This window comes from Mytilus galloprovincialis, chromosome 5 (genome assembly GCF_965363235.1).
Source record: "Mytilus galloprovincialis chromosome 5, xbMytGall1.hap1.1, whole genome shotgun sequence".
NCBI classification, from domain to species: domain Eukaryota; kingdom Metazoa; phylum Mollusca; class Bivalvia; order Mytilida; family Mytilidae; genus Mytilus; species Mytilus galloprovincialis.
Window position 1 is genome coordinate 41,549,898 of NC_134842.1, and position 265,521 is coordinate 41,815,418.

At 31.6% G+C, this 265,521-nt stretch overlaps 3 protein-coding genes, 2 long non-coding RNA genes and 1 pseudogene across 5 annotated transcripts; 2 read left to right on the plus strand and 4 right to left on the minus strand.

Annotated features, from left to right (window-relative positions):
• Positions 1-19,016: 19,016 nt before the first annotated feature.
• On the minus strand, positions 19,017-52,197 carry LOC143075828 (uncharacterized). Its single transcript, XM_076251406.1, has 12 exons — positions 52,116-52,197; positions 51,170-51,335; positions 49,966-50,259; positions 49,040-49,106; positions 43,298-43,359; positions 37,421-37,471; positions 37,077-37,124; positions 34,700-34,996; positions 34,100-34,351; positions 25,068-25,799; positions 23,031-23,140; positions 19,017-20,301 (listed from the first exon to the last, which is right to left on the minus strand). Exons 1-12 carry the CDS (start codon positions 52,134-52,136, stop codon positions 19,090-19,092), a joined length of 3,312 nt encoding a protein of 1,103 aa, XP_076107521.1. The 5' UTR covers positions 52,137-52,197; the 3' UTR covers positions 19,017-19,089.
• Positions 52,198-77,803: 25,606 nt separating this feature from the next.
• On the minus strand, positions 77,804-203,500 carry LOC143075832 (fibrinolytic enzyme, isozyme C-like). The gene is made up of 7 exons (XM_076251410.1): positions 203,381-203,500; positions 202,127-202,188; positions 81,862-82,049; positions 80,960-81,044; positions 79,664-79,832; positions 79,076-79,221; positions 77,804-78,031 (listed from the first exon to the last, which is right to left on the minus strand). The coding sequence occupies exons 1-7, from the start codon at positions 203,421-203,423 to the stop codon at positions 77,873-77,875; spliced, it is 852 nt and encodes a 283-aa protein (XP_076107525.1). The 5' UTR covers positions 203,424-203,500; the 3' UTR covers positions 77,804-77,872.
• Positions 91,591-93,588, plus strand: LOC143076920 (uncharacterized; annotated as a pseudogene).
• On the minus strand, positions 136,796-175,301 carry LOC143076921 (uncharacterized). Its single transcript, XM_076252819.1, has 13 exons — positions 175,220-175,301; positions 155,336-155,415; positions 154,362-154,527; positions 152,428-152,721; positions 151,340-151,406; positions 149,365-149,417; positions 147,635-147,685; positions 146,515-146,553; positions 145,374-145,412; positions 143,567-143,797; positions 139,912-140,538; positions 138,603-138,712; positions 136,796-138,004 (listed from the first exon to the last, which is right to left on the minus strand). The coding sequence occupies exons 2-13, from the start codon at positions 155,354-155,356 to the stop codon at positions 136,796-136,798; spliced, it is 2,907 nt and encodes a 968-aa protein (XP_076108934.1). The 5' UTR covers positions 155,357-155,415; positions 175,220-175,301.
• Positions 183,657-191,045, minus strand: LOC143075829 (uncharacterized). Its single transcript, XR_012978427.1, has 4 exons — positions 190,914-191,045; positions 189,267-189,328; positions 188,113-188,184; positions 183,657-185,091 (listed from the first exon to the last, which is right to left on the minus strand). It is a non-coding gene; the product is annotated as an uncharacterized LOC143075829 (long non-coding RNA).
• A 50,194-nt stretch (positions 203,501-253,694) lies between the features above and the next one.
• On the plus strand, positions 253,695-255,845 carry LOC143074521 (uncharacterized). The gene is made up of 3 exons (XR_012977907.1): positions 253,695-254,179; positions 254,932-255,000; positions 255,764-255,845. It is a non-coding gene; the product is annotated as an uncharacterized LOC143074521 (long non-coding RNA).
• Positions 255,846-265,521: the final 9,676 nt, after the last annotated feature.

The window sequence follows — 265,521 nt, forward strand, 5'->3', positions numbered from 1 at the left end:
TATAGTTTTCAATCTTTCCATTTTTGTCCTTTCAATAACTAAATATGCTAAGCCCACCCCTGTTAAGGTTTCAAATGAAATTTGCATGATCACATATTCAACTGAGTTAAATTATTGACTGCAAACCAATATTACACCATCGATGTTTTAAGCTGAATTTGACAAAAGCCAGACTGCTGATATATAAAGCAAAGATGTTTTCGGAGAAACATAATACATGTAAATTCAGAAAACTAAAGATAAAGCAACAACGTCCCGGAGTGTGATATCAATTCTTCAACACATAATGACATCAATGAAAACAGTCAATAACAAGAACTCGCATTTTGAAAGTTAAAATTTTCCCTTTTGTGGAGATAAAAAGCGGTGCTCAATGTCATGTTGTTAATGTAAGCTTATATATGATAAATTTATTATTGTAGCCGTTGAATTATTTGAATTGATATCAAAGGAATACTTGCGTCCAAAATATTTAATAAAACTATTGGAAGTAGTATTGATTTTACATCATCTGCAAAACTACATATTTCATTTTCCCTTGAACATGGAGAAGCTGCCGTATGATTTCTCCCTCATATAAATAAAGCGATAAAATAACACTAGATAAATTAACTTGTTTTCATGTTATTTTGTATCAACAGCACCAAAGCCTTGTCCAATTCAGAAAGAGTATCTGCATTTTCCTTTCCACGTTAAACACTTTGCCGGTATTAATTCTCTAATCACATGTTTTTCATAAAAAAAATAATTGATTGTTTTTTGTCATTTGATGAGGTACATTCCATTTTGAATTTTCCTCGGAGTTCAGTATTTTTGTGATTTAAATTTGTTTCTATATGAGCACAAGAAATAAGCCGAGGGTTCGTATGGATTAATGAATAACAGACATTGAAAAATATACTTCTCACAAACCATACTTTTGAAAAATATATCAAAATTTTAAAAACAAATTGTCTGTCAATGGCAACACATTATTTTAATGATCAATCATTGTCAATTTGTAGGAAAGAATAACTAAGAATTGTTAAAGATATTGCTTAATGATTTATTTTCAAACTTGTCGATATCTGAGTGTTTCAACACATTTGTAAAGCAATTTTCTATTCCACAACGTAAGTGCAAGTGTTTGATCTTTCCTTTCAGAATATATCAAAAAATACTATGCATGCAAACATAGATATAAAAAAACCAGATCGCGTATTTGCCAAGGTGTGAAATAATAACTCGCTACATTTATATCACCACATAGTTTTGAAAAGGGGAATAAAACTGATAGCTTTGTTATAAATAAATATGCAATTAATTGCCTTTTTCATCAATAAGGAGTTATTGTTAAATCTGTCAAAACTTCAGTCAAGTGTATATCATTAAGGGGGCTCGCGGGTCTAAATCATTTTTTTAATTTGATAGAGGATTTCGCTATATTTTTTCTTTAAATGACCTTTATCTTATACTTAATAGAAAAATGAAATACAAAAATGGGGTCACCGTTCTTTTACGCTCACAATCTGCCATCGATAGAAGCAAACATTTTTGTTAATGTCCTTTTTTTCTGGTGAACTAATAGGAGATATAGAGGTAATATCGAAATAAAAAAGAACTAAATTACAGAAATCACTTACATTTTACAATTATTTAGTTTATGTACAGCTTATTCAAAAACAACAATAAAAATATAAGTCTCCGATGAGTTAATAAACAGCTGCGCCATGAGCGCATGATACGTCCGACGTCTTGTGTGGAAGTTTTATGCAATAATTATAAATAGTTTCTGAGAAAGTTTTAAGCAATTACCATTTATTGCTTTTGAGACACAGCGGGACATGTGAAACCCCACCCCCACCCTGTTTTTTTTTACAAATATCACTAAAATAAAATTTTGAATCAAACCAAAAAGTATCCAGATCTTTAGATTAATATAACAAAGAAGTGTGTACAGTTTCATGCAATAATCATAAATTGTTTTTGAGATACGGCGCGACATGTAAAAAAAAACCCTCCCCTTTTTTTTACAAAATACTCAATAACTCAAAAATAAAATTTTGAGTCATCACCAAAAAGTATACAGATCTTTAGATTAATATAACAAAGAAGTGTGTAAAGTTTTAAGCAATAATCATAAATAGTTTTTGAGATACGGCACGACATGTAAAAACCCCCTCCCCCTTTTTTACAAAATACTCAATAACTCAAAAATGAAATTTTGAATCATCACCAAAAAGTATACAGATCTTTAAATTAATATAACAAAGAAGTGTGTAAAGTTTTAAGCAATAATCATAAATCGTTTTTGAGATACGGCGCGACATGTAAAAAACCCTCCCCCTTTTTTACAAAATACTCAATAACTCAAAAATGAAATTTTGAATCATCACCAAAAAGTATACAGATATTGTGATTTATATAACTAAGAAGTGTGTAAAGTTTTAAGCAATAATCAAGAATCGTTTTTGAGATACGGTGCGACATGTGAAAAAAAAAACACACCCCTGTTTTAGTTACAAAGTGTCGTAACTCAAAAAGTTTAAATCTTATTTTCACCAAAAAGTATACAGGTCATTTGACCATCATAAAAAACAACTATATTAAGTTTCATGAAATTTAGATAAGTCGTTCTCAAGTTACGGTGCGACATGTTTACGCCGGACAGACAGACAGACGGATGGACGGACGGACGGACGGACGGACGGACACCGGACATTTGTATACCATAATACGGCCCGTCAAAATCAAAATTTTGACGGGCGTATAAAAAAAGCTATTTCAATTTTTATGCCAAACAATGGCATTTTTGCAGCAAAGGGAGATAATTTGGAGCTTTTTCAATGATATCTACATTTTAAAAGATACCTTGCGCCAACACAAATTGATTTTAGGAAAGATATTTGTACCATATGATAAAGTAACAACTACTAAAGTTAATAAATAAAATTTGTAATGAAAAAAAGATTTTTTTTTCTGAAAATTTTATACTCGCGAACCTCCTTTATAAATGTTCCTGTAAATTTTATCAAATGGTGACAGATGAAGTTATTTTTTGATGCTTGTATAATGACGATTAAAATGAATGTATTGACGGACTTGTTATTTTACTGTTGCTTGAAATACATATTTTGTAATCTCTTGACACGAATGATCATTCAGTGATAGAGCTTAAATCAATGGCAGAAAAAACATATTATAAATATATAGCTATTTTCCCTTTCCCTCTTAAAAATGTCATACGATTAATAATATCAGATTATTACATGGCATTTGTCATATCGCATGTATTATCAGCCCTAGGTTCAATATCAGTCCAAGAGCCGCATGTCTCGAGGGCTGATATTGACCGAGGGCTGATAATACATGCGATATAAAAAATGACATGTTATGATCTTTTTATCATATGCTTCAACAGTAGAGAAAAATAACAGATTCATATATTGATCCTTCTACGTGCACTAGTAGCACGATTTCAGTCTGAAACGGTCATTTTGGTCTGATCGTATCTTAATTGACTGGATTTACCGCTAGAGGAAAACGTCAAGATTTATCAGATCGTTAAGTCTCCATTCGGATCGATAGTCTCATTAGGTAAATTAGTCCGTTAAGGCATGTCAAGATATTTAAGACTGTATCTTCTAGCGAGCTGTTTAGATCCGTTAAGACCGTGTCAGACCAAAACAGACCATGAATACAAACTGACGTCAAGATGTTGTCAGACCGTGTCCAGTCGTGTTCAGATTTTAATAATTTGGACACATAACGAGTGAAACTTTCCCATTATTTATCAGGGGTTGCTCCCCTTTCAAGAATAAAATAAAACTGTGAAAGAAGACGATTATTTTAACTGAAAGTCTACCACGTGTCCTTAATCATGTTATTTAAATAAAACAAATATTCAATTTGAATTCTAACTTCTTCCTATTTAATTATTTAACATTGTTTTATAATTATATAAATAAAAAAAAGTAGCTCAAAGTCATACTGCTGCACAAATCGCCGCGAATTGACTAAAAAAATCAACAGATTGCCGAAATAATATTTATTTATTGAATATAAGCACCTGAACCTTTATATTTAATGGTTTACAAGTGATTGCAATGCGTTTTATATGCAATTACAGACTGCCGTACGTGGTGAAGAATTTGTCATTAATTTTTACACCCTTATTTAATAATAACGGATGTCGGCCGTGAACACTTGAAAATGTGATCTTAATATGTTAAATTAAATTTAAGATGTAACTATTTTTAAATATTGCAAATGAATGCATTATCATTTATCTTTTTATGTTACCTATATAAATTGCATTTGAGTAAATTTGAGGCAGGGAAAAATATATATATATAACTCTGTCTTTTATCGTTTTCCGTTTATTCCGTTTATTTATGCCAGACTCATGCGTTTGACTTTCCATCTTTATTTTTTAATGTGTCTATAATTCGAGAGCCTTTTGTAAAAAAAACTACATACCAGAAGCTTTCGTTAAAAAATAAAGTTTGAATATTATAGCAGAAAAAGGCTTATAAATTCATTCAAATTTATATTTGAAATAGGATAAATAATCAAGAAAATGTTTATACGTCAGACACTGTACTTAAAGTACATTTAAAGACCAGGTTACATATATATTACATGCATACAGCATAATAAAGCTGGTTTAATTTGAATGACTATCCATTAGGGACATTTTTCGACGATAATTAATCAAATCTGACAAGTTTAATTAAAAACGGAAAATATGTCTTCGCCCGTAAACGATTTAACGTTACCGTACCCTCTTATTTTTGTTGCATTCATGTCCCATGTGTGTCGGCAGTGTCAGCGCTTCTTAATAGCTAACTTATTTTACACAAAATCGTTGACATGGTAGAAGGAAACTATAGTACAATATAAGCTGAGCTGGAAATTGCAATTGGTGAGTAGAAATGAATATTTTAATACATGTCTATCAGAATAATCATTGATCATGGATCATCACCCAAGAGTTTGAAGGAAAAATGTTCACATTTGTTAAATTTGTGCATACAGGTATGAATCGACGTTCCAATACTCCACACTCTTGGATAGAAGCCTGTTCAAAGGCACAGTAAGAATTTGGGCTTGTTAAAAAATTGTTCCTGTGATTGGAACCCCCCCTCTTTTTCATGTTTTTTGGAAGATCAATGCATGATTTAAAAAGTTACATATAAACTAGTATGGTTTAAACCCCCTTTTAAAAATGGCTGGATCCAGCCCTGTTTATTGCCTAACATGCATTGACATGTGGGGTATTCACAATGGTATGGTTGTGCGGGATGGCCTATTACAACAGTTACAAGACCTAAACCCCTGATCGAGTAATCCTACATATTGTATGTTAATGTATTGATAACTGTCACGTCCTAAATTTGCATGAAATATTTGTCACTTTTTTTTTTATTAACCAATAACCAACCAATCTTCACATGTTACATGTAGTCAGAGACAAGCTTGTCTGGCAAAACAGCCGTTTGGACGTCAGAGTAATCTCTCAGAGTAATCTCGGACTAGTTACGATTATATAGCCACTGGTGGGTGATGTACAATAATTATAATTTGTCACATATGTGTTATGAATACCTTCAACATGTTCAAGGCTTGGGTTTGTATATATGCAATAACCTCAAAATTGCCGGGGCAAAAAAAGAGTATATTGATATTGTGCCCTGACATGCCTGATTCCAAATGATGAGACGGCATTGCTCCTTAACAACAATTTTTAACACTTTTCATCTTTTGTGATAAGAAATTTAAGATTTTACCAGGTATGATTCATTATTTTGTTATAAATGATTTGTTATGCTCTAAATTTTATAGAACTTAAATATATGTTATAACAGAAGAAAAAGAAATTATGTTGAAATTTTTATTTTTATCTTTTGTATATTATTCACTGTCATGACTGTCATGACTAAATAAAAATTAGATCCCACGCATGCGCGGTATAGTTAAATAAGTGCCCGACACGTTATCATCAGTATGTTGATGGATTATAAAGAAGAAGAAGAAGAAGAAGAATCTTATAAATACTATTTGCTTTGTCACCATGTCACGTTGGTAGTAATTTTCAACAAATTCTATCTTAAAATAAAAAAGTATTATAAATTGATCACAACAAGTATAGTGCTATAGCCTCTATTAGACAGTAACCGTTCAATGAAGTATACACCTAAGAAAACATTGATGTAGAAAGAGAGAACATTTTGTTTTAGAAATAGAACCTCAAAAAAGGGTTTTATTCTTCTTTTCATAAGGGACTTATCAATTAAATTGTATAAGTCATAAATTCATTTCTTTACATCATTAAACTTTGTTGTCAAGCAAATTATGATTGCTAGTTTTTCTTGTAGATAAATACAAGTTTATATATAATAAATACTTTATTCTTAATGTATATTTTTTTTGTAGATAAGATATCACATTGGTTTGAGCATGATTCCCAGCCAGATTATGAAGCGGCATATATCATGTATATAACTGTATATATAGGAAATATATAGTGTCACTAAGTTACTCTCATATGGGACCTCATTTGTACCTGTAGCTATAAATTGTGAAATGGTGGATTCATTCATAATTTTGTGTTACTTATTGGTTTGGAAATAACGTTGATAGAGCTAACAGCATTATATCATGATGTACAGTTGATGGGATGATCTGATTGGACAAAAAGAAAATTGTGAATTGAACAAATAGCAAACTTACAATTCATAGAAAAAAATGTAGGAAATAAAATGTACTACATTACTTGGTGACAGAGCGTACCTTTGATATATATATATACAACTCGTCTAAACATCAACCCAACAATGTTAGATCTGTAAATTTGCTTTCGCAAATTTTTGGTTCTTCCCTCGCCGGGATTCGAACCCATGCTACTGTGATATCGTGACACCAAATCGCCTGCACTGCAGCCGTCCCGCTAGACCACACGACCACCTGGGCTCTCAAAAAAGAGCTTTCGCTGGCCATGTGTTACCTTTCCACGTCAGTTTTAATCTAGCGGCGTACTACAGTACATGATATATAAGGCATGAAGATGTTATTGTTACAGATCAGCTAAATTATCTATAGTAAAGGATCCTACAAATTAATGTAAGATACAGTCACAGAAAATAATTATATTCATAAGTACGTCTGAGTCAGTGACAACCCTACAACAGATGTATCCATCGGATCGCCATCAATGATGGTGATACATGGCTGTGTACATAATGTATATACAACTCGTCTAAACATCAACCCAACAATGTTAGATCTGTAAATTTGCTTTCGCAAATTTTTGGTTCTTCCCTCGCCGGGATTCGAACCCATGCTACTGTGATATCGTGACACCAAATCGCCTGCACTGCAGCCGTCCCGCTAGACCACACGACCACCTGGGCTGACCATAACCCTAACCCTAACCCTAACCTTAACCCTAACCCTAACCCTAACCCTAACCCTAACCCTAACCCTAACCCTAAGGGTAAAACTGACGTGGAAAGGTAACACATGGCCAGCGAAAGCTCTTTTTTGAGAGCCCAGGTGGTCGTGTGGTCTAGCGGGACGGCTGCAGTGCAGGCGATTTGGTGTCACGATATCACAGTAGCATGGGTTCGAATCCCGGCGAGGGAAGAACCAAAAATTTGCGAAAGCAAATTTACAGATCTAACATTGTTGGGTTGATGTTTAAACGAGTTGTATATACATTATGTACACAGCCATGTATCACCATCATTGATGACGATCCGATGGATACATCTGTTGTAGGGTTGTCACTGACTCAGACGTACTTATATATATATATATATATAGAGTCTATAAGAATCTACCAACCAGTAAACTTAATAGGTATTGGATCATCAAAATTGACAATACTACACAAACAGGAAAAATTATATGAGTCTGAAATTTGAAATAAGTAATATTAACAATTTGAAATAAAGAGAATTTAAAGTTTTCTAGGAATATTAGCAGTGCATCATATCTTAATTCCATGATTATCTTGGATAGTTATATCATTAAGAAAAGAAAATTGGAATAATGGAAATTTCTAGTTTATATCAATCATTGTCAATACTAAAAGTGCAGCATCATGATCATACATCATCTGATTCACCTTGGATAATTATTCATTTGAAATAAGAATTTGGATATAATAAGAGTTTCTATGCTGCCATTGCTATTGTTGGCTACATGTACCACCAGGGAGTGTTAAAATATATATACATGCTCAACCTAACCATACTATTTGACCTACTGCGAGTTGTTCAGTTTTTACTGTTACTCCTGTTTCTCCTAAAATATGGGTGCTAGAAAAATCAGCAAGTAAAATGGCCAATATCAGAGCCGTACGTCTGGTTTTGAAATGAATTCTCTTCTTTTGAGAAATATTTATTTTGTCATCCAATTTTTCACCGCTTACAGCTGTCTGTCTGTGGTTTTATTTCATACATAAACTTTTAAGTATCAGTATGTTTTCAATTCATATTGTTTCGTTTCGTTCCGCTTTTATTTCGTTTCGCTTTTTACAGGTACCCCTCTTTTTGCCCCTTTTCTAATTTTGATATTTTAATCAAAAATTTTAAAAATCAAACTTTCAAAAAGTGAAATAATCAAAATTGCACGTAATGTTTAGTATTTTAAAAGTTTGATCAAATTCCTAAACTATTAAATTTAAAAACGATATTTGAAATTTTAATATTTTAATAATTTGGTTAAAATTTTAAAATTTCAAAACTTTTACACAAATTGAAATTTTGATATTTTAAAACTTTGATCAAAATTCCAAAAATCTAAAATTTCAAAACTTTTTAAAACTTTGAATTGATAAGTGTTACACGGACCCTTTCATGCTGTCTAGTCTGAGAATAAAAGTTTGAGCAGTTTTTGAAGGTAAAAAATAAAGGTTTAATATTATTGCAAAAGTCTGTGAATTATTGAAAATAGGACGTTCCGGAAAACACAAGTCGCTATATTCAATGCTTGTAAATCTCTGTTACATGTGGTGCGCTTCTATTTAAATACCTTTCTGTTAATTAAGAAAGTGTAAAAACAGTTATTGAAATCCGGCTGAAAAAAAGGGAAAACGAATAGTGACTATCTAACTTATTTTTCAAATATCGAATACACAAATAAATCTCTAACCATCCACGCTTACAATTTGTTTTTACTGACAGGTGTCTGCTGGCATTCGATTGGATATCAGTTTTATGTAGGCGTAACAATTCATCCCATTTATCCAATCAGCTGTCTTGTGTGCGATCTCATACGGTTTACATAGTCTAGTTTTTTATAATGATAGCGATAAAAATTATTCGTGCAGAATATACATACACTATAAAATAAAAATATGATTTTCTTAGGGGGGGGGCTATGGATTTTTTTTCCCAGACAAACATTTTTTTGGCGACAAATTTTTTTCTTTCAATATTAGCATTACATATAGTGTCAGCTGAGGGTGAAACAAACATTTTTTTCTCAGGGTCAAAAACAAATTTTTTTTTCTCCAAAACTGGAAACAAACTTTTTTTTCCAAAAAAAAAACATAGCCCCCCCCCCCCTTCCACCCCCAGAAAATCAAATGGTTGCTGCCTAAAGCTACCGTTTAATCTATCTTTGAATTCAATTAAAAACAAGTTCACATTTTTTTTAACCTTAATGTAACCGTATGTTAAAGCGTTGTCATCCGTATCAATAAATTGTTTATCAAAATTGAAGTGTATGAGTATTATTAACGTCTGGGATGCGTGTGAGATTTCTCTGTTGATGGGAATAAACAAAATTAAGCTGAATTTGTATTATTCATATTAATGAAAAGGCAAGCTAGTGTGTGTTTAAAATGATATTGTTGGAATGGATTTATAACATTAAAAATGTGTAACCGATTTTAGGTTGACTTGGACTGCGAATTTGAAAATAATTTATTTGTGAAATCACATTCTTTAAGATGACATATTTTGTAAGTACGTTAACCTTTTATTCTAATTATAGTATCTTTGAAATGCATTTTATAGCTGACTATGCGGTATGTGCTTTGCTCATTGTTGACGGCCGTACGGTGACATATAGTTGTTAATGTCTGTGTAATTTTGGTCTCTTGTGGACAGTTGTCTCATTCGCAATCATACCACATCTTCTCTTGTATATTTATATAGCTGTTACTTACAACTGTCATGTGTACATGTTCCAGGCTCGTGCCGCTGAAAGAGGTCCCTTTTCAAGTGTGAAAATAGGTGAATAGGTCGGGAAAACTATCAGAAATATATATGATAAAAAAACAGTAAAGTTCCCACTACTTTTTTGGTAAACTGTCTTGCTATTCCCGAGTGTGTTTTTGTGATTTATGCAATTTTATTCATGGACTAGCTAGCATAAAGAATTACATGTACTTTAAATGTATAAAATAAATTTTTTCTACAATGATATATAATTAGGAATGGAAATTAAAAGCCTAATTCAAAAACATAAAAAGGATTTTTTTATTTGTTTCTTTAAATATCCTCGAAAATAACTGCGTTTGAAAGCTTCTTTTAATATAATTTACACGTATATCAAAATGTGTTCATACCAATTGTCCCGCTTAATACCGAACCCGCGTAACCTTAAAAATTAAGACATTACACAATCAAAACATTACAATTTTGTTTATTACAGATATTTTATCATATCCACGGTTGAATGCACAATATCCCCACCAAGAGAACCGTCTACTGTTAGAGGTGGGACGACAGCCTAGATGTCGTGTGCAACAATAATAATCACTTGGTACGGTTTCAGCTTGCGTATTGTAATTTTAAATAGTATAGATCGATTCGTGTTTTAAAATCAAACAAACGCTACTGCTTGCACTGATGATCAAAAAATTACTTTTATATATATATATATATATATATATATAAAACAATGTATTTGTTACATGTTATTGGTATTAAATTGTATATTTTGAAGATCATATTCCGTAATGTTATGCCCTGAATTCTATTCGATGTCTATAAAGCAAATAAAATCTATTTGTACTCGTAACAAAAAGGAGAAAAGATTGGGCTGCCTCTCTTCAATTTTGTCCAGTTACCAAAGTAAAATCAAAATTAAATTCTCCGACAATGTACATGGTGATATATTGTATATGTCATTCCAACACTTACACTTGTTCTTTTATTTGTGTGGCAATTTTAATGACCATTTTAATTCAAAGCTTGGATTTGCATCCTTCATTCTCCAGTACGTTTGAATTTCTACATACATCACAGTCAGTAATTAAAGTTGTGTGTTAAACGTCAATACGAAAGCAAACAATCCATAGTAAAAAAGATATTTTGAGGGCACATATGTATCTTTCGTCTGACAGCACGTATACACCACAGTTATCGTGAATTATATAAACATATAAAAAAAAAACGAAAAATAATTATTTTTTTAAGACAAAAAAGAGAAAAGAACTGATAATTGCGGGTAATCCATGCGCCTTGCCTCCTTTATGTTTCGATATCTTAAAAATTAATTATTCTTTTATCTATTATAACACGTGAAAACTACACCGGTGAGTTCCATACATGTCATAAACTTACAGCTGGTCCTGAACATGCATGAAATGTTTGCCACTGGACTTTAAACAACAATCAATCACACTACAACTTATAGTATATATAGTTGTGAAATACAAAATGTATATTATAATGATACATTTAGATAAATAAATAGAATACAAATACACACTACTTTATATAACTGACACAATTTAAAGGACAACTCTCTAAACTATATAAGAAGGGAAGCGAAACGTTTCTTTTGAATACTAAACAAACTTCCTAACAGTACATGTTTTTTTTTAATGGTTTTACATGCGGCGCTCAAATATTTTGCATGGTCTTTTGGTATAGTGTTTAGACATATAAGATATTGTAAGAACCTTTAACGTATAATAGATTCACATTCGTTACTTTGCTCAATATAAAAAAAAACATAAGCATTAATTTATATCAAAAACTGAAGGTCAGACATCACTTATACGTGTTCATTCATTCTTTATTAAAGTTTAGACCTTTTTATCAAGAATGATGATGAGAGTAATTGTAAAATATAATAGGCATGTACTTTCTTACGTTATGGATCATTGATTTTGTTACCTGTTGACCCGGTTGATTACTAGCACGTGCCATTGAACTCGACCGTTTGAACTAACACAGATTTTATTTTAAATCAACGCCATATATATATATACAAAGTATATACAAAGTACTATATACATATTATATGGATAAGAAAATAAATATTATAAGGATATATTGTTTGAATGAAAATTTTTATACGGTGATACTTTAACACCGACCCGACAGAGACTGAATACAGTATATGATCAGGTTTCGGGATCCGGGAAGTCTTTTTTTCGAATTTTCGAATGTCGGGAATATTTTTTTCCAACTTTAATAGAGTAACTCGCACGAAAAAAAAATAAACATACCAAAAAAAATATGCATGACTGTGTTAATTTGCCTCCGCTGCATTTCTGTGGATTGTCTCATTGGAAATCATACCACATCTCCTTAACTTTTTTAGGTTACGTTTAGGATTTTCCGTTACTAATCTTCAAATACAAAAAAACATTTTTACCGGTGTTCACAACATTTCAAGGTTAAATTTATGGCATACATTCTGGTGTGTATACAATTAACGTACGTCCTTGCATTTAATTATCAATATATATTTATATAAACTAACATTTATTAAAAAAATAAACAACATATATATATAGACGAATAATTTATTAGTTCCTCAACAAAACAAGAAAAGAAATAAAGAATTAACACAAGATTTAATTATTTTTTTTTAATTAATCAAAATATACTTCAAATTCTAATAATAAAATACTTATATACATGTATTAATCTAAAATGCATTATCGAGTAGAAGGGGCGCAACTCGTGGTATCAAACCGGTATACTGAACGGATCTAAACAGGGTCTGAAAATTTTGAATGTTCTTTTGTATCCATGGTCTGTTTTGGTCTGACACGGTCTTAACGGTTCTAAACAACCCGCTAGACGATTCAGTCTTTACCGTCTTGACATGCCTTAACGAACTGATTTACCTGATGAGGCTATCGATCTGAACGGCGACTAAACGATCTTAAATATCTTGACGATTTTTTCTAGCGGTAAATCCAGTCAATCAAGATGTGATCAGACCAAAATGACCGTTTCAGACTGAAATCGTGCTACTAGTGGTGGTTCCCGAAAAGATGTTGAAAGAGTAAAGTTCACGGACGTCAGACCCCAAATTTAATACATTCAATATGAAATCTTTCTATCATATGCCTCAACAAAGAAAAAAAAACACAATTTAATATGGACGAATCGACAAAAAAATAATTCAACAATATACCATAATGAAAATTGTTTGGAAATGTAAACTTTATTAAAGTAACTTTCTGAATTATGTTTCAGAAAACTTAAAACATGCATTTATTTTTTTATTATTATTTTTTAATTTAATTTAATTATTTTACACAATTAATATACTTTGCAGTATTCAAATAATTGTTTTGTACACTACTTTGTAATGGTTTTCACTGAAAACGTAGCATTGAGGTGTATTTTCCGGAATTTGCCGAGTATCACCGAAATGCCATGTGATAACGTTACGGAAAGGCATGTGATATCAATCGAAGCATGTGATAAACTTTTTATATCAGCCCGCTAAGCACCAATTCGAAAAATATGGAAAATACTTTAATTTAAAGCTATTATCATACGGTAAAAATCATATGTTATTTAGTCTAAGTATATGATAATGCTTTCTTAATCATGCTAGTATGATAATTTTTTTTCTTCATATGTATCAATATACATAAGTGTGCCTGATATAACAATTATATGTACTGATCTGGGATTCAGATAACTTAACGACTAACATATTCGATCGACAGGATAATTAATTCACTACTTACGGTCTCCAACGCCTGATCTCATAAAACAAAACCATTATAATATTAATACTGTTTTCATGATACGAATGAAACGTTATATACCTATGTGGAGCTATTTTCTTTTAGAACGATAGGTCATCCCTTCGAAGAATCACCTCGGACGATACTATGTTTTAAATGAAATATGCATCAAAGCATGTGCGGGTTTATTTTTTTCCTTGATAAAAATGCACACTATTGATTAAATATAAATTATTTTATCTAATAGTTTTTTGATGCAGATTTGAGAATTTATTTTTTAAAGTTCAATCTATGATAGGTGTTTGAAACAAACGACATTGCCCATATTTTAATTTTTGAAAACTTGAAAAAAAATAATCTCTTTTCAGCGATAGAAACGTTATAACAAATAGGGGAAAAAAAGAAAAAAAAAGTACACCCCTTTTTCCATAAACTAAGTCGGTACAATAACTTACTAACACATTGTCTTGTATTTTCAATACACCTTTATCGGATGTTAATAATTCATTTGTGTCTTACTTCATGTAGTTACAGTAAGATGTTTACTGTGTGTATGGATAATAGCTTTATATCAAGATTAAAAGTGGGGACGAAATATACCAAAGGGACAGTCAAACTCATAAATCTAAAACAAACTGAAAACGCCATGGCTAAAAATGAAAAAGACAAACAAACAACAGTAGACACGAGACAACATAGAAAACTAAAGAATAAACAATACGAACCCCACCAAAAAAACTAGGGGTGATCTCAGGTGCTCCGGAAGGGTAAGCATATCCTGCTCCACATGCGGCACCCGTCGTGTTGCTTTTGTGATAACAAATCCGGTAAATAGTCTAATTCGGTAGGTTACATTCATGAAAGGGAAGGGGATTGTAGTTACGACGTAAGGAACATATCCGATATCATTTGTGAAACGGTTATTCCATAACGTCAACCAACTCGTGATGGTGTCCGTAAAATTTACTAAGGGATGATTTCAACTTCTCCATTTGGAACTCTTGGTTTAATAGCTTCCTTGTGAGCAGCAACCCTCAATCAAGAAAATCATGATAGGAAATGCAAGCACGGGAATATCATATCAATTGGGAGATATATATACCGTATTCATGTACTGCTGGAATGTTGCTACTTAGAAATGGAAAGTTCACAATTGGAAAGCTGATATCATCTCTTTTGTCGTAAAGTTTTGTTTTCAACCGACCCTCATTGTCAATTTCTAGATGTAAGTCAAGATATGAGGCCGACTTAACTGTATCTGTAGTATCCTTTATCTCTGGCTCGATTGGATAGATGCGTTCCACAAAGTCACCAAATTTGAATTATTTAGTGAAAGAACATCATCTATATAACGAAAAGTAGAGTTAAAGGATATTGCTAACTTCTTATCTTTCTTCCTAAGAAGTTCCTGAATGACGTCAGCCTCATAATAATAAAGAAACAAGTCGGCAAGTAGAGGGGCACAGTTTGTTCCCATTGGTTTGCCGACAGTCTGTTGAAAAACACGTCCTCCGAACGTAACAAATATGTTGTCAATCAAGAAATCAAGCATCTTAATAATATCAGTGTCAGAGATTTTTTTTGTTCGAATCAGAGTGATACTTTACAAAGTAGGATTTATCCCTCCCTAAGACAAGATACTTGTATCTACGTTGGCCATTCTTTTTTACGAAACAAAGCAATACCAACTTTTTCAATTTGTCTTTTAGTTTGGAATGTGAAATACTAGTGTACAGAGTAGAAACGTCAAATGTTTTAATACTGTTACAAGATGAAAGAGAGTTAGATTGTATGTACTCTAAAAGATCTTTGGAATTTTTAAGTATCCACATCTGATTCACGCCCCCTCAGGCAGTTTCACAATAACTTTGAAGCCCGTATTTGATTGCTGATAAAATATATGTTAATAATTTAGAAAGAGGTTTCGTGGAGCACTTGGAAGACCCAGCAATATACCGCTGTTTGTAAGGACACTTATTTAGTTTAGGTATCCAATACAGTGATGGCAGATCCAGTTCTTCATCTTTGGTTGAAATTGCAAAGGAACACAAAACAGACCTATTATTATCCAGGATTTCCTCTTTGGTAAATGTCAGACGGGTATATGTTGAGTTTCCAAGTGAATTGTCAATACCTAATTCGTTTATCTAGCAGTTAATGTAGTGAGTTTTACATACAAAAACGATGTTGTTTGGGGCTTTATCTGCGGGGACAACAACATAATTGTCATGGAGGTAAAATAGGTGTTTTGCAACATTTGCAACATTTGGGCTGAGTGAGTTTTATTTCACATACTAAATGAGCCGCAGAGTGTAATAAAACCTGAACGCAGTAGAAAGGAATATCTAACTTTAGTGTGGTCGGTAAAATAGGATGTTAAAATTTGCAAATTTTTATAAATTGTTTTGGACGGAGTATAGGTCAGATATGGTTTTTCTTGTCGTAGAACACACCTTAAAACATGCATTATCTATAACTTATTACTTTCATTATCATGAAAAAATATACATTTAATAAACTTAATCATTTAATCAATCCAAATATATAATAGACACTCCCTTTTTGTGTTCAATATGATCACAATACTAGTATGTTTTAGAAAAAAATCATCTGTATCATTTGGCAATGTATGCATCGTAAGATTTTGTTCCTTGTAAAATGATTACCTGAATGAAATCCGTCAAAGAATAAATGTTTATATACCGATTCGTTATAGTGATTAAAATGTGTAACTACGACCTCAAACCTTTACTTGATCATTAAAACATCTCTTTTACACAATCTTTTGTACATCATACTAAAAAAATACTGTATATACAAAAAAGAAACACAAAATATAGATCGCTAGTTTGCCAAGCTGTGCGATATTAACGTACAAAATCATCACACTCATTTGAAAAGGTGCGTAAATCCTCTAGCAATGTAAGAAATAAAGATGAAATAATTTTCATTTTTATCAAAACTCGATTACGTCAAATATATCAAAACTGATATTATTAAGTGTGGATCTTCCTTTATTTGTAATATAAGCACTTACATCGAGAGTTATATCTAGATAATTTAACATTTCCTTTATGATTGATCGATCGAAAGAGACTGGCATTTTGTACGATCAATAGAGATGATGCATAAGCTTGCTTTGTTTTAACTTATTTGTTTATTGATAGAAAAATACATGTATTTATAAAGTTTATTAGGGAACACGTGTATGTGTTTATTTTAAGCACGTGTGTTCAAATCAAGATATGTTTATGTTTAATTTGATGGGACAAACAGTAAGTTATTACCGGTTTAAGTTCTATCAATCATGATAACTTCATACTAGAATTTTAGCGCTAAATTATAGTATTATAGTCTAGAATTGTCATTCAATGTTCGCCAATCCTATAGTACAGTTTTGTTTCCCAACCACCCACCCCTTTTATGACTTCATAGGAATGTACATTGCAGTTTATGTAGTAAAATTGAGAATGGAAATGGGGAATGTGTCAAAGAGACAACAACCCGACCAAATAAAAAAAAACAACAACAGAGGGTCATCAACAGGTCTTCAAAGTAGCGAGAAATTCCCGCACCCGGAGGCGTCCTTCAGCTGGCCCCTAAACAAATATATACTAGTTCAGTGATAATGAACGCCATACTAATTTCCAAATTGTACACAAGAAACTAAAATTAAAATAATACAAGACTGACAAAGGCCAGAGGCTCCTGACTTGGGACAGGCGCAAAAATGTGGCGGGGTTAAACATGTTTGTGAGATCTCAACCCTCCCCCTATACCTCTAACCAATGTAGAAAAGTAAATTCATAACAATACGCACATTAAAATTCAGTTCAAGAGATGTCCGAGTCTGATGTCAGAAGATATAACCAAAGAAAATAAACAAAATGACAATAATACATAAATAACAACAGACTACTAGCAGTTAAGTGACATGCCAGCTCCAGACTTCAATTAAACTGACTGAAAGATTATGATTTCATCATATGAACATCAGGCACAATCCTTCCCGTTAGGGGTTTAGTATCATACCATCATAACATATATGAGAAGAACATAACCCGTGTCATGCCAACAACTGTTTTCAGAATAAATGTGTTTAGTTCCGATGCAAAGACCTTATCAGTGAGTCAATATTAACGCCAAAATATGCAATCTTTAATGACTTGACCACAGTATCGTAATTATATCCCTTCTTAATAAGTCTATTCAAAGGTTTTGTAAGTTTCTGAGGTGATACTGACACCTTTGTGGTAAATATATGATACATGTATGTATTACTGTAAAGATTTTTTTCTTCAACTTATAGAAAAGTTTTCTATTGTAGATTGTGTTTATATGTGATAGCTCTTCTTGATGACAGCAAATAGGACATTTGTGCTATAATTTGTAATAGAATAAGCTTTCTGTGCTGTAGGGGCGAGCTGATAACCAAATAACGGTGTTGAGATTTACTTTATAAATGCTTTATGTTCGTTTGAAGTATTGAATAAGAACATAAATGTACATCATTGTTGATAAATAACATCTTGCAATTAAACAATAATATTGAAAATGAAATACATCTTAGATTCACGTTTATACGGATATCACTTTCAATATACTTCGTTATGTACTACATATACATGTATAACAAATTAGCGTTGATTCTTGAAAAAAAACCATGAGCCCGTTTTCATAATCAAAGATGCATTGATAAATCCAAGTTCACAATGTATTGGATGAATAAAAATATAACATAACACATATGTTTATAATTTGTAGGCAACTGAATATTATTTTTAATTTACAAAATAATACAGATTAGAACTCATGTCTAGGTATATTTAATCATAATCTAGGTACATCACGATTTACTTGCTTAGAGATCTGCGAAAAAAAAATAAGTGTAGACATTATTTCGTAAAACAGATGCAATCATACTATATCAATGAAGCAAAAAAGGACAAGTTAAATGTAATCATTTTCGTTTCAACGAGAATGCAGTAATTTGAACCTGAAATTACTATATAAGAACAGGGCATACACACATTATTTGCAATGAGATATATTTGACTATTGCAATTTAGTGGGGGGAAAATGCGTCTAAATCTATGAACATTTTGAAATAAATTATATCAAACGATAATAGATGATGTGAGTAACTGGTGTACTTACTTTATTTCTTCTAGTCCTTGCCAAGGTTCTAATATATCATAACATATGTGAAATGTATTATGCTCTGCGCACCAGTACTGTTGGCGGATAAATAAATCCTTCACTGTCTTCTGATTCATCGTAAAGTTTCCATCTTTACATTTGAATGACTTCGTATACGTTACACGCATACTGTATCTCTTTTCAATGGAATTAATGAATTTACAGAGTTTGTTCGCGATTTTTCCATATGTTTCCCTGTCTACATTATACATTTTGTAATTCCATATCTGAAGGGCAACTATGTTTGGTCCTTCACAAACAACTAGTTGTTTACAATCATTCGAATCTAAATCAAATACACCTATCTGCCGATACAATGCATTCCTTTTGGTAAGAGTACGTTTGTCAAAAATAGTACTTACATCATATTGTTTGATGTACCATGCAATAATGTGATTGAAAAATGCTGGAGGAAGAAACTCAAACACTAAGCATAACCAGCTAGTATGTTTTGCCAATTTCATTTTTTTCATGAACTTTTTCTTAACTATTGTAAAAGAGCAGGATTCCATCATGCAAGGCATATACAATACGGATGAATTCGACAATTGCACAATAATATCGAACCGTTTCATAACTTCAAGTAAGTGTTTTTTGTTCTCCACAAACTTCAATTTTGGTACTTTTTTAAACAAAAGATCTATAAGTTTAGGAGTCAGTTCACCATTTTCTTTAAGTGTTTGCCAATCAACTGAACTTTGAATAATATTTTCTACTTTATCAGTTACAAGACATCTGAAAGCATCAATCAACCATTTGGGATCCAAAATAACATGCTCTTTTAAATTTTCCTCATCAATGTAAATAACTGATCCGATGTCATGAAAGTATTCCAGACATTTTTGGAATTCTTCATCGTTGTCTATGCCAATGCTGTCATGTTTTGCGATTTTTTTTAATTTCGTTGTTGTAGAAATAGGCACGTTGCTGTCCTTCATTTTCACCAAGACTTGTTGAAATAAAAGCCATTTAAGTGGACATTGTTTACCCCAATCATTCATATTCATAGCATGTTTTGATATTTCTTGTCGTATCTCTTGAAAAACAGTGTCGTCATCTTCAGTATTAGAAACAAAATAAATGTTTCGTAGATGTTCAATCTTTTTCTGTGGATTCAAAATCTTGCCCAAATTCATATTAAATTCACTTTGATGATGTTCTTTGTTCTTCAATATACAGAAATATTGTATGTGAGAATGAAAGTATGAATTTAGAAATATATTTTATAGAATATTGGCAACATTGGCATGGCATTCTCATGTAATACCGCACGCTTAGTAATACAGTTCTTCAGAGTGTTCTTTATATAATATGATACAGTACATTGGTGACGGAGAAATTTTAGTTCGCTTGTTGCATGGTAACGTTTAAAATGCACATGATTCAAAATTGAAACACACGTGTGATTGATGTTGCTGAAGTCTAGTGTTTAAGTTTATAATCCATAAATATGATAAAGTAAGGAATGTTAATTAATTAAATTGTATGATTCATTAAATATGATCGTATTTGAAAAAAAAAAAAAATCTTAATGCAATTTGTTCGACGATTTACTATATGTCGATTGTACATAATTGTTGTTTTCCAGAGTTCATTTGATCACTGGCCAATAACCAAAAATGATACTTGTTACGTGTGTATATCTTATCTCACAAACAGCACTTATTTTATGACTAACAATGTGATATCCCCGAAAGCCCATGCCACAATATATTTAAGTGTCGGTTAGTGTATAGAAAGGTATATACTATGAAATTTAGAGTAAGGGGGCTTCCCCTAGCTCTTAATTTCATAGTGTATACCTTTCTTTACACTATCCAATTTAGCACATATTTACATCTTGAGTAATCCTGTAATTAGTCTATTGATATGATTTTGCTGACTAGGTGTAGATCATTTACGTAGTTTTGTAAATCTACTCGCTATTACCATTGTAAAATATGTGATTTCAAAAGGCCATAGACTCCAGAATGAAAAGATGGTAGCTGCTGGTGTAAGTATGTTTAATGGTATAAAGCTGTGTTCTACTATGCATGTATTTTTTTACACGGTTAGATGACAAAATAAATTGACCCAAAGCATGCAATTATCAAACTGCAGTAAAAGCCTTACATTCTTGCAAACAGTTTTCAATTCTATATAAAAATTAAAATAATTTTGATAATTTTATGATAATTTTAAAACATGAAGATAGTTTGCAATGGCATTGTACTCTAATCAAGGTATAAAAAATCATGTGTGTTATTCTTTATCTAAATGAACGATACTTTAATCGTGAAAAACATTGTTAGATCCAAAGATTAAATAGTAGGATGCTTAGTTTAATTTGGAACGCAGCATATTTTTCAAAATAGCCAGTATCAATTTTTATTTCAATATCTTGATTACGATACAATGAAATCTTTACCTTGTGTTAATTCATGCGTATATATAGATTAGACCGTTGGTTTTCCCGTTTGAATGGTTTTACACTAGTAATTTTGGGGCCCTTTATAGCTTGTTGTTCGGTGTGAGCCAAGGCTCCGTGTTGAAGGCCGTACTTTAACCTATAATGGTTTACTTTTTAAATTGTTATGTGTATGGAGAGTTGTCTCATTGGCATTCACACCACATCTTCCTATATCTAGTAGCTACTTTGTAAACGGAAAAAGTATGTACTATGAAAATAAGAACTTAAAAGAAGGCAAATTCAAGCAATTTGATTGGACGAGAAGTTGTAAGTATGTGCTAATAGTCGATTGGATCAATATGGAGTTTGTAAGGCGGAATGTTCGTATTAATGATTTCAAATTGAGTATTAATCACCCCTTATTAGATAGATTAATAAAAATTTATAATAAGACGCCAAAATCAAAGGAGATGCATACTACAAGTACAAGTGCTGATTTGGGTCCACATGTTTAATATATTTATTATTTTTCATATAAAAGTACTTCTTGGAACCCGTAGTTACAAGTTCGGAGATATATTTTTTTCATTTCGATTATTTACTGCCATTGATGCATTATATATTCAGTGTGGATTAAATTGATTTATGACCAGACTATGTCACGTAAAAAATGTACAGATATGTTTCTTACACCATCGACAAAAACATCTAAGGTACACACTTTTTAGAAACTAGAACGTCAAATGCAAGCAGGTAACTTGCAGGAAGTACTATTGTTCACTTCTGATAGTTAAATTAACAAATATATAATAGACATTATTGCAAAAGCTAGATTTGAGGTAAGTTCTCAGTTGAGTTTCGATGGAATATTGAACATACCTGTTAAATAATAGAATTCCTATATGAACAAATCAGAAGTTCTAACACATTACATGTAACTTTAACTCGTTCGACATTTTCAATTTGGCATTTTAGTAGGATTTTCATTATAATATTTAATTTAATTACACTAGTTTATATTGATAGGGGACAAATAATGGAATCCAAAGAGTAAAACAAATATATAGGTCGTCGTGCCTGTTTTTGAAATATAAGTCAATGAAAGTTTTGACGGGAAAATATTCTCTATTGACCCATCATAGTTTTATCATTGACAAGTTTAATTTCAAAAAACTATCAAAAATTAATTAACGATTTTTACAGATGGCTGATCGTTATACATGTAAAAGATTTACAAAAGGAAGAAATGGGGTCACCTGGCAAAGTTTTTCAGGGCATTTAAATAGATAAAACCAGATGATTCCGCAAATCTGACAAAAAATCCAAAACATGACAAGCCAGCTTCAGTTTTTGACAGGTACAACTACGTATGTCATTAATAGGCCCGAAACGGTCTATCATCCTTTTTTAAAACATTGTCTTTACACATCGACACAACTTAACGTTTATCGTTCGTTCCAATGCATTGACTATCATGAAAACTTTAAAGCTGATCCACAAATTTACCTTTATTTTGTCTTCATTTGTACATACAACAATTATTGGAGGATCTAATCTGTTCTCTCTTGGGTTTGACCAATAACAATGAATAGCGTCGAACCAGAATCTGACATACTCTATATAATTATAAAGATAAATGGTCAGTGAAAATACCTCCAGCAAATACATCAAATAAAATGAAGTACTACTTAATCTTGATAAAAATTTCTACTTTTATAAACGCCATGACACATGTTGCCAATAATAAGGGAGGGGTGCTAAGAAAAGTTTTAATTGTGAGGTTACAGTAGAATATTAAACAATTCGGTATTTCCCTGCCAGTATTATGACTTTTTTCTGTTGACGTCTTTGTTAGATTTAAATTATTAGTAAGTAAGTTGTGTTGTATATAATATAACAGAACTATAAACAACCGTCATACAGTTTCTAGGTTTGATTAGCTATACAACTAGGTTGAACTCGCCGTTCTCTTCGGAAAGATATGTAGCAAGTCAGGAAAATGATTCGAGCCATTAGTAAATAAAGTTTTTTTTTCTAGATAATATTTTTTTTATCCATCATTTGTCCATCTTTAAGTATCTTTAAGTTCGGTATGTTTGTTATAATATTTATACATGAATGCATTTGAAGAAAGAATGTATTACTGAAAAAACGTATTACACCAGGGTCTTCCGTATCACAAACTAGTCAAAACATTGACTAAATTTTATCATTGGTACAAGGACGTCATTAGCGAATATAAATCAACATGCAGGCATCTAATACGTTAAGATATTTCACATCCAATCTTTTATGGTAATATTCTTCACAAAGTACAAAAACGTCAACATTCACCTCATAAGCTAATAAAACCATAAAACAGACTAATAAGGAAGGGATATAGCTGTGATACTGTTGCCTGGTCATTAAAGATGGCAAATTTTGGCTTCAATATTAATTCTATTATAGGGTCTTTGCGTCGGAAATAAACATTAATTATAAAAACCATTTTTTTGAATGATACAGGTTACATGTATCTTCTTCTAATATATTGTATACTCTAACGAGAGGGATTGTGCTTAGTATGCATATGATAAAGACATAATCTTTCAATCAGTTTAATTGAGGTTTAAAGTTGGCATGTCAGTAAGTGATATTACTCCTTTGTTAATTTATGTACCATTATCATTTTTTTTAGTTTCCTTTGTTACCTATTCTGACATTGGACTCGGATGTCTTTTAAACTGAGTTTTACTGTGCGTATAGCTGTGCTTTCGTTTTCTTTAAATTGGCCAGAGGTATAGGGTAGCGTTGAGATCTAAAAAAAACATGATTAATACCGCCGCATTTTTGTGCCTGTCCCAAGTCAGGAGCCTCTGGCCTTTGTAAGTCTAGTATGACTTTTAATTTTAACTCATTTATATATTTCGGACTTCAGTATAACGTCATTTATCACTGAACTAGTTCATTTTTTAGTTAGGGGGCAGCTGAAACACGCATCCAGGTGCGGGATTTTTTTGCTGTATTTAAGACTCGTTTGTGTCTACGGCTGTTTTCTGCACGTGATCGAGTTTATGTCTCTTGTACGGTTTCAACTCCCTCAGGCAAAGTTGACTTTAGATGAATTTGGCTATTTATTTTAGGTATTTTTGTCATATAGCTCTTCAACGGTTTCGGTACTTATCCTCTTCGGATTGCAAATGTTTGGCTTTGAGCGTTCCTGATGAAGGTAAATCCAGAAAAGCGCTTTGGACGCATAAAATTATTTAACGTGTTACGTTTTCAATTTTTTACACTTTCCCCAGTTCCATTCTCAATTTTATTCTTTGTAATAAGTCCAGAAGGTTAAAGACAACAAAAGATAAAATTCAATTCTCCCGTTATATAGATAGATAGAACACAACACGGTTAATATAGATATGAAGATGCCCAGATAAAAGTTTACAACAAATGTGAATAAGTCTGTTACACGATACAGTTTTCTTCATCAAAGAAGAACTCAATTTAGTTTTCCAATTCAAAACTTGAAGAATTGAAATCAATGCTATGCAAGAACGAACTTACGTGCTGTGTCCTTAAAATCAATCCATAGTTGATCAGCATAACTAGACTCTAAACTATCTGTTACCAGTAGAAAAACTGCACACTTTGATAGAAAGACTTGGTGTGTAGCATAAAAATCTTTCTGACCTGCAAAATCCCACAACGCACAGAGCGCCAAATTAGCTTGTGATTTATCTGTATCCAGATGAAGACATGATTCCATAACAGACGATACCATTTGCACTATATTCTCATCATTTTCTTGACCTCTTTCATTTTCAACTTCATTGCTTTTCTTGAGATTGCCTTCAAACATTTTCAGTTGATTTGTTTTCCTTTTATCTCGTCTTGTTTCGCTCTCCATCGTTTTAACGTTTTTGTCACTGTCGTCGATAATACAATTTGTATTTTCCCTGTTTATTTCATCCACAGATGTGTCATCAATATCTGGCCTATCTTCTATAAAATTACTAGTTCCAACGTTGCAACTCCTTTCATAAGCTTCAACTTGATCTGTTTTATCATGACTTGACTGGTTACTCACTTCCAATTGATTGTCATAAGTAATTTTCTCCGGTAGAACGAATGATTGGTTACTGCCAGCTTTTGAGTCGTCTAAACTGTAGCTTGAATCCTCTTGACCAAAAGAGTTGTGTTCAACATTTTCAATACTCTGTTCAAGTGCTTCGGTTTTATTCTCATTCTCCTCTGTATAGACTTGCTGAATCAATCTGGCTAGATCATGATCAATCTCTGTGAAAAAGATAAAAAAAGTATATACAGTAAATCTTTAGATCCAGCGTGTTTTATTTTCTGTTGCATCGAAAGGCAAAGGATAATTACGTTAGTGTTGGTGATAAACGTCTAAAGCAGGAGAAGATATGAGACACACTTTACTGTTCATGGTTGTATGTAATATTCGTGTGACGCACAGTTCATAATTCTTTTATGCTGTATTTGTGTTTTGTCGTAAATTAATTTATGTTGTTCGTAAATATTCTGTGGTTAGATGTTGTTATGAACTTTGATATTTTTCATTTTTATATTTTTCTGTTCTACGTGTTCTTGCATTTGTTTGAACTTTATTTCTGCGACGGTATGCTTTCATTTAAGCAGTATTTTTAACATTTTTTTTTTTCAAATAATATCTTTATTGCACTTTTCTTTGCTGTTGTAACAAATTACACGACCTACAGCAGTTTGACGAGTTTCCCTGTGAATAAGTCACTGGATAACCAGGGAATTATTTTACTGAATTCATATTTACAGATAGTTTGTTAGTTTTACAGTTCATGGTTATTACATACATTTTGCAAAATATATTGATTCATGATTACGGAAAGTGTACAGTTTTGTCCGGTTCCGTTTCTAAAGATTAAACTGTATGATCATTGATCTTAACCTTGTTGATGAAAACCATTAAAGCTGGTTGATCAGTTGTCCGGATTAATTTATACGTTTTATTGATTCTCACGAACAACTTAAACTTAAGTTAAAAATTATATGTGGTAAGTCTCGACATTCTGATTGAAAATTCATTTGATTAATTATGCATAAATGTGTTTGGAGACAAAATTCTGTATATTTTCACAAAGCATGCTGTTTTGGTTTATTGCCTCGTGTTCAGATACACTGTCAACTTTTGCTAAAAAAAATCTATGCATGAAAGTATATCATATGTAGCTATTCATGATCATATGTATCTTTTTACACTTTTAAAAATTTGCTGTTTTTAGCATTAATATATTTGTTAATTTCGTATGTGTTTAAAAAATCATTTCTGAAAACTGCATAAGCGTCTTTGCCTTTTTGTTTATATTTTGATATATGAGTACTGTTATGAATTGAATATATTAAGATAGTTAGGAAGAAATTTATATCATTATACATAGGATCATATATTTTATAGCCCAGTACTAAAGTTTTAAAATTAAAAATATGTGACCCAACTTTGATTTTGCTTACAAGTACATATATTTTCTTCCAAAATTCATGAAAGAATTGACATTTGAGAAAAAAAGTGTTCGTAATCTTCAGTCAAGTTACACAAGTCACACATACTTGTTTCTTGTATGTGACATTGTAGTAATAATTGTTTACATGGGAGCATGTAATGGAGTAATTTCCATCTTAACATTTTATATTTGTTATTAATTAAATAGGTAAAAGTAAATTGTAGCACATTATTTATGAGGCTGATTGATCCTAGATTGAAGATGTTTTTCCATTTGGAGAATCCTATTGGTCTCTCATCTTTTTTGTTTTTTAAATGGTTATATATATCTTTGGATGACATATGTTCAATTAATTTTGTTTTTTTTTTGTTGTTAACAGTCAATAATGGTCAAGGACAAGTATAATTTTGTTTTTACAAAAGTTTTTAAAGATTTGTCAGATTTTAATGTACTAACCCATTGTTTCGGAATAGAGTTTTTCAATTATAAAAGTTCAGAGATCCAATTAGTTTTTTAGGTTAATTTCTCCAATATAACTTTTTGTGATATGTGCCTTTTTTGATCAATTATATCATTGATGAAAATAATATCATCTTTGATCCAATTTAGGTAAACTAAATATTTTCCTTTAAATTTTATATTTTTTTATTACCCCACAACATTTGCTGCCTAATGTTTCTAAAATTTATGATTGGTGTGTTACTTGTTGGTGTGTTACTTGTTGGTGTATTATTTGCTTTGTACCGTACCAGCTCTTTAATATGTTCAAGTAAAATGGGGGTACATCTTTGTAGTACATTACCTAATTAGGTAATGATTTTATGTTGTCTGGCATCATATAAAATATAAGATTGTTTTTACCAAATTTATTGAAATAATAAGTTGGAATGACTTTCCAATTAGCAAATTCCTTTGCCGTTAATCGTTCAACCCATGAAATTTGTAATGCATTTAAGAAGTAATCAATGTCTGTCATTTTCAGACCTCCATTGGTGTAATATTTGGTAAGTGTTGAACGTTTTACCTTTTCTTGTTTATTATTCCATATATAGTTTGTATCTAAGTTTTTTAAAATCTTTTATGTAGATTTGGGGTATTGAAAGATTAGGTAAAATAAGCGACTTGACAACTGTTATGCGACCTATCATTGTTAAATTTCTTTTTTCCCAATCAAGGAATAATTATTTTATTTACTGTTTCATTGTTTTTCCAATATTCAATTTGTCAATTCACTTTTATTTAATCCAAAGTAGACACCTAAATTTTTAATTACTTCTTTGCTTCAGTGTATATTTTCATTATTTTCTTTACAATGTTTAAGTCTACCTAACCATATGCCTTTTGTTTTAGATTTAATCATTTTTAAACCAGAAAGTGATCCGCATATTTCTATTAGGTTCAATGCTTGGGTGTATTTCATTTGAAGACTATAAGTTTCTGAGATCCAGCCGTTATAAGACAGGCATCCTGTAGTATCATTATATAACGTTTTTATCCATTTTAAGAAGGAATGTGGTATTCCAAATTTTAGTAGAGATTCATACATGAAGGGCCATTCTAGAGAATCAAAGGCTTTGGAAAAGTCGATGAACAATAAAACCCAATCTATATTAAACTTCTCTAAGAAGTCTATTATATCTTGAATCTGGCTATTGTTAAAACCTATCTACCGATTTTTTTATATATCCATTCTGATCACTATGAATAATTTTGGACAACACCACCTTTAATCTTTGCGCTAAGGCGTAGGCCATAAGCTTAGTGTCTAAATTTAATAAAGTGATTGGCCTGTAGTTATCTAATGATAATGGATCTTTTTTTTTATATAGTAAGGAGATAACACCTATTTTTTGGAGAGTTGTCATTTCTTCTTTTTCATAACATGTATTAAATACTTTCACTGCAGATTCTTTTAGGTGTGACCAAAATGTACGATAAAATTCTACACTTAGACCATCTAGTCCAGGGGATTTATTCAGTTTGATATTAAATATAGCATTTGTACATTCTTCTAATGTTAGGTAGCCGCCCAATAGTTCACTATCATTGTTGGATAGTTAGTGATCTATCTTTGTTTGACTTATATATTTTTTTTTATTTCTGAAGGGTCCGGTTTAGTACTTTTATACACATTTTGGTAGTAGTTTTAAAGAATAAGAATATCTGATGCGTATTTTTAACATTGCCATTTAAACGAAAGGTTCCGCTAATTATACAACCAGGTTCAACCTTAAATTTATTCTTAAAATGTCCTGTACCAAGTCAGGAATATAGCTGTTGGTATTACATAGTCTTCTATGTTTATTGGCCTTTGTTTTTTTATACCAGTTCAGTGTATCTGTTGTTCCGGTTTTTCCCTCTTAAAGTTGATGTGTTTCCCGAAGTTTTGGTTTGTGAACCGGTTAGGTTTCCGTTTAATCTATTAAACATATATTTTAGTATTCAAGATTATCTGACTTTCACTACCCAAATACAAAATGTTATTAACAATGAAAATATTCCTACTTTACGAATTGTTAACAACAGCTCAAGTGGGTGTTTTGGGGTAGAAGAAGTTATCCATACATATGCATTGGAATTCAGTCATGATTTGTAACATAGCAATCATTGAAGATGTAACTGAGACATTTGAGCTGTTTATATTTGGTTATAAACGGCATTTAAATTATACCAAGCATTGATATAAGTAATTGCATGTTTTAAGAATTTAAAATCAAAACTAAAATGTTTAGTTTGATGATTTTTTTAATTTAGAAAGAATCTTGGAAAGTTAGGAAAACTGCAAAAACATGAAAAACGGAAATAAGAAAAACAATACTTGATGTCTGAGTGCTTCATGATATTAAGATGTACTTAAGTTAACGTCTTTTGTGTTCAAATGAAATCCTCAGTGTTCATGAAAATATGACAGGGATTATCATTTTTGTAAACCACACTTAGATTGTTTGTGTATTATTTACTTGACAAATACTTAGATTGTGGTATGATTTTGAATAATACAACTATGCATCAAAATTCAAATGAAGCGAACGTAAGCTATAACTTTAGATGAATTTGGCTATTTATTTTAGGCATTTTTAACATATAGCTCTTCAACGATTTTCGGTACTTATACATCTTCGGATTTCAAATGTTTGGCTTTGAGCGTTCCTGATGAAGGTAAATCCAGAAAAGCGCTTCGGACGCAATAAATTATTAAACGTGTTGTTTTATATTTTTACATCACTGGGTCGATACCTCTGCTGGTGGACTATCAGTCCCCGAGGGTATCATCAGCTCAGTAGTCCGTGCTTCGGTACTGACATGATTAAACCAAACTTTACTAAACTTGTCCGTTTATAAATTTTGAAATTATTATGAAACTAAGGTTTCAACTCCCTCAGGCAAAGTTGGCTTTAGATAAATTTGGCTATTTATTTTAGGCATTTTTTAACATATAGCTCTTCAACGATTTTCGGTACTTATACATCTTCGGATTTCAAATGTTTGGCTTTGAGCGTTCCTGATGAAGGTAAATCCAGAAAAGCGCTTCGGACGCAATAGATTATTAAACGTGTTGTTTTATATTTCTATAATAGGCAGCCATTCCAATGTAAACCATGAGGAAAACAGAAACCGTACATGAAAATAGTACCTAGTATTCAATTGAGAAAACTAACAGCCTAGTTTATAACAAATAATTTACAAAACACCATTGGGTCTGATACGATTCTATGACAATCCCAAAACTACAGGCTTCTGACTAAAGACAGATATATAAAGAATATGCATAGGCACTTCGTAAATACAGCTGTCTCTAAAACCATGCCTCTCTTTGTTAGATATAGTTATAGTAATTAAAGGTACGAGGGTTATAGAATATTCATATATACTTTAATTGATTTTGTTAACAAACTGGTTCCCAAATCATCGCATAGAGACATAACTTGGGAATGTTACCAGTAAATAAACATATGCATATTATTTATATTGAAATCAGTGGTAATTCTACAGTTAAAAGGTGGGTAATAAGGGGTCCGTTAACATGATAACAACACCTCGATTTTGGCAATAAAAAAAGATAACAGCAACTGAAAAAAATGTTGATTAAATTTAACACAGTGGGTTGAAAACAGTTAATTGTTCAAATTTATCTCAGATAACAGTTCACAACACCCTGAAAAAGGCCAAAACATGCTTACATAAAAGGGCATCCCCCCAAAAAAAAAACCCACCCACCCTCAGTTAAGGTAGTTTATATATTTAGTGTAAGTTTGATCTCTAAGCAGTTCGGGGCATATACAAGTTGAAAATATGCAGCACAGCCCTATAGTTTGACCTTTGTTAAGATTGATAGTGTATATGAACTTTCAATTCTATGATATGTTTTTTTTTCATAACTTCAAAGTAAAATTTGAACCGTTTTAGCCGTAACAAGAGCTCTAATGGGGAATTACATTGTTAATTTTTACAGAAATGCAACCTATATTGGTTGAAAAAAGAGAACATACAGAATTTGTTCAAATTTTGTTTATCTCACAGATTTTGATGAAATTGACTCAAATATGAAGTTTATAAATATTTCATGAAGACTGAAAAAATCCTAAACCTTAACTATGATGACTCGTCATAAATTCACAGTGTACAGTTTTTACTTAAAGCCCTGATTGCAAAATACAGTTCAACATATATGCATATTAGTAATTTAAATTGTTTAGAAGTGCATTTATTTAGACAATATACGTATAGTGTCTTGAAATATGAAATTTATTCGTACTATGAGGCTTAGAAACGGGGGAAATATGAGGTTGTACCGAGCATTTCTCCTGTTTCGTGCTGAATACAAATAAATTTCATATCGTTTTTATACTTAAATCGATAAAAAATAAAAAAAAAGAATAAAAAATATGTAACAAATACGGTTTAAAAAAAAGTGTTTAGAATTTTCGTCTTGGGGTACCATTTTGGGGTATTTCCATATGAGCGTAGTCCAGGCGGTAAGACATTGACATTTTGAAAGAGAAAATGAACTTAATCAATAACATTTGAAAAACATGGTAAATAAATTACCAATTTGAAGACATAACAAGTTTTAATTCATTAAAGTTTGACCATTGTTACTACACGTTGTCATTGTTGTGACGTGTCGTTGATGATGAAATACAGTAGTTCCGGTAAGTAAGCGGGGCTTATATGTTAGTTGAGGTCATTGACGTTTAGAGCTAACGTTTATACGTATAGCTTTATCTGTATAGTAAAATAGCTGATTGCAGTATAATTACTTTTCGCAGTCATTGACACTCATAGATCCTTTATGAATATTATTGGTTGTGTGTTTTTGTCCTGTTTATAACTCAAAAGTAAGCCGTATCACCTAAATCTGCTTTGTTGTCACCGCGAACATGAAATTAATCCGAAAGACTGTGAAAAATCAACTTTTCATAATGGGTCAGAACGAAACACCCAGAAGAAATACAGCTTAAAACAAAAAGAAGATGTATAGTTAACAGCAACTCATAAACAACTAAAGACAGTACATCATGATGACTCAAGACATACAAACACAAATAAGAGCAGAATATGAACCAAAAACGACTATAACAATTTATCATTTTACATGTCCAGACACATAATTTAAAGAAACAATTGAAATAGTCGCTTTAAACAATTGACAGAGATATTCTATATTCTGAAAATGAAGATATTGTAGTTAAAACTATCTGGAGGCCAGTTATCGTGGTGTATCTAAACTAAGACAATGAACGTTAAGTATTAAACTCATATTATACCTGAATCATGCATTGCTCAAACTCTGGACGTTTTATATATTCGTTATAATCTTGCTATCAAATGTTTAGGTATTAACGTTCATTAAGGGTGAATTTAAAAAGCACTTTGTACGCACGACAATATATTTATTTACGACAGGCGTATGAATTTCGAGTTCAGGTAGCGGGCTAATTGTAATAACAATAGAGTAAGAAGTTCCGATAGTATTTAAAGTCGTGCGTGCACGAGAAAAGTTATCGACAAGGGTGGTGACCATCTTACGAGTAGTTTTACGTGTATTTGTGTATAGGAAGATTAATCTTCAGTATAACAGTTCATGCCTTATATACGTAGAGTTCATATTTAAATTATGCGCTTTTCTTTTGTAGATTGTATGTTAATTAAATGAACTGATGCCATTGTGTATTATTTGAATGAACTGATACCATGAGTGGTGAAAACTATTTGAAGACATTTGTCTTGTGTTTTATGTGTTTAATAAATTATGAAGATTGTCACCGCACCTGACAGTCTCTATAATGGTGTTTTTCTTTATTAATACAGAAACAATTTCACTGCAAATAATTGAGACATACGTATTATTTTTCGTGGTTGGTATTAGGGTGTCGTTAGAAAATAAGGAGCCTAGAGTATATAAATAATTTATTTTCGGTTGAACAGACTGAATTGAGAAAATAATGTATAATCATGATAAAGGTATAATTAAGATACATTTGCATGTTAATGTCTCGTAAACAGGACAGTTAAAATTTCATGGACATTCAAATAAACTTCAACTTTGAATCACATTTTAGAATATAATGAAAATATTACAATTTTTTTCCATTCGCAGTTGTTTTCTATTAATAAATGCAACTTGATTGACAAATGTGAATAAATACACAACTTCAGTAAGCTAGTTGTGTATCGAAAACCCTTGAATAAAGACAGAAATTAAAACAGTAAAATTAACGATACCAATTAACTACAACATATACAAAGACGCGCATTTCTAAAACTTATGTATCTTCAATAATGTGTGGGATCGAAATATTTGAAAAATAAAAGCTTAACAAATCGTGAAGATTCGTATGTATACCCAGGCAGGAAATCAGAGCTTTGCATTATGGAAGTATAATTCTAAATCTAAAAACATTACTACAATTTTATAACAGTACTTTTTAATCATACAATATCTTAATGACATTTTGCAAGTTAATTCTTTTTCGGTAATGATTATGCAAGGTCAGTTATTTTACAAAAGAAATTTAATTTAGTTTTTAACTGTTCTTTATATCATATATTCTGTGAAAGAATTTTAATATAGTATAATAAAAGAAACTTTCTTACTATTGCATGGGCTCCAATTGCCATCTTTAACATTAATATTGCATTTCTTGATATCGATACCGTCTGTACTTTCGGTAAAAGATGACTGTTCCTTTGTTCCCAACAGTAATCTACGCATTAAACTGGTTTTTCCTACTCCGTTTTTTCCAATTAAAACAACTCTTGCAAAATAATGTTTTCCACAAGTCTTCTTCTGTCTATGTTCATTTATAATCGTTTTTATTTCGTCATTTGTTGTTGAAGATGGAGGTTCTGGAAAGAAAAATGGTGAAAAATGTTAATGTGTTGATATCTAAAATATGGTACATGTAATATTATTTGCACTCTGAACTCAATGATGATATTTTAAACGTATGTAAATATTGAAGAAACAAAAACTGTTATTTAGTCCTCTAATTTTTTTTAATTTATCTGTTACTTTTTGGAAATTAACAGTAAAATGAAGAATTTGTAAACATAACTATTGCTCTTTCCTTCCTGAATCCGTGCATGGCATTTACAAAATTTAGATGACAGTTATAAAAATAAAAACGAAGAATTTTTACTGGTTATCATTTTCACTAACTACATCAAATAATGATTATAATGAAATGTAATTACCCGCAACTTCTTTTTCATTTGGCAGTTCAATTTTACTTTCCACGGTGCCAATTATGTTACGAGCCTTGCATTTATATGTATCAGATTTAGCGTAATCCTGTATTTCAGAGATAATAGTATTCTGTCCTTTGCCGTTCGATACAATTCTTGACTTTTTCTCCCAACATTCGTTATTTGTTACTTTACACAATGATGCAGACGTAAGTGGTAAAAAAGACTGAACATGACATTTCAAAAGAGTTGTGTTCCCTCCTTGGTCATATGTTATAGTTTCTTGAGAAACAATTGTTGGTGGGACTAAAAGAAAAAAATGTAAGTACATTATGTTATGAAAAAATAACATAATCATATTTGATAATGTGAAGGGAAATATTCAACAAGTCACAGAAATACTTGAAATAACATGATAAAAGGTTTATAGTTATATTTGCATTCAGTTACCCTTTTTTATCAAGATTAAAATGTAGTTTATTTCCTGAGATCTTTAATTGTCACTTCAATACATATATAATAAATGTATATGATGTTATGCATTTTTAACGAGCTTTAGTTTGTTGTTTTGTATATATAAATTAGTAAATCATAGTCTGTTTCATCGGAAATATTAGTGCATTCGTGCATTTACCAAGTTAAGGGTGAAAACAAAGACAAAACATAACATAATATATCTTCTAAGATTAATCATGACCAAAATATTTAAATGGTTAATATCTCTTGAATATCATCTGTGGTTGCTTATTACATATGTTACATTATCAACACACATTTGTTTAGCCAATTGAAACTTTCATTCTTCGGAGTAACCCTTAAATTTGAAATAAACGAATTTTAAAATCTAACAGTGAAACTGAACGTTTACCTATTGTCTATGAAAAACATAACCAAAATTATGATTTGAAAGATAATATCAAGGAAACACAACAAGAACAAACACAACAAAACAGAAAAATAAACATTTGACAGAAAAAATACTTTCATACCTCTTAACATACTAATAATAAAAGATGCATTGCAATTTTCGAAGAGTGGAAACATCTCGAGTTCTGAAATATTCTTTTTGGTTGTAGATATATGATACTGTGTATTTTGTTCGGATTTTAAAATAACAAAGGCACATGTTACATGCTTTAGGTGATCATTATACAGTTGTATAGGTCACCGTAAGGCCTTCAACAAAGAGCTAAGCACTTACCTCATAGTCAGCTATAAAAGACCCCGAATGACAATGTAAAACAAGCATGTCTGTTTTGTTCATGCATCGTTGTAAATATATTAGAATTTGATGCGACTATCATATAAGTGAGGGTTTACCGCTATACAACCGTATTGAAAATAATTTTGTGATCGATCAATTATATTTTTCGACATCTATATCCAGAATATCATAAAACCAAGTTCATTCCACTATTTTCTACTTTAGGAATGGACTGTACCAAGTCAGAAGTATGACAGTTGTTATCCATTCGTTTGATGTGTTTCACCATCTATGTTTGTATTTTTATTACGGACTTTCCGTTTTGAATTTTCGTCGGTGTTCAGTATTGTTGTGATTTTACTTTCTACTATGTTTATACATCCGAGTTTTTAACCATATTTTCAACAAATATTAATTATCCGTTAAATTAAACGATCGTTTGATCACACTATAAATGCCTCGTTTATAAAGTATCAATTAAGCTCGATACAAATAGATAGGAGAGAATACACACATAAAATGTTAACAGAACAATTGCCGGTATCTCTTAACAAATTGACGGAAGCCTTCAGAATAGCTGACCTTACTGATTATCCTTATACCAATTCGCAAATGATTACAGTTTATTACATGACTAAGGGAACCACGATACATTTTCGTCTGTTGAAACCTTTAACGTTTTTTCTCATTACTGTTTTGTTTTTCTAAAGGGACGTAACACCACTACTAACCGTGTATGAAATATGCCCCGCTTCCTTATTACCTTATATGGAATATAAAGGGACGTAACTCCACGACTAACCGTGTATGAAATAAGCCCCGCCTCCCAACTAACTTAATATTAAATATACACGGTTTCCACGAGGACGTTTTTAACCAATCATATTCCTAGAAATGTATAGGAGGTAAGATAAATAATCATATTCCTTCTTTCAACGACTGAGTGTCTCTATTGAACAATTTGACGGCGTTTTCATATTTTTTAAGTATGTATTGTTCTTTGTGTCAAATGGCGAGGATTCACGCCTATATGCTCTTCTTGTATTTCTTTGTACCATTCAATTGCCTTCATTCACATGTAAAGAAGTTATAAATTACAATAATTGGTGGTTCATCAACACTAGTGCTTGTTTCTATCAGATAAGCTTTAATTATTGTAACAATGATAAAATTGGTTCTTACCCAAGACATAAGACTTGAACACCGCTATGACAATAATGGCCAAATAAACTGTAATTCAAAGAGGTTATTAGTTATATGTTTTGAATATATTTCAGCTGCATGTATACAATACTTCATTTTCTTTTAACATTGTCCCATTTGAAAATTAAACAATATATGTTAATTTTCTCAAAAGAATGAAAATAATAACATTAATCAGTTCTATAAAATGATTCAACAATGTTTATTAACACATAAACACATTTGTGAAATATGTGCTATGAATTATCAATAGAAATACATGTACAACACTGCAGTAATTTCTAAATCATAAGATCATGATTTTTCATATTTTATCTACTCACCAGCAATTAACAAAATGATGATATTTGAAACTTCGTGTGATTGAGAGACTCCTGAAATTAATATGTATTGATATATATTTCAATATATCGGCATTTCATTATCAATCTAAAAATGCGGTTAGTGCTGCAATTAATATCTATTAGAATCATGGAGAATCTAGGTAGTAATCTTATATGTATAGCTAACATTATTGATTCAGTGCGAATCAAATATTAATACTAGAGTTTACCATGCCTCTTTGCTCACTGTAAAATGCAATCATTGAAACAGCCCTTAAAAGGTGGAAGGTTTTCAATTCAACATATTGTGATGGGGTATGGTGGTGCAGCGTATGAAGGGGAATCAGTGAAGTGTGGTGCAGTAGAGGTTGGTATATGGTGCGACGGAAAAAAAGGTTGGCATTTAAGTTCGTTTAAGTTACCGACTAATGTCATACTGCACTCGCTATCTACGACTTTTAGAAACATGTTGTTTTTCACTGATGTTTATATACTTATCAAAATAGGTATCACAGGTACCAGGATTATAATTTAGTACGCCAGACGTATAGTCTGCATAAGACTCACCAAAGACGCTCAGATCAAATACATGTAAAAACAAACAAGTACAAAGTTAAAGAGCATTGTGGACCCAAAATTCCAAAAAGATATGGATTAATACACGAATTACAAAGCCGGGTGTCACTCAAAGCACTCATGTCATACAGTCCTGACCAATTTTATAAACAATTGATTGAAAAATATTGATACTTATAAACTTATTTGCTGTGTATAACAATTTTAGATCTAAAGAAAGCTTTTGATAGTGTTGATCTTAATATTCTCTGTTAAAAATTGAGATACCACATGATCTTAACGTTTTCACTTCGTTGGTTTCAGTCTTATCTTTGTTTTAGAAGACAGAGGGTTTGTGTTTGACATATTATGCCCAACTCTGCGCTTGTGAAATTTAGAGTGCCTCAAGGGTCAATATTGGGTCATTTAGTGTTTATTTTCTTCGTTATAAATAATTTACCATTAGCAAATATTCACTGTCAAATTGACATGTATGCTGAAATAACAACATCACACTGTGCTGTATAGGGTTATTACAAGAAAATTGGGGAATATTGTTCGGAGTAGAATTATATATTGCACGAGCTTGCGAGTTCAATATGTGTTCTACGAGGGACAATATTCCCCAATACTCATGCAATAACCCTTTTATTGTATAGCAATATAATATTTGAGAGTAAAACATGGTTTACACTAAGATTGTGTCGTTGATGACGTCATGCACTTTGGAGATTTATTGCACTAGTACAATATTGGAATTTATTGCACGCTAACTTTTGGTTACTTTCTGTGGGAAATATAATATTGCTATGCAATAATATCCATTCTATCGATAATAATTTAAATAATGAAGATGATTAAATATTTGGTGTAATAAGAACAAAATGTTAGCAAATACAGCAAAAACAGAAGTATGCTAAAAGTTATACTCTCGTGAAAAACATATTGGACAAACAAATAAATGTAAGTATAAATAATGATATAATTCAAACGGCGAATGCACAAAAGGTAAAAGGATTTTAAACCTATCACCACCTTACTTGGAAAGAGCAAATTAATCAAATATCTAAAACCACTGGCTCAATATTGTTTATGTTTTGCAAAAACAAGAACTACTTTGACCACTACATGAAATTGATATCTTATAATATTTTGTTCTACCTATATTCACTATTGTTGCAAAGTATATGGGGTAATTGTAATAAAAAAATGCCTCCAGTGATTAATAAAACTCAAAACAAGACCAGGAAAAACAATTAAAACTCCTAATTTAAAAAGTTGTGTTTTTCGGACTCTGAAATGTATGCAAGAAATTTAAAATCTGTTTCAAACCACAATTGATAATTATTCTGCCAAATATGAATATAATGAGTAAAAATCTTTTGCATAAATGTCTGCATTTCTATATAATAGCTTACAAACGAAAATAAACATTTCAACATCTTTATGTTTATTGTAATCTAAATCCTTCAAATATCTCTGTCAAGTTACACAGAGAAAGATTATTAGTTAACAAGAACACTATGAAACTATGAATGATATTAATCTTATTCATATATTTATATATATATTGCTTGTTTGTTTTTATTGTTTATTTATATATGCTAAATCATATCAGTTTGTTCTTACTTAATGAGGGCCTTAAGTAAGATTATCAAAAACTATTTGGGTTACCCTCTTTTAATAAAGAATATTAATTAATATTAGGTCTTTCCACTTTTCTTTGGAAAGACCTATTGTATTTGTTCTGATTATTATTATTATTATTTTTTTTGTTTCTTTCGCCAAATTTTGTTCTTGCGATAAATATTCGTTTCGCCATATATGCCATATGTCGCTTAGATATTTCTTATATAGTATCGGATAGCACTTATAAATTTACCCAGCTAAGCCGAACAATAATCTTTGTAAGAGTTATCTCCCTATTCACTATTGAACAAATGTGTGCATCACCTTCGTAACAAAAAAAGATATCAACAAAATTCTTTTTTCTAAATTGTTTGTTACATCCTCAGAAATTTTTGGCTAATTTGGATGGAAGTTTTATAGGAGTAATCTGCCTTACGAAAAAATCTTGAAACAACATAAATCTTCAGAGATGTTGATATAAGAACGAGTCCTTAAGCAATCCAAACATCTCAATACTATCTCTAGGACACACTCTTCTATTTTTGTAACAGTATATATCTTCAGAGACTCAGTGACCTATCGTATCATTAAATACATATATAGTTTATTTTCATGTTTTTAAATATTTGAAATAGTCGGTCAATATTACAAGAAAAGGAGAATTGTGTCTTAGGAGTTGTATTGAGATATTTGGATTGGTTAAGGACTCGTTTTTATTTAAACATTAATTGTTTGCAGTTTAACGTTTTGAAACACTTGGATATCAATTAATCTGTTCTGTTGTCCGTATGTACGCAATATATTATTAAACGTATTGTTTTCCAATTTTTTTGGCACTTAATAAGAGCAAAACCTTTTTAAATACTATATCGATGGCAGGCCTAATTTGTGTCTGCAAACATAGACCATGAGAGGACACACTGTTAATATCTAGATAACCAATATGTTTTCCAAAAATCGTGTCGTATCAGAGGAAATACAGTAAGTCCGATAGTTTGCTTTACAGGTTTAATCACATAACCAGCTCTCATTCGCTACCCAAATAGACAAAACAGCCTATTTATGTTGAAAAAAACAATAAAAATTGTGACTTCCTTATCTAAATTACTTGATATTCGACTTTGTATTTTTAAACAAAATATACATGATATATGTACGAGAAGATCACTCATTCAAATATTTTATAGGACCGACTGAAACTTATAATTTTGGAGTATACCTACATGCAGTAGCGTTTTCTTTTTTTAATAACTGGCACTCTTGTGTATTTAACTATTGTGTTTATTCAGTCGATTCACGTGACAAAAGATTGAACTGAATTAAGAATATCTCACTAAAGGTGATATTTATGGTCAAAACGATAGGATGAAGGAGGACTTAGATCCTTCAATATGATTTAAAGTACAGAAAAAAACTTAATCTATGCGATGCGTCCAAAACTATTTTGTACATTTACTTAATATATGAAAACGCACAAACATAAAACAACAAAAAGCGGGGTTGATTAATACTTAAACACTTCAGGGGGATATGAAGAAACAAGGATAAAAATTGCTAAATTATATTTCAGTTAAATAAATGAGAGAGTGTAAACTTTTGTTTTTTAAACAATTCCTGTTTTTTTAGATGTTTACTCGCGTAGTGGAATTAACCATATGTTGATTCTAAGTACTCTTAAAATCTTCTCTACAAAATTAAATCTCGATATTTATACCATCATTCCTTATGTGAAAATGAAAATCGTATAAAAGAAATAATTCACAATGCTGTTCAGTATGAAAATGGTAGCATAAGATTAAAAAACATTCTTTGGGATACCATACGGCATATTTTGTCAATAGTTACAAAAAGGTAAAGCATGCTATACCGATGAACAACTGATGAGTATAGTACGGTTTCTTATTGACAACATATTTGTTGAATTTGGGGGTTGTCAACAAGTTATGAATACGAACTGTGCGCCTCTCCCCTCAACCTCTTCTTATTTTCATATGATTCGGAGTTTCGTCAGACAGTTGTCAAATCAGAAAGATCAAAGAAACCAGAAATAGTAATTAAAAAAACTGACCTCGAATTTGGCATAAGCAGTCATGATAAACGAGACGATTTTAATTTAAATTTAAAGATATACATTTTACCCACCTAAGCAGCAATATACAAACTTCACCTGCATATGGGACTTATATTTCCCTTAAATCATGCGGTATTCAAGTGCTTTCAGCTGCCACTCAGACTTTTAAAAAATGTTATCTGTGTCCATGCAGGAATTTTATGAACCAGGGTGATGTCAAAGAACGTCTCGTCCTTTTTTCTAAAAACGTTCATCGAAGATCCAAAAACCTTGATGACCAATATGCCGTATAAACTTAATAGATGATACATGGTGGTATTCAGGTATAGGTTATAAGTACTGATATGTTTATCATCTTCATAGTGTTGTATATCATGTGTAGTGTTCTTTTTCTATTTTAACCTTTACAGCGTTGTCCATTTTTGATAATATCCTGTGGCGTGGCTCGATATTTATTCATACGCCATTGTGTTATTTTGTAGATGTGATATGATTTTTATAAATAATTACTGCAAGAGACAACATCACACAGAAATAAACAACTATAGGCCTTCGCCAATTAGTAAAACCAATACCGCATAGTCAGCTAAATAAGGCCTCGAAATGAAAAATATGAAACTATTCAAACGAGAAAACGGCCTGATTTATGTACAAAACAATTAACCTATATCAATATAAATCTAATAGGTAGCATTTCAGTAAGGTATACCTGAGGTACCTTTACAATTCATGAGAGAAAGAGATAAACACATAGCAGAATTTTTTCTTATTGCTATTTTGTTTTGTAAATGTGCAAATCTTTAAGAAGAACAAAAGAAAATTCAATTATTTGTTATAATAAGGCTGATATGAAACATATCATGGATAATCAATATCTGCACAATGGTTAACCATTCAGGTTGGAAATCGTTGCTACTTGACTGGAGAAAAACTATCTACAGATTGTTGCTAAGAAAACTATCAGTTTATAAATGAGGTTCCGATGTGTTAATGCATAATGTCGCACAGAAAAATTAACTGTACAAAAAGAGATATATGTAAAGACAGAAGTATCACCATTATACAGTATGCATGAACATATGCAGCATTAACTCTTAAAGTACAATGCCAGTTTTCTGAGTTTACATCTATGTATCAGTATAGAAAGTCTATGCTTCTGGATTTACATGATTGATCGGAAATATTTTCATTAAGACGAGCATCAATACGGTAAACTTAAAACAACTGTGTGGTCTTAATTAAAAATAAAGAGACACAAATAAAAAAAATAAGGACGCTAGATAAAAATTGCATGCGAAAAGGCTTTTAATTATTGCATTTACTGTTCTACAATTAAACCTTAAATTTACAACTGGAAGTTTCATAATGAGGCAAAATGTGTAAACGTAACATTTCATGCAGTGCTATGTTTGTGCTACATGGACGGGCTGGCATGATATTGGTCAATATCTGTACTGAACTTTATTTGATTTGAGTGGATTAATAAATCAGCTGGATGTTTTCCAATTTCCCTGTTGGGTATCATTTACTGTCTAGCTTCATCAAAATCTTCATTTTTTAATTGAACCATTTGTTTTTTATAGATCTATCAGAAACATTTTTATTGACTATCGTTTACCTACTCATGTTTCTGTGTTTGTTATTTTCAATGAACTGAACTGTTAGGATGTCTTTGTTTGGCAATCTGAAAAGGGTAACAACAAAATACATTTCAAATATACAAAGAATAAAGGTCGATATGGACGCCATGTTTCAGTGACACAATATTGTCGTTATTATTAAAATTTCAATTTTTGATGAAGTGTTAGGATAAAAGTACTATCGATAAATATAGATTCCACCACTGCATCGAGTGTAATACGATATTTATCCACTCGAGACAATTAAATTTTCAATTTTAAAGTCCGAGCCGCCTCGGCGAGGACTTTAAAATTGATAATTTAACTGTCGAGAGTGGATAAATATCGTATTACACGAGATTTGGTGGTGGAATCTGTTTCTCTAATGATTTTCTAACATTATGCAGGCAAACTTATTCCTTCTTTTCGAATGATCTGCAAAAAGATGTGTTCTTTCTATGTGACGTCGTCAGGCATGGTCGCCTTTTTTCATGTCGTCACAATAGGAAATTCAGAAGACAGCAAGAAAATTCGACGTCACAATCGGATTTTAACCAATGAAGTACTGAGATCAAACGAACCACACGTTGATTAAATTTTTTTATACAATGGGTGCAGAAAGGGATAAATTGACGAAGAATTAGAGAAACATATATAATGATGATTGAACATATCTAAGTATTAAGCACAAGCACAATTGCTTATATATTTCAATAGTGTAAATATCTTCAATTAATATACTTGTAGGATTTTAATAGATGTGTTTATATAATACCATGGTCTGCTGTGTTGTAATTGTCATGGAACATGTAAAAACACTTACTAAACGAGTGTCTACTTAAATAACTGATAATTTTCTTATTTTTATTCATTTTACTGCATTGATAATATGTGTTAGATTTTTTCGGAATTCATTCTACGATACCAACATGACCAAATAAAGATTAAACTCCTCAATTAAGATTTGAGTTTTTAGGTTTAAACACATTTATTTATAGTGGTTTGAGAAGAAAAAAATGACAACTTATACTGTTATATAAATCCCTTTCCACTTTGCGGGTGCAAGTGCTGCCTTGTAAATGAGGGTTTATGATAGAGCTCACCAAATCAGTTTCTTAACTACAGAGCAATATGTCTTTGCGATCTTCAATCTTAAAAAGCAAGAAATTCATCAAAGATGAACATTACATGGTTTATAAATTGGGTTCTATTTACTACCGTGTTAAGATTTGACTTATTATGTTATTTTAAATATTGATTTAATTTAGGTTTGAAAATCATCTGAAAAGTCTGAACAAAACATATTTAAGTTCAGTTTAGTCTTTCAGTTAATTTTTCGACTTTTCTACTGATGCAGGTAAGGAACAACTACAACACAGTTTGAAGCAATTTGCCTTAACAGAACTCAATTTACCAAAGACCATAAATTTGAAAATTGACTAAAAGACTGCAAGAACAAAATATAGTTCTGTCTTAAACGAGAATTTCTCATTGAAATGAACGATCTGTTTAAACCCGAATTTGTAGTGTATTGAAATTGCCGATTAAGAAGTTGGAGATCAATAACATGTTGGTGTTACCTTTCTTTTTGCGATTTTTGATATTTGTTTTTTTACCACGATCTATATGCGGAAACAGAGTAACGATTATAATATTATAAAACTCAATTCATAAACGTCTTTCCCCTAAAGATATACAAGAGAAATGTGAAGTCATAACTGTCATTATATTTTGTTAGATGCACACATCAATGTTGTTGGCATGTATAAAAGTAAGATGTGTTCAGTCTATTTGCAAATGTTTCATTTGACGTTAAGCAAGACACAATCAAGCAGTCTACTACCTTTCAGACATATCAGCTTTCATTAGGTCATTGTATTCCTAATATTAGACATGTTCACCTTAAGCCGATACCGAAACCTAAAATAGTAGTGAAGTAAAGTTTAAATGTTCATAACTCAGCCGTTTCAACTCCATTGTTTTTTTTTAAATTTGAATACACCAGATGTAGTATTAATTCCAAAGAATGAATTCGAAATACTAAGGATTGTCTTATCCCAGGCATTAAATACTTTAGCCGTAGTTGGCACAACTTTTCGGAATTTTGGGTCCTCAAAGCTATTGAACTTTATACTCGTTTGTCTTACTACTTTAATCTGAGAGTGACTGATGATTATTATGTAGACGAAAAACGCGCGTCTGGGGTGTCAAATTATAAGCTTGGTTACTTTGTACTTCAAATCATTAATTCAAATGAATCTATTAAAAAGGCAAACTTTAATTCGACCATTGTTTTGATAAAGTCATGCAAGTATTATACAATTCAAGGTGTTGATTCAATTCTTTTATGGTGTACATAATTCATGAAGCAGGTATCGTCGTAGGGAAAGAGCAGCACAAAGTACTATAAAAGGTGCAATATCGTTCGGACTATGTTTATAACGAGAAAATATTATTTTACAAATTTTTCATTCGTCTTTTGGAATGTTATACACAAACTCTTCTTGCACGAATCTTCCTTGAACAGTTGCGTTGATCGCACATTTTTACATTTTGATTGCGTAGCTGGCTTTCAGTATATGCTGTTGCAATATGATGATCAGATGGATATATGATATCGCCAAGTTCGTAACAATCACGAGGAAACGGAAATATCTCGTGTAGACCCATCGCATTCATTAATGTGTAAGTCATTGCGTCATTGGTATGACCTAGGAAACTAGATTTGATGTATCTTATTTTCTTTCCTATATCTACATGTATGACTTGCGTATTAATACAGTGTTTATGACAATGTCCACTATAAAAGAATGCCTGTCTTGGTTAGGCGATTCATTCTTTTGAAGGTACAATCAATAGATCCGAATACTTTTTTCCATTTCTCGCCAATTACCCTTCATAGATTTCCATTCTTCAGCTGAAGCATTTATCTAGATGCTTTATTGATAATTTCATGGATAGCTTTAGGAATTAAAGTCTTGCTATTATCAAACATCAAAGCATTTGTTCATATGTAAGGTAACATTTTAACCAAATCAAAACCATAAAAAGATTATTTTGCTAGCTTTTACGTACCGCTCATTTATTCCTCTGTCGTATCCTCACATTATTTATGTATTTTAGTAAATTTGTATCTAAATTATATATAACTTGCGTTAGTATATTCAATATCTAACACTCTTTGAATTTCACTTTGATACTTTGATAGATTCATGTTAATTGTTGAATTGAAGTAATTCTGAATCTAGTGTTTTCAAATTTCACACAACATAATGGAGTAACAGGGTTGAATTGATTGAGCATTAAAACATTTAGGAGATAACTGTATTGTATTTTAAGCTCCGACGGCATCAATTGGGGATTTGATGGTCGCAAATTAAGTTTACTGGCGACGCGTTAGCGGCGACAGTAAACGGGTATATGCGACCATCAAATCCCCAATTGATGCCGTCGGAGCTTAAAAATACAATACAGTTATCTCCATTCTAATGAAACTGACAGAAAACAATGTTAAAACATGTATTTAAAATCTGTCATATGCCATCTGCGCTTGCGCGTACGTCCCATAGCATCAATTGTCAATTGATGCCATGCAAATAAGTGACGTTATCCAATCAAAATGAACGTTACAAATGTTGTTGCATTAGAATTACCATTTACATGATTTTTCTCACTACTATTTTTGGTTTTGATTTCGGTATCGGTTTCGGTTTCGGTTTCGGCATCGGCTTATGGATTTTTAGTTTTAAACAAACTAGAGGCTCTAAAGAGCCTGTGTCGTTCACCTTGGTCTATGTGAATATTAAACAATGGACACAGATGGATTCATGACAAAATTGTGTTTTGGTGATGGTGATGTGTTTGTAGATCTTACTTTACTAAACATTCTTGCTGCTTACAATTATCTCTATCTATAACAGTACTTTCTGTGGAAAATGTTATTGAAAATCTTCAAATTTTTCTAACTATGAAGCGCAATAACTCCTTAGGGGTCAATTGACCAGTTTGGTCATACTAACTTATTTTTAGTTCTTACTTTGCTGTACATTATTGCTGTTTACAGTTTATCTCTATCCATGATAATATTCAAGATAATAACAAAAAACAGCAAAATTTCCTCAAAATTACCAATTCAGGGGCAGCAACCTAACAACCGATTATCCGATTAATCTGAAAGTTCCAGGGCAGATAGATCTTGACCTGATGAACAAGTTAATCCCCATGTCAGATTTGCTCTAAATGCTTTGGTTTTTGAGTTATAAGCCAAAAACTGCATTTTACCCCTATGTTCTATTTTTTGCCATGGCGGCCATCTTGGTTGGTTGGGCATCGGACACATTTTTAACTAGATACCCCAATGATGATTATGGCCAAGTTTGGTTAAATTTGGCCCAGTCGTTTCAGAGGAGAAGATTTTTCTAAAAGATTACTAAGATTTACGAAAAATGGTTAAAAATTGACTATAAAGGGCAATAACTCCTAAAGTGGTCAACTGACCATTTTGGTCATGTTGACTTATTTGTAGATCTTACTTTGCTGAACATTATTGCTGTTTACAGTTTATCTCTATCTATAATAATATTCAAGATAATAACCAAAAACAGCAAAATTTCCTTAAAATTACCATTTCAGGGGCAGCAACCCAACAACGAAATGTCCGATTCATCTGAAAATTTCAAGGCAGATAGATGTTGACCTGATGAACAATAATACTCTGTCAGATTTGCTCTAAATGCTTTGGTTTTTGAGTTATAAGCCAAAAACTGCATTTTACCCCTATGTTCTATTTTTTGCCATGGCGGCCATCTTGGTTGGTTGGCCGGGTCACCGGACATATTCTTTTAACTAGATACCCCAATGATGATTGTGGCTAAGTTTGGTTAAATTTGGCCCAGTAGTTTCAGAGGAGAAGATTTTTGTAAAAGTTAACGCAGGACGACGACAGACGACGACGACGACGACGGACGACGGACGCCGGACGCCAAGTGATGCGAAAAGTTGACTTGGCCTTTCGACCAGGTGAGCTTAAAAAAGTATTTAAGCATTTCCATGAATGAAACAGTGTTTTTGGTAATAACTTGTTGTCCCTTACGCAGTAACGTGTAGTGTGGTTATTTTTGTATACCTGTATGATAAAAGGCGCTAAGGAAACATTTTAATGCAAAACCTCGATCATTCCACATGTTTTCATACCTAAATAAATTCTTTCTCTGAGCGCAGCTGAATACGACCACAAAGGTCCAATCCTGTACAATTAGAGCAAAAATGGACACACTATTCGCGCTTGATACATGTCTGCATTGGATTGAAATGAAATACTTGACTTGATAGGTATCTGACACAGTCAAAGAACGTATAATTGGTTCAATAGTTTTGAATTTATATTTTTTTTTTGTGCACTACACTATGCTGTTGCGTATTGAATTACCAACTCCGGCTCTTTTTTTAACCAAAAATATTAAATATTTGATGAAATTTATTTATAATTTCTGAAATTTCAAATAAGAAAAAATGTTCCCCTCAGACAACTTCTTATATAACCTATAATTTTCGTAGATATCCATACACTAAAACTTAACCTTGTGTTAACATTTCATAGATTTTTATTCACTTCTACTAAAGTTACTGTCCGGAAACCCACTGTTTTGGACGACGACGACGACGACGACGTAATACCAATATACGACCACAAAAAATCTTTGCGGTCCTATAAAAATCATATTGTCTTGTAATGATATAATTTACACTTGTTGATGTATTTCCTGACATGTCGTCTTCGCTTTTATATCTCCATCTGTGATGCATCGATAATCTGTAGGAAAAAACACAGATAATGAAGTGGATCAATTCATTCATTCTTCACATGAAATGTGTACTTCTATTTATTATTTGTTTACCCCTATTGCTATCTTGTTAATGTACAGTGATTTTCCTTTAATGAGTACAATTCTTGCAATCAGTTTGATGTAGCCATATGTGAGGATAATTTTGATTTCAATTAATGTGGTCTGTTGTGACTCGTTACATTAAATAGGAAAACACTCTTCATCAAAGAGGGTGAATTAAGCTTTGCTACAACACACTCTCCATTTCTAGTTAGTAATATCGGAGTAGTCCTTTAATATTAGAGTATATATGTTTATCTTGTATTTGAAACAATGTTCCCGAGATTATGTATCCAAACTGAATTTTTATTGTCAATATACTAATCATATATACATGTACTAGTCTAAAAAACATAACATCAGTTTTTATCAATTTTTGAACATTTTGTTCAAAGATAAATTAACTTGTGTCTAAATATTTAAAAGTTGTGTTATCAATTTTGGCCGTCTGGCTATATCATTTGGAATACCGAAATTGACATTAATTGTAAAAATTTGAAGCTCAAATATTGTGTCGTTCAAATCAGTAGAAAAATGATAAATTGGAAAACAATAAAATTCAAAGCTCAAACACATCAGACGAACGGACAACGCTTGGTCGTAAACAAATATACATTAAAGATGATACGTTATCTTTTAAAATTAATTATTTTAATTGTTTATAGCAACACTTATGTCAATTACAATTACAGTGTTAAAGTAATTTCAATTATTAGAGTACATGTCATAAATAAGGATAAGACATACATGTTTTCGCCTTTCTCACTCGCTCATTGAAAAACTCACCAGATGACAGGTTTGAACAGTTTACTCTGAAACACGAGCAATCTTCCATTGATGGGTTACAGAAACAAGTGTTATTTGGTCTTGAAACAAACGTATATCCCTTCGTGTAGTCACAGTGACAGGTTATATCTTTGCTATACGACTCATTACTGTATACAACCTGTCCCTCTCCAGCACACTCTGATTTTCTAAGGATACATTCACTGTTACCATAGGTGGTGAACACAATAGGTTGATATCTATCAGCATTACATATGGCTAGATTGAACAACGGTTGGAACACTAGCTTACTTCCTTAAAGTAGAAACCCTACTTTATATATTGTGGATTGTATATTATCGAAGACTTCTGTGCAATTTTCAATTTACTGTTACATTTTTAATAATTAATTTTAACTTTGTACTCAACAGTAAATGATACAAATAAAAAGCACATTAGTTGACTTATGTTCAAAACAAGCTCAGACTAAAATAAAAACATGAAATGCTGATGATTTAAAGCATGCTGTTAGTAACCCAATATTATATATCACGTTTAACACAACTATCTATGCTGTAATATTATTACTGTATTGTATTGTATTGTTATGCTTATTTTTGCGGCAAACAAAACCCCTAACATTTCACAGGACAACTAAAGTGTTTATTTTTTGTTTTCGTAAAATTTTGTTTTTCAAGTTAAGATTCGAAATCTTTTCGAAATACCTTGGTATAATTATTACAAGACTTTCTGATATCTATATATTAAGGTAACAAATCAAACTTAAAGTCGATAAGGCATATACTTAATGGAGACAGAATAACAAGTATGACAAAATATTATGGCGACAAGTTGAAGTCCGGAAAAACCTTTTCTAAATACAAGGCAAATATATACATACGTTAAGAAATCAGAGAATATTGCAATGAATGAGTAGGTTATAAATGGAATGTACTAACACACCCTATTTATATATATATATATAAATCGTGTAACATTAATATTGGTAATACTAAACGTTGGATATCAGCAAACACACTGCATAACATTCAATGGCTGATTTCTAATACGGAATTCAAAAGGTTTATGTGCTATTACAACATCTGTATTTTTTATTGTTACTGCTTTACAATTATTAAGTACAAAAGCCAGTAAATCAAAATAAATAACTAACCTATACTTATTAAATCTAGATTTTAAGAAACGAGTTTTCAACTAGTTTTACCTATACTACTTTGATCTGAACCTAAACAATTCTCCTCGTATTTTCCTTTCAGTAAATGGAACAAACAAACATATTTGGAATCTGAATAACACGACACGTTTGCTCTCAATCTCCATTCTGCTTTGGCTGGACATTTAAGATCATATCCAGTTACTGTTACAAATATCTAAACAAAAAAGCAAAAACTAAAACAATAAAAAATATAAATTTACGATTTCCTTCACTTCAAACAATGCGAGTAAAAATGTTTGGACAAACTACTAGTTGTTTTTTTTTTATAATTATTTGAATCATAAATTAAAGGAAAAACTTTTGATCTTAAACGATTTGAAATGCTGAAAATTACAACATCAGGCCGGCTATACTATCTTTTTTATTATTAATAATAAGATACTTTTTGTGTAATTTAACACTATTAAAAAAAAATTGAATGCAGTTAATTCAGATAGTAGTTTTATTATTAAATGTTTAATATAAATGTTTACGCTAAGATATATAATGCTTACTGACTTCACTGAAAACTGCACTTATATGGCATTAATTGATCTAAAACGGGTATTTGTTTACCTATATAGTTCCTAGATTACATATATAAACTATGTTATTTGCACTTTGAAAATTGATGTGTGAGAGTATTGGGTTTTATAAACTGCATTTGATATATCATAACTTCAAACACTTAAATGAATTATGTTAGTTTAAAGCATCCAATTTACTTTTTACATGAATAATGTTTTCTGACGTCCACGTGATAATGACAAAATCGTAAATTTCCTACTGGTGAATAAGGTATTTTTTATCAAGTGATAATATGTACTACTATTAAATAAAAGACATAAATTAAAGTGGATAAAATGAGATCATATATACATTTGATTTTTCACAGAGTGAATGCATTGCAACGTCAAAAAGTCTAATGGTTGATATCTGTAATATAATAGTTTACCAAGATCAGCAGAATAATCATTTTGCCGCATCACATGTCAATGTACCAGTATTGTACTGTTATCTGTCAAATCTGAACTTCTGTATAGAATATAAACAGAGTAAATATACATTATACAATGCAATCGGGATCACTCGCATCATCATCACATTGGGTGTGGCAATCGTTTACTTGAGGTCTTAATATATAAGCATCAGTATAATTTAGATTGTTTGGCGTATATATCTTTTTCATTACGACAAAAACCTTATAGAGTATATTTTATTAGAAACTGAGATTTTCTAATAAATGAAACTTTCACTGGACTTTTTTTGATGATATAAATTACCGTAGTGTGTAACATAATGTACGTCTTTATGTTGACGTCATCGCTTTAAATTATTGAAACAGTTGTTTTTGAATGTCTTGTTGAAGACAAATGATATCGGATATGTTCCTTACGTCGTAACTACAATCCCCTTCCCTTTCCTGAATGTGACCTACCGAATTAGACTATTTACCGGATTTGTTATTACATAAGCAACACGACGGGTGCCGCATGTGGAGTAGGATCTGCTTACCCTTCCGGAGCACCTGAGATCACCCCTAGTTTTTTGGTGGGGTTCGTGTTGTTTATTCTTTAGTTTTCCATGTTGTGTCGTGTGTGCTGTTGTTTGTTTGTCTTTTTCATTTTTAGCCATGGCGTTGTCAGTTTGTTTTAGATTTATGAGTTTGACTGTCCCTTTGGTATCTTTCGTCCCTCTTTTAAAGAAAATGTGAGTAAGATGAATGACAATTGTTGTTAAAAGTATATGTTTCTATTTGTGAACATAAATACGTCTTTTAAAGTTGAATTACATTTCAGACTCACGCCTTGTTTTTGTTTTTGTTCGTGTTACTTTGTTTTTATGTTGTGTTCTGTGTCCTACTGTTTGTCCGTTTGTTTGTTTCTTTTTTATTCATGAGGTTGTCCGTCTTGTTTATCTATGAGTCTCTCTAGTATCTTTCTCTCCTCTTTTAAAAAAACCCGTTTAAACAAAACATTTTTTGCAACATGATGTATCGTCAATCTGAGTTCTGATACTTTTCAGAACAATCGCACGACAAAAAAACGTTTGTGGCGATTTATCAGTGAAGCAATGTAGAAAATGCAGATTGAAAGGCGTTTTTATTTTATGCAAGTCTACTTTAACATTTTTTGGGGAATTTCAAACTTGCATGCTTAATCTTAATTGACACTCAAATATTGGCATATATCATCATCAATATGGTCATAAACATAACACAATTCTTTACAACAGTTTATCTTTAATCTGGGAATAACTTTCAGATAATTCCAAATGATATTTTTCATTGCACTGTTTTAGCCCTTAAACGTTTTCCATTAAAACATCACGAATAAGGATTTCATAATTCCAATCGTGCGAATTGTACACACAAGTATAGCAAACGGTCTTAAATGAGTTTTTCCAATAATTATATGTTTGAATTTCGAGCATCATATCCCGAACCATAAAACTGATTTTTTTAAAGGTTAAAATAAGCTTGGTTTGGGTTTTTTTTTCTTTCGAAAAAACGACCTTTAAAAACTGACAAACAATGATTAATGTTTTCTCTTTTTGTACATTGAATTAAGAGAAGTTTAGATTAATCGCAATTTTCAATAATAGCAAGTAATGCTCAATGGTATATGATTTCTGCTATATTTGTATTAAACAGTTGAAATTACTCATTTCTATGAGAGTGTTTGTTTGTATTGCTCTATTATTACACTAGTTTTTTCTTCGGTAACTTGATATGTTGAATCTTAAACTTTATGTTCTATGGGCTACATGTAATGCAACGACACCAACAACAAAAATACTTCATAAATAAAAACAAAACAAAATAGCTATTATGAATGTAACTTACAAATGAACGACGTTCATGTGTGTGCATTTACTAGACTTATCACAATACAGTCATTTATGAATATAAATTGTAAGTTATTGTATATCAGCATTTGTAGTGGAGTGGTATCATGCACGGACCAAGAAATTACGTATTGAATAAAACTCCTTCAAGTTCGAAAGCCAAAAGTGTTCTACGTTTTTGAAAGGCAAACGGTTTATTGGCTAATAGTTAGAATGTAACATGTGTAAGTTAATGTTGGTTGACAATGGATTCTTAAAAAATAATAGATCTAATCTTCCATCACCCATAAATTACTCACTCAAAAAATGTTAATCTACAAAATATTTAGGTCTATATCTTCAATCAAACTTACAATGGAAACACATATCGATTACAGGACATCAAAAGTAATTTTGCATTTTGGCTTTATTCCCAGAAGCCTTATAAAAGGCTCACCTAAATTAGGAGTTTACGCTTTACCTGAAAAAATTTTCACAACATCGCTTCAGTCACTGATAAAATTATAGATTTAAATTGGTACCAATTAAAATTAGACGATTAAGATACACACTTTTTTCTTTCACTAGATTCTGCATGAAGTTATCGAAGTCCATACATGTCAATTTTTTTTCTTGCATAGTGTGTTGATTTACTTTTTTTGATTGAGTGAAGCCTGCCAATTGATAGTTTATCGTGTGTTTTCTATGTTGTGATGTTATGCTATTGTTTCAGAAAAAGGGAGAAAGTTTGGTACCATTAAAACGTTTAATCCCGCTGCAAATGTTTGCACCTGTCCTAAGTCAGGAATCTGATGTACAGTAGTTGTCGTTTGTTTATGTAATTTATACGTGTTTCTCATATCTCGTTTTGTATATAGATTAGACCGTTGGTTTTCCCGTTTAAATGGATTTACACTAGTAATTTTGGGGTCCTTTATAGCTTGTTGTTCAGTGTGAGCCAAGGCTCCGTGTTGAAGGCCGTACATTGACCTATAATGGTTTACTTTTATAAATTGTTATTTGTATGGAGAGTTGTCTCATTGACACTCAAACCAAATCTTCCTATATTTATGTAACCTGTTGATTCCATTAGACAAAATAACAAGACATAGCAATCCACAATCATTTAAACAAATACGAATATCGAATGTCACAATAATTTATATCATTCGGTACAGTAGAGGGGTTAAAGAATGTGATACCCGAATCTGCTCTGACTTATATGTTCTACCCTTAACTTTGATGGTTATGAATATAGTTTTATCTAAATGTAATTTATCAAATGTAAATGTATAGTTTTTAATTTGACTTTTTTATCTTGCTAATTACAAATACATTTTACAGTCGAAGCCCCGCAAATAATCTTCAATTATTTATAAACGTTTGCCATAAACTGAAGAAGAAGTAGGTTGTTACTTGGATGGAGGGTTGTCTCATTGGCAATCATACCACATCTTCCTATATCTATAAACACTAAGATCATTTTGCATTTCTTGAATAAGTCTGTTAGATGTAACTAAATAATAAGATGGGGTTTGTTTTGTTTTGATGTATTCTTAACGCGTATTTACATTTTTCAATTGACTTCTCGGTTTGTGTTTTTTAATTGATTTTCCTAAACTGTTCGTCTGTTTATAGTTTAAACTATAAATGTAACAATATCATTATGTTTTTTGTTTTGCATGACTTTTGTAATCAATATCTAAAACTTTACTTTCCATGTATAGTTGTATATATTCATGTTGACACATATGATTCAAATCGTTTTAGTCACAATTCTTGGCATATATGCATGTACTATGTGTAGTATCGATAAGTTTGACTTAGTTATTTTCAGATTTTCGTAATTTACAATCAGATCGTCTGGTTGAACCCCTATCTGATACGGATGGTTCCCCTTACAATAATAATTACTTAACTTTAATGTCCTATCATCGTCATTAAACTTCATGCGCAAATACAACAGAACGAAGTGTAAGATATAGGAAATCGGAGACTTTTATATACATTACATGTATATGAAGATCATTCAATCCATCAAATTAATTTTTATTTCAAAAAGATTTTTCCGCTTTTTATTAGGTCCAAGAAATCGTATTTCCACAAAACGAAACGCAAATACAGCGACAAAGACAAACACTGCATTACAGGTTTCTGACTTGGGACACACACACATAAAAACTGGTGTAATAGAACATCATATGAAAATACAATTCAAATCATTTAAAAAGGGTTTAACTTCTCCAGATTGATACGAAGCAGTAATAAAAACATAGACCGGACGTGTAGGATATTTCTACATTTTTACAAAAGAAAAAAAATATTAAGAATAAAACGGAGAGTACTCGGAGTTGCTCTTCACTAGTTCATTCCAATAACAACTTATAAAAAATACATTTATCTACTGTAACACAAAAGTATCAATCAGCACAAATATTCAACATCAATTAATGTTAGTGTATAGACGTCATAATCAGTCAGAGAAAAACCATTTGTATTATTTGAACAGAGTTATACATGTACATAAAACATTGTGATGATGATTTATAAACAAAAACCATGTCTAACGAAGAACTGACCTAAAAAAATCAAATACCTGAAGCCCCAACAAGTCACTAGAAATAAACTAAGTAATACGTACACGATGTTTGTTTTTCCTAATGATTCTAAAAAAGATATTTGTATTAAATTTGTAAGGAAAAAGAACGTGTGCTTTGGTACAATTAACTGTATATTAACACCCAAACGATATTCACAAATAAAGATCAGGCTAGATATTTAAATGTATTTCATTTCACAACATGTGCAGGTATCTATATTGTGTGGATCTTATTTCAGCTTAATTTTACCCCATGTACCTTTCATGTCTAGTCAAGTGTGTCCATTATACGCTTTAAAAAATCTATTTTAAATTTATTTTGTTTGAAAGATATTCATTCAGGTTAGCGTAATTTAAAGTATTTACAGAGATGGTTTTCCACACCACCTATTTTTTAAACAAAGAAAGAGGGTATTGAGATAGGGTCTTTTATTTTTGTATTCTTTAATCTTTAATGTCATTTTGATCTGTTAAACTCATTGATTGGTTTTTGACATTTTTTTCCTTTCTTTAATTTAACGCGCCATGTGTATCCATTTTGTGTATTTTTGTCGATTTTTCTCTATTCTTTTGTTTTTGTGGGGTCCCATTTGATAGATATTTGTCCAATAATGCTCTCTTTTTTAAGCAAATCTAAAACTCCGTGACACATAGGTTCGAATTGGTAAATTTCAGAAATTGACGTTACTTATCTGTACTCATAGTTTACCCGAACAGTCACAGAATCATAACAAGTGTTGTCATATTAATGTTTAGCTTTTTGATGAATTGTGTAGTTATATAGCGTATGCATCTTAGTTCATCAACAATCAATACACAGTATTGACAAAAAATCTTATACTTACTATCAAGTTCACAACTCTGTTAGTCCTATCCAACTCAAAATATGTTTCTTTTGTGTAATTGCACGCGTCGACTTTTTGAATGTTAACTTCCATGTATGTCACCTGACTACATAAGTAATTTCCCTTTATCATGTGTATAGTGAGTGTACTGTTCCAGACCAGTGACTATAAAACTAACTCTACTACTATTACAGATGTATCAAATGCGTTTATTAAAGTCATATGAAACTTCAAATTGAAAACAAAATATGCATATATTTTTTTATAACTAAATGGATAGTTTTCATTATACAACTTATGTACATATACTTTTTTAGCTTTTTATTAGGTCCAAGAAATCGTATTTCTTCAAAACGAAACACAAATACAGCAACAAAAGACAACCATTACAGGCTTCTGACTTGGGACACACACACATAAAAACTGGTGTAATAGAACATCATATGAAAATACAATTCAAATCATTTAAAAAGGGTTCAACTTCCCCAGATTGATACAAAGAAGTAATAAAAATATAGACCGGACGTGTATGATATTTCTACATTTCTACAACAGAAGAAATACTAAGAATAGAACGGAGAGTACTCGGAGTTGCTCATCACTACTTAAATCCAATAACAGCTTATACAAAATACATGTATCTAAAATAATACAAAATATCAATCAGTACAAATTCAACATCAACTAATGTTAGTGTAAAGACGTCATAATCAGTCAGAGAAAAACTATTTGTATTATTATTTGGAAAAAGTTATACATGTACATAAAACATTATGATGATGATTTATCAAAAAACAACAAGTCTAACGAAGAACTGATATAAAATAAGCAAATACCTGAAGCCCCAACAAGTCAGTAGAAATAAATTAAGTAAAACGGTGTTTGTTTTTCCTAATGATTCTTAAAAGATATTTGTATTAAATTTGTATGGAAAAAGAACATGTGCTTTGGTACAGTTAACTGTATATAAACACCCAAACGATATTCACAAATAAAGATCAGGCTAGATATTGAAATGAATTTCTTTTACAACATGTGCAGGTATTTATATTGTGTGGATCGTATTTAAGATACATTTAACCCCTTCACCTTTCATGTCTAGTCAAGTGTGTCCATTATACGTTTTAAAAAATCTATTTCAAATTTGTTTTGTTTGAAAGATATTTATTCAGGTTAGCGTTATTTAAAGTATTTACAGTGTTGTCCACACCACTGTCGTTTTAAACAAAGAAAGAGGGTATTTTTTATTTGTGAATTCTTTAATCATTAATGTCATTTTGATTAGTTTGATTGGTTTTTGCCATTTATTTTTCTTTCTTTTATTTAACACGCCATTTGTATCTATTTTGTGTATTTTTGTCAACTTTTCTCTATTCTTTTGTTTTTGTGGGGGTCCATTTTGATAGATATTTGTCCCATAATGCTTTCTTTTTTAAACAAATCTTAAACTCCGCGACATGTAGATTTGAATTGGAAAATTTCAGAAATATACGTTACTTACCTGTACTCATAGTTTACCCGAACAGTCACGAAATCAGACCAAATGTTGTCACATTAATGTTTAGCTTTTCGATGAATTGTGTAGTTATATAACGTATGCATCTTAGTTCATGAACAACAATCGATACACAGTATTGACAAAAAGTCTTATACTTACTATAAAGTGTTGTTCATAAACGATGTTCACAACTCTGTTAGTCCTCCCCAATTCAAAACATGTTTCATTTTGTATAATTGCACGCATCAGTTTTTTAAATGTTAACTTCCATGTATGTCACATGACTAGCTAGGTTATTTCCCTTTATCATGTGTATAGTAATTGTACTGTTCAAGACTAGTTACTATAAAACTAAAGCTACTACTGTTACAACTGTATCAAATGGTTTATTAAGTAAGAAAAAGTTAGTGACAATTTTCAACAAATACTTGAAAAAGAAAAACATGTTAACTGTACATTTTCAAAACAAAATGTGTCCCCGCGAAATGACCGAATATAACTAATATAATGATACCCTGGAAATAAAATATCATATACACCTTGGAATGCAGTTTGATAATAATGAGCAAATTTGAATAATGCAAATTGCTATTTTTGTTCGTTATTTTTAATCTGGTTAGAGAAACAAAAAAGAATATGTTTCGCTTAATTTAAGAGTCATTGCTTCTAACCCAAGTTAGTTCAGAATGCATTTTCCTGAAATACAGCCATTAAATTAATTCCAACTGAGAGTGTTATACAACATGTAGAGAAAGGGTATTATGACTATAAAAAAACTACTCTTTTTCTTGGTAAGTAGAGTTTGAAAAGCTTATCAGAAAATTGTTTTTGGCATCAAATCTTTATTTGCCATTTGGCTGAAATCTTAAAAGTAGATATTAGCTTTTCTAAACTCGTGATTTCAATTTTTCTGACAAAAAATAATGTCAAATAACACCTTTTTGTACTAATCTGATTTTGCTACGTCTTTAATATGTGTTGCTTAAATAAATGTATTGATGTTGCTTTGTTCAGAGTTCTTAAAGGGTGATCAAGTACGTTTATTCTTTAAATCTTTTCAAACCTCATGCTTAATTGATATTTCAGTCAATGTAACGTAGAAGTCAGACATACAGACAACCCAACTAACCAATATGTGTAATTGATATTTGCAATCTAATTTCATAAACTAAATATTGTTATGCCATTCAATCCCCACATTGATAAACAAAATTAAATGCCCTTTATAGTTGTTGATTTTACATAAAGGTATGATTCCGTTTACTGTATACGAAACAACGTTACTATAGGTAAGATAACAATACATTTTTAGTTGTCTAGATGTTTGATCTGACTGTTTGTAATATTTCTCCTGTACATGTATTTATAGGATTGTTCATATCTAAGTAATCAGTCAAAATATCGACACGTTGAACATGTGCATTGTGTTCGTCACTCTCTCCTGCATACAACCTGTCACTTGCATCTGTGTTCAGTGATTCAAAGGTATAGTCTGTGCCATCGTTGTCTTCATTTGGTGATTTCTTTGACACTTCACGACAAGCATCCCCTATTGTTTGTCCAAAGAATAAATGTGCATTAAGCTGTCTTTTTTCCTTATCTATTTCATCTGTTTCCTTCCTATTTAGCAAATTGAAAGATTCTAGGTCCTTACTGACTTTATTTCTACCGTCCAGTATCTCATTTTTCTCACTTATATTAATATCCATTTCAGTCGACGTTTTTCTTGCCTTCTCGTATTCGTGTTTGTTAGAACTTTGATCTTTTTGCAACTGTTGATAAACGTGAGAATATTTATAACTAGATCTCATTTCTTCTGACGACTCGGATCCAGACGAACTCTTATGAACATGAACCGTAACTTCATAGCCATCTGATATCAGTTGCCTTTCACGAAGAGGTTGGTAGGGATTAAGATATCCTGTATGATCTGGAATGACAAGGTCACAGTTCGAGGAATGACTTGAATTGGATTCCTTAGATGAACTTTTATTATCCGTTTCTTCTACTGTAAAACATGCATCAAGATAACTCGATGTATCATCGTGACTACTTGTTGCATTATCAGTACTAGTCTTTGATACAGTTGCATTTGTATTCCTTAATTGTGGTTTTACTGCAGTGTCCCTGATGTCCTCTCCCATTAAGTCTTCGTCAATTTCATCGTATATTTCAATGTATGAATGTTCAACACTTTCTGGCCTCATTCCTATATCTTGTCCTCTATTTTCCCTTGGTATGTTAATTGAAGATCGTTTTCGGTAGGATCGAACAAAATGACTTAATCCAATTATTATCAGAAATCCAATAACGCAGAGTGTGTATACAATCAATTCCATGTTTGAAGGTCCTACAAGTTCAACAAAATAAAGCGTTATGATAAAATAGCAGAACTCTAGAATAGTATAACATTGACAGTTCAATGACGCAGAATTGTTAACATAACAAAAAAAAACATATATAGGGGAAGAACAAAAATTGTGCTGACGTCATAAGTTTCTGTACAAGTTGAAATTGAAAATGGAAATGAGAATATGTCAAAGAGACAACAACCTGACCAACGAGCAGACAACAGCCGAAGGTCACAAATGAGTCTTCAACGTAGCGATAAAATTCCGCACCTGGCAGTGGTACTCAGCTGGTCCCAAAATAAAATTGTCAAAAACAGTTCAGTGAAAATGGACCTTAACTCCAAAACATATAAATGAACTAAAATAGAAAAACATACCAGACTAACAAGGTTCAGAAACTCCTGACTTGGGACAGGCGCAAACATGCAGCGAGGTTAAACATGTTTTGTAAGATCTCAACCTTCCCCATTACCTCTAGCCAATGTTTTTATCTATATGACTATGAATGTTTATTTATCATCGATCGGTTTTTCATTTTTCAAATCAATTTCAGACTCTGAGATCTTCGGCGAAATATAATATTTTGTACATTGTGTATTTTGTTTTGTTTTGAGCACTTCTCATAATTGATTTAGAAATGTTTAATCGGTTTATCAAATTAACTTAAGTAATATGTTTTGTCTTGTCTTGTCATTTTCTTTAATTGCTGCTTTCAATAATGAAACACACATAAGGATGCATTTCAAATCTTTAATGATAAGAATGCTACAAGTAGATTCCATGGTTTACTACTCTTAATTGTGTTATAATACTAAAGTTGAGGTTGAAAAAATGCAAAAGCAAGTTAAACTTGTTGCATTATGGTTTTCATTCCCAAACATCCTATGAATAATACTATTAAACCTTTTTGGATTAAAGAAAAGTATTTAACCATACTTTAGATAACTCTAGTTTCTTAGGGACGTCAAACTAAAAATTATCACGAGTTGCTTTTACGAACAAGGGATGATTTTGGAAAACTATATATTATAATAGAAAATTAATTTGACAAACTGTGTGCACGTCCTTGGATATAGATAGGCCCTATTTCAAAAGTTCCTTTTTCAGATAACCTTAGCCGTATTTGGCACATTTTTGGGGAATTTAGGGTCCTCAATGCTCTTCAACTTTGTACTTGTTTTGGCTTCTAACTATATTGTTTTTACCTGAGCGTCACTGATGAGTCTTATGTAGACAAAACGAGTGCATGGCGTATCAAAATATAATCCTGGTACCTTTGATAACTATTTGTACTTTTTAGCTGTGTCTTTTATGTCTGATCATGTTAAACTTTTGAAGAAAATCCTTTTACTTTACTATTGTTTACATTTCACATTCCTTTAGAAAATTTGTAATTCGATGAATATTAAAATTCGTGGTTCCCCAAAACCCACGAAATCTACAAAAATTGATATCAAACTGATATTAATGAATCCACAGTATATATTTACTTACCATTACTGTTTGAAGCATTGTCTCGGAACAGATAAGTAGTAACATTCTGTGTTGTGAAACTATATTCTACTAATAAAACAGGCTTATGTTAATATATATCCTTACAAACTTTATTGGCTTTTATAACAAACTGATTTTTATATTCTTATATTTTGTTTTCAATGATAGATGCTTCTAATGGAGGACATCGTATTTTTTTCAATGAAGTGCCATCAATGGTCTGAAATGTCTTGTTCTGTCCAACAAACCAATTGTATGACAATAGTTTTCAATACATTAAAACTGGCAATCCTCTAAGAATATTAAGAGAACAGCATAGTTTTTGTTTTTATTTTCGATTTTTCAATGAACCATGGCAGTGATCTTTAACATTATACATTTTATACAAGTGATCTATAATTTTTCATTGGATCGTATTTTTAAGTTGTATCTTTAATAAAGTGTTGTTCAAAGATTACGTATGCAAACTAATGAGATTACGCGATTTATAGCACCATTAAAAAGAATTTGACTGCTATTCTTCATGTTCTTTAAGGAAAAAGCCTGAAGTCCAGTGGTTTCCGTTATTAATGGCTGTCATATTGTTTTTCGTAAATTGTTTAGTAGTAAATAATTTTTCTAGTTTGAATTTTTTCCCATTTCTCATTATGATGCCTTTTATTGCCGACTATATGGCATATGTTTTACACATTGCTTTGCTTATAATTGCTTAGATTCATATCAGTTGAAGTCGGGTTGGTATTCATGCCACATATTCTCATTTTATATCAGCTGCCACAATCATTCCCTCTGAATTAAGTCAAACGTTTAATTTGTTTATAATATACTTATGCATTTACCATAATTTCAAAAGAATCATATGAAATTGCACCGATTACATACAATTTTCATAAAGTATCTTTATTAAGTTTTCCGGCTTAAATAAAATTATTTCAACTGGCCGCCAATATTTTGTTTCTTTAATGGATTGTATATATAAGATCTTCCAGTTGTATATGTGTAACGGTTAATTAACTAGTTTTGTCACATAAAATATTTCATACCAGACCATTCACCTGTTTTAAATTTTGTTGGTTGTCATACAGAAAGAAGTTTCAAATATGTACGTTCCTCTTTAATTAAAAGTAAATACCTTTATTTCCGGCGTCTATTGTTGTTACTGTCATTATAATACATCCTACTTTTGCATCGCACCTTGAAAACAAAAATAAGAATTGCAATATCAATCTCAAATGGTGGTCTGCTTTTAAACTTAAACGATCAAAATAAGAAAATAATAAATTTCTTTCTGATTTATCCAAAATCAGCTAGCTTCAATTTTGTGTATTTACCTTACATCTTTTACTTTGCTAGGTAATATCATGGAGAATTATCGGTTCCCTCTGTTCTGCTCGAAATGCTTCAAATTTCGAAAATATTTTTTTTTCCCGTTGATGCTTGATTCTTGAAGTCAAAATTTTCAAAATTCAAAAACGTATTTCCAATTTTGAATAGTTGATATAACATATCTAGAAGCTCGCAAGAGCCTGTGTTTCTCACCTGACTCTACTTTTGGTTTTGGAAAACATACAAAAATAGATAAAAATCATAACAGATACCCAAATAATGATTGAAACCAAATTTGGTTTAGTATATTGATCCCGTAAAGTATAGTGTCCTCAGTGGTTCTTAAGAAGACCCTTGTATGTATTTCCCATAGTGTCCTATGTTTTACTATGTCTCCCGCTAGCGGCCATCTTTAATGATGGGTATTCTTCAAAGTAACAACACTTGGTCCGCACCTCATAATGAACATCCATGCCATGTTTGCCTTCCTACTATTTGATGGTTCTTTAAAAGAAACATTTGAATGTATTTCCCTAATGGTCCAATGTTGAACAACTTCCCCCGCTTGCAGCCATCTTCAATGAAAAATTGGCTGCAAAGTCATAACACTTGATCAACACTGCATAAGGACAAAGTAGCAACACATCATCAGCACCTCGCAAGAGCCTGTGTTTCTCACCTAACTCTACTTTTGGTTTTGGAAATCATACAAAAATAGATAAAAAATCATAACAGATACACAAATAATGATTGAAACCAAATTTGGTTTAGTATATTGATCCCGTAAATTAATAAATCTTGGTGGCCATCTTGAACTATAAATCGGCAACAAAGTAGCAACACTTCATCAGCACCTTATAATGAACATTTATGCCCTATTTGGTTTCATTCCATTCAATGGTTCTATAGAAGAAATTTGTATGTATTTCCAATAGTATCCGATCTCTTATTATTTTTCCCACTAACGGCAATCTTTGATGATGGGTAAGCTTCAAAGTAACAACACTTGGTCAGCACCTCATAATGCATATTCATGCCATGTGTGCCTTCCTACTATTTGGTGGTTCTTTAAAAGAAACATTTGTATGTATTTCCCTTATGGTCCTATGTTAAACAACTCTCCCCCCCCCCCCCCGCTGGCAGCCATCATGAATAATGGATCGGCTTCAAAGTAATAACACTTGATAAGGACAATTTATGCGATGTTTGATTCCCTTCCATTCAGTGTTTCTCTAAGAGTATAAATTTGTATGTATTTCACATAGGGTCCTTTGTTAAACTAAGTCCCCTGCTGGCGATCATCTTGGATGATTGATTGGCTTCAAAGTAACAACACTTGTTCGGCATCTCATAAGAAGCATTCATGACATGTTTGGTTAAATTCCATTCAGTAGTTCTCTATAAGAAGTACAAACTGTAAAAAGTTAACGACGACGGACGACAATTGATGAGAATAGCTCACTTGGCCCTTCAGGCCAGGTTCGTTTAAAAGAGACAACAGGTTATGACAATAGATCAAATGTACTACCACTGCTTCGACAACAATGACGACAGACGTTCGGTTTCTGGGGTTTCCACTGGCCATGCGTACGTGCGTGTGTGTCTATATGAATTTTAACAAATGTGGTTATTGGTCATAATAAACTGTATATAAAATATTAATTTCATTCATAAAACTTTTTGTTTTCTAACTCCTGATATCGATAATCTTAGATAGTTTTTACAGAACACTTTTGACATTTCATTGATTTGAATACTTTACGGTACATTGATATGCAGAATATGGCATAGTGAAAAACGTTTGCAAGGCAAGCTACTCTCCAGCTTCTTACCAGAGACATGATTGCAACATATTTGAAAATGTGCTAAATTTATAAGATTAAAACAAAGCGTCAAACACATAATAAAACGATAACGACCTGAAGTACCAATAAATTTAAAGTAGTTAATAATCAAGGACATTTCAAAGCCAACATCCAATATATTTATATTAACCGAAATTTAATCAGATTAATCTATACAAACAAACCAACTGAAAGTACCAATCTTAAAGCAAACAAACACATTTTCAAATGCATCAGATATTTGAGAAATCTGCTTATCTCACCATAAAATCGCGTAATCGTGATAGCTCTATGTATATCATGTGTTAAAATATATGAAATGATATGCATTAGCATTTATTATTATTTAAGGTTTGTCCGAAAGATTAATTACCTGTCTGAATGATTGCATATACAATTATTCAAGCATTTGTAGCCGTAATTGGTATCGCTGCATGGAAGGCATAGTTCGTCCTGCAGGGAAACAGTTCCAATTTCGCACGCTGAAATTGAACCAAAATGATTTTTTTACACAATAAACAGATTAAATGTTGTCTATCAGACATTTAACCTAGTGTACGCTCGTTTTCAAAGTATTCAAAATGTTAAGATACTTTTGAAGTGATCGTTTTGTTAAACTTGACACTTTAAAATTTTGCTTTTGCTTCAGATCAATGTGTATATCTGCATGTAACTATAAGAAATTTTGATTGATAACTCCTAAAATTCAATACGTAAACTCAAATCCGAAAATGAAGGGTTTCAAACCCAAGTTTGATATATTAAAAACATTACTCGGGCCGATAATGAACGAATTTAATAATTTTGATCGGAGTTCGATGAATACATGGAATATATTTCACAAAGATTTTAATCATAAGTATAATAACCACTTACGTGTACACACATCGTTGATATTTTGATAGTTATAACAACATACATCATTTCTGTAAACAAAATGATACTAGTAATTATGATATCGTTTGTACAATTTTGTCAATTTATAATATCTTTCTTAGTGTTTAGTATTCCTGTTCTGGTAAAATTGTAAATGTAGCTGTTCAGTATAAAAGATAAACAATTAAACGAAGTCCAAGTAATATACAAAAAAGATCAGTCCATAAAAATAGTCAAAATCAACCAATATGAATCAACTTTTCGACCTATTTTTATCATTCAAACTAAAAAACGAGTACATTGACCCTTCTTATTTGAAATGGGATAAGGTTTGATAACGTATGAAAATTAATTGTACCAATTATGATAAAAAAAGTCAGAATTCTTTTAGATTTGATAAATATCGCAACAAATGCCGTTTATTCCCAAATTTGTTAAAAGTTCATTACTTTAAAATATCTGTTGTACATATTAAGAACGCGTTTATGAGAAATAGATTTGTATAATGTTCCAAAGTTAAATCCGCTTGTGTTTATATGTTGAAATAAAAAAATAGTAAGCTGTGTCTATCCAAAAGATAGAGATGTTAAAAAATCTAAATTTTTAGTAAATGTTTTATATTTCTACCCCTTTTATCTCTAAAACTAGCACACATAGAGGTATATTTCTTATTACATATTTGTTCGAGATTAGCTAGCTCTAAACCAGGTTAAATCCAGCATTTTCTACATGAATCATGCTTGTACCGAGTCAGGAATACGAGTATGCAAAGTCACTATTCTATTTATATAAAAGTTTACATACCCTTTGTCATCACAAACACCACCACTAAGTTGCAAAGAAAACTGGATTTTACTTAACACAATTAACATATTTTCCAGATAAATATTATTCATAATCGTTTTAGCCATGCAATGTCAATTGATAATAACAGGAAATGGAACAATAACATGTTTGAAAACAATACAATGATAAGGAAGTATTTATCTAGTGTGACATATATAGTATAAGCATGAAAATTGACGCATAGCAACATATTTTAACACCATATTAATATATTAATTATCATTTGGTCAACCAATTGAAATTAAGGACTTGTTACTTTTGATTTTCTTTGCAATGCCAATTCATCTAAGTTATGAAGGATCATTGCTGAGAAAGTAACATTTATTTGTAGCCTCAGAAAATTTGTTAATATATGAGGTGGAAATATTAAAATATGAATGAGTCCGATGTGTTTTGTTATGCTCCGGAAATGAACCGTGTAAATGTTTTAGGAATGCTCATATTTCACCTTTGGTTTTTATGTTATCATTATCATTGTTATTTGAAACTGAATGATGATTTGATTTAAAAACACAAAAAGCAAATATAAAATGCATAATCAATAAAACATATACGTCATTTGAAATTTTCGTGACATGAGTTTTTTTTTTTGATGTTCTCATCTTTATTTCAGAGAACAATGAGCAACACATATCTCGACATATTCATATCTCCTTCTGCCATGATATACTGTATCGACTAGTTAAGCAATATTAAATACAATATTTATTGAAAGTCGAACCATAACTTCTAGATAAGATACTGTCGATCCCCTGTGATTGTACCCACTGAACGAATGTACACTTAACTTTTTGATTTTTTACAAATTGCAATATATGAAATTTAACCGTATTTGATAATTATCTGTAAAACTGAAATGATTTATAGATTTTTTTCTCGCTTATCTCAAAACCACGTAATAAACTACTCAGAGTACAGACAAACCTGTGCAGTTAAAAACGTTATATCCACTAGATATATATATATATATCTATACAAGTCTAAATTGAAAACTACGTTCAAACCTATGATTGCGTTGGATAAAAGCCGCAATTTTTATACATGTGCAGGTAAAACAAATTGTGTTGTAGAAGGGTCTAAATACAGCAATAACAACATTTTCCAAAAGACCAAAAAAGTGAAAAAGTATATTTAAACAAAACGCATTTGACTAACAGGTCGAACAAGTGATGTTCTTAAACCCTGCTGACTGTCATTGGCGATTGCCAAATAAAATTGATCACAAGATGTAACAAAATGGATCTTAATATAAATTTAATACTAAACAGAAAACCGAATAAACTTGTGGCCAAGATGTTATGACACGAACACAAGGTGTCAATATTTTTTTTTGTACACCAGATCTAGATTTCGACAATATATGTCTTTTCAGTGATGTTAGGGATCAAAACGGTAATTGGAAGTCCATATAATTTACCCTCAATTTCAGATGAACTCTTAAATTTTAAGAGTCAAAATAGGTTGAACGGATCATATAAACCGGAGGGAAAATATGATACAAGCCCAAACGAAAAAATATAAACAAGTCTAAATTGAAAACTACGTTCAAACCTATGATTGCGTTGGATAAAAACCACAATTTTTATACGTGTGCATGTAAAACAAATTTCGTTGTAGAAAGGTCTAAATACAGCAATAACAACATTTTCCAAAAGACCAAAAAAGTGAAAAAGTATATTTAAACAAAACGCATTTGACTAACAGGTCGAACAACTGGTGTTCTTAAACCCTGCTGATTGCCATTGGCGATTGCCAAATAAAATTGATCACAAGATGTAACAAAATGGATCTTAATATAAATTTAATACTAAACAGAAAACCGAATAAACTTGTGGCCAAGATGTTATGCCACGAACACAAGGTGTCAATATCTTTTTTTGTACACCAGATCTAGATTTCGACAATATATGTCTCTTCGGTGATGTTAGAGATCAAAACGGTAATTGGAAGTCCATATAATTTACCCTCAATTTCAGATGAACTCTGAAATGTTAAGAGTCAATATAGGTTTAACGGATCATATTAACCAGAGGGAAAATATGATGCAAGCCCAAACGAAAAAATATAAACAAGTCTAAATTGAAAACTACGTTCAAACCTATGATTGCGTTGAATAAAAACCGCAATTTTCATACGTGTGCCTGTAAAACAAATTTCGTTGTAGAAGGGTCTAAATACAGCAATAACAACATTTTCCAAAAGACCAAAAAAGTGAAAAAGTATATTTAAACAAAACGCATTTAACTAACAGGTCGAACAATCGATGTTCTTAAACCCTGATGACTGCCATTGGCGATTGCCAAATAAAATTGATCACAAGATGTAACAAAATGGATCTTAATATAAATTTAATACTAAACAGAAAACCGAATAAACTTGCGGTCAAGATGTTATGCCACGAACACAAGGTGTCAATATTTTTTTATTTTTTTTCATATATGTGTAAACCTCAGATCTATGTACGACCTCAAATCTGTGTCCGTTTCTCAAATATATGCCCAATCGTGATGTCAATCGCTAATCTATGTCCATAAAAAATTATTCGACCTCAAATCTGTGGCCGATTTTTAATCATGACGTCATTCGCAAATCTATGTCCTTAAAAAAATAATTCGCCTCAAATATGTGGCCGATTTTTAATTGTGATGTTTTTTCTCAAATTTATGTCCGTTATAAAAGAAAAGTCTTTAAAACTGTGTAATGTTTAATTTTTTTTTAGCCATGCGCAAATTTATGCCCGTCTAATAATTTCGGCCTTATAGTTTTTTTTTTATTAATTCATTTTCCATAGGGCAATATTAATTTGTTGGTATGTGTTTTACATGTCGGTGCAAGAGCTCAAGTATCAGTAAATCTTTCGTTCTTATGTTGTACTGCTATACCACTGTCCCAGATTAGGGTGAGGGTTTGGATCCCGCTAACATTATTTATGTATGTGCATGTCCCAAGTCAGGAGCCTGTAATTCAGTGGTTGTCATTTGTTCATGTGTTACATTTTTGTTCATTTTTTTTACATAAATGAGGCCGTTAGTTTTCTCGTTTGAATTGTTTTACATTGTCTTATCGGGTGCCTTTTATAGCTGACTATGCTGTATGGGCTTTGCTTATTGTTGAAGGCTGAACGGTTACCTATAGTTGTTAATGTTTGTGTCATTTTGGTCTTTTGCGAATAGTTATCTCATTGGCAATAATACCACATCTTCTTTTTTATTCTAGCTAGATTATTTCGCTTATATTTAAACAGAGACTAAGATAGTCCCTGATTTAAAATATTGTTTCTTAAGTACGGTCTTGTATGATTTTTGTTTTATACAGTAATTTCTCCATGTTTGTGGTTAAAATCATGTGTGTTATTATTGTATGTCGTCTTGAAGAATTAAACTACACATTTTTTTACTAAAAAGACAGTAAAGAATTACTATTTGTATGCAACTTATGCGTTCTTCAATTGTCTCTAAATTCTCTCATATTGCTGTTAAATTGACATTCATACCACATTATCTATTATATGTTACTTTAAATATCAATAAAATCATTCTGAATTGATAAAAATAAAAGTTACGTGCTCTATATTTTTAATTACAATATTTGCGAATCACAATAGAGCATATATCAATTGTTTGGTCTTAGCTGATATCTATTTATTTCTAATGTAAAACTTGTAATTATGTCTTTAATAACAAAAATCTTTCCCCGAGAAGGATCATTTTTTATGTTTTGGCATATTCCTTCTCCCCAGAAACCGGCTGTAAGCACTGCCATCCCTTTGTTCATAGCTGGATTTGTTTTGAATTGCAAATACTCCCCAATAGTAGGAGTGAAAATATCCTGATAATTTTCAGAAAACAGTTCAAGAGGATATATCTCTAGTTGACGTTTTTGAAAATAATCCATCAGCCCACTATTCATAACAGATTTTCCTCCAGTCTAAAAAAACAAATCATAAAGCAATTTTAAACCATTTGTATTAATAAATAAAATATTAAAATTACTTTTGTCGTATAAACCACATTGGCACTGATAATGAATAGATACATAAAAAGTAAAAGGATAAGATTTTTTTTTATAAATTAACATTTGATATTTTTATTTAAATATATCTACATGTATGACTTTGTATAGCATTGTCTTTATCGTTGACATCATTTACAAAGCGTCTTTTGTAAAGTTCCTTGTAATACGGACTTGCACCTTCCATGGGATCGAGATTCTTTTGCATCTGAAAGAACATAAAGTAAAATATGTCGGAAAAAAATTAATTTAAAAAGAACATCATTAATTTACATGATTTTTTTCATTTCGATTTGTTTTAATTCATTCAAAGGTGAAAACGTGTTAGACGGATCAACCTATTTTTTTTTAAATTAGCGTATAACTTTTTTTTCAAAACACACATACACTATGCACACATGTGCAAAGTAGCAGAAATACTCTATCATACTAAAACACTACTTACGACTTCTAAATTTGCAGTATCATTTGTTTCCGTAGTGAAGTATGTATCTCCGGTTTCATCATTTTCCAACTGCCTCCCTTTGTTTGTCTCCTGAACTTCTTGGTGTTTTTCGTTAGGTTCCGACACAATATCCATGGCTTCTTTAATAAAAATAAGTTTAAACAAATTAAACTGTATAGTCGATGGTTGTGTAACGTCCAGTGGCAAATTTAACGCAAACATATATATTAACATGATAACACAGTAAATTTAAAATATGCATTATTTTTATATAGATAAGACCGTTGGGTTTCCCGTTTGAATGGTTTTATACTAGTAATTTAGGGGCCCTTTATAGCTAGTTGTTGAGTCAAGGCTCCGTGTTGAAGGCCGTAATAAAATTCTGGCAATTTTGAAGGCCAGTCTTTTTCTAACGACACCTCTTTTCTAAAATATTCAGTAAGTGTTCTGTTAAAGCGTTCTACGCGTCCTTGGCTTTGTGGATGATAGGGACGTCCATGTATCTGCCTGGTCTTAAAAATTGAAACAACTTCAGCCAAGTTTACATTGGTAAATTCTTTTCCGTTGTCACTCTGTAATATTCTTGGCGGACCATACAGATAAACATATTTTAAAGTTAGTTCTGCTACATCTTTTGCAAATTTTCCTTTTAATGGGCCACCAAATGCCAAGCGAGAAAAGCAATCTACTATGTTGCAAATGTAATTATAACCTCGGACTGGTGGCATTTTCTTTAAGTCTATTTGCCAACGACTGTTAGCATAAGTTGCAGGAATTGGGTGCCTTAAAACTGTTGTTTTGGGAATTTCTACTGCATTGTTACAGCCCTGGGGCCGGTAACAAGAAGCATTCTTATGTCTTACGAACGTCTTAAGGGCGTCTTAAGATTTAAGAATGTAACAAGACCCACCCTCAGATCTATCTTAGAATGATTGACAGCCCTTAATGTTTTGAAAAAGTGCATGATTTAAGAACGATTCTTACGTCTACCTTAAAGCGATCTTACTAGTTCCGGTAACACAAAATCATTCTTAAATTTTGTTCAGTTATTAAGTGTTCTTAAAACAAACTTAGCAACTTAGGGGTGTACCAAGAACAATTCGCAATAGCTTCACTTGATATTTTTTGTAAGAGTGGTCCCGACTACTCTTAGCTGTACATTCACTTGTAAATAATAGAACAAGTTGCTTAAAAAAGTTAATACATGAACCATAGAAATTTTTTATTCTAAATATTAATTCATCTGAATAGGATATTATATATCAATGTTTTCTTGGCCATGCGTGTGGAGGATGGTAATTTCTCTTTATTGTAAATCATTACAATTTTGGCTTGTTGAGAGCAGTGTTAATTATAAAGCAAAGAGAAATTTGTGACCTTTTCAATTTTAAACCAAGAGTTCCAAATGGTGAAGTTAAATCATCACTTCTTAAATTTTACGGAAGCCATCATGAGTTGGTTGACCATTATGTAATATCCGTTATACAGATGATATCGGATATGTTCATTAGGCCTATGTCCTTTTTCACGAATGTGACCTAACGATTTAGACTATTTACCGGATTTGTAATATAATGAGCAACACGATGGGCGCCACACGTGTCAGTAGCAGGATCTGCTTACCTCTCCGGACCATCTGAAATCATCCCCAGTTTTAGTGGGTTGCGTGTTGCTGTTATACACCAATTTTTGACATTTTTGCCTATTGCGTCTGTTTTGTTCACGAATCTATCAATATAATGGAATTTGATAAGACTGTCATACAAGTGAGAGGCTCAGCTCTTTAAACAAGGTTCAATCCATCATTTTTTTACACTTTGAAAATGCCTGAAACAAGTCAGGAATATGATAAGTGTCGTCCATTCGTTTGGTGTGTTTTATTATCATTTGATTTTGCCATTTGGTTAATAGGGCCTTTCCGTTATGAATTTTCCTCGGAGTTCAGCATATTTGTGATTTAATTTTTTGTAAGAAGGCTTTCAAAATGTGAAAAAAAAAGTTTTGATTAAAGTGAAAAGATAAAGGAAGATGTGGTATGAGTGCTAATGAGACAACTCTCCATCCAAATAACAATTTATAAAAGTAAACCATTATAGTAGTGATTTGACCGAAATGAAAGTAGGATAGAAAAAGAAGCCTACGTCAATTATACAAGATTTAAATCCTACCCTTGGCCTGGTGAATAGTAGGGCACTCAAAAGAAAAAGCACTGATGGATTGTCCTGAGACAAGCATAGTTTTATTAAAATAATCATGGTCTATCAGCAGTTCAATTAATTTCATGTTTGAAGCGGTGCAATTTTTTCAATTCAATTTGAATTAAATTTATCGAAAAAAAGCATTGGGGAAAAGTAATGGTGGTCTGAGGCTAGAATTGTTTTCCTTAGGTTAAATGGGTAGTTGATTGTTATGCGCATTTTATCGTTCATTAAAACGTTTTGATGATTCATTTAAGGTGATTCTAATTTCATTGCGAGGAACCAAAAACGGAGACGCCAGAAAATTATTAAGAACTCGTAACTTGAAAACTATTACTTTAGTTTTCTATGTTGTGTCGTGTGTACTATTGTTTTTCTGTTTGTCTTTTTTTATTTTTAGCCATGGCGTTGTCAGTTTGTTTTAGATTTATGAGTTTGACTGTCCCTTTGGTATCTTTCGTCCCTCTTTTACGATGCAACTTAAGGGGGAAATAAGACCGATCTAAGAACAACCTGAGGGAGCTTTGATTTACACTCTTTGAATGGTCTTAGAATTATCTTATCTTCCCCTTAATTCAATACTTACGACCTCTCTTAATAAAATTTCTTGTTACCGGCCCCTGGCAGTTTACGTTTAATTTAAATAGTACCTTGATGCTTTCTCTAACGATAGGAAATACTGTACTTCTTAAACAGTCATAAATTGCATCATATTTTCTATGGTCTTTCATGTGGTTTTTGTTAATAAGGTAAATTAATTGCTCTTTGTCTAAACATTTTCTATGATTGCTATTTAAGTCTTGAGATTTTTTGTAAATACATTTAGATTCTTGATCATAAAAGTAAAGCGACAAAAACTTTTTTACCATTCTGTCAGAAAACGGCACTTTCAATTCGTCAACAATTTTCTTTGCTCCCCAATTTTGATGTTCTTCTTTGGCATTTGCAATCAGTACAATGTACGGCATATCCGCCCAAAACGATTCTGGATTTGGATCCTTTGAAATACCTTTTTGCGCTTATTTGATATAGTGTATCCTTCAGTTGGAATAGTGTCCTGCTCCGCCATTATTCCTTTTTTGCAATGACGTCATATACTTGAAGACGTTTTGTTATGTTTTACGTCGATGAAAGGACATAGATTGGAGCCAAAAATGGCCATAGATTTGGGTAAATAAAGGACATAGATTTGAGACAATACAGGACATAGATTTGGAACATCTATGACGCAATATTAGAAAAGGACATAGATTTGGGGAAAGGACATAGATTTGAGGCCGGACATAGATTTGAGGCTTACATATATACGACTCTTAATTGAAAATTACGTTCAAACCTATGATTGCGTTGGATAAAAACTGCAATTTTTATACGTGTGCAGATAAAACAAATTTCGTTGTAGAAGGGTCTTAATACACAGCACAAACAAAATTTTCCAAAAGACCAAAAAAGTGAAGAAGTATATTTAAACAAAACGCATTTGACTAAACAGAAACAATTAACTTGTTTTTATCCAACGCAATCATAGGTTTGAACGTAGTTTTCAATTTAGACTCGTTTATATTTTTTCGTTTGGGCTTGTATCATATTTTCCCTCCGGTTTATTTGATCCGTTCATTCTATATTGACTCTTAAAATTCAAGAGTCTATCTAAAAATTAGGGTACATTTTATATGGCCTTCCAAATACCGTTTCGATCCCTAACATCACTGAAGAGACATTTATTGTCGTAATCCGGATCTGGTGTACAAAAAATTATTAACATCTTATGTTTGTGGCAGAACATCGTGGCCACAAGTTAATTGTTTTCTGTTTAGTATTAAATTTATATTAAGATCCATTTTGTTACATCTTGTGATCAATTTTATTTGGCAATCGCCAATGGCAGTCAGCAGGGTTAAAGAACATCAGTTGTTCGACCTGTTAGTCAAATGCGTTTTGTTTAAATATACTTCTTCAATTTTTTGGTCTTTTCGAAAATGCTGTTTGTGCTGTATATATATATATACAACTCGTCTAAACATGAACCCAACAATGTAAGACCTGTAAATTTGCTTTCGCAAATTTGTTTGTTCTTCCCTCGCCGGGATTCGAACCCATGCTACTGAGATATCGTGACACCAAATCGCCTGCACTGTAGTCGTCCATACATAATATACACAGCCATGTATCACCATCATTGCTGGTGATCCGATGGATAAATCTGTTGTAGAATTGTCTCTGACTCAGACGTACTCCGGGTGCGGGAATTTCTCGCTAAATTGAAGACCTGTTGGTGACCCTCTGCTGTTGTTTTTTATTTGGTCGGGTTGTTGTCTCTTTGACACATTCTCCATTTCCATTCTCAATTTTATATATATATATATAGCCCAGGTGGTCGTGTGGTCTAGCGGGACGGCTGCAGTGCAGGCGATTTGGTGTCACGATATCACAGTAGCATGGGTTCGAATCCCGGCGAGGGAAGAACCAAAAATTTGCGAAAGCAAATTTACAGATCTTACATTGTTGGGTTGATGTTTAGACGAGTTATATATATATATATATATATATATCTCAGTTCAATGTATTTTGTGTTTCAGAAAAAATAAAATCTGCTTTTGGAGTTTTGTTGGATAGTTTTAATCACTGCAGATGATGTTAAAACAAAACGCAAAATGATTGCATTTGATACCAAATGGACATTTAAACTCATAGGTGAATTATCAACTAACAAACGGCTGAAAAAAACAAAAAAAAGAAACAGAAAAAAGAAAACAAAACACATTATAGTAAACTAAGAACTGATCAACACGAAACCCAACAGAAAACTAGAAGCTTCTCAGGTATTCCGGAAGGGTAAGCCGATCTTGCTCCACATGTGGCACCCGTTGTTTTGATCAAGTTAGCGAAAAGTACAAACCCGGTAACAAATCTAATTCAGTAGGTCACATTCCTGGAAAAAGGGACGGGATTGTAGTTTTTAACATTTTGAACATATATGCTGTCATCTGTGAAACGGATATACCATAAAGGTCAATCAACTCCTGATGCCGTCCATTAAATTTATAAAGGGATGATTTCAACTTAACCACTTAGTACTCTTGGTTTGATAGCCTCCACGTGAGCAGCAACCATCTATCAAGGAAATCATGATGGGAAATAAAAGCTCTGTTATATTGAATCAATAGGGAGATGCATACTCCGTATGCAGGCGTGACTGGAATGTTGATATTAAGATAGAAAAATTCAGATTTTGGGAGATGAAATGATCTATTTTGTTGTTAAGTTTTGTTTTTAACAGACCATTATTGTAAACTTCTTAATATAATTGTAATTATAAGTTTTGGTTGCTATTGGTTTGGTATAGGTATAAGAAATGATAGGTACAGACTGATCTTTGTGAGGTTTTTATAGGTAGAGTAACGATTTGGTTCCCCGATGCTCTTCAACCTCTGCTCTATTTTGACATGTTTAAGGTTAAAGGAATCTAATAAAATAAACTACATTTCTATGCGTTATTGTATTTATTTCATTATAACAGCAGTAAGTTCAAATAACCGTCTATCTCTTGAAATTAGATGTTGACGTAGGTACTGATCCATGACCTGAGAGATGTCAGTCTGGCGTAGACGCTTGGGAAGCTTCCAGAGCATGTGCTGATTCCCCAAGACGTAGCACCAGCGATATATGGAGTATTTCCAGAGTAGCATGTCATTGGACCACCACTATCACCCTAAAATTAAAAAAAAAACATCAGTTAAAAACCTTATAACATATACATATTCAACACGTCGAATTCTCTTGTCAACCAAATATTTAAGGTACTATAAGTGTGTTTTACAGGAACATTCACAGTAACAATGTTATTGCATATTTCAACAAACAATGTCTATTATATGAAACTCGAGGCCGATATATTTAAACTCCACAATCCAATACAAACGCTATAGACATCGGATATCCTAATTCTAGTTCGTACAAATTTTTTTTGAAAAATGAGATATTTGCAATTGAGGCCTTATTGAATGCTATAATGGCATCAACATATTTTTCATGACTTCAGAGCGTTCCTACCAAATTTTTGCCACAAAAAAAGCATATAATACAGTAAATCCCATAGGCTCTATAACACATGACACTCTTACATCCGACTTTTTCTATTATTCATTTTTCAAAGATTGTGTTTTTATAACAAACAACTAAAATAACAAATCTTTCGTTTAACGTTTTATTTTGCATGGCTTCAGAGCGTTCCTACCAAATGTTTGCCACAAAAAAAGCATATAATACAGTAGATCCAATAGGCTCTATAACACATGACACTCTTACATCCGACTTTTTCTATTATTCATTTTTCAAAGATTGTGTTTTTATAACAAAAACTAACATAACAAATCTTTCGTTTAACGTTTTATTTTGCATGGCTTCAGAGCGTTCCTACCAAATTTTTGTCACAAAAAAGGGCATATAATACAGTAAATCCCATAGGCTCTATAACACATGACACTCTTACATCCGACTTTTTCTATTATTCATTTTTCATAGATTGTGTTTTTATAACAAAAACTAACATAACAAATCTTTCGGGCAAATACGACGTTTAACGTTTTATTTTCTTCTTTTCCTCTATCTTTTTCATAGTGTATGGTCTATTTAGTCAACATTAGGTTTTTATCTCTGAGCTTCATCTTTAAATGTTAACTCAACGAAGTGATTGTGATACGCTTTTAATTAATCTAAACACTAAATGCCATGGTAAATATCTATAGACACTTACACTGCAGGCGGATTTACCAGTTTCGTGTATACAAATGTGTCCACTATTGATAGTAGCACCATTGACAGATGCCCATCTTGTTGTACATTCCGAATTGCTGATAACAGTCATCTCGACGTCTTGTAAGATATTTGGGCTGCTTCCACCTGATAAATGGTAAAGCTTGTAAAATCTTGTTTTATTTGTAAATTAACTGCACATGTATCAAATGCTATCTCAAAGTCTGATTTTATCCAGCTAGAGATATGAGAGTTCTAACAAATCTTCCAGCATTCATACAGGTTAAACGCTTAAATTAAGACGTTATATACATATGAAGTAACATATACATATGCACCGATAGAATGGAGGTGTACACCTATAAATCAAGTTAAGGTTAAAACGATGACCATGAATTGCTGGGTTTTTTATTTGCATTCTCATTTTGGGTTGATTTTTATCAAACAGATATTACATTTAATCAAATATGTTTACCTCAAGGCGACCAATGAGATCATAGAAAATGAAAAATATTTAAAAAAAAAAAACAAAAAAAGTTTAACATAAAAATAAAATTCTAATTCTATTGATATCATATATTTAACATACTTCCGCTTAATCGGCCCCATCCTGAAAGGAAACATCTCGATCCGGTAAAATCCTGAGTTGAAGGAACAGCTATCGCAGCCAAGTTTCCACCTAATGACAAAGACTGTGATAATTCTAACAGGGCAACGTCATTTGGATATCCAGCTGCACTACCACTATAACTTGGATGCTGTAATTTTCATTAGAGTTTGAAATTAGATGATAACAAATTTATTCAAATCTCTGTACATTGCATTTATTGAATGTGTTCCCAAGCACACATATGTTAATGAAACCATTTGTAAAACTACTTTGCAATACATGCTTATGTTTTGCTTACGCTAAGCTTAGTTATGAATATATTATGTATTAAATTACTTAATAAGATCTTTATTTTGATCGTAATGACCAATGTCATTGTGATATCAAACAATACTACAATAATAGCTTGGAAGCCTTTAATTTCGTAACAGTTAGCAAGAACATATAAACTAGATGTGTATAATCTTTGTAGTTTGAATTTATTCAATGTGTATTATTGGATACTTTTGTTTTTAGAGATGTCATGTACCAGCTTTTTATCGCTAACATAAAACCATTTGATAAAGTCAATACATTTTTTTAATTAGATTTTTTTCAAGTTTTTCTTACGTTGAGTTTCGTTTTAAAACTTTTATGTACTGATTTTGTAATTAGATTCTATAATTATTTATGAATAAGCAATGTCACTTGGATACTTGGTCTAGCACTACTAACATTGAGGGCATACGATGCAGTAGCAAGGGCATATAATAATGCATTCAAATTGAACGCTTTGTTTTCGCAACGTTGCTAATGATTATCATCCCCAATTCGAAAAACTTTACTTACGTCATCAAATTTGTTATGTGAACGTATTTGATCGAGGAAACTAACATTTTGTATCTCTAAGTTCGAGCATCCCCCTATATATTTGATGAGTAATTACAACAACATGATCGCTACTACTGTTGTTGGACGTAACGTTCTAGACCGAATCATACAGGCCTAGTAATATGATTGATGTTGTCATTTTTTATTCATTCAATTTGTTGTGTAGTTCTCTTTCGTTTGCAAAATGTTTATCAATTTCAAAGCATAGATGACTTAAGCCACAGTTTCTCTTTCATTGTTTTCAATACTTTTGAACTTTATAATTGATCTTGCATTCAAACTAAGTTGTTTTATCGTCACTGCTGTGTCTTAGTTGTTTGACAAAACACGCTTCTGGCAAATTAAATTATATCTTGTTGATTTTTAGGTACCAAAGCCCATAATGATAGTTAAAAAATAACTTACCATTATAACACGGCTTAAGGTTCTTACTGTCCTTGAAGTATCTGACAACTGTGTTGTCCCAGCAGCAATTCGAAGGTTGTTTGTTCTATGAACAAGAAAATAAAAAAAAAATATTTAAACATGCTTAAGAAGTCACAGAAAGAACATACCATAATAATACAAAAGTAAAAAAGATGAAAGCACGAGCTATAATCTACAAACCTTTTCAATAATATATTTCCGTTTATACAAATGTTATAATCACAGATTACGGCCTGTTTATTTCAAGTTTCCTTTACTTTTGTCTTCTATTTGTTATGGGAAATATTGGACGATTTATTCAATTTAACTCTCTTATCGAGATTTCTATTAAACAGTAAGGGAAGTCGAAGTTATCAAATTAATTTGAAGATTCGTGTGTGTATGTATATCAATTATATACAAGTATCGTTTATAGAAATGTAGAATATACTTAATAATCAGAAAGCAAGCCAACAAAACTAAACTAAAACTAAAACCAATACCATGTTAGCGAACTGTCTTTACCAATATAATTTGTATATACAGTTTCTAAAAGCACTACGTTTAGGCCTAGCCAAGAGGGTAATTTAATTACAGAGACTATCAAGATATATTAATGTTGCTTAAAGCACATTAAAGCATACATGTATAGACATCTACATACTGGGAATAAATAAGTCAAAATACAATCGGTTTATAGACTAGTTTTGGTTTGTATTGTGTTGTCAGATCATTGAAACTTTTTGTCTCTTTTCTTCATTCTGCCTCTAATATTTATTTGTAATTTGGATTTAACTTGACGAATTTTAGATATTGGATCGTTTTACATCATGTTTTTAAACCTACCGTATAAACTTAAAATCAGTTACCACATAAACCAATGAATTGAAAAGAAAACTTACGCACTTCCATCTACACAATGAGCTGCTGTAACAACCCACTTGTTGTTGATGATAGAGCCTCCACAAATATGATACCAACTTCCACTACTTCTCAGCTGTAATGACACCTGCCAGGGGTACTCACTTATGTCATCATCACTCCCTCCAACGATTTTACTGGTAAGTCCATCTACAGTTTTTACTTCACTCTAAAATGAAAATCTACGATGAGTAGAACACAGACCCATAAACACCTCGGACAACTAAGATGTTTTGTGTTTGGTTTCTGTCTCACTAAAATGTACACCATATCTTGTTTTATTAATATATGTTATATAAACATCCTTTATATATTTGGGAAATTGCTCATTCAGTTCTATTCTAGCCATGAACATGCATGAAATAATTATGTTTGGACGTTAAGCAACAAAAATTCAATCAATCCTTCAGTTCCAAGCCATTAAAATTCCAATCGTGAACTTAAGTATTTTACCTTTCTTTTTGTAACAGAAAATTGTTGTTTACAATTATTGCAGTCATCAATATCCTCTTCCTGTTGCCATCGGACTTCTGTTTCTGCCTGCCGAATCTTTTCTAATTGGATCTGTAAAAATATGTAAGTATGAAGAAAAATGCTTAATAGTATACAAATGTAAAATTCAAGAACATTAAGTTATTGTATTATAGCTAGTCTTTGTCAACAAAAGTCGCTAGGTAAACGACCATCCTTTAAAAGTAGACAAGTCCAACAGATAAACCAATATATCTGTCTGCCCCTGTCATGGCGGCACCCACGAAATTTACTAGCCAAAGAAAAAAGTAATATGTCCACTAGGAAAAAGTAATTTGTCGGGAAAAAACAATGTAAACAGTTGACAACTTTAAAATTACGTCTGCTTTAATTCAGAATAATGTGTAAATATCTTTAATTATATGATTATATGATTACATAATCAACGTCAGATGTGAGAACATTGATTGTTTACATCTGAACTTGTCAGGTCTACCACACGATAATATGACAACTTTAGAAGCTATTGCCGATCTTAAGTCTGTTGTCATGGGTATTGATTCAAAGGTAACACTCTTTACATCAAGGCTAGACTCTGTCGAACAAAACTTAACACATCTAATTACTGAGGTCAAGTCAGATGTGGTGCAAGTAAGGTCAGATCTTAGTACTAAACAAACTGAGGTCGAAAAGCTTAGAACAGATCATAACGAGCTTGCGAGAGGAATAGGGCACATAGAGTCACAACTCAATACTCTAGAAATGGAAAAAATGGAATATCTGAAGAAAAAAAACCTTGACGACAAACTTTTCGCATTGAAAGAAAATCAACTTTTTTTTGAGAAACATGAGCGTAAATACAATATTCTCATATACGATATAAAACAAAAACAAGATGAAAACATATGGCAAGTTGTAGACAATTTCTTTGTGAAAGATTTGGGAATAGAAAAGTTCAAAGCAGATAGTTTCCCCCTTGCAAATGCCCACATGATCCCATCAAGAGCCCCAGTTGTTGGCCAAAAAAGACCAGATGCTATTATTGTGAGATTTATGCATTACGAAGACAAACAAGTGATAATGCAAAATGCATACAAAGTTGCAAATAAAAAAATCAGAATAGTTGATGATTTACCTGTCATAATGAAAGAGGCACGAAATGATCTCGCAAAAGCTGCATTTAAAATAAGAAATGACGAGAAATTACAAACCAGAATAAAAATAAGAGGCATAGTCCTTGTCCTAGAAACACGACTCAACTCAAAGGATGTGTGGAACACGCTCAAAACAATTAATTGTGTGAGATGATACGAGTACATGTATGACTGTGACTAGTTCTAGAAACTGTAAATACAGGCTACACGATAGTATACAGTGCTTTTCTTTGTTGTTTCTATGACTGAAATACTTATCATACAATTCCCAACTTATACATATTAAATTTGTTCAATCTTTTGTAGGACTTGCTTGTCAGTAAGTATATTGCTGCTTTGAATTTGTTTTTGCTTATGCATCTGTTTTTTGCTTGTGTGCTTTATTATCATTTATGCTTTTGTTTGAAGTTGCAATCATAAAGTACAATGTATATATACATAGACTGCATGTTAGTTCATAGTCTTATTATTTAAGCTTATTTTTTTTCTTTTCTTTAGTTTAAACCATAAATACATGTGTTACTTACACTACAAAAGTCGAAAAGTCTTAAAAGACCAGTTTTTGTATTGATTTGCATGAACTTTTACTCGACATTCTCCAAAAGTATGACTTGTGTCTTAATTTTTTTTTGACAAATTCTCATTTATATCAATTTTGTATGAAATTTACTCGACATATTGTTCACATTCTGAATATTGTTTTAAAATTTCTTGACAATTCTTGACTTTTGAATACTGTCTTGAAATTTCTCGACATATTCTCGACATTCTTATTTTTTCTCAGTATGGCTTGACATGTTCTGAACATTTTGAATTGTGTCTTAAATTTACTGGACAGTTCTGAGTTTTACAAATCATGACCAATATTCATGATAAAACTTTAATCTTTATTTCTCTTTACATAATATACTGTTGTTTTAAGTTACACTTTTTACAACAAATATGAAAGTTGGGCATGTCAAATAATTGAAAATCTGGGTATCTAAATATTTTTTTACAAATGCATATATGGCTATGAAATCTAATGTATAAAATAATTTAAATGTGGTTGTGTTGATATAAAACAATTTAAATGTGGGTTTTTAAAAAAATTAAAAATTTTGATTCCTAAATCTTATTAATTAAATGATTAAAACCAATCATACTGTAGACATATTTCTCTCTACATTCATAATATTCAATGTTAATATGGTAAAAAATTATTGTACACAAATGTGGTTTATATAAATAGCAAGTTATGATGATATACAAATCGTTCATTTAACAGAAGAAAAATTTGTGTAATGTCATCTGTTGGAATATAGACTAAGTATTACACATGGACAGGATGTTCCCCATAAAATTAAAGTATTTCACAACCCAGAATACACGCAACTGTAAAAAAAATTACTGATTTACCTGTAAGAAGCCATACAACTTATCAGTTGACCATTCCAAAGATTAAAAGAAAATTATTATCTACTTCAGAATAAAAAAAAATGTATTCATAATGGGTTTCATCAATGATTTCTATTTTTTTATTCAAATTTTAGTTTTGAATTTTATAATTTTTCATCAATGATTTCATTGGTCTAATAGACATACATAATATAGATCTAAAACATTTTTTGTTCTTTTCAGGAAGGAGTTATTACAAATTTTGTTTGATAAATAATTATAAAATTCAACACTCAAATTTAAATACAAAATGTTTTTGGGTTGTTCTAAAAAAAAAAATTAGGATCTGAATCAAGCTGAGAACAAATTCTTTGACCGACATGAAAGCCCAACCCCCACCCCCACCCGCCCAAACCTCCCCCCTCTTTTTTCGCCATACAAACCCAAAAGATGAAATGTGGGGTCCAAAAGAGACACATGGTCACATTTTAAAACCGCCTTCAAGACAACTATTTTAGTAATAGGTGTACAAAAAGGGTATCTTGCTATACCAAATTAATCCTTGATTCTTCAAAGTTTAGTTTAGCCATAATAATAAGGAGTATATAACAGCAATTTTGCATGTTATTTATTAACATGTTTTCGATAGTTTTACATATTTTAAACAGTCTATATATATAGCATTGGTAATTTAAGAATCATTTATAAATAGAACTTGTACAATGCATTAATGTGAGGTTGTGTGGTCTACGGAGTCCTTTCTTCTCTTTACCTTTCCGGAGAAGGCCAGAGACAATGATTGATTTCCCATTTGACCATTACTAGTATCACATTAGAAAAATTACAAACATGCAGGTCATTGATTTAGTCAAACATATCCATACTGGAGGCGCTGGACAGGGGGAACCCGGGAGTAAGGGGACGGAATTTTCCCCCTCAAGTTGAAATAAATGGGAGAGATGTGGGAATTGCTACCGCCCCCTGTTCACCCCCTCATACTGATACATCAAGAGAAGTTCGAAAATTATTAATGTATTAACCTTTTTGCAACTGACATAATCAATCGTTCCCATTAATAAACAGTTAAAATAATGCATCCTAAATTAATTTATTAATTTCAACTGTCTTCTTTCATTTCTACCCTATAAAACTCAGAAATGAATGAGGAAGGCAGAGAAAATAATACATCCGGAAATGTTACAAGAAATATTTTGTGTCTTCTTCAATTGGTTATTATATCCTCTGTTCTCGGAATACAAGTACCACGCAGTAGTTTACACCCTTAGGAAATTTTAAATATGTACAATATGTTTCTAATTTTTTTTTAGTCTTTAACATTAAAAAATGGGTTTCATACATAATTATCCCCGCTAACAAAACCGGGCGTATGACATTTGCGCCGATTTTTAACATTGTCATTTTTTTATTTGCGCCGATTTTATATTTGCTCCTAATTGCATTGACAGTTTGTATTTGCTCCTAATAGCATTGACAGTTTAACACAGTAGAGCAAATACTTTGACATGTACTATATTCTTTGAAGGTATATTGGTAAAATTTTGTTATAAAGGTTTGTTTTTTTTATGTTTAAGTAAAGAAAATTCAGAGATACAAAAAAACGAACTTCGTTATTGACAATAACGACAAATATAGAAGAGACGAAATTACAAACAAGGAATTTATTAGATGTGTAGCCTATAAATTCTCGACAAAATCGTTAACAGATTTATGATTTTAATGTTATCGTTTTTATGGATTTTAATGTATAATTTGTCATTTTAGTATAAATAGAGTGCTATTATCTTAGGTCTTACTTCTTGATGTTAAATGTATGTGAACATATTGCGTTTTGAATTGACTTATCCTGCTCGACATCATACTTCTAATCTCCCCGTGGTGAGCTGAGGACAACAGTCATACATGTTATGGTTGACAATTCATATCATTTGTACAACTAGATAACGGGAGAGATCAATAAGGATAAATGAAAAATAATCTTCGCCTGTAATTTACCTGTAGTGACCAGTTTGTCCATTGTAATTCTTGTCCGCTATATATATTGTGAACCATTATGATTTCAAAGTTTAGACTTGGCATGTATATTCACTAATACCAGATGGTGTGTCATAATGTATGTCAAAGGTCAAGGTCAAAAACTTAGGTCAGAGTAAAGAACCCCATATCGAAGGGTAAAAAGATGGTATCCACTTTATAACTTGAAAACTTTTATGATTTCAAAGTTAAAACTTGGCATGGTTATTCACTTACACCAGAGGGTGTGACGTAATGTATGCACGACTCTAGGTCAAAAGTCGAGATCAAAAACTTAGATTAAAGTTGAGAACCCCATGTCTAATGTACGTGAAAAATTGTATACGCTGTTTAACTTGAGAACGGTTCGAAGTTTAGAGAAGATACTTGACATGGTTCTTGACGACTGTTAAAAGGGGTGTCACGTTTATTATGCAAATCGCTAGGTCAATGGCCACGGTCAATTACTGAGGACAAATCTCGGAACACCAGGTTCATTGGTAAAGATTATGTCTACTATAAAACATGGTTTGGAGTTCAGTGGTGATACATTGAATGATAATGTATCACATCATAAGGTGTGTCTGGATAAATGTCAAGATAACTACGCCAAAGGTCAAGGTCAAAATCTCCGACCAGAGGTTGGTACCCCATGTCCTTTCTTTTAGGTCTTCCGCACCTCTTTACTTTGGAGGGGGCTATGGATTTTTTTTCCGGTTATACTTTTTTTTCGCCTGCAGCGACAAACAATTTTTTTTTTTTTTTTGGGAGATAAGTCGAAAACATTTGTTTTTTTCTTTCAATTTTAGCATTACATATAGTGGCAGCTGAGGGTGAAACAAACATTTTTTTTTCTCAGGGTCAAAATCAAATTATTTTTTTCTCCAAAAACTGGAAACAAACTTTTTTCCAAAAAAATCCATAGCCCCCCCTCCCCCCCAAAAAAAATCATTAAATAAATTCATTTTAGTTGCAATTTTTACAAATTCTTTCTTGGTGGGGTATTTGTGATACAGTATCTTCAAGTCTCTATATTAAAGTTGTGGTCACTAGTTCTAAGATTTGTGCTGCAAAATTCAACATAATACCTTGAATTGAATATAAAAACTAAGTGTGATAGTACTAAAACAATTGCTTCTGATCTGAGAAGCAGGCAAAATATGTCCTCTTATCAAATTTATACATTTTTGTTATTTTTGAAAATGATATTTTCACAAAGTGATCTACTGTTCTTTTTTTTATATAAAAGCTTTCATTGCTACCTGAATTAATCAAATTTTAAACATATTCATAAAGTTACAGCTATGTGTTGGAACTATCTGGTACAAAATAAGTGACACTTTCTTGTATTCTTTTTTACCGGGCACTAATTAGACCTGGTTAAATAAAATAATCGAGTTTCAGCACTTTTATTGCATTTTTTACGTGCGTCACCTAGCATCGGAAAAGTGTAGTACCCGCTTAACCCGTCCATCCGTCCGTGCTTAGGGGTAACTACTTTGTGTAATTTGTAACTCATATTTTAACAAATGCTTTCAAACTCTGCTGCTATTTAATATATATATAGATGTTATGAAGGGCTTTGACAAACTTACGTACATTTTTTTACATAATGAACGTAACCAATTTAGGTCATTTGACCTTAACGGATCAACTAAGCTTTTCTCATCAATTGGCGTCCGTCGTCTGTCATATTTTTTTTTTAATCTTTTCATCTGAAACTACATGATTTACAAACCTAAGTAGATCTAGGTGAGCGACACAGGCTCTCTTGTTTGATAATATATGCAGGGGTTTGTGCATATGTTGTATAATCTGTAACTTGCTACTCCATGTATGTTTGAAACTTTCTGTAATGTTTATATACATGTTAAAGATGCGTGTTTTGTTATGCCTCATCTAGGGGTATCATGTTTTCCGGTCTGCCGCGTTCGGTCGTCCATCTGTCCCGCTTCAGGTTCAATTTTTTGGTCAAGGTACTTTTGAATGAAGTTTAAGTCAAATCAACTTGAAACTTAGTACAAATTTCCCCTCATATGATAAAATCTTTCTAATTTTAATGCCAAGTTAGAGTTTTGACTCCAATTTCACGGTTCACTGAACATAGAAAATGATAGTACGGCATCCGTGTACTATGGACACATTCTTGTTTGTTATAGGCACATTTGATTTTCTTTTATTTAGATCTCTTTATAGAATAAAAAGATGAGTATGAGTGCCAAATGGCATAGAACTTAACATTTATAGATCATCGTACAACTTTCAACAAGGAGCGTAACCCATACCGCCTACTAAGATATAAAAGGCTTTGCAATGGGAAAACATTTCAAATGAGCAAGCTATTAAACGGCTTGATTTATGTACAAAAAAATAAACGAACAAAATATCATATACAGAAACAAACGACAACAACTGAATTATAGGCTCTCGGCTTGGGACAGGCAATTACAGAATGTGGCGGAGTTAAACGTGTTTGTTATTGCCACTCACCTTAGCCTTGGACAGTTGTAAAACAGTACCAAATATTAACAATCTATAAACAAATCGCTTAAAAGGAAGAAATTCATCAAATCGACACAAAGCACATAAGCATTCTTACAAAAGACAAAAGAACAGATCTGAGAGTAGTAACAGTTACTGAAAGCTAGTTCAAAGCCAATAACAACTAACAAGAATGCACACGCTGAAATGTCTCACCTGCTTTATCATGGTTGAATTATGATGGAAGTGTGTAGTATGAGGGTTTTACTATGAGGTTCAAATAAAAAAAACATCAGGAGCCTGTAATTCAGTGGTTTTCGTTTGTTTATATGTTACATATTTGTTTTTCGTTCATTTTTTAACAAAAATAAGGCCGTTAGTTTTCTCGTTTGAATTGTTTTACATTGTCTTATCGGGGCCTTTTATAGCTGACTATGCGGTATGGGCTTTGCTCATTGTTGAAGGCCGCACGGTGACCTATAGTTGTTAATGTCTGTGTCATTTTGGTCTTTTGTGGATTGTTGTCTCATTGGCAATCATACCACATCTTCTTTTTTATATCATTGATTATCAATGTAAATGAGATCAAGGTCAAAGAACCATACCAGACAGGCATGTACACGTTAAACTGTTACCATACATTAATTATAGTTAACCTGTTCTAGATGGTTAACAAGAAACCTGCCTTATTAAGAAAACTAAACATTAACAAAATAATCATGAAAATGAGGTCATGGTCAGATGAACCATGTCAGACAGGGATGTAGGTCCCCGCTTAATTTATTGGATATATAATTATAGTACTCTTGAGACATTTTTATGCCATAAAGGTAAACTATTGTTGAAAGATCTCAAACATCTTACCCGACTTAAGTCTGTTTATTTCAGTGCCTTTAACAGAACGAAAAAAAAATGCATATCAAAATCCGAAACATAAAATGCATCAGAAATTTATATATCTAGGTCATGCTATTATACCTTTAAATTTTTCCGCACTTACGGTTTGTCTGCATTCATAGTACATTTTGTAGTGTGAAAATAGTCATTTTAGCCAAACTGTGAAGATGAACTTTGAAAATTATCGAAATATTGTTAAAATATATATTTGAGAAATATATGTAAACTATACTATATATATATAAAGTATAAACATAATAAGATGTGGTATGATTGCCAATGAGACAACACTCCATCCAAGACCTGAAGTAGTACATATAAGCAATTATAGGTCACATTACGGCCTTAAAAGATGTCTGTCGAGATACCAACTAAAACTTTAGAATTGTATGTATCCATGTACAAGAGATTTTTCATTTAATAACAATATTGCTTACGAAGCTGAGCTCTAAAAACTTCTAAAATCTATGCAAAAGTCACAACCGTCAATGGGTTACAATACATACATGCACTCGCATTCAAATTTTAAATAAGACAAGACAAAACAGAAAAAGGCTGGTAAAAGAATATGAAGAGAGTAAATATTTATTTGGAAGTAAAACACATATAAACTCCAATATTATCCATAGTACCAGTTACTGATGAACAGCATAGAATTCTGCTACTAAAGGAAAATCAATCTTTTAAAACTAAAAAGTCCGTTATCCTCTGCCATATTTGAAAAGAATTAAACTTGTCATTAATTGTCAACCTCTTGAAACGTCCGTGCAAATCATGGTTTCAAAAAGTCAATATTTCGACATTTGAAAAGTCGAAAATTTGAGTTCAAAGTCAATATTTCGAGTTTGTTGGGGTTAAAACTTCGAAATTGAATAATTTTTGAAAGCGGCGAGAATGAGATGTTAAAAATTTTGAGATTTATTAAGTGTTAATTTTGAGTTTTGGTAAGTTACCCTCAAAAAGCATTGTCAACCTTGGCTTCGCCAATGTTTTCTCGGGGTAGCAATCTGCTCTATCGCCCTCTCAGCTATGTGATATTTATCAAATGTCAATTTAATTTTTACTATGTCCCTATATAATTACGCTTCAGTAGGATTTCGTCTAGTTTGCAACCTTTTATATCTTATTGAAAAGATAAAATACACTTTCACCCTATTAATCTATCATAGAATACCTTCTGTAAAGAAGAATAACTCTTTTATGTAGAAAATATAGGTCATTTAAAAACAAAAAATGTAAAACCTTGCATTTGATATTGAACAAAATGTTAATTAATACTTTCTTTTACTTTCAGATTGATGTCTATGTCATAAATGCTATTGATGACGTATCATTATCGAAATACTTGCCGATTTATGGAGATAGACTAGCATTGTATAACTTCTGCAAAGTAGGCAAATCGTAAAAGAAGAAGAATCCTGGTCTTTTTGAAACTCTTAAGACGCGAATGCAATTACAGACGACAACTGAGGAAAACTGTGAGGACGACAGAGATGATGATTCTGAAGATACGAAAAGTTCAAACGCTCTAAAACGGCAAAGGAGGATACAAATTGGATGGATCCATAGAACAGGCAAATCTTCGTTTTCGCAAGTTCTTACACGTGACGGAGGGGGGCCACGAAATGTTATTGTAGATATAGGTGCAGTGAAAAACGATATTATGGAATACGCAAAAGCTAAGTTTTTTCCAAAAGGAGTCTCAGCAAAGGGACCTACTGAAAATTTCATTTTCGACATTTGGGATTTTGCAAGAAACAAAATGCCTGATTCTGTAACTGTTGGAGAAACATATAAATTAACAGGGTTGTCTTCTCTCAGGTATATCTTATACACAGAAGAGAAAAAGGAGAATAAACATGAAAACTCAAAAGGAAAGAAGTTGAAGTTATGTAATGATAACAGTTTAACAAAGAGGATACAGCATCATGATGATTCTGATAATGTATTATCAGATGGGTTACCAGAGATGAATTATACCAGAAGGAATCATATAGAAGAAAAAAAAGTTACCAAAAGTTCACCAAAGGAATTTGTAGACAGTGAACCTCCGATGATGGATATTTTACGTATGGCGGCAATTGAATCCAATATAATCAATGAATATCAGAATGATGATACAGACAATGATGTACAATTTGCCCCATTTGACGGTAGTTCCTATACAGATCTTAACGAAACTATTCCAGAATTATTCCATGATGCAATGCAACCACGGCTTGTGAACTTGGTGGATGCTGAATAAGCTGCATCAACTTCCGAGCTACCCATGAAAATGGTAAATGATTACCATTGCAAATTAGTTAAAGTCTACAGGGGCAAGTTCTCAAATCTTTGTTAAATTTTTTTCAAAATGATGAGAATGACCAAAATAATATCATTTTATCCATAGAAATGATCCTACCAAACGGTAGAACAGAAGCAGCTGAGGATAACGGGGGGAGGAAGGGGGGGGGGGGTTCTTCGAGATTGTCTATCAGAATTTTGGAAAGACTTTTATCAACAGTGTACTACAGGTACTACAAACAAACTACCGTTTCTTCGCCATGATTTCGAAGAAAAACGATGGAAATCTGTTGCTAAAATTATCGTAATAGGGTGGGAACCGGAAGGCTATTTCCCAATTCAAATTTCAAAAGCTTTTATGGAGCAGTGAATATATGGAAAAACGACTATGTCGCTGATAGATACATTCCTTTGTACCGTTTCCCCAACAGATAAGGAAGTCTTAAATCGGGCATTGACTGAATTTGATTCAGTTGATACAGACGACCTGTTGGAGATTTTAGAAAATTTTGATTGTAAATCACTACCAAACAGCCAGAACATTTTAGAAATCATAACTCAGCTAGCACATAAGGCAATAATCTACTTTTGGAACCTAATTTCGTCATTGATTCTTGGAATTCTATTTTTTCCAAGCGGTTGTCCAAAAAGCTTTCGAAAGAACATTTCGACACCACATATCAGAAACTTGTGCCGACCCCCAAAAAGGTTAATAATATTATAAGGTACCCAACAGATATGGATGTGATACAAAGTACCGTGAGTAAGCATTTGCAACGGTTCATCAAGGACCTTGACAACAATTCCCTCTCAGATTTTCTGAGATTTGTTATAGGATCAGATCTAATGATTAAAGATTGCATTTCAGTTCGTTTTGTCGATCTTCAAGGAATTGCCAAACGTCCGATAGCCCATACGTGTGGGTGTGTATTGGAATTGCCAAAAGTTTATGCTAACTATCCAGATTTTAAAACTTAATTCCTGTCAGTTTGGGTAATGGATATTATATAAAAGACACATTTCTCCTTATCTATACATGTACATGATCGCATTTCGTTTTTCATTTACCTGATAATGTTTTCATCAATTTCAAATCAATCTGGTATAGTACGATGACTATCAGTGTTTACTTGAAAGAGAAAAGGTATTTCTCTTCCTATTAAATGTCTGTACCAATTATAATTATGGGGGAAAATAAATGTTGATATAAAAAAAAATTACCAATGACTTTTTATAGCTCATATCTAACTCAAAGCTATTGCTACCAAGTGATATCCGTTGTCTATCGTCGTCCGTCTGTTAACTTAAATAGTTTCTTTTGAAACAACTGAAGGGATTGTAATAGATAAATTTCATTTTTTCCTTGAAATCAATTGAATGCTTGAACGTACAAAAAATGTATGTGTCTTACAGATTTGTTCGGTCCCTATCCATGTTAGGTCCATGGTGTTGGATATATACATACTAGAACACACCCGCGAAATCGCGGGCACATACAGCTTGTGAACTGTTGTAGGATGATTTTTTGTAAAAGATATTATGTATGGAGAATTTCATAAAAGGTATCGAAAGCCCTCTACCTTTTTCCAAAGTCCGATATTTGTTTCCTTTCTGTTAAATTCAATTATTTTCCTGTTTCTGGCCTCAGACCACAATTATTCTTCTCTTTTGCTACAATGCTTCTTTTGGTAAAAGTCAAATCAAAATTAAAAATTTTCACCGTTTCAAACATCAAATGAATGTGACTGCTTATATATAGACCATTATAAGTCTAATAAAATATGCTTCAAGGTCAATCCATCTGCTTTTTCTTTTGAGAGCCTTACTAACATGCTAATGGTAGGATATGAATCTTGGTTAAATGACTAAGATCGACTAAGGCTAATTTGAGGGGTGGTCGGAGGAGTCCTGATCCCGAAATCCCGAGATGCAGAATTTAAAGAAATTCATATCCCGAAATCGAAAAATTTATTCCCGGATCCCGTAAGGATCAATCCCCAAATCCCGAGCTTCAGAACACCCGAATCCGACGCCCCGAAAAAGGTCCTACCTCCCTCTAATCTCTACCTTACTTTCATTTTTACCAAATCACTATTTTCACTTTCAACAATAAATTGTTATGCCCCATCTAGTCTGTGCATCCGTGCGTTAATTCGTTCGGTCGTCCGTCTGTCCCACTTCAGGTTAAAGTTTTTGTTGGAGGTAGTTTTAGATGAAGTTGAACATGTTTTACTTATTTTAATATATATGCAAGTGGTATGATCCCTTGAATAATAAACATTTCAAATAAAACAGTAAACAGAATCAGGGACTTTCTATACTAATCTCTACCTTACTTTCATTTTTGCCAAATCACACTATTTTCACTTTCATTAATAGATTGTTATGCCCCATCTAGTCTGTGCATCCGTGCTTTAATTCGTTCAGTCGTCCGTCTGTCTCGCTTCAGGTTAAAGTTTTTGGTGGAGGTAGTTTTAGATGAAGTTGAACATGTTTTACTTATTTTAATATATATGCAAGTGGTATGACCCCTTAAATAGTAAACATTTCAAAGAAAACAGTAGACAGAATCAGGGACTTTCTATACTAACATAGAAAGTCCCTGACAGAATACAGAGAGTCTCTATATATTAAAGTAGTATAATCGTAGTTTACATGTAGATAAACGCAAACAATAGTTGTCCTCTCTAAGGAGGTATAATAGTGGTTATTTTTGCTATCTAAACACCATGATATGGAGAACGCTCTGAATGAGTTATTTATTTTTCATTTTTGTTATCTATCATACGATTGTTTTTTTAAAAATTTGTCACATGTTTTACTAATTTTGATATATATGCAACTGGTATGACCCCTTACATGGTAAACAATTGAAAGAAAACAGTAGACAGAATACAGAGAGTCTCTATATATCAAAGTAGTATAATCGTAATTTACATGTAGATAAACGCGAAAAATAATTGTCCTCTTTAAGGAGGTGTATAATAGATGTGGTTCTTGCGATCTTAACACCATGATATGGAGAATGATTTGATTGGCTTTTTTATTTTTCATTTTTTGTTATCCATCATACGATTGGTTGTGTTTGTGAATGTTTAAAAACGGAAGTCTTATCTATGACTTAAAGTAAGTCTGATGACGGAATCATATTCGGACTCCTTTTTTGTCGTTTTTCTATCAAAATAACGCAATCTGAATAATCATAAGAATGGATGACAAATGCGACTATGCATGAAACCTATAGGACACAGAGGCATGATGATTGCTTTATTGTGGAAGAAAGAGAAGCGACACACAAAATGAGGTCTTCTCGTTTAATAGTATAGATAAGTTTGATATTTATGCTCCCCGAACAAATTTCGGACTTCCGGATTGTACCTAGATTTTTTTTTAAATGATTGAAAGGAAACTTGTACAGATGAAAGATATAGGGAAGGGGAAGAACACCATTAATTTTGGGGTCAATGGGTCAAAGGTCAAGAACACTTAAAGTAGAAACGTTTATGGAGAAAGGTTTCTGGATTGTACCTTCAGTTTTTATTATATTATTGAAATGAAACTTATACAGATGGAAGATATAGGGAAGCGAAAAATACCTAATATTTTGTGGTCAGTAATTCAAAGGTCAAGGTCAGTGTTACTTATATAAGAAGAAACATACAACTATGGTTTCTGGATAGTAACTTTAAATATCCTTGCATGATTGTAATGACATTTTTACAGATTTGAGATATAAGAAAGGGTTAAAAGGCTATGTATTTTGGGGGTCAGTAGATCAAAATCAGGGTCATTGTTCATAAAAATAGAAGAAATATGTAAAAATGGTTTTCGGGTGGTAACTTGAGTTCTCGTGCTTGATTGGATTCAAACTTATACAGATGGAAAATATATGGAAGAAAAAGGAAGGATCCTTTCGATTTACGGTTCGAGGTCATTATTTCCCATTATTCAAAGTTTGTTGAAGATTGGTATAAGGCTTTGAATTTTAACACATTTAAACAGGTGAACAATTAGCTTTTAGCAATTAGCAATTTAAACCTTTATTTCTTCTACCAAGAATATAAGTATTTAACAGAGGCGGATTTAGGGGGGGGGGGCCCCCCCCCCCCTTTTTGGGAAAAAAATTGGTTGCTTATATAGAGAATCATTGAAGCGTGACAAGAGCGAGCCCACACTTATGAAAATTCCTGGATCCGCCACTGTTTAAAACCCTAGAAATAAAAACATTTCCTCTCCCTGAGTGCACTTTAGGGAGCATCAGTTGACAGTGCCAGCTTTGTACTCAATTTTACATGTTAAATTACGTCATCTGTGTTCATGTTTAGCCTATCAATTGCCTTAAGGTTTTGATACTTTATCTTGTGTTAACTGTGGGTTTTTTTTTTGCGTGAGAGGCGTTCCCGCTTATATATTGGCGAGTTTTTGATGTGTCAATTGGCCACTCGATATCTCTCGGCTTCCAGTCGGAATAAATATTTGTCTCGTCTTTGATACGGTCCCTCTATGAGTAGACTACAACGTGACATTAACAATCAAAGTTCATCGGAAAGTAGAACATTAAAGACTAAGTTGCACTGAAAAAAATCAAAATTCTAATTCTTTACTAGTAGTTCTACTCAAAAGATTCTTTATGGAAATAAATCATGTAATATTTAGGACGTCATTGTAATGGAAACAGGAGAAATTTAAACATTACGTGTGTAACATATCGACATAAAAAGACACACTAAAAAAAATTGGACTCACCAAATCGACATTATGTAAACAAAAACAAGTAACCTTACACTGAACAAATAAATAAGACCCATGACACAATTTAATTGAAAGATTAAAACGCAGGTGCCTATATATAACATGGAAGATGCAAGTAGAAATAAAAAGATGCGACACGAGTGTCAATGAGATAAGGAGAAAATGTCGTTAAATAAAACATTACGTAAATAGTTCTCATAAATGATGCTCAGGTAAATTTAATAATAATAAAAATGATAATTGAATGTCGATTGTTCTTCAGCAATTGAGAGGTTTTTCCTGTTGTAAAGTAAAATACATGTTCAAAAGACGTAGAATGTATTGAAAAATTCTTAATTGCACAAAAAACGCACAAAAAACTGTTAAAATATGATAAAAATCAACAAATTCGCTTTTTAGGAGATGACCTTGACTTTTGACCTTGTGACATGACCTTTGTGAAGATCATCAGTCCACAATGTCATTTCAAAAGAACCCATGGGTCTAGGACCTTTGGTTCAAGAGTTAAAGCTAGTTTTGCCTTTTCAGAACCGTTAACGGGAGTTTATGCCCTTAATAATATGTCAACTCTCTTCGGTCAAAATGTAAAAAAGTTGTGCCTCAGTCACTGTTTACTTTTTAAGATTGTTCGTTTTTGAGATATCGACCAAAAAGTTGAAAGGTCAAAGGTCAAGGTCAACCTTAAAAACGCTCTAAAAATTCTTTAAATAAGGTCAATAACACAATAATTTTCTATCTGGGACTAGACCTTTGACCTTTTCACCTTTGTCAATGTCATGAGTCCTCAATATCATTGCTGAATACCACATGGGTCTAGGACCTTTGTTTATATATTAAAAGCTGATTTTGATTTTTCAGAAACCTAAATAAAAGAGTTATGCCCCTTACAGAAAGGTCAAATCTCTTCGGTCAAAATGTAACAAAGGTACGCATTAATGACCCAAACATTTTCCACTATTCAACACTTCTGTAAGTATTAAGTTTGCTGAGATTATCCCATAACAAGCTGTTAGGTCAAAGGCCAAGGTCAACATACAAGTTTGACCTTGATGTATTTTTCAAAGTCACATGAATTGATGATGAATGGTGAAGATCCTAGGTGTCCACGACTGACGGTTTCTGAGTTTTTGTGGCAAACCGACATCCGTTAATCGATGCCACTGCTGGTGGAGATTTATTTCCCCGAGTGTATTACAAGGCCAGTAGTCATCACTTTGTGTGCTGACATGAATTGTCATTGATATGGTTATATTCATAAATTTACTGTTTACAAATTTTTGAATTTTTTGAAATACTAAGGCTTTTCTACCTCAGGCATAGATTACCTTAGCTGTATTCGGCAGAACTTTTAGGAATTTTGGTCCTCAATGCTCTTCAACTTCGTACTTTATTTGTCCTTTTTAACTTTTTTGGATTCGAGCGTCACTGATGAGTCTTTTGTAGACGAAACGCGCATCTGGCGTATATACTAAATTTAGTCCTGGTATCTATGATGAGTTTATTTACTATGGGTTGGTTTTTTTTTTAGGGCGGGGGGTTCAAAGGAAACCGTGTGTTTTTTGTTCTTTCATATATTAACTTACTTCCGTTCCTAAACTAATGATCAGAATATACATGTAATAGAATACCATTGCGCACCTCCTAGGTTTTTATGATGGTGATTCTCACATCGAAACATAGACTTTACAGAAAATAAGACTTGATATTGTTTTTTTTTCTGTTGAAATCGTAAACTTAAAAATACATTTGGAATTAGTCCATCATGCTAGTTTTTAGCCGTGAATTAGTATTTGTCACTAAAACGTTGAAAACGTGTGACCAAGTGGGCCCAATCTAATTCAAAACTGATCCCTCATCGCTCCCGTTTCTGATATGTCGTAGGTGAGGGGGGTCTAAAGCAACTGGGTTAGGGGTCATTTGTGGCTATCACGACCTTGAAAGTTTATCGTACGATTAAGGTCATTTCTTTTGTCGAAACAGAACAAACCTCCGAGATCACTCACAAATGACCCCTAACCTGGTTTTGTTAGATCCCCCATGCGGGATATCAGAAAACGTGAGCGATGAAGGATCGGTTTATAATCAGATTGAAGTTGGCCATACCTTACTATACAACTATAAGACCTACAACTAATTTGATATGTAGATGCCGCAGTTTTTACATATATCAGGTTCACATGTGTCTTTTGACCCTGAATTTATATTCAATGTCGGCTGACTTTGTTTTAATTTGCGCCTTATTTCCATGCTGTATTTCAAATACCAGTAAATTCCCATAGAAAATGTCTTTCGTTCTGCATGATCTGCAATTTTCACATAGTTGACTGATTGTCAAATTTTCATTTAAGACATAAATTGCTTTAATATTTTGGAAACTTTCAGACCTGCACTCACATGAAACACTTGCTTAACCCTCATCTCGTTTTCCGATATGATTAGCAGAGATATGTTTATGATAAAGCACAGTGCAAGCAAGACACATTTGAGTGCCAATTTTTGCTTTAGAGGCATTACCTTACCCACAACCAGGGAAAGGATTTCGGAAAACACCGAGGAAATCTCATCATCTGAAGATGATCAGAGGTTCATCTATTATTTATTTTTTTCGTTATACAAGACACTTCATTATGAGCGGGTCATAAATTTCAGCCAGTTTTTTAGTGATGATAAACCGAAAAAATAAAGGATCGTAATTTAATTGTTCATAACAGCCATTCTATCGTTAATTGTTTCTCGCTACAAAACCCATCATGAAAGAAGAATTCTGATCTTGAAAAAAACACTTGCTTTATTGATTGTTGTTCGGTGTTAGACAAGGCTCAGCATTGAAGGCCGTATGGTAACCTATATAATTGCTTACGTTAATTACATTGTGTCTTGGATGGAGAGTTATCTCATTTGCATTAACATCTTTTTATTTATATTGGTCGCACAAAATTGAAAATATATAGAACTTAAAATATTAAGGAATATGAATTTTATATTTTTAGGTATACCAATTTTCATCAGTCTAAGAAATGAGATTTTTGTAATAATTTTAATAGATTGGAGATAATCCATTATCAGATCTTATTCATAAAACCAATCGACCAATAGCACCGGAAGCCTCGTAAGAAAACGTATCATATATAGGGTAGGAGCACTGTAGAAAGAAGAATTGGAATGCAGTCTTATAAATGTGCTGGCTATGTGTAGAAAGTTAACTACACGTTTAAGTAATATCATACATTAACCAAGAAGGATAATCAGAAAGCAGTATATGCATATGTGTCATTTATGTTATACATGAATGATGGAATTATTTCACATGAAATCAGTTGTTATTTTAAAGTTCCTTCTAATCTCGTTTTTTAAGAATATGTAAACTTCCTTGGCAGTGAAACAGTCATGTGATGCATCGGTATTATGTTCTGCCATTAGGATGCAAGATATTTCATACACAGTTTTATCACATGGCAAGTTTCCTTTAAAAATACATTCATCTTCGCAAACTGAAACTTCTCTTGCGTCAACATCGACTGCATATTCATGGGTATTGCATAACTGAGGTAACGAAAACATTATATTTGGCCTCCCATTCGGTGAATTCATATTCTTTGTTCCTCTTATTCGATGGGCATTTCATACTTTCACTACTTGATTTAATTCTCTCTACAATATAACCATACAATATATGAATTTCTGATAAAGAATTGTTTTAAAAGTTTTATTTCCTGCCATGTTCCAAAAAATGAATATCATTTCATCTCGATCGATCAAACCATTGGCGACTCGGGCCATTTAAACTCTTTAAAAGAAAAACCTTATCTTCATTTATTTCAAACCTTGATGTCACTACATCTAAATGATGAACGAATAATAGATCTTCGTTGACCTTTTAAGCTTGAAATTTAGCAATATAGATCATTTGGGGGGGGGGGGGGGGGGAGGAGGTCAGATTTTCTAGCTCCTCTGGTTTTATCCATTAAAATGGAATAAAATTAATGAACTATGACCAAACTTATTTTTGTTAAATTTGTTCTAAAAGAAAGAAATGAGGTCAAATAAGGTCCCTGAAGAAAATTTTCCCTTTAATGTTCTCGTTTTTCTAGTTATCAAACTGATTCCGCTTTGTTAGATTAAGGAAATTTGTGAAGACTAGAAGCTTCATGTATGAATAATAAATTTACCTGAATTATGTTCATAAAACAGAACTGAATTAAATTTTATCGAGAAAATCCCCTGAAAAATCACCACTGTCTCTCATAATACCAAAAAAGATTATCCAAAACTGTGACTTCTGTTTCCGTAGCACTGACCACCATGCTTCTATACGTTGGTTTGTCGTACTTACTCCTTTCATGAAGCTCTTTTCACCAGCAAATTCGCCAGTGTGATTCCTGCGAAGAAACATTTGCATCTGTTCGATGTACGAATTCTCCGTACCTCTGTCAGATCGTATACGTAACGGACATGCATTCATATTTTTTACAGCATTGGTGTAATGACCAGCTATAATTTTTGGATTGCTACTGCTCACATAAGCCTCGAGCCAAATTATCTTTCTCGAAAATCCGTCAATACACCCGTTTATACATATCCAAAATGGCTTCAATTTATCATAAGAATCTACATGCCACAACTAGTTCGTTCCTTTGCTATAATGAGATCTCCGATGTAGTCTCTTTCTACTCCTAATTTTGCAACCTTCAGGGTCCATCACTTTAAGTAGTTCACGAACAGTTTCGTGTGTTGTAAATAATTTGTTTTGTATACATTTCAAGTGCATCCATCTATATCCATGTAACGAACCAGACATTTGAACTTCAGAACCAATGTAAGCAGCAACGTCTAAAATAATCGATAGGTTCTTCCGTCTAAACAAATTTCCTTTCGAAGTATTCTTTTCAAGTGTCTTACACTTATTTGTATAAAATGTTTAAGCCTTAGACATAGAATAATTTCTTTATATGAATAGCCAAGATTGAAATATTGCCTTATCAAGTTTCGTCTTGTCTCCATCATTCTATGTCATGAAATGAAACAATTCTTTTGGAAGCGTGTTAAATACTTCTTCTGAAGCGAATCATTGAATTTCAATAAAAAAAGTCTAAATTTTGAGTTCTTAAAATGTCGAAATTTTGATTTCTTAAAATGTCAAAATGTTTAATGGTGAAAATTAATGTCGAAAGATTAAGATTTAAAAAACTCGAAATTTCGTATTCAAGTCGAATTTTTAAGTTTAAAAAAGTCAAAATTTCGAGTTCGAAACAGGTTGAAAATTTGTGTTCTAAAAATGTCAAAATTTTAAGATTTTAAAAAGTCAAAATTTCGTTTTTGAAGTCGAAATTATGAGTTTAAAATAAGTCGAAATTTCAAGTTTTAAATAAGTCGAAATTTCGAGTTTAAAAACAGTTGAAATTTTGAGTTTAAAATAAGTTGAAATTTCGAGTTTTAGATATTAATAGTAAGTCGAAATTTCGAGTTTTAAAAAAGTCGAAATTTCGAGTTTAAAGTGGAAATTTTGACTTTTTTAAGTCGAAATCTCGAGTTTTAAATAAGTCAAAATTTCGACTTTTCAAAAAGTCGAGATTTCAAGATTTTAGAAAGTCAAAATTTCAAATTTAAGTCAAAATTTCAAGATTTAAAAAGTCAAAATTTCGACTTTGAAAAAAAAGTCAACTGCCAATTTTATTTTTTCTATGTCCCTAATACGCTTCCGTAGTATTCGACCTTTTAACACCACACCGTAGTGAGGTTTTCATTCATGCAATCGGCAACAAATGTACACATTGTATATATATAGCACCGTTAAGGATTAAAAGTTCGAATACAATGTATGCACAATAACACATAGAATTTTATTTAAACAACAAAAACGTGTCAAGAATTTGAAAATTTTCCAATATGCGAGACCTAAATTTTTATATAAAATCGGCTTAATTGGTAGCAGAGACTGATTAAGTGGAATGACAGACGGCCATAGTACCCACTTTTTATATATGTATTTACATAAAGAAAAACATTTATTAATTTTAGAAAGTGGTTATTTATTGATACCAGAGAAAAGTATAAAAGTAGTTAAGAAAGTGAGACTTTGATTGGATAAAACAATTAATTAAGCATAAGCTTAAATCATTTTAGCATAATCTAAATTTCATTTAATCATATGCTAAAATAAACTTTAAATTTAATATTTATGACCTTGATTCCGCAGCAACATTTATGTATAAGCTAAACAATTCAGCATATGCTCAAATGATTTTAGCTTATGCAAAAATGAATTCAGCTTATGCTAAATGAATTTAGCTTATGCTAAAATCATTTTAGCATATACTAAATTATAATATAGCATATGCTAAAATGATTTAAGCTTATGCTAAATTCGATGTTTATGACCCTAATTCCGCGTCATAATAATACATAGTCATATATAGTAGAACGATCAATATTTTAATTACATTGGTCTTTCAATTAAAATTGTTCTATGTCATATCAATTTTTAAGCTAAATTTATATAATTTCCTGATACAAAAATATTTCTAAATTTGTGTATAATTGTAATACAAGTATAACATTATTCTTATGTATATTTATTATAATAATTTTGCCTGATTTTATGCTCTCTTTCTAAACTAAAGCACACACAACTTGTACTGGCAGACGAACTAGAAAATGCAAATATTTACAAAACACCACTTTCAAATTATATAATAAACATAATATGTAGATTCAATATAAAGGTTTACAATTATGAAATATTCAAAACTTAAAGGGGCACTAGCTACGAGATATATAAAAAATCTAAAGTTGTTTTTTTTTGTTCAATCAATAATGAAAGTAAAATAGTGAAATAACAATTCGCTTTTTGCAGCCAAAAAGGTTAAATTTTGTCAATTTACGCTAAGAAACATTGATAATTAGTTATTCATTTGCAAGTGAATGAGTCGATCTCTTTAAATCCGTATTCATGTGAACTTCAATTTAACCCCTAGCTAGAGATTAACAACGCATGCATTGTTATGGTATTAATTATGGACGTAACACTTTGTAAATTGTCCTTTGAAAAAATACATCATGAGATAAAGATTGTATCGATGATTTACAAAATTCTGTAAAGTGGTTCAGGAGTAATTGATGACACTTACGTGGGACATAAGGACAAAATTTGTTCCATATATATGTGAACACATTCTCACTAAGAAAAAAGTAAAAACACAAAAATACTGAACTCCGAGGAAAATTCAAAAAGGAAATCAAAAATCAAAAGGCAAAATCAAAAGTCCAAACACATCAAACGAATGGATAACAACTGTCATATTCCTGACTTGGTACAGGCATTTTAGTTGGTCTTTTCTAAAATATATGTAAACCTATTTTGCTTGTCATTCTTTAATCTAGTATACTATCTTAGGCTTTCAAAAATCTATTTTAGATTTATTTTGTTTAAAAGAGATATCAATTGAGGTTAAGGCAATTTAGAGTACTTGCAGTGTCGGTTTTTCATATCACATTCTTGTTTATCAATGACAGGGTTATGAATGGATTTTTTCATTTCTTAAATCTGTAATCCTCAATATTAATTTTCTTTATACTTTGTTTTTTTCCCCTTTTGTCCTATGTTTTAACGCCATATTATTATCAATGATTTTGGTTTTTTTTTTTTTTCTTTCTTTTTGGTGTTTATTTTTGTGTATCTTTAACCTTTCAATATCTTATTGAAAACAAAACACACACACACACACACACACTCCTATCAAATTTAGCTTTTTAACTTTTGCGTAGCTGGACTGCTATTTAACATTAGCAGTTCAGAAATCATAACAATTTTTTCCTGAGCAGTCCAGAAATCATTACAAACATTAACACATTATTTCTGTCTTTTGAATCAAGTGGTGTAGTTATTTAACATATGCATCTTTGTTTCAGTACATTCAATGTAAACGAAAGTGTAAGAACAATAATAAACACATTTTTTAAAAAAATAATAATAAATACTTACTATTAAATTGTGCTAAGGAAAAATTCCACAATTTCGTGAGTCCTACTTAATTCAAAATGTGTTTTTGCTGTAGAATTGCAAGCATCGATGCATTCGAATGTGAACTTCATTCATATCATATGACTACACTGGTGATGACCTTTTATCTTGTTTATTCTGATTGTATCGTTTCATACCAGTTACAATCTAACTTAATGTATTACGATAACCTACTTTTTATTTAGAAACCAAACGAAAATAGAAAAAAATCTTCATCCAATTCGAATGGAAGAAAGATCTTTGTTTACTGTATATTTTTTTTTAATTTACTGACTCTCCTCGAAATGTTCGAATACAAATCATATTATGATACCTTGAAATGCACAATTAAATTAATAATTTGCTATTCTAAAAGCGACTTACTATTTTTGTCAAGTATTTTTATACTGATAAGAAAACAAAGCAGAAATAATTTTGTATAATTTTATCTTATTATAACATTAACAGTACCAATTTTCCTGCACCAGATGCGCTTTTCGACAATACATGTCTCTTAAGTGATACTTTATACATTTGCTGTTTTCTTAAACAAAGTAGTGCTCAATTACGATAAAAGCTCATAACTATCAGGTTACAAATCTTTTTATAAATTTTTTTTTTCTATTTTCATTGATTTCATTTTTGTTCAAGATTTACAATAGGCAACAAGTTTTAGGTTACCTCCAAGTTATATTATTTTTTTTTCAAATATTTTCCCTGAAATAACCAGGTCTAACTAAATGGTTCATCAATAAAGTGCTATACACAGATTTTTAGTCAAATATGGGCCATCATTTTACAATGCTTTTATTTCAAAAGAATAATACTAAAAATCTGCAAGTTTGTCGGTATTGTCTAGGATGAATAATTTAATGTTTTTTTTATTTAAAAAGAGAGTTTACGATGAACAGAGTCTGTCTTTTTCAACCTTAAATGTTTATTTGTCTAGGGAAAATTGAACAGTTGCTAATCGTAATGTTAAATATTTGGATAAGCTACATTTTTGTCGAGCCTGGCAATTTTCATGCATAGACCTCATTTCACGTATCAGTGAACAAGGTTAAATTTCAGTGGTCAGGTTCATATATCAGATACTGTATGCAGTAGGTCTAGTATATTTGGTGTATGGAAGGATTGTACTTGTGTACATGTCCAACTGGCAGGTGTCATCTGACCTTGACCTCATTTTCATGGTTAGTGGTTATAATTAAGGTTTTGTGTTTTGGTCTGATTTACTTATAATTTACAGTCGGGGCACTTAGCGAACTCCATTATATTATGGTATTCCGTAATTTTTTTAGAAAAATTAAAGTTGTCTCCCTTAGACTAACACGATAAATTTCATATGGGAGATAACTATATTTTTTAACTGATTCTTAGAATAAGGGAGACAAATGAAAATTGATTTAAATAGTCGTAAATGTTTCAAACATGTAGTTGTTGGCAAATGTTGACACAAGATCTGTAAAAAAAAACCAATAACAGAAGATTTGGTATTGCGAATGACACAACTCTCCACAAGATACTAAATAACACAGAAATTAACTTGAAACATGTACATACATAGTGTGACGGGGTTAAACAACCTTGAAGGCTCCAAACCCTCCCCTAACCTGAGATAGTGGACTGGTGTAACATTACAAAATATGAACGAACTGTATAAATCAGTTTGAATTTTTTTTAAAGGCGACCATATGGTTTGGGATTTTCTAATGGTTCAAGGCTTTACGGTTGTCTATAGTTGCTTACATCCACTACATTTAAACACTGTTTGATAGTTGATCTCATTGGCAATCATACAACATCATTTATTCTTATTTATTTTTGTATTAACTCATCAGATGAATACGAATTAGAAATTCACTTAACAAAATCATAGAGAGGACAAGCACGTGGCAGGGTAATTATACATCAGCACGTCATTTGACTTCATAATCAAACTGATGAAGCATACCTATTATCTTATCTGAAACAGTTATAGATACTTACATTCAATGTTCTATTGCATATATAGCAACGATATTAGGCATACTCTTAAAAGTCTAAATGTCAGTAATTTTTCAATGAAAAACGAGATGATAATGTATTGATTCGATTGTCTGTATTCGCATCGTTAAAAAAATTCAAGTCTTGCTAGTTCACAAAGTATCAGTCTGTTGTCTGCTCTCTGGCTTGAGTGTTGTCTCTTTTACATATTCCCTATTTCCATTCGCTATTTTATGCAATTGGACGTGATGTCCTACCCGGACATATTATTGTGAATCCGGAGCAATCAGTCATTACTCTCAATATATTAGGTTGAGTAGAAGAAAGCGGACAAACATCTTTCAAGTCTTACGTTTGGTCCAGCCTGCATCAAACATCTACTTCCCGCACTCCAGGTGAGCGCGCTATAATCAACTGGGCGGTACCCTCATAGCAAATATAAAGTTATATGTAGAACTCTGCTAATAGAAAATACTTTAAATAATGGTCATAAGTTTGAACTTTTACAGTGTTCTATATTTTCTTTACATAATAATGCATAGGAGATTGTAAAAAGATGCAACTTGCTGTACAGTATATCTTGATATTGGTTTTTATGTATTTTATTTGTAATAGGTTTAATTTTGCAAATATGAAAAAAAATACTACTTAATTCGGAAATTAAGGAATACAGGTGTTATAGTTTTAGAATATTAGCCGAGATAATAGAACAATTTTTAAACCTTCATACAACAATGTACAACATTTGTCGTAGCTTTTATACTATATTTTATCGTTTGAATCAACTGATTTACCATTCAATTAATTGCGATTAACACGTAGTGATTGATATTTGTTTTCCTTTGGAGTGTTCAGATCTCTATATTATAAACATTTAATATCTTTATTTATATTATTCTGTATTATGTTTTGTCTTACAAACTTCGTGTTTTTACTAGAATGATGTGCAAAGAAGTCAACTAATAAATTTGGATAAATAGAAATAAAATTATTTTTTTTAATTTAAATATTATGTATTAACAAACAAAAATAAAAGTCTATTTTAATGTCTTCGTGCATAAGTCATCATCTTATATCTGTATTGCAAAAACATTATTTTGACAGGTTGCACTCCCTTTAGTAGATACGTTGTTATATAACTTCAACTAGGCATTAACATTTTGAGTTCATTCTGCAATGTGTATAAATTTTCATATCAAACGTAAATTATGTCATCTGTTTCTTACCAATTAATCATACTGCTGAACTAGATAATATTGTATTACATGACCATGCTTCGAAGCATTGAAATAGTTCAATAGTTACATTTTTTTTTCTTCTGCTGTTTTTATACTTAATTTTGTGGTTCTCGAGAACCAATATGTTATCTTAATTTTTTAAGAATTTTTCTCTGCAGATATATTGAAGTCAAATGGACGATAACTTAATTTTGATATTCAACGTGTTATGTAGAGGAACAACAATCATAGTGCTGTTTTGAATACTCAGGTGTATCTATCATCAAATATTGACCGACGTCATAATACATATTTATTGGTAATACATCAAAATGGATATCTTATTTTTACCTGCCTATGTTTGTAGATTGTGATTTTTTTTTAAATTTCCGCCTTGATGTCTCGATTTTTAATCTTATATATAATTTTTAGTTACATGTAAGACAACAAAAAAGACATTTCATTTACAGACAAAATTTTAATTTTAAAGGATTTGAAAAGGAACATTTCGAATTTGATGGTGACAGGAAAAATACTTTGTATGTGTAATCGAATTAATGTCCCAACCTTGACCAATACACATACACACACATAAGTAGAATTGAAACGGTCTGCAACATAAACTGAATTTGAAACATGTAATGAGTTGGCTGATGGATCTGGCCATTAATTAAATTTCGTCAAATCAAGACATATAAACACGCGAAAGTAATGTGTTTCTATACCTAATGTGTATATAATCATTTATAATTTAAAAAGACCTCTGAAGGATGTGTACTATTTTTATATTACATTTTCCCTTGATAAAACTAATGTGTTGTAAACGAGGTCAACTGACACACTTATTTTCTACATTTATGTTCTACAAGACGATTTATTCATTATTTAAGGAACGATAACACATTTAACAAAAATATGGCTTATAAGACGACACGAGTTGTCCTCTTTGTACAAAATACTGTTCCAGATAAAAGACAGTTAACACGTAAGCATTTATAATGATGACGTAAGGAAGGCGACGATTGTCGGATGAATATAATCAATAGATGATCATAAAAATAGCATTTAAAGATTAATAAATTACGGAACTTGTTAGCAGTACCCAAAAAACTGTTTTTCGGACACATCAAATTTTATTTTTGCATGCATAATTATGAAATTCAATAATATTCAAAATTATGGACACGCATAATATTACTGGAAATATTATTTAATCTCATAATATTATGGATTTTCACGAAGCAGTCAAATTTAGCCAATTCCATAATATTATGGAGTTCGCTAAGTGCCCCGACTGTTACAGTGCTTTATGCAATATGTCTACTGTATTTGGTATATGGAATGATTGTAAAGTGTTCATGTGTAGACGAAAGGTGTCATCTTACCTTGACCTCATTTTCATGGTTCAATGGTCAAAGTTGAGTGTTTGAGTTTTGGTCTTTTACGTATACTGTAATAGGTCAACTATATTTGGTGTATGGAAATTTTTTATGATGTACATGTCAGTTTTGAAGATTTTATTTGACTGCAAACTCATTTTCACGGTTCATTGCTCTGTGTTCAGTGCTTAGTTTTTGTATCTTGATTTGTTTTTCTTGAACTCTAAGCAATAGGTCAACTATATTTGTTGTATGGAAGGAGTGCAAGCTTTACATGTCTGCCTGGCATGATTCATATGACCTTGACGTTATTTTCATGATGCATTGATCAATATTTAGTTTTCTTGGTTAAGTCTGTTTCTTAGAAACTATAAGCAATATGTCAACTATATTAAGTGTATTGAATGATTGTGAGGTGTACATGTATTTTTTGTTTGGTTTATCTGACATTGACCTTATTTTTCTTGATCATATTAAGTTTATGTGATAGTTGTAGTAAAGGTTTATATTTAGGACTATGAACATAATATCAATAATAAGAAGAGAAGGCGAGACATTTCAGTGTGTGCACTCTTGTTTGTATTTGTAAGGAATTCAAAATGACTGTATTGTTAAAAACCAAAAAACTCACCAGGCACCATGTTGATAAGTTTGCGCGTCAAACGCACTTTTCGTCTGAAAATTACTCAAATCAAAATGGTAATATAACAAATAAATTATCAAGCTGAAGAGCATTGCGGACCCATCAATTTAAAAGGTTTTGTCAAATACAGCCAAGGTGAACTTCTATTCCTCTCTAGTGACAAAGTGTTTTTTCAGAACACACTAGAACATACAATTAATAAAGGAACACACTAGGTTCATAATTTGGATTGTATTTTGGCTTTATTATGTTCTACTGTTGTAGTCATATCTTATTTCAGTTTGGCATTAAAAATCGAAAATACTCTTGTGGTATCATCCCGGTCATATACATGCGAGATATCTTATGGGGAAAGGCTTTATAGATGTATTTTTCATAGTTTTGTGTTAAACTGTGTCTAGTGGTGTTGGCCATCATGAATTTGGATTGGCTACAAACTCAAAATTTGTATTAGGCTATTTTAAGAGCAAGTTGAACTTATACATTGTAGGAGCATAAACTAAAATTATATTGTGTTTCTAGAAACTATTGACATAAGCCTAGACTACCATGGTTTGGTTTATATTTTATAAAAGATTTTTGTTAAATATAATTTTACTTTTAAAAAATAAATTGATAAATTCAATTGTTTGTTAAATGATTTCTACAAGAGACAAAAAAGGAAATATGGAGCATATACATTTAACACCATGACTTTAGTACTTGTTGCATAATCAATTATGTTTAAATATATTTTTCTTTTAAAAAAAAAGGTAAAAATTATGAATATCAGTGAAGGAAAGTGCAGAAGAAAAAGGAGCATGTAGTTTTTATATCATCGAACAAGAATAGAGCAGGGTTGTCATTACCGCAAATTTGGACGTAACAAATATAAAGTAAATAACGCAATTCAAATCTAGAAGTCAATAAGGCCTTGTGAGTTTAGTCCTTTTTCATAGATATTATCCATAAATAAATAACAATTTGTACTTTGTACTCTGTAGACAGTACATATATGGTTATAAAAAAACTAACATCATATGTGTATTGCAATAAGCATTCTGTGTGTATTCAATTATGCATTCCGTTGTTTGGCTGTTTGCCTGTTTGCCAGACAAAGACAGGTTATGTTCTTCTCATATATTTTATGATGGATGATACTTAATTCGTAATTGGAGGGATGTGTTTGATTTTCATATGATGAAGACATATGTTTAATCAGTTTCATTGATGTCTAGAGCTGGCATGTCGGTAACTCCTTGTACTCCGGCCCTTGTTAATTTAAGTATCATTGTCATTTTGCTTAGTTTCTTTTGTTACCTATTCTGACATCGGATCTGGACCTCGATTTAACTGAGTTTTACTGTGTGTATTGCTGTGTAATTGTGTCTTCGACAGTGGCTAGAAATATAGAGGGATGGTAAAGATCACACAATACACGTTTAACTCTGTCTGTTTTGCGCCTGTCCCATGTCAGAAGCCTCTGCCCTGTGTTAGTCTTGAATATTTTTAATTCTTAGTTCATTTATATGTTTTGGAATTTAGTGTGACGTCCATTTTACTTGAACAAGTACACATTTTGTTTAGGGACTAGCTGAAGCCCACTGTCGGGTGCGGGAGTTTCTTGCTATGTTGAAGACCCATTGGTGGCCTTCGACTGTGTTTTGCTCTTTGGTCGGGCTGTTGTCTCAATGAAGCATTCTGCATTTCCATTCTCAAGAACGTACGTTCAAATGAAAATGAAATCCATTCATCTCCGTGAACAATTAATGTATATCATTTTTGCTTGAGAAGTATATTTTGTACCATGTACTTACAGTTCTGAAAGAGATTTGCCTATAATAGATATTGCAAAATGTTGCAATCATTTTACCTCATAGTGCAGGATTTCAATATCATGAACATGTATATATGGATGGTCTGTTTCATAAATCTTCACAAATTCACACAGAAGGTGTACACATATCAATAACCTGAACTCAATCCAAAGAACCTTAAAAATACACTTAGACAGAATGCTAAATCTAGTGATAGATTTTGTTATACTAGTCACATGAAACTTGAGTATCACTGCCTGTTACCAAACGCATTGAAATCCTGAAAAAAAAATGCAAATTACTTTTTTTCAAGTAGAATTCAGAAAAAGAAGTTAAACAATTGTTTAAATAAACGTAGAATGTGTCTATGGGCCGCAAAGTCAACTTCCACATATAGATTCAGGATTTACGTACATGTAGTTTAGATTTTTTTGTCAGTATAAGCATTGGGTATAAGGTTAATATCATTTGGTTAGAGAATTATAAATATTTAACCATTTTCCTTTTTTAAGTCTCCGTGGTGGGGACCGTACTTTGAAATATAATGGTTAACTCTTTACAAACTTTGAGTTGGGTGGAGTTGTCGGATCGACATTCATATCTCATCTTCATATATAATTATATATCTAGTAACTCATGAACAGTAAACGTTACGCCAACCAATATAGAATGTGGTCTGTGTGTTCTGGAAGTAAGCATTGAGTATGAGTTTTGTAGAGCTAAACTTAAGTAAAGATAAACGAATTTATTGTTTTTATGTACGGAACGTCCGGACCAGGGTAACCCTGTATGCCCCGACAACTACGGCGGCAACACAGAAGTTCTGATTATTGTACTGGTGATACCAAAGGTTTCACCTCCACCAGCACTGAAATCAATCCACACACAATTATGATTTCTATATAATTGGCAAATAAAGCCATGATATGCATCCCATTCAGAAGGGGTGTCAAAGTTTACAAAATACTACATATCCATTTTTGTAACATTTTTATAGATTTTCAGGTTTAGTTCAACTTACAAATTGTTCATTGTTTTCTCTCTTATATGTCTTTAAAATTATGTTTTGAACAGAACGAGTCGTTACAAATACTGCACATGTATTTCTAGTAAATCTGACATTATTGGTACTTATTTAAACATTAATATAACAAAACCAATAAAATAAAATGCATTGAGATGTATACCCACAGAAACTTACTTTGCATAAGTCTAACATAAGCAGCCATAGTTTCCTTTTTCTAGATTAAGATATGTTAATTTCTCTAGGGATTTTTCATTCTAAAATTTTCGACAAAAGAGACGATTTATCATTCCCTATTGTTAATTTTCCTTTTTTAGATGGTGATGTTGCTTTTGCTTCATCATACATTTTTTTTTATATATATTATGTTTGGCTTTATAAATATTTTGATATGAGCGTCACTGGTGAGTCTTATGTAGACGAAACGTGCGTATGGCGTACTAAACTATAATCCTGGTACCTTTGATAACTTTTATAACCTACTCATTATACCTAGGTGTGAAGTGATGATTTTTTTAATACATTCTTACAAAGATACAGTTTATTTCACTATTGAGTTGGCAGACCTTTGATTATAAAAAAATATCATTTCACTACCTAAATCTTATGGTTATATATATAGCAAGTCTGTACCATTGCACATTTAATTATTGCTAGCAATAGTAAAGTATTTGACTTGTTTGCACGGTACAATTAAGACCATAAAGGAAATGTATGTCAATCGACTAGAAGACATAGTTAACAGCTAACATTACGGATTACAAATATGTCGAGGTTTGTGATTGGATTACAACACAGAGATGTCACTAAATATTCAGAAAACTGCTATTGTATATGAATATACATGCTGCATCATTAATGTTTTACAAATAGGCTTAGAAAAAAGCAATGGAAAAAACAGTGGGACAGGGGTAATCCGTAACATATGTGTTATTCAGGTCTCAAACAGGGCTTATACTGTGACAACCCAGGCACAGGGCTTATACCCACTGCGCCTTCGGCTCAGGGGATATACATTCTTAGCCGTGAATGTCACAGCATATATACCCTGTCTGCGACCTGAGTAGTATTTACTATATATTAATATATTGATATGTTTATCATGCCTAATCCAATCGTAAAAGCTGTGGCACAAACAAGAACTTGAATATTTCCGTTGTAGCAGCTCATTGGACTACCGATGCCATTTGTGATATACAATTCCCTGATATTAATAGTCTTATAAATATGGAAATACACATGTAAGATTTTACGGATATTCATGATAGACATGATCTGGTATTGACACATACTGTTAATTTGCAGTACTAGTTTCAGTTAATTAGGTTTACGCGTCAACAATCAATGTTTTCTAATGGTTGCTAGAGAAAAAATGTTTTGACCATCATATACCTACATGTAATACAAACGTTGAAAAACAGTATAAATCGAAAATTCAAAAATGTATAGTCAAATTGGCACGGAAGTCCGCTTTATGATCAATGCATTTCAACTTTGTACTTGTTTTGCGCTTTACTACTATTTTGATATGCGCGTCACTGATGAGTCTTATATAGACGAAACGCGCGTCTGGCGTATTAAATTATAATCGTGGTACCTTTGATAACTATTTACATCACTAGGTCGTTGCCACTACTGGTGGACGTTTCGTCCCCGAGGGTATCACCAGCCCAGAAGTCAGCACTTAGGTGTTGACATGAAGATCAATTATGTAGTAATTTTTATAAATTTCCTGTTACAAAACTTTGATTTTTTGAAAAACTACGGATTTTCTTATCCTAGTAATAGATTACCGTATCCGTATTTGGCACAACTTTTTGGAACTTTTAGTTCTCAATGCTCTTCAACTTTGTATTTGTTTGGCTTTACAATTATTTTGATATGAGCGTCACTTATGAGACTTATGTAGACGAAACGCGCGTCTGGCGTATTAAATTATAATCCTGGTACCTTGGATAACTAATCATAGCAATATTTAATATCTGCATTTATATTGCATCGATATACTGTATTCGAGTTCAAGTTCTAGCAAACAAATTAAATCAGTCAAGCTTGTTTTTTTTTCTTTTTTTTGGTAACAACAATAATAACACGATATGAACCTTCTTGATAATTTGAAGGAGAGTTCCAAATGTCTGCAGTTTTCCGATCAGTGAGCAGTCAAGAAACAACAAAATTATATCAAGAAGCTTTATTATCACCATGTACACTCTGTCACCAAAATGTAGTTTTTCAATCCAAATTATAGTAAAAAATGATATGAAGCTAGAACAATCAAGATAAACTACAAAATAAACGAATATGGTCAACGTTTGTAGCCGTGAAAACTTGTCAAGTTAGAATTAATTTTATGCTATTTACAATTTTATCAGTGAACAAACATATATGTACATAGGAGTATCCATTGGTTATATGTGTTTTTACGATATGTCATCTCTTTACAATTCTGTATAATAATCTGTTCAAAATTATCGTGAACTGGAGAGTATTTTCAATTTTGTTATGAACTGGTTCAAACATTAGATCTCAGGTTATACATTCAGTATTTATGTTAACGATATTTACATTCATATAAAACATAAACGTAGTTAAGAACGAGAAGTTATCTAATGGATATAATTTGGCATTACTACAAATCAGATCACAACTTTTTACAAAGTAAGTATGTCTCCTAACGGAACCAAGAAGCGTAATGGTCTTTGATTTTTCTTTCTGTATGTGGATTGTACAAAAAGGTTGTTTATCATCAGACGTCTTCAACCGATTTTCTATTCCTGAAAAAAATATCAAAAGGAATACTTTCTCCAAATTTCATGTTGCTTAAAATTATCAAAATAAAATATTTGAGAAAAATACCAGATCTTGAAAAGAAAAAAAAACACAATTGTTTATTAGATATTTCAATAATGAAATTTTATTTTACAGTATACTTAACAGTATTCTTGAGGATGGAAGATTAGAAATATATCACTCTCAATATATTTTTGAATGGCCATGGTTACGTAAGTCGAAGGAGTGCAATGCGTTTAAACTTTAATAGTTGTTATATTGCAGTCGGAAATTCATTTATATTTAAGTCAATTACAGAATGTTTATTAATGTCATCGAAACAAAGTTTAATATTTAATATATCACTACTCACTCTTGTTCCATTCTAAAACATAAAAAAGGATATTTGTTGATTAATAAATTATGTATGTTATCGTGATCACTAGTATGGTCCATCATATGAGTAGCCTGTTAACATGTTACGAAATTCAGATATTTGATTCCATGGACATTTTTACTCATCTGATGTTAAAAAAATGAATGGATAAAAATAAGTTTTTACTAATAAATTATTGCAAGTACACTTGTATAAAAAGCAATTGTCTATGTCTGTTTGATATAATATAATAGAGTTATGAAATAAGTAAACAATCGCTTCATTTGTACTTAGAGGATTGTTTTATTACACATAAAAAAACAATACAAAGGTCTTCCCGGTGGCTGCCGTATCTCACTGTTTCTTTCTTATCAATAACTAAACATGAGTTTGCCATCCCCATTTAGGTTTCAATTAAAGTTCGCATGGATACCGATTCATATGAGTTGAATTGTTGACTGCAAACCAAAAATACATCATCGATGTTTTAAGCTAATTTTGACAAAGTTCTATAACTAACTTCTAATAGCGGAATTTCTTTTTATAATTCGGATGTTTTATAAATGTTTGAAATAACAAAAGAATAGATAATGAGAAAAGAAGCTTCACATCGTATCGACACTTTAGTATATCTATAGGTATACAAAATCGAAGAATCAGGTGATCGTTCTTTTACATTGTACTTTTTTACCTCTTGTGATAGTTTTACATATGACGACAACAAGGTTTATAACGTTTTCTTGTACATTTATCTTCTCAAAAGACGTAATGACGTCACATATTCATGTAAAACCGTTATATTGCCCACGCAAACAAAAGCTGCTGGGGAATTATGTAGTGACAGTGTATGGTGATGTATATTAATAAACTCATCTTAGATACCAGAATTAGATTTTGTATTTACGTCTGACGCGTGTTTCGTCTACAAAAAGATTCATCAGTAACACTGGAATTCTAAAATGTTTAAAAGGTATACGAATTTATTAGCGTTAAATAGATAGAAAAAATAGTTGCTTTAAATAGATAATATATTTTAATTGTGCAATTTTGTTTTTAAGTATTCTAAACAATATCTTCGAGGATATAAGATTAAAAAGATAACACTATCATTATATTTTTGAATGCCCATGTAAAGCTTAAGATTAATTATATCATTACTCACTCTTGAATTCTTCTCCGCCTGAAATCATAAAAATGATTTTCCACGATTAATAAATTATATAATCATGTTACCTTGATTGACAGTATTATTCATTATTTGAGTTCAATGTTCAAAACATGTCAATGAAAACAGACATTTAAGTTAACAAATTAGATATTTCAATAATGAAATTTTATTTCACAGTATACTTAACAGTATTTTTTAGGATGGAAGATTGCACATATTTCACTCTCAATATATTTTTGAATTGCCATGGTTACGTAGTAGAGAGTTGTTAAGAAGTAGTGGATTCGTAAACGATAATCAACGAGCGATTTCTAGTAAAACGACTATCTGTTTTATGATCTGTCAATGAATCAACGGAATTTCATGAAAATAGTTTCGTATTTTGTCTTTTTTATTCTCTGATAGCTGCAAATGATTAGATCCACACGGTTCACATTTATATATAACTTAATTAAGTAAAATTTAATAACTTAAATGTGTTGTTATCTTTCCTTTTTATTACCAGATTTTATATTTGTAAATGATTATTTCATTCTATGTTTAAGCATTACACATAATCTATATTGATTAGATTTTAGTATTGATAATTCATTCAAAAAGACATATAATTAATAAACGTAATTTTTTAAATCTTTTTTTGAAAGTTAAAAAAAAATGATTACAAACATTTAAAAACCTTTAATATTTACATACATAGTATTTAGCAATCAAATGAGCAAGTTAGTGTCATCAATATCTCCCAATTGATTAAGTTTCCAACACACATTAAATATGACTTAAACATTTTAAATCCTATTGAAGTGAAAATGTCACAGTAACACCACTTCTCCAGACACCAGTTGATGATAAGATAGATGCAAATGATTAGTCTGATTTGAAAAATTATATATAAATTTTGTGTAAACTGGTTCCCTTTCATTATTTTTTTATTATTGTAACGTTATTACATTTGGCATCCATCGACAATCAGTTAATGAACTAGTATTATTTGTGGTACTCATTCTGAAACTCAAGCAGACTTGCTCTTATTACAAATGTACAATATATAAAGTATTCAATTTTACAGAGTACCATGTAAGCTGTTCGTCTAGTCGTTGGTATGGTAAATATAACTGTGATATTAACAGTGCCAAGTTCAAGCCTAGTATCCGGAAAGATTTTTTTTTTGTAATATATTTCTCTACTAAAAAGTAAAATCACAAAAATACTGAACTCAGAGAAATCAATTCGGAAAGTCCATAATAATGTTTTTAATCTTCATTTCATTTTTACTATAAAATTGACGATTTTGTTTCTAGTTTTACCCTCAAAGAAGTAGTTTTATAGTCGTAGCTTATCACTCTTTATTCAAATTAAAGTCAGTTAGATGTTGATGTATATAATCAAACAAAGAAAAACTAGGTGATCATGGTATGATATCATTTTAATACTAAAACCAAAAGTAAGCATTTGCCATGATAAAAAGGGAAAGGCCTTGTACGTTAAAAGTGATAAGTGTAATGTGTACATGGATGTTTATTTTATCAAGGAATGGTACTAATAAGTAATATTTACAATTCCTTGATTTAAAAATCACCTGTGTATATATTTTATTAGATAACAAAAAGACTGAAAGACAGTTTATTGACATGCATTGACAGATATACGATATAAGAGTGATATTTAATCAGTAATTTATATCGGCACTCGTGGTCTAGTGGTATCATGCAGAGATTACATACTTTACTGACGAAAATACGCGCGAGTTCGAACCTTTAGAAGATCACATGTCGTAAGTTAAAAGTTTAATGGTTTAAGTTATCTTAAGTTAACATGGTGGCCAGTGGATTCTTGAAAAATAATCCACTGTTAGTACAATAGACTGACGTCAGAGAAATGGGTTAAGTAAGTTGAACATGTTAATAAATACAGATATTTGATTCCATGGACAGTATTACTCCTCTGATGGAGCTTCACATCGTATTGAAACTATTATATCTATATGTAGACAATCTGAGAATCCGCTAATCGTTCTTTTAAATTGCATTTTTCTATCTCTTGTGACAGTTTTACACATTCCGACAACAAGCTTTATAACGTCTACTTATACATTTTAACGTCGCTCATATCTTTTCGATAGAAATAATTATCTCTAATATGCATGTAATACCGTTGTATTGTTCATTCGAGTAAAAGCCGTAGAGAGTTATGTAGTGAATGTACATGGTGATGTATACGAAGGTCGAGGCGTTTGAATAGATAGAATAAAATCGTTGCTTTCAATAATTTAAATATTTTAATAGTGCAATTTTGTTTTTAGGTATTCTTACCAATATTCTCGAGGAAAGAAGATTAAAAAAGATAACACTATCATTAGATTCTTGAATGGCCATGTTTACTGAGAATGGAGCAGTGTAATCTGTGGCCACTTTCACAGATTTTGCATTTCAGACGCAACTATAAAGGTCAATTGCAAAATATTTATTTTTGTCGATAAACAAAGCTTGAAATTAAATATATCACTACTCACTCTTCACGTTCTATCAGTCTGAAATCATAAAATGTATTTTCCACGATTCATAAATTATATAATCATGTTACCTTGATCTACAGCATGGTTCATTACATGAGTTCCATTTTAACATGTTACTAAATACAGATATGTAATTTCCTTCATTACTCTAATGAAGTTTAAAATAAATAAAAAAAGATTAAAAAAACCTTCTATGATATATCACGTACAATTGTATAATACCGATTGGTTTTATTTGGACATCGCTAAAAACTTCTCCACAGACATAATGATCTCTCATATTCATCAAATACCGTTATATCACTTAAGCTAATAACAGCCGTAAACCTATATTAAACTTGTGTGCATGGTGACGCAATCGAAGAGGAAGGCGTTAAATAGATAGGAAAGCTCAGTTGCTTTCAACAAATTATATATTTCAATAATGAAATTTTATTCTAGAGTATACCTAACAGTATTCTTTAAGTGGAAGATTGGAAATATATCACTCTCAATAAATTCTTGAATGGCAATGTTTACCTAGGTCGAAGGAGTGAAATGAGTTTGAACTTTAATTAAGAAATAATTCATGGGGGCTTGAATATATCGTGATTTTACCACGGGTTGGCCCTTTATGACAAATATTTTACCCCTGAGCGATAGCGAGGGGTAAAATATCGGCACAAAGGGACAACCCGTGGTAAAATCTAGATATATTCAAGCCCCCATGAATTATTTCGATTCTGATAGGACACATACGGCAATTCTTTTGGATCGAAGCGCTCTAGTTGTAGGCAAATATTTGCCGTTCCCATAAATAAACGCACTAATAAACTAGCGTAAAAGAACGGAGCAAACTGCATTAGTGACATGTTTAAACTATTTAAAATAATGTATTTAGACAGTTTTGGATGAATTTGAATGATAATTTATTTATATGTCTTATATGATGTACAATAATGGGCTTTTGCCACATTTTAGCATCATTTGTGTATGTTTCCTTGTGATGATTTTCGGATTCACAAGCGTGTATTTTCCCGTAAAATGCTTACATTCTAACGTCATTGTTCTATGACGTCGGGTATCTCATTCATAAAAAAGCATATGACGTGGGAGTACAATCGGAACAGCACTGGCAATATATTCATATTTTACCACGGGTGTGTACTCAAAGCGTTTGAAGGACGTCATGTTAGAATAGTTGTTATATTGCAGACGCGATTCATTTATATTACAGTCAATTACAGAATGTTTACCAATGTCATCAAATAAAACTTAAATTTAGATATATCACTACTCACGCTTGTACCCGTCTGAAATCATCAAAAAGATATAATTAGTGATTGATAAATTATATATGTTAACTTGATCTACAGTATGATGTATTATATGAGTAGCAAGAACAAAAGCTAATTCAGGAACGTATTTTTAGTGCATTTAAAGTCAAAGTCAATATTACATGAACATTCTCTGTCTGTTTACTTGTTTACTTGTTTACTGTAAAAAAATTGTATTGACACTGATGAACTGTAAAGTTCAAGGTAATACAGAATTTGAATTTGAATTTGAATTTTATAATAACTATTTTTCTATGTCTGTCAGACTTAAAATTATAGATTTAAAAAATAAATGCACCATCGTTTTAACTGTATTGATAAAATTATTTTATTACAAAAAAAGTCAACACAAAGGTCTTCCCGATGGCTGCCGTATCTCACTGTTGACATTACTTTCTTATCAATAACTAAGCATGCTTAACCCATCCCCGTTTACGTTTCTACTGTAGTTCGCATAGATACTGATTCAAATGAGTTGATTTATTGACTTCAAACCAATAATAGATCGATGTAAGCTGAATTTGAAAAAAGTTCTATAGCTAACTTCTAACAGCGTTCATAATTCGGATGTTTTATAAATAACAAAAACAAGAAAAGCGCAGAGAAAGATAAAAGAAGCTTCACATTGTATCGACACTCCATTGTATCTATACGTAGAAAATCTAAAAATCCGCTTATCATTCTTTCACATTGTATATTTCTACTTCTTGTAATAGTTTTACACATGATGACAACGAGCATTATAACATCTTCTTATTCATTTTTACGTCGCTAATATCTTCTCAAAAGACATAATTATTTCACTGACTAAGGTAATACTGTTATATTGCTCACGCAAGTACAACCGTAGGGAAATAAGTAGCGACTGTGCATGATGATGTATACGAAGATAAAGGCGTTAGATAGATAGAAAAAAATAGATGCTTTAAAAAAATGATGTATTTCAATAGTGTTATTTTGTTTCTAAATATTCTTAACAATATTCTCAAGGATATAAGATTGAAAAGATATTGTTGTCAACAAATAAAGCTTGAAATTAAATGTATCACTACTCACCTTTCAAGTCTCTTTCGCCTGAAATCATAAAAGGTATTTTCCACAATTAATAAATTATATAATCATATTACTTTGGTATACAGTATGAATCAAAGGCGTTAAAAAGACAGAAAAGCTCAGTTGCTTTCAACAAATTATATATTTCAATAATGCAATTTTATTTTAGAGTATATTTAACAGTTTTTTTTAGGATGGAAGTTTGGAAATATATCACTCTCAATATATTCTTGAATGGCCATGTTAACGTAGGTCGAAGGAGTGTAATGTGTTTAAACTTTATTAGTTGTTATACTACAGACGCGATTCATCTATATTAAAGTCAATTACAGAATGTTTATAAATGTCATCAAACAAAGCTTAAATTTAAATATATAACTACTCATTCTTATTATCGTCTGAAATCATAAAAAGGATAATCGGTGATTGATAAATGATATATGTCATCTTGATCTTCTACAGTATAAAATGTATAGTATATTAATCTATTGCAATAAAAAATCATTATATCTAGTAAAATTTGTAAATTTAGCTAACAAAGTCCTTATATTTGTATAAAATAACATTCGTTTATAGTGGAAATTGTTTTAATATTGAATATGCTACAATTAAAAATTGCTTGCTAGTCCCTCTCTGTGATTACCATTAGATAGCTCTGGTTCATTTCCAAATCAATCTATCATCAAGGGAAGATAACTAATTCGATTTTCATTCCTAGTCTTTTTCAAAAATGATGAACGGTTCTTTATATTGGTATGTAATCATTTTAAACATTGTTAAACGTTTGAAATTTATGAAATTATATTCGTACATCAATGATTTTGATACACCAATAACATAAACTGAAATATATTGAATTGATACATTTTGTATTTATTCAAAATTATATCAGAAATCTAAACTTAATTATAAAAAAAAATGAACCCGTTAAGGGGAGACAATATTCGCATCACTTTTTTCGAATTGGCACATAATACAACGGACTGTCACTCTTGCATACAAATGGCACATCATTATAATTAAATAACTGTGCAATCGTGCTCCACCTTCAATGATGATTTTAAATTATAAATATAACCAAAAGTTGTTAATCTATAGATAGTGAAGACTAATGAAAGCTAACTCACTGTAAACTATTTCTTTGCAATTTTTTTTAATTTCCTCAGAAAAATGCTCGAGTCACTGGACTTTCATAGCTCAAAATTAACGTTTTTACACAACATTTGAATAAAGAAGTTAAAGATTATTCGCTTCTCAAAGTGCAAGACGCAATAAAACTCGTATGCTTGCACCATCTTACCGAAATGCGGATTTAATTAAGTCCTGAACATTTCGACATTTCTTGATTTATTTTTTATCAAAACCGGTTTTAAACAAATCACAAGTACGTGTTAAGATCCACTTGATACCTATTTCCCAATATGGTCAGCTAAATTTGCTACACAGTATGATGCATAATATGAGTAGCATGTTAACATGTTACTAAATACAGATATGTGATTCCATGGACAGTATGACTCTTCTGATTTAAAAACAAAATAGATAGAAAAGATTAACTTAATCTTACTATGATATATCACGTACAATTTTATAAAAGCAATTTTTCTTTGTCTGTTTGAATTATTGACTGCAAATCAATAATGCATCATCGATGTTTTAGGCTGAATTTGACAAAGTTCTATAACTAACTTCTAATTGCGAAACTTTATTTCATAATTCGGATGTGTTATATATGTTTGAAACAACAAAAGCGAAGAGAATGAGAAAAGAAGATTCACATCTTATTGAAACACTAAAATATATATATACGTAGAAAATCTGAGAATCTGCTTATCGTTCTTTAGCATTGTATTTTTCTACCTCTTACGACAGTTTTACACTAAACAAAAAAAGCCTTATAACGTTTTCTTTTACATTGTATTTGTCTACCACTTGTGACAGTTTTACACATGACGTAACGTCTTTGTATATACTCTAATTTCGCTGATATCTTCTCCACAGACACAATGACGTCACTGACTCATGTAATACCGTTATATTACTCAAGCAAGTAAAAGCCGTACGGAATTATGTACCGACTGTGCATTGGAATGTATATAAATAAACTCATCATAGATACCTGGATTAAATTTTGTATTTACGCCAGACACGCATTTCGTATACAAAAAGACTTATCAGTGACGCTCGAATCCTAATACAGTTAAAAAGTAAACAAAGGTAAAGGACGTTAAATAGATAGAAACAAAAATGTTGCTTTAAATAAATTATATATTTCAATAGTGCAATTTTGTTTTTAAGTATTCTGACCAATATTCTCGAAGATGGAGGGTTTAACAAGATAACACTTTCATAAGTTCCTTAAATGAATGAGTGCAATGTGTGGACACTTTCACATGTTGTGCATTTTAGACGCGATTTGTTAATAGTAAGGTCAACTATATAATAGTATTATTGTCAACAAATGAAGCTTGAAATTAAATATATCACTACTCACTCTTCATCTCTTTTCCGCCTGAAATCATAAATAGTATTTTCCACGATTAATAAATTATATAATCATGTTACCTTGATTTACAGTATGATTTATTATACGAGTTCAATAATAACATGTCACTAAATACAGATATGTAATTCCCTAAATATCATTACTTTAATGATTTTTAAAAAGCATAGACAATACAAAGAGAATAAACAAATCCTTCTATGATATATCACGTACAATTGTATAATACCGATTGGTTTTATTTGGACATTGCTCAAAACGTCTCACCTGACCCAATGATCTCGTATATTCATGTTATACCGTTATATTGCTCCAGCTTATAACTACAGTCGTACAGTAATAAAAGGCTAATGTGCATGGTGACGTAAATGAAGATAAAGGCGTTAAAAAGACAGAAATGCTCAGTTGCTTTCAACAAATTATATATTTCAATAATGCAATTTTATTTTAGAGTATATTTAACAGTTTTCTTGAGGATGGAAGATTGGAAATATATCACTCTCAATATATTCTTGAATGGCCATGTTAACGTAGGTCGAAGGAGTGTAATGCCTTACAACTTTATTAGTTGTTATATTGCAGACGCGATTCATTCATATTAAAGTAAATTACAGAATGTTTATTAATGTCTTCGAATAAAGCCTTAAACTAACTATATCACTACTCACTCATGTTCCCGTCTGAAATCATAAAAAGGATAATTGGATATTAATAAATGATATATGTCATCTTGATCTACAGCATAATGCATTATATGAGTAGCATGTTCACATGTTACTATATACAGATATGGGATTCCATGGACAGCATTACTCTTCTGATTTAAAAAAAATTGATAGATAAGAATAACTTTATTTTACTGTGATATATCACGTACAATTTTATAATAGCAATGTTTCTATGTCTGTTTGATTTAATATCATAGATTTGACAAATAAGTAAATCATCGTTTCATCTGTATTAAGACGATTATTTTATGACAAAACAAATCAACACAAAGGTCTTCCCGCTATATCTCAATGTTGACATTACTTCCTTATCAATAACTAAACATGCTTATCCCATCCCTGTTTAGGTCTCAATTAGAGTTCGCATGGATACCGATTCAAATAAGTTGAATTATTGACTTCAAAACCAATAATACATCATCGATGTTTAAAGCTGAATTCGACAAATTATATAACTAACTTCTGATAGCGGAAATTTATTTCATAATTCGAATGTTTTTTAAATGTTTGAAATAACAAAAGCGCAGAGAATGAGAAAAGAAGCTTCACGTCGTATCGACACTCTATTATAGCATACGTAGAAAATCTGAGAATCCGCTAATCGTTCTTTTACATTGTATTTTTCTGTATATTTTACCTCTTGTGACAGTTTTACACATGACGACAACAAGCTTTATTACATGTATAACGTCTACTTATACATTTAAACATCGCTCATGTCTTCTCCACAGACATAATGATCGCTCATATTCATGTAATACCGTGATATTGCTCAAGCAAGTAAAATCCGTAGGGACTTACGTAGTGACTGTGCATGGTGATGCATACGAAGGTAAAGGCTTTAGATAGATAGAAAAAAATCGTAGCTTTAAATAAATTGTATATTTCAATAGTGATGTTGTTTTTAAGTGTTCTTAACAAAATTCTTGAGGATTAAAGATTAAAAAAAGATAACACTTATTCTTGAATGGCCATGTTTACTAAAAATGGAGAAGTTTAAGGTGTTGAAACTTTCATAGGTTTTGCATTTACGACGCGATTGGTTTATATTAAGGTCAATTACAGAATCTTAATCATTGTCAACAAAAAAAGCTTGAAATCAAATATATCACTACTCAGTCTTGATTTTTTTACCCGCCAGAATCATACAAATTATTTTTCACGATCAATAAATTTTTTAAATATGTTTCCTTCAGAAATCGGAAGGTAATGTGCATGATGACGTAAACAGAGATAAGGGCGTTAAATAGATAGAAATGCTCAGTTGCTTTAAACAAATGATATATTTCAATTTTATTTTAGAGTATACTTAACAGTCATCTTGAGGATGGAAGATTGGAAATATATCACTCTCAATAAATTCTTGAATGGCCATGTGTTTACGTAAGTTGAAGGAGTGTAATGCGTTCAAACTTTAATAGCTTTTACATTGCAGACGCAATTCATTTATATTGAAGTGACCTACATAATGTTTATCAATGTCATCGAATAGATTCAAATTTAAACATATCACTACTCACCTTAATTCCGGTCTGAAATCATAAAATGGATAATCGGTGATTAATAAATGATATATGTTATCTTGATGATCTACAGTATGATGCATTATATGATTGACCTGTTAACATGTTACTGAATACAGATATGTGATTCCCTGGACAGTATGACTTTTCTGATTTAAAAAAAATAGATAGATAAGAATAAGTTAATCCTACTATGTTATATCACGTACAATTGTATAGTACCAAATTTACTATGGCTGTTTGATTTAATATCAAAGATTTTGAAAGCAAGTAAACCGTCGTTTCATCTGTATTTAGAGGATTATTTTATTACAAAAAAAGTCAACACAAAATTCTTCCCGGTTGCTGCCGTATCTGACTGTTGACATTACTTCCTTATCAATAACTAAACATGCGTATCCCATCCCCATTTAGGTTTCAACTAAAATTCGCATGGATACCGATTCAAAGGAGTTGAATTATTGATTGCAAACCAATAACATATCATCGTGGTTTTAAGCTGAAGTTGTCAGAGTTCTTTAGTTCTATAACTAACTTCTAATAGCGGGAATGTATTTCATAATTCGAATGTTTTATAAATGTTTGCAACATCGAAAGCGAAAAGAACGAAAAAGAATCTTCACAGCGTATCGACACTCTGTTATATTTGTACGGAAAAATCTCAGAGTTCGCTAATCTTTCTTTTACATTGTATTTTTCTGCCTCTTGTTAAAGCTTTACACATGACCACAACAAGCGTTATAACGTCTTCTTATACATTTTACCGTCACTAATATCTTCTCCACAGACATAATAATATACAATTATGGCTCGTTGAAAAGGTGAATATCCAAAATTGTCAACAGGAGAAGGTTATTTCAATGAGGGCGCAGCCCGAAGTGAAACAACTTTTAAGGGTTGACAATTTTGAGTACTCATCGATTCTAAGGGCCACAATTGTTTTATTATACCGAACTAACAGTAGAATGGCCTTTTGAACAATTACTATATTTGTTACATAACAAACACGAGCTACCTCAGGAAATACATTTTGTGTTCTAGAATTTCTCGAATGTACTACTAAGGTAGAATCTTTTTGTAAAATATTGAGTGCCCTGAAAAGGACCGTTTATAGCAGACATCATCGGCTGCTTGCACTCTATTCATGTCCAATTATTTCCTCATCTATCGTTGGGCTTCCAGTGTAAAGTTAACGCTGCCTTTTTGTTTATTTGTTTTTCACGGGAGATAACTCAAGTACAAATCAACAAACACAAAAGGTTATTCACCGGTGAATAATAGGGTTATTCACTGCTGATGGAAATTTTGAGGGTTATTCGTCCTTCCTTGCAATTGAATGAAAAACAACTGAATTATTCAATGTCACGTGATAAAGTTTCACCCAATAGAAGTTTTTAAAATATATGTCAGGTATAATAATCTCACATATTCATGTAATACCGTTATATTGCACAAGCTTATAACAGCCGTAGTGAATTATGTACCGACTGTGCATGATTACGTATACGAAGGTACAGGCGTTAAATAGATAGAAAAAATATATTGCTCTAAATAAATTATATATTTCATTAGTGCAATTTTGTTTCTAAGTATTCTTAACAATACTCTCAAGGATAAAAGATTAAAAAAAGATAACACTATTATTATATTCTTGAATGGCCATTTTTGCTAAGAATAGAGGAGTGTAATATGTGAACCTTTTTCACAGGTTTTGCATTTCAGACGCGATTGTTTTGTATTAAAATCAATCACTAAATCTGTACCATTGTCAACAAATAAAGCTTGAAATTAAGAATATCACTACTCACGTTTGAATTCGTATCAGCCTGAAATCATAAAAAAAGTATTTTCCACGATTAATAAATTATATAATCATGTAACCCTGATTTACAGTATGATTAATTATATGAGTTCAATGTTAATATGCAACTTAATACGGATATGTGATTCCCTGAATATTGGTACTTTAATGATGTTAAAAATAATAAAAAAGAGAACAAACTAATCCTTCTATGATATATGACGTACAATTGTATAAGACCGATAGGTTTTATTCAGACATCGCTAAAAACTTTTCTGTAAAGACATAATGATCTCTCATATTCATGTAATACCGTTATATTGCTCAAGCAAATACAAGCCGGGGAGAATTATGACTCTAATGTGCATGGTGACGTAAACAGAGATAAATAGATAGAAAAGGTGAGTTGCTTTCAGTATTTATATATTTCAAAATGAAATTTTCTTATAGAGTATACTTAACAGTATTTTTGAGGGTTGCAGATTGGAAATATATCACTTTCAATATATTCTTGAATGTTGAACTTAAACAAATGGAGGAGGTAAATGCGTTTAAACTTTAAAAGTTGTAGTTATATTGCAGACACGATTGCTTTAATTTATAGTCAATCACAGAATATTTATCAACGTCATCGAATAAACCTTAAGTTTAAATATATCACTACTCACGCTTCTTTCAGTCTGAAATCATAAAAAAGTATAATCGGTGATTAATAAATTAAATATGTTATCTTGATCTACAGCATAATGCATAATATGAGTAACATGTTGACATGTTACTAAATACAGATATGTGATCCCTCGGACAGTATGACTCTTCTGATTGAAGAAAAAGACATTAAAAAGATTAACTTGATGTTATAATAGCAATGATTAAATGTCTGTTTGCTTTGATATCTTAGATTTGAAAATCTGTATTTAGAGGTTTTGATAATGACAAAATCAGTCATCACAAAATTCGTCCCTGAGGCTGCCGAATCTAACTGTTGACATTATTTCCTTATGATAATCAAACATGTTTATTCCATACCCGTTTATGTTGAAATTAAGGTTCCCATGAATACCTATTTAAATGAGTTGAATTATTGACGGCAGTTATATAACTAACTTCTAATAGCGGAAATGTATTTCATAATACGGATATTTTGTAAATATTTGAAGCAACAAAATCGCAGGGAATGAAAAAAGAATCTTTACGTCGAACCGACACTCTATTATATCTATACGTAGACAATCTGAGACTCCGCTAATTGCTATTTCACATCGTATTTTTCCACCTCTTGTGACAGTTTTACACATTACGACAACAAGCTTTATTACGTCTTCATATACATTTTAACGTCCCTTATAACTTCTTCACATACATAATGATGTCACATGTTCATGTAGTACAGTTATATTGCTCAAGTTAATAAAATCCTTAAGATAATTATGAAGCGACTGTACATGGTGATGTATTTACATAAACTCATCATAGATACCAGGATTTTATTTTGTATTTACGCTAAACGCGCGTTTCGTAGACAAAAAAATTCATAAGTGACGCTCGAATCCCAAAAAAATGAAAAGGTATACCATCGGTAAAGGGTGTTAAATAGATAGAAACAAATCCTTGCTTTTCCACTTTGCGGGTGCGAGTGCTGCCTTGTAGCGGCATTAGCCTGCTTTTTTTCGAAATCTACAAGATTGTCTTTAACGTGCAAGGGATATGGCTCTCTCTTAACACGGGTCAGCCATTTATCTATCATGAGATTCTGGAACGGCAATGTTTAATACGAATGGAGGAGTGTAATGTGTGGACACTTTCACAGGTTTTGCATTTCAGACGCGATATTAATCATTATATGAGTTCAATGATAATATGTCACTTAATACAAACATGTTTATACCTGAAAAGTATTACTTTAAGTAATAGTAAAAGTTCAATAAGTTAATATTGATATTAAAAGACCTCCGAACAAAAAGGGGTGTTCAGATCACCGAGCCTGAAGGGCTTTCCAGGTATAAACATGTTTGTATTTAGTGACATATTATCATTGAACTTAAATAATGATTTTAATTATATAACTCATATAATGATTAGGTTGCAGAAACCTAATTCCCCTGCACTGGATGAGTCTAAATATGTTCAACTTAAATGATAGTTAAACAGTACCCAGACTGATATACAAAATTAACAGTTACCAATTTGAAATGAAAACGGACCGATTTAATGGCATTACATCATATAATTATTTATTTATGATACAAAAAAAAATAGATTCTAAATAACACCAAATGATAGTTTTACAAAATTAGGGGGTAAATTTATATTTGTTTAACCAACTTTTCAAAATAACGATTTGTTACTTATTAAATCAGGCAATCAAAACCCCATACAGACCTCATTTTAATTGACCAATGAATATTATGCCCAACAACTTCATGCTAGGTATACTTGATGTTTTTGATCTGTCAGTAATCATGAAATAGATTCGTAAACATCACTCCTTAGAAAACAGTAAGTAAACTCTTCCAACAATTAACTTTTTTAACAGCTTGTTTCAGAACTTCTAATCGGACAGACCTAGATGCATAAGGTCCTTCACAGTATTCATCCGGTAAATGTTCCTCTTGTTTCTGATTTAGTATTTTTTCCTACATTACGTTACATGCGAATGCAAACTAATTGGTTTTGTCTGTTCAGTACAATTAATTAATAGATCTTGCTTTATTTGTGTTTTTTAGATAAAAACTATGCATGCAAACTTCAATGAATAAAACCGTATTAAACTAAGTTTCAATTTCCCGATCAAAACGTGTGAGGTGAGATATATTCGCAAGTCCAATGCATTATATGAAACCAAACTCTTTAATTTAGTCGTCCGTCATTCCCTTTTCATTTCTAAATGAAGCAAAAACACCTGAAAAAACTTTTATCTTTCTTAGTTTCATCCTTGCCTGACAATAAAAAATCATATGTTATGAATCGTATTAAAACAGTAGATAAGAACCATAGTAAAAAAAATATTTAAAACTTTTTAATTAGCAGTCAGTTATGTGATAAACTGAAGAGAATCCCCCCCCCCAAAAAAAAAACATAAAAATTTAAATGGACATTGTAAATTAAAGCATTTTACAAGATCTTGTCTTTGTGTGCTAAGTACTAGTACAGAGAAATCAATTGAGTTGATTTATTGTTGTTTACTTTACGTCCAGTAGCAAATACTTCATGCATGTTCATGACTATAACACATCAATTTTAAATACACTAGATAGGTCGTACAATAGGAAGTCGACAGTGAGATTGGACGTGAAACTTTAAAATACCACTTGAAAATGAAGGTATATTGAATAAGGACAGTAATTTAGACTTGAAACAGCATGCAATATTCGGACAACTCAAATAAAAGGTGCAAGAGTTTTTAATTTACCGAGACCGTTGATCCATAAAATCTACCCTGAGGTCGATCATCCATGTTTACGTGTAGTTTACAATATCATTTCACGCATCCAATTTAGGTTAGATACTTTTAGCTCGCTTTAGTAACTGTTAGAATTCTATGAAACTGTATTGTGTATTGTACTTTAGTTTTTGGTATGATATTCTGTACTACCGATCACTACCGCTCTCCTGGTTGGTCTCGTGTGGGGGTGTTCGCCCCTAGAGCGGGAAGTCATTGGTTCGAATCCCGAACGGGTCAAACAAAGACCTTAATTAAATTGGTATTCTATTTAAACGCTAAACACGTGGCATCATAGAGCACGGACTGGCCGGCTAAGAGTCGGAAATGTTCCGGGTCGGGTGACTTTTCTTCTTGCGAACTAATATCTTGTGAACTTACACGATAAAAAAAACCGACTCAGCTTGTCAGTTTACTGGTTTAAACTTCTTAAATTTTCACGATCAAAATTAAAATATGGCAGGGGAAATTTTTCAACCAAACACTTGTGATTGTTGGGATATCTTTCATGGTAAACAATATTAAATCAAATATGCCTTTTCGGATATATAATATCTGACGGTAAATACTATTGAATTAACTCCGTATAACTATTATTTAGTGATGGGTCGGTTTTGAGCTTATCATTCTGTATACGCATCTTTCTATAAAAAAAAAGACCGAATGTTGACTCTAGATATTTTTATGTGTCTTTTGGTTGCTGTCGCATTAATGTATACCTTTATCTCCTTTTATTCAAAACCAAGTGATTCGCTTAGGTATAGAAATATTGACATCTTTGGACCTCTCCCGTCCCACAGTATACCCTTACTAAATGGGTGCGTTCGTTTGGCTTATTGATTATATGAATACGCAGCTTTATCCGATCAAAATATAATAGGAATGTATATCCGATGCCTGGTGCAGTGAGAATTTCACGCTATTTTTACCTTAAAAAAAACATTAAAGGGAAAGACGATCTACGCACGAGTCTGAATGATTGAAATGTGTAAACAACAAGAAAGGTCAGCTAAATCTTTTCAAATAAGTCGCAGGCTGATTTTAACAACATTTTTGTGACTTTTGCTAGAACAATAGTAGATGACAAAAATATAACAAAACCGATCAGCAAGACAATATCAAAAAATGAAACGCCCAAAATAAGTTGAATCTTTTTATAAATGGTTGTCAACCTTTTTTTATCATTTTTTTTTTTTTGTTGCTGTTGCTTTTATGACATCTATTATACCAGTCTGAGATATAAATAAACTTGAAACAGCAAATGTTGTCACCTAGACGAGACTACCGTCATTGTACATGTACTTTTAAATATATGAGTTATTGTCACTCAATGAAGAATGTTTTTCTGTTCTAGTCCCTCCCCTATTAGTTTTGCTGGAAATTATACAATGTAACCCCTGATGTGTACTACGACAACGTTTTTTTAATGTTAAAAAAAAAATTAAATGCAAAGAGAAAAATGATGGAAGAAATGCTAAGATTGACGCATAAAAATTCAAATGTAAATAATAATGAAATATAAAAAAATCGGAAAACTTTTGAAACTATAATCTACTGAGGAAAATGATTATACATCATTAAATGAAGCTGATTAATGTATTGCTCCTTGTGGCAAATATGTCATGCATATTCACGACTAGATTCAATGTGGATCAATCTGAAGCAAATGCTTACAAATTTAGAGTGGCACTTTTTACAATAAGGCAGAGCGTTCGCTAAAGGTAAAACGTATGCCGTTATAGAATAGATTTAAACCATAATGATAGAACTCGTAAGTAAAGCTATTAGCCCTCATTCCCTCTTTATTTGCCACGATAGATGAATGCCATAAACAAAACGTCATGAATTTACAATCAATAACGGCCACTATAAGTAAATGAGATATGGACTTTTTTATAAATAAATTCCTATTGCAGCCAAAATCTTCCGGTTCGGGACAGGTTATTATTTCCACAAAATACCGCCTGATTATTGATTGGAGATATTTAAGCAACCAAAAGCACTTTGAATTAGCCCTCATTCCCTCTTTATTTGCCACGATAGATGAATGCCATAAACAAAACGTCATGAATTTACAATCAATAACGGCCACTATAAGTAAATGAGATATGGACTTTTTTATAAATAAATTCCTATTGCAGCCAAAATCTTCCGGTTCGGGACAGGTTATTATTTCCACAAAATACCGCCTGATTATTGATTGGAGATATTTAAGCAACCAAAAGCACTTTGAATCAAACAGATTCTTAAATTGTAAATTAAGGTATTTTGCTGGGTGTTTTTTTTCCCGATCCTATTTTGGACCCCCTGATTTTAAGAGGGCGTATCTAATTAGTCATGCCCGATTAACTTTAAATAAATTGAACCTCAACTTAAAGACCTACATCGGGTAAATAAGTTCGAGTTACAGTAAGTAGATGATAGAAATCCTTTGTGAAATGGGATCGTCCCAGGTTTCTCAGATAAATTTTTTGCGTTGAATAACAATGTAAAATGCACGAGCAGGTTTGTAATGATGTTTAAAATAATAAAAAGAATATAAACTGTTAAATCCTTCCATGATATATATATATCACGTACAACTGTATAATATCGATAGGTTTTATTTAGACATCTCTAAAAACTTCTCCACAGCCATAAAGGTCTCACATATTCATGTAATACCGTTGTATTGCTGAAGCTAATAACAGCCGTAGAAAAATATGAAGCTAATGTGCATGGTGACGTAAAACAAAATAAGGGAGTTAAATAGATAGAAAAGCTCAGATGCTTTCAAAAATTATATATTCAATAATGAAATTTTATTTTAGTGTATACTTAAAAGTATTCTCGAGGATGGAAGATTGATTGGAAAGAAAGCACTCTTAATGTATTCTAAAATGGCCGTGTTTACTTAAGTCGGAGGATTGATTTATATTGCAGACGCGATTCATTCATATTAAAGTCAATTACAGAATGTTTATCAATGTCACCGAACAAAGCTTAAATTTAAATATATCACTACTCAATCTGTTTCCCGTCTGAATTCATTAAAAGGATATTATATGATGAATGTATTATATATATATTCTTGATTTACATCATGATGCATTATACTACCAGTGACATGGTTACATGTTACTGAATAGATATGTGATTCCATGGACAGTATTACTCTTCTAACATGTCTAATGTTAGTAATAATAGAGAGATAATAATAAGTTAATCCGTCTATGATACATTGTGTCTCACCAACAATTTTAGAATAGCAATTTTTCTATGCTTGTTTGATTTGATATAATAAAAGATTTTAAAAATAAGTGAAAAAATGTTTCATCTGTACTTAGAGGATAACTTCATTACAAAACAAGTCAATACAAAGGTCCTCACAGGTGGCTGCTGTATAATTATACATATACATCTATCATCCAATGTTTCATGTTACAACCACTGGTTGATACAGATGAATAAATTTTGAACTTTTTAATATAAGGCTACACCTTATATATAGGCGACAAATACCTTAAGTATTTCAAGTGTAACCACAAACATCATTGCAAAAACAAAATAGAAATGCTAAAAAACAACAACAGTGTACCTCACATGGTCAAATACAGATTGATTATACGAACCCCATTAAATCTGAGGATGATCTTATTTAACAACGCCAAATAGCATTATCAGCCTTTTAACGTCTTGCCGATTTGAAGTAACATACTCTGTATGCAGGCGATGCGTAAATGTTGCACGAATTCACATTTTTGAAGCTAAGATCATCTCTGTTGCGAATAGTCGATATATCTTAATCTATATGCATTGCCATTTTCTATATGAAAATTCAGATACAAAGTAGACCTAATATGCCATTTTCAAAAAATATACGAGTTTTAAATACTGATCTTGAAATCATTAGTTTAAATACCGCGATAACATATTACAATATACAAGTGAGCTAACCGACTGAATAAAACAATGTATTTAACATGTTTTAAAAACAAATGTCTCAAAACTATGTGTTGTCCTAATGATAATCGCATACAATACAAGAATCTTATACGCACACCTTTGTTATCAAGAACGCTTGTGGCGTCATTTAAAACTGGACTTGAAACCAAATATTTAAAACAGTCAGAAATATAAAATGGGCATTATTTAGTTATAACGGATATGTAATTTTTTTGTTTTGTTTTCTTATATATATTGTGTAAATACTAAAAAAAAAAAGGATCCACTCTGTCAGTAAAAGTTGTGCTTACCGTATTTCCCTATCGACAAACCAAGGCTTTACTAAATCTTCCGATATGTGATTTGTTTTATGCTCAAAGCAACGGTAATCTGTAGTTACTAAAATATTCATTGTCTGCCGATTGATTGTAAAATCCCCATCTTTACACTTAAACGATAATGTAAATGTTAGTTTTAGTTTGTAACGATCAAGTAATGTATCAACAAATTGACATAACTTTGTTCTGAAATCAACATATGCTTGATCAGATATCCGTGAATTCCATACCTGAAGGGCTATGACATTCGGTCCTTCACAAACTACTAATTGTTCGCATCCGGACGAATCTAAATTAAAGACACCAATCTGACGATACAATGTTTTTCTTTCGTTACGTGTTCCCTTTTCTGTTATAGTACTCACAGAATATTGCCTAATGTACCACGCAAGAATGTGATTGAAAAAAGCTGGAGGAAGAAATTCAAAATCTAAACACAACCAACTAGTTCTGTAGAAAAATTGACTTTCGTCAATAAAATGTTTTCTTACTTCTTCAAAAGTACAGGGTGTCATCATGCATGGCATGTACAATGCACTTGAGTTCTTCAAACTAACAATAATATCAAAACGTATCATTACTTCTAATAAATGTATTTTGTTCTCTAAAAATTTCAAGTGCGGTTCTTTCTTGAACAGAGCAGTTATCAGTGTATCCGTCAATTCGCCGGTTTCGATCAGGTTTTGCCAGTGATCTGAAAGTTTTATTTTAGTTTCAATCTTATCAGACACAAGACATCTAAATGCATCAACCAACCATTTAGGGTCCAATATAACATGATCTTTTAAATTCTCCTCTTCGAAGTATATAACTGTTCCATTGTCGTGGCAGTATTGCAGACAAAGTTTGAATTCTTCATTATTGGATATGCCAATATCGTCATGCGTTGCAATTTTCAATAATTGTTTTGTTGTAGAAATTGGCACACCACTCTCCTTTAGCTTTCCTAATACTTGTTGGAACAAAATCCACTTTAATGGACAGACTCTACCCCAATCATTCATCTGCATAGCTTGTCGTGATATGCAATGTCGTATTTCTTCAAACACATCATCATCATCCTCTGTATTTGAAACAAAATAAATTTCTCTCAAGTGATTTTTCTTTTTCTGCTCTCTCAGATTTTTCCTCAAATTTTCTTCAAATAGTTCATGCCGTTGTTTCTGTTCTGAAATACCCTGAAAACAGGTTCAATGCATAGGCTGGTAGTTAATTTTTTAGATTAAATTTGTCAAATACTTCATTCAATACCATTAAATCAGACTATTTTCAATCTGAATACATTATGAGTCCATGCTTTTCTTGTCTCAATGTATTTAGCTAATTCCCCCGTTACAATTTTCTATCATAAAGTTGTTACTTTTCAACTGCATTTGAATACTGCTTGCATTTGTTATTTCATTGCACTTATGATGCTGGATTACCACTTAGCATTTTATCATCAAAATATTGACTGTGAAGAGCAAAACGATGGGTGCTTCTCTTGGCCCACGAGTAGTTGACCTTTCAGATTACCTGATTTCAACATCCTTCGATGTGAGTTTCGTGTATTTTTTGGTAAATAAAAAGGTTCATTTGTAATTTAAAGAGCATAAATGTAAAATCCTAGTGTGTGATGCCCAATCTTTAATTATCTGTATAGATATCTGTTATTCTCGTCTTTTTTTGTTGTTGATCATAATTATTGTTGTGTGTTCTGATTCGCCCGTGTATCGTCTTCCTTTAGATAACTTTACATATCATGAACTCAATGTTTGCAAGATTCAACATAAATACCTTGAGTTTGTCTTCATTTGTACATACAACAATTATTGGAGGGTCTAATCGATCTTCCTTTGTAGTCGACCAATAACAATGAATGGCGTCAAACCAGAAATTTACATACTCTGTAAATAAAACGTGTATACAAAATAATAAAACAAAAAGCACACAATATGAGGATACATTTAACTTTTGAAACTTTGATATATTGCTTTTGCTGTAAGACAATACAGATATTTTGAAATCTATTTTCATAATACGTTCCTATTTTGCTTTGTAAAATGTTCCATTTCCCAATAAAACATGGGCTGCACAAGATTGACGTCACAATTTGAATTACAGTGTCAATTGAAAATGTTGAATTTTGGACAACACCAGATATCAAAATGAATATCTATATTGGTGTCGCTCACCATGAATTTAAATGGAATCTTTCCAATAGAAGTTTACAGCCATGTATCTGTTCATTTGTTTTCGTTGAACTGTTGATTTTCTATAACGATGTGGTGTCATCAAATAACAATTGCTGCCTTTTAAACGTGTATTATAGTTCCACTTCGAAGTATACACTTCAAAATTTTGCTATTAGAATTGAAATAGTTTATCAAGTCATGCTTTATGCTAATTTTCACAACGGTGTGCATTATATCTGTTGGCATTTTACACCTTGCTGATGCTAGATTTTCAAGATACTGATAAGTATAGTGTTCAGCCATGTAAGACAGCGCCTAACCATGGTATTAACGAATATTTCTCAGTTTAACACATGTTACTAACAATTCGTTCTCAAAATAACTTTCCATGTATATGTATCTGTTCCTTTTTTATCGTTAATCTTTTGATTTTATATAACGTTTTTGGTTAAACAAATTAGACTGGCTGCCTTTCGAGCTATTTTATACATTGCTTTACATCAACCTCGAAGTAAAAAGGTTCATAAAAATATCATGTAATGAACTATGCTTATTTTGACATGTGTAAGTATTATGTTTGTCAACCTATTAACACTTACTAACGCTCGGTATGAATATATTGTCAAATATGTTGCCTTCTCATATGAAAATAAGCATAGAACATATGGCATGCAATTATTTTCAAATTCTAATCATCGATCTTCTTTTGCTTTGGAAACAAATGGCCTGTACAAAATGTTTGACGTCATCATTAATATTGCAACGTCTGCATTTGAAGCAAAATGGCTTTCATGTAGGTGTTGCTTACTAGCAAATTTAACTTTGGCTTATTAATCATTTCAAAAACCGGTAAATATTTGAAGACAAATAATCAATAAGCAGAAGGATTATTTTCTGAATTCTAAACTTACGTGTTGAATCTTCAAAATCAATTCCTGGTTTCTCAGCAGTGCTGAATTCTAAACTATCTGTAACTAGCAAAAAAACTGCACAATTCGACAGGAAGACTTGGTGTGTGGCATAAAAATCCTTCTGGCCAGCAAAATCCCACAACCAACAGAACGCCATCGTATCATCCGGTTCCTTTCCACTACGTTGAATATAAGATTTCATAATTGTAGAAGTCAATTGGTTAATATCAGCGTTACTAACAGGGTTAGATTCATTTGCCTTGTTGTTAATGTTAATGTCATACTCATTTTGAAATTTAATGTTATTCGGTTGTTCTCTTTTTAAATTGATATCTACTGTTTCATTATAATCTATATTTTCGGGCATAAACTGGTGTATACTTGGTATACTAGTTTGACTCTCTTCACTATTGATACTGTCGTTGTCAGAATCTACTCTTAAACTGTCAATGTAATAATTTTCGTCAACATTACTGGACTCATCTGTGTCTGATACGTCTATTGATTCATCTGTATTATAGCCCAACTGCACTTTGTCTGCAATATTTTCTCCAGCTGCCCGTTTTACAATTATATTTTTCTCTGTATAAACTTGGTGAATTAATCTTGTTAGATCATCGTCTATCTCTGTAAGTATAAAACGAAATTAGAATGATTGAACATATGTCATGATCCCAGTACTTGTTTTTAATTGATACGTTTTTTTTATATTGAAGATCATATGTGTGTATAACTTTCCATTTTGAAGATCCAAATTACATCGAGTGACTAAATGGGATATACAGAGGTAGACATGAATAAAAAAACCGATACAACGTTGCTTGTCTACTTAAATTGTGAAGCCAACCTAGAGAAAACGTAGCGTTTGCACATTTTAATCATGAAAAAATAACGTGTGAACAGTTTAAATGCCTGACAATCTGTACACTTGATGTAAGCTTCCGAATGTACGTTGATTTGTCATGAGAGAGTATATTAAAGGCAACAAAAAATGATGTATGCATCCTAAAATGATCCTTGGAGTTCGGTATTTTGTTATTTCACTTTTTCCTGAAAGTGCATTATGAAACAAATAATCGACGTAGTATCCCAAGAAAATAGAACCATAGTCGTCACCCTTAAATGCAATATCCTAAATGGATGAAGAGTATGCTTTTTATGTTGCTTTTCAAAAACGTATTTCATCAATATTAAGATTGTTATAACAAACACATACAGACAATCAGTTACATAATTAAAAAAAATATGGCATTAAGCATTGACCATGCGCAATAGAAGCCTCTATCAAAGATTTACAACATTTACTTTCGGTAAGTTAACTTTTGCGACTATTTTAGCATATTTGATGCTAAAAAAAAACATTACCTTGTAACTTAAAAATGATATTCATTGTGTTGTACATTTCGTATTAAAATTAATTAAACAAGCATTTCCATTTACATAGAACATTGCAAAAAGCAACTGTACGCGTGAAGTTAACTGAATAATATAAAATTTAAATTTATAGACTGACATGATATTGTATAATATATTCTTCAATATATTCTTCTTATAACTATGATATGTACGCCGTTCGACTTTTCTTTGAAGAATCCTATGATATTATTTCTGGTGATTATTATTATTACATTTATGAGTCTTTTCACGTTTTCGTGGAAAGACCTATTGAATATGTTCTTATTTGGATCAAAGCCATCTGGTAAAATCTTATAGGAGTTTTCTACCATTACCAAATAATTTTGTCGTTATGATTTTGTATAAGCCTAGAGTCTTTCTTTAAGAGGCTGGTGGGTCCTTGTTTAGAAAGTAAGATCAAGGTCAATGGTCAAGGCCTTGTTCTCAATTTTGACTTTTTCTTGGTTTTGCATTTTCTAGGATACTTTTAAAGTTTTATATACTAAAAAATTTTTTAAAACTATTTTTCTAATTGGTGCATGATAAAGCCAGTAGGGTATTTTGCAAATTTTTAAGGGTGATGCTACCTTAATAAATGTCGACCGGAAGTGACCTGGAACGAAAGAGAAGTAGTTATATTTTCCTTTATTTTATGGAATTGTACATAAAAACCATATACTTTTTAAATGGGCATCAAGCCTTTCATTTGAAACTGGAAATGACATTCTACAAACCGGAAGTAGCACGTTATTATTTATTATTACAGGCATGTATATAGAATCTTAATTTTCTTGTAGCATTGAGCATAGAGCTATCATGTGAAATCGGAAGTGGTATTTTTCAAACTGGGAGTAGCTAATAATCTCCCTCTTTACAGCCAAAAACATGTATTTTTTAATTATTGTATATACAGCAATCATTTGAAACAGAAAGTGACATTTTCTTAATGGGAAATGTGCATTGATCTGCTTTATTTCAGGCCAAATTGATCATATAGAAACAATACATTTATTAAATTATTATAAAGAAATCTTTGAATGAACACTAAAAGAGTCTTTGAGTAAACAGGAAATAGCTTTTACCAAATATTTAGAACATTGGTGTTGAAAGACTTTCAGTTGTTCGTTTAACATTCGGTTTTTAATATGTCTTGTTTTTGTTCAGCTTTATATTCACTTCCCATTATCTCTTGATAAAGTAATGATGCCAAACGCAATTTTCAACATGATAATGTCGGATTCTGAATGTTATTTCCTTTGACAATAAGGAAAAATCAGTGTTTATGTGATATGTGATATACTAGTAATTAAGAAAGCTTTTCACTTTTTCTAGGCATATACGATTTCATCAATACTTAGTGAAACAGTCATGAAGGACGGAATACATATAATCGTTAATTGTCTATTCGGCAGGTACATTTATCTATCGATTGAACAACTGATGTACTGTGATGGTAATATTTAAATACCTGTGTTTGAACAATCTATGTCGTAGAAATTCAGGAAATGGTTATAATCATATTTGTCTAAGGTGGATTGACAAATGTGTACATTATAAACAAACACACGTTGCTCTTTGTAATTTGACATACACAGACAAATCAGACACACAGTTCAATATAATAATCGTGAATTTTACGTAGTATCGATTTTTAGGCGTTCATCATATTAAATCTGCTGAGACATTTTTTGTTTAAATAATGCACTCACGTTGAATAAAGTGTGCATTAAGTAAACTTTCAGTCATGAATGTAGTTATACTAGAGATGTAACGCCCAAAGATTGGGTAGAGGATATGTTATTGGTGAGAGTCTTAGCTTGAAGTCATCAATCTGTGTCGAAAATACAGACCTTCATGGATCGTTTGTATCCTACAAGGATATATCAGATACTAGCATATACGAAAATGTGGGTAATTGAGGTACGTACAGAACAACAATAAATCTGTAAGTCAAATTGAAAACTTCAGCAGATTAAATTTTCTTTGTGTCTTTCGGAAGCTGTTGAATGAATTACACATTATATTACAATAGTCGGTTAGAGATTATGCAAAGTCAGTATATATTAGATTACCGACTGATTGTTCACCACACGCAGCCACAAAACATATCTAAATCATAGATCATATTAGCAGTAAAAGCTAAGTGTTAAAATAGAGTTTATGAAGAACGACCATAGAACTCATAGAAAAGCCCGACACTAAAAAAAAGTAAGAGTTTGAAAGGATGAATCTGAAATCAAATAACAAAACAGCTTCTTACCATCACTTGGGCTCCATTTTCCATTTGTAATATTTATATTGCATTTCTCAACCTCAATGCCGTCTGTACTCAGTGTTGAAATGACATCTTTCTTATTTTTCCACAGTAATCTTCGCATTAAACTGGTTTTTCCGACTCCATTTTTGCCAATGAAAATGAGTCTTGCAAAATGATGTTTTCCACATTCACCTTTTAGGAATAACTCTTGTATGAACCTTTGTTTCTCGTCATCTTATGTAAAAAAATAAGAAATTATAAAAACTTATCGAATATTATAAAACAAAGCCTCCCCCTTTTATTTTGTATGTGTCCGTCATAGACCAATGCATAAGCTTTGGTCGTTGGTTACTGTTTGTGTTTGATTTTCGTTTGTTGATTTCACATTAGGCCGATATTTGTCTAGTTTGAATTATTTTACACTTTGTTTCTATGTAGCCTTATACAGCATACTAAACGGTAAGTGTTTTATTAATTGATGAAGGCCGTACGCTGACCAAAAGTGTGGTATGTCTATTTCACTTCTGATATGTGGTTGTCAGTTCACTCATTTCTAATCTCATAATTGTTTTTATCAAATATTCTTATTAATTAGGAAGATGTGGTACGAGTGCAATTAGACAATAAAACAATGAGACAACTCTGCATCCAAGTCACACTGTATAAAAAACAAACAATTATAGGTGTTGATTTCCGTAATTTTGGAAGAATACACGAATAGCGAGTTTGAAAGTTCAATGAATTACAAACTTTAATTCATAAAAAAGGAATGGCCAACGAAGATAGAAGCATCTTGTCTTAGGGAGGGATAAATCCTACTTTGTTAAGGATCACACTGATTCAAACAAAAAATTCTCTGAAACTGACATAATCAAGATGCTTGATTTCTGGATTGACAACATATTTGTTACGTTCGGAGGACGTGTTTTTCAACAGACTGTAGGCATTCCAATAGGAACCAATTGTGCCCCTCTTTTTGCTGACTTGTTTCTATATAATAATGAAGCTGACTTCATACAGAACCTCTTAGGATGAAAAAAAGGAGTTACCAATATCTTTTAACTTTAATTTTCGCCATAAAGATGATTTTCTCTCACTAAACAATTCATCCAGCAGCGTCTGCATACTGAGTATATATATCTCCCAATTGATACGATATTCCCATGCTTGCATTTCCTATCATGATTTCCTTGATAGAGGGTTGCTGCTCACAAGGAAGCTATTAAACCAAGAGTTCCAAATGGTGAAGATGAAATCATGCCTTTGTAAATTTTACGGACGCCATCACGATTTGGTTGACCGTTATTGAATGACCGTTTCATATATGATATCGGATATGTTTCTTGCGTCGTAAGTTAATCTTGTTCCCTTTTCATGAATGTGACCAACCGAATTAGACTATTTACCGGTTTGTAATAACATGATCAACACGACAAGTGCTTCATGTTGAGCAGGTCTGCTTACCCTTTCGGAGGACCTGAGATCACCACCAGTTTTTGGTGGGGTTCGTGTTGCTCGTGTCGTTTGTTTTCCATGATGTTTCTTGTGTACTATTATTTGTGTGTTCGTCTTTTTCCATTTTTAGCCATGGCGTTGTCAGTTTCTGTTCGATTTATGAGTTTGACTGTCCCTCTGATATCTTTCGCTTTATCTACATATTTTGTCAAAACATAAATATAATATGCCTGTAAGTATTCATGTTAAACATTCATGTCTGAATCAAAGCATATCAATTGTTTCTCAATGTTTCTTGCTTCACGTTTTTGACATTGTCTTTTTCGAAACAAATTGTTAATCAAGAAGTACTTACCCTTACTTTTAAGATGTTTACTCTTTTTGTCTTGATATTCTAATAAAAAAGAAGAATGATACCCACATAAAAATAGTTTGTAGCCATTGAAATCTTTTGAAAATGATGTAAAGAAACTGATGCAGTTTTTATCATTATTGAGTTTTAAATTAAATTCAATGTTCTTAACAGTGATATTTGTTATCAAACAAACATATTATGTATGTATGTGCCTGTCCCAAGTCAGGAACCTGTAAATCAGTGGTTGTCGTTTGTTTTTGTGTTACATATTTGTTTTTTGTTCATTTTTTGTACATGAATAAGGCCGTTAGTTTTCCCGTTTGAATTGTTTTTTCATTGTCAGTTCGTGTCTTTTATAGCTGACTATGCGGTATGGGCTTTGCTCATTGTTAAAGGCCGTACGGTGACCTATAGTTGTTAATTTCTGTTTCATTTTGGTCTCATGTGGAGAGTTGTCTCATTGGCAATCATACCACATCTTCTTTTTTTATATGTTATTGATGACCTTTGATATGTATATACCAGGTCACTCCACTCCCCTTTTGCCTCTTAGATTTTGACGCGTTATTTTTTCTATCGTATCTAAAGATTATTACTTCATCAGGAGTAATGTGACGTACATAAACTCCTCACTATCTATCACTGACGCCCAGAGCAAAGCTCTAGTTTTAGGATCTTGTCGGTTAGATATATACTTGTATGTGTTATTCTAATAAGAGTGTTATGACTTTTCCCTCATATGATATGGAGTTGATGAATATAGGGATCATTTTTATATAAATAAAACACAGAGTTTTCATATGAGCTTTATATGCATTTATAAGACCAATTTCATATTAACTTAAATGACTAGAATGATTTGCTAAATTTATTTAAAATTGACTGATACTGAAGGGAAACAAACAATACTCCATTAGTTTGATAAAGCATAAAATAAATGCATTGTTTCGGTTTGATAAAATTGAAAACATTAGTAAATAAAATGACAATGACATTTGTTTCAATCAAATTATATCTGTAGAGAAACCAAGACTTCTTGCGTTATACATGTTATAAGCAGCTTCGTCTATTGAAAAGCTATTATTATCTCTCTTTCATGTATCCATGGTGTATATTGAAATGATAAAAAGAAAGTTCTTACCAATGGCAATAACTGTTATCACAGCTACTATTGGATAAACTACAAAAAAAAGTTCAGAATGTAAGTTGATTTATTTAACGTTTCCGACAACATTATGATAAATTGTTTTAGAAGTAACGTCTTCGCATCGGAAATGAACAACTTATTCTAACACTTGTTGTTGACATGATATTGGTTATAATCGTCTAATATATGTTATGATAATAAACCACTACCTGAAAAGATTGTCCTTGATTTTCGTATGATGACGACATAATCTTTCAATCAGTGTTATATATGTCTAAAGCTGGCATGTTAGTATTTGCTAGAGTCTTTTTCTTAATTTATGTATCATTGACAATTTGCGTAGCAGTATATCCCAAACTTTGTCTGACCGACAAAATGTCAGACAAATGTTCAATAAGAATTTTGGAGTTTTTAAAGTTGAAAATATAGAAAGACTGGCTTAGTTTTCTCTGTTAAATTTTCTGAAATTGGACTAGGACTTTTTTTAAACTTAGTTTTACTGATTGTATTGTTGTGTGTTTCTTTATTCTACATTGGCTATTTAGGTAAAGGCCGAGGGTTTCGATATCACAAAACATGTTTTGCGTCTGTCTCGAGTTGAGATTATCTTGGCTTTGTTAATCTTGTATGGGTTTTTTTAAATGTAGTTCATTTATATATATGGTTTGAAGTTAAGTAAGACGTCCATTTTCACAGAACTAGTACATTTTTGTGTTAAGGGGTCAGCTGAGGACCCCCTTTGGGTGCGGGATTTTCCTCTGCTTTGAAGACCCATTGATGGCCTTCGGCTATTATTTACTCTTTGGTCGGATGATTTTCTCTTTGACATATTCCCTATTTCCATTCTCAATTTTATTATAATGATCTTCATTGAAAGTATATATTATGTACGTGTGCAGATTTCACATGTACTATGGTTACATGTGTTATACAGCATTGGCTTTCAAATATTCGACTTAAAGCATACATGGGGAAGGTAAATCCAGACAAGCACTTCAGACATATGAAATTCACAACTTGATGTTTTTATTAGCCAATTATGCACAAGAATACAATTACAGTTGTATATCAACTAAAGGAGAATATCATTTTGGTTATATGTGTTGTTACTTACAAGCCAACAAGATCAAGATGATGTAACTGACAAGGCGTACATTGGAGTATCCTGAAATCATAATATGGTATTTCAATTGAACTCAATAAAAATATTCAACATTACGTTACATTTTACAACCAAAGTGTGTGAATGAAAAATATAAAGACTTTTTTGTTTCGTATATATAATTTAAAGTTCATGAAAAATATTTCAAAAGATAAGCAATTTAATTGATCGCTATTCTATAAATATTTGCTTTATCTCATTTCCCATCTCAAGCTACTCTACTGAAAAGGGTTAACATGCCGAGGACATCAGCTAACGTAATTGTTAAAAAAAAATAAAAAATAACGAAACATGGATTATATATGGTATTCTTGTTCAAGGAAGTTTCTCGACTACATCTCATCTCAGAGCTATCTCCCTTTGACATGTTGGATGGGATTGATACAGAGATATTCCTCTTGTTTGCAAAACTATACAGAGTTTATACACGAGAATGGTCAATGCACTGATATTCTTTAGTGTAATGCATGGAATATATATGGAACAGTATTTCGTATGCGCCTGCGATTTTGGTACTCAAATATAATAGGTAAAACAAAACCTCTGTGCAGTGGTATTTAACATATGTTAATGTTTAACTAGTGACTAAGCTTAACCATTTGTGATGATCGATTGATCGCCACAATTATCGTCACTTTCAGTATCTATTGCACTGTGTCGTGATGGTCTCCTTGTATAGATGGAATGAACAAGAATGCCAGAGGAAACCACTGACATGCGGTAGGAAACCTGACAAACTTAGTTTAAGAGTTGTTTGCACCAACAACATGCTGGATTCGAACTCTCAGCATAAGTGTTATTGATGGACTAGCGATACAGAAGTGGGATTAATTAGACCTCTCAATGATAGAGGTTCCTATTAGTGCATAGCTGATAAGCAAAAGACCTTAGAATACATGTGTAAAAGCTATGGAAATATTTAATATGCAAAGAACATAAATCATAATATATACAAAACGGATGTTTCCCAAAGGTCTTATCAGGTTACGCTTATTTATCAATCCTTTATTGGTGGATTTTACATATTATATAAGTTAAATCGTATAATAAAAAAGCAAAATGAGGTTGTTAAATTTGATGTATGCCTTTTTGTACTTTGTTACATTTGTTTGTTTTTATAGTGATTGAGATGATAACACAATGTTGACTGCTGTATACTTATCTTTTACCTTTTAACCTATTGTGTCTGTTTGTTATGTTCACGCATTACTGCCAATATAATGAAATTTGATGCAACTGTCATACAAATGAAAGATTGAGCTAGTTATAAAACCAGGTTCAATCCACTATATTCTAGATAATAAAATGTCTGTACCAAGTCAGGAATATGACCGTTGTTATCAATCCGTTTGATATATTTCAGCTTTCGATTAGGAACATTTATTTTTTAATTTTTCTCGGAGATCAAAATTTGGTGTGTTTTTACTTTTTACAAACACTTCGTATCCCAAACTGTTAATAACAGACGTTTGTGAAACATGTCTCAGCTTTGAAATATTCCATCGTAAGTATACAAAGTATCGATCTTCGAAGACAAAAAAAGAACATGTCATCATAACCAACTAACTGAAATAAAAGTATATGCTTGTCAATCTGACCACCGTTGAATCACCAAATGTTTTGGATTTCTAGCATCACATATTCATGTACTGAACAATATTTTGCGCATATACTCTACTTACGATGTATTTCATTTTGAATGATTCTCACAGTTTGGTTATGTCTGTTGTATGACCTAAAAGATACAAATCAATAGACTTTTAAATAATTTATTAATTGTAAAATTAAAATATAATGCAGTAAAATTAAACATTACTTTGACTAAAATACACACGAAATGCTGAAACATATTATCGTGTTCATGTGTTGTGCATTGTTTACTTTTTTATATACGCTTTAGTATGTTATAAGGTAAATATGAGATTTTAAGTCAAATCGGTGAACGCTAATTGTCCTTTTAACATGTTCAGACCAGAGAGACCTATCAGGACATTTATAAACGATAATTTTACTTCTATTCTGCTCAGAAAATTGCACAGTTTTATTCAATTGGCCTTCCGAGTTGATGGTTTCAAGTTGCACAATTGTGTCCTCATGAGAAAACATTTACATATAGTTGTAAATTATGTGAAAATGTTTATTTTTGCGGTTATTGTGTTACTTTGAGAAGTTATTTTGTATATTTTATGTACAAATTATTTACATAGGGGAGCGGGTATTCATGACAGGAGAAGTATTAGGAATATTTATTTTAAGGTAAAATGGTTTGCATAATAACCATTTCTTTTTCCCGGAAGTGTTTTAAACACGGATTTAGTCGACATGACACACTCTTATGTAATGCTGCATGTTTGGTTATGTAATGCAAATGATGGCACTCGCTAGTACTAATATATGGTCATTAAGCAGTATAAAGAAAAACAGTAATAATAGAAAAATAATCTTATTAAAAATGACGTATCATTATAGAACTGACAGGATCCCTTCCGATTTAGAACTGTCAGAACTTGTTCTAGGTTAGAACTGTTCAAAACGTCTTCTATCACACACTGTTTATAACTATATTCTGAAATGTTCTAGAGAGGAACAGTTCTCTCCACATTTCCTTGTATATTTTAAAATATCGCGTTGACAACCGCACGTATTGTTGGTCATCAACATTCCACTATTAATCGTTTAGTTAAAGACTATCCGAGATCAAAAAGACCCCCTATGCCATCTGCTAGGGAAAATCAAGCATAATGAAGCTTGGTCAGGAAGAAACCCATTGCATACAATACAATCCTAAAATGAGAGTGGTGGGCATACAGGAGCCTTTTAACAAAAATTGTTTGAGATCGACTCATCGCTACTGGTTATCGTGCGATAAGACCATTTCGGGGACCTTTGTTTACGAATAGACACACAGTTGTCCGTATCCAATGTAGTGCAAGGCTCGCCAAAGTTGAAAATTAGCATCGTGGAGGAAGATCCATTGTTCCAATGGAATTCGGTTTATCTTCCTTGGTCCGATCGTAGCCCGGATTTGAACCATATCGAGCATATATGGGACACTTTTGAGCGTCATGTGCGCGAAAGGACACCCCAGTCCAAACACGTGGCATTGTAAAGTTCGACTACAGTAAAAGTTGTAAAATGCAGTTTTTTGTACAAAAACACTTCATTATGTTATTAAAATTGTGGTTAGATAAATCTTTTTTTTTTTCAAACATTTTTTGTTCGTTAAAATGCCAATATAATCATAAACTATGTTTCAATATTATTTTACAAATATTTTATCATATTTCATCCAGAATAAAAGGCTGATTTTTCAAGTTTTAAAAAATCAAGGTGTTGCAATACTTTTTTCCATGTGTATATAATGGTTTATTTTTACAAATTGTGACTTTGATGGCACTCATATCGCATCTTCTTATATCTGAGAACTGATTATAACTTTAGTCTTCCTTATCATGACATTTTGAAGTGATATTTATTAGCATGGCTGATATGTCTATGTCGCCAAAAACTCAAAATATACTTAAGTACCAATTATGCTTCGTGTGGAGTTCAATAATTTGTTTAAGGATTTTTTTGTGTCCTTTTTACATGAAGCAAATATAAGTATTCCATGTCAGAGGGAAACTTACCCTTGTGACAAAGGACAAGTGAACTTACATTTTTGGCTGTATTTCCTCGCAATTGACGTCCGTTATTTTCTTATCGTCAGGGATGCATTGGTAATCTGCAAGGAATATATAAATTATTATCTATTGATTTGTTTAACGAAGGTTTGATACTTATCCATCTTCGGATTTCAAATGTTTGGTTTTGGGCGTTCCTGATGAAGGTTAACCCAGAAAAGCGCCTCGGACGCAAGAAATTATTAAACGTGTTGTTTTCAATTTTTTTACTGTTAATGGCGTTTTACACTTAATTAATTTGACGATGGATGTGTACTGGTTGATATTTGAGTCTAAGATACATAACCCTTTTTTTCATTTGTTCTATTTGAACTGGATGCCTGGAAATGCGAGTACTCTCAGATATGTTTACAAAACTTTGAATTTTTCGAAAAACTCAGGATTTTCTTGTCCCAGGAATAGAGTATCTTAGCCGTATTTGGCACAACTTTTTGGAATTTTGGATCCTCAATGCTCCTCAACTTTGTACATGTTTGGCTTTATAACTATTTTAATAAGAGCGTAACTGATTTGTCTTATGTAGATGAAACGCGTGTAGTAAATTATAATCCTGGTACTTTTGATAACTTTATGTAATAGTTCCATTCTCAATTGCATTAGTTTTTTTTATACCCTTCCAGTTTGGTCTATGTAATTTGATCGACGTTTTCATTTTTGTATCGAATTGATAAGTAAAGCTCCCATTTATAAGCCTTTCGTTTAATGGTTGTCGTTAATTAATGTCTGTGATAAACGATTGCCTATAATTGTATCTACTTCACTATGTTGGATAGTTATCACATTGGCAATCATGTCACACTTCTATTTTTCCATATTAATAGAATTCGTTTGATTCAGTCAAACAATACTTTTATAAATGGTTAACGCAATATTTTTGTGACTTTGCTCTCAAATTTAAACTTATTCTTGTATCTCTGCACCAGTTCAAAGGCTAGCGGAACGACTGATTATCCGCTTACTTTGTTTTAAATTGATGAAATAAAGATATTTCATAAGGAAAGAAACTGTATATAAAATAAACACTGTTTATCCTTAATTCATAAGTATGACAAAACAACTTACCTGCTGATAGTTGTGTACATTCAACTTTAAAGCAAGAGCAATCCTCTTCGGATGGTATACAAAAACAACGGTTTTGTGGTTTTGAAACATGCGCATATCCCCTTGTGTAGTCACAGCGACAAACAGTATCAATGCTAGAAGACTCATTGCTGTATACCACCTGTCCCTCTTCGGAACACTCAGATTTTCTGAGTATACATTTACTGTTTCCATGGGTGGTGAAAACAATAGGTTGAAATCTTTCTACGTTACATTTTGCTAGATTGAACAACGGTTGGAACACTAGTTTACTTCCTATAAGTAGAAATCCTACTTGATATATTAAGGAGTATGTACTGTCGAAGATTTCGGTGCAATTGTCAATTAACTGTTATGGCTTTGATAATTCAGTTAAATTTTGAATTAACCGGACATTAGTTGACTGATGTTCAAACAAGCTCAGGCTAAAGTAAAAACATGAATGCTGATGATTTTAAGCATGCTTTTAGTGACCCAAATTTATGTATCACATTTAACACAACTATCTATGCTGCAATATTATTACTGTACGGTATTGGATTGTTATTCTTAATTTTGCGGCAAACAAAACCCCTAACATCATTTCGAAATACCTTGTTATAACTATTACAAAAATATCTGCTATCTATATATTAAGATAACAAATCAATCTTACATAAGTCGATAAGGATTATATCTAATGGATACAAAATAACAATTATAACAAAATAATATAGCAACAAGTTGAAGTCCGGTTAAACCAGTTCCAAACACAAGGCCAGTTGTATACACATGTTAAGAAATCAGAGAAGATTGCACTGATTGAGTAGGTTATAAATCGTCTTACGTTAATATTGGTAATACTACACGGTGGATATCAGAATACAGACTGCGTTAACAGTCAATGGCTGTTTCCTATTACGGAATTCAAAAGGTTGATAGGCTATTACAACATCTGTATTTGTTATTGCTACTGCTTTAAAATTATCAAGTGCAATAGCCAATAAATGAAAGTATAGAACAACTTATTTCCAGATAAATAACTTACCTATACTACTGTGGATTCATTTTTATTCGTGGTATACCAATTTTCGTGGGTTTCGTGGGTCACAGCGAACCACGAATTCAAGAATTCAACGAAGAATAATCCCGATAAATGTGTATGGAGTCGGATGTTTATTTCCGGTTGTGTTATGCAGTTCTATTATAGTGTTGACTAGCGATAAACATTGTAACATAACACGTGTTTTTTATTGAAAGAAGATACAGTCAAGTAGTTTAATTAAATCAATAATAAATATATCGAATATCAGTGATAATTTACTTTTTAAAATTGATTAAAACTGTTCATGGAAAACAACTGCAAGTTGTTAATTACCGTGTCATAGTTTGGTTTACTAGTGATTAAAAATCAATAGGATTAAGTACGGGGATATTGCCCGTAGGTAATATTGTTTATGACAGGAACATTTATTTTCACACCTTTTACTTATATGACTGTTTATTATATCGTGATTAGGGAAATGAGCTTAAGTTTTGATTGCCTTATAGAATTCCGACAAGCATTTATCAATTGTAAAACAAACAAATAATTAGTTGTTTTTGTCCATTATTGTAATAGAAATTTTCAATGAACACTTTAACCTAAAATGACCAAGCGAGGATTTTGACAATTCAAAACTTTTTCAATGAATTCCTTCTTTTTTCTTTGTTTTATTATTGATTAAACCAAGGATGTTATATGATCTCCTAAATCAAAAACAAATCAACGAATTATGTATCTGATTTTTTGTTTGTTTTGTTATCAGCGATCCACGAATTTACGTATACCACGAAACGATTTTTTTTCACTATCCACGAAAATTGATACCCACGAAAATAAATGAATCCACAGTAATTAAATCAAGATTTTAAGAAACGAGTTTTTAACTAGTTACCTATACTACTTTGATCTGAACCTAAACAATTCTCCTCGTATTTTCCTTTCAGTAAATGGAACACACACACATATTTGTCTTCCAAATAACACGAAACGTTTGCTCTCAATCTCCATTCTGACTTGACTGGACATTTAAGGTCATATCCAGTTACTGTTGCAAATACCTAAAAAAATAAAAAAAAATATTAAAAAAAAAGATATCAATTTACGATTTCCCTCACTTCAAACAATATGAGTAAAACTGTTTGGCCAAACTACTAGTTGTCTTTTTTCATAATTATTTGAATCATGAATTATAACGGAGAAGTTACATTAACAGGGAAAACTTTTGATATTAAACGATGTGAAATGTTGAAAATTAGAACAACAGGCCGGGTATACTATCTCTTTTCATAATTAATGATAAGTTACATTTTGTGTAATTTAGCTCTATTAAAAAACTTTGCATGCAGTTAATTCAGATAGAAGTTTTATTATTAAATGTTTGATCTTAATTGTGTACGTTGAGATACATAATGCTTACGGACTTCACTGTTAAAGTTACTTAGCTGGCATTTATTGATCCAAAACGGATATTTGTTTACCTATATAGTTCCTAAATGACATATATAGACTACGTTTTTTGCACTTTGAAAATTGATGCATACTGTGTGTGAATATTGGGTTTTATAAACTGCATTTGATATATCATAATCTTCGAACACTTAAATGAACTGTGTGAGTTAAAAGCATCCAATTTAGCAATTACATGAATAATGTTTTCTGATGTACACGTGATAATGACAAAATCGTAAATTATCTACTGGAAAATAAGGTATTTTTTATCAAATGATACTATGTACTACTATTAGATAGAAGAGATAGATTAAAGCGGGTAAAAATGAGATCATATATAAATTTGATTTTTCATAGAGTGAATGCATTGCGACGTCAAAAACTTTAATGGTTGATATCTGTTATAGGATATTTTACCAAGATCAGCAGAATAATCATTTTGCCGAATCATGCGTCAATGTACCAGTATTGTACTGTTATCTGTCGAAACTGAACATCTGTATAGAATAAAAACAGAGTTAATAAACATCATATACATGTATAATATAGTTGGGTCAAGTCTCGCATCATCAGCCCATTGGGTGTGGCAATCGTTTACTTGAGGTCCAAATATATAAGCATCGGTATAGTTTAGATGTTTTTGTAGTATATATCTTTTTCATTGCGACAAAAACCTTACAGAGTACATTTATTAGAAACTGAGATATTCTAATAAATGAAACTTTCACAGAAATATTTTTTATGATATAAAGTACCGTAGTGTGTAAGATTATGTACGTTATTATATTGACGTCATCGTTTTAAATTATTGAAACAGTTGCATTGGAATGTCTTGTTGGAGACGTTTTAAGAAAATGTGAGTAAGATGAATTGCAATTATTAAAAATATGTTTTTTCTATTTGTGAACATAAATACTTCTTTTGAAGTTGATTTACATAGCAGACTCGTGCTCAACCCTATTTTTTGTTTTGGATCGTGTTACTTAGTTTTTATGTCTTTATTGTGTGTCCTGTGTCCTACTATTTATCCGTTTGTTTGTTTCTTTTTTGTCCATGACGTTGTCAGTTTATTTTTTATCTTTGAGTCCCTCTAGTATCTTTCGGCCCTCTTTTAAACAAAAACGTTTAAACAAATATTGTTTTGCAAAATGTTGTATCGACAATCGTTTGTGCCGATTTATCAGTGAAGCACTGTAAAAAATGCAGATTGAAATGCGTTTTTATTTTATGGAAGTCTACTTTAACAATTTTTGGGGAATCTCAAAATTCCTTGCCTAATCTTAATTGACACTCAAATATTGGCATATATCATCATCAATATCGTCATAAACATAACACAACTTTTTACAAACGTTTTTTTTTATCAGGGAACAACTTTCCGATAATACCAAATGATATTTATCTTTGTAATGTGTTAGTCCTTAAACTTTCCCAATAAAACATCACAGTTGAGAATTTCGTAAACAAATCGTGCGAATGGTGTACAAAAGTATAGCAAACGATCCTAAATGAGATTTTCAAATCATTATACATTGTATGTTTGAATTCCGCACATCATCTTCCGCACCATAATCTGTTTTTTAAAGGATAGAATAATCTTGGTTGTTGTTTTTTTCCAAAAAGCAGACCTTTAAAAACTAAAAACAAGGACTAATATTTTCTCCTTTTGTTTATTTAATTTAGAGAAGCCGGTTAGATTGATCACAATTTTTAACAGTGGCCAGTAATGTTCAATGGTTTATGGTTTCTGTTTTATTTGTATTAAAACAGTTGAGATTACGAATTTTTGTGAGAGTTTTTGTTTGAATTGTTCTATTATTATACGATTTCCTTTCTTCAGTTGCTTCATATGTTGAATATTAAACTTTATATGCCATGGGCTACATATAATGCAACGACACCAACAACAAAACTACCTCATAAATAAAAACAAAACAAAATGGCCATCATGAATGTTGTTACGGCCAGAAATCGCCTTTAAATTGTAGCCAACAAAAGACACAAATCAATAGTAAAATTTAACAATATTTAATATACAAAAGTTTACAAAAGGTATTACACAAATATTACTGTTAACTTAACTGTCAAAATATGAGTCCAATCTGTTATCTTTATCTGTATCCGGAAATCTTAATCTTTCGGAATCCAATTTGAATATTATGTTCACTACTAATGTCACAATCCAGTATGATGTTGTTTGTAGAATAAAAGTGTCAATCCAAATGCTGTGAATACTAATGTCTATCAATGTCTATGTCCAAGTTTAATTATGAGAGTTTAACTTTAGTGTCTGTATATATAGTGTTGTCATGGAAAATTCTAGAACACTCTATAATGGAACATTGTGGAAAATCCTGGAAAGTTACAACGGAAGTTTCTGGAATAACGTAGAAGTTTAAATTACGCATCTTTTATAAGGATCATTCTAGAAAGTTCCAATCATTCTGTGATTGTTCCAGTGATTCCTAAACTGCATAGTTATAAGATTATTTGGTAAACAACTATCAGGCCATACAACACAAATTAGGCCAACATAAATAAACATAATAATTACAATATCATAACACCTCCCCCCTTAAAAGAAGTTTTAGTGTAACAAAAACTTATCATGAATAATATGAACAAAAATACATAATATATACAAAGTGATTTAATAAGCTCTAGATAAAGCATCAGCTATTACATTATCTTTACCCTTAATATGTTTTACAATTACATCATATTCCTGTAACAATAAACTCCACCTAGTCAACCTCTGATTCTTGTTTCTCATTTTATGCATGAAGGTGAGAGGATTATGATCAGTATAAACAAGAATAGGATATACAGTGGGATTCAAATATACATCAAAATGTTGAAGTGCTGACAACATTGCAAAACACTCTTTTTCAATAGTTGAATAATTTTTCTGATGTTTATCTAATTTCTTAGAAAAATATGATATAGGTTTTTCAACATTATCATCTGTCTCTTGATATAAAACAGCTCCTATTCCTACATCGCTTGCATCAACGGCAAGTTTAAATTGTTTTTCAAAGTCTGGAGTAATCAGAACTGGACTGTTAATTAAAAGTGATTTGCTATTTTCAAAAGCTTTTTGACAATTTTCACTCCAGATAAATTTAGAATCTTTTCGTAAAAGATGAGTCAATGGTTGAACAACAGTAGCAAAATTTGAACAGAATTTTCTGTAAAATCCAATCATGCCTAAATATCTCATAAGTTGTTTTCTATTTGTAGGAGGTGGGAATTTGGAAATAGCTTCCACTTTAGCCATAATAGGTTTTACTTGACCTTGGCCAACTGTATGCCCTAAATAATCAACAGTGGCCTGACAAAATTCACTTTTACCAAGATTAACAGTCAAATTTGACTTTGACAATCTATCAAAAGTATCATATAAATGTGTTAAATGCTGTTCCCAGCTATCACTACATACAATAAGATCATCAATATAAGCATAACAACAGTCTAAATCTTTTATAACATTATTGATCATTCTTTGAAATGTAGCTGGAGCACTTTTCATGCCAAATGGCATTACAGTATATTGAAATAAGCCATCTGGTGTAACAAAAGCTGATATTTCACGAGCTCTCTGTGTCAATGGAACTTGCCAATAACCTTTCAATAAATCAAATTTGCTCACAAACTTTGCTTGACCAATATTGTCAATACAATCGTCTATCCTTGGAATCGGATAGGAATCAGATTTTGAGACTGAATTTACTTTTCTGAAATCAGTCACGAAACGAAAAGTTTTATCTGGTTTTGGCACCAGGAGACAAGGAGAGCTCCATTCACTGTTACTCGGCTCAATAATATCATTGTCAAGCATATATTTTATTTCTTTTCTCATAACTTCAAGTTTGAGTGGATTGAGCCTGTAAGGATGTTGCTTAATTGGACAAGCATCTCCGACATCAACATCATGACAAACAGCAGTGGTTTTGTTTGGCACATCTGGAAAAAGATTTTTATAAGAAAATACCAAAGTTTTTATTTCTTCTCTACGATCAAAAGACAGATGTGCAAGTTTTGAATCTAAATTTGACAAAATTTCTGAATTTTTCAATCTAACTGTCTCTTCCATAGTTTTACAACTAAAAATTGGTTCAATAACATCTGGTTTGTCATGATTGTTCTCAAATTTAACCATGCCTAAAGTGGCAACTGGTTTACTATCACATAGAACATTAGTACGCTCAAAATATGGTTTTAACATATTAATATGACACACTCTATTTTGTTTGCGCCGACCTGGAGTTTTTACAATTAATTCAAATCATTAATTTTACTCTCTATTGTATAAGGACCACAATATTTAGCCTGTAAAGGATGTCCAGGGACAGGCAGAAATACAAGTACGCTATCACCAGGCTCAAAAACTCTGTCCCTGGCATCTTTATCATACCATATTTTCATCTTGTTCTGTACATTTTTTCTGAGCAATTTGACAAGCAGTATACAATTTTTCTTTAAATCTAGATACATAGTCTAAAAGATTCAAGTCAGTATGTTCAGTAAGCCACTTTTCCTTAATCAATTTTAACGGTCCCCTTACAGTATGACCAAATACCAACTCAAAGGGACTAAATCCAAGGGATTCTTGAACAGCCTCTCGAACCGCAAAAAGTAGAAAGTGAACTCCATCATCCCAGTCTCTGTCAAATTGAAGACAAAAAGTTCTAATCATGTTCTTCAATGTTTGATGAAAACGTTCTAAGGCACCTTGAGATTCTGGATGATAAGCACTTGATCTGTACTGAGCAATCCCTAACTGGTATACGACTTGCTGAAATAAACCTGACATGAAATTTGATCCCTGGTCGGACTGTATAGACTTAGGAAGTCCTACTAATGTGAAAAATTTGATCAAAGCTTTGACGATAGTAGGTGTCTTGATATTTCTGAGCGGAATAGCTTCAGGAAAGCGGGTAGATGTACACATGATTGTCAATAAATATGCATTTCCAGTCTTGGTCTTTGGTAAAGGTCCAACACAGTCAATTAGAACTCTGCTGAAAGGTTCGTCAAAGGCTGGAATAGGTAGAAGTGGTGCTGGTGGTATTTTCTGGTTAGGTTTACCAACAACCTGGCATATATGACATGATTTGCAGTATTCTGCAACATCATTTCTAAGTTTAGGCCAGTAAAAATGCTGCAAGATCTTAAGGCAAGTCTTCCTTATACCTAAGTGTCCAGCCAAGGGGGTGTCATGGGCAAGACCAATAATTTCTTGTCTATAAACTTTAGGCACCACCACTTGGTATAGCACTCTCCATTCCTCCTCTGGGGTAGCATCGGGAGGCCTCCACTTCCTCATTAAAATACTGTCCTGATGGTAATAGCATTCGGCCACTTTGTCTGCTTCCTCCTGTGGTTGAGCCCTCTGGCTGAGCTGAAGAACCTCAGGGTCTTTATGTTGTTCTTCGAGTAAATTATTTCGGTCTAATGAATGGCTGTTCACATCTGGCCATGGCATAATAACATTTTTGTTAACACTAGGTGGTTTTATAATTGCCTATTCTGAGTTACCAGGACCTTCAATGTCAGCTATGAAAGTGTCAGAAAGGTCCATGTAATCAAACTTGTCTGTTTGCAAATTATCATCTTGTTGTTTTCTAGCCATCGCCCTAGTAACAACACAAGCTGGATATAATTCAGCATCATCTTCAGGTGATTTAACATCCACCACCGGTTCACTGGTAACAATTGGTTCAGCAACCACTTTGTTCCTAGCTAGATCATTTCCTAGCAATAAGGTAACACCCTCAACAGGGAGATTAGGACGAACACCTACAACAACTGGTCCAGTTATTAAATCTGACTTCAGATAAATACGATGGAGAGGAACATCTATACAACCCAACTCTACACCTTGTAACAAAACGGAGGCACCAACAGAAGTCTTCTCGGACAAAGGCAACACACCTTCTAACAATAAAGACTGAGAAGCTCCAGTGTCCCGTAAAATTTTAATAGGCTGAAGAGTGGTATCATCAACAATAGCAACAAACCCATCAGACATAAAGGGTTTATATTCCTCCATATAATCACAAAAACTGGACTTAAAAGCCTGACTCGCAGGACATTCCAATGTACTGGCAATATAAGGTGTCGTACAAGCACTGGTTATCGGCTTATTATCTCGTTCATTCTTCTTCTGGAGTCTAGAACAATCAGCCATCAGGTGACCAATCTTCTTACAATAAGCACAAGTCAGTGACTTCTTCTCAAAAGTATCAAATTTTGGACTAGACATATTATAACTGGACTGACTCTTATTCTGTGGAACAGGCTTACTATCAGTACGCTCAGTGCTTTGATTTTTGTAATTTCCACTGGAAGTATTAACATTTTGACCCTTGAAACTTCTTTTATGTGAAAGAGTATAATTATCTGAAATAACAGCTGCATCATGTATTGACTCAACAGTTTTGTCGTCTAAATGTGTTTTTAATTCTGAATGAACACATTGTTTAAACTCTTCTAATAACATCAATTGTCTTAGTTGATCAAAATTGTTTTTTGTTTTCTTTGAAGTAAGCCATTTATCAAATAGATCTTCTTTTTCCCGAGCAAATTCCACATATGTTTGTGAATCTAACTTTTTATAAGATCTAAATTTCTGTCTATATGCTTCTGGTACTAGTTCATAAGCTTTCAAAACTTCCTGTTTTACCATATCATAATCAGAACTTTTTTCTGATGGAAGTGCGGAATAAATTTCAGCGGCCTTACCCTCAAAAACACTTTGCAGCATCGTAGTCCAATATGGTTTCGGCCATTTCAAATTATTTGCAATTTTCTCAAACTGTGGAAAATATTTATCAACTGTTTTTTCACAAAATTTCGGAACCAAACGTATATTTTTTGCTGCATCAAAATAATCTGATTTCGACTGGACGTTAGTGTTATTTTCCTCTTTGCCAATTTCAATTTTCATTTTTTCCATCTCTAGCCTTTCCCTCATTTCAAGTTCTTTTAATTTTAATTCAAGTTCTTTTAATTTAAATTCATCTTCTTTTTCTTTTTTATCCATTTCCAACCTTTCCTTCATTTCAAGTTCTTTTATTTTCTCTGTCTCCTTCATTTCCAGTTCTTTTAATTTAAGTTTATGTTCTAATTCAAGCTGTTTTAATTTAAAGGCGTCAACGTTTTCGACCTTAAGATCAAGAGCCTCTTCACCTAAAATTTCTGATTCAACTAATTTGTCTATAACCAAATTTTTTATAACTTGTTTTCTCATAGATACTTTAAAAACTAATTTCAGTTGTTTAGCAAGCAACACTAAGGCCAAAATAAAAAGATTGTATGTTTGCCCAAACGCGACCGACCCAAAATAAACCCGCCGACTCAAATTCTTTTTTTACGTTTTTTTGAAGAAATTTTTTTTTCGGATTTTTTTTTGGGTCCGCTCCGTCATCGTACAAAACTTAATGTTTGTCGTCTTTGCGTTTGAAAGTAACTGTGAATAAGATTAAAAGAAAGCGTATAAGAGACGCAGTTAATCGATTTTCGATGTTCTCTGTTTTTATCTTCTGATTTAACGAACGTAAAGAAGTAAAACAAGTGAAGTGGCACAGTTTTATTTACGCTGTAGTTGTCTGTACTACCAAACCCTTACCTATATGCTCAATGTTAATTTCATCGTGTTATCGAATATCTGATAAGAATATTCAGGTAGATTTGTTCAAAACCATGTGCAATCGAATATTTTCAATGTTATAATTTCTGACAGGAAATGGATCCGGAAGTTGCGAATTTACAATCTTGCAAGAAGATTTTGTTTTTACTGAATAAAAAGGAATAATTTCTTGATAAATTGTTGTCTTTAATTATAATCTTCCTTTATCATGTAAATTAGATGCCCTTTTATTCAAATACATCAAATTTACAAGTCTCATTAGACAAGATCAGTATGTTGCTGTTTGGGAGAATTTGATAAAAACTATAATTGCTCACAGAATCAGAAATATAATCTTAACTGAATGTAACTCCTTCTGAATAATTTATTGCAATATAAATATAAATCCCTTTTGACAAGAGAAATCTGACTTTTGTCAGAAATATTTTTTTCACATGTGCAAAAGTAAAAACATGTTATCGACCCCATATTGGATTTTTATACAAATTTGTGAGGAAGCCTCTGGAACCACGACCTAAAAATAAAAAGTCTTCAGAAAACGTAAACTTTATGCAATTATATTTTATCAATAATGATTATTTTCAAAAATTTAAACTTGATTATTTAAAGAAATAAAATTATAACAAATACGTTTTTAGTTTGGAGATTCTACAGAACATGCTTTGATCTATTTATAGCCAAATTAGTTTACCTGTGTGATAATGTAAAATATAAATTTGTTTTTGTTTTCAAAACATAAAAAAGACACAAACTATTAAAGGATGGTAGATAATAATTCATATTAATATTTTAGGACATTTAATCTATTTTAATAGAAATAGGATTTAAAAACTGCAAACAAATTTAATCATTACATAATCAGCTGATATTTTTTTTTACATAAACATCGTGTTGATGGAACTGTTGAAAATCACTTCATAAATCCACCAGCCCTTTCACACAGTTAGCAATTGTCAGGGTTATAAACATCTCAGGATCCAAATCATATTGTAGACTAATTTATTGATAGAGGTTTTAAATTCATGGCTTTTGGTTGTCTCTACAAAGGTTTGACGGGAAAAAAAGATATACTGTTTTAAGATCTTTTAATATTTTCATGCAAATTCTGACAAAAAAAAAAAAAAAAAAAAGAATTTGCCTTCCTACCTACCCACACCCAGTCATCATGGGTCGGGTTTGGGCAAACTGAAATATTTTTAATTGTGGCCTAATTCCTCTTTCTTTAAATTATCAAAACTCTCCAGGTCTGGCGTTTTCAAAAATTTACCAGCATCAAATGCCATTTTGTAGAATTTTGTTGGCTAGTTATAATACAAATACTAAACAAATTTTGAATAAAATATTTTTAAGCTCCCGGACGAGCCCCCAATTTCTGTTACGGCCAGAAATCGCCTTTAAATTGTAGCCAACAAAAGACACAAATCAATAGTAAAATTTAACAATATTTAATATACAAAAGTTTACAAAAGGTATTACACAAATATTACTGTTAACTTAACTGTCAAAATATGAGTCCAATCTGTTATCTTTATCTGTATCCGGAAATCTTAATCTTTCGGAATCCAATTTGAATATTATGTTCACTACTAATGTCACAATCCAGTATGATGTTGTTTGTAGAATAAAAGTGTCAATCCAAATGCTGTGAATACTAATGTCTATCAATGTCTATGTCCAAGTTTAATTATGAGAGTTTAACTTTAGTGTCTGTATATATAGTGTTGTCATGGAAAATTCTAGAACACTCTATAATGGAACATTGTGGAAAATCCTGGAAAGTTACAACGGAAGTTTCTGGAATAACGTAGAAGTTTAAATTACGCATCTTTTATAAGGATCATTCTAGAAAGTTCCAATCATTCTGTGATTGTTCCAGTGATTCCTAAACTGCATAGTTATAAGATTATTTGGTAAACAACTATCAGGCCATACAACACAAATTAGGCCAACATAAATAAACATAATAATTACAATATCATAACACCTCCCCCCTTAAAAGAAGTTTTAGTGTAACAAAAACTTATCATGAATAATATGAACAAAAATACATAATATATACAAAGTGATTTAATAAGCTCTAGATAAAGCATCAGCTATTACATTATCTTTACCCTTAATATGTTTTACAATTACATCATATTCCTGTAACAATAAACTCCACCTAGTCAACCTCTGATTCTTGTTTCTCATTTTATGCATGAAGGTGAGAGGATTATGATCAGTATAAACAAGAATAGGATATACAGTGGGATTCAAATATACATCAAAATGTTGAAGTGCTGACAACATTGCAAAACACTCTTTTTCAATAGTTGAATAATTTTTCTGATGTTTATCTAATTTCTTAGAAAAATATGATATAGGTTTTTCAACATTATCATCTGTCTCTTGATATAAAACAGCTCCTATTCCTACATCGCTTGCATCAACGGCAAGTTTAAATTGTTTTTTAAAGTCTGGAGTAATCAGAACTGGACTGTTAATTAAAAGTGATTTGCTATTTTCAAAAGCTTTTTGACAATTTTCACTCCAGATAAATTTAGAATCTTTTCGTAAAAGATGAGTCAATGGTTGAACAACAGTAGCAAAATTTGAACAGAATTTTCTGTAAAATCCAATCATGCCTAAATATCTCATAAGTTGTTTTCTATTTGTAGGAGGTGGGAATTTGGAAATAGCTTCCACTTTAGCCATAATAGGTTTTACTTGACCTTGGCCAACTGTATGCCCTAAATAATCAACAGTGGCCTGACAAAATTCACTTTTACCAAGATTAACAGTCAAATTTGACTTTGACAATCTATCAAAAGTATCATATAAATGTGTTAAATGCTGTTCCCAGCTATCACTACATACAATAAGATCATCAATATAAGCATAACAACAGTCTAAATCTTTTATAACATTATTGATCATTCTTTGAAATGTAGCTGGAGCACTTTTCATGCCAAATGGCATTACAGTATATTGAAATAAGCCATCTGGTGTAACAAAAGCTGATATTTCACGAGCTCTCTGTGTCAATGGAACTTGCCAATAACCTTTCAATAAATCAAATTTGCTCACAAACTTTGCTTGACCAATATTGTCAATACAATCGTCTATCCTTGGAATAGGATAGGAATCAGATTTTGAGACTGAATTTACTTTTCTGAAATCAGTCACGAAACGAAAAGTTTTATCTGGTTTTGGCACCAGGAGACAAGGAGAGCTCCATTCACTGTTACTCGGCTCAATAATATCATTGTCAAGCATATATTTTATTTCTTTTCTCATAACTTCAAGTTTGAGTGGATTGAGCCTGTAAGGATGTTGCTTAATTGGACAAGCATCTCCGACATCAACATCATGACAAACAGCAGTGGTTTTGTTTGGCACATCTGGAAAAAGATTTTTATAAGAAAATACCAAAGTTTTTATTTCTTCTCTACGATCAAAAGACAGATGTGCAAGTTTTGAATCTAAATTTGACAAAATTTCTGAATTTTTCAATCTAACTGTCTCTTCCATAGTTTTACAACTAAAAATTGGTTCAATAACATCTGGTTTGTCATGATTGTTCTCAAATTTAACCATGCCTAAAGTGGCAACTGGTTTACTATCACATAGAACATTAGTACGCTCAAAATATGGTTTTAACATATTAATATGACACACTCTATTTTGTTTGCGCCGACCTGGAGTTTTTACAATTAATTCAAATCATTAATTTTACTCTCTATTGTATAAGGACCACAATATTTAGCCTGTAAAGGATGTCCAGGGACAGGCAGAAATACAAGTACGCTATCACCAGGCTCAAAAACTCTGTCCCTGGCATCTTTATCATACCATATTTTCATCTTGTTCTGTACATTTTTTAAGTTTTTCTGAGCAATTTGACAAGCAGTATACAATGTTTCTTTAAATCTAGATACATAGTCTAAAAGATTCAAGTCAGTATGTTCAGTAAGCCACTTTTCCTTAATCAATTTTAACGGTCCCCTTACAGTATGACCAAATACCAACTCAAAGGGACTAAATCCAAGGGATTCTTGAACAGCCTCTCGAACCGCAAAAAGTAGAAAGTGAACTCCATCATCCCAGTCTCTGTCAAATTGAAGACAAAAAGTTCTAATCATGTTCTTCAATGTTTGATGAAAACGTTCTAAGGCACCTTGAGATTCTGGATGATAAGCACTTGATCTGTACTGAGCAATCCCTAACTGGTATACGACTTGCTGAAATAAACCTGACATGAAATTTGATCCCTGGTCGGACTGTATAGACTTAGGAAGTCCTACTAATGTGAAAAATTTGATCAAAGCTTTGACGATAGTAGGTGTCTTGATATTTCTGAGCGGAATAGCTTCAGGAAAGCGGGTAGATGTACACATGATTGTCAATAAATATGCATTTCCAGTCTTGGTCTTTGGTAAAGGTCCAACACAGTCAATTAGAACTCTGCTGAAAGGTTCGTCAAAGGCTGGAATAGGTAGAAGTGGTGCTGGTGGTATTTTCTGGTTAGGTTTACCAACAACCTGGCATATATGACATGATTTGCAGTATTCTGCAACATCATTTCTAAGTTTAGGCCAGTAAAAATGCTGCAAGATCTTAAGGCAAGTCTTCCTTATACCTAAGTGTCCAGCCAAGGGGGTGTCATGGGCAAGACCAATAATTTCTTGTCTATAAACTTTAGGCACCACCACTTGGTATAGCACTCTCCATTCCTCCTCTGGGGTAGCATCGTGAGGCCTCCACTTCCTCATTAAAATACTGTCCTGATGGTAATAGCATTCGGCCACTTTGTCTGCTTCCTCCTGTGGTTGAGCCCTCTGGCTGAGCTGAAGAACCTCAGGGTCTTTATGTTGTTCTTCGAGTAAATTATTTCGGTCTAATGAATGGCTGTTCACATCTGGCCATGGCATAATAACATTTTTGTTAACACTAGGTGGTTTTATAATTGCCTTTTCTGAGTTACCAGGACCTTCAATGTCAGCTATGAAAGTGTCAGAAAGGTCCATGTAATCAAACTTGTCTGTTTGCAAATTATCATCTTGTTGTTTTCTAGCCATCGCCCTAGTAACAACACAAGCTGGATATAATTCAGCATCATCTTCAGGTGATTTAACATCCACCACCGGTTCACTGGTAACAATTGGTTCAGCAACCACTTTGTTCCTAGCTAGATCATTTCCTAGCAATAAGGTAACACCCTCAACAGGGAGATTAGGACGAACACCTACAACAACTGGTCCAGTTATTAAATCTGACTTCAGATAAATACGATGGAGAGGAACATCTATACAACCCAACTCTACACCTTGTAACAAAACGGAGGCACCAACAGAAGTCTTCTCGGACAAAGGCAACACACCTTCTAACAATAAAGACTGAGAAGCTCCAGTGTCCCGTAAAATTTTAATAGGCTGAAGAGTGGTATCATCAACAATAGCAACAAACCCATCAGACATAAAGGGTTTATATTCCTCCATATAATCACAAAAACTGGACTTAAAAGCCTGACTCGCAGGACATTCCAATGTACTGGTAATATAAGGTGTCGTACAAGCACTGGTTATCGGCTTATTATCTCGTTCATTCTTCTTCTGGAGTCTAGAACAATCAGCCATCAGGTGACCAATCTTCTTACAATAAGCACAAGTCAGTGACTTCTTCTCAAAAGTATCAAATTTTGGACTAGACATATTATAACTGGACTGACTCTTATTCTGTGGAACAGGCTTACTATCAGTACGCTCAGTGCTTTGATTTTTGTAATTTCCACTGGAAGTATTAACATTTTGACCCTTGAAACTTCTTTTATGTGAAAGAGTATAATTATCTGAAATAACAGCTGCATCATGTATTGACTCAACAGTTTTGTCGTCTAAATGTGTTTTTAATTCTGAATGAACACATTGTTTAAACTCTTCTAATAACATCAATTGTCTTAGTTGATCAAAATTGTTTTTTGTTTTCTTTGAAGTAAGCCATTTATCAAATAGATCTTCTTTTTCCCGAGCAAATTCCACATATGTTTGTGAATCTAACTTTTTATAAGATCTAAATTTCTGTCTATATGCTTCTGGTACTAGTTCATAAGCTTTCAAAACTTCCTGTTTTACCATATCATAATCAGAACTTTTTTCTGATGGAAGTGCGGAATAAATTTCAGCGGCCTTACCCTCAAAAACACTTTGCAGCATCGTAGTCCAATATGGTTTCGGCCATTTCAAATTATTTGCAATTTTCTCAAACTGTGGAAAATATTTATCAACTGTTTTTTCACAAAATTTCGGAACCAAACGTATATTTTTTGCTGCATCAAAATAATCTGATTTCGACTGGACGTTAGTGTTATTTTCCTCTTTGCCAATTTCAATTTTCATTTTTTCCATCTCTAGCCTTTCCCTCATTTCAAGTTCTTTTAATTTTAATTCAAGTTCTTTTAATTTAAATTCATCTTCTTTTTCTTTTTTATCCATTTCCAACCTTTCCTTCATTTCAAGTTCTTTTATTTTCTCTGTCTCCTTCATTTCCAGTTCTTTTAATTTAAGTTTATGTTCTAATTCAAGCTGTTTTAATTTAAAGGCGTCAACGTTTTCGACCTTAAGATCAAGAGCCTCTTCACCAAAAATTTCTGATTCAACTAATTTGTCTATAACCAAATTTTTTATAACTTGTTTTCTCATAGATACTTTAAAAACTAATTTCAGTTGTTTAGCAAGCAACACTAATTCCTCTTTCTTTAAATTATCAAAACTCTCCAGGTCTGGCGTTTTCAAAAATTTACCAGCATCAAATGCCATTTTGTAGAATTTTGTTGGCTAGTTATAATACAAATACTAAACAAATTTTGAATAAAATATTTTTAAGCTCCCGGACGAGCCCCCAATTTCTGTTACGGCCAGAAATCGCCTTTAAATTGTAGCCAACAAAAGACACAAATCAATAGTAAAATTTAACAATATTTAATATACAAAAGTTTACAAAAGGTATTACACAAATATTACTGTTAACTTAACTGTCAAAATATGAGTCCAATCTGTTATCTTTATCTGTATCCGGAAATCTTAATCTTTCGGAATCCAATTTGAATATTATGTTCACTACTAATGTCACAATCCAGTATGATTTTGTTTGTAGAATAAAAGTGTCAATCCAAATGCTGTGAATACTAATGTCTATCAATGTCTATGTCCAAGTTTAATTATGAGAGTTTAACTTTAGTGTCTGTATATATAGTGTTGTCATGGAAAATTCTAGAACACTCTATAATGGAACATTGTGGAAAATCCTGGAAAGTTACAACGGAAGTTTCTGGAATAACGTAGAAGTTTAAATTACGCATCTTTTATAAGGATCATTCTAGAAAGTTCCAATCATTCTGTGATTGTTCCAGTGATTCCTAAACTGCATAGTTATAAGATTATTTGGTAAACAACTATCAGGCCATACAACACAAATTAGGCCAACATAAATAAACATAATAATTACAATATCATAACAATGTACGCTACAAATGTACGACGTTCATGTGTATGCATTTACTAGACTTATCACAATACAATGATTTAAGAATATAAATTGTAAGTTATTGTTTATCAGCATATATTACGGATTACAAATGTGTCGAGGTTTGTGATTGGGTAACAACACAAAAATGTCAGTATATATTCTGAAAACCGCCGGGGTATATACGACATTTTTATTCCCGATTGGAACCTCAAAAACGTCATCATAACACCGGTTACTATGTGACGTAGTCAAAAGCTATACAGAACACTAAGGAATGTCAGAAGCTCTAAGAGGGAAAGTAATGAAGTGTTTCAGTCAATGATACTTTTTTAATACAAAATCACGCAATTTATACTTTTAATACTTATATTTAATGTTAAAAGTGTTATCATAAATTATTACATACACGAAAAAATTATAATCACAGCAAATAAGAAAATCCATCACGTATGCCGAACATATCAGGTTTTTTTTTAATATATGTGTTGTAAAAAACAAAGCCACACACACATACAAACACAAAATAGGATATCTCAAAACTTTATTGAAACTATTTTTTAACGAAAAAAAAATTGCCAAGATTAAAAAAGGTGCATTAAAATGGATTACTCAAAAATGTTTAAGAAACAACAAACATGTAATAAATATACATGCTGCATTGTGAATGTTAAACAAATACCTGCACTGCAAAATAACCTTAAGTCAGGGGTAATCCGTAATATATGTGTAATTCAGGTCTCAGACAGGGTATATACTGTTTAAAATTTATGGGCTAAACGTTACGAGTTAGAAAGTAACATTTGTAAGTTAATGTCGGTTGACAATTGATTCTTGAAAAATAATAGATCTACTCTGCCATCACACATAAATTACTCACTCGACAAAAAACTTTCTACAAAATATGTAGGTTAAATCTTCAATCAATATTACAATGGGATAAACATATTACAAGACATCAAAAGCAATTTTGAATTTTCTTTTTTTTTCGCAGATAACTTTTAATAGGCTCATCTAAATTCAAAGCTAACGTTTCACCTCCAAACGTTTTCACAGCACAGCTTCATTCACAAATACAATAATAGATTTCAATTGATACCAACTTAAAACAAGACGACTAAGATACATACTTGTTTTCTTTCACTATATTATGCATAAAATTATCGCAGTCCATACATGTAAAGTTTTGATTCCTTTAGATATGATAACAAGACATAGCAATTCACAATCATTTAAACAACTAGTACTTATGAATATACATTTGATCCGCGTACAACTGTACATTTGAATCCATTGTCACAACAATTTGTATCATTCGGTTCAGTAGAGAGGTTTAAGAGTGTGATATCCGAATATACTCTGACTTCTATTTTCTACCATTAACTTTTCTGGTTATGAATATGGTTTTATCTGAATGTACTTTATCAAAAGTAAATTTATAGTTTTTAATTTGATTTTTCTATCTTGCTAATGACAAATTAAATTTTTATAGTTGATGCCCGGCATATAATCTCCAATTACTTATAAACGTTTGCTATATACTGCAGAAGAAGAAATAGATTAACACTAAACATCCCTTTGCAATTCTTGAAAAAAAGTCTGTTAGATGTAATTAAATAATAGGTTGAGTTTTTGAGGTTTTTTTCTTATTCTTAACGCGTATACACATCTTTCAATTGATTTCACGGGTTTTTTTTTGTTTTTTTTCATTTTATTTCCAATAACTGGCTATTGTTATCAATACCTCAAACTTTATTTTTCCATTTTTTTGTTGTATTTATTCATGTTTAAACATATTATTTAAATAGATTAAGGTGGTACCTAACACTACAGGGAGATAACTCTGTAAAATCAGCTAACCGTTTTAGTTACGTTGTGTTGATAAGGGAATATTAAACTTATCAATGATCAAAATTCAGTGTTTGTCAAACTGCTATATAACCAGTGAATTTTTTTTGATATAGTGGTTGGTTCCAATTTTTTTAAATATTTATATTTTTGTCAAAGTAAATACATTGCCAAAAGTTTATGAAAACTAAACGAGCCAAATTAATGTTAGTGAAGGTGTTGGGTACCACCTTAAGTCCCAATTCTTGGCATATATGCATGTACTATGTGTAATATCGATAAGTTTGACTTAATAATTTTCAGATTTTCGTAATTTACAATCAGTACGTCTGGTTGAAGACCTATGTAATACGGATGGTTCCCTTTTACAATAATAATTATTGATCTTTAATTTTCTACCATAGTCATTAAACATCATGCGCAATTAAACAAAACGAAGTGTTAGATAAAGCATGAAAGAGTTTCATATGCATAGCATGGATATGGAGATCATTCAATCCATCAAATCATTTTTTTTTCAAAAAGATTTTTAAGCTTTTTATAAGGTCCAAGAAATCATATTTCCACAAAAATCTCAATTTCTAAAAGGGAAATATAATCGTCTTATCCTGGTTGTTATTTATCATCAAACTTTAATTTAAGTATGAGAAAAGATATGTTGTACTTGCAAATGAGACAATTCTCAACCTAAAGACAAAAAAACATAAGTTAAAACAACCATTAGTCATCATATGGCTTAAACAAAGACATATCAAATACCCCATAGTCAGCTATAAATGGCCACGAAATGGCAAATGTGAAACAGTACACACGACATAAAGAACCGCCCGATGTATTTAAAAAAACAAGAACGAAACACAAATACAGCAACAAAAGACAACTACTGCATTCCAGGCTTCTGGGCTTCTGACTTGGGACACACGCATAAAAAGCTGGTGTTATAGTACATCATATGAAAATACATTTCAAATCATTTAAAAAGGGTTTAACTTCTCCAGATTGATACAAAGCAGTAATAAAACACAGACCTGACGTGTACAATATTTATACATTTCTACAACAGAACAAACCCTTAGAATAGACCAGAGAGTACTCGGAGTTGCTCATCACTAGTTCATTCCAATAACAACTTATAAAAATACATTTATCTACTGTAACACAAAAGTATCAATCAGCACAAATTCAACATCAATTAATGTTAGTGTAAAGCCGTCATAATCAGTCAGGGAAAAACTATTTTTATTATTTGGACAAAGTATTACAAAAAACATTATGTTAATGATTTATCTAAAAAAAAACGATTAACGAAGAACTGACCTAAAATAAGCAAATACATGAAGCCCCAACAAGTCACTAGACATTAACTAAGTAATACGTACATGTATATGATGTTACTTTTTCCTAATGATTCTTAAAAGATATTTGAATTAAATTTTTAAGGAAAAAGAACATACGCTTTGGTACAATTTACTATATATTAACACCGAAACGATATTCACATATGAAAATCAGGCTAGATATTTATATTTACACTTCGGTTCTATTGTTTTACTTCATATTTTCGGAAATACGTGTACATTAAATAGATCTATTGTTACAAATAACAATGGATTTTGACCACAGGGTATGCGGAGCGGGGTTTCTGGAAACCCCTGCTTCTACATCCCGCAATCAAAGTCCATTGTTATTCGTAACAATAGAAATTGATTATTCTTTAAATAGCATAAACATAAGAAATTACTGATAGTGTTCAACACATATTGTTTCAAGATATCAACAATTTTTTTTTTAAAAATAGCGAAAAAAAATGTTAAACATCTATTTTGAATACAAAATAATCCTTTATTATATAATTACTCCTTTGCTGAAAGTAATATTTTCTATCCCAGTCATATGTCTCTATTCTAAAGCATTGCTATTATTTTCCCCAAAAAGGGGGATACTTACTTTCGCCCCCCCCCCCCCCCCCCCCCCCGTTATCAAGTGCCCGATCAGGGGTAGGGGTTCCGCGGATTTGCCCCGATTTGTAAGATCCATTTATTTAAATGGTTGAAACAACAACCCCTTTCTGTTGAGTTGGGAACCTCCAGATGGATCAGCCCCTGCCCCCAAAAGAGAGAGTTATGAAATATTAAATATGTATCTTTGTATGTTGAGCGTGTCTGTTAGTCGGGTTTCTATTGCAGACAAACTTATCCCTTTGTAAGTCCGAATATAAATGTTTATTTATTCCAGAGAAGTTTTTTTCTATAAACCGTAACATAAAAATTATAGTTATGATTACCTTTATTAAACTGATAAAGGTAAGTACTTTGGGTTATAATATTGCCTTTGTCTTAAGGCTCTTCTACCAAATCCAGAGCTTGCAACAAAATGTCTTCCGTTTCAAACCCTTCCATATTGACAACTGCATACAAGGAGCATGACGTATTTTTTGTTTGTAAATAAGAATATACGATACGGTCAACCTTGTCCTGCTGATCCATATTAACCCATGGATTCAATTGGAATATGCAAAACAACCTTGACATTGGTAAAATATACTCACTTTTCAAAGTTTGAACGAAGATAACTAAAAAAGGTTACTAGTTTCATGTAATAAAAAAAAATCTTATAAATCATGTTTTGATATTGTCAATAAAATATATATGCTATCGGGTTTTTTTTTTATTTCATAATCAATGTTAACAATATAGAGTTTGGAATGGGTTGTAAGTTAGTTATAAACCTCGGGATACGGCGTGTCTGGATCCGGAGGCCGGAGGGGTTTCTTATCCAGACACGCCGTATCCCTCTGTGTATATCCAGACACACCTTTACATCGGTGTATAACTATTACGTATTTCATTGTTCAACATGTGCAGGTATTTTTATTGTGTGGATCTTATTTAAGATACATTTAAACCCATTTACCTTTCATGTCTAGTCAGGTGTGTCCATTATACGCTTTACAAAATCTATTTTAAATTTGTTTTGTTTAAAAGATATTTATTCAGGTTAGCGTAATTTAAAGTATTTACATAGTTGGTTTTCACACCACTTTCTTTTTAAACAAAGAAAGAGGGTATTGAGATAGTGGTCTTTTATTTGTGTATTCTTAAAACATATGCGACATGTAGATTCGAATTGGAAAATATCAGAAATTGGCGTTACTTACCTGTACTCAAACAGTCACGAAATCAGAACAAATATTGTCACATTAATGTTTAGCTTTTCGATGAATTGTGTAGTTATTTAACGTATGCATATTTGTTCAGGAACAACAATCGCTACACAGTATTGACAAAAATTCTTATACTTACTATCAAGGTTTGCTAAACTCTGTTAGTCCTTTCCAACTGAAAACATCTTTCATTTTGTTTTAATTGCACGCATCGACTTTTTAAATGTTAACTTCCATGTATGTCACATGACTAGCTAGGTTATTTCCCTTTATGATGTGTATAATGATTGTACTGTTCCAGACTAGTTACTATAAAACTAAAGCTACTACTATTACAACTTTATCAAATGGTTTATTGAGTGAGGAAAAGTAGTAAGCGACATTTTTAACAAATACTTAGAAAAATTAAACATATTAGCTCTACTTTTTTTAAAACAAAATTAGTCTCCGCGTAATAACTGAATATAAATAATATTATAATATCCTGGAAATAAAATATCATAAAATCCTTGGAATGCAGCTTGCTGATAATTAGTAATTTTGAATGGAAATTGCTATTTTTGTTGGTCATTTTTTAATCTGTTAAAAAAGAGAATATATTTCGCTTAATTTAAGAGTCATTGCTTCTAACTCAAGTTAGTTCAGAATGCATTTTCCTGAATTACAGCCATTAAATTAATTTAAACAGAGTGTTTTATACAACGGGTAGAGCACCGGTATTCCTGAGTATAAAATATTACTAATTTTTTCTAGGTAAGTAGAGTTTGAAAGGCATATCAGAAAATTGTTTTTGGCATCAAATCTTTATTTACCATTTGGCTAAAATCTTATCAGAAGATATCATCTTTTAAGGCGAAGTGTACGTAATTGCACGCCTCTAGCGGAATACGGGATTAAAAACGTTCGTCGTTAGTTACGCAAGTTATCTCCCTTACTCCAAGAAAGGACACACGAAAGAGAAACTACTTTCTGCGGTCTATAATGAATCCAACAAGCACTCCTATGCTGTCTTAAACCTCATAGAAATTATCTAAATAACTCCAATTAGAAATCACAGCATTCTGTACGTTGTTCTGTGTGCAGCCTGAATTAAAAACACTTGTTTTTTTTTTGTTTTAGACGCGTAGGAGAAGGCATTTCGTATATTAGGCCGTTTACTCGATTAAATTGTTTAACGCTGTCATAGCAGGTTTTATAGCTGACTATGCAGTATGGGCTTTGTTCATTGTTGAAGGCCGTACGGTGACCTTAAGTTGTTAATTTCTGTGTCATGTTGGTAAAAATTGTATAAATTACAACAATAACAAAAACTAATCACTAATAACTATACAAAGCATGGGGAGAATATCCCAACTTCGAAAAGTTTGCAATCTCAAGGAACCATAACTCTGCATGAACGATTAAACATTTTTTACAGGAAAGAAAAATTGAATTGAATTGTCCATCATGCAATTGCCGACTGCACTATTATTAATATAGTAACGTTAAAATATAATGGTACACAAATGCATCAACATTATATATAAATGTAACTGTAATATACAAGCATCAATATAATATATAACAATAAACAAGACAATACTGGTTTGTATCACTACAATATATTATAAAAGCTATTACGGTGAGGTTGAATTCTCGGTCATTGATTTATCACTCTCGCGAATTTGCCCCAGAAAAAAATACATCTGAACTTCCACCTCACATTCAGGTATAAGATGTGACTTTTTCTTCTGCGACAATCAAGTGCTTGTCGGACCATACGATGTTCAGTACTTCAGTACTTTGATTAAAATTAACGCTGCTGTGAATACACAAATATATTCAGGGGAAATTTACCCTACATCAAATACTATTGTGATATTGTAAGAAAAAAAATTATTAAATGAAGACAAATTTAGCCTATATTTCATAAGACTGCATAATTCATACCTGTCTTAGGTCTTTCAGCTTTGTAGCCAGAATTTACATGAACATTCCTCATGTCTCTGGCAAGTCCTGTCATGGATTCCAGTGACGATTGGAGCTGCTGAACAGTTTCCTCATCTAATTCTGCTCTCCCATTTTCAAGTTTAGTTGTGGCATCTCCAATCAGTATTTCAACTTCCTCAAAATTATTTAATAGAGCTGCTCCGTTAATCCATAGCAATATTTGATTTAGTTCATTCTTTATTTCAGACATCTTTTTTTTTTTTACATTCCGTTTGTAATCAGGGAGGGCTTATTGAGTTTAGAAATATATAAATCAAAACTCTTTGGTGATGAAGATTTTAATTTTTAATATTAGAAAATGATTTTTTAATATTAGAAAATGAATTTCTAATATTAAAAAATGAATTTCTAATATTAGAAAATGAGTTTCTAATATTAGAAAATGAATTTCTAATATAAGAAAATACTTTCGAATTTCTAATATTAATAAATGATTTTTTAATATTAGAAAATCATTTTCTAATATTAAAAATTGATTTTCTAATATTAGAAATTGATTTTCTAATATTAGAAATTGATTTTTTAATATTAGAAATTGATTTTCTAATATTAAAAATTCATTTTCTAATATTAAAAAATCGTTCTTTTCTTTTCTAATATTAAAAAATGATTTTTTAATATTAGAAAATGATTTTTTAATATTAGAAAATGATTTTTTAATATTAGAAAATGTTTTTTAAATATTAGAAAATGATTTTCTAATATTAGAAAATATCTCTTTTTGTCCACTTTGGCTTGCCATAATTTCGTGTTTATGATATCAACAGAAAGAAAAAACGCCTCACAACAAAATTATAAACAAATAAACAAATAAACATGTAACAATTTTTCTTCTATTGATATCAAATTAATATCGTTTTAAAAAGCCGTAGTCTTGAACGAAAAACACAGTACTCAACGTAAAGTTTTATAATAGGTTACAAATAATTAATGAAAGACGTGTGAATTTAATTGTTTAATTAAAAATACGTTGAAATGTTCGTATTTTGTGCAATTGAAATTTAAGGACATGATTTATATTCATTCGGAAATCAGACGATACAAGAGAATAATTTGACCACTAGTAGTGCAACACTTACAGGTCGGAAGAACAAAGACGGAAAACAAACAAAAAATAAACAAATTAGGCCCCAAAAATTATTCAGTAACTTAAAAGTTGTCTCACTCTAACATTTATCTTAAAATAAGTAAAAATTATGTCATTCAACTCCCAGTTTTCAACTTTTTCTACATGTGCAGAAAATAAACACAGGTGTCTTCTATTCCGTCCGCAATTTATGGGAAAATTAAATCTAAATTTAGAACCATATTGAAATTGAAAGTACACATGTAAGATAAAATATAACATGTCATTTCTTCTTTCACAAATTCCAATTTCGAAGAGATATATAGCGAAATCTGTTTTCTTTTATTGTGCCTGTGTGTATCATTCAAAATTAGAGAATGTAATTTTGAAGTATCAAGTCTCAATTCAAGATTATGAATGAATAGAATATAGAATTACGGAGGGGAGGGGAGTATGACCTTTATCGGAAATCCGGGATCGGGTGTTTTTAAGCTCGGGATTTCGGGATTGACCCTTTCGGGATCTGGGAATTCTATTTCCGAATTTCGGGTAGTCGGGATTAAATTATTTTTAAATTCAGGACCTCAGGATGTCGTGTTTTTAACCCCAGGATTTCGGGATCTGGATCCCTCCGTCCCTCCTCCCTCTATTATGGTTAAAGAAAAGAGGTCAGGGAAGTTTTGTGATACTTGTAACTGCAATTTAATATTTAGTGGAATGAGAGGTGAAATGTGTTCAGACTATTACATTTGGATTTTTTAAAAATTTAACCCAAGTTTACTGCAAGGGGTGTTTAACGACCTCGATGATTACCCATGAGGATCTCGCACTCGATCAGCTCTAGGTTTTCACCTAGTTCATGATCATACAAGAATTGAGAAGCCTGTGGTTTACAAGTCTCATAATATGAGACTTTGGAGTTCATATAATTTACATTCACCGGTTTTTTATTGAATATTTCAAGGCTTTTTGGCTATCAATGTTGAACCCCCCCCCCCCCCCCCCCCAATAAAAAAAAATTGATTGGATAAAATGAATGGATTACCGCCCCTATTTCAAACTAAAGTCCAATGAACTGACTGGTATTCGAATTTGTTAAAAGAAAAAAAATGGTATCTCTATTGGTTCAATGCCGTAATGCCGAAAAACAATAATTTGTTTCCGCGAATTCCGAACAGCTAGAAATATACTCCCGAGTTTCAATTTGAGTAACTCGAATAATTCAAGCCCTTTCCATGTCCGATTTTCTCCCACACAAGAAATGTAGCATTCGTACGTTAGCTAAATAATACGACTGAATTTTTCGGGTTACAATTTGTGTAAATCCCGAATGCACATAAAAGTAAAGGTCTAGCCCGACTTTCGGGAAAGGACTGTTGTAGATTTCAGATTGATTTCTAGAAATAAAAATCATACAAAAATGTTTCATGCAAATATTCGTCTTCAGACGTGTAAAGTTATACAACGGTTACTAGTCGGTCTGGATTGTGATACAAAGAAGCGCATGCAATGCATAAAATATATAATATCGTGGCTCAGGGATGTGTTGAACTATAGAGATGCTTATGCGGCACAAAGATAAGATTAATTTACCCAAATGTACTAAGAATTACCACACAACTTAAATTTACTTAAATATTGATTTGTTATCCTGTGCCAGACAGATGGCTGATATTCTGAGAAGAGACCTTGATGAAATGAAGTTTTATGGGAACAAAGATTTTGAAAACACGCCGCAGTGTTTAGATTTTATCAAAAATAAGGCACCAACTTTGAAGGTCGAAAAAAAGCTCTAGTTCATAATGAAGAAAATGTCAACCGTTTTCTAGCTTGGCGATCTCCGCACGCACCCGAATATAAAAGACAAATACAATACAATAGTACATAAAACGTAACATAAAGAACTAAAGACCGAGCAACACGAACTCCAACAAAACGGTATATCTATAATACTAAAATTACGAGGTCCAATTTGTCAGCCGTCATCGGGTAAAAACCACAAATCAAAGAATTCAACTCTATATATAACTAATATAGGACAATGGTGTAGATTAAAAATTACACCACTCCAGACCCTTTTGTTTTCCACATAATTAATATTGCCAATAATTAACAAGTTCCGGGTCTAATCCGATACCGATACCAATAGTATATTCACTAGTTAGCTATTACCTTATCTGTACGTTCCGCATTTGACAGGCGCACCACCAAACGGTGTATTTAGGATTTTGCTATATACACGGGTCATAATCAAAGGGCTGACACTACTAAATTCAATCATTGTCAAATTGTTCCCTATTGTAGCTTTATTCAGTAATCAGCAAGACTTTCTAAGATAACTAATATAGGACAATGCTGTTGATTAAAAAATACCCCATTCCTGGATAGCCTGGACCTTTTGTTTTCCAAATAATTAAAATATTTCCAATAATTGATAAGTTCCAAGTCGACGGGTTCAAACAGACAGATTTGAAAGCAGAGAAAACTGTGTATCTTATAATCGACATGATTTTATCAGATGACAATACCAATTACTAAAATAAGGCTTAGGCATAGTTATATACTTTAATTCAGTCACGGACCCGCGATATCACGGGTGTACTTATATTTCATACAATTATAGAACTATATGAAGCGTCGTAACTGTTGCGGCGACGTCAATAACGTTGTCGTTGTTTTTTGTTTTTTTACACTCAAGATTCAACTTTAACAGGGTATAGCTTGAAAAATAGCACGGTTGCTAAGGACTTTCTTTGCACCAATCGATTCCTCAAACATTTTAGAATAGTCTCATAAATTAAAAAAAAATCGATTGTCTAATAAAATAGAAAATCTTGGAAATGTAACAATTCCTGCCGAATTTCACGATTTTCCCTATATATCCTTTGTAATTTTGGTGTATGATGCTGTTAACTTCAACAGCTCGTATCTCAAAAACGAAAACGGTTACCCCCTTTTTTTATTTTAATTTCCGATTTATTTTTACAAGCAGAATCTATATGTAAATTTTTTAAAAAATCCATTGTGTAGTTTAATTACGTATACTTCGCCTTAAATGAGTTCTAAACTCGGGATTTCATTTTTAGCTCACCTGGCCTAAAAGGCCACGTGAGCTTTTCTCATCACTTGGCGTCCGTCGTCGTCGTCGTCGACGTCGTCGTCGTCGTCGACGTCGTCGTCGTCGTCGTCGTCGTCGTCGTCGTCTGTCGTCGTTAACAATTTTTCAAACATCTTCTCCTCTGAAACTACTGAATGGATTTGAATGAAACTTAACATGATTGTTCCTTAGTATATCCTGCACAAAATGTGCGCTTCGATTTTTGATCCGTCAAAAAACATGGCCGCCGTTACTTAAAATAGAACATAGGGGTCAAATGCAGTTTTTGGCTTATATCTCAAAAACGAAAGCATTTAGAGCAAATCTGACATGGGGTAAAAATGTTCATTAGGTCAAGATCTATCAGCCCTGAAATTTTCAGATGAATCAAACAAACCATTGTTGGGTTGCTGCCACTTAATTGGTAATTTTAAGGAAATTTTGCAGTTTTTGGTCATTATCTTGAATATTATTATAGATAAAGATAAACTGTAAACAGCAAAAAAGATCAGCAAAGTAAGATCTACAAATAAGTTAATAAGACCAAAATTGTCAATTGACCCCTTAAGGGGTTATTGTCCTTTAATGACAATTTTTCACAATTTGTTCATCATATTTGCTAACTTTAAAAAATCTTCTCCTCTGAAACTACTGAATGGATTTGGTTAAAACTTAGCATGGTTGTTCCTTAGATTATCCTGCACAAAGTGTGTGCTTTGATTTTTGATCCGTCAAAAAACATGGCCGCCGTTACTTAAAATAGAACATAGGGGTCAAATGCAGTTTTTGGCTTATATCTCAAAAACGAAAGCATTAAGAGCAAATCTGACATGGAGTAAAAATGTTCATTAGGTCAATATCTATCAGCCCTGAAATTTTCAGATGAATCAAACATCCAGTTGTTGGGTTGCTGCCACTTAATTGGTAATTTTAAGGAAATTTTGCAAGTTTTTGGTCATTATCTTGAATATTATTATAGATAAAGATAAACTGTAAACAGCAAAAAAGATCAGCAAAGTAAGATCTACAAATAAGTTAATATGACCAAAATTGTCAATTGACCCCTTAAGGGGTTATTGTCCTTTAATGACAATTTTTCACAATTTGTTCATCATATTTGCTAACTTTAAAAAATCTTCTCCTCTGAAACTACTGAATGGATTTGGTTAAAACTTAGCATGATTGTTCCTTAGATTATCCTGCACAAAGTGTGTGCTTTGATTTTTGATCCGTCAAAAAACATGGCCGCCGTTACTTAAAATAGAACATAGGGGTCAAGTGCAGTTTTTGGCTTATATCTCAAAAACGAAAGCATTTAGAGCAAATCTGACATGGAGTAAAAATGTTCATTAGGTCAAGATCTATCAGCCCTGAAATTTTCAGATGAATCAAACAAACCATTGTTGGGTTGCTGCCACTTAATTGGTAATTTTAAGGAAATTTTGCAGTTTTTGGTCATTATCTTGAATATTATTATAGATAAAGATAAACTGTAAACAGCAAAAATGATCAGCAAAGTAAGATCTACAAATAAGTTAATATGACCAAAATTGTCAATTGACCCCTTAAGGGGTTATTGTCCTTTAATGACAATTTTTCACAATTTGTTCATCATATTTGCTAACTTTAAAAAATCTTCTCCTCTGAAACTGCTGAATGGATTTGGATGAAACTTAGCATGATTGTTCCTTAGAGTATCCTGCACAAAGTGTGTGCTTTGATTTTTGATCCGTCAAAAAACATGGCCACCGTTACTTAAAATAGAACTTAGGGGTCAAATGCAGTTTTTGGCTTATATCTCAAAAACGAAAGCATTTAGAGCAAATCTGACATGGGGTAAAAATGTTCATTAGGTCAAGATCTATCAGCCCTGAAATTTTCAGATGAATCAAACAAACCATTGTTGGGTTGCTGCCACTTAATTGGTAATTTTAAGGAAATTTTGCAGTTTTTGGTCATTATCTTGAATATTATTATAGATACAGATAAACTGTTTATAGCAAAAATGTTAAGCAAAGTAAGATCTACAAATAAGTCAATTTGACCAAAATTGTCAATTGACCTCTTAAGGAGTTATTGCCCTTTAAAGACTTTTTTCACAATTTGTTCATCATGTTGACTTACTTTAAAAAATCTTCTCCTTTGAAACTGCTGTATCAATTTCAGCCAAACTTAGGCTAAATGAGTTTTAGAGTTTCAGAGTATCTAGTGTAAATTTTATATTTCATTTCCTTGTATGTCAAGAAACATAGCTCCTATGGCTAAAATAGAACATAGGAGAAAATGATTTTTTTTTTGCTTTTGAAGAAAATAGGACGATTCAAAGAACATTTAAATAAATTGAAAAGCCAAAATAATCATTGATATGAGATTAAACCAAAAAAATTCAGGTGAGCGATTCAGGCTCTTGAGAGCCTCTTGTTTTCAAAGTAATGTCAGATAACACGTTTTTGTACTAATCTGATTTTGCTTAGATAAATGTTTTGGTGTTACTTTTATCAGAGTTCTAAAAGGGTGATCAAGTACGTTTGTTCTTCAAATATATCCTAACCTCATGCTCAATTGATATTTCAGTCTAATGTAACATAGATGTCAGACATAAAAACGACACAACTAACCAATATGTTTAAAGATATTCGCAATCTTCTTTCATAAACAAAATATTCGAGTGCCATTCAATCCCTACATTGCTAAACAGTATTAGATTCCCTTTATGATAGTTGATGTCAAATAAGTATGATACCGTTTACTGTCTAGGAAACAACGTTACTATAAGTTAGATAACAACAAAAATTCAGTTGTCTAGATGTTTGATCTGACTATTAGTACATTTGTTTTGTAATATGTCTCCTGCACATGTATTTATAGGATTGTTCATTTCTAGGTAATCACTCAAAATATCAACACGTTGAACGTGCGCATTGTGTTCGTCACTCGCCCCTACATACAACCTCTGACTTGTATCTGTGTACAGTGATTTATCGGTGTAGTCGGTGTCATCGTTGTCTTCATTTAGTAATTTCTCTGAAACTCCACGACAAGCCTCCCCTATTGTTTGTCCAAATAATAAATTTTCATTGAGCTGTCCTTTTTCATTATCTATTCCATCTGTTTCCTTCCTATTTAGCAATTCGATAGATTCTATTTCCTCACTGACTTTATTTCTACAGTCCTGTATCTCATTGTTCTCACTCAAATCAATATTCTTTTCATTCGACGTTTTTGTTGCTTTCTCATATTCGTGATTTTGTGTACTTTGGTCTTTTTGCAGTTGTTGATAAACGTGAGCATATTTATAACTAGAATTCATTTCTTCCGTCGACTCAGATCCAGACGAGCTCTCAGAGCTTTTTATGAACATGAACCGTCACTTCATAGTCATCTGATATCAGTTGCCTTTCACGAAGACGTTGGTATGGATTGATATATCCTGTATGCTCGATTATACTAGGGTCAAAGTTCGAGGAATCGCTAGAACTGGATTCCTTAAATGTGCTTGGGTTGTCTGTTTCTTCCTCTGCAAAATATGGATCAAGATAACTTGAGGTATCATCCTGACTACTTGCTGATTTATCAGTATGCGCCTTTGATACAGTTGCATTCATATTTTTTAATGGATGTATTACTGCGGTGTCATTGTTGTCCTCTCCTATTAAGTGCTCGTCAATTTCATCGTATATTTCGATGTATGCTGGTTCAACTATAACTGGCCTCAATTCTATACCATCCCCTCCATTTAGCCTTGGTATGTTAATTGAAGATCGTTTTCGGTAGGAACGAACAAAATGACTTAATCCAAAAATTATCAGAAATCCAATAACACAAAGTGTGTAAACAATCAATTCCATGTTTGAAGGACCTACAAGATCAACAAAATAAGGCGTTATGATAAAATAGCAGAACTCATGAGGAGTAAAACATTAAAAGTTCAATGACTCAGAATTTTTGACATAACAGAAAAAAAAAACATATATAGTGGAAGAACAAATATTGTGCTGACGTCATTAGTTTCTGCACAAGTTAAAATTGAGAATGGAAACGGGAATATGTCAAAGAGACAACAAACCCACCAAAGAACATACATCAACCGAAGGCCACCAATGAGTCTCCAACGCAGCAATAAAATACCGCATCTGGACTAAAAATAGAAAACACAACATACAAGACTAATAAAGGTCAGAAGCTCCTGACTCGGGACCGGCGCAAACATGCAGCGGAGTTAAAAATGTTATGTGAGATCTCAACCTTCCCAATTACCTCTAGTCAATGTTTTTATCTATATGACTATGAAGGTTTATTCATCATCGATCGGTTTTTCATTTTACAAATACATTTCAGAGATCTTCGGTGAAATATTGATATTTTGTATATTGTGTATTTTGTTTTGTTTTTGAGTACTTCTACTCTGAATTGTTTTAGAAATGTTTAATTGGTTTATCAAATTAACTTACGTAATATGTTTTGTCTTGTTTTGCAGCTTTCAATTATAAAACACACAGAAGAATGCATTTCAAATCTGTAATTATAAGAATGCTACCAAGTAGATGTCATGGTTTACTACTCTTAATTGTGTTATTATACTAAAGCTGATGTTTAAAAAAAAGCAAAAGGAAATGAAACTGCTAGTTGGGAATATTGCATTATGGTTTGCGTTCCCGAACGTCCTATAAATAGTATTATTAAAACCTTTTCGATTACATAAAAGTCTTTAAACATAATTTAATTAATCACTAGTTTGTTAGAGACGTTAAACTAACAAATTATCACGAGTCACCTTTACGAACAAGGGGTGATTTTTAAAAACTATATATTATTACAGAAAATGAATTTGACAAACTGTGTGCACGTCTTTGAATATAGATAGGCCCTATTTCAAAAGTTCCTTATTCAGATTACCTAAGCCGTATTTGGCACATTTTTGGGACATTAAGGGTCCCCAATGCTCTTCGCCTTTGTACTTGTTTTGGTTTCTAACTAAACAAATTTATCTGAGCGTCACTGATGAGTGGTTTAGCATAAAAATGAAGACAACAACCCGACTTAAGAGCAGATTTCAGCCGTCGGCCACCAACACAGCGAGAAAAATCATTTGATTCCCACAAAATGCATATATAATCTCTAAATTTAAGTTGTTTAAATCAAAACGGTTTTTGTTCTCTTATTGTGGGCCTTTTCACTACTACTTAAACTACACCCGGATTTAGAGTATCATAATTACGGAATACAAATACTCCATATGTTCAAGCTTCATATAAGAAATAACATTACGGTGCAAACCAAAAGAAATTGTATAATGACATGTTTTATGCAACTACTGTGAATTCATTTATTTTCGTGGATTCCAATATTCTTAGTTTGAGGAAAACTTTTTGTGGATACTTATGTTTGTGGTTTCGGCAAAGTCTGCATACATTCCTTTGGAAAATTTGTAATTCGTTTGATATTTAAATTCGTGGTTCCCCAACACCCACGACATCCCCGAAAATTGGTATCAAACGAATATTAATGAATCCACAGTATATATGTAGGACTCAAATCTATGGGGGGTTCCAAATCTATGGCAGATTCCTAATCTATGGTAAATGTGACGTCATGCCATCCCAAATCTATGGCAGGTTTTTTTCAATCATAATCTATGGCAAGTTTTGAAGTTTCCTAATCTATGGCGGATTTTTAATGTTTCCAAATCTATGGCATTTTTTTTGCAAATGGAAAACAATTCAGTACATTTTCGGCCAATGACTTGTCTTAAGAAAGAGGAAATATACGACAACGGGAACAAAAAATTGAGAAAGGACATGGGGAATGTATCAAAGCGACAACAACCCGACCATACAGCAGACAACAGTCGAAGGCCACCGATGGGTCTTCAATGTAGCGTGAAACACCAGCAACCGGAGGCGTCCTTTAGATTGCCCCTTAAAAATATGTATACTATTTCAGTGATAATGGAGGTCATACTAAACTCCGAATTATACACAAGAAACAAAATTAAAAATCATACAAGACTAACAAAGGCCAGAGGCTCCTGACTTGGGACAGGCGCAAAATTGCGGCGGGGTTAAACATGTTTATGAGATCTCAACCCTCCCCCTATACCTCTAGCCTAAACATTTGTGAAATAAACATTCCATATAATGTTTAGCTAAAATAATTCATATGTTATAAATTCATAAAACTTTATACAGACTTCAAGATGAAATGATGTCCTCTGTAAAAAATAAACATTTAATTTGAACTTGGAATTTTTTAAATTATGGAATTTGGTTGATTTCTTGTTATTGATTTTTTAACAAATTCCATGCTGATTCTTTACTGAAATGTTATGTGCTGCGCACAACACTTTCTATTACAAATAAAATAGTATATTTTCAATAGAATGTACTGTGCCACGCACAACACTATCTAACCAAAATACATTGTATGGAAAGTGTTATTAACCGCTAAAAAGATTATAATACCAAATAAACATGGAATTTATCAAAAAAGTTTAAACACAAGAAATTATGTGAATTCCATAATTAAAAATAATTCCAAGTTCAAATAATAGCCTGTTATTTTCTTAATTTGTGCATGATTTATACGTGTTTCCTTTAATCCACCGGCAAATTTTTGTCAAGGAAATTAACTTCATCTTGAATGGTGTTCAAATCTATGGGTTCCGCCATCGTTAGCGGCGGCGAAGATGTAATATGGCGTTATTCTATTGTGACGTTATATGTTACTCTCTCCCCCAGATCTGCCATAGATTTGGAGAAAACAAAAAACTGCCATAGATTTGATTTGTTTGGCGTTTGTTACGGCACATTTACCATAGATTAGGAATCTGCCATAGATTTGGAACCCGCCATAGATTTGAGTCCTACATATATTTACTTACCATTACTGTTTGAAGCTTTGTCTCGGAACAGATAAGTGGTAGCAACATTCTGTGATGTTAAACTATATTCTACTAATAAAACAGTCTTATGTAAAAATGTATCCTTACAAACTTCATCAGCTTTATAAACAAACTGATTTTTATAGTCTTATGTTTTGGTTTCAATGATAGATTTTTCTAATGGAGGACATCGCTTTTTTTAAATGAAGTGCCATCAATGGTCTGAAAGGTTTTGTCCTGCCCAACGCACCAATTGTATGACAATAGTTTTCAAAACATTTAAACTGACAATCCTCTGACAATACTAAGAATACAGAATACATGTAGTTTTTGTTTTTATTTTCAATTTTTCAATGAACCATGGCAGGGATCTTTAATTTTTCATTGGATTGTATTTTTAGTTGTATCTTTTATAAAGTGTTGTCCAAACATAACATATGCCAATTAATGAGATTATTCGATATATAGCACCATTAACAGGAATATTCTTCATGTTGTTACGGAAAGGGCCAGTAGTCCAGTGGTTGTCGTTATTAATGGCTAGCATATTGTTTTTGGTAAATTGTTTAGTAGTAAATAATGTTTCTAGTTTAAATTGCTTCCCATTTCTCATTATGATGCCTGTTATTGCCGACTATATGGCATATGTTTAACTCATTGATTTGCTTATAATTGCTTAGATTCATATCATTTGAAATATTGTAGATATTTGTCTCATTGGTATTCATGCAACATATCCTCATTTATATCAGCTTCCAAATGCTACTCTCTGTACTAAGTCAAGCGTTTAATTTGTTTATAACCTACTTACCATAATTTCAAAAGAATCATAAGAAATATTACCGAATGCATTAAATTTTCATAAAGTATCTTTATTAAGTATTTGATTTCCGGCTAAAACAAAATTATTCTAACTGGCCGACAATTGCGAGTTAGTTATCAAATACAATATTTGAAACAAAACAAAAACATTTCTTCAATATTTTGTTTCTTTAAGGATCTGGATATGTAAGATCTTCCAGTTGTATATATGTTACGGTTGATTTACTAGTTTTTTGCTATAATATATTTCATACTAGACCATTCGTCTGTTTTAAATTTCATATTCAATATAGTTTAAAATATGTTAGTTCCGCTCTTATTAAAGTAAATACCTTTATTGCCGCCGTCTGTTGTTGTTACTGTCATTCTAATACATCCTACTTTTACATCGCACCTTGAAAACAAAAATGAGAACCGCAATCTCAAATGTGAGGCAGCTTTTAAATTTAAAAGATCAAGAAAATTAGAAATTTATTTCTGATTTATCCAAAATCAACTAGCTTCCATTCTGTGAATTTACCTTACACCTTATACTTTGTTAAGTATTACCATGGGTTTAACGTGCAACAGAAGAGGTATCAACTCAATGTCAGTAAGAAGATTAAACTGTTCCCACTGCTCGAGATGCTTCAAATTTCGAAAATAAATGTTTTTTCCGTTAATGTATGATTTTTTAATTCAGAATTTTCAAAATTCAAAATCGTAATTCCAATTTTGAAGAGTTGTTTTAACATAACTAGAGGCTCTCAAGGGCCTGTGTAGTTCACCTGACCCTACTATGGTTCCGGAAATAGATAAAAATCATAACAGATACCTTAAAAATGATTGAAACCAAATTTGAATTAATATATATTAGTCCCGTAAATTAATCAAAACATATATATGTTAAACTACTTCCCCCGCTGGCAGCCATCTTAGATGATGGATCTGCTTCAAAGTAACCACCCTTGATCAAGACTGCATAAGGAACATAAATGTCATGTTATATTCCCTTCCATTCAGTGCTTCTCTAACAGAAGACATTTGAATGTATTTCTCATAGATTTCTAGGTTAAACTAAGTACCCTGCTAGCAGCCATATAGAATGATAGATCGGCTTCAAAGTAACAACACTTGGTCAACATTCATTAAGGACCATACATGCCATGTGTGGTTCCATTCCATTCAGCAGTTCTCTAGGAGAAGTTCAAAGTGTCAAAAGTTAACGACGACGGACGACAAGTGATGAGAATTGCTCACTTCGCACTTCGGGCCAGGTGATAATAAAAAGAAACAACAGGTTATGACAATATATCAAATGTACTACCACTGCTTCGACAGCAATGAAGATAGACATCCGGTATTTTGGGTTACCACTGGCAATGCGTACGTGCGTGTATGCCTACATGGATTTTAACAAATGTGGTTATTGGTCATAATAAACTGTATTTGAAATATTTATTTCATTCATAATTTTTTTTTCTTACCCCTGAACTCAATAATCTTAGACAGTTTTTACAGAACACTTTTGACATTTCATTGATTTGAAGACGGTACATTGATTTGCAGAATATGGCATAGTGAAAGATGTTTGCAGTGCAAGCAACTCTCCCCTTACCAGAGACATGATTTCAACATATTTGAAAATGGGCTAGATTTACCATGATACAAAGCATCAAACACACAATAAAACGATAATGACCTGGAGTACCAATAAAGAAGTAATAACTGTTTATAATCAAAGATAATTCAAAGTCAACAACACATGATCAAAACAAGAAAGATTGACCTATATAAAGCACACAAGAAAACCAATTGAAAGTACAAATCTTAGAGCAAACAACCACATTTTCAAATGGATCAGATATTTGTGAATACTACGTATCTCACCATAAAATCGCGTCATCGTGATAGCTCTATGTATATCATGTGTTAAAATATATGAAATGATATGCATTAGCATTTATTATTATTTAAGGTTAGTCCTAAATATTAATTACCTCTCTGAATGATTGCATATACAATTGTTCAAGCATTTGTAGCCGTACTTGTTATCGTTGCATGGAAGGCATCGTCAGTCCTGCGGGGAAACAGTTCCAATTTCGCACGCTGAAATTGAGCCAAAATAATTTTTTACACAATAAACGGATTTAATTTTGTCTATTAGACTTTTAACCCAGTGTACGCCAATATTCGGAACTCATTTGCGCCACTTTACTTGTACACATGTACATCATTAATATTAATGATTAATATTTATTCTTATGTTTGGCTTAAAAAGTATTATATGTTCGGAGATATATTTCACCATGAAAATGAGCTTCTGGAGTATTGAAGTGCATTAGACAGTCCATGTACACAGAGAGAAGAAACATTATTGCTTTGCTGAATATTTAATACAAGAAAATAGAAGCTTTTGCTGATAACTTTTTTAGCCATGCACATATGTTGATGACACAGTGCTGTGATCCCACCATCCGTTTGGGCTGAAACTCTATCTATCAGTAATAGAACAGAAGTATTCCACAGGAATTATTATGAACTGTTTTATGTATTTCATCTTTAAATGTTTGTCTTTTTGGACAATAAAGTGAAGTTACAAGCTACTACATACATTAAATTGGGAAGTAGTATGGCGGTAAGAAGAAAGCATGTTTCCGAAAAGGAAATATTTGCCGTGTAAACTGCCGGTTCCAAGTCCGAATGAAGGAGGAGGGAAGTGATTTTTCTTCTATAAATGGCGCAATCGTATGTTTTATTTTTGGCGCAAATGATACTATGTAATTTTAAAACAGGTGGCGCAAACGTAGCATTGGACAAAAAAAGTTGTGGCGCAGAAGGACGCATTTTTGGCGCAAACGGATCTCTCCCATCTGCATGTAACTATTGTAAATTTTGATTGATAACTCCTAAAAATCAATACGTAAATGGCCTTAAATCCGAAAATGAAAGGTTTCAAATCCAAGTTTGATATATTTAAAACATTACTCGGCATATAATGAACGAATTTATTAATTTTGATCGGAGTTCTATGAATACATTTCACAAAGATTTTAACCATAAGTATAATAACCACTTACGTGTACACACTTCGTTGATATTTTGAAAGTTATAACAACATACATCATTTCTGTAAATAAGTATGATAATTAGAATATCGTAGCTACAATTTCCTCAATTTATGAGTATTTAGTATTTCTTGTTTGGTGTTACGCAAATGTAGCTGTTCAGTATAAAAGTTTTATAATTTAACGAACTCCAAGTAAAATTCAAAAAGGGTCAGTCAATAAAAATGGTCAAAATCAACCGATATGAATCAACTTTTCGACCGATTTTTATCATTCAAACTACAAAAAACGAGTACATGGATCCATTTATTTAAAATGGGAGAAGGTTTGATTACGTATGGAAATTATGTGTACCAATTATAATGAAAAAGTCATAATGCATGCTTATATTGGTGATTTTGAATCTGTTCAAAGTTTTGATTTTTCTACCCTGTATACCACATTGCCTCACATTCTCATTAAGAAAAAATTCACACACCTAATTAAATAGGCATTCAAAAAATCAGAATGTGAATATATATGTTCAAACTCTTTTAGGTCATTTTTTAATAGCAATAAACAAAAAAACTATGTTAATTGGACATGCTTTGATACTATATATGCCCTTGAATTTTTACTAGATAACATTTTTGTTCGCTTTGGGGATTCCGTATATCGTCAGATTATCGGAATTTCAATGGGGACTAACTGTGCACCTCTTATTGCGGACCTGTTTTTGTATTGTTATGAGTTACAATTTATGACAAAAATAAGCAAAGACCCATCGAAACAACATCTGATAAACAAATTTAATAATACTTTTAGATATTTGGATGATATTTTGGCTCTCAATAATGACTACTTCAGTATGTATATTAATGAAATTTATCCTGTTGAACTTTAAATAAAGCTAATACTAACAAGGACCACTGCCCTTTTCTCGATCTTGATATCTATATCACTAATGGGAAGCTGAATACTAAAATTTATGATAAAAGGGATGATTTTTCATTTCCTATCGTTAATTATCCGTTTTTAGATGGTGACGTTCCCTTGTCACCATCTTACGGTGTTTATATATCTCAACCTGTACGATTCGCTCGTGTATGTAACAATGTTTTAGATTTTAACGAGAGAAATTTATGTATTACTGAAAAATTATTACACCGAGGTTTTCGATATCACAAACTAGTCAAAACATTTACTAAATTTTATCATCGGTATAAAGACATCATTCGTAATGGCTCAACATGCAGACTTCTAATACGTTCAGGTATTTCACATCCAATTTTTTATGGTAATATTCTTTATAAAGCACAAAGGTGTCAGTATTCATCTCAGAAACTTACAAAACCTTTGAATAGACTTATTAAGAAGGGATATAATAACGATACTGTTGTCAAGTCATTAAAGATTGCATATTTTGGCGTTAAAATTGTGTCACTGATAAGGTCTTTGCATCGGAACTAAACACATTTATTCTAAAAACAGTTGTTGGTATACACGGGTTATGTTCTTCTCATATATGTTATGATGGTATGATACTAAACCTCTAACGGGAAGGATTGTGCCTGATGTTCATATGATGAAATCATAATCTTTCAGTCAGTTTAATTGAAGTCTGGAGCTGGCATGTCAGTAAACTGCTAGTAGTCTGTTGTTATTTATGTATTATTGTCATTTTGTTTATTTTCTTTGGTTACTTCTTCTGACATCAGACTCGGATTTCTCTTGAACTGAATTTTAATGTGCGTATTGTTATGCGTTTACTTAACTACATTGGTTAGAGGTATAGGGGGAGGGTTGAGATCTCACAAACATGTTTAACCTCGCCGCATTTTTGCGCCTGTCCCAAGTCAGGAGCCTCTGGCCTTTGTTAGTCTTGTATTATTTTAATTTTAGTTTCTTGTGTACAATTTGGAAATTAGTATGGCGTTCATTATCACTGGACCAGTATATATTTGTTAAGGGGCCAGCTGAAGGACGCCTCCGGGTGCGGGAATTTCTCGCTACATTGAAGACCTGTTGGTGACCCTCTGCTGTTTTATTTGGTCGGGTTGTTGTTTCTTTGACACATTCCCCATTTCCATTCTCAATTTTATATTTGTTAACTTTGTTAAAAGTTCATTACTTTAAAAGAACTGTTGTACATATTAAGAACGCGTTTATGAGAAGTAGATTTGTATAATGTGCCAATATCAAATCCGCTTGTGTTTATATGTTGAAATAAAAAAAAGAAAGCTGTGTCTATCCAAAGGATAGAGATGTTTAAAAAAAAAAACTAAATTTTGGGAAAATGTCTGAAATTTCTACCCCTTTTATCTCTAAAACTAGCACATAAAGGTATATTTCTTATTACATATTTGTGAGAGATAAGCTAGCTATGAAACCAGGTTAAATCCAGAATTTTCTACATGAATCATGCCTGTACCAAGTCAGGAATACGAGTGTGCCAGGTCACAATTTTATTTATATAAAAGTTTACATACCCTTTGTCATCACAAACACCACCACTAAGTTGCAAAGAAAACTGGATTTTACTTAACACAATTAACATATTTGCCAGATAAATAATATTCATAATCGTTTTAGCCATACAATGTCAATTGATGATAACAGGAAATGGAACAATAACATGATTGAAAACAATACAATAATAAGGAAGTATTTAACTAGTGTGTCATATATAGTATTAACATGAAAATTTACACATAGCAACCTATTTTAACATTATATTAATATACTAATTATCAATTGGTCAACCAATTGAAATTAAGGACTTGCTACTTTTTATTTTCTTTGTAATGCCAATACATCTAAGTTATCATGGATCATTGCTGAAAAAGTAACATTTTCTTGTAGCCTCAGAAAATTTGTTAAGGTTCATCATAACAAACGGAAAAATATGGCTGTATTTACATGCCAAAAATTACTCTGAGTACAGACTTACCTGTGAAGTTGGAAAAGTTTTAATGCCTGGCATCCACTAGATATAATAAAGTTACATGCATTTTGTGTTTCAGAAAGATCAAATCTCTTTTTGATTTTGATGGGCATTTTTTTTCCTTCATGCAAAAGGTGTGAAAATTAACTCAGTTGTGGTACAACTATGAGATGCTCCCTCAGGTAAAAAACCGGTTTGTATTGTTTTGAATGTCCTTAACTGACATGGACAAGAGTTATCTTCACAACTATAGGTGAGTTAAAGAGTTTATCTGAGTCAGTAAGTGGACAGTATCAAAGTAATTCAGGTGTTTGTTTATTTTTACACCTTCTGCAGAAAGGGAAAAAATGCCCATCAAAAAACTAAGAAAGATTTTATCTTTCTTAAACACAAAATGCATTTAACTTTTATATATCTAGTGGATGCTAGGCATTAAAACTTTCCAAACAGCACAGGTAAGTCTGTACACAGAGTAGTTTTTGGGGTGAAAATACGGCCATATTTGTCCATTTGTTATGATGAACCTTAATATATGAGTTGGAAATATTAAAATATGAATGAGTACGATGTGTTTTGTTATGCTCGGGAAATGAGCCGTGTAAATGTTTTAGGAATGCTCATGTTTCGCTTTTGGTTTTTATGTTATCATTATCATTGTTATTTGAAACTGAATGATGATAACACAAAAGGTAAATACAAAATGCATAATCAATAAAACATATAAGTCATTTGAAATTTTCGTGACATGAGTTTTTTTTTCCAATGTTCTCTTCTTTATTTCAGGGAACAATGAGCTACACACATCCCGACATATTCAAATCTCCTTCTTCCATGATATACTGTATCGACTAGTTAAACAATATCAAATATAATATTTATTGAAAGTCGAACCATAACTTCTAGATAAGATACTGTCGATCCCCTGTGATTGTACCCACTGAACGAATGTACACTTTACTTTTTGACTTTTTACAAATTGCAATATTTGAAATATTAACCGTATTTGATAATTATTTGTTAAACTGAAATGATTATATAGATTTTTTTTCTCGCTTATCTCAAAACCACGTAATAAACTACTCAGAGTACAGACAAACCTGTGCAGTTAAAAGCGTTATATCCACTAGTTCAATGTATTTTGTTTCAGAAAAATAATATCTGCTTTTGGAGTTTTCTTGGATAGTTTTAATCACTACAGATGATGGTAAAACAAAACGCAAAATGATTGCATTTGATACTGTCTTCTAAGTACTTGTAATAAATACAGTTTAAAAAGAAAGACGAAAGATACCACATGGACATTTAAACTCATAGGTAAAACGTCAACTAACAAACAGCTGAAAAACAAAAAAATAAACAAACAAAAGTAAACAAAACACATTATAGTAAACTAAGAACTAAGCAACACGAAACTAAGTAAACAAAACACATTATAGTAAACTAAGAACTAAGCAACACGAAACCCAACAAAAAACTAGGAGTGATCTCAGGTATTCCGTAAGGGTAAGCCGATCTTGCTCCACATGTGGCACCCGTCGTTTGGATCATGTTAGTGAAAAGTACAAACCCGGTAACAAATCTAATTCCGTAGGTCACCTTCCTGGGAAAAGGGACGGGATTGTAGTTTTTAACATTTTGAACATATATGCTGTCATCTGTGAAACGGATATACCATAAAAGTCAATTAACTCGTGATGCCGTCCGTTGAATTTATAAAGGGATGATTTCAACTTCACCACTTAATACTCTTGGTGTGATAGCCTCCACGTGAGCAGCAGCCATCTATCAAGGAAATCATGATGGGAAATAAAAGCTCTGTTATATTGCCTCAATTGGGAGATATATACTCCGTATGCAGGCGTGACTAGAATTTGATATTTAGATAGAAAAATTCAGATTTTGGGAGATGAAATGATCTATTTTGTTGTTAAGTTAAGTTTTGTTTTTAACAGCCAATTATTGTAAATTTTAATTATAAGTTTTGGTTGCTATTGGTTTGGTATATGTATAAGAAATGATAGGTACAGACTGATCTTTTTTAGGTTTTTATTTGCAGAGTAACGATTTGGTTCCCCGATGCTCTTCAATCTCTGTTCTATTTTGACATGTTTAAGGTTAAAGGAATCTAATAAAATAAACTACATTTCGATGCGTTATTGTATTTATTTCATTATAGCAGTTAGTTCAAATAACCGTCCATCTTTTGAAATTAGATGCTGACGTAGGTACTGATCCATGACCTGAACGATGTCAGTCTGGCGTAGACACTTAGGAAGCTTCCAGTGCATGTGCTGATTCCCCAAGACGTAGCTCCAGCGAGATATGGAGTATTTCCAGAGTAGCATGTCATTGGACCACCACTATCCCCCTATAATAAATAAAAAAAATATCAGTTAAAAACCTCATCAGATATACATATTCGACACGTATGCATACATGTCGGATGTGTTGTCAATCAAATATTTTAGGTACTATAAGTGTGTTTTTACAGGAACATTCACGGTAACAATTGTATTGCACCAGATGCAGATTTCAACAAACAACCTCTCTTATATACCACTCGAAGGCGATATATTTAACCTCCACAAACCAATACAAACGCTATAGACACCGGATATCCCAATTCTACTCGGCACTCTTCTTTTTCGAATTAAGGGTTTATTCAATACATTAATGGCATCAAAATATTTTTGCATGGTTTCAAAGCACTCCTACCAAATCATTGCCACAAAAAAGGGCATATAATACAGTAGATCCAATAGGCTGTATAACACATGACACTCTTACATCCGACTTTTTCTATTATTCATTTTTCAAAGATTGTGTTTTTATAACAAAAACTAAAATAACAAATCTTTCGGGCAAATACGACGTTTAACGTTTTTATTTTTTTTCAATTCCTCATCTTTTTCATAGTGTATGGTCTATTTAGTATTAAAATTTTGAACTTGTTGCCTTTTGTTGGCTGTTGTTCGTGTGATTCTTTGTCAATTGTGTTCTCCAATCTATTTATATTGTAGTCCTGTGTTGTCATTTTGATGTTATATTTCACATGGCCATAAAAGTGCGAAGTTTGGCATGCCACAAAACCAGGTTCAACCCACCATTTAAAAATGCCCTGTACCAAGTCAGGAATATGGCCATTGTTATAATATAGTTCGTTTCTGTGTGTATTACATTATAACGTTGTGTCGTTTGTTTTCTCTTATTTTTGAGTGTAAATTCACATTGCGATAAGACGTGTCACGGTACTTGTCTATCCCAAATTCATTTATTTGGTTTTGATGTTATATATATATATATGTTATATTTGTTATTATCGTGGGATTTTGTCTATGTGTGTTACATTTTAGTGTTATGTCGTTGTTCTCATCTTATATTTAATGCGTTTCCCTCGGTTTTAGTTTGTTACCCCGATTTTGTTTTTTGTCCATGAATTTACGAGTTTTGAACAGCGGTATACTACTGTTGCCTTTATTAGTCAACATTAGGTTTTTATCTCTGAGCTTCATCTGTAAATGCTAACTAAACGAAGTGATCGCGGGACGCTTTTAATTAATCAAACACTTAATGCCATGGTAAATATCTATAGACACTTACACTGCAGGCGGATTTACCAGTTTCGTGTATACAAATGTGTCCACTGTTGATAGTAGCACCATTGACAGATGCCCATCTTGTTGTACATTCCGAATTGCTGATAACAGTCATCTCGACGTCTTGTAAGACATTTGGGCTGCTTCCACCTGATAAATGGTAAATCTTGTAAACTCTTGTTTTATTTGTAATTTAACTGGACATATATTCGGAATACGAACAAACCAGTCTTTACCCTTATTCGTCAACGCTACTATAATGGTTCAAATGTATCAAATGCTATCTCAATGTCTGATTTTATCCAGCTAGAGATATGAGAGTTCTAACAAAAATTCCAGTATTCATACAGATTAAACGATTAAATGAAGTCGGTATATACATATGCAGTAACATATACATATGCACTGATAGAATTGACGTGTACGCACATAACTGAAGTTAAGGCTAGAACGGTGACCATGAATTGTTTGGTTGTTTTTTTTTTGTTTGTTTTTTTTTTTTTTTTTTTTGCATTCTCATTTTCGGTTGGATATCTATCAAACTGATATTATATTTAATGCAATATGATTGCCTTAAGCCGGACAATGAATATCATGGAAAATGAAAAGTATTAACATAGAAAACATGTAAAAACAAATATTACTCTATTGATAATATTTAACATACTTCCGCTCAATCGGCCCATCCTGAAAGGAAGCATCTCGATCCAGTAAAATCCTGAGTTGAAGGAACAGCTATCGCAGCCATGTTTCCACCTAATGACAAAGACTGTGATAGTTCTAACAGGGCAATGTCATTTGGATATCCAGCTGCAATACCACTATAACTTGGATGCTGTAATATCTAGTTTTAATTTACAGATGTAGACGAAGTGATTCAAATTCCTGTGCATTGCATTTATTGAATGTGTTCCCAAGCACACATATGTTAATGAAACCATTTGTAAAACTACTTTGCAATACATGCTTATGTTTTGCTTACGCTAAGCTTAGTTATGAATATATTATGTATTAAATTACTTAATAAGATCTTTATTTTGATCGTAATGAGCAATGTCATTGTGATATCGAACAATACTACAATAATAGCTTGGAAGCCTTTAATTTCGTAACCGTTAGCAAGAACATATAGTCTAGATGTGTATAACCTTTGTAGTTTGAATTTATTCAATGTGTAGTATTGGCTACTTTTGTTTTTAGAGATGTCATGTACAAGCTTTTTATCGCTAACATAAAACCATTTGATAAAGTCAATACATTTTTTTAATTAAATATTTTTCAAGTTTTTCTTACGTTGTGTTTCGTTTTTAAACTTTTATGTACAGATTTCGTAATTAGATTCTATAATTATTTATGAATAAGCAATGTCACTTGGATGTCTAGCACTACTCACATTGAGGGCATACGATGCAGTAGCAAGGGCAGATAATAATGGATTCAAATTGAACACTTTGTTTTCGCAACGTTGCTAATGATTATCATCCCCAATTCGAAAAACTTTACTTACGTCATCAAATTGATTATGTGAACGTATTTGCTCGAGGAAACTAACATTTTGTATCTCTATGTTCGAGCATCTCCCTATATATTTGATGAGTAATTACAACAGCATGATCGCTACTACTGTTGTTGGACGTAACGTTCTAGACTGTATCATACAGGCCTAGTAATATGATTGATGTTGTCATTTTTATTCATTCTTTTTTGTTGTGTAGTTCTCTTTCGTTTGTTTGCAAAATGTGTATCTATTTCAAAGCATAGATGACCCAAGCCACAGTTTCCTGGGCAACTTTTTCATTGTTTTCAATACTTTTGAACTTTATAATTGATCTTGCATTCAAACTAAGTTGTTTTTATCGTCACTGCTGTGTCTTAGTTGTTTGACAAAACACGCTTCTGGCAAATTAAATTATATCTTGTTGATTTTTAGGTACCAAAGCCCATAATGATAGTTACAAAATATCTTACCATAATAACACGGCTCAATGTTCTTACTGTCCTTGAAGTATCTGACAACTGTGTTGTCCCAGCAGCAATTCGAAGGTTGTTTGTTCTATGAACAAGAAAATAAAAAAAATATTTAAACATGCTTAAGAAGTCACAGAAAGAACATACCATAATAATACAAAAGTAAAAAAGATGAAATCACGAGCTATAATCTACAAACCTTTTTAATAATATATCTCCGTTTATACAAATGTTATAATCACAGATTATTGCCTGTTAATTTCAAGTTTCCTTTACTTTTGTCTTCTATTTGTTATGGGAAATATTGGACGACTTATTCAATTTAACTCTCTTATCGAGATTTCTATTAAACAGTAAGGGAAGTCGAAGCTATCAAATTAATTTGAAGATTCGTGTGTGTATGTATATCAATTATATACAAGTATCGTTCATAGAAATGTAGAATATACTTAATAATCAGAAAGTAAGCCAACAAAACAAAACTAAAACTAAAACCAATACCATGTTAGCGAACTGTCTTTACCAATATAATTTGTATATACAGTTTCTGAAAGCACTACATTTAGGCCTAGCCAAGAGGGTAATTTAATTACAGAGACTATCAAGATATATTAATGTTCCTTAAAGCACATTAAAGCATACATGTATAAACATCTACAGACTGGGAATAAATAAGTCAAAATACAATCGGTTTATAGACTAGTTTTGGTTTGTATTGTTTTGGTCAGATCATTGAAACTGTTTGTCTCTTTTCTTCATTCTGCCTCTAATATTTATGTGTAATTTGGATTTAACTTGACGAATTTTAAATATTGGATCGTTTTACATCATGTTTTTAAACCTATCGTATCAACTTAAAACCAGTTACCACATAAACCAATGAATTGAAAAGAAAACTTACGCACTTCCATCTACACAATGAGATGCTGTAACAACCCACTTGTTGTTGATGATAGAGCCTCCACAAATATGATACCAACTTCCACTACTTCTCAGCTGTAAGGACACCTGCCAGGGGTACTCACTTATGTCAGCATCACTCCCGCCAACGATTTTACTTCTGGTAAGTCCATCTACAGTTTTTACTTCACTCTAAAATAAAAATCTAAGATGAGTAGAACACAGACCCATAAACACCTCGGTAGACTAAGACTTTTTTGTGTTGGGTGTCTGTCTCACTAAAATGTACACCATATCTTGTTTTATTAATATATGTTATATAAACATCCTTTACATATCTGGGAAATTGCTCTCCCTAAATGCAGATCAAATCGTACAGATTATCATTACAAGTTAAACGAGCTTTATTCAAATGGAATCAAGCTGACGTCTAATTCGAAATGAAGGTCAAAAGGTAAAGATCGTTTGCTCTTCATCTTCGTCATGGATTTGTGCTTTCATTGAATTGATTAGAACAACCACTAACGAGCCTTATGTGACGAAATATTTCCGGGGTATTAAATTATAGATCTTGTATCCTATTTAAAAGGGTTTACTTTTTCAAATGAGGGATTTAATCTAGACGCACATAATTATGATTCACCAATGTTGGTGCCGATACTAAAAATATCAGAATATTCTATTCATTTGAACTTACAACATGACTACCTTGGTACAATATTGATTAAAACACAAATTTTACATTTTATACAGCTTACCGAATGCGAAAATATCTCTTTGATAAGTTCCTTTCCAGGTTGTGATATTTTCTGTGTGCAGACTAAAAAATAAGCATTGTAGGAAAAATATAAATATAACGAACTATATTTAATTTAAATATTCCTGTATCACATACAATTCATATATAAAGATAGGTGTAATGCAAATTTTGTAAATACAGGTCAATGGAAATATCAAAGGTTAAGTTTATGCTGAATTCTCAATATTTGAATACGATCAAATTTAGGCGGAAGATACCATCGGGATATCGATGACAACCATTCGTCTCAACTCGGCCGATTCCGTACCCTCATCTAACATTCGTCTCAACTCGGTCGATTCCGTACCCTCATCTAACGATAGAAGGAGAGTAGCGGATTCTACCGAGGATTGCCGATTGCGATGACAACCTGACAACGCGTTAATAAAAATGAAAAACGACAAAAAGCTGAAAACAATCAGTATGCAAACACTGCAGTAACTATACAATTATAGACTTAATAAGATTAATGTCTTGCATTGAACCTTGTAATAAACTTTAATTGTAAAAAGCCTTACTTAACATATTTAACTCAAACTCTACAGGATGTTTTATACTGCATAATAGTGTTGTTTATAATACATTTTCTAATTGAATTATCACCAAAGAAGCGTTACTCTTATTTATGTGTCAAGCTTGTTGTAACATATATCATGATGATCAACGAAAGGCTGAAACATGTTATACATACCAAAACCTCAAATTTACTCAAACAGAAGTTCTCATTAGCAAAGAATGTGATGTTGTTTATTTAGTCGAGAGAACATTAATGTGTTTTTTTTCAAAAAACGTGTATAAATAATGATCATATTAGGTACAAATGTATACTCGTGTTTTAATTATCTATAAATCTTATAAAAGCTCATACTTAATTACAATAATGCGCATTTCGACAATACCTGCCTCTTCAGTGATGCTCGTTGCCAAAATATTTGAAATCCAAAGCTTATATAAATGATGAAGAGCTATAATCCAAAGGTCCAAAAAGTATAGCCAAATCCGTGAAAGGAATCAGAGCTTTGCATGAGGGAGATACATTCCTTAATTTAAAATAATTTCTAACATTTTGTAACAGCAGATTCTAATAACACAAAAACATCCGTATTTTCATGCCAGCACCGAAGTTCTGGCTACTGGACTGATAATACCCTCGGAGACTAACAGTCCACTAGCAGAGGCATCGACCCAGTGGAGTAGTAAAATATATAGTTACCTGCAAAGCCGAATGCGAGAAGTAGGATAAATGTCTTCATCATTTGTGTTTGATGTTAGTGTCACGGGAATTCGATGTCGTCTGCTACTTTTAAAATTGACTCCTTTTTATACAAAAGATATCTGCTGACCATGTATGTTTTACCAGCTGTGAACGTGATACTCGAGAAATATAATGTTATCTTGACAATGGAAATAATAAATTGTATCTATTATCAAATGTTATGAATATTGAGTAAGAGTCTAATACATTTTTATGAAATTATTATGAGACCATATACACCTGTTTTTATAGTTCAAACGAAGTTACTGCTTCAAAATTGTAAAGTCATATTCGGTAAATCTTCTCGTTTATAGAACGTTGACCTTACAATAATCTAAACTTGAACAAAATATGTTATCTCTTTGGCTTTTACAGATATCATGCTAGGGCGAGCATTAATATTTGTTTTTCTACATTACATTTCATCTATATTGTAAATGAAACGACTTCGTTATGTGAATATAATTTGGAGTACTTTAAGGATTTTTTTCTCAGTGATGAACGCCGTACGGTTGCATATAGTTGCTGACATCTACTTCATTTGAACTTGAGTGAGTTGTTGTGTCATTGAATATCATACCACATCTCCTTATTCTTATATGGTATTTCATATCATCATCAATCAATCAATTAAACTTGTTCCTTTTGTGTACTGTAAATTTTCGTGGGTTTCACTAGCTCTGTATACGTTGCTTATGTACAAGAATTTCATTACTTTAACATTTCTACCGTAAAAATTGTAAGCTAAAAAATGTTTGTGCTTATAAAATAGGAGATGTGGTATAATTACTGATAAGACATCTATTCACCACCAATTAATGGACATGGATGTAAGCAACTTCAAGTCATTGTACGGCCTTCAACGTGAAGCAAACACAGACCGTATATATAGCTAAAAGAGGTTTGACCAAATGTAAAATGATTCAAACGAGCACTTTGGTTTAGGCTAGCATGCATTATATTTCGTGTCTTTTTTTCAAATATTAAACGTTCTTTCTTCAATTAGAGTTGATAATTAGATGCAATTTCTGCCTGAAGTCCATACTGATCAATCGAGATATATTCAGCAGCAAAAATTGAAGTTATTCAAAGGTACTAATTTTTGTATTGAAATATTAGTTTTATTTGTTGATATGGTTTTCTAGCTGACGTCGTGATGTTTCTTATACAGAACAATAATATATGGTGTACTGTGTCCTTGTGCCAGGTTGTTACATATTAAAGAGTTGTAGTTGAAACTTGAAGTCCTGATTTTCTGTGTGTTATTATTCGATTGTTTTTCATGTCTTGGCAAGAACTATCTGAAAAACTGTAAATAATATTAAACCTAAATGACATATAAAGAACACGCCAAATGGTGTAGGTCAATATTCTCTATCTAAAGACAACATGCATTATAAATTATTCAACTTAATTTGTACATTTGTACTAGCCATAACATTATTTTATTCAATCGCCATGAAATACCTGACCTGCTCTAAAAAAATGTTATGTAGTCACCCTGGGTACTCTGTGCTATGATCCAAAGATAGAAATTGAAAACATAATGCATATGAAGAAGATTACAGATAGAATCAGCGATGCGTAAAAATATTTTGGCACAATTAAGCAAACTGAAGGTTTTAATGTATCAATATTTATCGCTTTTTTGTGCATTTTTCCTTTGATCTTTGTTTGTGATAATTTTCATATCATGCAACTCGCTTTAGAAGGAAAATTATCGCTAGAAACTAAGCATGCGCGTGGCGTTGCTAACGAAATTGACATGAAATTGACAACGTCATCATAGGTAAAATAGCGATAAAAAGATCATCATTGTTCATTTAAAGTCGATTGCCTTTCTCGCTTTCGCCGTCCCGGCTCAAGCGAGAAAATCAATCTCGTTGAGATGATCACCGGTAATCTATAAATACTGCATGTACTTTGAAACAAAAAGGCATGAATTCCTTTGAGTGCACACTGTTCCTCTGGTATTTATATACTGGTTACTTGTATTTCCGTTGAACTTTGTCAAGCATTCTATATAATTAAAAAATCAAAAATCATAAAGTATATCTGCATTCAAATACTCATACAAGTCATTATATTTTTTAAAGTGTGAAATTTATAAGTTAAGCCACAATGTATACTATAGGTGTTTTTTGTTGTCATTGTTATATTTATGTATATATATTCAAGTATTATTATTATTATTATTATTATTTTATTATTATTACAAGATTGATCGTTTATATAAATATACAGTGTTAATTTCCATTGTTTAACGCAAGCGTACATTTTAGATAAATAAATTGAATGAAACTTGACTACGGTTCCTTATTTCTGCATTGTGATTAAAATTCGTATGTATCATTACTTTCATTTGTTTACAACTCTGTCTTGTATTGTTCTGGTCGTACTATTGCAAATATTAAATTCCATGACTGTATCATGTGTTTCCATCAGTTTACCATAGAACTATCACATGGTTAGGTTTGCTTTTAATGGTAAGCCCTAGTTTTTAGTGCTAACTGTTTTAATTTATTGACATAACTGCACGACTCCATTCTCAATTGATAGTGGTAAGATAATCGTTGCAAAGAATCCTGTTAAACTATTGTGAAAGACGGTTTTAATTTTGCAGTGTTGCGAGAGTTTATGTTCTATTTTGAAGGAAATTGTAGTGACCTGCAATACAAGTACCGTTCCATTGAGTTTTGTTATATGTCTTTTGTTTCTATCTCTGACATAGGTTTTCAGTATTTGGCTGATGTAGTGCATCATGGCATAATACATTGTTATGTATACCATGATGAACTTGGGTGCATGACTACTGTGTATATTTTTGACATGGAACTATTGACCATAATATGACTTTTTGACTCTTGATCTATGCACGTTGGGTGTGCCATCGGGATACAGTGTATATATTACCTTGACCTCAAAATATAATTTTCAATCGACCTTGCTTCTGAATATGTGGCATGTAGATGTATTGTCATAAGATGGCGAGTCTAGTGGCAATATAAACTTCATGTGAGCTTGACCTTTGGCCTCAATATATATACAACTTGTATATTTTGTTTGAATCAAATGAGGAATTGTCTGATTGGCACTCATACCACATCTTATTATATCTATTTTAGATATAATGATATATTTGTTAGTTTTGGGCACGACTACCCTTTCCTCAAAATCTGCTTTGTGTTTTTTTTATAAGGAACTCTTGACCAGACTATGACTTTTTGACTCTTGACCTCTATATATTGGGTGTGTCTCTTGGTATGGTTACCTGGACGACAAGTCAGGAGTCACTGTTTTTTGTTGATCTTGTATGTTTTTAATTGTAAGTTCAGTCTTATGTTTTGGAGTTTGAACTAGTACACACTTTGTTTAGGAGCCATCTGAAGCCCGTCTCCGGTCGAGGGATTTTCACGCTTTGTTGAAGACCCATAGGGGGCCTTCGACTGCTTTCTGCTCTTTTGTCATGTTACTGTCTCTTTAACACATTCCACATTTTTATTCTCAATTTTTTAGAATGTTAGGTTCAAATGAAAACTAAATCCTTTAATTTCCGTGAAAAATTTGGGGTCTCAGCGTGACGCGGGATTGCTGACTTTTTGTAAGCGTTACATGTGAAAGTCAAATTATTGTGTCGGGACACGGGAATTTACCCCAAAAATGAGAATTGCTTACGTACATAGTGTAAGCGGGATACGGGAATCTGACAAAACAGTAAGCGGGATCCGGGATCATAACCCCAACGAGACACCCATTAGAGAGAACATTTACTGCTTTAGTACAGTTGTGATAGATTATGCAAAATGTTTTAATCATTTTACCTTAGATTTCATTTCATTTCATTGACATGCAGATGTGGATAGTCTGTTTTTACATCTTAAAAATTCACAGAGAAGATAACGCATATCAATAAACTGAACTCAATGCAAAGAACCTTTAAAGTACACCAAGACAGAGAGCTCAATCTAGTGAAACACTTTGTTATGCTGGTCACATGTAACTTGAAATATCGTTGTCTGTTACCAAACTGCACCGAGATCCTGAAAAAATATACAAGTCTATAAGTAGAATTCGATGGAAGTAAATAAGCTGTTTACTTAAAGGACAGGGCTGACCTAGATAGAAATCCGGTTGGAGAGTAATTAAGCCAATAAGGAAATGGGAGGGGCCTAACTATCTTATCAATTATTTATAGAAGTCAGCATGGTTAAAGAAAACAAACACATGTGAAATTTACCTTTGTGTAGAAATTTATAATCCAGACTAAAACTAAGAACTAACAAATAACAAGATTATGATGATCAAAAATATTTGCATGATAATAGTTAACACTTGTAAATTCAATGCATTAGTGTAATTATTCTGTTTTTAAATAGAAACTAGAAATGTAGCGGTTCCAAATGTTTATCCTGTAATTATATGTTAGTTTTTTGTAAATTTTCTTTCCTTTCTGTGAAGCTGGTGCTTTGAAATTCCTTGATTTCCATAATGATGTAAAACCTCTGTCCACATTCTCATTCCAATGGCATACTTCCAAATTTGAGCTCAATTTATATAGATCATCACCAAAGCAAATTCTTTTGTCTTGAAATATGTTTACAACATTATTGAAACTTTCAACATAAAATGTGTCTTTAGCAAGAATGTAATCTTGAGGATATTTATAAATGGTTGAACTTTTTATAGCAATCTCTAACATTTTTCTGGCTTTTAAATTTGTAAGTACAGTTCTAGATGGTTCATAGTTTGAATCAAATCTGCGCCTTGATGAATGATGACAATTTTCATGGTTATCACAATAATTGTTAACAATGTTATCCAAACTTTCCTTCAGTTTTAGAGAATTTTGCTCACAGTTACGGACAATCCAGTTGATGTGTGTTGCTATGGGTTCAACTTTATCTCCTAGCTGTACACTCCAACTTATACCCTCTGAACGTTTGGTACCTTTGGAAATCTTGGTGACAGCTTTTTTACAGCCTTGACAGCATGCCATAAGTCATTCTGATTGACAGTAAATTGAGTGTCCCTCACAAATTTATTTACAGCCAAATTTCTATCATGTGCATGAATTTTTATGGACACATTTTTATTCCCCAAATTTTCATAAATTATTTGTGTTCCAAGTCTTTCATGTCGTTGGGCAACTTTATCCTGTGACTTTGTAATATGTTCACAGTCCATCACTTTGTGAGTTTTTTCTCCTAATGCTACAACTGTAGTATCTTTCGCATTTTTCCTCCAACCGTGTCTAACATCTGTCATGATGTTGATGCCATCTAGGTCGTCATATGAAGAAAGTTCATCATTTATGGCATTGTCAACTGATTGAACACTTTCATTTTCAGCATGTTCTTTATATGTTCTAAAGAATTTTGATCTTCTTTCTTTAGTGATGCAGCCAATTCCTGCCCCATTAACAAAGGTATTGTAATGTACTGGCAAAAGTCAACTGCTAAAAAATGCATGACAAATCCTGTGATTGACCAAGAACTCATCATTCGGAAGGTAAGATGATGACGACCATAAATAGGAATGTGATTTCTCCTTGGTACACATCAGTCTTACAGATGCTACATGTCCTTTCATAGTTCTTTTCAAAACTTTTAGCTTTCAATTACAAATACTGGTATGTGCCTCAAAGAGTTCTCCATATGTGTCCAAAGATTTTTCTGCAGTAACAAACCGTCCTTGGTCTACATCCTGGCTTCTTGTTTGGGAATAGGTGGATGGAAAAGGATGAAGTTCTTTCAAATTGTCACTTGCAAGTTGTTGTGTAATCCAAAAGTCTAAAAGTTCCTCTATAATTAAACTATTGTTAACTGGCTTATTCAAAGTTGAAGTCAAATAACCCTTTACTTTTTGAAGTTTTTCCAAAATTCTACTTTTGACAGTTTCGTCACCAGGAATTTCTATTCTAAAATTGGGTGGACATTTTCGTGAAGAATCTTGTTTTTCAGTAGCCATGACTTACCATGAAAGAAACTGAAGGAATGAGCAGAAATTTTATATGAAATAACCAGGAGATTATGTTTCATGATTATGTTTCAATTTGAACTTAGAAAAATGTGTCTCAAGGGTTCATGATAATTGATTTTTATATAAAATTAAAGTGATCTATGCAAATTTCTTTGATCATTACATGGCTTTTTCAATAAATTATTATTATTTTTTAATTTCTGTGATTTGTTGTAAAAAATAGTATTTCATTTCTTGCTAAATGAATAACTACATGTAATCCCCTAATTGCCTCTGGAATTGACATGCAATCCCCTAATTGCCTCTGGACTTGTTTACATCTATTGAACAAATTTATGAGGTCACCTGCAGAGTCAGCAACTTTCTGTACACATAACCTGGTGATAAAATCCAGACCAGATTATCTTTGAAGTCAGTATAAATATTTTGTTTGTGTGCTTTCTAAATAATCCTAAAAATGAGTGATAAGAAAGTTACTATGGAATTAAGTGATCTTCAATTAGAAACTATAAAACATTTGTTTGGGCATAATGATTGGGAAATTAAAATTCTTGATGACTCTACTGTTGCTATTCAAAATGGCGGGAATGCACAAAATCTACAGATGACCACATAACAGATTACTCAAACAGACAATAATGATGAGGATGAAGATGATGAAGACAATGACCAGCCTGGATTTGTTATACAGCAAGACCCGTCCAAAGAAGAATGCAGATATTGCTTTTGTAGGCTATGCATTACTGATGATCAAAACAGACAAATGTGGTGGCATGGTCAGTCAGAAGTAGCCCATCAAAGAAACTCAAGTTTGAGAAAGGAACATTACAAAAGATTTTGGACTATGCTTCTCCATCGTGGTGCCTGGAATGATGATAGATATATGCTTATGAAAGCAGATGCCATGACAAGGGACCATAGAAGCCAAAGATTTGACTGGCACAAGAGAGACATTATGCCAAAATGTGTTGTGACACTTGTGCGTTGTTGGTTTCCTAATCCTGGTGGATTTCCATATATGGGACACATGTGGGAATAGTTTTTTTGTATTCTCCTGCAGGATCTTTTATTAATTATATCGAAATCCTTTGTTCTGTATATAACACAGTTTTGGAGGGAAAATGATTGTGACTGGATAAAATGCAATATTATGACTGTAATTACATTTTTGGGCAAATTAGCTGCGTATTTATTTGGTTCTTTGAATTATGAAAGAAATATAAAATGGATGTGAGGATTCAATAGGAATGGAATGAATTTATCACAACAGGTAAGGTGTTTGTTAATATTTTGCATGGAAGCATGGCTGCATGCATGGCAACATCTACTTCCTGTGTAAACAAAAACAGTGTATATATCCGCCCAGCTATCTATCAAAGTCTATTTCAAATGAACAGTACCTCTGCTTCATGATTTGTTTTAGGAATATAACAAAATAGAATTAGTTGATAATTTTTATTTTTCTTGCAACAGTTAATATAGTTCAGTTCTAGGTTCTGTGACAATTTCTTTCCTAAAAATCACTCTTTGAACAAGGTTATTCTAAAAAATATGTCCCTGATATGAATGTTGCAAAGAAATTTGAATTTACCACTATTTCGTTCATTGGCTGCTATTTATACTCTTTCTCTGGCCTTTAAATAAGTGTAAAATATATCAATGGGCCACAGATGCCCTTGCTTGTGAAAAAAACATCAGTAAACTTCCACATATAGATGCAGGCTTCACGTTATTTTGACAGTTTTGTGACCATAAGCATTATGTATAAGTTTCAAAATATTTGGTTAAGGCAAACTGAAGTTGAAGAACGGTAACAACAGATTTAACATTTTGTTATCTTAAGGCTCCGTGTTGACATTTGTATCATTGGTACTCGTACCACATCTTCTAATTACATATAATGACTCTGTCTCATGAACAGTAAAAGTGACACCACCCAATATCGAACTTCATAGATCTGTGTTATGAGGTAATAAGCATTGCGTATAAGGTTTATAACAATTGATTGAGTAAAACTTATTTAAGAGAACGGAAACGAAAAATTTCAAATTTTATTTTGTGTTGTGTGGTAATAAGCATTGTCCTAGGTTAGGGGGTGGTGGGGATCCTGCCTAATTCGGTATGTATGTGCCTGTCGCATGTCAGGAACCTTTAATTCAGTGTTTGTCGTTTGTTTATGTGTTACATACATGTATTTGTTTTTCGTTCATTATTTGTTCATAAATTTGTCCGTTTCTATTCTGTTTGAATTGTTTTACATTGTTATTTCGGTGCCTTTTATAGGTGACTATGAGGTATGACCTTTACTCATGGTTAAAGACCGTATTGTGACCTATAGTTGTTAATTCCTGTGCCATCTGATCTCTTGTGGATAGTTCTCATTGGCACTCAAGCCATATTAGGTAAAAGGGTGGGGATCCCGTTAACAAATTTAACCCCGCCTTATTCTGTATATATGTGCCTGTCCCAAGTCATGATTCTGTAATTCAGTGATTGTCGTTTGTTTATGTGTTACCTATTTGTTTTTTGGTACATAAATTAGGCCATTAGTTCTCTCGTTTGAATTATTTTGCATTGTAGCCATTTATAGCTGACTATTGTTTATGGACTTTGCTCATTGTTGAAGGCAGTATGGTGACCTATAGTTGTTAATTTCTTAGTCATTTGGTCTCTTGTGGAGAGTTCTCATTGACACTCATGCCACATTTTCTTTTTATATTGTGTATAAGTTTTGTAGTATTTGCCAATATTGGTTGAGGCAAACTAAAGTTAGGAGAACGGGACTCATTTTTTGGGATGTTCGGGAAGGACGGACTAGGGTAACACCTTATGCCTCTCCACTATGGCACCAACACAGAAGTTCTGACTATTGTGCTGGTAATACTCATCCCACTAGCACTGTCATTAACACACACACACACACACACAATTTTATTATAACAATATTTAATCTTAATTTTGATTTCTTTGTTTTGGGCCGAATGATTATATGCATCCCCTTCACAAGGAGTCTCAAATTTGACAAATTTATTGTACATATACATTTTTGTAATATTTCATAGCTTATTTTTCAACTAATTTTAAAGCTTACAAACTTAAAGTGATCATCTCTTTCTTTTTATATGTCTTTTAACATTTTGTTTTGAACAAAACGATTTGTTTCATATACTTCACATGTATTTCTATCAAATCTGGCATTATTACAAAGCCAATTGAATAAACTTCAGTCGAACTTGAAAATAAATATGCAATCATTCAAATATATATGCAAGTCGTTAACTGGTCAAGTGGCTAGATGCACATATCGTCGGCCAATTAAACGACATGTCGTTTTAAAACTTCTAGATATATTCACGGAAACAAGGGATGAGTAAAGAAAAATAAATGAAAACAGAACGACTGAATTAAATAAAAGGATGTTGATATACTGTATATTTCGGTTTATTTTTAAAATCTATACGATGCTTTATTTTTATCTAGTTTCCTAATGAAAATAATTAAAGAGAAGATAAATACCTTATAGCTTCCTTTATTCCGCCGATGCTGTAATGTTTAATGTTATAAAACAAATTTAGCGTCTTTGACCTACTTTATCCTTTTATTCGGATACTTGCGGTTATTTTCTGCAAGTTGAACGGGAACATTAGAATGATCTAGAATAGAACCAAGATGGAACCAAGAAGTTGGGTTACTATAACCAAACAACCCGGATGTTGAACCAGTTACCATGGTTTCAAACCTAAGAACCAAGGTTCAGAACCAAAAAAAAAAACAGATGGAACCAAGGTTTAGAACCAGAGTGCCCGGATAGAACCTAATTGCATTCAGAATTCTCTTGACTTTTTAAACCTTCAACGTATTTTCCAAATCATTTATATATTTAGTATATTTATATATAATTAGTAGTAGTAGTAGTAGTAGTAGTAGTAGAACGCGATCTTGATAAATAGAACATAGAACATTGTTTTGCACACGGTACTGTTGGTTCAAATGAGGTCTAGATATTGCATGTCAGTAACTGTTTGTTGTTCTTTGTTAATTTATTGTAACCATGGTAACCGGAAATCATGTTTTGACATGTAAAATTAATTTTGTCTCCTCTTTGACTCTAACCAGGGTCCTCGGTGTTACAAGGCAGCGCTTTAATTTTTTACTAAGCCAAGGAAGTACTTCCTTACACTGTAGCTCAACTGACTAAGTAACTAATGACGAGAAGCAATCCCTTCACACCTGTCCAATATCAAGAGTTATCAAACAGTTGTGACAACTTGTATAAGTGTTTGGTATGACTAAAAATGTTCACCTTTGTTCTTTGAACTATGAACAACAAAATTATTTAGTTTGTAAAAATTATTTCCGTTCTCCATTTATACTGTATATATACCTCACAGCTAAATTATTTTCTTTTACCTGCGTACATTATTTCATTTGGTGACCTTTTGTTCAATTTTTTTTTTTTTCTGAAATTGTTTAAAATATAACCCCTTATTAACAAATTTATTTGTTCAGTGTATGTTCACTTGTGTTAATAAATATGTCTTTTGATTGAGTTAAGCCATTTCAATTGATATTTCATAGTGTGTTTTTTTATGTTGTGATGGTGCATTATAGTTTTAGATAAGGGCGAATGTGAGTACCTAAAAACGTAAAAACCCGCTGCATTTGTTTGCATCTGTCCTAAGTCATGAATCTGATGTTCAGTTGTTGTCGTAACTATGTTGATGTTATTCAGTAGTGTTTCTTGTTTCTCGTTTTTTTATATAAATTAGACCGTTGTTTGTCCAGTTTGAATGATTTTACACATGTCTTTTACAAAAAATCATTCTACAACAGTTCACAAGCTGTATATGCCCGCGATTTCGCGGGTGTGCTCTAGTATCAATAATATGTTAAAGGACATTCGAAAACAAAACCCTATGCTGTTGGGGTTAAAGCTATATATTGTCCAATGTCCACAGAATTCATGTTGGTAAGATACGTCCTTTGTATCATTTAAACAGTGGTATGTAAAATTTGCAATCTTCTTTGAAAACGCATCAAACAGCACCATACTACGCTGGGCCTTCAATGGCACGAATAAATGTAATTGCCGCAAAATTAGTTCCATATACATTTATATGTTATAAACTCTTTAATACTCCAAAACTATCATATATTGACAACTATAAATTGGGATATTGTGAGTGAAACACATACGGCGGAAACTGACATTACTTCTTTAGTTTTCATCCTAGTAAATATGGTCTTTATCAATTGCCTTTTATACTAGGTAAATCAAAATGCCAAAAACAGTGACGTTCTCACGATACAACTGTTACACTATTCTTGAATTGTTTCATCGTGGACAATGTTAAGTTCATTTAAGCTATCGCTATACTCAGTGATCGTAAATTAATTTGAAGATTTTTCATGATGTGTATACATAATTGTGTAATCTGTTTATACAATTATGGTTGCAAATAACAAGTTACTTTTATTTTTAAATAATAATGGATTTTTGTACCTTTTATTCAGTCCATGTTATACTGCAATGTTTTGTAATAAGGCACTAGAAAAACAACACTATCATGGAAAGTTTATGAGAATATGCTAAGCAATCAACCCCAACTTCACTGGCAACACAAAAAACCCAACTTAACCGCCTACATAACTCAACAATCTGCACAGTCTCTAACTAAACAACCAAACATCCACATTAAACTCATTAATCATTTCAATGCTTTTCAACTTTGTACTTGTTTGGCTTAAATATTTCGATTTGAGCGTCACTGATGAGTCATATATAGACGAAACGCCCGTCTGGCGTACTAAATTATAATCCTGGTACTTTTGAGATCTATTCAACTACAAAGTTAACGAACATATCACTGCCAACAAAGCCTCCAAACCAACAATTAACTCTATATCTGAAAAACAACCAACTCAAAAATCATTACAATCACCAAATACATAATCGACTCAGCGTCGAGTATAACTGCAAACTCAATACCATCTCAATCCGCAACTCAAAAACTGAAACGACCTCTATATAAATGACCATCACAACTGCTAACATAGCCTTTAACCCCACTGCTAACTCTGTTGAAACATATCAACTAGCTCAACCGTGGAAACAAACTTCAACTCAAGAACACGACGAATCCTCCAACTAATCAACAAACTCAACTTCGAATTGAAATAAAGCTGACGTAGTCCCATACTCAAACTCTATGTAAACAACCATTTCACCTACAAAAAGAAAATGTAAGACTTCGCACAACCCAATAACCGATTCAGCCTGCAACACAACATTGAACTGAACTGCTTATTGTTCAATCGACTAAATATCATACTCAACAACCAACTAAACATCATACTCAACAACCAACTAAAAAACCAACTCAACAATAATTCAAGTCTCCAACTCTCAACCATTCTGTAATAGAAAAACCAGTTCAACCGCCAACTCAAACACTATGGGAATGATCTTGTCAACCGCGTATATAATTTGTAGCTCAACCTCAAACTTAGCCTCTAACTAATTCATGCTTGTTTTCTATATTTTCAAATAATTTACAAATATTTTTTAAACAGGTAGATATACCTGACTTAAAATGAATATCACAAAACAGAAATTAGCTGACAGTATTTTGAAAATAAGATCACTCTAATACACGCATGGCACTATTTTATTAGTATATTTCAGCACTGGTCTACCATACAATGTTGATAAACGAAAGTTATGATATATACAAGAGGCAGAATGCCAGCAAATCTCAAGTGTAACAATATTGAAATCGTAAAATAATAAAAATATTTAGGTTTTATTTTCAAGTGTATCATGTTTATAAGACAACACAATATTTAAAGTAACAAACCGCAAAAGCCATGTATAGTGTATTAACAAAATGTGAACAAAAGTATTAGACGTAATGGTAAAAGAAAGGTCACAATCATAGTAATATGCTTTTCTCTCATTTTTTTAAGATTATTTATCATTATTCATATTCAAAGAAGCAGGTGGAAGGTTTTATTATTACTTTGTTACCTTAGATATATATGGATTACGTTTTTTAAGAAAACACCCATGTGATAATTTTCTGTATGGTATTTTTGAAAATGAAATTAACTTCTTCACCATACAAGGAAAGCAATCTCATGTATCAATACAACTTATTAATGTGTTAAACCAACAGAATTTCAGTATCATTGTGTAATTATTTTAAGAATAAACCTTCCCGCGTTTACATGTTACATGTATAACAAAAGACACATAACCTTACAATTAGAACTTGCATTTGTTTGAAGATAGTACCATTCAGAAATGTAAGAAAATGGAAGAACAATGAAGAAAGCATTAAAAAATTCAAAACCAATTCTTCAGAGAACAATTGAAGGTCAATCCACTCAAATTAACTCAATATCAGAAAATTTTGATGACAAATGATATGTTCCGGCTTAACTGATAGCTTATTACACACTAAATTTGAAAATGCAAACTTTAAAGATGTACTTAGGTGAGGTTTTGGAATAAGTATCAAATTTTCGGACTTCTTCTTCTTTTAACATAAGACTTAATAGCTCATAAAAGGTCATTTGACAACATTAAAGCAGATTCTTGATTTTCTTTCTTTTGATTTGAGACCCAAATTATACCAATGCAAATATAAGGTAAAAATTCGAGACAGCCTCTTCGCGCTATATTTTATAAATCAAATATCTCGAATGGAGCTCCATGACCTATAAATATTTTTAGATTATTTTGATCCTAGACTTATACTCTTCCAGCTTAAAGTATCAATTTTGAATTCTTGATTTATTTAATTTTACCTTAGATCACCCTAGTACATCATATAAGGGAGGTAATAAACCACTCACGGTTAATTAAAAGTTACATCCGGTGATAAGTAATATCTTACTTTACTCTGATTCTAAAACTATATAGTTTCTACAATGTATATACTTTTATTTAAAGTAAGGGAGATAAATTGCTACATCTGGTTTTAAAATTTAAAAGATAACTTCTGGTTGAAATTTTCAAGTTTACGTGCCTACTAACCTATGCAAAGATTCAAAGGCTTTGCAATGTTTAAATATGAGTTTACAGCAAAGGTCAAAATCTAGAACATCAATTTTGCCTTTGGCGTTGAATTTAAGTCATGAAGTTCATAAAGCAAGGATCTGACATCAAATTACCCTTCGTCTCTACTATGTTACGGAAATGAGTTATATCCCATCACAGCTTATTTTGAGTATAAGAGGGGAAGAAACTGCCTTTCGCAAATATAATTTGTAAATCTATTTTGTCAAATCTCATACGGCTTCTGAAAATGAGCAATATTAAGCCAAAATACAAATTCAGAATCTGAATTTGACCTTTGAACTTGACACCATTTTCTCTTTAGGGACTAAGTTCCTCATTTCAAAAGACCCTGGTCTCTATCACTTATGGTTTACCAGTTACAACTACATTTTTCTTAAAAATTTAAAAATACAAAAGGGGTAAAACTCTCAAATTGAGTCTCCGGACCGCTTCGGTCAAAATTATTCTTAAGATCCTGAGGGTAAAATAATTTTTCGTAATCTTTAGTGGTTGCGAAGGAGATTTGCATTTATAAAGAAGTGTTTTGGGAGATAACACTTACAGTAAAACGTGTTAGGCTAAACAGGGTCTGTTTCAAAATAATAATAACTGTTCGATATCACATGCAAAAAATCTAAGCGATATCTTGAGAAACCACAAAGCACCGTAAGAAAAAAATTGATAGAAGAAGAAAACATATATAATCAGAAGAAAACAAAACAGAAAAGTGGAAAGACCTAATTAATAAATTAAAAATCGTATTTTGGTTAATTTAAATGTTATATTTTTTCTCAACGATTACTTTTGGGCCAAAAATACTAAACCAGCATATATCAAAGTTTGTAATTATTTTGGGTTGCGGACATTACTATTCAGTATCTGTTTAATGTTTATAATTGACCTTGTAAAGACGAGATAAACTACGAAACAGTATTTGTTGCCTACATCAAAGCAAAAACGATGCATTATTTCTTTCCAATATTTGTTACAAAAGTTATAGTTGCTGTATATGTTTGTTAACATTAACTGTACAAAAATGCACATACTTAATTATCCTCAACATTTTTCATTCTACCGAATGTGGGTATACTGTAATCAGGTGCACACACTATTTCAATATTTGTCTTAAAAGATATATTTCTAGTAATTATTATATTTACATTCATAACAAATGAATTTGGGTGAAAACTTTAATTTGGGATTAAAATTAGAAAGATCATATCATAGGGAACATGTGTAATAAGTTTCAAGTTGATTAGACTTCAACTTTTTATTTTTTGTTTTAGTTTTACAATTTATTACATTATTTCCTTTTTTTTAATTATTAAAGTGTTAACATATACATTCTTTCACATACAGAAAAAAACTACGTTGACCAAAAACTTAAACCTGAAAGGATCGACTGAACGGACGAACAGACGAACGGACGCTTAGACCAGAAAACATAATGCTCCTATACTATCGTAAGTGGGGCATAAAACTATTTGTCTTCATTATATCATTACTACTTTGATAGAAAGTAGATATGTCTATTGTTGGAAACAGAGGAATAATTTATTTTGCTGTTCTTCATTTCTTTCTGTAGACGATTACACTCAGGTTGTTTTCACCAAATATCCGAATTCCAATTCCTGAAAATATCACAAAAAAATAGATTAGTTTCTTCACAACTTTGACATGTTGAAATGTTGTTGAGATAAAAAAAAAAAAAAAACTCTTTGTTTTTAAGAGAGAGAACAGAGAACTGTGTAGGGGTTTGTTAAACAAAAACTATTATTAAGTATTTCATTCTTTATTTACAGTAACTGTTTTGTTAATATGTTGTTTTTGGTGACTTAAAGTAATGGTTATTTGAAGATGACTGGCGTATAAAAAAAGTACCTTAGTTCTTTTACGAACTTCTTTTCATTATTTCATTGTGTGTTTTTTATTTATCATTTTGTATGCATAAACTATATTTAAATAAAAGATGTATTGAAATACTCAGGACAAAAACTTTAGCATTCATTCTTTTTTCAAATATGCATCAGCAGCTAAATTGAAGTAATGTTTTTGCAATCGATGTCCGAACTGTAATCTCTCAGTTTACAAAATTATTAATAACGTGAATTGAATAGGCTTCAACAGTACAGTAATACTGTAGTTTTGGCTTTACACTTGTGATATAATAAATTGTAACTTAAAAACATAATTATTTAATAAAAAAAAAAAATCTACCACCAAATAATGTTTGCACTATTTGTTTCTATTTTTACTTTACATTCTGAAATTAAATTTGACTTTCTGTGACTATCGGATACTTAAATTCAGATATGACTCTTATGAATACATGCATACATATTAGACTGTTCAATAATATATAAACAGACAATACAATTTATTTAAGTTAATGTCCTTAGTTGATAATTACAAATCTAAATACACTACCGTTTAAAAAGGAATACGTTCAGTTAGAGAATTATTAGAAGCTCCATGATAATCCTTTACGAATCATAAATTTGCTGTTATTGATCTTTTACGTTGCCCGAGAAAACAACCATTCATAATCAAATATACTTTCGATTTAGATATCACGAAAAGTACATTTAAGGGTCAAACGCAATCTAATGATATTGTCATGATTAAGTTTGAAACATTAAAATCGACATTTAGAGTGAAATATTTTTTTCGGACTCATATGCGATATAAGCATATGTTCGGTACATTGCAATATCACATTCTTTCCTCCCTCACATATTGGAATAAAGATTCATACAAACGTATATACGAACAACCAAAATCGCGCATTTGCTGAGGTGAGAAACAGCAAGAGACTAGAGCACCAATTACATTCGAAAACTAGAGTAAAACACAAGTCTTGTTTTCCAAATAAAGATTCAAATAATTAGCGTATCTATTAGTTACAGTTTTACATCTTATGTGTAAAATCTATTATTAAAAGTAAACTTCTTTTATTGTGAAATATTCATCGACAGTGTTTTCAAACAATTTTCATAAATTAAGAAGGACCATGTGGTGAACAGAAATGGTGTATATTCGGAATTATTGTAACCCCCGTTGCTATAACTACATTTAGTTTATGCTATTAAAGATAAAATATGTTGTTCAATAGGGCAACATTATAGCAAAACATATTTTACAATATTCCATTGGTGTAAGATAATAAAAAGTGTTCACTATAAATTCCCATATGGCCATTTAAAAAATTGCGAACAAACGTAATATTTGTGAATACACTCTTCTTTGTCAATTAGAAAATAATAACGCATGTCTTTGTAAGGGTTAAAATAAGGGTTATCTTTAGTAAATTCAAAGACTTTTAATCAATACAAGAAGATAAATATATTAATACTTACAGTTGATTCGGACTGAAATCATGAAAACAATATAATCAGATTATTAATGTTATATATCTTAAAACTACGTTGTTTTGTTAGCTAATTTTGTGACGATATCGTTCAGGTCACACGTGACATCATGACATACCGGAAATTATACCACGAAACTGGTTTCCTCCCGAAACTCCTAGATGATTTCAAGGCAGAAATCGTGTTGTAGCATTGGTCGAAAGATGATATAATTAGATACAAAGAAAATGTTAACATATAGCTTTCACAAACTATTTTTGACAAATGTCTAAAGTTGTTAAAAAATCTAAACTTTCAAGGCAATATGATGATATACATATGTAGGACATTAATACCAGGAATGATTGATAAATGATATTTTTCTTAATTCTTTGACGGTTTTTTAAATATGCATTAGAAGCTAAATTGAAGTAATGTTTTTGCAATCGATGTCCGAACTGTAATCTCTCAGTTTACACAACTTATCAATTATTAATAACGTATATTGACTAGGCTTCAACAGTACAGTAATACTGTAGTTTTGACTTTACACTTGTGATATTATAAATTATTACCTTAACACATAATTATTTAATAAAAAAATGTTTTACCACCAAATAATGTTTTGCACTGTTTGTTTCTATTTTTACTTTACATTCTGCAATTAAATTTGACTTTCTGTGACTTATCAAATACTTAAATTCCGACATGACTCTTATGGATACATGCATACATATTAAACCGTTCATTAATAGATAAACAGACAATACAATTTATTTAAGTTAATGTCCTTAGTTGATAATTACAAATCTAAATACACTGCCGTTTAAAAAGAAATGCGTTCAGTTAGAGATTTATTAGAAGCTCCATGATAATCCTTTACGAATCATAGATTTGCTGTTATTGATCTTTTACGTTGCCCGAGAAAACAACCATTCATAATAGAGTAAACTTCTTTTATTGTGAAATATTTATCGACAGTGTTTTCAAGCAATTTTCATAAATAAGAAGGAAAACGTCGTTTTTTTTATCATGTGGTGAATAGAAATGGTGTATATTCGGAATTATTGTAATCCCCGTTGCTTAAACTATATTAGTGATAGTGATACATAGATAAAACATTATGCTATTAAAGATAAAATATGTTGTTCAATAGGGCAATATTATAGCAAAACATATTTTACAATAATCCCTTGGTGTAAGATAATAAAAAGTGTTCACTATAAATTCTCATATGGCCATTTAAATAAGGGCGAACGAACGTAATATTTGTGAATATACACTCTTCTTTGTCAATTAGAAAATAATAACGCATATCTTTGTAAGGGTTATTATCCTACGAAACTCCTAGATGAGTTCAAGCCAGAAACCGTGTTGTAACATTGTTTTTTTTTTTTTTTTTTTTTTATTAAACTTGTATGCAAAAACCCGATATCTTTCAATTTACTAAGTTACAAAATAACAACTTACTAGATCAACACCTACATTGTATAAGGTATGTGAATGTGTTAGCCTTGTTATAATAAAGATGCACATAACATGCATAATGAGTTTGATCAATTACACATTTACGGAAACGTTTTTAAAAGTGATAAATAGTTTGAATATTCTCATTTTCAATAAAATAACCATGAACTACGAAAATCTAAAAGATATGCACATTTAAACATTCCACTGATGTTTGATCAATCTAGAAGTTGTAGTTTGATAAATAGAAATAATGTATTGACGGGTGTTTTATACAAACTGTAGCTTCAACTGTATCAGTGATACATAAATATACAAAGGAAGATGTATTCTATATAATTCTATATGAATTATGTATTTCATCATACCAATATTATAGCAAATTATGAATTGTATTATTCTCTTATATTGAAGATTATAAAGATATCACTATTAATAAGTTTCAGTATTGCAACTAAAATTAAGGTTATGGTAACGTTATATAATGCTATAAACACTGCTTTATTATTAATATAATTCACTTTTTTCATTTATAATGTTTAAGACAGGATAAATCTATATTAACATGATTAAATTAAGTAACGAATTCATAATCAATGACAGCAAATGAATCGTATGAATAACAAACTACTGAGACACTTCATACTGAAATCATAAAACAATAACACAACATAACTTTATTTTTATATAACAATCATATTTATTTAAGAGTTTTATGTTTTCTTATAAATACGTATAGAGGTGTTATTACCTGCACGTTATTACTCCAATGAAAATATCAAAATATACAAAAATAAACTTAGTAATTACTAAATTATTGTAGCTAATCCTTTTTTTTATGGTAAACTTGTATACAAAACCGAAATTCTTTCATTTGCTACGTTGCAAAATAAAAACTTACTAGACCAACAACTGCATTTGATCAGGTATGTGAATGTGTAATCCGTTTTAAAATTTTAAAATGAAGATGCACATATATACATAATGCGTTTGATCAATTACACATTTACAGAAATTTTGCAAAAATAATATAATATTTGAATATTCTTAGTTTTCATTAATAACAATGTACATCGAAAGTGTGAAATGTACATTCAATAGAAAGAACTCGTATTTGGGAAGATGAAATTTTCTCTCTTTCTTTTAGTGTAGATACAAACTGGTCCTCGTCGTCATTTCATAGATGACTATTCAGATAAGACAAATGTATAATTGTATCCGTTTGATTATTTAAATTTATATCAAAGGGATACGCTCGTTCAAAATAAATTAAATCATCTTTAAAATGGTATTGATACCACATCATCAGCAAAACATTTCATTTTCTAGAGAAGCTTCTCTATGATATCTCCCTGATATCAATACAGCGATATAAGTAAATTAGATCAATGAACTTGTTTTAATTCTATGTTGTATGAACAGCATCAAAGCCTTATCTGATTAAGAAAAAGTATCTGCATTTTTACTTTTCACATTTAACACTTCGCCGGTGTAAACTCTCGATTCACATGTTTATCATTAGTTTTTTCTTCAATTAAAATTGAGAATGGAAATGGGGAATGTGTCACAGCGACAACAACCCGACCGAAGGCATAGGGTCTTCAATGTAGCGAGAAACTCCCGCACCCGGAGGCGTCCTTCAGCTGATTCTTGATTGTTTAATACTCACTATAATTGAACTATTTATGAAACATGATTTTTTATGAAAGTGTTATTAACTATGTTCATATCACAAGTCATATTGTGACTTGCCGAATTGTGAGTGAATCGGAAACTATCATTCTGTTTTGTCGACTTGAAGCTATTACATACTGGCTGCATCGACGTCTACTAGAAGCTTCTAATCACGAACTTAATTTGATCCTTTTTCATATACGAAAAAACAAGACGAAGGTTCACAGTAATTAATGAAGGACAGACATGGAAAAGGACATGGAGAAATATATCAAAATTTCAGCACAAATTATTTGTAAATGGCCAGCCAATATTTTAATAATCAATATGTAAGACAGTGGTACTAAAGAGTATTACATCATAGCTTAATCATTTGTGTTCGAAGTTTTCGATATCTGAGTGTTTTTATTATAGTTGTTTTGCAAACTTCATTTCATGATAACTGGGGTGCAACCTTTTCATAGTATAAGTGTTTGATCTTTCAATTCAGCATCTATTAAAAAGTATATGCATACAAACGTGGATATAAAAAATCCAAATCGCATATTTGCCAAGTTGTGAAATAATAACTCTCTACATCATCGCATAAATTTCAAAACAGAGGTGAAACCTCTAGTATTGGTACCTATACACATAATCATAAAGAAACACATATTTGTTGTTTGAGTTAATGTCAAATTTGTAAAACTTTTATCAAGTATAGATCTTCTTTTGTCATTGAAAAAGACTTGTTATAGACTTATTACAAATTACTGTAATTTTGACAAATGCAGAAAATTGAAGTTATTTTACTAAATGTGTTAAGATGAATAAAACTAATGTAATGACGGACGTGTTATCATGACTGTTGCTTGAAATACATGATTTGTAACTTCTAGACACGATTGGTCAATATTGAGTTACAATCAATGACAGCAACAACATATCATGATTATATATCAACTATTTTTTCCTTTCCTTCTACTTATATAAACATATCTGAGATTCAAAGAAATGAACGACTACTTATTCGATCGATCGTATAATAAATTCACAACTTCCGCATTCCACTTCCTGAAATGATATCATAGAATAGAAGGACATACACTATAAATACTGTATCATAATATACGTATGCAGAAATGTGATTTCTTGAACATTTTTATTTACATTATCATGACAAAATATGACATAAATCATTTTTACCAATCCAAATATATCTTAGACACATCATGTATGCGTTCAATATAATCACAAAACTGTTATATTTTTCATAGAGGGGACATCATCTGTATAACAGATTGTTAATGGTAATGTTGGCTTCGTTTAATTTTGTTCTCTGTAATATGATTAGCGGACTGAAATCTGTTGGAGAATTAATATTTATAGATCCATTAGGTTTTGGTAATTAAAATTTATGTCTAACCTCTGAGAACTTCACGCAATCGGAAAGAGTTATTACGATTTTTTTTCACGTTATGACGTTATTACCGGTGACCTTAACATTGTTAATAACACTTCTCTACGAAATGTGTTATCGAAAGGTCCCACATATCGTGAGCCTAAATCCATCAATTGGAAATACAACTTTAAAATTTTGATGGATTCAGTCGAGGATTACGCCAGGCAATGGGCTAAGCGCGAGAAGGAAGACGTAGACACTCTTTCCGAATGGATTAAGGCAGTGAGGTCGTTGATACAAATCAGAATTAAGAAACTGAATGGGTCCATCAATAACCATGCTACGTCAATCTTTAAAGACCCAAATGTTGCTAAACACCTATCCGACCTCCATGACAAATATGTTGTTGTCCCTGCAGATAAAGCCCCAAATAACATCGTTTTTGTGTGTAAAAGTCACTACATCAACTGCTTGATAAACGAATTAGGTATTGACAATTCACTTGGTAACTCAACATATACCCTCACGACACTTACCAAAGAGGAAATTCTGGATAATCATAGGTCTGTTCTATGTTCCTTTGGAATTTCAACCAAATATGAAGAACTGGATCTTCCATCACTGTATTGGATACCTAAACTACATAAGTGTCCTTACAAACAACGGTATATTGCTGGGTCTTCCAAGTGCTCCACAAAACCTCTTTCTAAATTATTAACATCTATTTTATCAGCAATCAAAGACGGGCTTCAAAGTTATTGTGAAACTGCCTATTCTAGAGGTGGCGTGAATCAGATGTGGATACTTAAAAATTCAAAAGATCTTTTAGAGTACATACAATCTAACTCTCTTTCATCTTGTAACAGTATTAAAACATTTGACTTTTCTACCCTGTACACAAGTATTCCACATTCCAAACTAAAAGACAAATTGAAAGAGTTGATATTACTTTGCTTCATAAAAAAGAATGGCCAACGTAGATACAAGTATCTTGTCTTAGGGAGGGATAAATCCTACTGTGTAAAGAATCACTCTGATTCAAACAAAAAATTCTCTGAAACTGATATTATCAAGATGCTTGATTTCTTGATTGACAACATATTTGTTACGTTCGGAGGACGTGTTTTTCAACAGACTGTCGGCATTCCAATGGGAACAAACTGTGCCCCTCTACTCGCCGACTTGTTTCTTTATTATTATGAGGCTGACTTCATGCAGGAACTTCTTAGGAAGAAAGATAAGAAGTTAGCAATATCCTTTAACTCTACTTTCCGCTATATAGATGATGTTCTTTCACTAAACAATTCAAAATTTGGTGACTATGTGGAACGCATCTATCCAATCGAACTAGAGATAAAGGATACTACAGATACAGTTAAGTCGGCTTCATATCTTGACTTACATCTAGAAATTGACAATGAGGGTCGGTTGAAAACAAAACTTTACGACAAAAGAGATGATTTCAGCTTTCCAATTGTGAACTTTCCATTTCTAAGTAGCAACATTCCAGCAGCACCTGCATACGGGGTATATATCTCCCAATTGATACGATATTCCCGTGCTTGCATTTCCTATCATGATTTTCATGATAGAGGTTTGCTGCTCACAAGGAAGCTATTAAACCAAGAGTTCCAAATGGTGAAGTTGAAATCATCCCTTCGTAAATTTTACGGACGCCATCACGAGTTGGTTGACCGTTATGGAATAACCGTTTCACAAATGATATCGGATATGTTCCTTACGTTGTAACTACAATCCCCTTCCCTTTCATGAATATGACCTACCGAATTAGACTATTTACCGGATTTGTAATCACTTAAGCAACACGACGGGTGCCACATGTGGAGCAGGATCTGCTTACCCTTCCGGAGCACCTGAGATCACCCCTAGTTTTTGGTGGGGTTCGTGTTGTTTATTCTTTAGTTTTATATGTTGTGTCGTGTGTACTATTGTTTTTCTGTTTGTCTTTTTTATTTTTAGCCATGGCGTTGTCAGTTTGTTTTAGATTTATGAGTTTGACTGTCCCTTTGGTATCTTTCGTCCCTCTTTTATAGATGATGTGTTTTTCTCGGTTTCAGTTTGTAACCCAGATTTGCTTTCTCTCAATCGATTTATGACATTTGAACAGCGGTATACTACTGTTGTTTTTATTTAACGTGTTTGAAATAGTCAGTCCTTATTTAAAAAGAACCTGACATCATCACGAGACTCGAATATATAAATTTAAGCTAAAGGCACTAGCAGACGGTTCTAATGACGTGGGTTGATAAATAATAAAAATGTCCGACATGTAACAATTAAGTTAACTCTAACCGTACATTTAACAGATGATTAAAAAAGTAAACAAAACTATGCTTCCAATGGCGATATAGAAAGATACATTGTAAGAACAGTATTACCAGTGATGAAATCATAATGCATTTTTTAACCTTAATGTTATAATATGAGGCATGCATTACCTGTGAAAGGGGACGAAGTCTGTATGAATTTTTTATTTTTCTATTTCAAAAATATTTTAATTTCAAAACGGCAATACGGTAACGTTTCCGATTTTGGTTCTGTTGGTAAGGATTTTAGTTGTGACGATATTATATGGTAGAAAAATCAATAATAAAAAAATCAAAAAAATCGGGAAAATGTATATCTATCAACATATCAACAAATATAGCAAGGAATTCAACACCCAATCATTTTTAATAATTGTTTGATATGAAAAAAAAAACGTTACCTGCAAACAGCGTTTCTTTGTTTACATTGAATATGACGTTATTACTTAAATAACGTCACGACTAAATCCCTTACAACAGAACCATTATCGGAAACGTTACAGACTTCGGCCCCATTTACATGTAATGCCTGCCTCATATTAAAGCTATGACGTCATATGCAATGTAAACAAAGAAACGCTATCATCAGGTAACGTTTTTTTTTTAAATAAAGGAATTATTTAAAATGAAATTGATGTTGCGTTCCTTCCTATATTATACCAGACTGATAAATATATATCTTACTCAAAGTTTCATGCAAACGGGACCGAAAAAAGGTAGAAGATTTCTGTGCAGATGTGGGAATTAAAAGAAGTAAAATAAAAAAGTTAACGATTTTGAGTCCATTAGTACAATGAAAATTTCGGGAACATTTCCTATTTTTTTTTCTTTCTTTTTATTGATTTTTCTACTTTTATAGGGACTTCGTCCCCTTATTAACATGTTTTCAATGCAGCGCATGCATCTGTTTCATGATAACTTTGTTGCAAAATATTGAAACAAAATACAGGTGGATCTTCAGTACCTCAATAAAAAAATACTAAACATAAAAAAAAACATATCGCTAATTTTTCTAGTATGCAATTATAAATTACAACACTATCACATTCATTTGAAAAGTTGCGTGAATCTGCCAGTATCGTACGGAATAAACTGAAAATAATTTGCATATCTCCCTAAATCGACTACGTCAAATATGTCAAAACTGATATTAAGTTTGGATCTTCCTTTCTAAGTAGTATCAGCATGTACATCGAAAATGTTATCTAGATAATTTAACGTTTCGTTTCGTTTATTATTGATCAAATCGAGAGAGATACATTTGTTGATTGATATAAAGATGAATATAGCCTGGATTTAAATCATATAGACAACAAATACGAACGATTAGTGTATCATTTCCAAATGTATTTGCTCATCACAACTTTCACTTTATAAATATTAATACAATGTTTACTGACGATATTTTGGGTTTGTTTTATATCATGTCATTGAGTACAAAAGCATTTTGACCATCGTTCTATCTGTATTGATAGGATGTGTTATTAAAAAGATCAAAATAAAGATATTCCCCTAGGGTGCCTTTCATCACTGTTGAATAATTTATGTTTTAAATGAAGTGTGCATGGATACAGATTCAAATGAGTTGATTTATTGACTGCAAACCAATAATATATATAATCTCTGGCTTATACTTATTTTGTTTAAATTTTAGTTAAGTTTACTTTAGTTCTAAAACTGTTTACTAAACATATTTTTTGGCCTTAAATGTTTGTCCCTAATAGTTTTATTAACTATGAATTTGCATTCAGGTATCGCAGATCAAATTTATTCGTTCATAGTGTGTTAATTTACGTTTTTTTATTGAGTGAAGCCTTCCAATTGATATTTTATCGTGTGTTTTTCTATGTTGTGATGTTATACTATTGTTTCCGCAAAGGGAGAAAGTTTGGAACCATTAATCGTGTGATCTGTTGAAATTTTCATATTTTTACATTACAGTTGCAATTCATTTACACTAAAATCAATAACAGTTTTTGATCAATGTAATCGAATCAAGCTTATGATTAAATATATCATTTCTCAAACTTAAATCGTCTGAAATCATAAAAAAGGATTTTTTGAACTTGTTTGGCTTTAAAAGTCTTTTGCTATGAGCGTCACCGGTGAGTGTCGTGTAGACAAAGCGCGCTTCTGACGTATTATATTATAATCCTGGTACCTTTGTTAACTATTTAGAGACAAAATCGGTCAAAACATTAATCTTCCCGGTGAATATATTTTTCAATCTTTTCCAACTATTTATGCTTGGCTCAACCTTTTTAAGGTTTCAAATGAAATTTGCATGATCACAGATTCGTATGACTAATTATTGACTGCAAACCAATAATACATCATCAATGTTTTAAGGTGAATTTTACAAAGTTCTAGTTTTATAAATGTTTGAAACAACAAAAAAGGTAGATAATGTATTGATACTCTATTAAATCTATACATAGAAATTCTGCAAATCCGCTGATCGTTTATCTACATTGTATTTTTCTTCCGCTTGTGACAGTTTTACACATGAGGACAACACGCTTCATAATGTCTTCTTATACATTTTAACGTCGGTAATATCTTTACCACAGACATAATGATCTCACATATTCATGTAATACCGCTGTATTGCTTACGCAAGAAAAAGGTCGTGGAGAATTATGCTGTGACTATGCATGGTAATGTATACGATGTATACGAAGGTAAAGGCGTTAAATAGACAGAAACAAATCGTTGCTTTTAATATTTAAATATTTCAATTGTTAATTTTTTTTTCTTATGGAATGACTGGAATATTTTTTCCTGTCTATGAAGAAATAAAATCAAGCATGTAGTTCACACTTAATAACCTGCGTTGCAGATTATTTATAAGTGTGCACCACATATTTTATGTTAAATAGACAGAACAAATATTAAAGACATTTCTCTGAATACCATTTTAAACCGGCGTAAATCATGAAAAAACGTTGATGACGTCACGGTCGCATGACAAAATTGTGTTTATAGGCTGATAAACCATAACAATGCAGCCAATCATAAGACGCGTTACATCCAAAATGTAATCATGAAATATTCTGAACAATATTCTAGAGGATAGAAGATTTAAAACGATAACATTATAAATGCAATCTTGATTGGCCATGTTTGCTAAGAATGAAGGAGTGTTGTGTGTGGACACTTTCACAGGTTTTGCGTTTCAGACGCGATTGGTTTATATTAAGGTAAACTACATAATTGTTATTGTTGTCAACAAATAAAGCTCAAATATATCATTACTCACTCTTGATAGTTTCTCAGTCGGAAATCATAAAAGTATTTTCTACGATTAATGAATTATATAATTCATGTAACCTTGATTTACAGTATGATTCATTGTATGAGTTCAGTGTTAAAATGTCACTAAATACAGATATGTGATTCCCTGAATATCATTACTTTAATGATAATTAAGGTGGCTGGGGACTTTTCGATATTTATATCAGAAGTACCGTAATTTTTGTTATTTTATTCTTTACAGAAATTGAATCAAATTGGTCGATAAAAATAGGGGGTCACGGACCATTTAAGCTCAAAATTTTACTTTTTAATAGGTATGCTAACGGGACCATTTTTTAAAGAAATGATAGGGAAAATAGAGGCGTTGACATATTTTTATCGGAATATAAAAAAAATGTTCTATGACACTTGGTCAAAAACTGTAATATAAAAAGCAAAGAATGAGCAGATAAAAAACATAGGTTACCGATAAGGAAAAAAATGTTTTGGCTTAAAACTCAAATTTTGGCGGTGAAAATGGGTGAAATATCAGTTTGAGCTTTTACAAGATACACATCATAACGAAAATATTCTTTAAGTGACATAACTACACTTATTTAACATTTTTAATCAATCAAAATATTAAAAAAAATAATATCGAATTTACGACAAATACTTTTCGTGTGCATTGTAATTCATGCGTGAAATTATGCGCAGTCGAATAGTCTACCTTAAAACACCAAAAAGAGTAATCTAATCCTTCGATGATATATCACGTACAATTGTATGATACTGATTTGTTCTATTTGAACATCGAAAGAACTTCTTCACAGACATAATGATTTCTAATATTCATGTAATACCGTTGTATTGCTCAAGCTAATAACAGCCGTAGAGTAATATGAAGCCAATGAGCACGGTGACGTTAACGAAGATAATGGCGTTAAATAGATAGGATAGCTGAGTTGCTTTCAACAAATTATATATTTCAATAATGAAATTTTATTTAAGAGTATACCTAACAGTATTCTTAAAGTGGACGATTGGAAATATATCACTCTCAATAAATTCTTGAATGGTAATGTTTACCTAGGTCAAAGGATTGTAATGTGTTTGAACTTTAATAGTTGTTATATTGCAGACGCCATTCATTAATATTTTTTTGTGCATTTAAAGTCAAAGATAATATTATATGAACATTCTCTGTCTGTTTACTTGTTGAAAATGATAGTGCGAGTGGGCATCCGTGTACTATAAACACATTCTTGTTCAAAATATTTTACAAATCCATAATCAATGACTGCAAATAAATCGTATAAATAAACACCTAAATATCATTAAACATAATTTAACACGTTATTTTATGTAATAGTTTGATCCATTTAATAAAAAAAAAATGTGTTTTCTTATCAATATGTATAACATAAAGGTACCTTAATTGCACCTATTTTGACTTTTTTTTAAACCTACGTTTCTTTATGCTTCAGACAGAAGTTTTCATTATGTGTTTATTTTATAGATTTATCATTCTGTACTTTATGGTTTAACAAATTTAATTTTGAATCCATATCGAATCATAGAGCAAATGGTCTGAACTGACCTCCAAACCATTAATGATTCTGTAATGAGGAGTACCCAAATTGCATCCATGCTTACATTTGCATAGTCTCAAGTCGAATAACAGAGATTATGTTTAATCCCTTCAAATATTTTGAACAATTGGATATCAGTCCATGCTTACTCTTCATTTTTTAAGAAATGGATACTTGTAACATATTGCATTTGCTTATTTTAATAATATGACGTTTTGATCATGCGACGTTTCCTTACATTTTGCTTTTTCAATAAAAGCTTTATCTGTTGGAAAACACTGTGAACGTTTAAATATTTTGACCTTTGTTGAAAGACGTGCTTAGTATCAAGTTATAGAAATACAACTTGTTTAGTCTCTAAGGAATCGTGTTAGATTTTCGCTGCTATTTTTGCTAAATAGGTGCAATTTGGGTACCGTGACGTAAAATGTGTTATTACCTGAACATTGTTACTTGAAACAATAGTGACACAATACGTAATGATAAAGTCAAATCTCAATTGTTATAGCCTAACGCTAAAAACACTGCTTTAATATTAATAAAATTCGCTTTTTCATTTATAATGTTTAAGACAGGATAAATCTATATTAACATGATTAAATTAATACGAATTCATAATCAATGACAGCAAATGAATCGTATGAATAACAAACTACTGAGACACTTCATACTGAAATCATCAAACAATAATACAACATAACGTTATTTTTATATAACAATCATATTTATTTAAGAGTTTTATGTTTTCTTATAAATACGTATAGAGGTGTTATTACCTGCACGTTATTACTCCAATGAAAATATCAAAATATACAAAAATAAACTTAGTAATTCCTAAAATATTGTAGGTAATCCTTTTTTTATATACTAAACTTGTATACAAAACCGAAAATCTTTCATTTGCTAAGTTGCAAAATAAACACTAACTAGATCAACAACTGCATTTGATCAGGTATGTGAATGTGTTATCCGTTTTAAGATAAAGATGCACATATATACATAATGCATTTGATCTATTACAAATTTACAGAAATTTTGCAAATAGTAAGAACTCGTATTTGGCAAGATGAAATTTGCGCTCTCTTTTTAGTTTAGATACAAACCGATCCTCATCGTCATTTTATAGATGACTATTCAGATATGACAAATGTATAATTGTATCCGTTTAATTATTTAAATTGATATCAAAGGGATACGCTCGTTCAAACTAAATTAAATCATCTTAAAAGTGGTATTGATACCACATCATCAGCAAAACATTTCATTTGCCAGAGAAGCTGCTCTATGATATATCCCTGATATCAATACAGCTATATATGTAAATTAGATAAATTAACCTGTTTTAATTCTATGTTGTATGAACAGCATCAAAGCCTTATCTGTTGAAGAAAAAGTATCTGCACTTTTCACATTTAACACTTCGTCGGGGTAAGCTCTCGATTCACATGTTTATTATTAGTTTTTTCTTCAATTAAAATTGAGAATGGAAATGGTGAATGTGTCAAAGCGACAACAACCCGACCTACGGCATAGGGTCTTCAATGTAGCGAGAAACTCCCGCACCCGGAGGCGTCCTTCAGCTGATTCTTGATTGTTTAAGACTCCCTTTAATTGAACTATTTATGAAACATGATTTTTATGAAAGTGTTATTAACTATGTTCATATCACAAGTCATATTGTAACTTGCCGAACTATGAGCGAATCGGGAACTATCATTCTGTTTTGTCGACTTGAAGCTTTTACTTACTGGCGTTTATTCCTATTTTGGGGTACATCGACGTCTGCTAGAAGCTTCTAATCACGAACTTATTTTGGTCCTATTTCGGAATTTAAAGGACTCATATACGAAGAAACAAGCCGAAGGTTCACAGTAATTAATGAATGACAGACATGGCAAACATGACATTGAGAAATATATCAAAATTTCAACGCAAATTATTTGTAAATGGCCACCCAATATTCTAATAATCAATATGTACAATGTAGGACAGTATTACTAAAAGTATTACATCATAGCTTAATCATTTGTGTTCGAAGTTTTCGATATCTAAGTGTTTTTATTATAGTTGTTATGCAAACTTCATTTCATGATAACTTGGGTGCAAACTTTTTATAGTATAAGTGTTTGATCTTTCATTTCAGCATCTATTAAAAAGTATATGCATTCATACGTGGATATAAAAAAAAATCGCACATTTGACAAATTTTGAATTAACTCGCTACATCATCGCATAAATTTGAAAACAGAGGTGAAACTTCTAGTATTGGTACCTATACACATAATCATAAAGAAACAAATATTTGTTATTTTCATCAATGAGGAGTCAACGTCAAATTTGTAATCAAGTATGAATCTTCTTTTGTCATTGAAACAGACTTGTTATAGACTTAGTACACATTCCTGTAATTTTGAGAAATGCAGACAAATGAAGTTAATTTTATTACATGTGTTAAGATGAATAAAACTAATGCATTGACGGACGTCTTATCATCACTGCTGCTTGAAATACATGATTTGTAACTTCAAGACACGATTGGTCAATATTGAGCTATAATCAATGACAGCTACAACATATCATGATTGTATAACTATTGTGTCCTTTCCTTCTAATTCTATAAACATATCTGAGATTCAAAAAAATGAACGACTACTTTTCGATCGATCGGATAATACATTCACTACTTCTGCATTCCACTTACTGAAATCATATCATAGAAAGACATACACTATTAATACTGTATCATGATATACGTATGCAGAAATGTGATTTCTTGAACATTTTTATTAACATTATCATGACAAAATGTGGAATAAATCATTTTTACCAATCCAAATATGTCTAAGACACATCATGTATGCGTTCAATATAATCACAAAACTGTTATATTTTTATAGAGGGGACATCATCTGTATAACAGATTGTTAATGGTAATGTTGGCTTCGTTTAATTTTGTTCTCTGTAATATGATTAGCGGACTGAAATCTGTCGGAGAATTAATATTTATAGAATCATTAGGTTTTGGTAATTAAAATTTATTTTTCCTTAAAATTTTGTGTGAAGGTATTTCATGATTTGAGGAACAAAATATGATGAAAAAAATTGGGGGTCACCGACTTAGTTTCGTCGCTATAGCAACCTCAGTTTCGTGTTTTCCCGAATATAAACATAATATGTGCTTGTTATATAAACTCTCCAAAAAATACTTTATATCAATCCTACAAGCATAATTCTTGTTTCACGTTAAACAGTAGATTTGTATCTATCAAATACAGGTTCAAGAGTTTTAGACTCGTATTGTTTTGATCTTTAAAAATATGATTTATTTCATTCCCGCCAAAAATAAAACGTAAAAATGAAAAACGTTTCCAGTATTAAAAAATATCTACCAGTGATTTCTTCATAATAATTTCAAAAAGGAAAGTGCCATGTGTACTCTTCAAAATAAAGCAATAAAAAGCGTATGTCACCGACCTTTCAAAAAAGTTATAAGTAATTTTCATGTTTTTTTCTTGTTCATTTTGAAGAAAAGAGTTTGCATCTGACGTCATAGTACAAACTTTCCTTGCTGGCGCACTATTGGAAAAAAAATCGCAAATTGGACGTTTGAAACCCACATTTAAATTTCCAAGAATGACAACTATATTCACCTACTTTATTATCCGGTAATACAAGAGATTAAATGCATGTGTCAGTATCAGATCTTACGATGTTGCCGCACAATATTAACCTTCAGAAACACCATCCGTCGGAATGGAAAATTGTTTAAAATAACCTTTCACGCCGCTTTTGTTAGGAAAGTCTGTCTTTGTCCTCTGTCCCACATAAGCAAAATGATTGAAAATAAAAAAAGAAATGAAAGATGGCACTGGTTAACTTACAGAGTATTTGACTATACCAGACTAGATGTGCTTGTTTCTTTTTCGCGTCAATTTCAGAAGATCGCCGTAACGAACTCATTCGGTACTGTTTAAAGACGGACATACAAAAGCATGGACGGAGTTCTTTATACCATTATTTTTGCCGACCTAGGACGAACGTTTAGAAATTATTGCATCGAGTTTGTGAATTCATTATTTTAGAATATTTAAGATATTAGGAAATTAAAATTAGAGGTATAATATATGAATGAAAGTTTTGATTCTAAAACTTTATACATCTATCTTAAAATACAATCCTTTTATTACTACCTCATGTGTTTTCAATAAACGAGACAGTAAATATAAAATACAAAAAGTTTTTGATTCAAAAATTAATTTAGAAATAATTTTCCGTTGAAACTACAAAGTAAGATTTCTCCAACAGGATAAAATATAATAAATCTAAATTGCTCATTTTGGAAATTAAAAGAAAGAAAAGGTTGTTGCCGGCATTGAAAATCGAAATTTGTTTTCAATCTTTCCGGTCACAGTTGTAGCTAAATGAAAGGGAGCGATTTTATTTCAGATATAATTCTTGGAGCAATTGTTTTTGTCATAAGTTAAACTTACAACAATTTAGTTTTAAACACCGAAAATTTTGATTTTAATTCACATTCACATTCCCTGAGTATTAGTTTTATTAATACTTTTTGCCTTACAGCTAATTTCCTAATGCATGTAGGGTGAAACTTTGGTTGGCTTCCTTAATTAATGTTTACTCAAGCTCTGTTATTAAGATTGACATTTTAATATATAGGTATGTAAACCTGTATACATGCTATTTAATTGAATTGGACGTTATCAAAATATAATTATACAAAATATACAAACAAAGCAAGCAGGCAAACCAAAGTGGTGATCTACATACATTAGAAAATTAGCTGTAAGCTTCAGTGAGATTAGACAATATGTTTATCATTTCTCTTTAAGACAATTTGAAATGAAACAAATGACAAACAAAAATGACCCTTTGTTATCATTTTATTTTTACTATAAGATTTTGTCAAATAAGCAGTATAAATAAATTTTAACTTCATTGCAAGATCGGACATTATTTTACGAGAATCATCCAGACATCAGTTACATGCACATGTTGCCAGTATGTCAAAACTTTTAGGAATATTTGATTATGGGCCTAACCTTGTGAATACTCATTTTTTTTAATTTTTGAAAAATTGACACTAAAATTAGAAGGATCATTGCATAAGGAACATGTTTACTAAGTTTTAAGTTGATAGGACTTCAACTTCGTCAAAAACTACCTTGACCAAAAACTGTAACCAAAAACTTTAACCTGAAGTGGGACAGACGGACGGACGAACGAACGGACGCACAGACCAGAAAACATAATGCCCATAAATCGGGAAAAAAAACCCTTTCACCTTACCTGTACACAATCGGCGCAAACGAAAGACAAAATCTACGCAAGTGAAGAAGAAAAAAAATGAAATGCAGATCGACGCAAATATAAGACAAAATCTACGCATGTGAAAGAATGAAAAAAAGGAAATGCAGAACGGCGCAAATGCAAAAAGTTGAGATCAAAATTTATATTTTATTATTTATTAGAACGAAGGTTAAATATAGTGTAGTATCTTATGTGTCCATTTGTGTTAAATCTCCACAGGATATTAAAGTAGCGCGACGCATAGTAGATCCTCTTTTCTTGGGAGACGTAGCGTACCTACGTAGCGTACACCATGTTGGAATCCGTGGAAAACGCGAAATAGGACGTTATAATTTGACGTTTTTTCATTGCTAGAAACAACGTCATAAAGCTTTTATGTCACTACCAAGTTGCGTTAGCTGATGCGCATAAACAATAGGCTGTTTGGTCTTTAACGCAGTCGGAAAGAGTTATTACGTCTTTTTTTTCACGTTATGACCGTTGATAAGCTTCACCTTTAACAAACTCGATAAGTTTTTATAGTGTTTCATTTTCCAATTCATGACATTAGACTCATGGTTTTTTGCTGTTTGGCTCCTATATTTAAAAAAAAATGTTTTCGAGTTGTAAGGTTCACAATTACATCAAGGACATAATGTTGATGATGACCTTGAACAGTTTCATTTAAATTCTGGCGACTTTAAGTTAATTAATAACTAATAAATATTTGGATTTAAATCTGAATGCAGTAACATCTAACGTATCATCCACTTAACCAAGTCAGGAATATGGTACTTTTTATCTAACAGTTCGTTTCTATATATATTGCATTCGCGTTAGTGTTTTGTTGCATTTCAATGTTTCTGTTGTTTCGTTGTTCTCCTCTTATAAATGATGTATTTTTCTCGGTTTTAGTTTGTAACCCAGATTTGCTTTCTCTCAATCAATTTATGACATTTGAACAGCGGTATGCTACTGTTGTTTTTATTTAACGTGTTTGAAATAGTCAGTCTTTATTAAAAACTTGGTATCATCCCGAAACTCGAATATATAAATTTAAGCTAAAGGCACTAGCAGACAGTTCTCATGACGTGGGTTGACAATTAATAAAAATGGCCGACATGTAACAACTAAGTTATCTCTAACCGTACATTTGACAGATGATTAAAAAAAGTAAACAAAACTATACTTTTAATGGCGATATAGAAAAATAATTTGTAAGAACAGTTTTACCAATGATGAAATCATAATAATGTTTTTTTTAGCCTTAATGTTATAATATAAGGCAGGCATTACCTGTGAAGGGGGACGAAGTCTGTATGATTTTTTTATTTATTGATTTCAAAAATATTTTAATTTCAAAACGTCAATACGGTAACGCTTTCCGATTTTGGTTCTGTTAGTAGGCATTTTAGTTGTGACGTTAATATGGGGACAAAGTCCCCAATTACGATAGAAAAATCAATAAAAAAAAATAAAAAAATCATTCTACTGTATCGTACGGAATAAAGATGCAAATGATTTGCATGTCCCCCCTTAATCGACTACGTCAAATATGTCAAAACTGATATTAAGTGTGGATCTTCCTTTCTTAGTAGTATCAGCATGTTCATTGCAAATGTTATCTAGATAATTTAACGTTTCGTGTATTATTGATCAAATTGAGAGAGATGCATTTGTTGATTGATATAAAGATGAATATAGCCTGGATTTAAATCATATAGACAATAAATACGAACGATTAGTGTATCGTTTCCAAATGTATTTGCTCATCACAACTTTCACTTTAAAAATATTAATACAATGTTTACTGACGATATTTTGGGTTTGTTTTGTATCCTGTCATTGAGTACAAAAATATTTTGACCATCGTTCTATCTGTATTGATAGGATGTTTTATCACATAGTTCAAAATAAATGTTGTCCCGCAGCGTGCATTTTATCACTGTTTAATACTTTCTTTTCAAAAACAAAACATGTATAGCCTATTGTTGTTTATGTTTTAATTGAAATTTGCATGGATACAGATTCAAATGAGTTGATTAATTGACTCCAATAAACCACTAAATCAATAAGATATATAATCTATTATTTAACATGTTTAAGCTTATTTTGTCAAAGTTCTAAAACTGACTACTATAAGCTAAATACTATTTCATAAATCGGGTTTTTTTTTTATGAAACAACAAAAGCCCCCCCCCCCCCCCACAAAAAAAAAGAAGCTTGACATCGTATCGAGTGGTTGACACTCTTCTATATATTCATATATACAAGTAGAAAATCAGAGAATCGTACAATCTTACTATTACAGGTATTTTCGAACCTCTTGTGACAGTTTTACGTGTGAACGAATACCATTTCTTGATACCATTTTCTCATATTTTTGGACATCGCTGATCACTTATCCACAAACACCATGACGTTACTGAATAATGTTTTCATGTTTTACCGTTATATTTCTCAAGCTAATAACATTATTTTGAGGAATATACAACGAAAGAACATTTTTGTACTATTATTTCAAAGAGAATTAAAGGGGGTTTGGGCTATCACGTGTTACTTTTACTTCAGCACACAGTCGTAGAGTAATATGAAGCTAATGCTCATGGTGACGTAAACGAAGATAAAGGCGTTAAATAGATAGAAAAGCTCAGTTGCTTTCAACATATTATATATATTTAGATAATGCAATTCAATTTTAGAGTATACTTAACTGTATTCTTGACGATGAAAGATTGGAAATATATCACTCTCCATATATTTTTGAATGGCCATGTTCACTTAGGTCGAAGGAGTGTAATGCGTTTGAACTTTAATAGTTGTTATATTGCAGCCGCGATTCATTCATATTAAAGTAAAACACAGAATGTTTATCAATGTGATCGAATAAAACTTAAATTTAGATATATCACTACTGACGCTTGTTCCCGTGTGAAATCATCAAACAGATATAATTAGTGATTGATAAATTATATATGTTATCGTGATCTACATAATGATGTATTATTTGAGTAGCAAGAACAAAAACTAATTAAGGAATTTAAGTAATTTTTTGTGCATTTAAAGTCAAAGTCAATACTACGTGAACATTCTCTGTTTGTTTACTTGTTTACTTGTTTACAATAAAAAAAATTGTATTGACATCGATGAACTGTAAAGTTCAAGGTAATAAAGAATTTGAATTTGAATTTGAATTTTATAATAACTATTTTTCTATGTCTGTCAAATTTAAAATTATAGATTTAGAAAATAAATAAACCATCATTTTAACTGTATTGACAGCATTATTTTATTACAAAAGAAAGTCAACACAAAGGTATCTCCGGTGGCTGTCGTATCACTGTTGACATTACTTTCTTATCAATAACTAAACATGCTAAACCCATCCCCGTTTAGATTTCAACTGTAGTTCGCATAGATACCGATTCAAATAAGTGGAATTATTGACTTCAAACCAATAATTCTTCATCGATGTAAAGTGAATTTGAAAAAGTTCTATAACTAACTTCTAAAAGCGTTCATAATTCGAATGTTTATAAATAATTAAAACAACAAAAGCGCTAAGAAAGAGAAAAAAAGCTTCACATTGTATCGACACTCCATTGTATCTATACGTAGAAAATCTAAGAATCCGCTTATCATTGTTTCACATTGTATATTTCTTCTTCTTGTAATAGTTTTACACATGACGACAACACTTCTTATACATTTTAATGTCGCTAATATGTTCTCAAAAGACATAATCATCTCACTGACTAAGGTAATACTATTATATTGCTCACGCAAGTACAAGCCGTAGGGAAATATGTAGCGACTGTGCATGATGATGTATGCGAAGGTAAAGACGTTAAATATTATAAAAAAAATCGTTGCTTTAAACTAAATGATATATTTTAATAGTATTATTCTGTTTCTAAATATTCTTGACAATATTCTCAAGGATATAAGATTGAAAAGATACCACTATCATTGTATTCGTGAATGGCCATGTTTGCTAAAAAGGAGGAATGTAATGTGTGGACACTTTCACATGTTGTGCATTTCAGACGCGATTGGTTAATAGTAAGGTCAACTACATAATTGTTATTGTTGTCAAAAAAATAAAGTTTGAAATTAAATATATCACTACTCACCTAAAATAATACCCCTGCCTGAAATCATAAAAAGTATTTTCCACAATTAATAAATTATATAATCATGTTACTTTGGTCTACAGTAAGAATCATTATATGAGTTCAATGTTAACATGTCACTAAATACAGATATGTAATTCCCTAAATACCATTACTTTAATGATGTTTAAAATACATAGACAATACAAAGAGAATAAACAAATCCTTCTGTGATATATCACGTACAATTGTATAATACCGATTGGTTTTATTTGGACATCGCTAAAAACGTCTCACCAGACACAATGATCTCATATATTCATGTAATACCGTTAAATAGCTCAAGCTAGTAACTACAGCCGTAGAAACATATGAGGCTAATGTGCATGGTGACGTCAACGAAGATAAAGGCGTTAAATAGACAGAAAAGCTCAGTTGCTTTCAACAAATTATATATTTCAACAATGCAATTTTTTTAGAGTATACTTAACAGATTTTTGAAGATGGAAGATTGGAAATAAAGCACTCTCAATATATTCTTTAATGGCCATGTTTACGTAGGACGACGGAGTGTAATGCTTTACAACTTTATTAGTTGTTATATTGCAGACGCGATTCATTTATATTAAAGTCAATTACAGATTGTTTATAAATGTCATCAAATAAAGCTTAAATTCAAAAACATAACTACTCATTCTTGTTTCCGTCTGAAATCATAAAAATGATCATTGGTGTCTAATTAATTATCTATGTGATCTTGATTTACAGTATGATTCATTATATGAGTAGCATGTTAACATGTTACTAAATACAGATATGTGATTCCATAGACAGTATGACTCTTCTGATTTAAAAAAAAGATAGAAAAGAATAATTTAATCTTACTATGATATATCATGTACAATTTTTAAATAACAATTTTTCTATGTCTGATTGATTTAATATCATAGATTTAAAAAAAGTAAATTATCGTTTCATCTGTATTTAAAGGATTATAGTATTACAAATAATCACTCTCAATAAATTCTTGGATTGTAATATTTACCTAGGTCGACGGAGTGTAATGCGTTTGAACGTTAATAGTTGTTATATTGCAGACGCGATTCATTTATATTACAGTCAATTACAGAATGTTTACCAATGTCATCGAATAAAACTTTAATTTAGATATATCACTACTCACATTTGTTCCCGTCTGAAATCATAAAAAGATATAATCAGTGATTGATAAATTATATATGTTAACTTGATCTACAGTATGATGTATTATATGAGTAGCAAGAACAAAAACTAATTAAGGAAAGTAATTTTTTGTGCATTTAAAGTCAAAGACAATATTACATGAACATTCTCTATCTGTTTACTTGTTTACTATAAAAACAAAATTTGTATTGACACCGATGAACTGTAAAGTTCAAGGTAATAAAGAATTTGAATTTGAATTTGAATTTTATTATAACTATTTTTCTATGCCTGTCAGATTTAAAATTATAGATTTAAAAAATAAATAAACTATCGTTTTAACTGTATTGACAGAATTACTTTATTACAAAAAAAGTCAACACAAAGGTCTTCCCGATGGCTGCCGTATCTCACTGTTGACATTACTTTCTTATCAATAACTAAGCATGCTTAACCCATCCCCGTTTAGGTTTCAACTGTAGTTCGCATAGATACCGATTCAAATGAGTTGAATTATTGACTTTAAACCAATAATACATCATAAGGTGAATTTGAAAAAGTTCTATAACTAACTTCTAATAGCGTTCATAATTCGAATGTTTTATAAATATATAAAACAAGAAAAGCGCAGAGAAAGAGAAAAGAAGCTTCACATTGTATCGACACTCCATTGTATCTATACGTAGAAAATCTAAGAATCTGCTTATCATTCATTCACATTGTATATGTCTTCTTCTTGTAGTAGTTTTACACATGACGACAACACTTCTTATACATTTTTATGTCGCTAATATGTTCACAAAAGACATAATGATCTCACTGACTAAGGTAATACTGTTATATTGCTCACGGAAGTACAAGCCTTGAGAAATATGTAGCGACTGTGCATGATTATTTATACGAAGGTAATGGCGTTAAATAGTAGAAAAAAATCGTTGCTTTAAAAACAAATGATATATTTCAATAGTGTTATTTTGTTTCTAAATATTCTTGACAATATTCTCAAGGATATAAGATTGAAAAGATAACACTATCATTGTATTCTTGAATGGCCATGTTTGCTAAGAAGTAGGAATGTAATGTGTGGACACTTTCATATATTGTGCATTTCAGATGGGATTGGTTGATAGTAAGGTCAACGACATAATTGTTATTGTTGTCAACAAATAAAGCTTGAAATTGAATATATCACTACTCACCTTTCAATCTCTCGCCTGAAATCATAAAAAGTATTTTCCACAATTAATAAATTATATAATCATGTTACTTTGGTCTACAGTATGAATCAAAGGCGTTAAAAAGACAGAAAAGCTCAGTTGCTTTCAACAAATTATATATTTCAATAATGCAATTTTATTTTAGAGTATATTTAACAGTTTTTTTTAGGATGGAAGTTTGGAAATATATCACTCTCAATATATCCTTGAATGGCCATGTTAACGTAGGTCGAAGGAGTGTAATGTGTTTAAACTTTATTAGTTGTTATATTGCAGACGCGATTCATCTATATTAGAGTCAATTACAGAATGTTTATAAATGTCATCAAACAAAGCTTAAATTTAAATATATAACTACTCATTCTTATTTCCGTCTGAAATCATAAAAAGGATAATCGGTGATTGATAAATGATATATGTCATCTTGATCTTCTACAGTATAAAATGTATATATATATTAATCTATTGCAATAAAAAATCATTATATCTAGTAAAATTTGTAAATTTAGCTAACAAAGTCCTTATATTTGTATAAAATAACATTCGGTTATAGTGAAAATTGTTTTAATATTGAATATGCTACAATTAAAAATTGCTTGCTAGTCCCTCTCTGTGATTACCATTAGATAGCTCTGGTTCATTTCCAAATCAATCTATCATCAAGGGAAGATAACTAATTCGATTTTCATTCCTAGTCTTTTTCAAAAATGATGAACGGTTCTTTATATTGGTATGTAATCATTTTAAACATTGTTAAACGTTTGAAATTTATGAAATTATATTCGTACATCAATGATTTTGATACACCAATAACATAAACTGAAATATATTGAATTGATACATTTTGTATTTATTCAAAATTATATCAGAAATCTAAACTTAATTATAAAAAAAATGAACCCGTTAAGGGGAGACAATATTCGCATCACTTTTTTCGAATTGGCACATAATACAACGGACTGTCACTTTTGCATACAAATGGCACATCATTATAATTAAATAATTGTGCAATCGTGCTCCACCGTCAATGATGATTCTAAATTATAAATATAACCAAAAGTTGTTAATCTATAGATAGTGAAGACTAATGAAAGCTAACTCACTGTAAACTATTTCTTTGCAATTTTTTTTAATTTCCTCAGAAAAATGTTCGAGTCACTGGACTTTCATAGCTCAAAATTAACGTTTTTACACAACATTTGAATAAAGAAGTTAAAGATTATTCGCTTCTCAAAGTGCAAGACGCAATAAAACTCGTATGCTTGCACCATCTTACCGAAATGCGGATTTAATTAAGTCCTGAACATTTCGACATTTCTTGATTTATTTTTTATCAAAGCCGGTTTTAAACAAATCACAAGTACGTGTTAAGATCCGACTAAATACCTATTTCCCAATATGGTCAGGTAAATTTGCTACACAGTATGATACATAATATGAGTAGCATGTTAACATGTTACTAAATACAGATATGTGATTCCATGGACAGTATGACTCTTCTGATTTAAAAAAAAAAAGATAGAAAAGAATAACTTAATCTTGCTATGATATTTCACGTACAATTTTATAATAGCAATTTTTCTATGTCTGTTTGATTTAATATCATAAATTTAAAAAATAATTAAATCATCGTTTCATCTGTATTTAAAAGATTATTCTATTACAAAAAAATCCAACACAAAGGCCTTCCCGGTGGCCGGCGTATCTCACTGTCGACATTATTTCTTTATCAATAATTAAACATGCTTATCCCATCCCCATGTAGGTTACAATTGAAGTTCGCATGAATACCGATTCAAAAGAGTTGAATTATTGACTGCAAACCAATTATACATCATCGATGTTTTAGGCTGAATTTGACAAAGTTCTATAACTAACTTCTTATAGCGGAAGTTTATTTCATAATTCGGATGTGCTATATATGTTTGAAACAACAAAAGCGCAGATAATGAGACAAGAAGATTCACATCTTATTGAAACACCAATATATATATATATATATATATATATATATACGTAGAAAATCTGAGAATCCGCTTATCTTTCTTTAGCATTGTATTTTTCTACCTCTTACGACAGTTTTACACTAAACAAAAAAAAAGCTTGATAACGTTTTTTTTTTACATTGTATTTGTCTACTTCTTGTGACAGTTTTACACATGACGTAACGTCTTTGTATATACTCTAATTTCGCTGATATCTTCTCCACAGACACAATGACGTCACTGATTCATGTACTAGCGTTATATTACTCAAGCAAGTAAAAGCCGTACGGAATTATGTACCGACTGTGCATTGGAATGTATATAAATAAACTCATCATAGATACCTGGTTTAAATTTTGTATTTACGCCAGACACGCGTTTCGTTTACAAAAAGACTAATCAGTGACGCTCGAATCCAAAAACAGTTGACAAGTAAACAAAGGTAAAGGACGTTAAATAGATAGAAAAAAAATGTTGCTTTAAATAAATTATATATTTCAATATTTGGAGCCAAAAAATTAGGAGCCGGGTTAGAATTACAATTGGCATGTCCCAAAGTACTGATGACTGTTGATACCTTTTTCGAAATTCTCAAGTCATATAATCTTTTACAAAAGTTAATCGGGTCACTAAGTATATTAAATAGAGAGGGTCTATATAATATATCAATCACCGCCGTGGATTGATTAGTAAACTGAAAATTGATAGTAAAAAGCAAACACACTTTAAATAAATATTCATAATATAGTAAACGTATGTTCATATTGAAATACATAGAAAATAATGGAAATTTTGGGAAAAAAGGAGGAGAGGTAGAAAAACAATTGTCCTGTCCCATGGTACTAATGACTTTTGATACCTTTCCAGAAATTCTCCAGTTTTTAAATCTTTTACAAAAATTCAGCCTACAACACTTTGCATACTTTCAACCACGCTCTGAATGCCCGCGATTTAACGGGTGTGTTCTAGCATTTATCATCCTTGCTTAACATATTTCAGTTTGGGTTATTTTGCATGTTTTGGGAGGAATATGAAAATAAATGCGTCCAGATATTGTTTCAGTCATCGGACTGACATTTTGAGAAATTTAAAAGACTTCCCCTGCCCTTTAGGCCTGCTTTAAAATTGACTATTCACGGTGGTCACTGATACATTTTATATAATATATTAGTGACCGTTAATAGTAATTATCGTCTATAAGTATGTTCATAGTATACAGAAAAACAGAAGGAATAAAAATCGGTATTTGGAAAAAAGGGATAGGGGAAAAAAATGTGCCCAGTCCTCAAGTACCTTTGACTTTTGATACCTCTTCTGAAATTCTCCAGATATATTTGTTTACAGCTAACATACGCTTTATTAACCCGCGATTTTGCGGGTGTCTTCTAGTAATGATTTAAATCCCCAGTAATCCAAAATGTTGCTGTGACAGCATCCAAGTGTACCTTCAAATTTTGACATTTTGCATATAACTAATATTAAAATCATTTACATCTTCAATTTATTTAATTTTTTTACACAAAAAAAAAAATCATATAAAATATAGCTTATTACTTCATTGAAAGTTATCCTTAGCCCGCTTCAGGTGTTTTTCAAATTTATATGTACTGACATAAAACTGCAATTTTGGTAGAATTGCTTTAGTGTTAAACATATCTGTCATTATGTGCTTCAGAAATCAAAGAGTAAATTAGAAGATGATAAGCAGTTTTTTTGTATTTATCAATAAACACATGGTCTTTGTCCATTGTTGAAGACTCACAATCATATTCCATATGACATATCTTTCTAGAGCCTATAGAATTCGGTTGACATAATGTGATATGACACCAAAAAAATAATAAATCTTTTCATTTTGCTTTTGTTATTTCCATCCTGCAATCAAGTATATAATCTGATTTTCTTTACTCATATTTCTTATGTGTATTGGGTCATGTGAGTTTCAAAATATCTTAAACTGAATCCAACAATTTGCATTTATAAATTGAAGTATTTCTTTAGCTTTATATGGTATTTAAACTATGTTTGAATAGAAGGAAAGATCTGAATGAGTTAAGCTATTTTGACTATTATAGTTTGCTTGTATGTTGTGCTTGAACACAAATTTACTAGGTTAGGGGAATGGATGAAGGTGCACACAAACATTCTCACCCTGCCACTTTCTGTTTGTGCCTGTCCTAATTCAGGAGCCTTTAGTTCACTGGTTGTTGTTGCATCATGACTGTCATATTTGTTTATCATAATGATTTTTTTTTTGCTTATGAATAATGTTATTAGTTTTCTCAATTGAATTGTTTCATAGTTTTGATTTTAGATCTTTTTATAGTCTACTTTACATTATGGGTTTTCATATTGTTGAAGGCTGCACAGTTGCCTGTAGTTGCTTACATCTACTTCATTTGAACTTTGGTGGATTATGGTTGTCTCTATGTTGATCATATGTGTGATGATTTGACAAATTCATCAATATGCAAGATTATGTTAAACATGTGACTTGGAAAATTTGTTTCTTCATTAGAACTTACTAACTAAACAAAAAACTTGTATCACACCATTTATTTTAATTGTAGTAAATTATCATAAATGAATGTAGGGAACTATTTTGTATAAATATGTATTGCTTTTTTGATATGCAAAGAAAATATTAACTGTGGTTCTTTGTCCAAAACCTGTGTTTGTTCAGTTCATACTTCTAACTAACTGGTTAACATATTTTGGGCCCCTTACTGATCTCTGAAAAGTGTAAAACAGATGCTTGATTTGCACTGTATATTTTCAATGTTTGGTTTGGGCCCCAAAAGGGAAAGCATCTAAGTTTTTGCAACATGGTCCCTTAATAGAATAAGAATCAATATAAAGGGAGGATTGGGGGACTAGTAATGTAGATTAAGAGCATATGTGAATTTGACAGCAACTCAAAAACAGTCAATTAACACACACTGCACATTGTTGAAGGAAGTATGATGACTTGAAATTACTTATCACATGTCTTTTTATACCTTTGTTTTAGGGTTTTGATTATTAGAACAAATACACAAAATAGCTGTGTTTACACTTGATTGTTCTTATCACAGCAGATATAATATAAACAAACAAATTACATTGGATACTGTCCACTCAATTACACCTTTTACTAAATTACCTATTGTTGTGAATGATTTCTATTGTCCTATTACAAGTACATGTATCTGATTATTGTACAATTCAACTAATGCATACACTTCAAGTATTACTTGAAAGGGAGTATCTCAAATAAATATTGTTACAAAAATGCCTAACACAATCCATGTAAGATTATATCTTCCTGAAATCTAGGCCTTCAAACATGTTCAACTGCAAAGGCAGAGTAAATTGCAAGGTGTCAACACTACCATTTTTGGTAATTTGTAATAAAGAACCAGAATGGAAAGTTGTCTTATTGGCAATTGTACCAATTATTATTTTTTATAAGAAATCTATAGGGTCATATATGGTCAGTAAGAAAAGCTGCTCCAAAATATTGATCACTCAACAAAATTTCGAAATTGTCTACATTGGTTGTGAATAAAGCATGAATAGATATACTAGTGAAAATGACTGAGAAAGTTCTGTCAGTAACTTTCCCTATAGGATGTAAACATTCAAACATTGTCAAATTCAACTATTGAAGACAAGCACTGAGATAATTTCCATTATATGATTGTTCACCTTCCTTGAATGTATATTTGCAACACTTTGTGTTTCAGTAGGTCATAAACTGGGAATATTTTTTACTCTCTTGATTGTTTGAATCAATATGGTGCTATCAAACAAAATAGATTTTATAAACCTTGTGTATGTATTGATGAGAAAGATATAAAAACAATAAGCTATTTAAAAGGAAAAGGAAGCACAATATCCAAAATAGTGAAAACTACTGGAATATCATTGCCAAGAGTTAGTAAATACTTTCATAACAATAAACCAACAATTACTGGGCCAAGAAAGAAAAGAGAGATAATGGCAACTGAAATTATAGAATGTATTCTATTTTTAACTGAAAGACAACCTTCCATACAGTTACAAGAAATTCAACAAAAATTGATAGACACTGGAATTTGTACAATTGAAAATCGTCCAAGTCAAAATTCAATCAGCAAGTCTTTAAGAAATGATCTATTGTTGACTAGAAAGAAAATCAGAGTAGTTCCAAGTGAATCACAAACAGCACAAATAGAGACAAAATAAGATGATTTCATAAACTTTATTTTACTTCCAATGCTAATAATTTATATTTCTTTGATGAAACATCATTTATGAAAACGTCAGGCAATAGAAAATATGGACATGCTTTATATGGACATGAACCTATTGAAATTCAACGATATGCATCAAGTGCAACTTTAACTGTGAATTTAATGCACAGTCGTTCTAGAGTAGCATAATACAATTTTGTAAAAGGACCATCAGATAGTTTGCATTTATTAATTTTTTTTGTGGAGGTTTTCCTTGGATTACCTATTTTAAAACCTTGAAATATTGTGATAATGGATAATTGTAGATTTCATCATTCAAGGCTAATATAAAATCAACTTCAATATTTATTTAGAGTTCATGGAGTAACTCTTCGATATCAACCTCCTTATCACCCTGAACTAAACACTTGTGAATATTTTTTCAAACTTATAAAAGATGGCATAAAAAGGGAAAACCATTATTATGAAGAGCATATGGAACTGGCTATTTGTAACTCTGCTGTAAACAACATCAATAGAACAATTTCTGAAAACATTTTTTATCATTGTGGATATACTTAGCCTCACTGATATAGTATGTGTGGCCACAAATACATATTCATGGATTTATAACCTGTTCATGTTATTATGTTAACTGCAAATATGCATTACTAATAAAAGAAAATCTTGTAGAAACATTGTGCACAATATACTGGTTACTTTATTTTCCATGGAGTTATATTCCTGGATGAGAAATTAAGTCATTATCTTTTTTATAATAAACCATGAATAAAAGGAGATGTTGCATAATGCATCATTCAAATAGTTACCCAATAACAAAATTTATGGAACTGATAGAGGTTCAAAACTGTTGTTTTAAATTAAAGTCATTACACTTATTCAGTATTCAATTGTGATAATTTTGTTTCCAGCAGATTTATAAAATCATTACATAACATTGGGTTATGTAAATTTAACACAAAACTCTGTCAATGAAAAAAAACAACCAGGTAAAATCTACAGGTAGTTAAATGACCACCTATGGATAACCTCTCACAATACCTATTGTATAGTTTAAATGGACAAATTGTGTTGACAATGTTTTATCCAGGTAACACTGTAGGTATTATAATATCGAAAAGGTGATCGGATAGGCACAGTAACATATCAGCGACGTGATTACCTGAATATCATTACTTTAATGATGTTTAAAATAATCAAAAGGATAATAAACCAATCCTTCTACGATATATCACGTACAATTGTATAATACTGATTGGTTTTGTTTGGACATCGCTAAAACCTTTTCCACAGACATAATGATCTCTCATATTCATGAAATACCGTTATATCACTGAAGCTAATAACAGCCGTAGAGTAATATGAAACTTATGTGCATGGTAACGCAAACGAAGATAAAGGCATTAAATAGATAGGAAAGCTCAGTTGCTTTCAACAAATTATATATTTTAATAATAAAATTTTATTTTAGACTATACATGTACCTAACAGTATTCTCGAAGTGGAAGATTGGAAATATATCACTCTCAATAAATTGTTGAATGGCAAAGTTTACCTAGGTCGAAGGAGTGTAATGCGTTTGAACTTAAATAGTTGTTATATTGCAGCCGCGATTCATTCATATTAAAGTCAATAAAAGAATGTTTATCAATGTCATCGAATAAAACTTAAATTTAGATATATCACTACTCACGCTTGTTCCAGTCTGAAATCGTCAAAAAGATATAATAAGTGAATGATAAATTATATATGTTATCTTGATCTACAGTATGATGTATTATATGAGTAGCAAGAACAAAAACTAATTAAGGAAAGTAATTTTTGTGCATTTAAAGTGAAAGACATATTACATGAACATTCTCTGTCTGTTTACTTGTTTACTTGTTTACTATAAAAAAAAATGTATTGACACCGATGAACTGTAAAGTTCAGGGAAATCAAGAATTTGAATTTATTTTGAATTTAATAATAACTATTTTTCTATGTAGGTCAGATTTAAAATTATAGATTTAAAAAAAACCTTCGTTTTAACTGTATTGACAGAATTATTTTATTACAAAAAAGTCAACACAAGGGTCTTCCCGGTGGCTTCCGTGTCTCACTGTTTACATTACTTACTTATTAATAACTAAAGATGCTTTACCCACCTACGTTTAGGTTTCAACTTTAGATCGCATAGATACCGATTCAAATGAGTTGAATTATTGACTTCAAACCAATTTTAACGTCGCTAATATCTTCTCAAAAGACATAATGATCTCACTGACTAAGGTAATACTGCTATATTGCTCACGCAATTACAAGCCGTATGGAAATATGTAGCGACTGTGCATGATGATGTATACGAAGGTAAAGGCGTTAAATAGATAGAAAAAATCGTTGCTTTAAACAAAAATGATGTATTTCAAAAGTGTTATTTTGTTTCTAAATATTCTTGACAATATTCTCAAGGATATAAGATTGAAAAGATAACACTATCATTGTATTCTTGAATGGCCATGTTTGCTAAGAAGGAGGAATGTAATGTGTGGACACTTTCACATATTGTGCATTTCAGACGCGATTGGTTAATAGTAAGGTCAACTACATAATTGTTATTGTTGTCAACAAATAAAGCTTGAAATTAAATATATCACTACTCACCTTTCAAGTCTCTTTCGCCTGAAATCATAAAAAGTATTTTCCACAATTAATAAATTATGTAATCATGTTACCTTGGTCTACAGTATGATTCATTATATGAGTTCAATAATAACATGTCACTAAATACAGACATGTAATTCCCTGATGTCATTACTTTAATGATGTCTAAAATACATAGACAATAGCAAGAGAAATATCACGTACAATTGTATAATACCGATTGGTTTTATTTGGACATCGCTAAAAACGTCTCACCAGACACAATGATCTCATATATTCATGTAATACCGTTATATTGCTCAAACTAATAACTACAGCCGCAATTTTATCTTAGAGTATATTTTTTACAGTTTTCTTGAGGATGGAAGATTGGAAATATATCACTCTCAATATATTCTTGAATGGCCATGATAACGTAGGTCGAAGGAGTGTAATGTGTTTAAACTTAATTAGTTGTTATATTGCAGACGCGATTCATCTATATTAAAGTCAATTGGGACAACATCCCTAATGCGCCTCGAAATGAGGAACTCAAAAGTCACGTGTAAAGAAAAATCTCTGTGTAGTGATATTGGACATATTTCTTTTTTTAACAAATGACTGAACTTAATTATTTGTGGTGATTAGGAAAGTAGAGGAACATAGAATAAATGTGTAAAAACTATGGAGCTATTGAATGTGTTCAAAGTATTAAATTTTCAAAGAACTTATTGTGTTAAAAAGGGGATATTTTACCACAAGGAGCCGCATCACAAAAGGATGTTCGGGGTTTTCTTATTTACGGAAAAAGTAATCTCACTTCGTACCCCGAAAATTTAACCACATATGTGAAAATGTCACAGCTTCGAAACGAGCTATCATACATATCCAAGTTTACGATATGGACTGAGCTAAAGGAAAAAACGTTACCATTACCGCCTATGTAAAAAGAATTAAAGATATTGAGCCAATTTACAAAAAGATTAATCAGAAGTTTTCAGAGTGATCTATGGATGATTTCACCTTGTACACCCGGAAAAAGTGTGAAAATGATGGTTAGTATTTTTTTATTTATACCTAGATATCCCAGATGATTTTAGATAACCATTATAGATAAATACCAGCAAATACTCAATGAAATTTTCGCTTTTAAAATGCATTACTGGCACGGGGCTGAACACTTTTTTTAGGCACAATTTTAACTTTGTTTACACCCCCGAGAGATCCGAAAGGAATTTGTTTATTAACTGAAAAAGGCATGAACTAACATAATAGTTTTAGCTGTAAGTAAACATGACACAATACAGTCTTTGTTAAATGTATGTAATTATCACTCCGGTTTACAGGAATAACTGATAATCAAGGGAGATAACACACTTCATACGAGTAAAGTGAAATACATCATCACATGTGCTTTTATCCAATAATTTGACCCATGGTCAGTAGATATCATATGCAGTTAATTAACAGTCAAACATGTACATGTATTAAGGAAATCATGAATTATTATTTGTAATGCACACTAGAAAATTACAAAATATTGTCTTTTCTCAGTGAAAAAGGGGGAGGATCAACAAAACTTTTGAAAACAATCTTGCTGCACCTTTTCAACTATTAAGCTAGTTAGCTAGCACTCGTTGCTGCTAATATAAAAGATTTAAATGAAGGTTGATAAGCCACAAGGGAGAAGCATTTTTCTTTCTTTGCGATAAAATTTTCAAGAATTTGATTTTTGCTCTCTCAATAATACTTATGTATCTAAACCAAATAATAACACAGCCTGAGTAATTTTTTTGTCTTATTTCAGTTCCAGACATATCATTACTTTTTAACCTGAGATGGCAAACTAGAGGTTTTAAAAAGTCCTGAATAACTGGTAAGCATTTTGTTGTATTTGGCAAGCTCTTAATTGTTTATTTATGGTATTTATGCAATTCAAATTACAGTCGGTATGTTAAAAATATACTGATATGAAAACTGTTGCTATGGTCTTGGCATTACATGAAAATGCTTGGTTACTGATCTTTTCGACTCCATATTTCAAGTTAAACCTTGCGGCAACTGTTCTTCATGTAACACTGCAAACTATAATTAGCATTATTTTGATATGTCGTTAGTTAATGACGCCATATTACGTGTGATGCCACAATGTTTGCTTTAAAACCTCATGCCGATATCTCACTGATAAAAGATTTTCACTGAAATACATGTAAAAAACATTTTTTCTCAAATGGAGTTATGTGAAAGAACAAGTTTTGAAAATTTGCACTTCATTGCACTCTAATTATATGATTCAAATGACTTTTACAGTAGTTTATAGTGGTTTCTACAGTATAAAATACAAGGTTTCCACTGGGTAGAATAATTAAGTATTTTGGTGTTTTTTTTATGAAATCTTCATTTTTGCATAATTTCTCTGTCAAAATGCACTTTTAGGCACCAGAAAATTTTATTGAATGCTTTAACAGGGTCTGTGTGTTGTAATTTAAGGTTACATTCAGATGTTTTGTCCTTCTTTTGACTAGTGAAGGTATACTGGAAGAAATTAATTATGCATACACTTTGTATTCAAAATAAATAAATATAGCGATAAAAGTGTCATTGCCTTATAGTGCTGAAACAACTTTATTTTTTTTCAGAAATGGACAAAAATACACAGATTTATTCAGAATGTCATGCCGATGAAGATGACATAAAAATATGTGGAAAAATCAGAACTATGGATTGCAATATGGGACAACATCCCTAATGTCAAAAGTCACGTGTAAAGAAAAATTTCTGTGTAGTGATATTGGACATATTTCTATTTTTAACAAATGACTGAACTTAATTATTTGTGGTGATTAGGAAAGTAGAGGAACATAGAATAAATGTGTAAAAACTATGGAGCTATTGAATGTGTTCAAAGTATTAAATTTTCAAAGAACTTATTGTGTTAAAAAGGGGATATTTTACCACAAGGAGCCGCATCACAAAAGGATGTTCGGGGTTTGCTAATTTACGGAAAAAGTAATCTCACTTCGTACCCCGAAAATTTAACCACATATGTGAAAATGTCACAGCTTCGAAACGAGCTATCATACATATCCAAGTTTACGATATGGACTGAGCTACAGGAAAAAACGTTACCATTACCGCCTACGTAAAAACAATTAAAGATATTGAGCCAATTACAGAATGTTTATAAATGTCATCAAATAAAGCTGAAATTTAAATATATAACTATTCTTATTTCCGTCTGAAATCATAAAAAGGATAATCGCTGATTAATAAATGATATATGGTATCTTGATCTACTACAATATAGCATATTAATCTATTGCAATAAAAATCATAATATCTAATAAAATTTGTAGATTCAGCTACATCTACTAAACCACTCAACGTTCCCTCTTACACGAAACGAACACGGAACGAACACGCGAATGGAATGAAATGAGAACGAACGAACGAGTTAAATCAGTCAGAATCGTGTATCTCCACTCATTTCGTTTATTGAAGTCAACTCGTGTTTTTCCGCTCAAAGTTGTGTGTGAACGAAACGAACGAAACGACCAATATACTCCGTGTAAACAAACATGTTTCGTTCAGAAACGATACTATTTCGCCTGATTGGTTGTTTGGCGATTATGCTACTTTTCAAATTTCCAAATGAAACGAATAAATATACTAAAGTTAATCGCTATATTATACTATTCATTGTTTTTTTATGAATATAATTCATTACATTATTTCGTTATTGCACTTAAAATAAAAATGATAAGTCTGAAATGAATAGATAAACAGTAACATAAAAAATTATTTAAATTATGAAAGGCTAACAAGATCAATTGAAGTACCAAAATACCTTCTCTACTTTAAAAAATATATATAACATGTAAAAATAAAAGGCCGCGAACATTCTTTATTTCATTATTTTTTTCTATTTAGTTTCATGTTAGTTAGTGAGATGTACATGGTAAAAGATGTGAAAAAATTTAAGGAGTATCTCAGAAACCTAATGTAGTGGCATTCGCTACCCCTGTTTAAAATAAATAGAATATATTAAATTAAGCTTTCAAAACTTTTGTGTGTCAATCTTTTTCGTTATCCACGTCACACGATTTGCAAAGTTTTTCTTTATTTAAGAAATGAACGATCCTATTCGTGTTTGTAAATTATTAAACTAACGCCCTTTAAGATTTTCCAAGAAATAGATAAAAATCTTCTTATTTTGTTTCACGTAGGGAAAACATTTTTTTCGATGACTTTAGTGTAATCATTTCCCGTCTTTTACATTAGCGTATGATCCGTATATTTAACCTTTTTCAAAATAACCTGGAACTTCCAAAATCTGTCAATTTATCTGCAAGTGCAGGCATAGTCCGTTATCATATGCATGTACAGTGAATTTGTTTTTATTCAAGTGCAAACACTAGCTAGTAATGATTGGTTGTTCGTTTCTTAAAGTCCAGTGGCACATATATCATGCATGTTCAGGACGAATTACGCTCACTTACATAATGTAGCAAAACTATTCAGTGAAGAAATTAATCATTTATTATATTGTGTTTTCTGTTAACCTAAATGACTCAACACAATTAAACGGTGGATTTAATTAGAAAATATATCTAACGCAAATAAAAAAGACGTTTATAAAATACAGAAATAAGAGAAGGGAGTCATTTTAAAAGTTTTTGAAAAAGAAATAAAACTGCCTTGAATATCTAAAACAATTATACATATATTTAAATATGCAAATATTGGAAATGTCTTGGACAGTAGAATAATGACCAAATATGAAAAACAATATATTCTTAAAAAAATATTTAAAACAAATTTGTTTTTATGTTAAATGCAAGTAAGTTAGTTGTGCCTTTTTTCTGGCGTTCTTCGAAGACTGCAAATACATAGTTCTGTTTGGAATCTCGTTAATTGATAACAGTTTCCAGAATAACTTCATACATGTAACACCTATTTATATCTCGTCCATATAATTTACATGTTGATTTTTAGCATTCGTCTATCACATCTTCACTTTTTGAAGTTTCACATCTGGGGAGAAAAATAACAAGTCGTTATCTGTTTCACAATTGGTATGTTTTCTGTTGTTTGAATAGTCAAAATAAAATCGTGATAATGCAACAGTTTAATCGCGTTTATCATCGATAATTTACGATTTCGTTTCTATGATAAAATTAGGAAATATTCATGGGCGCATACAGCCATTTTTTAAAAAGAGGGTTCCAACCCAGGAGAAAGGGAAGTTCCAATCATGTTACCTCATTCAAAAGCATTGATCGTCAAAAAGTTGGTTCTAACCCCGTAACCCTCTACTGAATAAGAATTGAACCACACCGTTATACTTACGACAAACAGGTACTTATTCAAAATTGATACTAAAACATATTATATCGAAAAAATACTTATAATAGCAACAAATTAGCATATGTTCTTTTTATTTTATAATGTATGATAGCTTTGTGAATTGATTCTTAGCTTATTTTGTTACGTTCTCTATCGTACAGTGGGAAGTATTTCACTTATATTCCGGACGAAATTGTAGAAATAACGAAAAAGTACAATACTAAAATGTGTTCATCAAAATAGAATAAGAACTTTGACAGCTACTGAACAATGAAGAAATATTATAAAGGGCATACATTTTAAGAGAACAATATTCGCCTACGATAAAAAAAAATCCTTTACTGTAACGTAGTATATACAGAAGGGCAAAATACATCGAAAGATGGTACACTCCTGCATACTTATATTCTTGCATTACTATACAATCTTGTATTTTTAAAGGATTAAATTAAAAGCAGGAGGTATCGTTTTTGGTTTTGTCATAAACAAATATTACAGTGTGTTTCGTCTTGTTCCCCTCGGCGAAATTATAATATTTGCACGCCATTACCTATATCTGACCTTGGGAAAACATTCTATTAGAATATGAAAAAAGAGACTCAAGAGGCGAGAAGCATGATTTTTAAACTTTTTAGAGTTGGAAAGTTTCAATATCTTTCGCATACATTTCTTTTAATGAAATGTTAGGATTTTAGAAGAAAAAAATATTTATCCATACAATCAAAATCTTCTTAACCCATGGCCAATACAGGTATTTTCAGAAAAAAAAATTAAAACAAAAAATAAAACCAATAAAAGCAGTAATTTTCCAAATCATTTTGAAAAGGATTTTAAGATATGATAAATGGTTAACATGGTTAACAAAAAATAGAGTTGAGAAAAATCATAGCTCACAATTGACGAGATACCATTACAAAATGGCCAGCCATGGAAAATTTTATTACGTTGTTTTGTATAAACATATATACCCTTACAATTCGTACACTTCTGTTTCAAATTGGACAATGTTTTGTTATTTGTTTTTACAGTTGAAATTAGTTGTTATGTTACAATAAACAATTATTTACCTTAAGCGATGTATTATTGTTGACCAATCGAGATTTTTTTTTAGAACCCGTCTTCAGCTGAATTTTTGTTCATAGTTTGATATTACTATGCGGGACGCACCGGATTTCAAATCGAAAATAAATGCAAAAATAAAAATGTGAAGTTTTGTGTCTTTCAAAACACGAATTAAATTTAAAATTAAATTTAAATTACAGAATTAAATGCAGGATAAAGACAATAACTGTTTAGTGTCTTTACATATTAACTGTATTTGTAGTCGGCTCGAAACAGGAGTAATAGCTCGCTAAAGCTCGCATTACACCTGTATCTTAGCCTCGTACACATACACCTGACATTTAAAGACACTAAACAGTTTTTGTCTATTAAGAATTTATGCATACGGGTTCATACTTTTATTCTCCTCAAAAGCATTTTTGTAAAAAAAAAAATCAATTGTGTGCATTTTAACCAAAAACTGATTATTCGCGTCTGAAACATAAATTAAAACAAAGCTATCAAATCAAATTAAAATTATGGGTGATATGAGAACACAACGGGTGCCACATGTGGAACATGATATGCTTATCCTTCCGGAACACTTGAGATCACCCAAGTTTTTTGGTGGGGTGTGTGTTGCTCAGTCCTTGTTTCCTATGTTGTGTTCTGTGAACTATTTTTGTCTGTTTATCTATTTCTTTTTTATCCATGGCGTGTTAGTTTATTTTCGATTAGTGAGTTTGAATGTCCCTCTGATATCTGCTATCTTTTGTCCCTCTTTTTAAGCGCAATATTTCCACGATAAATAATTTGGGGCTCAAATGATGTAGTGGTTGGTTGTTGGTTTTTTTGTTGTTTTTTTTTTTTTTGGGGGGGGGGGGGTGGTTATATATCTTATATGCAGTATAGTGATGTTTGGCAGTAATTACTGAAAAGCTGCATGTTTAGTAAAACGGCGAAGACGGAATTATGTACTTTTCAAGTAAGTTACTAACGTGCATGCGATAACTTAACAAATGTTAAAGAACTTTTATTCTGAAAATAGTCAGTTTCACATTTAACGGCGCATATCTAATCTAAAAATCCATACTATTAAATCAAGCAATAATTCCCGAACGTTCATCAAAACTGTCGAGGCTTACGATTGATAAGCAGTGACCATGCAGACATGAACACATACTCACCCGGTTAAGTGTTTGCGTCCACATGTACAAGCAATATGAGAATCATTTAAATAAAAAATAAAATATATATTGACAAGACAACGTTATATACAATGACACATTAAAAGATTTTAAAACGGACTACGGATGTGTTTTGGTTTGCAGTAATTTATTTACGATCTCAAATGCTCCTGGCTTTAATTGTACCATTACAGCTAATTTCCTAATGCTTGAAGAGTAAACTTTAGTTGGCTTGCTTGCTATGTTTGTATAAACGTTAGTTCAAGCACTATTATAAAGATCGACTTCTGCAAACAATATAGACAGGCATTATTAAAACAAGTATATGTTATATTGAAATTTGATTGAAAGTTATCCCAATCCCAATTGTCAATATACAAACAAAGCAATCACACTTACCAAAGTCTTACCCTGCACGAATAAAGAAATCAGCTGTAATTGTCACGAAGAAGTACTTGTATTCACGCTTAACGGGAAGACTAAATTAGATAGATAAGCGGGTTCTCAATTCGTGTACATAGTATAATACTATTAAGTCATTACTTAAGAAATCAATTAACACCTTAGCCATGTAGAATACTCGTTCACTTTTTACTTGTACAATCTTACTAACCATGCAAATGAAAGTTTATACCATTTTCTACTTACAGTTACTGTAAATGGGCAACCATTTGATTAATTTATTCAATTCTTGTACACAATTATTTCCTGCATTTTGTGTTCTCGATAATTTCCTTTCATCAACCAGGCCTTGGACCGAATTATTTATCAGTTCCTACTAGTATATTACTTTTCTACGTGGTAATTACAAGATATTCGATTACACTTTTACTTACATCTTTTACTAGTACTCTGGTTGATAGTTGTCTCGTTTGCAATCATACCACATATTTTTTATTTTAGATTTCTGTTATTCTCTGTATAAACGATCAAGCTATTCATTCTGATTATATAAAATTAACGAATATTAAGTATGTCATTTTGATGTTACCTTGTAATTATCGCGGGATTTAAACTCAAACGTGCATAGGATTTCGAGACGGTGACCTTTAATAATTCACATCTATACAAACTGGACCCCTGTTGGGTTCACCTCGAAGTGCAAAGCTACATGTATAGATGGAAAGGCGGATCAGTTTAACATCTATAAGTCATTTTGTTTCTTATGGATAGTTGTTTCTTGCGAAATATAGCTTTTTATTCGTTTTCTCGTCCTCAATGCGCTATAACTATTTGCTATCATAAGTTCCAAACACTGACCAGTCGATAAAATGCAACTGTACTATTTGTATAAGGTTTTACACGATTTTGCGACGAAGCATATTGTATAGTATTCATTGAAATTTTTTCTTAGTATAATTGAGATTTTTTTTTATCCCGGTTTAATATTAATATTTCTTATAAAATGTGATATATATATGAATTAATCAAAATTCATAACTCTAACCAAATGTTTGGGACTTTGTACTTTACACTGAATATGACTTTTTGTCCTTACTGACACTAAAGTTCAATTTTTTAGATGATTTGTTGTAAAATTTCATATTACTGTCAGTCATGAGTACAATTGATTAGGAAAGGAAAATTCTATGTCGTGTATAAACGGAATGGAAAACGGAAAAAAATATTCTTTATATATATCTGGACACAAGAGTTTTGATTCAATATTTGTAGGTACTTTTTTATTGCAAATTTTAAGACAAAGCTGAAATATCTTTAAAAAAATCTTTCTAAAATGCTTTCATCGGCAACGTTTAGGGTTGAATATTTTTTTTATAGTTTATGAGAATTTGTTAAAAGATCACAAGTTTTTAGAAACATCATCGTAATCTATTATTTTAACCCCCCCCCCCCCCAAAAAAAAATTGATGATGATGGAAGTTTTTAAAGACCTTGACTGGCTATACAACCCTTACATACATGTATCAACAGATTTGCTATGTTTATTCAAATTAGTTTTAAACGTCAAAGTACGTGACAGTTTTTATTAACGGTTTCAGTAACTGAATTAACAACTGTCAGTGAATAAATCTACAAATTGTACTGGTTTTGTGTTGTTGTTTTTTTTTTTGCACAACACATTTATAAAAACGATGTGGTATGATTGCAATGAGATAACTCTCCACAAGAGATCAAATGACACAGACATTTTAACAAATTTATATACAAAGGTCAACGTACGGCCATCAACAGTGAGCAAAGCCCATACCACATTGTCAGCTCCCTGTGATTATTTTCTTGTGATTTTTTATTCTTGTGGTTTTTTTCCTGTGACTTTATTATCTAGGGACTTTGTGACTTTTTCCCGGGACTTTTTTTCAACATTTCAAAAAAAAGGAAATAAAAATACTGAATTATATTTCTGAACAAATTTTAGACACCAAAAAAAATCAAGATCCATGTAAATATATAAATATCTTTATCTGTCTCATTTGCTAAACATAAAAGTTACAGTTTAACAAATAAATTGCAAATATGTCTCCAAATTCCTGGATTTGGGCAATTAATCAGTCTAGTTTACTACCACAATTTGATATTAATTAATATTGTATGGTTCATTGTTGTTAATAAATGTTATATCAGTTCTACAAATCTAATCTTGAATTAAATCTTAAGTTAATCCTTTTGGTTTTTTTTTTTTTTAGAAATTCAAATGTGACTTGACTTTGTGCTTTGAACTGGCTTTGGCTAACTTGGCTGTGTATTTTTAAGTGCGAGTATTTAGGTTTTTATATGTATCCGTTTTATTCTGTAGTTAGTCACCACTTTGATTGTATAATGTCTATTATATAATCATTTTATAAAACAAATATTTATTGCAAAAGTATGAATTATTCCAAATATTAAGGAGGCACAAGTTTTTTGAAACTTTTGGTTCTCAATTGACTTGTTTTGGCTTTCGAACTTTTTTCATATGAGCGTCACTGGTTAGTCTTGTTTGGACGAAACGCGCGTCTGGCGTATACCTTGTTTAAACCTGGTATCTATTATTAGTGTGTTTCTCTGTCCTTTATGTTCTCTCATTTGTTCGTATTGTAGTCCTGTCAGGTAATGTTGTCATTTTAATGTTATATTTAACATTGCCATAAATGCGTGAGGTTTGGCATTTCACAAAACCAGGTAAATCCTACTATTTTTTTCTTAAAATGTTCTGCGCCAAGTCAGGAAAATTACTAAATTACCACTGTATATGATAATTCGTTTCAGTGTGTGTTACATTTTAATTTGGTGTTTCTGTTGTGTCTTAGTTCTCTTGTATTTTATGTGTTTCCCTCAGTTGCAGTTTGTAACCCGGATTTGTTTTGTTTTTTTCTCAATTGATTTATGAATTTCGAACAGCGGTTTACTAATTTTGCCTTTATTAGAGACATATTTGCATATGTTTTAGTTAGACTGTTTATTCATATACAGAAAACTTGGTGATTTATACTTTCTATTTAAAAGTATGTATAAATCAAAATATTTGAACAAATATCAAATTTTGTGTTTTCACAATCATTTTTATAAAATAAGCAATTCAAGGGGATATAACTTTTTTCGTAAAAACAATATTTTGGGCTGATATGAATTTTTTTATTTGTAGCAAGAAACATATTTTCTCACAATTTATTTCAAAATTCTATCTCATAAATTTGTCTTATGCACACAAATGTGTTTTTTCAGGAGAAATCTAATCACATTTAGGCAACTTTCAAAGGCTCATAGCTTGTATATAAAGAAATTATTTCAGGTCCCCTCAAGGCATTCAGAATTTCCTGAATCTAAACCGATCCCCTCACACATGATAAATGAAAATATTGAGTTTTTAGATTTATTACGATGTCTATCAACACAGGACAGCGTACATGCCAAACAAAACGACGTTCATACCCATTGACCGAAAAAAAAGTAACTTTGAACTTGTAGGTCAGTTAATAGAACCATTTCAAAATTTAAATGTTACTTTTGTAGGCAATTTCTCGTGAGGCAACTGGTTTTGTAGGAGTTCAGCTCCACGTACATTAGTAAATGATACATGTATCTCTTCATTAAAGTATGCACCACCGCATAACATTCTCCGATTTTCAATATCTTAATCAGTTGAATAAGGAAATTGCGATTTATATATGGACATACTTTCTGAGGTGGTGACAATTACTCCACTGAAGCACAACCGGATAATCCTCTCACGGTTTTCATTGCAGAACCAAATGTTATGCGTGTGTAGATAACTGCGGAGCTTAAAAGTTGTGTTAAAACACTAAAACTCAAATCAATCAGAATCAATGATTAAGAACAAATATGTATCGATAAGCTAATTCAATTTTATTGTGATATGGACACTTTGTGTTTTTGGTGTAATTTTTTGACAAAAGTTTCACAAAATTTATTTTTCAGAGCTTTTTTTGTTAAACTCCTCTATTTGCAAAGTTGAGTTCATAGCATCGTCTAAAATAATCACAAAACTGAAGTATGTATTGAAAACATAATTTGTATGCATGATATGAGGGATTGTTTTCATTTGTCCTGACATGTTCCTGTATACTATTTGCGCTTTGTAATGAAATAAAGTGTGTATAGTCTTTTCTTCTCTTTTTTTTATTAATTTACACTCTTCAGTTGTTAAGTTTTTGCGTTGTATATTAATTTTCCTATTTTATGTTACCCTGTATCCACCCAGTTCCTTTATTGGCTCTATTAGTATTTTTAAATGTGTGCCATGCAAGTGATCGGTAGAGATTTCCGGCATGGAGACTATTTGGGTAACAAATTAGAAAAGACGTGTCAGGACATTATTTAGGTTTAAAGGAATAACGAGGGATGTCGGACTATTTGTTAGTGAT

What these genes read in the sequence shown, in the direction of transcription:
- LOC143075828 (XM_076251406.1), bottom strand. Translation starts at nt 52,136, where the DNA reads ATGATTATTCTGCTGATCTTG. An exon ending in CTGTTCAAACCTGTCATCTG is followed by an intron (nt 49,107 to 49,965) that starts GTGAGTTTTTCA and finishes TTTTTCCTACAG; the next exon opens with ATTATCGATGCATCACAGAT. An exon ending in CAGGAAATACATCAACAAGT is followed by an intron (nt 43,360 to 49,039) that starts GTAAATTATATC and finishes TACCCTTTTCAG; the next exon opens with ATTGCCAAACAAAGACATCC.
- LOC143076921 (XM_076252819.1), bottom strand. Translation starts at nt 155,356, where the DNA reads ATGATTATTCTGCTGATCTTG. An exon ending in TGATTATTCTGCTGATCTTG is followed by an intron (nt 154,528 to 155,335) that starts GTAAAATATCCT and finishes TTATTTTTTTAG; the next exon opens with GTATTTGCAACAGTAACTGG. An exon ending in TTCAGATCAAAGTAGTATAG is followed by an intron (nt 152,722 to 154,361) that starts GTAACTAGTTAA and finishes TTCTACTTATAG; the next exon opens with GAAGTAAACTAGTGTTCCAA.
- LOC143075832 (XM_076251410.1), bottom strand. Translation starts at nt 203,423, where the DNA reads ATGATGAAGACATTTATCCTACTTCTCGCATTCGGCTTTGCAG. An exon ending in TCTCGCATTCGGCTTTGCAG is followed by an intron (nt 202,189 to 203,380) that starts GTAACTATATAT and finishes CTTATTTTTTAG; the next exon opens with TCTGCACACAGAAAATATCA. An exon ending in CATTGTGTAGATGGAAGTGC is followed by an intron (nt 81,045 to 81,861) that starts GTAAGTTTTCTT and finishes TCTTGTTCATAG; the next exon opens with AACAAACAACCTTCGAATTG.